The sequence below is a fragment of the Lissotriton helveticus genome, chromosome 2_1 (genome assembly GCF_964261635.1).
Source record: "Lissotriton helveticus chromosome 2_1, aLisHel1.1, whole genome shotgun sequence".
Taxonomy (NCBI): Eukaryota; Metazoa; Chordata; class Amphibia; order Caudata; family Salamandridae; genus Lissotriton; species Lissotriton helveticus.
In genome coordinates, this window is record NC_136059.1 from 891,780,570 (window position 1) to 892,068,927 (window position 288,358).

General features: G+C 45.5%; 2 protein-coding genes across 2 annotated transcripts; one reads left to right on the forward strand and one right to left on the reverse strand.

Moving 5' to 3' along the window:
* Nucleotides 1-8,984: 8,984 nt before the first annotated feature.
* Nucleotides 8,985-55,625, reverse strand: HINT1 (histidine triad nucleotide binding protein 1). Its single transcript, XM_078677379.1, has 3 exons — nt 55,437-55,625; nt 25,981-26,085; nt 8,985-9,379 (listed from the first exon to the last, which is right to left on the reverse strand). Exons 1-3 carry the CDS (start codon nt 55,545-55,547, stop codon nt 9,215-9,217), a joined length of 381 nt encoding a protein of 126 aa, XP_078533505.1. The 5' UTR covers nt 55,548-55,625; the 3' UTR covers nt 8,985-9,214.
* Nucleotides 55,626-55,747: 122 nt separating this feature from the next.
* LYRM7 (LYR motif containing 7) lies at nt 55,748-166,726 on the forward strand. The gene is made up of 5 exons (XM_078675616.1): nt 55,748-56,119; nt 66,487-66,559; nt 114,128-114,198; nt 138,012-138,093; nt 163,449-166,726. The coding sequence occupies exons 1-5, from the start codon at nt 56,102-56,104 to the stop codon at nt 163,517-163,519; spliced, it is 315 nt and encodes a 104-aa protein (XP_078531742.1). The 5' UTR covers nt 55,748-56,101; the 3' UTR covers nt 163,520-166,726.
* Nucleotides 166,727-288,358: the final 121,632 nt, after the last annotated feature.

The following is a 288,358-nucleotide window of genomic DNA, read 5'->3' on the forward strand; positions in this document are numbered from 1 at the left end:
CTTGGACCACTAAGGAGTATAGTGTGAGGTCAAGTAGTACAAAACCACAGCGCTTGTAAGGTAGAATCAGTGTGTCCCACTGAACACAGGCTGGAGGGCAGCCCAAATAAGACGTGTTATCAGCCCCCGCAGTCTAGCAAAAAAAACTATTTGTAAGTGCAATGGGGATAGGTAAAAAAAAAAATATATATATATAGAATATGAGGGAGCACCACAATTTTAATGAAGGCAATGCACCTGGCCTTTGCCAATAGTAATTTAATCCAACGTTCTATCTGTGTCATGAGACTGTCAATAGCAGGGTGTAGTTCCACCATATCACCTCAGTGCCATCTGGGTAAAAAAAAAAAGTCAAAATATTTGGTGGAGTCCGTGCACCATAGCAATGGGTACCCAAGGTCACACGGCACAGCGATGTCTGAGTGGATACAGCTCCAATTTATTCCAGTTTATTGACAAAACAGAAAAAGTCCCAAAGTGCACCACTTCCTTAATGGGGGGGGGGGGAATGAAAGCCAGATCTCAGACAAAGAGCAGTATGTAATCGGCATAAAGGGAGGTCAACAGTGCTCTATGATAAAAACAGAGGCCCCTATCCAAGTGCCTTTCTTGTGGATGAAGGACGAAGGTGTCCATGGCAATGAAAATTAAAAGCAGGGTGAGCGGACATCCCTTCCAAGTACCCCTCAACAAGGAGAATGGCTCAGAAAGCGTACCATTAATTTCGAGATGTGCAACAGGAGTCTTATAGAGTAACATAAGGCTCTGAAAGTCATTCCCAGTTAAAGTTAATGAAGCAGGGAGGAACAACCATTCAAGGTAGTTGAACACTTTCTCAGTGTCCAGCAAGGAGACTGCAGGAGGAATAGCGGAGGAGATCTAATTGATTACTGCAAAAAGCATGCAGCGGTTGAGATGAAGCGAGGAGGAACAATCCCAGATTGTATGGGAGATATTATAAGGTCCAAAATAGGGAAACGCATGAGGCTAGGACTTTGGCCAAGATTTTAGTGTCATGATTTTGGAGTGATAAGGGTCTGTAGGAGGTGCATGGCTGGGAAGATTTGTTGGGCTTCAGTACCAGGACTGCTTCATGCAGGGGTGTGTGGGGAGAGGACATCTAATTCAAAAGATTCAGCATAAACCTTCAGTAGGTGTACAATCAAAATAGTCAAACGCTTTTTAGAAATTCCCAATGAACCCATCCAACCCAGGAGCCTTTCCTCACAGGTAATGGGGAAGGCAAGGAAGGGCTGCTGGCTAGATCCAAGCCAGACCATGGCTATATCAAACTGGTAGTCAGCCAGGGCAGATCCATCACCTTCTACCCGGGAGGTGTACAGCTGTTTGTAATGAGCAGTAAATTAATCTATGATGGTAACATTATCGTTGACGTCCAAGTCATCAGCCCACTGGAGTCCTGTCCAAATGTGTCATGGTACAGGGGGCACAGGAGCCGGGCTTAAGTACGGCCCAGCCTCTCACCCTCACCATACTGACGAGTTCTGGGATACCTACCAAGAAAAAGCCACCTACCACGCATCAAGCTTCTGGAACGCCTGCATGTGTGGGAATCTGTCATGGAGGTGTGTAGTACCAATGGCCAACATTTCCAGCATAGCTATACCACGTAGTTCCCCCTTCTACTGTAGCCAAGTCATTCCTTATACTGCGAAGGACCCCTGTGTGTTTAGCAATAAACTCACCTCTGATACACAGCTTAAAGGCCTCCCAGAGGGTAGAGTGTCTCTTTACAGTCCAAGCATTCAACGTGAAATACTTCGTAATGTATGCACAGAGTTCCATTCGAAAAATTGCATCATGTAGCACATTCTTGGGGAAACACCAGTGTCGGAATATGGGGGTTTGACATGGAGCATGGTACTGACAGGGGTGTGATCTGGGAGTTGGTATGGAACATCTGTGAGCCACAATGCTCCTCATGACAAATACCAGTTATCGATACGAGCCCATATGTTGTTCGGAGTGGAGTAGATGTGATCCCTCCCCTGCAGATGGCAATAGCACCACGCATCAGCGAGTTGAAAGTTATCAAGGAGATTAAATGCCTTTACAGTGTGGCTTAGCGAGCTGGAATACATGTGATATAAAAAACCGTCAGTCAGTAAAACATAATCAGCCTATCCACCCATCTGCACGGAGAGACCACGATAATAATTTAAAAAAAAATGTTTTTAAAGAAAATCGTGGAAATCCGTATGTGGTGCAAATACATTGACTAATAGAACAGTCCTACCTAGAAGCAACCACACTATGAGGTACTGCGCTTCTGGATCAGAGCAACTCCCCTGCGATACAAATTGAATAGTCTTATGAATGAGGATACAGACTAAAAGGGAATATAATCACCTCGATTTCTAAACTCAGTAGCTTGGGAGCATTTAAAAAAAAAATCCTAGATTTCCTTTATACCCATTTCTTATTTATTAGATTTTAACATATGAATGGGAGCATAGTCAGTATACAGTGAAAGTATCATTATAAGCTGTAACTTAGTTGTTGGCTCATGGTATTGTGTGTTTTTAGACAACCAGCAAAGCCTATATTTGCCTGCAGCCTTTGGAGAGCAAACTATTACAGATGGAAACATTGCTAATTATTACTACGTTTCCTTTTTATTTTAAATTATTTTATTTCAACAAATATTTTCTCATGGTTACTCCACTGATGACCTACACAAATTACACCCTGCTAATTTGGAATTTCTTCTAGTTTTCATAAATCTCTAGAATTCAAGATTTATCCATGGTTTTCACACCCATTTCCACCACAAACTGCAAGTAGGGTGAAAACACAAAAAATACAAAACAAAAACACTGTGGAAATTTTATTTTTTTCTACAACTATGCATGCTCCTGAAAGTTGGGGAGATAGCAAACAATTTGTTGATGTAGAATTAAAATAAAACTATTAAAAAATACACGTTCATGCACAGCCCATTGTTTTTTCTAAATATATATATAATTTGGCACTTAATTTGGTCTTCTCCTAGGAAATCTACAAACCTTGGTTACATTTAGAATACGCAACATGTGGGGAGAAAGGAACACAAATTCTGGTTGGGTACTTTTTGTGATAAAATAGTTAAGGTCTAAACACAAAGTGCCGCAAGAATAAAAAAGAAGGGCTCCGCACAGGGGCCAGAAAAGTCTCAGCAACAAAGGGGTTAAAAATGTGGAACCACAAAAGTAGCTTTGTTATGAACACTAATTATGCTAACACATTTTCTATGGTGCTTAAATGGACCTTGTAGTCACAGTGGTACACCATACCCTAAAGGTGTTTTTACTTTATCTCCTGGGGTATATGTGGCAAGCAGCAGTCTCTCAACAATGCGGTGAACAAAAAGAAGATTTGCCACAGGCTCATGCAATTCATACATTGAGTCACCAACGTGTTGGAATACACGTTGCTGGGAATTCACTGGCTGATGAAGCCACAAAGGCAACGGTTCAGGCTGCTGTCGTAGCTGGCCGGGAAAGCAACATACACACACAAAACTCTTGCCAGTCAATGGTATCACCAGGAGAGGATGCAGACACGTGTTGAAGGTTTTTACTTATTTGAAGCAGTGTTGTAACAGTCTACTAGTGGTTTGGTTTCGAACCGATTCGGCCTTGGAGACTTTGTGACAGCATGTATATATACTTCTTGCAAAATAGCACTCAAGTATACAAAAAAGTGATGGATAGAATGCTGGAATTTCTCTAAGCCAGTGGTAATAACTGGCTGAATTCCAATCCATCGTCATTTTTCACACTATGCCAGCTAATTTGGGACCCAGGCAAATAAGTTCCAACCCTGCTCCTATAGAAGAAAGCTAGCTCGAACTGCCAGATCAGGTCCCGCATGAAACCAAACATCACAAAATCGGTTTAGCGCCAATTAGGGCTCTTAAGTCGGATGCAGCTTTTTCCAGTGGCACAGTAATGCATGAAAGTAGCCACTATTTTGTTACACAGTTGACTAACTTAGCAAAGGTTGCAGTCCCTATGTTGGTGCTCTTAACCCTTTGTATTTGTGCAGCATACAAGGATGATCTGTAGCAGGAAACAATGGGAATGTGGAGGGAATCACCTTGCAAATAAAGCACTGATAACTAGTAACCTTGTTAGATTTGACAGAGAAAGAAAACATTCACTTTAGAATCTTGTATTGGGGAAAATGTATGGAGGATTATAAATGTGGCTGCAGAAACTGAGGCATCACAATTAAAACAGTGTGTTGTAAACCAGGGATGATGCTTCTCGTCCTTTACCCTGGAGTGCACTTCTCCAATCTCCTTGTTTCCAGCAGGCTCGCTTTACAGGACCTCCTTTGTAATTGGAGAGCAGTTGGGTATCTTCATACTTCGCTCTGTCTACGCAGAATGTCTGCCTCTTTATATTTTTAAATATTGTGCATGACCCTATAGTACTGCCATTTTTAAGCGCTATAAGTAAAAGGTACAACTGTTTCTCAATTTTTCATCCATTACCAATACATGAACACTTAAGTGAGCTAGTCATGTGAGACCTACCGGTTTTGTCAGTCCTCGTTTTTTGACTTTGCTGGTCTAAGAAAGATTTTGTGGCTAGGGTACTATTTACAGGTCAAAATTTGCAAGAAGTATTTGTGACCAGTAAAGAATTGCAACGAAACAAGCTATGTGCAAATAGGTCAGTTCATAAAAATTCTGAGTGGGTTGTAATTCGGCTTACCTCATGAAAATGAATGAGGTCAGTTGCAAATTGTGACTTACTTAAATTAGGAGCCATCACAAGGTTAGTAGCCTGCTAGGGTCAGCAGAAATACCATTTCTGTAATCGCATGTCTAACTTTTTTTTATAAATGTATTTACTTATTTATGTTACATGCAGCCTATGTTCAATATCCAATCAGCAAATCTCATTTAAAATTAAATAACGAATAACTATTTTTTTTTTCTCCATGAAAGGTAGCGAATATTATTCTATTCACCCTTTAATTGTAGCTTAGAGTAAAATAATTTGAGTAAAACATACAAAGTTGAAAATCAGTAGCAAACAAGCCCATATTACACATTTCCTGTAATAGAGTTTTTCTGTCATTGTGAGCATCTGTTTTGGGTTTACTCAAAGTTGAAACTGCATGACTTCTGTACATTTCCATTAAAATAGCCCCGTAACACATTAGTGCATATTATAAATGAATTTATTGCGTACATAGTAAAATTCATTACCTCAAGGCATAAAAAGAGGTCAAATGTTTGGATTTCTTCTCAATTTCAAGGGCCTTATTGTGTAGCAAATGTCCAGTATACCTTATTTGGAGTGCAGAAAGGCCCTCGGCCCTCTAGGAGTGGATGGAACATCTGCTATTTTTGGAAAAAGTTTCTCACCGATATACAAAGAAAGCCTTGATACTGGTGCAGGTAAAAATTGTGTTTACTTTACTTGGGTTAGGTAGTTTTCTAGGAGCAAACTTTTTCTGCTCTGCAAATGGGGTGACCAATTCTGTCATCTTCTAACCTAGGGAGCGAAAGTCAATACGTATTACTGTGACGAGCTGGACTGTAATACTCCAGACTGAATACGCCATCGGCCATAAAAATAAAGACGATGCCTCACGGAGACTACCTGGGGGGTGGTAAAAAATGTTGTTTTACATCTGTCCGCAATCTTATGAAAAAAAATACTTGGAGGAATTGATTAGAAATGTATAGAGGTAACACCAAAGCACTTCATTTAGCTGCACTCTACCACACATTATTAGCAGAATAACAGTATCACAAGTGTACTTCTGATGTGAAGGTGGACATTTTTCACTTCTGGTTTACTAGTGACCATTACATCAGGACAAGAGTGCACTGGTAGACAGTGTTGATGTCTCTAACCACAAGCGATGACCATCTTCTCCCCCCCCCTCAGGAACTGCCCTGCCTTAACAGCCAGACTAGATGATAACCTATATTATTAATGTTATTATCAAAGTCGTCCATGGGTATCCAGAGGGTCCTTGAGAGCTTTGCTATTTTTTGTAAAAACAGGGGACTGGAGATTAACACACAGAAGACCAAATTCATGTTCTCCAAACCAGCTAACCCATGCAGTTCTAATCCCTTCTTAAATGGTACCATGCATGAGAGGGTGTCAGTTTTTGACTTTTAACAGAAAACTTGGAGTGGACATTTGGGGGAATTGGAAGAATATATATAAATGTCTCCTACAAACCAGCTGGGCCAATAGCAGATATATATATATAAAGTGCAAGCAAGGGGTGTGACAATGTATGGGGCTGAACTACGGGGTCATTGTTCCTCTGGTAGTTTGAGTAAAATAGAGAACAATTTTATGCAGCCGATGTTAGGCCTTCCCCTTGGTACACCCTCACCCACCTACGCCTGGATCTCGGAATTAGACCCATTGAGGACGAGACTGAGGCCACTAACCTTTTGGTGCAGAATGCGAGTGACCCTGGAACTGGCAGTCTATAAGTCATAGTTAAAGGAATTATTAAGTCTCCCGGGTCTGGGTAAAATACCATGGTTTGTGTACATAAAGGACATATGATGTTGGCTGGTTAAACCGAGTTTATGGAGTAACCCGGAGGAAATGTGTCCGGTAAGCTCTTGTCCAGAATTGGTAAGAATCTATAGGTCGCATAAATTAGCAGATATGCAGGGGAGTTCGGCCTTAGGACACTTGACAGCCTATTTCTTGAGAATCAAAGACGAGTATCTAATTGAGTCCTTTCTGGATGATATCCATCCAACCTTAGGAAGGAAATTATACATCCAGTTCAGAATTGGGACCTTGCAGCTCCGTGCTTTTTCAAATAAAATGTCAAAAGTTACACCCCTGCCTGCAATTGGGTGAGTCAGAGCTTCATGTTTTTGTTTTCTGCCCTGCCTACAAACTAGCCAGACAGCGTTCGCTTATCCCACTATGCAGGAATCTAGGGTTCATGCACTGTGAGGCGGCATTTAGAGTCCTGAAGTATGATACTTTCTCACCCATTGTCTTTGCTGTATCTCGATTTTTAAATACCCATGTGCCGTAGTCGTTGCCTGTTGCTAAATTCGCCATTGCGACCTTTAAAGCCTATATTGTACGCAGTCTTTTTTAACTTTGTATCCAATTTTTAACCCTTCTTAAAGTTTTAATAGTTAAGTTTATTGATAAATTGAGATTCTACCTGGATAAAATTGTTTGTGCACTTGTTTATGGCCCTTACACAGGGAAACAGATATGGTAGCTTGATGAGGATGGGTTGAAGGTTGAACTCCCCGGACCTACCCCTCTGGGATGTCTGTGATGCACTTTAATGCTGCTAAATTTGTAATCTGTATACCTATTCATTTGGAAACTGTTTTACGGTAGGTGTTTTTACGTGTGTCATTTTTTTTGTATGCACTTTTTATGGTCCACATTGACCGAGATAAAGTTTGTTGGAAAGTTTGTTGGATAACATATTTAGCATTCGGTAGGTTTTGTCAAATGATGTCCCTTCTACTAGGGGTAGTGCATCTTTCAGATATAGACTCTTTTCTCAGCAGGACGTCACTCTCCCGGTAAGGTAGATTCTGTACTTTCTGCAGATCGCTACCCACATCTGGAGAATATCAGGCCTCACCCAAATACTAAACAAGGCTGTTAAGTGTCCACATTATATAACTGCTTCTTTGGCAACAATTTCTGTGCCATAGGATAAATTTGCTCAAATAAAAACAATTTTCACAACAAACGAAGGAGCATTCATTCGTTCAATCCTGTTTCAATTACATTTAACTACATATGGATTATTTTTGTGCAGGAAAAACATTATCGTAGTCCGTCAACTGTGCTCAACAATGTTCACTGGGCAAAAGGGCCACCTCCTTGGTACCTGCTAAGTCTCTTAATACATACAGCAAACCTTAGTTGAAACATAATATAACTTTAGCACAGTGTTTGCCACTGGACAACGCACTGTGCAGCGTTTTCAGTTAAATGGGATCAGTTTGTGCTAGAAACAAATTATTTTTTGCTGAACTCTATAAATTCTGTGCAAGTGCAGCAAATCAAATTTTCTTGGTATCCACTGCAACCACAAAATTGTGTATTTTCAGTGGCCGGATATATTGCATGAATGATAATGGGCTCTATTGCAATTTATATGTCAATAACTGGACGAGTAGTTTGGGGTTCTATTTCGTGATCTAACTAGACTGAATATTGCACCAACAAAATATGTATTCCTGTATTTGAATCAGTGACACTGAAATTAACCACCTACCTTGTGAAAATTATCACCAGGCTACCGCACTCCACCCTAAGACCACTACCACCTCACCAAATGTGCTGAATTCCAAGGCATTACCCCCACTGCATAGCATTATAGAAACAACCAACAAAGGACTCCAACAGCTGTAGAACAAGGGAGATTAAGTATTTGTGAACTGACATAGAACACCATAGTTCTTTTCTATTCCGTGGCTGGTGTTGGTTTGTGTAAATTCTTGAAGCTGTGTGCAATGTCAATATTTGTAGATTGCCGTGCATGCTTTCCGGCCCCTCTTAACCACCGCCCACTTCCTTGTGAAACGTGTCAATCTGCTGGTATAAGCTCCTTTTTTACAGTTTAATCATACCGACCTTCATGGAGGTTGTGTAGTTTTGAAGAAAAGTGGAGTAAACCATTTCAAACGCAACAAACATTACTCTTTCCAATGACAGTACTGGAAAAGGCTGGGAACTCTCCATTTATAATCACGGCATATAAAAGAACATAAACCTGTTGCATCTTACACATGCTTACATTAAGCATCCAACTAATGAAATTAAGTCATGGTGGACTGTAGCAGGTTCATGAGCAATACTGAAACTGGCAGGTCCATGTGACTTCCCATTTATCACAGGCCACGTGTAGTGAAGCAATCTGGAGATTCTGATGGAGAAAAGCATTTAAAATAACAGAACGTTATGGACATTTTTCTTTAAAATACATTTAAAAGATTCTATAAATGGTCTTCAAAAATGTTTTTATTTAACAGGGCAATCACTTCAGGTTAGACTTTGCAATTCCTATGAGAGCACATTGTCAAGGAATCTAAGGAAGTGCCAAAAATCCTTGTTTGCATTTTCGGTGAATCTGTAGTTTTATTCCTGAAAAGAAACATACATCACTTAACAAGAGGCAAACATTATACTCTCAGGAGTAACATGGGGTTTAACGCATTGATAAGACACTCTTTTTAGCCTGGAGGCCAGCCCAACTGACGGCCAGCAAGAAGATGGATATGAATGTGATATACGGACTGCCCGCCATCAGGACCTTCGTTCATTACCAGTCGGTAGCCATTGGTTACTCCCAATTCAGCAGCACACTTCGCAGCAACAATCATTAAATGTCCAAGAAGCTGAAAAGACATGAGGGAGGAAAATTTTACAATTTTGCTTGTTCATAGAAAAAAGAAAAAATCATATGCAGGTTGATTGGTTTGCTTAAATTGATGCAAATGGACACAATTTATCAACTCAAAATTAAATTAAAGAATGTTGAAAATAACAATGTACAAAAAAATATATTCCAATAACTGTAGTGGACACTAAATTAGCGAGTTTAATAAAAAAGACAATACAAAATTGATCCTAGATTACTTAAAGTAAGGAACACAACAGATAATAAACATGTATACTATGAAAAATGCAGGAGAGTAAAACAATTATAGACATTCAAGGTTATGAATACAAACTAATACAAAAAGTCAACAACAATGGCCTCATGAACATGATTGCTATATGCCCTGACAGCAAGTTCCAACGAAGAAAGCTATGCCACTTCAGCAGCGATGATGAATGAGAACCAAAACAAAAATGCAGAAAACAAAAAAAACACAAACAAATAAAACTGGAGACGGGTGGGGTGGAAGCAGGGGGTGGTGGTGGAGCGTGACTTCCAGGATCCAAGGACCAGAGACTAAAGTTTTAGTGAGGTATATACACACAGGAGTACAGAGTATGAATTACAACTGGTAGTCAAGATAGAAGTGTTGCCACAAATTCTGTCGGCCACCTGCCATACAACATAAGTAACAACCTACCTTTAAGTAACTTGGAAGAGTTAATGGAAGATCCAAGTAGTACGGTCTATCAAAGGGTAGGAAAAAATATAGTCGGCCAAGGAATTACCTTAAGGGAAAACTCCCAAATAACTGGAAAATCATGAAAGTTCCAGACTGGGTTAAAGAAAGGGACATGGAAAGTACTGAAAATCTTGATTGTTAGCTTCATTACAGATAGAAATTGATTTTCCGTCTGTCAAATATCAGATGAACATTCTAAACTAAATCCTAAAACTAATACCTCAACACACCAAAGAAGAACCTGTTCACAAAGTGGGATACATCAACATATTCACAAATGACAGCTAAAGAAAGCAACAGAATGGCCCCTGAAAGCAAAATATAATTAAAAGGAAGCTTGGCTGAGTGCCCCATCACGGTTACAGGCAATAAACAGGCCCAGCAGAAACGTCTTCTCAACCAAAAATAGAGATCTAGAGAGAAGCAAGAGGAAGCTAAATAAAACAAACACAAAGAATAGAGATTGGAAGAGAAGCAGTTGAACAGCTTGATAGGAGAAAGTCCTTCACTAAATCCCCCCCACCACCAAAAAATACTTAATAGTTAGTCAAATTAAACGAAACTTCAAATCTGTGTCCACTCGGAGCACTATAGAAGAATCAGCTTAAACAAAGGGAATTCTGGACACAATGAGATCGAAGACATAAATCCAAGAACATGATGGTATAAAGTCGAAAAATTCTGAAACAAATTAACAGCCTTCTCAACAGTGAGCAATACACAAATTTAAACAGCTATCATCAGGAGTTAGACATGTGAAGCAAACACAACCTGGCCTCACAGTGGTGTATCCGACATACTTTTGTTGTATGTCCTGGCTTGTAACAAATAGTACAAGCATTTGCAAAGCAATAGGACTCGCATTTATGAAACTTTGCGCTATTGTCAACTGCTTAAATTTGCGCAAATGTGAGACCTACTGAAATACAAATATGGTTTGTTTCCAAGCACCCCATGCTATGCTTGCACTTAGAGGCCACGTCCCTTTTAGACAAGCAGTGTCTAAAGAGAGGGAAGTGGCTTCTAAGTGCAGGCACGGGGCATTTGGAAACAACCCACCCAAAAATGTGCAAAGCAATAGGTGTCTGTAAAGATGAATATCCAGTAATATTCAGTTCATGTAGAATCTTTATTCATTAAGAGAACGGGTAAAACGCCTCAAGCTTACACTTCAGCTTCACAGTTCTAACCATCCTTCACATTTAAAGCATAACATTCCAACCATGCAGATGGTTCTATATTCCATTACAAAGAGAATACATCTCTACACATCTTCCCCCATATACACAAAGAAAACAATTAAATAGCAATATAAAAAAAATCATATTCTAAACACATCACTACATAAAAGGAATAACAGTTTCAACAAATTGATGGATTATTTTATATAATTCCATTCTATCACAGCAAACTGATTGAGGAGCATTACATTAACAAACATTTCCAGTGCTCCAAGCAGAGCCATCAGCCAAAACAAGAATATTCTTCTTGACAGTTTTAACTTGAACAGGTTTTGAAAATGTGCTCTCACCTTTGATTACTACCCCACTTTTCCTGGTCACGACCCAATCCCCCTCTTTTATGTCTGACACTAACAGCTTTCCTGTCATTATAATAACTGGTTGCAGCTAATTGTTTTTGGCATACATCACTCAACAGTACGATCAACCCACACACACACTCTTTTAATCAACCAGGTACTTCCTTCACACCTGGCTCACGACCTTTAAGAGAGACAAACGGTGACACAACAGTCACAGAATGTGGCGTCACTCTATACGACCACACCAATTTCTTCAATTCTTCCAACCAAGACAATTCATTAGACAAGGATTATTGTATATTATCGATTAGCAAACAATGTATCCTTTCTACTAATCTATTTGCTTGGAGCCTGAACAATGCAACTCTTTCATGTTTGATCCTTAATTTACTCAAAAATACCACCATCTTCTTCAATACTAACTGTACACCATTGTCAGGCACCAAAGGCTTTGGAATTCCTTCATCCATTAATACTTTTTCCGAAAAATCCTCTTCGTCATGTTCCTTCCCAGGAGACCCTCATGAGCAATATCAATAATCCTCTTTCTTACCCCCACTGGTGGAACAAATTGAGTCCTCCTTAACAACCTCCCATGACACACACTCAACTCGTCATGAATATAACTTTTAAAACAGACATCATTCTCATGATCACCCCACCCTTCATATGCCAATTTCATAACTTGTTATAGAACAATGTCCTCAGACGTGGCAGATGCCCATTATTCTTTATTGAGAGCCAATTCCGCCTTATCACTCCCTACCGCATCAATCTCCTCATCTACCACCAATTCCACTGTATCAAGAGGCATCCTGGACAAGCAATCAGCAACTACATTTTTCAAGCCCCTCATATATTCTACTTAAAAATTGTACTCAAGCTCCGATAACATCCATCTAGAAATTCTTGGGGTCACACTACCTTCTAAACCTCCTTTAAACAAATGAATGAGGGGTTTGTGATCAGTACGGACTTTGAAAGGTAGACCCCAAACAAAGTACCTAAAATAGTATCCTCCTGAGGCGGAAGCCGGGAGAATCGATAGCTTGCAGATTTTAAAACTTGTATAATATTTGTGTTTTTTAACTTACCGATCCCCCGCTCTGGGCACTTATTGTTTATTATTCACTCACCAGGCATCCCCCGCACAGCGGATTTATCGCTGCCGCGGGTTAGAGATTACGTTCTTGCCGCCATCTCCTGGGACTCACCAGGACACGCCCACTAGTGCTAGCCATGCCCCATTCTCCAAGGCTACATAACCCACGCTGAATACAAGCGCCTACCACTGATAGTATCCTCCTGAGGCGGAAGCCGGGAGAATCGATAGCTTGCAGATTTTAAAACTTGTATAATATTTGTGTTTTTTAACTTACAGATCCCCCGCTCTGGGCACTTATTGTTTATTATTCACTCACCAGGCATCCCCCGCACAGCGGATTTATCGCTGCCGCGGGTTAGAGATTACGTTCTTGCCGCCATCTCCTGGGACTCCCCAGGACACGCCCACTAGTGCTAGCCACCACCCCTTCTCCAAGGCTACATAACCCACGCTGAATACAAGCGCCTACCACTGATAGTATCCCCCTGAGGCGGAAGCCGGGAGAATCAATAGCTTGCAGATTTTAAAACTTGTATAATATTTGTGTTTTTTAACTTACCGATCCCCCGCTCTGGGCCTTATTGTTTATTATTCACTCACCAGGCATCCCCCGCACAGCGGATTAGAGATTACGTTCTTGCCGCCATCTCCTGGGACTCCCCAGGACACGCCCACTAGTGCTAGCCACGCCCCCCTTCCAACACCCCCTATAAAGCATGTCCACTTACCGGACGCGCAGCGGACGAGCGCAGCGGGCGCGCCGAAGGCAAGCCCGTCTGCGCTCGTCCGCGCCGAGACCAGGCCCAGGGCCACCCCCCCTGGCCCATATGCTCTTCGGACCCCTTTAGCCCGTACCTTGATCAAATACACCTCCTCTCAACTTCAAGAACTCAACCCTCCGGCTAATCTATCGCATTCCTTACCACATTTATTATACACAGACCCCATGATAGATAGGTCCTCACAAATGCCCTACTTGTATTAACCACACTTCCCCTGCTAATACCCCCAAACAGGTTTTAGCAGCACTCATTAACGTACGATCCCTCCCAAATCACAAACTCGAAATCTTAGAGTTCATTGTGTCACACAATCTCAACTTATTGTTCATCACCGAGACTTGGGGTGACAACTCCTCCGGTCCGGACTTCAAGGCAGCTCTCCCTGAAGAATACTGTGTTCACAGACTTGACAGAATCAAAAGAAAGGGTGGCGGTATTGCTATCATCCATAGACACCGCTATAAAGTCAAAACCATTGATCTTAAATATAAAAACTGTGAAGCCTTTTCCTTCTCTATCACCCTTTCTGGCAACCAATCATTCGCAGGCACGCTGCCCTACCGTCCGCCTGGCTCCAGATCCAACTTCCTTAACAACATTAATAACCTAATCGAAGTTACAGCTGGAGCTCCCCAATACACCATTTTAGGAGACTTCAATTTCCACCTTGAATCTCCAAGCGACAACGATACCATCGCCCTAATGAGTGATCTCTCAGCAGCCGGATTTCATCAAATTGTCACTCAACCCACCCACAAGGCAGGTCACACCCTTGATGGGATATTTACCAATAACCCTCACATTTTGATTTCCTATCCTATCCCTCTTATTTGGACAGATCACTTAGCAGTCTGTTTCTCTATAAAAATCAAATCCCCTCCATCTCTAATCGAACCATCTTCTCCTATCTCATCCAGAGACTGAAAAAACATCGACACTTCTCATCTTGCCTCTATGCTGACCGATGGCATCAATATTATGGAACCGGATCCGTCACTAGCCTCCAGTAACTACCTCAACATCTTGGACATGGCTTGTTTCAAGCTAGCACCCCCTAAAACCTCTCATCGCAATAGAAAATCTCCTTCTGCCCCATGGTTCTCGGAATCACTACGTCTTCAAAGACAACATTGCAGAAATCTGGAAAGACACTGGCGCAGGTACTACAATCCTACTGACAAAATCTCATACAAAAGCGCCCTTTCCAAATACAAAGACCTCATCACCTCTGAAAAAACGATTTCTTACACTTCCCAAATTAATCAGGCTAAAAACTCCGCAAGAAAACTGTTTCAAGTGGTTAATCATCTCTCAAACTCCCCTCCCCCCCTCTGACACATCTCAATCCCTCTGCAAGTCTCTTGCAGATTTTTTAAGGACAAAGTCACTTCAATCTTCTCAGCCTTTCTTCATAAATCATCTTCAACCATCATAACTAAACAATCTCCAGCTATCAATGTTCCTTCGTTCTGTAATTTCAAATCAGTTACCGAGGAACAAGTCTCTCGCCTAATCTCCAGCACTAAATCAGGATCACCTCTGGATCCACGTCCTCCTTCCATCCTCAACCTCATCCCAAACGCCATCTCCCCCGCTTTGACGAATATCTGTAATACTATGTTCACTACCGGCTCATACCCTTCAGTCTGGAAAAAGGCCATCATTAAGCCACTCCTGAAAAAGCCCACGCTTGATCCATCCTCCCCTTCCAGTTACAGACCCATCGCATGCCTTCCCTTTCCAGCAAAAATATTCGAAAGAGTAATGAACATACAACTTCCAATTTTATCGATGAAAATAACCTACTGGACGAGACCCAATTTGGCTTCAGGCAGGGACACGGAACCGAAACAGCTTTAATAAAAGCAGCAGACGAAATAAGAATGACATTGGACAAAGGAGGAGCGGCAGTATTAATACTGCTTGATCTATCTGCAGCTTTCGACACGGTCGATCATGCCACCCTGATCGACCGTGTCTCAGCAATTGGCATCCAGAACAATGCCAAAGAACTCCTCGCTTCCTTCCTGGCCAACCGTTCACAGGCTGTAAAGCTGGGCCCTTATTTCTCCCACACCTTCTCCCTTCCTTGCGGAGTACCACAGGGCTCCTCACTAAGTCCGACCCTGTTTAACATATATGTTTCGGGCTTAGCGAGGGTGATTAAATCCTACGGCATTAGCCTTACGACCTATGCTGACGACACTCAATTGGTCCTATCTGTACATAATGATGGATCGACAGTTGCAGCAAACTTTCAAGAGGGAATGATGGCCATCAGTTCCTGGATGTCCTCAAACTGTCTAAAATTAAACTCTGATAAGACAGAGGTCATGACATTCGGGAAACTAGAACCTGCCTGGTCCCCTCAATGGTGGCCCAAGGAGATGGGACCTCCACCAGAACCTGTTACTAAGGTTCGCAACCTTGGAGTCATATTCGACGACAGACTGATCTTTCACCATCATGTCAACTCCGTAGTCTCCACCTCCTTCCTCAAGTTGAAGAAGATCAAGAAGCTTCTTCCCTACCTTCCCACTTCAGCTGGTAAAACACTGATCAGCACTCTTATTTTCGCCAAAACTGATTATTGTAATGCCCTCCTTCTTAATGCACAGGAAAAAGTTCTCCATAGGCTTCAGCTAGTGCAGAATGCCTCAGCCAGAATCTTACTGGGAATCCCCAAGTTCACCTCCATCTCCTTATATCCAACAGCTTCATTGGCTCCCAGTCAGGAGCCGTACAAAATTTAAGGCATTGTGTATTGCCTATAAAGCAATCAACAACTCAGGCCCGCAGTTTCTCAAGGACGCCCTCCGTCCGCTTGAAAACCAAAGAACCCTCCGTTCATCCTCAGCTCATCTGCTCAAAGTCCAACGCACAAAAAAAGCTAGCTGGGGGGACAGATGCTTTGCGATCTCCACAGCCAGACTATGGAACTCACTCCCTCTCACCATCAAAACTGCCCCAACGCTCCTTAGCTTTAGGAAGAGATTAAAAACCTGGCTATTCCCACATTAAGATCTGCCATAGCCATCGTTCTGATCAGTGAAGCGCCGAGACACCCCAGAGTATTTGCGCGCTATAAAAATTGCCAAAACACAAACATTTATGCCCCAACAACACTGTAGAGCCTCTTTTTTAATAACAAAGTAGGACGTTCCAGCATTACGAAGTCTCAGAAATGCAAATCCAATGACTCTTTCTTGCCCATCATATATTTGAGTCAACACGGCACCAACCCCAACAGCACTAGCATCAGTGGTAATAAACGTTTTCGCATTGACATGAAAATGACCAAATGTAGGCGCTCGAGCAATACAACTTTTCACTTTATAATACGCTTCACTACAAGCCTCATTCCATTCAAATAGAACACCTTTCTTCATCAATTGCCTTAAAGGTTCTACAATTTCAGTGAAACCCTCCATGAACTAACAACTATATTCTGCTAAATCGAGGAAGGATTTCAACTGATCCTTAGAAAGAGGAACAGGAGCGTTCTAGGAAAGTACGTTGTATGGAGCAAAGCCTTGACGTCAAACACACGATGAGCTGGAATTTTCTCCACAGTTGGGTCACTGCAGAGATGAGCCTCGCAGACGGCGTTCAAGATTCGGCGCTGCGTCGTCGAGCTTCGCAGTAATGATCCGCCTCATCGATTCGGCAATGCGCCGGCGTCTAGGAACAATGCATCAGTTTTTCTCATGCAGTCTGGTCAATGCGCCGGTTTTTGCAAAACAAAACAGCTGCAGAACTCACTTCTGAGGCCCAGGACTGGATGGGCACCTCAGGCAAGGGTAGAACTCACAGATGGCAGAGTCCAACTTAACCAGCAGAGTTGCAAGAAGTCTTTTGTGTCACTGAAACTTCAGAAAAGGAGGCAGAACGCCAGGAAGCCCTTGAAGAATTTTTGGTTCAAGGATGTAGGGAGCTGGACCAGCCCCTCTCACTCCGAGGCAAGAAGCAGCAGGCTAACACAGCAGAGCAAGTTGCAAAGTGGCAGTCCCTCATGTAGCACAACAATCAGCAGGCCAGGACAATAATGCAGGTAGCAAAGTGACAGTCCCTACTACAGCACAGCAGCTCTTCTTCCATGCAGAATGTCCTTGGTTCCAGCAAAGTTCTGATTTGGTGGTGTCAGAGGTCCACTACTTATACCCAGAAGTCCATTTGAAGTGTGGTGGGGGGGGGGGTTTAGAGAAGAGACAAAGGCCTTTGAAGATCTCCCTTTATGTGACTGTCTAGATGGAATGCACAAATTCCAGCTGTCACCCAACCCAGACATGTATTCAGAGACAGCATGATTAAAAATAGGAAAATGCCAACTATCTACAAGTGGAATATTCAGATTTGCAATTTAAAATCAGACTTTAACACAAGTTGTGATTTTAAATTGTGAGTACAGAGACACCAAACTCCAAATTTCTACCTGCTTCCAATCAGAAATGACAAGTAAAAGGTGTTTAAGGCAATGCCAATGTAAACCTACCGCTAGATATATGTCTAGTAGTAGTAAAAAATAAGTTGGTACTTTTTCACTACCAGGACATGTAAAACTCAAAAGTACATGTCCTACCTTTTAAATGCACTGCACTGCACCCTGCCCATAGGGCTGCCTAGGGCCTATGTTAGGAGTGACCAATGTAATAAAGGAATCATTTGGGTCTGTCAAGTAGGTTACATTTCCAGGCAAACAGGCTCTGCAGTGGCAGGCCTGAACCATGTTTAAAGGCTACTGACGTGGGTGGCACAATCAGTGCTGCAGGCCCACTAGTAGCATTTAATTTACAGGCCCCGGGCACATATAGTGCATTTTACTAGGGACTTACAAGTAAATTAAATATGCCAATTGTGGGTAAGTCAATGTTACATTTTTGAGTTTCCGAGCAAATGCACTTTAACACTGGTTAGAAGTAGTAAAGTGCCCAAAATTCTAAAGACAATAAAAATAAATTCAGCAAAAGGGGGAGGAGGAAGGCAAAACATTTAGGGTGACCATGCACAGACAGCCGTTTCAAACAGCATTAATTAAGAACCACGTGCCCTCCAACATATCTTCGCAAAAGCAAAGGTTCCGACATATGATGTACCAATTTTACCTTCATTGTCACACTCTTTCCTTTAGCTTATAAAGGGATGATCGCTTAAATTGCATACTACTTACTAAGGAGGAGTAGTAACATTTGTTCAAATGAGATAATGACAGAATTAAATCGGAGGTCATCTTACACCAATTGTTATGAAACCAGAGATTGAAGTGGGAGGAAAATATTACATGTGGCTACATGAGCAGTAGCCAGATATATAAACACCTAGCCAAACAATCCCCTGTAAAATCAAACTTTTAGAATGGCCTAAGGCAATTCAGGTCAGTAACTCACTATATTCAGATATGACTGAACACCTGGGACCAGTTTCAAGTCAAGGACATATTTTCGAGACCGGAAATAAATCACAATTCTCTTTCTAACCTAGAAGTGAATATTCAGAAGAAGGATGATCACAAAGTCGGGTCGGCAAAAAAGAAACCTTAGAAGGTGCAAATTTATAGAACAAGGGCTAGACAACTTGCTTAATACAAAGCAGATACAGACCAGTGCATCGCACTTCGGAATCGACCCATCGCCTACTGCGGGAGCAGCAACAGCACCTTGCAATCAGAATTGGCACTTCTCACTCGGAACCACTGTATTTCTGCAGTTGGGTGGAGAAAAATCAGCGCATCTAATTTGCTGTGTGGCACTACACCGATGCATCGTTTCGGCTGCACCTTGCATCTTCATCGACGATGGCGCATCCTGGATCAATCAGGGTACTTTGGTTCAGCGGGCTCAAGTGGGTCCATGCATCCAGGGTACACTCCATCGCAGTCTGCCTGAAACTTTGCCCGGCTCAGCTCAATCAGGAAACCCATTTGAGCGCTTATTGTTTCTAAGAGTTGTTTTGCATTTATTGTTTAAAAATTCATATCTCGGCTTCTTGTTGGATTTTTGTCGTTTTGGTCTGGTTCGATTTATACAATTCTTTATTTTTCTAACTTGGTGTGGAGTCTTTGTGGCGTTTTCACTGTGTTACTGTTTGAAGTGTTGCACAAATACTTTTCCTCATTGCCTCTTTAGTTAAGCCGGACTGCTTTGTGCAACGGTACCAGAGGGTGAGCACAGGATAATTTAGAGTCTGTTGTGACTTTGACTAGGGTTGTGGTTCCTGCTTGAAAGGGTGCATACCTCTGCCAACCAAAAACCTAATTTCTAACAATAAAAAAAAAAAAAGTCCAATTGGTCGCACACTGCTTGTCCTATCAGCGTGTTACCCCAAAGCAATGTGGTCCATGAAGTAAGCATCAGCGGGTGCGCCTCTGCCAGGGTCTTGAGCAAAAAATCACTGTTGCGTTGGCCATCCCTGGACACGTGTTTCGAGGTTGTTACCTCTCGTCAGCAGGGAATAGGCATATAGGTAGGGGTGCTGCATAGGCTGCCAAAAAATATCCTCAGGTCCGGTACCACTCGTGGTACGCATGTGCGTAACCCGGGCTTGTCAGCCCCACCAGCTCAAGGGAGCTTGAATATAAAAGAAAGTCCAATTGGTCGCACACTGCTTGTCCTATCAGCGTGTTGCCCCAAATCATTGTGGTCCATGAAGTAAGCATCAGCGGGTGCGCCTCTGCCAGGGTCTTGAGCAAAAAATCACTGTTTCGTTGGCCATCCCTGGACACGTGTTTCGAGGTTGTTACCTCTCGTCAGCAGGGAATAAGCATATATGTAGGGGTGCAGCGTAGGCTGCCAAAAAATATCCTCAGGTCCGGTACCACTCGTGGCACGCAGGTGCGTAACCCGGGCTCGTCAGCCCCACCAGCTCAAGGGAGCTTGAATATAAAAGAAAGTCCAATTGGTCGCACACTGCTTGTCCCATCAGCGTGTTGCCCCAAAGCATTGTGGTCCATAATTTAGAGTCTGTTGTGACTTTGACTAGGGTTGTGGTCCCTGCTTGAAAGGGTGCATACCTCTGCCAACCAAAAACCTAATTTCTAACAATGAAGAAAACAGGACCATGGTACAACTTCAGTCTTGCAAGGTCAATCTAAGAAAAAGGTACTGATAGCAAGGCATTTTATGAACACAGCAGCAGACCGAGGTCAAGCACATACACTCTCCTAGTTTCAAACGTTAAAAGCGTGTGCAACCCCTTCCGGCATCAGCTGCTGAAAGGTGCCAATTTACAAATAGAAAGGACCAAAGGAAGGTGCACCACATCAGAGTCAAGACAAAGATATATTATAAAAATTCTTCTTTTATTTCATTTCTTTGCGAAGAGGACTGGCACACAGCCAACGCGTTTCGTTCCCCAGTGCCACGGGAACTTCGTCAGGGCTTACAATAGCATCACGTCACTTTAACCGCAATAGTGAAAAAAATCCTAGTATTTCGTTGAGCAAGAAGCTCAGTAAGTATTAAAATTCTGATTAAGCTGTGTAAATTGGTAGTTTCGCTTTGGACGGTATCACTGTTCAAGAACAAGTGGGCAGACAATACTGTCACCACTTATGTCCATAGAGAATTGTCAAACAAAAAACGGTCTATATGACGCTGGAAAAGTGAAGCCTCAATAAAGTTTCTGTAGATCACCACACTATAGTGGACAAACAGGCCCAAGATAAGGCAGTACAATCACGATTCTGTTCATCAATAGCAGAAGTATCTGTTGAAGCTTCTTATTTAGAGATGCAAAGGTAGCGTATTCAGCCTTCTATAATGCCGAGATCCATAACTCCCTTGATACGCAGCAGAAGGACAGCGTGGTCGCGTCTCGGTGTATTCGTCAGGCTTCACTTTTCCAGCGTCATATAGACCGTTTTTTGTTTGACAATTCTCTATGGACATAAGTGGTGACAGTATTTTTATAATATATCTTTGTCTTGACTCTGATGTGGTGCACCTTCCCTTGGTCCTTTCTACTGATAGCAAGGCAGGTAACTGCCTAATGTGGAGTCTATGGCAGGGATCAGTTGTAAAACATACATATCCTCTCACCTGTAGATTCAGCTATGAGGCATAATGCTACACTATTTCTATGAACCTGCAATGTAGGAAGTTTAATGCAAGAGTGGCAAACATCAATATAAGTTAATAGTTTGTTATTTCCTTCAAGAAAAGTCCAAAATGGGAAGATACTCTTCAAAAGCGCTTCTGCCCCTTATTAATTTGGCTTTCTAATGAATACTTTTCAAAAGTACTGTATCAAAAGTACCCTGTAGGCGAAGACAAAATGTCGTTACAGGATAAGTCAAAATAAAGTGAGACCAGAATGAACTTACTGAAACTAATCAACCATTGACAAAGCTATAGGTTTGGCTTTTGAATAGCACATGCACACAGACTTAGCTTTACATGTTCATACTGACATAGATCATACATACTGGTACATAAACAAAACATAACAAAAACACTTCACATTCATAATGCACGTAGACACCCTCAAATAGACAAGCCTGCATGTAGGTATTTATGCACATTGACCTAAGGCAACCAGGCATATTGACAACTGGACATACAGTCAATCATGCACCAACACTAAGAGAACACAAGGATGTTTACACAGAAGGTTGTTGGCGTCAAATACAGGCAGTGCAGAATTTGAGCCGTGGGGGCCAGCAACACTCTTAGGACATGGACTTATTTTTCAGCATCAGAGAGGGAAAAGCAAAGCAGATAGACTGTGGAAGAGGAAGACAGATAACCCATCAAAAACAAAAAAAGTAGGAACCTGCAGGAGCGAGATAAAGGGCCAAGAAATGTTGGTAGTTGATTACAGGAGCATGAAGTGGATTCAAGACATCCCATGCTTGGTATTGGGCATGGATATTTAATTACGCAGGCCGTGGGTTTCGGAGCAGAGCTTTGGGCACTTGCACTCAGACAAATTAAGCACTGTAACGTTTAGCTGTTCAGCAGAGGAAATGAGAATTGGGGTTGGGAATTACGGAGAGTTAATGATTGAAATTTAGCATTTTAAAATTTTGGTAATGCAAAATGTCAATTCCCATGCCTATCCAGTAGTCAAATAGTAAAGTATTTAAAAAAAAAAAAAACTTACAGCCAACAAATTCATCTAAGCATACACTACAATTATGAAGTGATATATGGTAAAATGAAAGATTCCCTGATGATTATCATGTCATGGTTGTTAAAACTCAGGATGCCTTCCCGGAGAGTGGATGCAGATCTGATGCACACATCTAGGCCTGTAGTGATGATCATTACTGAGCAAGTGGCATACAATGGGGGGCTTAGCAGGAGAAGCTCTATTCGTACATGAAGGGGACTTTTTAAGAACAGCACAACACCATATGGAACAGAGAGGGTAGGTGTTCAGGCTTGTTAAAGCTAGTGTGGTGAATATGCATTTAACCTCTCAACAGGATTGGTAGAAATGGAGTAAGTTAAAATTTTAAAATACTGCAAAAAGAATTACTTAAGTTAAGGACTAGACAAACCTAGGAAAAGCTTGAGCATGTGTATGCATACGTTTCATGAGTAAATACGTTTGAGTAGATGCTTTTGGATTTTTTTTTTTTTTTTAAACTAACTCTATAAAGACAAGTACTGTGAAAGTAAAACTTAAGTTCAAGACATTGTATTTAGGATTTTTGTAAACTATACTGACCAACCTCTGGTGGCTTCACAAGTGCTTTGGCATTTGCGTAAATACAGTAATGGCCATTTAGTTCATCAAGTAGGGTGGCGCATACAAAGGATGCTCACACTGAATAGGTTGCAAATGATGAAAAATCTTTAAAATCCTGAGCACCATCTGTGAAACAGATGTGATGGAATCTGACGAGCCAAGGCTTTGTGAACCAACTGAGGTGGTATGTGACTGGATTAACCAAATTCTAGGGAGAATAGGAGATTCAAAGGGTTTGCAGAAATTGACACAATCACATCTCAGATGTAGCTGTTGGGAACTCCACAAGGAGGAGCCCTAAACACTATGAGCCTCATTACGATGTGGGGCGGAAAGCCTCCGCCCGACAGTTGGATTCTCCTAGACCGTGTCGGAATCCATCAGCCCAACTCAGTCAGACACAATTCCGACCGATTACGATGCTCTCAGTCGGAAGGGGAACCGTTCGGTCATTCTGAATCGGTTCCGACCAGCAATCGGAGAATCTGACCCGGACAGAGCCAATTTGTACAGCTCTACGGACAGCGTTTCCGACCTACCGGTTACGATGTCAGATTCAGACAGCCTTTCCAACTCTGGCGGTCAGACACAAACAGGATGTCGGAAACTGACTTTGGGGGGGACCTAGCAGGCCCCTTCCTCATTCCGGCACCTCCAGTTAGGGACTGAGGGGGGACCCAAGGGACCCCCTGTAAAACCCTGCACTGTGGCAGGCACCATAGGGTACCTGCAACAGGGTGCAAGGTTTTCCGCACTGACATCCCTATTCCCCCTGTAGGAGCCTGTGTTGTTGGTTGGAGCACAGGCTCCCATAGAAGTTAATGGGAATCCTTACGAAGGGTGTTCGGAAGCATCATAATCGGTCGTGCGGAACCTCCGATCGGGAGTCGGTTCGCCCGAATCAGACAAGGAGTCGGGCAGAAACTTTCCACCCGACATAGTAATGAGGCCCTAAGTGTTTGACCGCCAAATATCTTGTATATATCCAAACAAGATAGATCTACGGGCAGGCGTAGCTGTTCTGGTCTCTAGACAAAGGACAAAGACTTTTGTCAGATAGTTCAGTTATTGGTCGTGGAGCACTTCATATATATCAGACCAGGTGTTTTAAAGATCGCCGTTTCTTTAATTGGAAGCTATTGCAGGCATTTCAAGGCCAGAGAGATGTGGGCATGTTGTTTCAGAACAAAACTGAAACGATGCAGTGTTCAACTCTCTGAAACAGGATTGTGTATAAACTGTGGCAGTAAGCTATGCCTTAAATGAGAACTGCTTGGATTAAAACATGTTCTGAGAACAACAAGGTTACATCTTTTACTAGACTTCGATGACGGAATGCAGTTTGAGACCGTGATTGTTTGGGGATAAATGATTCAACATCAAACATTACTGCTATGTTATGGGCTTTCTCCACTGGGTTTGGGGACAAGCCCAACTCTCCAGGCCAAGATAACAGGAACAAGTAGGGCTGAAAGGAGGATTTAAGATGCATCAATTGTGTGAATCAATGAGAGATTTTGTATAGGTTGCTACGTTCATCAAGCTTGAGGTAAAACTGGGTCCTTGTCGTATTTGTCAAATCCCACCTTGGAGTCTAGAACAGAAAAAGGGGCATGGAAACACTGAATGGTGTTGATGACATGACAGAGCCCTGAAGGACATCACATTTTATGGTGGCTGTTCTGGAGAGGAAAGGCCAAGGTATGACTTGATGTGAACAGATCTGTACGAATAACACAAGCCTTGACAAAGTAGTATCTCTGAAGTGAGCTGCCAAAAACAATCTTTCTATTTGCACAGGAACATTATGAGTGACAAAGAGACGTAGGAGTGGCCCTGGTTGCAGGAGTGGACTAGTTCCTCCCTGATATTTAACAGAGTTGTGTCTATGCCCAGATGATGTCCCATACCTGTTAAAGAGGTACTTAAGAGGCTATTTGCTTTCAAGTGGGAAAACACCTGGCAGGTAACAACTGTTTCAAGTACCCAAGTCACATTAGGTAGGCCAGAGAGGAGGTTGTAGTTGGAAATATCTGTATCAGCAGTGGGTTTCTATAGGATAGGCAGGATGATTGCATGTTTGAGGCCCTGAGAAATAATTCCAGTGGAGAGGAGGTCTTTAGGCTAGCAGAAAATGAGAGCTTACCCCTCGAATAGTGTATACAGCATCTCTCGACTAGACAGTGCATGCGCTGCATAGGCGAGACCTAAAAAACAAAATATACATGCACTCTAATGGAGTGCTAAGAGAAAAAAAAGTAGTTCCATATATGTGAGAAGAGGAAAGATACAAACCATGCAATCAAATGAATACTAAATAAGCTATGCTCCAGGGAAGGGCCAAACTGAAGAACAGGAAGGCAAGCTATCAAATAACAAGGAAGCAAATTATAGTGACAATACAGTCAGCCAATGGTAAGTAATGGGTGAGCTCTAAAAACACTAAGTTTGATACTTCCACAACAGACCTTTTGCAACTGGAAAGCTGTCCGCTAAGAAAGACCTGAAAACAGACCAATGCACATTGCTCATGCTTTCCAGTGGAAGAGGTGTGGCGCAGCGGCCAGGGTGCCCAGATCCGGACCAAGGGGTTCAAGGTTCGATTCCCGGTGCCAGGTTAGCCCAGCACCATTTTACTCTGGGCAATAGCTCGCTTAATCTTCCTGGCAGCGCCCAGCACCGGGACACCTCTCCAGAGGTAGCTGTGCGCTTTACAAATGCTAGTATTTCATATATTATTTATTTAATTTCCACTTACGGCTTCATCCTCAGGTGTTGCATCAGACATCCTGATGATGGGTTTCTTCGGAACGACTAGAAAGTGTATTGGGGCTTGTGGCGCGATGTCATGGAAGGCGATGCACTAAAAAGGAAATTAAATTAATTAGCAATAAAACAAACTGACAGGCATATATACTACCTAAAGGAGTATTAGAAATATCCTGTTTCAGAAAGACAAAAGGTGGGTGCAGCAAAGTTTTAGGTTGCTCTACAAACTCTGGCAAGTCAAAATACACTTACAATGAGAAACGTTAAGTTATAATGTAGATCTATTTTAATCAATTTCTATAAAACAAAGATATCAGTAACTTTTTATATTACAAAACGAGATCTCTGTAATACTTGTCATAGATTAGGCATTACATGACCAAAGCAAACATGAAGGAAATGGATAACAACAAGGGGAGGGTTTGGTATAACCGGAAACAATGGCATTAATGTACGAGCCCGATCCTTACTACTGCAGTTCGCTTTAAGGTAACAAGGGAAAATATTAAATAAACCTTTAGAACACAGTTCATACGTTTACAACCTAGGTGTCATGGTGTTAGCACACTACGAAGACACAGATGTTCAGCCTTCATAGCAAAGTAGTCGCAGCATTGCAGTTTTCACAACAAAACCTCACGGTCCATATAATCTGGCAACAGCATCATATGAAATGTGCAGGGAAGAGAATCTAAGCCACAACAACTGAGTGCAATGAAGTAGTGATCTGCCCCTACACACAAGCAAATAGGGCGTGACTGGATATTTGAAATCCTGGTTCAGTGTAACCGAGCTTCAAAACAGACCCCTACACAGGGAGGGTACTGGCAGCTAGGCAACAACACAAGCACACCAAGGCGGGAGGTGGTAAGGTTACAATTGAGACAATCAGGTCACCATGGAAGGTGAGGGACACCAAGAAAGAGGGAGATTGGTGGAAGTTACTGACAGGCCAAAACATCTCATTGAAGACACCGGGGTTGCCTGCAAGCAATTTGGTAAATGTGTTGCATTTGAGCTTACACTTCCAGACTAATGGCGATTGGTGCTCTATTCATAAAATGCAGACCCATTCCTAAAAAGAAATTCGGAGGATTTAATTTGTGCTCAAGTCAATTATCATTATTTTCAGATAGTGGGGCAGTAGGTGCTCCACAGCACTTAAAATTTCTTTCAGATAAGTTTCAAATTTCTCCTCCCATGAGCACAAGTTCAAACCTGAAATCCTTTCCAGTTATCTGCAAAGTTCTAACTAGCAACTGCACCCTCCTCGGTTAGTGCTCCCATCTAGTCCCTGAATGTTCTGACTCAATCCAGTGGCCTTTTACAGACTTCTACCCTCTGGGTCTTCAACAACCATGCACCACTTCACCTTCCAGACCTTTGCCTCCGCCCTGGATTGCCAGTGAATTGAAAACTGCATGCGTACGGTTTTTTGGATAGAAGTGCATGCCAACTAGCTTCTAAAAACCTGCTTCTAGAATACTCTTATCGGCCATTGACATGAATAATCCTTAAAAACATAAAATCTAAAGAGTTTAACCTTTGAGAAATTGATTGAATGTGCTACTTCCAGTTGATGCACTGTGTCCTAGAACCAAAGTACAACGAGGAGGCAACTAAGCCCTCAACAGGTTTGGAGAAATGTTACCTATGTGATGCCAATAATTCTTATTACAAATAGTTACGCAGTTCTTGCAGACGTAGGCCCAATTCAGATAGGGCATATATGAAAGAGTATTTTAGGATTAGGTGTGGATTTCAATAGCAAAAAATTTGGGATAATCTCCCTATTGTGCAAGAATGTGCAGAATCGGGAATAAACTGATAATGGGGTAGCACTTTTCTGCACTGAAGTTAAAACAAATATATGGAAAAACTGGATGGCTTGTGCAGGAGGAGATGTGGGCAAGTAGGGGTTATGCTGCATGTTTGGTGGGCTTGTCCAGGGTTAAAAAAATTCCAGAAAGAAATTTCATTAAAAAACCGAGCTTACCATTATGAATAATCTTTTATTGCTGCCCCATCATTGCAGCACTTTAAAGAATATTCAATAGAATGGCGCAACATCATTTAGCTCTGTGACAACTGTGGCTCTTCCGCTTTTATTCAGCCAAATACATTTTATTTTCTCTCTAAACATAACAATGACTTAATAGATTTCCTTCATAGGAAGATACTTACAAGTTAAGTGCGCATGCATTGTATTCCCTTCCAATTTATGATTGGGTGCTGATGCCTTTGAGCTTCTTTATTTCCCATTAAATAACCAAGGTTGTGCTTGCTTCAGGAGCCTGCATGGACACTGCAGCAGACCATGCCCCAGGGCTGACCTAACAAATAAACACAATTGCACCCTCCAAAACAGAAGGAAAAGCGTTGGCTGCTGCCTACATACTATGCTGAGACCCGACCAACAATTAGGTGCTGGCGGGCCTCGGAGAAGCACGGAGGACCTAAATGGCGATGACATGCCGGCAGGCCTCGAAGACAGAGCACAGCAAGCACTGTACGGTAGTGCCCTCCCGCTGACTTCACATACGAGGCAGCTGGACGGAACGGTGCATGATTAGGGACAAATATCCTAAATAAGCAGTACCTGAAACAGAAGTAGGATTTCGGGATTGGAACAGTTGTCCACAAACAAAGACTGTTGCTTGGCAATGGGCAGACCAAACAAGCACTCGGCAACCGGCTCACCAGCTGCTGATAAGTTTTAAATAATTACTCACCAGTGGCTAAATGATAATAATAATATTAACAATAACAATCAACAACCAACACCAAAAGCATTTGAGAATCAAAACCCTATTTACCTACTAAGGTTTTTAAAAATAAGGAAAATATTTATATATTTTAAAACTGTACTGGTACCCTAACCATGTAAGGATATCAGAAAGGAACATACAAGACAATGAAAACACACACCTCAAGATCTGTTTACAAACAAATCTGAGAGGGAATTCAAGTGTACCGTAGAGGCAGCGGTAGAGGTTATACTTGGTAAACGACAATGTAACTGAAGATCCCCTGGTATCTTCACAAGATGAAGCACCTCTGCCTAAAAGAAGAGGTAAGGCCTCAAAAAAATCCAAATGCCATGGGCAACCAGAGAGCTGCAAATGATCTAGATCATTCATTGGGTAGCCAGAGGGGTTTAGGTGATCAGGGTGTCCTAGGTGCAAAGAGCATGGGTGACCAAGGAGGCACAAAAGGAACAAGTAGCATTCGTGGAACAAGAGAACAGTCTCGTAACTGATGGGGTGAAGGAGGCTGATCAATATATATTTCATCCATTGGAAACATTTGATAACAATTTGCTAGCTGACAACCTACAACAAGGTCCACCTCAGAGGCCATAAGAGCCCCTTCCGGTGTCTAAATGTTTAACCTCACCCGCATCACACACCCTTGAGGGCTTGAATGGTGGCCTATAGACCACGTCACAGCCTTTATCAAGCACTGGATCTGTAATCCATTTGACAAAGAGGACACGTAGTTCAATGTGTGTAGAATGTCCAAGACCCTTTCTAGATAACAAGACTGGAAAGGCTCCAACTTATGATGACCTTCTTATTTAAAAACAAGAAGGGACCTTACAAAGGGTATGGAACGGTGTCTTAAACAGTGTGAAGAGAAGGTTCTTAATATTTTAGGCCAACTGGCCAAGATATTAGACTTGGCAGAGGGAGTTTTGTGCAAAGAAATACCAGTGGATGTCAAATTGCTCAGAGGATGTTGTCAACTAGCTCTATCTAGGCAACGCTAATGCTGGGTTAATATCAGAAAGGCGAAGAGCTCTTCTGATGAGAATAAACCACAAATTGGGTGACCTGCCCAGCAAGGATTCCCAAGGAGACACCAACTGCCTTCTTTTTGGAGAACATTTTATCACAACACTAGGGAAATAGGTCGCTACATTCTCCACTTTTAGCAAAGCCCAGGGCAACATGCGACACATTTTAACAATAGAGTTTTCGGCAGGGCTGACAGGAGGGGACTGGCTGTGTGCCATGGTCAAAGGTCCCAATTCTACCAAAACAATGACCAACAGGGTTATGGAAGAGGCTACAGTGAAAGCAACAACTTGTTTCCACGAAGAGGTCAAAACCCCTGCTTAACCAATAACAGGGATCTGGTGATCAAGGTAAGAGTTTATCCTCAGATTAGTTCTTTCCACTCAAAGGTAGAAGTAAAATTACATTATTTCCCAGAGACATTGTCAAACATAACAAAAGATTCATGGGTTTTACAAATGGTGCAGGGGTTCAAAATAAGACTGTTGCAAAATGCCTTACTAACAGTAGGAAACAAAGAACTTTTCACACAGCAGTGCATTCTACTCTAATAGATTCAGAGGGAACACAAATGTTACTCAAAGGAGCAAACCGCAAAGTGAACAATTCAAAGGGAGGTTTTGTAAGTACAGTTTTTCTAGTGAAAAAGACAGACAAGCGCTGGCGACAAGTCATAAATTTGAAAGAATTAAACACATTTTTGGTTTACAGACACTTCAAGATGGAAGAAATCCACCTGCTAAGGGGCATCTTGCAAGAGAGAGACTGGCTTGTGAAGTTAATCTCAAAGATGATTACTTCACAATTCTGATGGACCCACACAGTCATAAGTTTTTACATTTCAGTTGGAAGGGCATCTTATATCAGTTCTGTTGTCTTCTTTTTGGCCTTTCCTCAGTCCCCTTTTGTTGGTTCTACGACCAGTTGTGGCCTCCCTGAGAAGGTGAGTAAGACTAATAGATTTAGATGACATATTGGTGATGTCTCAAGATCGAGAGGAATTACTGACATACGAAGTGGTCAAAGGCACTCTTAGAGGAACTGGGCTTCATTATCAATATAAAGAAAACTATTCTATTTCCAAAGCAGAATTTGGAATTCTTGGGGTTTCAAGTCGATACCAACAAGTCTCAGTTGCTTCTACCTCATAGTAAGCTAGCAAAATTAAAGAAAGAAGTAGCTTATGTTCTTTCGAAAGAGGTGGTGAGTATAAAAGGTTTGGAGAGAGTAATTGGGTTACTATCATCAATATCAAGCCATTTCCCCACGCCCCTTACAATTCAGGGCTCTTCAGATTCAGTCCCATTTTCCCTGGAGGCTTGAGAGGACCTCTCTTGTTGGCTGAGCAATCTGAACAGCTGGAAAGAGAAAGCAATTTTCGGAAATATCCCAGAGTCTACAAAAGAATCAGACGCTAGCAACCTGGGCTGAGGTGGGAATCTGGAAGAGCAAGAGAGAGGGAAAATGGTCCAGAGAGGAACTTTCCTTAAACATACATTGCTTAGAATGTTAGCAGGCCTAAATGCCCTGATGAGTTTCAAGGACACCCCAAAGAACAGCGGTGTCCTAATCAAACTAGACAATTTTACAGCAGTCTCCTATATCAACCGTCTGGGGAAAGCAGGGTCAAAGAAACTCGCCGACGTAGCCAAAAGAATCTGGTATTTTTGTTGGGGTCAAAAGATCATATTGAAGGCGGAATTCATTCCGGCCCTCCTGAACGAACTAGCAGACTGGAACTCAAAGTATCTCCAGGATTCCAGCAATTGGAATTTAAACATGAAATTCCTCAAAAGATTCAGGAATTATGAGGCCTTTTCACAGTAGACCTGTTTGCAAGCTGACTGGCATCCCAGATAGAAAGATTTTACAGTTGGAGACCACCCCAAGGCCACAGCAGTAGATGCTCTACTCCAGAACTGGAAAGTAAAGCACAGTTATGCTTTCCCTCCTTCCGCTTCAATTCAACGAGTATTATTGAAAGTACGGAAGGAAGGATCCCAGATAATTCTAGTGATACCCTTTTGGAACACACAAGTATGGTTGAAGTGATCAAAGGAATTTCCATGCCCAATACGGGTCGCTGTAGGCCTGTTGGTGCAGGAACATCCTCAAATTCAAGAAGGAAATCTGAACTTTCTTGTTTGGAGGATTTCCAGAAATCTAAAAAATAAGAAGGGCTTTCAGGAGAGGCTAAGGACTTATTGGATGAGTCATGGGCTCCAGGCACTAGGAAGAGATATACAGGAGTATGGAAGAAACAGTGTAGTTGGTGCTTGGAGTAGAATTTGATCCAGTGGAAGCTCCTGTAGTGGAAGTGGCAAATTCTCGCAAATTTGTTTAGGTTGGGACTTTCTTACAGAATTGTATACTGCTACAGACGTTCAGTTGGACATGCCTTAGTGAATGAATTTGTAATTGGTAGAAACCCCTTGATTCACAGGTAATGAAGGGTGTAAGACTTGGAAGTCACCCATAGGTAAGCCCTTAAGTACCCCCAAAAAAAAGGTTGGGACGAGTGGGGAAGTTACTCCCATGTCCTTTATCCAGTTTCACGCCAGAGTGGGAGCCAACGGCTCCCAGAGCTGGTTTGAACTGTGCTATGCAAGGAGGCACCAAATGTGCCCCTCATGCAGACTGAGTGGCGCTGGCAAGAGCACTCACCAGATTCCAATACACTAAATCTTGTCTGGGAGGTGGTCACACCTCCCTGTGACAGGATATCTATCATGCCTTCCCCTGCTCAAGCTTGGCTCAGCAGGAGCAGGGCAGAATCGGGTCGCTGGTCAGCAGCAGTCATGTTGTGCTGTCCGGTTCTAGAAGACTGATACCATGAACATGGAGAGCTTAACTGAGGGCTCTTCCAGTGCTTGGAATCAAACCTCACACACATTTTTTACAGTGCGGGGGTACGATTCCAACATGTTTGATACCAAACATGATGGGATTCATTGCAGCCAGTTTTGAGATTGCCATCGCATAATTACATGGTGCCCCTCTATATGGTATATGGCTGCTTCACTTACAACCCAGGAGAATGGTCTCCATAGGCTGTAGGGGTGTCCTGCTCATGCAAGGGTACCCTCACACTTGGAACCAAGCACCCTGCCCTCAGGATTGTAATGCCCGTTATAGGGGTGACTTATAGGTTTAAGTGCAGTGACCTTAGATATAGTAAACCTATATATTTCGTATGTGGGGCTGGCACCAGTTTACACAGGCTGTAATGACAGGCCTGTAGTTACAGTTTGAATGGTTTCCCATGGGTGGCATAATAGATGCTTCGACCCATGGGGGACCTTTGGGGTACCTATGCCCTGGGTACCTTAGTACCATATACCAGGGACTGATAAGGGTACCCCAGTATCCAATCTGGGATGTACCCAAGTACTAAATATCATTTTGGGGAAAAAGCAGAGAGATTGGGGTCCTGATTAGCAGGATCCCAGTCAGAGTAGTCAAAAACAGCTTGGCAGTTCGGGCTGGACTGTTCCCACGGGGCACAGGGTCAAGACTGATTTGCATATGGCTGGATTCAAACTGGAATGGCATGGTGAGCAAAATAACGATGGATTTAGGCCCAGATCTCTGTACTGGGGTGAATGTATGACATTGTTCTGCATTCTGTCCAACTGTTGTTTTTGCAAAAACAGCTTAGCAGCAGGCAAAAAGTGGGGATAACCATAAAAGCAGATCCTACTTTTCTACAGTTTTCCTATGGCTTTACCACAGAGTACTAAACAGCAACAACTAGACTGCCAACATTTATATTGATGACAAATGTAAGGGGTTTCTATAAGTCAGGATGCTGGATAGGACAAGTTGAACTCCAAGCCTTTCCTGAGGGTATTATGTGTTTTAGTCATATATTGTACAATACATCTTAAAGGGATACAAACAGTGAATAAGAGGTTACAGCCCATGCCCATTAAATCTCCGTCCCCAGAATATGCATTCTCTGGCTATCTTCCATTTTGCTTAAACATTCCTTAACTTTGAAATAAGAACAATTTCGTCAATAAGTAAGGTTTCTTTTAATTTCCTTTCAAATGCATGGGAGTAGATGTTTTTGTTAAGAAGTGCTGGAAACTATCAGCAGACAGATCTCATATTTAAGGTGAGTTGATTTATGTTTAATTGTGTAGAGAGACACTCCAAATGAGTTGCTGATTGGACATTTAATTGTTTTCATTTTTACTTCTCTCACTTCACTTGCATGTCCCGACATAGATAAGCACTAGATTCAAAATATTTTTATTGCAAGTTAAAAATGAAGAAATTATAAAACATTTTGAAATATGTTAAGTCTATTAAAGAGATCTCTCATATACCTCCAAAACAATTTCAGTCCAAAGTAAGCAAAACATATGTACTTAGTGATAAGACAAAATAATGGGACAACTATTTCAGAACACAGTGAAAATGGGCGAGAGAGACACAATGTGAATAGACTAGAACATTATATGTATAATACAAACACATGGAAACTCATGTTTTCCAGATATTAATAGCAGAAGAGAGTATAACCTTTTTCATGGACATATTCAGTCTTCTGTGCAGAAAGCGAATTACTCTAAAGTGGTCTTTCTTAGCATAATTTGCAGGCTACAGTCCGGCAAACAGGTAGCATCATATAATTTGGGAACTCCTAAACTTTTAAAGACCCTTGGTATTCAGTTTGTGTGGCCAGGAAATTTGATTAAAATAGGTATTTGATGGGGAAAAATCATCTCTGATAGAAGCTATGCTCTGATTGTTTCAAGTCAACCTGAAGGGCACAATCGCTTAGACCAAAAGTATAATAGAGTAGAGAGAAGGGGAAGGAAGAAAAATAGAAGCATTAGTAATAAGAATTTAAAAAACAAACAATAGGAGACGGTAGGATTAATGAAAAGGAAAGAACCTCCATTCATTTTTTTCTCAACCTTTTGTAAAAGTCTCCCATTACCATCTGCAAAGTACTTAAATGTCCCCACTGTCAGCCTCCATCAACACAGGTACCTTTCTCCCATGGCAAGATCTATATAAATATAGGACTTATTACCAACCTTCCAGGAACTCAATCATTACCCTGTAATATATTTAATACCACCCGCAATACATGTTAGCCATTTCAAGCCAGCATGCATTTCACAGTACTAATCACCATAGTAAATTCCAAAATATCCCAACCATGAACAAATTTACCTCTTCAGCCTTAATACATCAACCTCTTTTCATTAACAGCCCCCACTATACCCGCCATTTACCCCACAGATTCCACTATCAAATACCCCGGCACAGTCTTTAACCACCACAAATTGACTCTTGACAATGTCCAATTATAAGCCTCCATGCATTCATAAGCCCCACTAGACACCACAATACCAGCCTGCACCCATTTCCACTTACAAGCCCTGAAATAGCAGTCCATGTGCCGGAACACAATCAAAAGCATTCACAGCTGTCAAAACATTGACAACTCCAAAGGAAAAGAAGAAGCAGTTATTACAGGTTACAGCAGCTCTAATTTTATTTCGTTTGGACTATTGTAATAGTCTGTACGCAGGAACAAAAACAAAAAAAAAGACTGTTTTGAAACAATCGCAGTCTGTCCAAAATGCTGCAGCGCGATTGGTCCTGAAATTGCCAAAAGGCTCCCCTTCAGCAGCAGCATTGAGAACTCTTCACTGGCTGCCTATTCACAAGAGGATTCTCTTCAAAATCCTGACTATTACCTATAGAGCCACAGGAACAGAATACCTAAGATCAAGAATTACACCATACACTACAAATCGAGTCCTGTGGTCATCCGCTGAGAATCTGTTAGCACCCCCCTCCTTTAAATTGAAAGCGAGAGGGGGAAAGACAATGGCGGTGTTAGGAACAAAATCATGGAACTCCCTGGCCACCCAGCTTAGACACACATACATCAAACCCATTTTTAAGAAGCTATAGAAGACCTGGATTTTTACTTTATCAGAGGACACTGTTTTATCTCTCATTTAACTCCTTGATTTCAGCATTTTAACTTGGTTCTCCCATATTACAGATTTCTGTCTTGCTACCCCCAAGATTCTCCTTGGAGTGAACGTTGCGCTTTATAAAAAATACCCTCATTCATTTATACAGGTGGGTGGGTGGTGATGTGTAGAAGATAAATGGAATTACATGCAAGAGAAAGCGAAAAGATGGTGCTGAAAAGGAAAGCTAGTCTCAGATATGCAGATTTAGGATTTCAGAAAGGTGTGGAGTTAAATGGTTGAACCACTTCAGCGCGGCGCAAATTTTCGCGCTGTGCTGAACATTCTAATGAGCCAACGGGCTCATGACGGAACGGTTCCGTCATAAGCACAGGCCAACCGATGCTCATGACGGAACCGTTCCGTCATGAGCATGGAAGGGGCTAAGGGACTCTCGCAGGGAGAGAATGCAGAGAGAAATACTGTGAAGTGGATAACAGGAGTGACTGAGACCCTCCATAGACCACAACCCTCTTTCACAGACTTTAATATTTAATTTTATGTCAGGAGCGGAGGCTCAGATTAGGCCTTCTTCCTTGGCTTTATTTTTCACAGTAGCTATTTTTAAACACATCAAAACGACATTTCCGACGAACAGCAGGGAAATAAAGTTTTAACCCAAGTCCTTTCACACTGTCTGCACCCCAGATCCCAGTTAGTCCTTCCGCTCTGTTTACTCCTTCTCTTTCTTTGCTGCTCAGCAGCAGCTTTAGTCGTTTTTTCAGATTTCTCCTATTTGGGGGTTGAAAATGTAATTATTTTTGGTGGTTTTAATTGCGCTGGACCTGTAATCTGTTTTCACAGATTCCCAGCCAAAGTGCGGTGAGGTCCTCCCACCGCATGCGGGCGTTGTGCCTTCTCTATGGGCAGCGCGAGTCAGGCACTGGAGATAGTGCTGACAAGCGCTGCCCTTCAGAGTCCAGCCTTGCACCCTGCCACCCGAGTGACACCCGAAGAGTGTCTGTGTTTCCCTTGTTTTACGCCCTAGTGGGGGTCTGAATTGAGTGCTAAACAGCTCAAGGGGTCCAAAGGGTGCCTAGTGGTGCCGTGTGGGACACTGTCAAGTGGCTGCCCAGTCATAGTTTAGGGCTGTTGTGTTCCAGGGCTCTGTCCTGTAAATTGTGCGCATCTGGCCACTCAAACACGCCTGGGCTCCCTCCCAGCCAAATCCTGTGACACTGTTTTGAATTGGTGCCCCCAGCACTGCACATTATGTACAGTGGATTTTTTCTTGAGGTCTCAGTACCTACCTTTCATGCAATCAGAGCAGGATCAGTTCCAGGAGGAGGACCCTTTGTCCTACCTCCCTTGGGACGACGACGTTTACCAGGAAGTGGAAGACTCCATTTGTAGGTCTGTAAATCAAGCCATGGAACAGTGCCTCTCGGTGCAGATTGCAAAGGAATGTGCCAAATGGGCTACCCCCGCACAAGCCCCTCCTAATTTTCCCCTCCTCCCCCTGAGGTACCTCAGGATGCCCCCCCCCTCCCAAAGAAGCCGTGTAATCTGGGGCTCGACACAGATGCTTTTGCGTGCTTAAAACAGGCTTTTCCAGCGCACATGTTCCCCCGCAGCCAGTGCCCACGGCCCCTGCCAACGCCCCCCGCTGTCAATTCCCTGACCCTCCTCCCCCCACGTACCGCCTCCCCAGATCCCCTAGATACTGGCGACTCCCGCGGGGACACGGATGAGGATGCATCCCTCTAGATCAGAGGTCTTGAAACTGCGGCGAGCGCCCGCCAGGGGGAGCGCACTTCACAGAAAGAATTCCCCTTCACATCATTCATTCCGACGTGTGAAGCACGTTTACTCCAGTTTATTCTCGAGAATCATGGCCATCGCAAACAGGACTCTCTCCGATTGGAGGAAGCAGTCAGAGCAAATAATAAATAAGTGGAGGCTTCAACTTTGACGGTCTTTTAATCCGAGACACAGCAGCATAAACGCAGGAAATGGCAGCAAATTTCACTTTCACTCAGAATGAAACTTAAAACACATGCTTCTTTGCAGGCAGAGTGGCGCATCTTCCCTGCCCTTAGCTTTTCTTGCAGGTGCCTTTTGGCGTCCTTGCTGCTGCCTTTTACATCGGTTCTTTGCACAGCTCTTTAGACATTTGAAGCGACTCGTAGGTCAAGTTTAAACATTTTCCTGCCGTATAATTTCCTTATTCCCCCCCATCTTCTCTCTACATCTGTTTTTTTACCACTGCCAAACATAAATTGAGTTTTGCCTCACAGCACTTGTACAAACATTATCACTCAGCAGGTGTTCACACGATTAGACATGCTGATATTCTTTCACACATAAATACACACACACACACACACACACGTAGGGCGTTCAACAGTTTAATGGACTGTACATGTACTTAAAACAGGGAAAGGTTCACGAAACTTGGGTGGGTTTAAACACCACCAGCAGGGAAAGGAATATTAGTGACTCAGAATGTAATAGCCAGAAATTTTACCACGCGCTGGCTTTCAGATTGCAGCCTCCAATTCACTCCAATTCTACAAATTATGGTTTACACCAAAAGGTACAATTCTGGAGTCACTTCTGTTGACCTTCAATGTCCGGGTGATGCTTTCTTTGCTGAGAATCTTTCTAAAAAGGCAGAAGGACACCCTGATAGCCAGACAAAAAGGAACCATTAACCCTTACCATGCTCATGACGAGCTGAGCTCGTCATGAGACACGGTGCTCCGGTGCTCATGACGAGCTCAGCTCGTCATGAGCCGTGGAACGCTCAGGTGCGGGGAGAATTCCCCTGCTGTGCTGAGCGTTCCACGGGAGCCGGTGCACCTGTAACGAGCTGAGCTCGTCATGAGCACAGGAGCGCCGTGCCTCATGACGAGCTGTGCTCGTCTGAGCATACGGTCACTGTGCGCGCCACCCTCCCCATCAGCACAGCGTGGGAATTACCCCCGCAGCGAAGGGGTTAAATAAAAATAAACTGAAAAAATAAATAGAGCGCTTTGAGGTTTTACACAGGGCATAACTGCGCTGTGCAAATGCTGATGACCTAGTGGCCTTGCACTTTGTTGTCCAGTGGTCTCAGCTGAGAGTCTTATCTCTGTGAGTCCTGTCATTTTAGCTAACAGCAGTTTGATTTCTGCAAATTTTCAGAGCTTGAGGCAAAATTACATTTGACCATTTGCCATAGTATTTTCCATAATACAGCATTTTCAGGCCATTTGTTGCAGTTTTGCACCCATTCCTTTTCATTTGTAATAGTGCCGTCAAGAGGCATCCTGCACAGTCTTAATGTAGATTCGGCCCATTAAAACATGATAGTTGCTGTGTATTCCTATCCCAGCTCTAGTCAAGGAGGCCATTTTCGTTGCCTGCACCAGGGCCCATGGTATCTATACTGCTTTTCAATGATAATACAAAATAAACTTATGCCAGTGAGAATTTCAATTGATTGAGATGTATTTTCAGAACTAAGACCTTGCCCCGAGAATGATGTGGTTGCCATGTCTGCCATCATTCTGCTTGTTCGCTAGATCAGGCTGCATGGTATTATATGTGGTCCTGAAAAATGGTGGTGCATGCACTGGCCTTGTGGTGGTTTCCCCCAAATGTTTCCCATCAAAGGGCGTTGAATGAGTTCAGTGATTGTGGGCCAGATTTACAACTCCCACATCTTAACTTCACAAAACTCTGCTAATGTTGTTTTGCTGTTGTGAAAATTAGTGGTCAGCTGACACCTGAGGGATAAACCGGTTGTCAAAGATGCTAAATCCCAACTTCCAGAAATGTTAGTGATGGGGGGGTCCGGCTCCTAAAAAATATTGCCAGGAGGGGCTGGCCCTAAAAAAATTTGAAGGCCTCTGCTCTAGACATTGGCTCCCAGCCACCATCCCCCTCCTGCCCCATGGGGTGTGCCGGACATGCTAGAACCAGATAATATTGTCCACCCCAGATCAACGGACTGGGTCACGGGTAATAAGGTGGCCAAGTATGTTGCGGCCGTTTATGTAAGCCAATGGAAAAGGACGCTCGCAACCCCATCCGGCAGAGTGCCCTCGCCCCAGTTTAGAGGGGAAAGTTGCCCTTACTCCCCAGATGGAACCAAAGATGGCAACTTTCCTGGCCAAATGCGTGAAGGACCCTAAGAAGCGTATTGACAGGTAAGCTCTTGGATGCGATGAGTATTGTGACCAAAACCCATGATATTACCGAGGAGGCTAAGGCCTCAGGATCACTGATTTCCCCAGAGGTGCTCTCAGGCTGGGCTCAGCTCGCAATTGTGTTCTTGGGGAACAAACGCAAATTGCACGCTCTCGACTGACAGACTGCATTCTCTGCTTATAAAGGTGGACACAAAATTGGGAGACCTGGCTTCCTCTGAAGCTGGAGCGGGGGCCCAGGGTGGCTTAATTGGGGTCCGTTTGTCAAAGAACTTGGCAAGTTTGTGGCGACGTTCACCTCAATGGACAAGGCCCAGTCCAACATCCGGAGAGTCTTTACCCCTCAGGTTTTCAAGGGGGCCGGTCGTCCAGCCGGTTCTCCTCCTCCAACCCTGGCAAGGGACAAAGCTCTGGGGGTGGCAGTATCAGGACAACGCACGCTACAACACTTTCTATTGCACCAGAAGACAACAGTTCAGCGGCCGTGGAGGCCACAGAGGCCCATCTAACAATTCTGGAAAAAGGGAGTGAAACCTTCAGATCGGGGGCGGGGACATCACTTAGCGTTTTTTCACAGCCTGGGTGCTACAGATTGTGCGGGGCTTTCAGCTAGAGTTGCATTGCCATCCACATCAGGTGACATGGCCCGCCCCATTTCATTATCCCAACAAGACAGAGCTGATACGTGAGGAGGTCTCCGCCTCCATGTGGAAAGGGGCTATTTGTTGCGCAGTGGAACATCCCCGCGGTTTTCTCAGCAACATTTTCCTGGTCGACAAAGCTGAAGGGGGTAGGAGACCAGTTATCAACTTGAGAGATTTCAACAAGTGGGTGGTGTATCGCCACTTCAAAATGGAGGTTATCTACCTCCTCAGTGATGTGCTGAGGCCACTTGATTGGAGGGTCCACCTCGAGCTGAAGGACGCGTACCTGACGGTCCCGATCTTCCTTTCTCAGACGTTTTCTTCAGTTAAGATGGAAAGGCAAGGTTTTAGAGTTCACCGCTCTGCCTTTTGGGCTGTCCTCTGCGGTGCTTCACATAAGTCCTCAGGCCAGCATTGGAGTTTCAATGGGCGCAAGGCATTCAGATGATCGTCTACTTAGATGACATGATGTTCCTGAACCAGTGTCCCAGAATGCTGGCCACTCACTTGCTGACAGCAGTCAATCTACTGCAGGGGTTGGGAATTCGTCAAACAAGAAGAAATCCTTCCTGGCCCCAGTCCAGTGTGCAACCTTTTTGGGATTCGCAGTAGATTCAGTTTCCTCGACCCTGGTGAACATCAGGCATGAACTACGCCAAACCCTGGCGAAGTTACAAGTTTCATCGAGTCAGCAGGCCCGTCTGGTGGGACTTCTCTCCTCCTCGATTCAGGCCATTTTTCCCAGCCCCTTGCACTACCGTGCAATGCAGTGCTTCAAAGTGCACCACCTCAGGAGGGGGCTGACCTATTCGCAATCAGTTCCGCGTACGGCGGAGGTGAAGGACGAGATGGTCTGGTGGCTAACACACAAGGAGGCTTGGAATGGGAGAGCAATCTTCGGTTCTGCTCTGGATATCGTGATAGAGTCAGACGCCAGCCGCTACAGCTGGGGAGCCAGGTGCGACAAGTTCTCCTCAGGAGGAGCCTGGTTCACACAGACGAAGGACAGGGTGCAATTGTGTGTCCTTCTAAAAATTGATAATATCTCTGCCGTCCAGTAGATCAACCACATAGGTGGCACCAGATCCAGGGCACTAGCGAACCTAGCCAAAGAAGTAGCGAACCAAGTGGCAGACTGGCACTCGTGGCACCTCCTGGATTACAGTGTGTGGAAGTTGGACCCGCATATGTTCACTTAGATGGCGGAAAGATGGGGACCCTTCTCAGTCGACCTATTTGAGTCATGTATGGATCATCAGTTGCAGAGGTATTTCAGTTGGAGGCCAGATCCTCAGGCGGAGGCGACAGACGTTTCTCCAGGAGCGGGAGCAGGACTATGCCTTTCCTACTTTTTCGAAGATCACACGGGTGTCCGCCCTTCTTCCTCAACAACAGGCGGAGATTGTGCTGATCACACCCCTGTGGAGATCTAAAGTATGGTTTCCGGTTCTTCTGGAACTTCTTGGGATTCCCAAATCTGACTCTCCCACTTTCCTTACATCCTCCTCAATCCAGATCTCGATCCTCATCAGCAGGTAGTGGACAGCTGGCGTATCTCCGGCACTGCTGGTCGCTCCCAAGTCTTTCGGGATAGGCTGAGACTTTACCTGCCAGATCATGGGAGAACAGCACGACCAAGAGATACCGGTCCTCATGGAACAGATGGCGTCGGTGTATGCAGAGTGTCGATCCTGTGGGAGCAGATGTAGTCCACATCCTTAATGCCACTGCCTAATTTTTCAGGAAACGGTGGATCCAAACAAGAGGTGTGAAGTCTGACCAACTGGGGTCTGGAGTGCAGACAGCATAAAGGACTTGTTAAAACTTTATTTCCCTGCTGTTCATGGGAAATGTAGTTTTGATTGTGGTGTTAAAAATAGCTGCTGTGAAAATAAAGTGGTGTTAGAAGGCATAATCCTCGCATCCGTGTCCTTAATAGAATTAAAATTTACCTGCACTACAGCTAGACATATTTTCATTCAGTCACATTTTTTCAGAATTTAAACCTTTCCAATTCTAATTATTCCACAACAAAATGCTTCTTGTTACTGCCAACCACCACTGGCAAAGCCAATAGATCTAGCCTGTTTTGGGCATATGTTCCTGTTAGACCTGGCACCATTGGCGTGGGTCTCCCTTCCATTTTTGCTGTTGCCTCATGTATTTTTGCTGGTGTTAGATGCTTTGGGCCCTGTGCCACTGCTGTTCAGTGCCACAGTGCATGTGCTCCCTATTGTAAATTGATGTATTAATCAGTATTTTGGGGTATAAATATTAGGACCCTGGCCCCAAGAAATTAGATCACTTTGGACTACAAGAAGAAACCTTTACAGAGGAGAGGAACCCGATGAAATGGAGGAGACTATTCCCAAGCTGAAGTGCTGCTTGGTGGATTGGCCTGCAGTGGTTTCCTTACTGCCAAAGGAAGGAGAAAGGAACTTTGTGTACCTTGCTTTCAACTTGTGAAGGATCTCAAAGGGCTTGGAAAAGAGCTTGCCTCCTGCTGAAGTCTCAGGGACAACTGTCTTCAACCCCCCAGCTCCCCAGAGTTCTTGTGGAAGTGCCTGCTGCTGTTTTGGGCCTTCTGAGGAACTCCGTGTCGCAAGGAGCTTGAAGCGCGATGCAACAAGGGTTTTGCCGCTGGAGTTGTCGCACTGCACTGCATCGAGAAGAAGCATGCCGCAACGAAGAGGCAGCGCGTCACCGTCGCTGCTTGCCTGCCGTCGAACTGCTGAACAAGGGTGTCGCCGCTGGAGTTGTCGCACTGCACCGAGAGAAGGGTCTCGCAACGAGGTAGAAGCGTGTCGCCGTCGCTGGGCCTGCCATCGCACTTCTGAGAGAGGGTGTCGCCGCTGGAACTGTCGCATTGCACAAAAGGAAAGCGCCTCGCATCCCCAAGAAGCGCGCCGCCATCGGATTTCTGAACAAGGATGTCGCCGCTGTAGTTGTCGCATTGCGCGGAAGCTTCATGCGCGGAAGCTTCATGCATCTTGGGAGAAGAGTGTCGCAGTTGGACCTGTTGCGTCGCACTTCTGAACAAGGGTGTCGCCGCTGCAGTCCACGTATCCAACCGAGAACTTCTCGCATCCCCGGAGAAGCGTGCCGCATCTGGAAGATCTTCATGTCTTTATTTCTTTGCACCTGAACTTTGCTGCATTTCCCTCACTGCGACATTGCTTGTCGTGGAAGCGCAATGCATCGTAAGGTACATTGACGTAAAGTGTCTCATCTTAAGAGCTGAACTTAACTAAGCTAAGCTTAATCTACCATCTTAAAGTAATAGTATTGTGTATTTTTGTTGTTTCTGGTCTTGTGGTAACTCTATATAAAGTATACTTATTTTTGATATATAAACATTGCGTGGTGTCCATCTGTGGTGTTGTCACTGGGTTACTGTATGTGGTCACAAATGCTTTACACACTGCCTCTGAGATAAGCCTGTCTGCTTGTGCCAAGCTACCAAGGGGGTGACCAGGGGTTATTTTAGGAGTGTAATCCCCTTATCCTGACTAGAGAAAAGGGTCCCTATTTGTCACAAGTACCTACCTGTGACAACTAGAGATCCCCAAATCTAACAGTTCCTTTGCGTTATACGTCTTGACGCAATAACAAAAACTCCCAGAGAGGCCAGTTGGCATACTTTGTGATGAAGAGGATTTTAGTTTTCATGTTTTGTGTCACTCCCATAATTACATACAAAAAGCCTCTTGGAAAGGGTTCCTAGCTATGCTTCTTTAGCCATGCCCCTTTTACACCCCTTCCCCGATCCCACTTAAAGCACTAGGTATCCCTCTATGGGTGGTGCACTAGACCAAAACAGGTCCTGGTTTTATGACGTATCCAGAAAATGCCAGGTTATATCAGAAAATGGACATAAATAAAGAGGTGGGTCTTGTTACCCATTGAATCAGGATGTTGGGTGGTACAACGTTCTCAATCATTCCAGCATTGCAGAGTATATTTTACATTTCCAGCACTAAGGTTGGGGAACCCTTCAAAAATTACCCAGAAAGCCAGAAGTCGAAGTAGGCTGGATCTGTGGGAAATGATGTTCCCATACATTTTTAAAGAAATAAAAAGTCCCCTACTTTTTGTTAGGTTTCACCCGCACAGCGCTTGCGAAATCGATTGTATTAAATGGTCTTAAAAAGGGCCCCCTTGCTTACCATTGGATCCTGTACTTGCCACTTACTTTTCCTCTTGTTTCTATTGGCGACAGCATACGGTTTCCTGTGTTTCTCTTATCAGTTTCAGGTCACGAAAGTAGGTTCCATCTGTTTTTGTGGAACTATTTTTTTAAGGTTTTGCATGTAGAGTGCTGGTTTTAACATCCCTGCCTCATAAGCCAGGCTTGCTCACAGTCTATGCCCCTTCAAACTGCCAGAAATTGGCACCATCAGGCACGACTGTCCTTGTCAAGCAGTGGGGAAAAAGTGTTTCAAACGCCTTGGCTTGCGCAGCAGCCATGTCATGTTTGCATTCCAAATTTCTCCCAAAAATCCCCGGGCAGTGAGGGCATTGCCTTCCCTTCGTGTAAGGTCAGGCTTCTGCTGTGCCCATTCAGCAAACAATGGAATGGACTGATATCCAGAATTTAAAAGAAGCTTCTAAAGTACTGCCAGTTTTTGTAGCAATAAAGTGCTACTTCAGCCTCTGTTAAGAACAGTAATGAAGGTTTGCGCTGCTTCCTCCTGAAATGAACTTACTCTATGTATTTAAAGGAGTTCGCAAAGTTACAGCCTGTGTTGTGCCTTTTTTGCCGTATGATCAAAGATTGAGCCGTTACATGGGATGTGCCAGTTCTTCATTGATTGTGTTAGCCCTGAAAAGGTATCTCAGGCCTGCCACTGCAGTGTCTAGGCACAATTTGTTAACTGCCCTGACGACCTGGTAAGTGCACTCAGTGGCCAGGCCCTAACCTTCCCTTTTCTTACATGTAAAGCACCCCATGGTAGGCCCAAGTTACCCTGGGCAGGGTGCAGTGTATGTGAAAGGTAGGACATGTACCAGTGTGTGTAACATGTCTTGATAGTGAAACACTGCCAATTTAGTTTTTCACTACTGAAAGGCTATCTGTCTCATAGGATAGAAGGGGAAATACTTTCTAACATCTTACAAGTATAACTCCCCATTGAGACAAGAAGGAGAAATAAAGTTTAGGCTCTCTGAACTAAGAATTTCATAACATCTTTTAGTAAAGATGATTTTTAAATTGTGAGTTTGAAAATGCCACTTTTAGAAAGTAGTTAAAGAGAACAAGGGTACCCCATTAGTAAAACCTGGGGTTGAAGTATTTATAAAAATAACAATGGTTTTGGGTGGCCTCAAAAAGGTCCTAGTGAAAATGGAGTATAACTTTAGTTATGAAATCAATCCTGGGAGAAGGTTTTTGCAAGGTACCATACACATAGAGTACTTTATTAATATTTTTGCAATTAAATATTTTGTATTTCAGGTGCTCACACATGTGACAAAGTGCTTATAGTGACTGAGTGAAAAAATATTAAAACAACTATATACAAAGTGTCACAAACAAAGTTATTCCCCACAGAAAAATATATACAATGGGATTGGGGAGTTTCCTTGAATGGGTCGACGGCGTTTCGATCTAAACAATTCTAGATCATCATCAGGACGTGAGCTTTCTTCAAAAGTATACTGGCAGAAGTATTTTCATCAGATATTTGAAAGACAGGGTTCTGCGGCTGTTGTAACTAAATCCAACTGCACGGTGTCTATGTAGCAGAGCTCAAGAAATTAAGTCTTCGTATATTTTGGTGTACTTTATAGCGTTTCCAACATTGTCGATGGTTTGATATTCTATTCGGAATATAATGGATGAAGAGCAAAATCATGCGAATTCTGATCCGAGATTAATGGCTGTACAGAGTCCCGATGGGAATTAATCACCGTGGTGCACGGCACTGCTATCTGTGCCTCGCTGCTTCGATTGAACGCCGAAGCAGTCAGCACTCAGTCACTATAAGCACTTTGTCACACGTGTGAGCACCTGAAATACAAAATATTTAATTGCAAAAATATTAATAAAGTACTCTATGTGTATGGTACCTTGCAAAAACCTTCTCCCAGGATTGATTTCATAACTAAAGTTATACTCCATTTTCACTAGGACCTTTTTGAGGCCACCCAAAACCATTGTTATTTTTATAAATACTTTTAGAAAGTAGGCATTTTCTTGTTCAACCATTCTGTGAGCCTCTGCCTGTTTGTGTATTGACTGTCTGGTTTTGGAGTGACAGGGGCTGGTGATGTGCCTTCACTGTAGGCAGCCACTGGGGGTTGAGGAGTGCCTGGCCCTTCATGGATGACTCGGAGCTGAGATGAATAGACCTTGGCTGAATCTAGAGTAGTGAGAAGAGTTTTACTTGCACTTGAATAGGGCCTGTCTCCCTTGCACAATGCTGTCTCCACCCCCTGTGGTCAAATTGCAACAGTGAGGCCAGAACTGGTTTGGACTGGGCTCAGAGACCCCTGAAACCCCAGAACTTTGGATTACTTATGGATTCAAGAAGAACATTTGCGGAGGAGGAGTGAGCCGAGAGGAGGAGTACTGCCTCTTTGCTGTGTGGGGTTTGCTTGCAGTTGCCATTTCTGCTAAGGAAAGTACAAAGACTGGAACTTGGCTGTTAACCTGCTTGAAGATCTGCAACGGTCTGTGTGTGCTGGCCTCCTGTTCAGAAGTCTAAGGGACACAAAGATGTCACCCCCAGCTCCCCTATACTCTGTTGCTAAGAGTTCTGACCTGCCAGGAGGTGCCTGTTCCAGTTCTCTGGAGGTTGTTTAGGCTGTTTGGAAGCAGGAAGAAAAGAAGAACTGAAGGAAAAAAAAATGCTTCGCTTTTCTTGTGGCTATTTTTCCGCCGCAGCACTGCTGTGCAAGAAGAATCTCCGCGCATCGCCATGCCAGAACCAACACAGCGCCGGTCGAGGCTGCAAGAACTGACACAGAGGGATCGCAGCTGAAGAAACTGACGCAGCGGCACTCTACTTATCAGTCACAGAAGCCTCCCGGATTTCCATGCATCGCACCTGTGTGGAAAGTTTTCCAGACGCATCACCTGCGAGCCAGAATCATCTTGCAGTCGACTAATCACCTCCCCCGACAGACCAGATTTGACGCATCACTTCTCCTGCCTGCCTGCAGCAGAACTGTTGCATCACCTCCCCAAGGTCTCAGGACCTGACGCATCTCTTTGCTTGACGCTTCCCATCTCTGCGTCTGTTTGTCCTTGTGAATTTTGAGGCATCTACAGGTACTTTGTCAGCCCAGTAACCCATCCTCACAAGACTGGGTAGACGCATTGTCCACTTTTTAAGAAAAAGATCAATATTATTCTTAGTTCTTTCCCGCAACACAATATTAAAACATTATGACAATGATCCAGACACCAATCCTAAACCTACTATTCCTCTTTTAGAAGAGTTCACTGCACTCACCTCAGATGAAGTCTCAACGCCCCTTTTTAAGATTAAGTAGGGTTCCCCAGTAGCCCGGTCTCACCTCGGTTTATTTCAACCGCGGCCCCCTCACTCTTCAAAAACCTCACCGAACTATTTAACATGTCCTTCGCCCAAGCAACAGACCCTGTTATATAGAAAACAGCAAGGGCCAAACCCATTCTGAAAAAACCTTCTATTGATCCAAAGGAACCCAGTAATTATCACCCAATTTCTTTGCTTCCTGATTTTGGAAAGGAACTCGAATCCTTAGTCAATAAGCAGCTCACCACCCACTTAGAGAGCCATGGATTGTTGGATCCTTCGCAATCAGGGTTTAGGGCTGCCCATAGCACTGAAACCTTGTGGGTGGAGGTTGTTGACAATATAAGACTTGCCCAGGACATCGAGCAGTCAGCAATGCTTGTCCTGTTGGACCGGTTGACCGCTTTTGACACCATCTCCCATAGTATTTTAGAACAATGGCTCTAGGAGATGTAGTCAGGGGTTCAGCCCTAGATTGGCTAAGAAATTACCTAACTGATCGAACCGCCACCATACCACTGGGCACCCTGGTTTCACGTAGTCAGCCAGTAAAAATAGGAGTCCCCCAGGTATCCATCCTAAGTCCCATGCTCCTCAATCTTTATGTGACACCGTTCACCTTTAGCCAAAGTGATCAGGTGCTACGGATTGGATATGGTGTTGTATGCTGATGACACCCAGTTACTGATCACCCTTAGCTCCAACCCAACTAACAAGAGGCTGTGATTCAAAACTTGTATGACCCATATTGTTAACTGGATGAATGCTAACCGTCTCCAACTCAATGGTAGTAAGACCGAGGTCATCCTTTTTGGTAAGGCAAAGTAATTTTGGTTGAACGACTGATGGACCCAGAGCCTTGGCCCCTGTCCATCCCCCAAGCCTATGGTGCGGAACCATGGAATAAAGATTGACAATCAGTTTTCCACGAAAGAGAATATAAATCATATAACTGGTACCTGCTACAGATTAATGCGTAGCTTACGTAAAATCTTTCAATGGATTCCAATTGAATCAAGGAAGCCGCTTGTCCAGGGACTAATAAATCGGCTCGACTACGGAAATGCCCTGTTTGCGTCCACAATGAGGAGCTCTATTCCAGACTTCAAGTCCTGCAGAACACTGCTGCTAGGCTGGTACTAAACCTCCCATTGAGGTCTCCATCTGCGTCCAGTCTGAAAACTCGCCATTGGCTCCCTATTAGGAAACAAATCAGTTTTAAGTGTATCTGTCTGGGACACAAGAGCATGTACAGGAATCAATCAATCAATCAGCAAAATTTGTATAGCGCGCTACTCACCCACTAGGGTCTCAAGGCACTGGGAGGAGGGGGATTCGCTACTGCTCGAACAGACAGGTATAGAGTTGTTTCCGGAAGGAGAGTTGGTCCTGGGTCAGCCGTAGGTGGGTGGGGAGGGAGTTCCATGTCTTGGCCGCCAGGTAGGAGAAGGATCTTCCTCCGGCCTGGGTGACCGTCTTCCTGGTTTCGGTGGGGATCCACCGGAAGATCTTTCGGAGCATGAGCAGGGTGTTGAAACAGGATGACGAGACGGCGTTGACTTGCTTGGTCATCGTGAGGGACGAGTCCAGGATGAAGCCCAGGTTGCATGCATGGTCCGTTGGCTTGAGGGCCGTGCCCAGGGCAGGGGGCCACCAGGAGTCGTCCCAGGCCGAGGGGGATGGTCCCAGGATGAGGACTTCCGTCTTGTCTGAGTTCAGTTTCAGACGGCTGAGTCTCATCCATTCAGCGACGTCTTTCATTCCTTCCTGGAGGCTGGCTCTGGCGGTGGCGGGGTCGTTGGTGAGGGAGAGGATCAGCTGGGTGTCGTCAGCGTAGGAGATGATGTTTAAGTTGTGTTGGCAATGGCTGCAAGGGGGCTCGTGTAGACATTGAAGAGGGTGGGGCTGAGCGAGGATCCTTGCGGAACGCCGCAGATGACTTTGGTGGCCTCGGATCGGAACGGGGGAGGCGGACTCTCTGGGTTCTTCCGGCAAGGAACGAGATGATCCACTCTAGGGCCGTTCCTTGGATTCCGGTGTTGCTGAGGCGCTGGATCAGGGTGCGGTGGCATACGGTGTCGAAGGATGCTGAGAGGTCCAGGAGGATGAGGGCAGCTGTTTCCCCGTTGTCGAGCAGGGACCTGATGTCGTCGGTGGCTGCGATGAGGGCGGTCTCGGTGCTGTGGTTTGCTCGAAAGCCGGACTGCGAGGGGTCGAGGAAGGCGGAGAGTTGTTTGTTGACGGTCTTCTCGATGACTTAGGCAGGAAAAGGGAGGAGCGAGATGGGGCGGAAGGTCTTGAGGTCCGTGGTGGGTTTCTTCAGGAGGGCGCTGAGCTCGGCGTGTTTCCAGCTCTCCAGGAAGATGGCGGACGTGAAAGAGCTGTTAATGATGTCCCAGAGTTGGGGTGCGATGAGGGAGTTGGCTCTGTTGAAGATGTGGTGTGGGCAGGGGTCAGTTGGGGAGCCGGAGTGGATGCTGTTCATCGTGCGGGTGGTGTCTTCGGTGCTCACCGGGGTCCAGGTGCAGAGGGTGGTGGTGGTGGGGGGGGGCGCTGGTTCGGTGGTTGGGTGCGTGGTCTGTGCGCCGAAGCTGTTGTGTATGTCGGCGATCTTGCGGTGAAAGAATGAGGCGAGTGAGTCGCAGAGGTCTTGCGAGGGTGTGATGCCGTTGTTGCAGGCGCTGGGGTTGGAGAGCTCTTTAACGATGCTGAAGAGTTCCTTGCTGTTGTGGGTGTTGTTGTCCAGTCGTTCTTTGAATGTTGTCCTTTTGGTGGCACGGATCAGCTGGTGGTGTTTGCGGGTGGCGTTTTTGAGGGCGGTCATGTTTTCTGATGTCTGGTCGTGGCGCCAGGCTTTCTCGAGGGTGCGGCAGGATTTCTTGGAGTTTTTGACCAAGTCACAGGAATGGCGGTAGATCCTTCTCCCATCTGGCTTCTGCTTTTTGCAATGAACTTCCGTTACAGCTCTGAATGATCACAGACCACAAGCAGGTCTGCAGGGAATTAAAAACGTGGCTATTCTGATCGCTTCTGACTGCCATTTCTGTTCAACTGGCCTTCAGCCCTTCCAGGAGTTTAACGCTAGTGCTATGAGACCTTTGGGTGATATGTGCGCTCAATAAATCTCTTTGACTTGACTTTGTGAAAAATCACGCCTCCATATTTTTCTATTGACCCAGTTGCTTTAAAACTTATTAAAGTCATATTCTTATTACATGAATGTTGGATTTTTGTTGCTTTGTTCTTGTTGAGTTTAGGTAAAGATACTTTATTTTCCAAACTGGTGTGGTCTTATCACTGTATTACTGTGTGTTTTGACGACAAATACTTTACACATTGCCTTTGAGATAAGTCTGTCTGCTTGTGCTAAGCTACCCAGGGAGCGTGCAAGGGGGTTATCTAAAGTGTGTATCCCCCCTACCCTGACTAGAAGCCATGGTCTCTATTTGGACAAGGGTACCTACTTCTGCCACTAGAGCCCCCAGTTTCTAACACTGACAAAGATCTATTCTTTTCTGAGAGGTAATGTAAGGTTATTACCAGCTGAGTGCGGGGTTGTGTGCTTTTAATGGACACTTATAAAAATATCTGCATCTCTATACCGTCTGATTCTGTATTACTAAAATGTATTTTTTGAAAGCGCTTTTGACTAAGAACAAAATATTTTTGATCTTATGCTAGTTGTAATTCAAGTTTAAAATAAATACTTACACATTTACAGTGCTATATGTCCCAGGCTGGGACCTCGTACCACTAAAAGTACAGGCCACTTGGTGCGACACCTGGACACCTGCAGTGATCGGAGTAATGAACATTAGTCTTATAACGTAAAATTGTTTATTTCCCTTAGTTTACTTGTATTGCTTTTCATTTCAGGCGTGTGCCTTATTTTATATTCAGTTACTCGAAAGTGGAAGACAAGCATTGGAGATGCAGTAGGTCTCGCATTTGCTTATGTTAGAGTTATTGGCGTTGTAAATGTCTAAAGCTATCCTGTACGACACGATCCTAGAAGGAAACTTCTGTGAGCGGCCAAGCAGTCATTTTCTAACAGAGCATGAAAAATAGCTGTATTAATGATAACATGCGACATGAACGGACACACTGAACAAAAATATTGAACGTCTTTGGAATTATAAACTACTTAATGAAGACGGTTCTAATGACGTACTGTACATGACACACAATACACACTGCAATGTCATTGTATTAGTGAAATTATTTAAGTTTTTTGATAGTACCCGGAGACGTGTTAGGGTGGCACAGACAGCGCAGTTTATAGTTGTATAAACGCGAAGGTTTAACGCTGTATTAACGCTGCAAACAATAGAGCGTGCCCTGAACACATCTGTGCATCAAAATATAACAGGAATTGTATGGGGCAATTTACACAGGCTGTAACAGGCGGCCATGGTCACAAAAACGCTAAGACAACGAACACCAGCTAATGCTAACAGAGAAGCACATTTAAAAGGAGGCTTATAGTAATGCCCGTACTCCGGCTTATCAGCTACACGATTTGAGCACGGAGCGTGCGCCTTGAAGCATTGCACCAAGGCGATGTACGAAAAACTGAAAACTGGAAAACTCTGCCCCTTGGTGGTGGTGCTGCTGGCAACTTGAGAAGATACACGAAGCATTATTCATCCACATGAGCAACAAACTGCACTCTCCCCTGCCCGCACATACACTGTCTACAGTGGCCTTCGCGTGCACAGAAGAATCCAGCACTGAGTCTGGCAATCAATTCATCTTCCTTGAGGCGCTCTGATGCATAAGTCGCCTCAAGAATTCCATTTGAAGGGTTGGTGTTTAAGACAGCCCTCAGAATCACCCCGATCACCAAAACCTGACAGTGTTCTCTGTTGCACCAACCCTAGGGCAGTAAAACACAAAGGGCAGTGTTCGCTAGCATTGGCACACGACTGGGCAGTTAAGTGCCGCTGCCGAGGGTCCTTTTTGAGGTTTATACGGTGCTGATTTATATTTACGACCCCCGGGAAGGGGTGTGGGCGGAGGAAGAGGTTTCAGGTTACACATTGTTTTTATGGAAGGTGAGAGCCAACTTACTTGGTTTGATGGGAGGATGGTGGCAACACACCTCCTTGCAGTCCTCCATGGTCAGCATTTTTTTTTTGTGGAAAACAGCCCCGACCTATGAAGTACTCGGGTGCGGCTGTGTGTGCGCCAGGGAAGCTGTCTCAGTAGGGCTGACACACACGACGGGGGTGGGGGTGGCTCTGAAGCTCTTTGAGCCCAATGGGCATTGCGCGCCTAGGCACCCCAATGGAGGCATTCAAGTGGGCAGAAATACTTTGACCCCTTTTCTGAAAATGTAAATGATTCAACTTTGCTTTCTCAGCGCTGTAGTATACAGCGTCCTACAGTGATGAAGCGCTTCTAGCCGCCCTGGATCTCTGGGCAGCATGAGTCTGCCATCGGGTTCATATCAGATGCAGGCCTCGTTCCATTAGGCTTAGAGAGACACTAAGCTTTCTCAGAGCTGTAGTATACAGCACTCTACAGTGATGAAGAACTTCTAGCCGCCCTGCGGGCTCAATCTTTGAAAAGCATGTGCCGTGCCTACTCCAGGCATCGTATCCTAAGAGAGATCCTGCACGGTCTCGTCTCAAACCTGTAGGCTTTAATTGGTACAGCGCCTACAGTACTGAAGCTCTTTTAGCAGCACTGCCCGTACCGTAATCTGATGAGAGGGGCAAGTTGTTTTCCCCAGGAAGAGTGCAGTTTTTACGAGTTAGGTGAACCGCACGTCTGGGTGCGCGCGGCTGCTAATATTTCTGATGTAAATGAAAAAAAAATACTATTTGGGTGAGCCGCGCGCCTACTGTCATTAAAACTAGCTATACCGGCAAAACAAAACTTAACCAGGAAGTCAGGCATCCTTGCCCGTGACATGGGCGGGGCCTGTGACGCGGCCGGAAGAGGCCGGTGTTGGTCGTTGATGCGGGGCTCCCATCATGGAGGGAGAGCCCCGCGGTAGCGTGAAGATCCAGAGAAGTGCCCCGCGTGTGGAGATGCGCCGGAGAAAAGGAGCTCAGCGAGGCGACGCGACAAAAGAGCATGGTGAGTGGAGGGGGGGATATGTGTGTCTGTGTGTGCGCGCGTGTGTGTGCGCGTGAGCCCCGTGAGCCCCGTGAGTGGTGGGGGACGGGGGTGCGTGTGCGTGTCTGCCTGTGTGTGTATGTATGCCTGGGGGGGAGGGGGGCGAGTGTGCGCGCGTGGGAATGTGTGTGCGCATGCGTGACTGTGTGTGATTGAGAGAGGCTGCGAATGCGAGGCAGGGGAGGTGCACGGCGCCGTGCGCGCCCTCAAGGAGGAATCTGAGACAGCGAGGCTCGTGCCTGAACGCTGTCTCACATTCCCCCAAACACGCCGGCAATAGGTGCTTCGCTGCTTCGCGCTCGACCTAAAAAACAAAATTGTTACTTTCTGTTTTTTTCAGCCACACCTTTATGTTCCTCTCCCTACACTCACTGACCCCACTCCCATTGCACACAGGATCACAATTTGTCTGATGCAATTCAACCACTGCGGAAAGCACTCTATTTCCAGTCCCCTAACTAACTTGCCTCTCACGGAATTGGTGTAAATTTAGGAGAACGTTGCCGTCGAGGGGCCAATTACTGTTACATTCTCTTCAGCCCCATATATATTCATTGAACAAAGTACCATTTCATACAGCAACCAGCTATATCATCCGTAGCTGTCGATATAAAAACAATATGTTTACAGATTGCAACCAGTTACAATCTATTTCAATGTCTGTAGAGACGTGATGTTTTGGATTAAACTAAGAGAAAATAAAACACGCTTAGTACTACATCATCCTCTTAAAGAAGATGCCTCGATACTGGAGAGAATTGTATAGCTTTCGTACTCAAAAGAAACCCTCAGAATAAGACGATTGTTATTGCCCACAAGTTGTGTATCCAATAAAAAAAATAATACAAAATATACAAGTACCTGAAAAGTACACTCCCAGTCTCTATATGACCGTCATATTTGACAGCACAGCTTCATAAATGGTCCACAATCCCAGTATGGAACTGCATAGACCCCTGGTGCTCCCATTCAAGGACACAACTGCAAATAGCTTTTTGGATCACTTCCATGGACGGTCAATTGAACAATTTAATGTGAACGAGGCACTCTGACTTCACAAAGACCGGTCTCCACTAGAATAATGCTGTCACAAAACATTGCAAATGACAATGAGGCGGGCGTACCCACAGGAATCAGCAGGGGCTACCCATACAAAAATCTGCAGTGCTGTGAAATTTACCACGCAGTAAACGCGGCTTATTATATATCCACTAGTATTTGCACCCCACGGATTGTCTCCTCACCTGACTGTCCTCGTGTATGATCCTGGCCGGAATCTCCTTGCGGATAATCTTACCAAAGATTGTATCACCCCCAGGCTGGGCGGCCTGCGCTTTACTAATCTCGTCACACATGCTGCTTGCTCCCTGTCACCGACAATTCAGCAAAACGCGCTCTTCCCCTTTCCCGCACACTGACTCCTGTGCTGTCTGTCACTCCACGGACGTCCAGCCCCGTGGTAAACACAGAAAGAGGACACAAAAGCAAAGGAGGCGCCATTTTGAAATAGGGTAATTTATTTTGAAGTTAAAGATCATTTTTCAGCACCTTATCCGTGTGTTATTATATATGTGTTTTGGAGCGAAACTTCAACGACAAACAAAGAGAAATTGAAGCAGTCTTGTTCATATCATTGACAAGACTTCCTGGCAAAATTATTTTTTTAGCTGTCACTGCTGCGGCCATATTAGGCATCATAAACGTATGCTAAGCCCTACTGCCACAATATGCCATTGACAACGTTTGACACCGTACCACTTTTATTACTCCGAGATGGGCTTCTAGTTACCTACCAGGGCTCTATCAGAAGGTGTCGTATTTTCTTACTCTCGGTCTAGTGTTTAGAGAGTTCATCTATGACTACACAGAGGGCGTGGCATTGGACAAGACCCGAAGACATTTGGGGCACATGGACGGTAGAATGAAGGTGAGCGATAAAGGAGATACGTGAGCGGAGGTAGTGTGTCATGGTGGTAAAGCCAGTAAAGAGTCCTGCTTTGCTCGGCCCTGAACACACTTTACCATCCCTGATTTAATTACCACACATTTTGCGATAGAAAGAGGACAGAATCGTTTGCCCATTGACTATTAAAATTATGATGTTTTTTTGTCACAAATGCATTTTAAAAAGTACACATATCTCTTCAGTGCCTGTGTTCTTACTATCCGAGGCCAACTTCCGCATTTTATTGGTTAGCCCAGCTTGAACGTGTCTACACTTCATGAGAGCTGCTTGCTTAAGGCGTGACACTTTCAAGTATGAACTTAACTACTTCTCTCCCTCTATGCGTTCCGGGCCTGGGCTGTGTTCGCAGTAGGCAATTATCCCAAAGTCTTCTAAAAGTAATTAAACAGGAGGTGATCCCTCCTCTGACATGAGAAAGAACAGGAAGTTCAAAAAGACAGCTTCACTCGCCTCTGGCCATATGAGACTAGCAACCCCAGTTGCATTTACAGTGTCTATTTATTTATATTAATTTAGCAGTTTTAGAATTTCAGACCTTTTATATGTAACATCTGTTTCCAAAAACTAGTGTCACACGGCTTCTAATGTTTGTATCAGCAGGTGGAATTGTGATACTATTGTGGAAGTTTTCAAAACTTGAACATGAAATGTACATACATTTTGGTTGTTGCTCAATTGAATTCATACATGTCTATTGACATGGAGGTATTGCAATTGAAACAAAATCATTATGATGTAGTTTAGTGCCTTATTCTAAACTTGGCCTCCGGCCTCATCATCATTTTTGTAAAAATGGTTACTGTATCATGATGTTCATTCTGTGTTTTTATTTCTCACTGACGCCACATGCAGCAAAATGTGCATTGTTTATTTTGTATGACATTCTCGAAGAACTCACTGGAGAAATCCTTTTGCTTCTTTCCAAGGCTATGCATTCTTGCAAACTGTGGGGCATATTATCAAGGACCGGTGTTAAAATTATCGCCGTTTTATCGGCAGGAAACTTGCGATAATGGGCTTGATAATACGCCCTTGTTAATTCCCATAGAAGCCCATGTTAACTTCAGAACATGGGCTTCTATGGGAATTAACAAGGGCGTATTATCAAGCCCATTATCGCCGTTTTATCGGCAGTTTCCTGCCGATAAAACGGCGATCATTTTAACACCGGTCCTTGATAATATGCCCCTGTCTTCCTCTCATTTACAATTGTTTCCTGTTGTGTATGTAACTAGTTTGTTCCGACTTCTCCCGATGACCTTAGATAAGAAGGGGTGAATCACTATTCATATAGTGGGTTAGTGCTTAAGTTTCAGGGTAATGTGACTTTTTTGAAGTATGAAATGTGATTTGCTCTAATAATGCTCATCCAATGCTGACTGTACAGTTTCCGTGATTTCCTATGCTGAAAATGTCTATAAAAACCCTTGAATTTGGAGGTGAACTAGATCTTTTTGGGTTTCTTTAGGAATGCTGAGTGATTTTCTTTAGATTTGTTGCAAAGTTCAGGCTTAGTCTATTTATCGGATTTCTGCCCGTTATTTCATTATTGTTTTATAACTGAAAGTCTTTATGGCAATTGAATTTCTGTACTTTTATTGATTCAATGCTGCGTTTACATTTTTTATTTTCCGTATTGCATAATAAATCTTAATAACCTTCATCGTTTTTCCTAATTTCTAATCTTAAACTACCTTTTTGAGTCAGTCCTAACTTACTGATTGTATTTTGGAATGCTGTTTTGAATCTTGTCTCTAGAGATTCATTACCTCATGGTTTATGAGGTTAACACTGTCCCCGACCTCTTCAAATCAGGTGCGCACCCACAGTTTTTGTGTCAGAAGTGGGATAAAGCGATAAGGTATCTCTTTGGAGATAATTTTTGTCTCTGATCTTCATTTTGTTTATACTCTCAGGAGTTTTAATTTGGATTATTTGCCGTGTTCCTGTGCTGTTTTCAAGCAAAAGGATGGTGAATATTAGTAGGGTAGAATGAATGCTCAGTAATTTGGCACGTTGCTGATTCATCATGGGATTTGTAGTTTCAAAGTACTGATTTGTGCTGAATAACGAATTATACTATTATACTATATGTGAGATATTAGTCTTTGTGTTTTAGTTTGTGGTTCATTAGGTGGTTTAACTACTGTGATTTTTTTGTTTTTGGCATGTTTGTGAGATGGATAATTGGTAATCGTCGTTGTGGTTGTTATGGTGTATCAATACATTGAATTACATATGGGTCGAAAAAGCTGTTGAATTTTATGTTCATTGTTGGTTATTGTAATTAGATTCCTCGTAGCACAAGATCTTAAGATATAATGTTGAACATGTCTGCAGAATGGTGTGCTTTGTGAGGCACCACATTGAATTCTTCATCTAGACGTAATGTGTTAATAAGAATCTGCAAACTTTAGACGGAATATATTTAATTTAGACTGTTTTTTTTGTAATTCTTTGGTGTACACGCATAAACACGCCACTCAGCGGTGGACTAGTGTGTGTGTGTGTGTGTGTCTGTCTGTCTGTCTGTCTGTCTGTCTGTCTGTCTGTCTGTCACTGGCATGTTTCCTCTAGGGTTCTTTCAATACCAGAAATTTGATTTCCAGAGACATACAATAAATGAGAGGAAGCCGCAACCTAGACATACTCAATTTGAAGCATCAAATGAATGGGATCGAGTGGCCTTAGAGAAGGAGAAAAGAAAATAAAGAGGCAGTTTAGGAGACAGTGAGTGAGTGGTTAGGATCCATGTGGGAGATTCAGAAAAATGCATTGAGAAAAGATACATTTCAAGGTGTCAATGTATTTCCTGCAATAGTTAATAAATCAGACAAAAAGAAAAATGATGATTCTAAAAACGAAAATCAAAAAAGCGACAGAATTGATTCAGATAAGAAGAAGAATTTCTTGAATGATCTCTTACATTCCAGGCCTCCTCCATGCACAGACATAGGGACCACCATACCTGATATGGGTGCTTGCGAACCAGGTATGAGTTTACAGGAAATAACAGCACTCTCTACTAACAGTGCTCTGCCTGGGCGTGCATTACCAGCTTTACCTGGTCCTAGTGTAATTATAACTGCAGTGGATACAGTGATCTCTTTTGCTGAAGTTGTAGCTAGTATACCTCCTGAGAAGACAGAAATTAATATAGAATGAATTTTGCAGGGATTAGATGAACAAGGACAGACGAATAATCGTTTCACAAGACTGGTGTTGGACTAAATATGAAAATTCTATCCCATGAACGATCTATTTATTATGTGGGACTGATGAATTCTTAATTTAGGTCAATGGCCTAGCACCCCACATGTGTCCCATGAATGCCTAATTGTGAGTCAAAAGTCTGTTTGGAAAATTCGTTTTTCTCTTATTTTAAATATTTTTTTATTATTGGTTGCAAACTCTTAATACATGATAATATCACCATTTATACCCCACTAAGACACCCACCCCGCTACACAATTAAATATTCATCCGTAATGCTATACATATATCATATTCAATCAAATTCATACAATTGATACCCAGAGGGACAGAAATAAAGAAAGAAATCACAAAAAAATATAAGCAAAAGCACTTTAGGGACAGGTAAAGTACCGAAGTGCTTATGTAAACCCCAGATTAAAGTGCATCGCGCCAATCCTCAAGAACCCCTCACATCAACCCAGTCTAGTAGCGGTCCCCACCTCCTCAGTCCCTTCCTTTTGTTACGACTCCCCTTCTTTGGAAAAATAGCCTTCTCTAGGTTACAAACAGCCAACACCCTGGCTAGCCATTGTTGGAACACCAGTGGATTACTGTCAAGCCAAGAAGAGGCAATACATAGACGAAAAATAGTCATGACAGTGAAGATTCACTCTCTATCTGAATATTCAATTTGATTGATAAAAATTCAGTAATCTGGGTCTTAATGAGCGATAAGGACGAACAGGTAGCAAAGATATGCTCAATGTCAGCACCCCTAAGTTAACATCTAAGGCAACAGGAGCCTTACCATCCCTCCATTTGATAATCCTATTGGGGGTATAGCATAAATTGAAACATGTTTTATAATATTGAACATGTAGTTTTGCTGATATGAACGATGTCTGAGCGAGAGAGAAGGATTCCCGAAAGCAGACATCTGAGATGATCAGTTGTTCTTGCCATCTCTGTGAGTGCTTATCTAAGTCATCCTTCATGTATCTGTTAAGAAGGGAATATATGATCCCTATTGAGGGTTTACGTTCAGCCAACAAAGCATCCACCAAATTATACTGCTGAAATAAATTCCCCCCCTGTGTAATTGAAAATCTCTTACTTGAAAAAGTCCTTCTGACTAAGTTCAAATTCTTCTCTAATCTCTTGAAATTATTTTATCCCTCTACCGGTGAAAAAACGGCCCACTCTATTTAAGCCGATATTAAGCCACCATGACATATATTCCTGGGACATTCAAATTGTTATTCAGAAGAGTATAAAAATTAAGTCGACCCAGACCCATCCACTTACAAACTGTGGACCAGATCTCAAACGCTTTCCGTAGAGTTTTAAAACGTACACGCTTGAAATAGCTCAATTCAATTTGCCTCCATAGATTCGCCCATGCCCCTTCACCTATTAATAACTCAAACGGTGAGAGAGAATAGTCAACACCAGCGTGCCCCAAGGTTTCATCTAGAAGAAGAGCTCCAAGATTTTGTAAAACCGTACCCCAATAGTAAAACTTTAAATTTGAAAGTCCCCACCCTCCACAGTCTTTAAGGAGCCTTCGAAATTTCATAGCACGTCAAGGTTTAGCATAAGCCCACACGAATTGGGAGATTATTTCATTTAACTTTTTAAACCACATATTCCCTATCCCTTGCGGAATAGACTAAAAAAATAAAGAATCTTGCGAAACAAAATCATTTTAATAACGTTGCATCGACCGGCCAAAGATAGGTGCAAATTAGTCAGCCTCTGCAGGTCTTTCTTAGATTTTTCAATCAACGGTTCAAAGTTATCCCCAATAATATGATCTAAATCCTGCGTAATAACAACTCCCGGGTATGTCTCCCTCGTTGCCACCCGCGAATCATGCAGAGGTAGCGAGCTATTTACCAGGATTACAGTTGTATCCCTATTCAGGGAGTAGCCCGAGAAACGTCCAAATTCCCTTGCTTCTTTCTCTAGTTCTACAATTGCGATAGCAGGCTCAGGTGTGATTACAGCAATGTTGTCTGCATAGGCGAGCGTTTTGGTATCCCACCCGTTATATGTCATAGGGGAAATCCTTACATTGGACTCTAGCCTACGGATAAAGGGATCAATATAAAGAGAGAACAACAGTAGGGAGTAGGGAGCAGGGACAGCCCTGCCTCCTCCCTCTTGAAATTGCGAATGGCTCTTCGCCTGCAACAAATACCGTGGCCTCAGGTTTATGGTATAACGCCTTAAGTGCTTGCCTGAATTCGGAACTCTATATTTACTTGTACGAGCACTTTTCACAGGTAGCCCCAGGAAAATCTATCAAACGCTTTCTCGGTGTCTAACAGAATTAAGGCCATAGGGTCTCCTGTGACCTGTGCAGCATCGTACAGTGCTATTTCTCTCCTAATGCAGTCCATAGTGCTTTTCCCATGTATAAATCCGTGTTGCCGGCAACGTACTACTTTATTAATAATAGGGGACAAGCGGGAGGCTACGATTTTACAATAGATTTTGGTGTCCCCATTTATAAGCGTAATCGGTCTATAGGACCCGAGCTCCCTCATAAATTTGTTCTTTTTTGGGAAGACCACAATCTTTGCTTGAGACCATGAAGGAGGAGGTTTATTGCTTTCAAATATATGTTTAAACAGTCTGATAAAACAGTCCCTAAGTTCTGAGGCAAATGTTCTATAAAATTCTGTTGAAAATGCCATCTTTGCCAGTGGCTTTCACGGTCACCAACGAGGTGATAGCAATTAGAATCTCTTCCCACTGAGGGGCCCTTCCAAACCAGCCTGTTTTTCTTCATCAAATTTCATGATTACACTTGTATCTGAATAATTAGACATGTCATCCTGATCCCCTGTACCAATTTCCAGACACAGCTTCTGGTAAAATCTTTTAAATGCTGATCTTATACCCGCTGGCTCAGAAATCATGCCCAAGTCTGGATCCCTGATCTCCCTAACTTCATTCTAGCCAATCTTTTGCCTGGTCCTTATGGCTAGTGCATGCCCAACTTGTTCCCCATATTCATATGCCTGCTCTCTATGAACTAGAAATTGTGCTGCTGTCTTCTTTATTGCTATATCATTTTTGATTGTTTTAGCGATCATGACCCCAATCTGTGATTCTTGGCTATCGCCCCCCCTGTTGTATAGCTGTTATTAATTTCTCTTCTTCCAGGGCTAAAGGGCATATAATAAGGCAAAGATGCCCCTAAAGGCAGCAGGGGATGGTTCTTTGGCCAGTCTGATTAAACTGCTTCTCAGGTGGCATTCTCCGGGGAGGAACCAGAGAGACCGTCAAAAGAAGGTATTACGGAACCAGCCGGTATGCATCCGCAATCTCCCTTTGTAGAGAGTGATCTTTGGAGGACAATATTGCACACAGTCAGGCAAGTTCAAGATGAAACCAGGAGCTCCAGTCGACGGGCGAGGCTCGCCACAAAAAACGGCATGGGACTGTGAAATAAATTAATAAAACTTGCTCAGATATTGCCGGCAGACTGACCATGGTGGAAGAACGCACCGAGCATCTGGAATCCGAGGTTAAGGCTTTGAAACTGCAAGAAGCTTCACAGGCAGCAACGATGGTTGATGTCCTCTGGAAGCTTGAGGAGTACGAAAATAGACAGAGGCGCAAAAATGTGAGAGTCCTCGAGGCATCCGAGGGGGTGGAAGGTCCGAACGTATGCACATTAATTATATCTCTTTTCAAGGGTGCCTTCCCGGAGAAAACTAATTGGGACTTGAGCATAGAGATCCAACGGGCCCACCGGTTCCCCCTAATAATCAAGAAATTTTAATCCAATGACGCAGATAGACCCAGGGCGATCTTGGAATATTTTGGTAATTTTTTGTTGCGGCAAGAAATTTATGACCAAGCACGTCCCATTGCAAAGAAGGATTTTGAAGATATCTTTTTTTTTGTAAGACCTGACTTTGCCTATGTTACGGTAGAGATGCGGTGGCGGATGTGACATTTGTTCAACCCTTTTCAGCAGCTTGGAGCGGAAGTCTATGTCCTAAATCCTGCTCGCCTAAGAGTGACTTATAAAGGTCAGACAAAACGTTTTGCCTCCAAGTTTGGCGTTCAGGAGTATTTCAAAGAAAATGGTGGTGGTGGTGGTGAAGGAGTGGGCAAAATATAATGTGTTAAATGTATTCCTTGCCCCCGTGTGACTGAAACTCTCTGGTTTTACCTCCCTCTAGATGGTAATTATTGTGGGCCTTCAAGTATGAAGTAGTCTTTATATGTTCTGGTTGGCAAGGTTTTTTTTTTAATGTGAAGGCCTTTTTTCCCTCATCTTTTCCTTTGTATTTTTTACCTTTTTCATCCTTGCTTTTCTTTCTCTTTGTTTGTTTGTTGAGGAGAGTCGTGGGTTGGGAGCATCCGGAAATGCGCTCTTGCATAGGCACCATTATTCAAGCTTCTTACCTGATTGCTTATTTGGTAGGGGGAAGGGGGTTACCGGAATGGGGGGGGGATGGGGACGGCGCTACACGGGAGGATATTGGGATATAAGAAAACACAAGTCGAGATAGAGAAACTAAGTACAGGAAGATTGTATGGGGTGGTTAATGGCAAGTCTATAATCATGAGATATATAACAGAATTTAGGAAACTGTGCCAATGAGTAGATTAAGAGTTGCCACGGTGAATATTTGTGGCCTTAATGACAAGGATAAAAGAGGCCAGGGTAGCCTTGGAACTGCAAGCGTTAAATGTGGATATAATATGTCTCCAAGAGACTCACGTAGAGGGAGCACTGTTGTCTCTGTTGGATACTCTGGGTTTCAAATTGGTTGTGGGCAGATGTCCAAGCATGCAGAGTTGTGGGGTAGCAGTCTTGGCTAAAATCAAAGATGTGGTCAGTGTTTTTCACGTAGTCGTAGTCGTACTGATAGTCTGGGGAGGTGGGTTCTTCTGGAATTTCGGTCAAATACCTGTATCTTTACACTATGCTCCTTATATGGGCCAATTCTTTTTTTTTTTTTTTTTTTACTAGTTTGTTTATTGATAACAAAGTTCCAATCATCACGTTACACATGTGATGATTAGAATTATATCGCAGATAATTCGACATTAAAACATTAAGTACAGAGTACAGAACATAGTTACGGACATTATATTGTGTCGAGCGTAAGATGCTTTTCACTAGCCATTTCCAATTCTACAGTTGGAGATACACATAGGTTTCCACAATATGCATTCCACCCTCTCCAGTTTCTGTCCCATTTCTTGGTGCATCCTCTGATTTTGAATACTTCTTTTTCCGCCACCATACATTTATCTAGCTCAGCCTATGAGTTTATCCACAACTGCCCCCCCACGTCATTGCAGTAGCTCTCTTCACCAACACATAACCCAAACTAACCAACTGTTGTTCCGCTTCAGTGAGGTCAGATGGTTCCCAAATATTAAGGAGCCCCAATGATGGAGTGAGGTAAATCTGTTTATTTAGTGCGTCTTGTAAGCATGTGGTAGCCCCCTCCCATAGGGGACGCAGGGATGGGCAAACCCAGATAGTATGATAAAAGGTAGCATCCCAGTTGCACCCCCACAAACAAGATACATCCTGCCGCATCCCTTATATGGGCCAATTCTTGATGATACTGGGCTATATGAGTGGTTGAATAATGAACTAGTTTCCTGGCCCGCTCCCATAGTTTTATGTGGAGATCTAAACATTAATTTGTCTACTAGCTGGCCGTGGGAGGAGCAATACAAATAGCATGGTACGAAGCCCAGGGTATTCCTTTCTCTTAAGAATATATGCAAAGATTACACTTTGTTAGATGTGTGGCAGAACAAGAGGCCAACCAAACATGGTTTTACCTTTTTCTCTACATCCCGTCAGTCTCATGCCCGTCTTGATTTTTTCTTTGTCTCACATGAATTAATTCAAGACTGCGAGATTGAGATTTTCCCCCGGGTCATGTCTGATCATAACACTTTGTAATTAAAGAGGGTGCCTCCTTAGAAAATGCTGTCAGTGGATTTTTTAGCGGGCCTTATTGGTAAATGATGAATATTTAATTCACATGAGATCTTGTCTAGAAATGTTCCTTAGTGAAAATTTGGGTAGCGCCTCCCGCAAAATAGTTTGGGATACATTAAAAGCCGGGATCCGGGGGGAAACTCTTCACTTTTCCCCAACTAGGGCGAGGAAGGGACAATTTGGTTTTCAATGGTTTTTTTAATTTAAAAAAAAGTTATTATGCTAAACTGGACAATTCTGTCTGGTAAAAGGCCATTGAATTGCAAAGGCGAGTTCTTTATCACTTAACGGTTTGCCTGTCATGTTTTATTATACTGTAATACATTATTTGAGTAGATTAATTAATGTGGTGTTGCTTTATCCGAGTTGTTGTTTTGAGAGTTTACTGAGAGGATCTTTGGAGTTAGGAAAATTTCAGCGGTATTCGGTCCCTAATAACTGACAAGACTTATACAGAATTTTGTATTTTATCTTTATAGTGGTTTCAACGACATTTTTAATTTTTTTTTGTTTTCTCTGGAGCTTCTCATCTTCTCTGTGGGCACTGATGTAGGCTATATTACCACAGCAAAGGCGTATCATCGTGTAAGTTCAATTTTGTGGTTCTGCTCTAGTTAAGGAAACCCATAATACTGCACCTTGGACAGGAAATATGATAATACACAAAAGTGTATTATATTCTCTAATGGGAAACAGTAATAAAGGCAACAAAAACTAAACTCATTTAATAATTAAATCATGGGCCTTATATAATGTTTACATTTGTAGGTGGCACTTATTGCATGGTCTTGAAAAAAATACCCACTTTTTTTGGACCGAGCATGAGTCAGGAATAACAAGTCTTTAATAATGCAAAAGGTGGCAATGGAAGGTTTGAGAGCGGAACGACTGGGTCCTTCTTCACTATCTGGTATTAGGGACAGTTGCAGTGATGTCTTGTCTAGTGCAGGATGAACATACCAGATGTATAATGAAAAGCATTTCTGTAATCATTAACAGCTCTACACTATCATCATGCTGTCAATAAATATAATTTCTTTGTTTCTCTTTAATCTGTCAAATCAATATAATTAAGACAACACGAAAATCAGTTAACAGCAAAGATATATTCACATGCTTGCTTTGCTTTACTGTTTTTCCTCAGGTCTTGCGACTTTTTAAATTGTTACACAGGACACGGCAGCAGGTTTTTATGAATGATGACCGAGCATTAGAAGGTAAGTGAATTACAGTTCCTACAGCAAAAGTTGCAAGAGCTATGCCAGCTTGTACTAAAACATAGCTGCCAAGGTTTCAGATTGCCATGTATGACATTTTCATAATTTTTGTGAAATTATGAGTGACATTTCAACAACTATGAGTGACACTTTCTCGCGAGCAAAAATCATGCAATGAAGACTAGGGAAACTTCTAAATAGCAGCCATTTGAGCAACAAGAAACACCAAGAAGTTCTTGAACCTGATGCAGAGCACAAGAAATGGAATGGCACTAACCCTAGTAGTCCCCTGAACAGCTTCTGCCTGAAAAATCTGGAGAGGATGATGAGAGGACTCAGGGGCCTCTGTGAATGTCTCAACTGTGTAAGTCAGTCAGTGCTGTGCGTGCAGCTGAGGCTGAGCTCTGTGTGACATTAAGAGTAGAGACACCCGTCACACGACACCATGACAAGTTAGCCCGGCCGACGACGTAACTACTGCATAACACACTACACATACAGACTGTCTGAGTCTCAGACTGGTATAGAGCACTGTCTGAGCACTGCAGGCTGCCTCAGACAGACGACCGTTACTAGTAAAATTCAACGAGTACTTACTGTGTTGTCTTCTAAGTTCTTCAACTTCTCTACTGTCTGCTAGCCACGGGTGACGGCGCGGTGGGCGGTGAGCCTCTGAGTGCTGTGCAGTGTCCGGGCCTGCCAGGTGCACACCACAATCTCTTGCGTGCACGACAGGCACGGAGGTTTTCGCGGACGGAAAGACAGCGTTATAAGAAACCATTAAAATGATGTAAGAATTAAAAGCGCTCCACTTATCTGCTGGCCAAAACCATGCTGGGAAATGGGCGCAAATTAAACAAATATAATAAAACAGAGGATAAAGGGGGAGGGTAGGGGGGGCTGCGCCAGAGGCCGAGGGGCGCTCTGTAGAGAGGAGTGGGCTTCTGATGCCTAATTATTGCCTCTGAAAGGCAGACGCTAATGAAGCAGTGAGGCCTGCTTGACTTTGCAGCGCTTTCCACCGCCTACTGGCGCCTTCTCGTAGGACCCGGACAAAGGCGCGAAGGATCCAACACCAACTGCAGTCGAGCCGGCTCGCAAATATGGAGGGGGACAGCCAGTTAAAACGCAGACTTCACTTCTCTGAGTGAGAGGGCAGGCCCGGGTCCCGGAAATTTTATTGGGCACCAGCAGGGTGTCTGAGACGTCATGATTGACCCTCACTAATCATGATGTGGACAGCGCGACTGCGCCGCGGCGGGAATCATGAGCCTACTCAGTTTTAATTTTGCAACAGTGTAGTACAAGCATGAAGCATTATTTCAATTTAGGCAAGCGGCACGGGCGTGCTCCGATGTCAATTACTCCCGGAGTCTGTGGGACCGGAGCGAGAGCAGTGCACTCAGCAGAGCAGCTCTGACCCTACCCCCCCACCAGCGCACACAGGTCATGCGCTGGCAACACCACCTGAGCCAGTCAGCGCGCACCGCGCACTAGCACCCTGGCGTTAAGCCATTTTTAGCGTGTGGCGTCACAGAGCAGAGTGGGCAAAATGCGTGACAATGCATTTCAGTGCCGCGATGCGGGAACACCACACTGAAATGCGTTAGCGTCACGCCTGGTGCGTGACACTTGACAGGACTGCTAAAAGATGGAAGGCGAAAGGACCAATGTGCCAGTTTTTTCACAGATCCAGATGATATACATTTTTTCATTACTTCTATGCACAGAAGATATTTTAGAGATATCTTTAAACAAACTTTTAGGCTTTACCGATGTACGTGGGGTTGCTGCTCAGAAGGTTTAACCTGGTCTCTGCAAAGTCGGAGAGGGTACCAGGTAGTGTGCCATGGGTTCTCTGATAAGAAGGCATACTGCCAGTGCTTTCTGTGATGTAAAAATGTTTTTGGAAAACCATTTTAGAAAAAGGGAGCAGGTTAGAGTGCTTGCAGGAGAGTTAAATGTTTCTTACCTAATATACACTATTACATCACACAAAAGGAGAGAGAGGGATACTTAGAATGCTCCTGTATGTGCTGTACCTGTTTATTGTGTGTGTTTGTGGAGGTCAGGCACTCTTCCAGCTTTGCCCCATATATTATGCCTGTTCTTTCTCTGTGAATCGTGCTATGCTACTACTTAGACTTGGGGTTAACTGAGGAGGACCAGGCCATTGTGCCCTTAGAATTGTTGCGTTTTCTGTTATTGTAGAATAGCCAGCTCTTTATTTGACAAAGACTTCTCAATATAGTAGTGCCCTTACCCTGTTTTACCACAAAGGAGAACCATCTTTGTCTCAAGGAGCTGGGAGACCGTTTCTGTGGTGCAGAGCCTCTCACCTGGAATTTCATACACTCAGTCTCCTGGTTACAGTTGGGTATCTCTTACCCGGAAACAAAAGTGTGGATTTAATAAAGTATCCTAAGTGTATTACTTATGTGGATGTACATGTAAACCAATCAGAAACGGGGATTCTCCGAGTACAGGGTCTACGAATGAAAGTCCATGACATCCTGTGCAGCTTTAAATTCCCCACATTTTTGTTTTTGAGTATTCCCCAGTACTTTTGTTTTCTGGCTACAGTTTCTAGGGCCTCTGATTCCAAAGGCATGGAGGTCTGCTGAGCCCAGCACGCCACCATCATTGGGAGGGCCTGCCATTCCAAATGGGGTCGCAAATTGCGAGTGGCTTATTAATATTCACGAGCCTCACAGGAGAGACCGTCTCGGCTCATTTCCTTCACGGAGGAGGAAAAAGTACAAGAGAAGCTTCTAAGCGAGCACTTCGTTTAACTCCTGAAAATATTTCTCGAGCGCCTTATTTTTTTTACATCAGTTGCCACCTTCAGCACCACGGTGACTGTACTTGTAGAATTTCGGTAACACCCAGGTGATGAACCGAATAAGGAAAGATACAGTGAGAAAATATATCAGTGCAGCGCACACACAAAAACGCTGAGACTGTGTGGAAGAGAGTTCAGGGTTTTAAAAATGTCCCTCAGTACGAAGAGTTGGTAGCAGTATATAATGCGTTTGAAACTGCACCTCGACATTGATGAATGGTATCCATGGGCGGAGCGGCAGCTTTCCTGAGGATCCAGCTTTTTTCTTCATCACTCTTCAAATGCACTTTTCTCTCAGATTTCACCTAGCAAGAAGTATGTCATATGTATTTAAAGAGCAGTAAATGAATAAAAGATAGACATGACCTGGATTCTGAGCGCACTCCCCGTGTATTTACATAAGCAATAACCACGATGCAGGACTGCCCTGTGCTAGGTGTGTTTGGACAGTTTTGCCCCGTACATGCTGCTCTGAAAACCCAAATAGACCTCAAACACATAAGGCCGGTCCGGTTCTTATGGCACCTGTCAGCGGTCTGAAAAAAATCTAAAAAAATACTGGTAAGTGTGTGAAACCTGAATCTGCTAAGTTGCCATGTGCCCCACCATCTTTGTAACTACAGCGTCCATTTCACCTCTGTCCCACTGACCACATACAGGTCGACCTGCACTCGAGCTGACCTTTGCCCCGCACCCATGCTAAAATGTTCCAGGAATGTTGAGATGGCAGATGACCTCGCCCGGGGGGTTCCATTCGTGTTCAAACTACACGGCAAGAGACAGGTGATGTGCCTAAGGCTTAGACTGCCCCATTCCAGCATCAAGCTCCGTGACAAAAGGCAGGTGATCCGTATCTCCATCCCACAAGCTATATGAACTTTCTGCATTCCTTCTCTGCGAAGGGAGTGTCCACGTCCTATAAAGGATGCTGCGTGCTCCTTGCAAATTGAACAGTCTCCCATTACCTACCTTCAGTGGGTGACGGATACTTTTCCATCTTTAGAGATTCCTGTGTAAGATTAATAAACCTGTGTTTCTTCACTCCCAGTGGTGTGGTCTCCCATTTTTGAATGTACTTGGAGGAAGCTGTGGACTTGGGTGTTTCCTGCACCGCCGGGTGGTCCACTTCTAAGACTCCCCGGTTCTACAATTGGCGCATAATCGTGGGGCTCCATTAGAGACTCGGTGGTCTCAGCTTGACGACCCGGAGAGGAAAGGAAGATCGGTAACTGAGGAGTGCACCTGCGGGTAGCAGACTGGAGTCTCCACAGCCAACGTTGCCTGGATTTTCTTCCCTCGACGGTGTCCTTGACTATGATGGCCCCAGTCCTGACTGAAATCCCTTCTGGTCCGTCTAGCCTGTCTGGAAAATAAGGAGGAGAACCACCCGGGAGCGGAGAAACACATTCGGGTATTCTGGAAGGGTCGCTTTAAGCGACATAAAAATAATTCTTATATACTGATTCAGTTACGCATGCATGTGTCTGTTTTTTCTGTTTTATGGTTTCTGATTCGATCTTTGCAAAGACCGAAGGACAGGTAATGTGTTCCTGATTGGGAACTGTCTGGTTTCTGAGAGAAATATTATTTAAGTACAGTGAAGATGCCTGTTTTTAGTAAGTTTTGTAAACTCTGTTGTTGTTGCTCGAACAGTCAGGATGTGTTAGAAGAAAGTCAGCCAGCCCCTCAAGAGGGGACCCCTAATAAAGAGATGTACATCAAATATGGTATTTCCAGTATAATTTATACTAAATTATGGCGGAAATACACAAAAAATAATGATGAGTTACAGTGGCCAGAATTCAGTTCTTTTGAGGTACCTAAACTTACATATTTGAAAGGGCAGCTGCATAGACGGGAGTTGCGAATGAGTATGTTTGATTCCTTTGGTCTATGGCGGAAAGAAATTAATTAAAGAAAGAGAAGAGCTCAATCTAGAGAGAATAAGACACTCAGAAAAACTGCTCAACAGGAAATGGCAGCCCTTAGAGGGCGAGAAATAGGGAGAAATATAGAAGGATGTGATAGGGAACACCGACTCAACACAACAGGACAGTACCCATTACTGCCCCCAAAAATTGACAAAGACGATGCTATGTTACCTTTTAGACCTTCGGCTTATCATGAGACACAGCAATTGATACAGCCGCAGCGAGCACCTACCCAGAACGCTCCCATTTCTGACGCCCCAACCCCACCGGCTCAGGTGGAGGTACCTGACCCAGAGACTGAAACCCTTGCCCCTGTAGTTATTCCTAAACTTGTGAAGAAATATGACAGAAAGGGACTCCGAAAGGAGGTTAGAGATTCAGACAGCAGTTATGATTCCGACCCGGGCGAATATAAAAGGTCACATTCTCCTAGACTCAGGGACGAGGAAAAGAAAAAAATAGATTGCATAGCTTACAAACTAATTGCAGACTGTGCCTCCCCTTCAGACATCCACGCCGCAGCAGAGAGCCAGGTACATTAGACAAGAAAGAGCTATTTTTTAGAAAGAATGGCTTACCACCTTATGACCAAACAGGAGGACCAAAGGGTGGAAGTACCGATTCATTTCCGGAAAATATATAGGCGCTTGCACGATAGTGAATCTGCAGAAAATGACAGAGATGCATTACTAGCAATGATAAAAAATACTCTGCATTCCAATAGTCAGACAGAGAGTATTGCCAGTCAAAGAGGCTTCCCCCATCTATTTCCCTGCGTGGGGTACTGGAACAGTTCTGAATAACCTAGATGACCCGAATGCCTGTTCCAGATTAATGTTTAGCTTTGCATATACTCCTTGGACAAAGGCTGAGATGCTACAATTACGAAAAGATATACCTTACATCAGAAAGAATCCTACGGGATTCTATGAGAGTGTCCAGCAGATACTGAACACTTATACCTTGACCCTAATTGACATCACTCAATTTTTTGGCCTTATATTGCCAGCTGAGTTTTGGAAACCGCTCAGATATGTTAACGATCAGGCAGCTTTCCATGGTACATGGGAAGACCTGGAAACAAGGGAAAAAGAGAGAGAACCTGGTTAAAAACCACATGAAGATATATTAGCAATGCCGAAAAGACTGTTAGCCAAACTAAAAACTCTCGCTCCAGAGAGAAAGGTAGATTGGACCCTTCTCAATGCTTGCAAACCGAATACTGATGAATCAGTCTCTGATTATTTTACTAGACTAGGAAAGGCCTATACCGATTTCAGTGGTCAGAATGTCGCAACTGAAACTGGTCGCCACCTGCTTATTCAGACTATTGTTAAAGGGCTCTAACCATCAGTGGGGAACAGGCTTATGGCCAGTGAAAGTAGCTGGCCAGCGGCAACGCCCGCCACTATATTGACAATGGCACAATATTACGAGGCTCAGTATAAAAAGGCAGAAGAAGAAGAGGAGACTCAAAAGAAGAAATTAAAAGAACAAGTGTTGCTAAACCAGTTAGAAACCCGTAATCGCCCTCGCGACACAAATAATGTCCGTCAGCAAAATGCCAGGCTCACCCCAAAAACACAAAACACTCCAGTACAGAACCAGCAATCATATCGATCTGGTCCCCATTCTACTGATATTTGTGCCTATTGCAAGAAACCGGGACATTGGAAGAAGGATTGCCCGATATTAGCTGATAACATTGCCACAGGCAAAACGCAACCGCGACAGTTTAACACCCCCTCCCGACCCCAAAATCAATATAGAGGCAACAGGCTTGATAATAATTCAGAACGCCAGGCTACCCTTCAGGATTATAAAGATGACGATACTGAGATGAGCCTTGACTAAGATTTAAGTAAACACTTAAATGAAGTTAATTTGTTATTCGGTTATGCAATTAAATTCGCATGCATTGATTCAATCAAAACAGTGGGAGAGATGTATTCAATAGTAGTCAATAACCAAAAAGTTTGACACAATTGACTTAGAAAAGCCAGGAAATTAAAGCAGCAATCAAAGTATAACCACACTATGTATTTTTGTTATATCAAAAATTCACTTATTTATTTACAATTGGATAAAACAGTTGTCTAAACGGCGCAATAGACTATCAAGTGTATAGTCAGTGAGGAAGAAAAGGGGTGCTCAAGTGATAAGGAAGGTGAAGAAAAAGACAATGGTGATAAACAGTTATATTATTTACACAATACAAAGCGGGATAGCCTCCGCTATCATATGGGCCTGTCCCCTATGAATGTCAATTGGGGGGGGGGAAGAAAACCTCAAAACTAGGAGGGATACAGGCAAATCAATTGGTAAGCGTCGACGTTTCGACCCTGGTGCTCTTGGGATATTGAGGACCTCTGCTGCGGGTCTTCTTCAGGACTGTAAGGGAGGAAAAAAGGGGGGGGGCGGCGGTGTGGCTGGGCCGTTGTCCAACAGATCGTCTGGATTTTACACCTATAGTACACGAACGAGGTAGGTATTAGAAACTAGGTGCAACATATTTACAAGTGTGGTTGATGGTAGGTATTGGGTACATTACCAGTGAAGTTGTTCGAGTATGGACCTCCGTCCACGCTTCTAATGGATAGGTCACCTATTGGGCAGAAAAAGAGTGCTGGGTCAAGACCCCTCTCCCAAGGGAATTTGAATCCAGGTGGTTCTTAAATTTGCATGTCATCGGACTCACCTAGTGTCTTGTGGTGGTCAGATGATATATTGACTCTCTATCAGGCTGATATTCTCAGTGAGGCCTTGTGGTGGTCAGATGATATATTGACTCTCTATCAGGCTGGTATTCTCAATGGGGCCTGTGGAGGATGGAAAGATAATCAGCACCCCATTTCTATATAGGCTTAACTGTGTCTATTGGGTAAATTCGCTGGGGGCTTACCGCTAAAAGGAATTCTGGTGCGGTCCTACCGGTGCCCCCTCGGGCGTTCCGGTGTTCTGGTATCTGGGTATATTAGGGACGTTAATGTTCGCCCTTATTCCGTTGTGTAATATCTCTGGCAGGTACTCACGTCACCTGGTGTAGAGGAAGAGAAATGGGAACAATGAGGGAATAGCTCCATTTTACCCGTTTTTGGCAGTTCCAAGCAAGATGATCAAGCGACCTTGACCAATATGGTAGATCGTGTCCTGAAATTACCTCGGGAAATCGTTTTAATCGGGCCGGGTACCGCAGGAGTGCTTTTACCACAGGACAGCTTCAGTCGGCGTTTGTCCGAAAAGGAACACCGCGTTCAGGCTTCACGGGTACTGAGACGAGAATATCCAGTCAGGGGAATTAATGAGCCGGAGACCCGCCGAGGTGGGAATCGAACCCTGGTCCCTGGCCAGAGCTCTGCATCAAGGTCTGCCTGCTCTAACCATTGAGCCACACTTCTCCATGTTGTAAGATACGGGTCTTGGTTTTTTGGGTAGTTTGACCGATGTATAAGAAACCGCATGGGCACATTATAGCATAAATAACTCCCATCGTGTTGCAGTAAGTATGTTGTTGTAATGTGTGGGTGTAATTATTGTAGGTAAATATTTTTGTCTCTGATACCATGGTACACGCTTTACAACTGCCACATTTGAAGTGGCCCAACACAGGCGGGATATTCCACAGTGATGTTTGCATTTCTCTATTATGTTGACTGAGCATGGAATGCACTACAAAGTCCTTCACACATAGGGGGTTCTGCTATTCCTATCTCCTCTGCTATTAGATGCCAATGTGTATTGATGGTTTGTTTAATTTCCGTGCTACGTGTATTGAAGGTGGTCACACATATAAGTCTATTTTCTGTGGGATCAGATTTTTGTTTGGGTTCTAGGAGGGACTCCCTATTACTGAACCATGCCCTTTTGCGTGCTTTCCTAACTAGACTTCTAGGGTATCCTCGCTCTATGAGTCTTTTAATCAGGATATCAGATTCATTAAAATAGTCAATTTTCTTGGTGCAATTGCGTCGCAACCTCAGGAACTGCTCATATGGTAGGTTATCCCTGAGGTTGCGAGGGTGATGGCTTGAGTATCTAAGGAGTGTGTTTTTTTCGGTTGGTTTCCTAAAGAGTTTGGTGTATAAGACACCACTTTCTTCTTTGATGGTCAAGTCAAGGAAATTTATGGCCTTATTGCTACTCTCAATGGAAAATTGTATATTGTGATCCTTCTCATTTAACCAAGTGTGGAAGGTCATCAATTCCTCCTGTGTGCCCCTCCAAATAAGGAGCACGTCGTCGATGTATCGACGCCATTCTGCAATTTTTGTTCTGTAGGGATTGGTGTTGTGTAGGATCCATTTGTGTTCAAAGTGATCCATATAGATAATGGCAAGGTTCGGAGCAAAGCTCGCACCCATTGCTACTCCACTTTATATTATCCATACCCAGGTCCTTTGATTTTGTGGGTGAACCCCATTGATTGAATGGATACTGAGATGAGCCCAGTATATTGGTCAGCCTAGGGAGGTCAAGGATGGGGGAAGGAACCAGTGGAGGTACCTGTAGATCAACAGGGATCCTTTGTTACAGCATCGGTGGCTGGCGCTAAAGGATGTTTCCTTGTGGATACAGGAGCATCCCGCAGCACCTTGACCACCCCACTGATTCCGAGGGCTCCTCCATCCGGCAAACTAATTACATCGACTGGGTTAGATGGTAAGCCCTCTGTGAACCCCCGTTCCAAACCCTCACCATTCTCTATCAACGGTGCTGACACTTCTGCAACATTCTTGCTATCCCCAGATTGTCCTGAGAATCTCATGGGATTGGATCTGTTAAAACATTACCGTGCCACTATCAGATGTTCCCCAGATAATGTTAGAGTCATTCTGTATGACAATGCTTCCCTGTGCCAACTGTCTGTTCAGCTACTCCAACTTCCCGACATTCAGGAAGATTTAGCTACCATCCCAAATACCTTATGGGCAACTTCTGATACTGATGTTGGTACTATCCAGATGCCACCAGTTCACATCAGTGGCAGGGAAGGTGCACACTTGCCTAGATTACCACAGTATAAAATATCTAAAGAGGGAGAGCTCGCACTACAAAAAATTGTAACAGACCTCATTCAAGCTGGCGTGGTGGAACACGTTCCTTCCAACGTCTGCAACAGCCACATTTTGCCAGTATTAAAAGGATCGGCTACACACCAAAAGGTGTACAGATTTGTGATTGACTTGCATGCCATTAATAAGATAGTAGTACCACAATTTCCGGTAGTTTCAGACATAACTACTATCCTCACTATGATTCCACCTACAGCTACAGCCTTTACAGTAATCGATTTAAAAAATGCATTCTTTTCCATCCCCATTCATGAAGACTCACGTTTTTTTTGGCTTCACCCTAATGAACAGATCGTATAGATTCTGTTGCGCTGCTCAGGGCTATATAGAAAGTCCTAGCATTTACAGCCAAGCATTGAAAAAACAACTTGACCAGGTCCATCTCCCAGAGGGAGTGGCTCTTATTCAATATGTAGCTGACATTTTGTTAGCAGCAGATACTACCCGATTTGCTCGACAGGCATCTTTACTGACCCTCAAATTCCTTACTGACCATGACCACAAGGTATCCAAAGACAAATTTCAGTATTATAGAAAACAGTTGACTTACTTAGGTCACCTGTTGTCTAAGGAGGGACGCACTCTTACACCAGATAGGATTCAGACTATTTTGAACTTCCCTACTCCAACCACCCAAAGAGACGTGAGAGCACTAATAGGTCTCACCTCCTTCTGTAGACAGTGGGTCCCAAACTGTTCACTCATTATCAAGCCACTTCTTTTCCTGATGACTAAAGATGTTTCTGATCCTATTCCCTGGACATCACAGCATGCAGAAGCATTCATGACCCTACGACAGGCTCTGTGTTCAGCCCCAGTCTTAGGTACACCTGATTATCAAAAGCCATTTTTTCTCTTTTTACACGAACGGTCAGGTTGTGCCCTCTCACTTCTCTCTCAAATGCATGGAACACACAAACGACCCTGTGCCTATTTTTCTGCTGTTTTGGATCCAGTTTCCCGAGCTTTGCCTAACTGTCTGCGCGCTGTAGCAGCGACTGCTGTGGCAGAGCGCCAGACAGAGGGTATAGTTCTAGAGTCCCCATTAACAGTTCTGGTACCACATGCCGTTGATATTCTGTTGAATAAAACCAAAACCCAACACCTTACTAGTGCCCGACTGTATGGATACGAACTCACCCTGTTAAATGCGCACATAACTATTCAACGCTGTACCACTCTGAATCCCGCTACACTCTTACCCCTACCTGATACCGACCCCCTCACTCAGCCACCCCATCATGATTGCGTATTCCGAACAGAAGCAGAAACCAAGGGAAGGATGGACCTTAAAGACACAGCTTTACCAGATGCAGAAGGCCACCTGTGGGTAGACGGTTCTTGCCTGAAACTCCCAAATGGCACCACATCTGCAGCCTAGTCTGTCACAACAACACTCATAGTAGTTGAGACTGCCCGAATATTACAGAAATCAGCCCAAGCAGCAGAGATAACAGCACTTACGCGCGCTTGCATCCTCAGTACAGGCATGACTGTAAACATCTACACCGACAGTCAGTATGCCTTTGGTGTAGTACACAATTTTGCACTACTATGGAAAGAAAGAGGGTTTCTCACTTCTCATGGGACGCCTATACAACATGGTGAATTGGTTAATGCCCTTTTGGAAGCCATCACTCTCCTTGCTAAGTTAGCGGTTATCAAATGCGCGGCACACAAGAAAGTTATTGATGAAGTAGGCCAGGGGAACACAGTCTTAGGAATAATACCTGCACCAATGTACGTCTTAAAATCACAATCTGAGAAATGGCATGATGCCAGACAACGGATTATTGACATACAAGAATCCGCTGCCATAGAAGAAAAAGAACAGTGGAAAACAGATGGTATGTTAGATGGGGAGGATGTTGAGGATCTCAGGATACTCCTAGGTGGAAACTACCAACATCATATGTTATTCCCTTACTTACAATGACACACTTACCTGCACACATTGGGTCCCAAGCCATGTATACTATGCTCAAGGTAGTATGGGACCATCACAAATTGAGACCCCTGGCCGAGCGATTTGTCAAGCACTGTCTGACCTGTTTAAGATACAATGTGGGAAAGGGAACAAAGGTTCTGACAGCAGGATTTGCACTGCCCTCTGCCCCTTTTGAAGTCCTTCAGATGGATTATATCCAAATGAACAGAGTTAACAGCTACAAGTATGTCTTGGTGGTGGTCTGTGCATTCAGTAAATGGGTGGAAGCATACCCCACCAAGGATAATACTGCCATTACTACAGCTAAAGTACTCCTGAAGGAATTCTTTCCCCGGTATGGCCTTTGTAGATTGATGCAAAGTGATCGAGGATCACATTTTATCAGCCAGACAGTCAAACATATCTTAGAGGGACTGGGGGGTCAAACAAAAATTCCACACTGCATTTCACCCCCAGGCAGCAGGATTAGTGGAACGTTATAATGGAATCCTGAAGGAGACATTAGCTAAGATAACAACTGAGACAGGATTGAATTAGGTAAATGCTCTACCTCTAGCTCTGCTGTCTATACGATTAGTCCCACATTCTAAGTCACACCTAACGCCCTACGAGACAGTTTTTGGTAGACCTATGAATATTTGGAATGCCCTATTTCCGAAACCCCTGACTGACCTTCCTCAGGAAGTGTTGACTGATAATCTGTATGAACTCACTAAAACAATGCCTTTACTCCATGAACAGGTCCGGGCCTCCGTCACAGACAGATCTCAGGGCCCTGGCCATGATATCAAACCCGGAGACTTCATCCTTGTGAAGAACTTTGCACGCAACCAGTCTCTGCAGCCCCGCTGGAAAGGTCCCTTGCAGGTGCTGCTGGGGACCAGAATGGTCTTGCGAGTAGAGGGAAAGAAATCCTGGGTGCATGCCTCCCACTGTAGAAAATTGGATCCCATAACTGAAGACAACTTGAAAGTACACAAAGAAGTTCTGACCCACAATAGACCAATAGACTGTGACTCAGATTCTGAACCGGAACTAGAACTTTGTGATGAGGGAACTGACGGATACTACCTCCGATCCAAGGCTAAGCTGAAGAACCAGCCCAGCTCCAAGGGCCGTTATATTCCATTGTCCATTGCTACAGGGCGGTAGTAAAACCAGACTGAGGGTTCTGGGTACCCCTAGTAGTGGGTTACCAGGGCAAATATTGGTCAGTTAAGCATTAACTATCTGCGGCTATTAGGGACATTGCAGTACTCTCGGGACACTTCTAGAGCTATCCTGGAACAATGATTACAAACAAGGGCCATCATCCAGGTCTGCCAATGTTCCCCCGATGAAGAAAATAATCAACAACATGGGAACTGTATGAATCCAGAGGCCACATGCACCCGTGGTACTACCCCCACGCTGAAGAAAGCTACAATGAGAGTTTACAGTACCCGGACAATAGTACTGATTGTCCTGACTAAGTTAGCTGTTCTGTTCAGTGTAGTGTTCTGGATTATTGAAGAAACTGCTCCAGCCCATCACACTGTCCTGCCTCACACCCCACAACCATCTGAAGTTCCTGAACATGATTCCCACTTCAACAGACATTCTGAATTCAGTAATAATACTTTCATCCAAATGCTGCACCAGTTTAATAAATTTGCGGGTGTTATGTTTGTGGACTTCTACCTCATGCAACGCAACACACTGTACGGTTCCTAGTGTTCCCTGCCTCGTCTGCATATGCTTGAACTCTGATGTATAACCTGACAAACATATTTCCCTCACGTGGCGACGCTGGCAACCTTACCACACTCCAGCCCTATCTTTGGACATTCCATGCCCACAACAATACCATCTGTAATGCCTCTGACTCAGCACCAATGCGTACCATCATGTCCACCCCTATGCGAGGTACATGGGGTTACACTTTTGTTACCATTCGAGTTAAAATAATTGCCATTTCTGTCACGCCACGCCCTGGTACATTATGTCTGCAAGGCCGAGGAAAAACACCTGTAGGAGTCAGTCTATGCAATACTACAATGACTTATGACAATTTCACCTCATATCTCTGCCTTCCTACAGGATTGCATTTTGTTTGTGGAAACAAAGCTTACACGTGGTTACCTCCCGACTAGAAAGGTACATGCTACATTGCTTTCCTCTTACCGCCCGCTTTCAACTGAGACAATATGTACCACCGCCAAAGAAGACAATTGCGAGATGTGGACCAGACAGACACCACAGGTCAACAGTTCTATGATGCTATGAAAGGACTGTTGCTGTACTGGGGTCCTATGTCCAACAGCCTCCAAATCAGAAGACTAAACAGAGTCCTTGAAACAACAATTAATGTGACTGCAGGAGTACTGACCAACTACTCTGCCGAGCTTGATGCCACCCGCATGGTTGCCCTCTAAAATCGTATGGTGCTAGACGTCATCTTAGCGGATAGGGTAGGAGCCTACCGCATCATCGGCGCAAGCTGTTGTGTGTATATATTCCTGATTCGTCATCGTCAGTATATGATGCTATCTCCAAGCTTCACGGAATTGCCTCTGAAATCCATCAAGAAACTGAAACTCCCTGGTCTTGGAGCTCTGGATTCTGGCAACTGCTTGTCTCCTGGGGTTGAAAATGATAACAATCTTACTGATTCCGCTAGCTCTCCTGTTCTTCTGCTGTCTGTGCATCCACTGTGGCCCCGCACTCTGTTCTATCTGTGCTATCGGATGTACACCACCTACCACGCTGCCTCAACGGACCAAAGATAGTAAAATACTTTATCAACAAGTTATAGACAAGCTTATGCGGATCGATATTGACTGAGGTGTTGCCCATGGCAAAAGGATGTACTGTGAAACCTGAATCTCCTAAGTTGCCATGTGCCCACCATCTTTGTAACTACAGCGTCCATTTCACCTCTGTCCCACTGACCACGTACAGGTCGACCTGCACTCGAGCTGACCTTTTCCCCACACCCATGCTAAAATGTTCCAGGAATGTTGAGATGGCAGATTACCTCGCCCGGGGTGTTCCATTCCTGTTCAAACTACACGGCAAGAGGCAGGTGATGTGCCTAAGGCTTAGACTGCCCCATTCCAGCATCAAGCTCCGTGATAAAGGGCAGGTGATCCGTATCTCCATCCTGCAAGCTATATGAACTTTCTGCATTCCTTCTCTGCGAAGGGAGTGACCACGTCCTATAAAGGATGCTGCGTGCTCCCTGCAAATTGAACAGTCTCCCATTACCTACATTCAGTGGGTCATGTACACTTTTCCATCTCTAGATATTCCTGTGTAAGATTAAAAAACCTGTGTTTCTTCACTCCCAGTGGTGTGGTCTCCCATTTGTGAACGTACTTGGAGGAAGCTGTGGACTTGGGTGTTTCCTGCACCGCTGGGTAGTCTACTTCTAAGACCCCCCCTGTTCTTTAAGTAGCCCCTTGTGTCACTGCTGCTCACACAAAGCAGAGGCTGACATTCCTGGGATGCCATGGCTCTTACATGGGGGAAGGAGGGTGCGACCAGCTTAGCAGCTTTGTTAAACAAGGATCGAAAGTTAAAAACTTACGTCTGCACTTGCTACACCACCCTGCCATTCATGCTCAAAGGACTTCTAAATACATGTCTTCATTTTCCATTATGTTGTGGGGTCTGTATTACTATAACGCATCCTCTGGGGCTGAAAACAAAATGACTCTCCTCAGGCCTGCTCAAAACATGAAGTGCACCCTACTCGTGTTATCTGTTGCCAATGCCCTTTTAACACTCTCGGAGACAGAAGCGGTCTATTTTAGAAACGGGTGCACCAAGAGAGCACCCTTGGCACAGGAGAAGGCAATGGGGCGGTAAGCATTCGACGCAAACTCTACAGGAAATGGCCACCACAAGGAGCTGCGCAGTCCACGCAGCCCCTCACAGGCACCACGCCTGGAAGGAAACCTCTCCAGCTAACTATCGCCAAATCTTGCCCTGCCTGTACTGGCCGAAAAGAGGGCCCCAGTCAGTATGTACATAAATGAGGTATTCACCATAACACAGAAGGCGGTGTTCTTTTTGCTTCCTCCACGGCCCGGGACGTCTGAAAAGGAAGCATAGCAGGGGCAAGGAGGGCTGCGCTGGGCTACAGGGGCACCTCATTACCCTCTCTTCGGCATCTCGGAAGGGCAGGGTTGGGAGAAAGACAAAACGAGTTAAGGAAATATGAATTTCTTTGGATGTTATTGACTTAAGAGCGAGCTGCACTAGTTAAAAAAAAAACAGTTAGGGGCTGCTTGGAAAGTGAAATTGCGCACGTCGCGCTGAATATTGCAGGAAGTCATGTCGTGCCTGCAGTAGGAAAAACTCATTAAAGAAAGTAGTGCTCACAGACTGAATAACACGTACCCTGTAACAACATAAGTAAAGGGGCCAGTTGCCATGGGAGGTTACAAATGAAGACAAGGCCGTACTAAGGAGGGACTAACTAGTTGATTACTGAATCAAAAGCTGGCATTTTCGAAGGACAAAGATACAATCCAATGAAAATTATGGGCGGAGAGTGGGCGGGGCTTCTCCTCCATACTCCACTACAGCAAACCTCGCAGAGCAGCGCATGTGCGCTGACTCAGGCACGATCTAAAAATATGTGCTGCAGTTTCTGCCAGTACAGTAATTTAAAGTTATGTTGAGCAAGAACTGGACTCTCGGGAAAAGACTGTACCTGAAGTAGTTTTTATTTCTGTAATTTTTTATTGTGTAAAAAAATATATATTTACATGGAGCACGGAATATACATGAGTGGAGGAGAAAGGGAGGAAAGAAAGGCAAAGGAAAGAGGAAGAGAAAGGCGCCGGGGGGCGGGGGGAAGGTAGGAGGGGGTGTTGGCCACCGTCGTTCCGTGGCTTTGTTCGAGTGTCAGTTTCAAAGTCCAGCTTGTCATCATCTTCTGCCGCCCCCTCCGCGTGGCTCGGTTGGTGTCCTTGACCCGCGCCCCGGACGAAAAGGGTTGCGGAGGATAGAAGTCGAGAAAGAAAGAGTGGAGGAGCCTTGCGTATTAATTTCCTTCTGTTGGCGCGTCGATCCTCAGGTTGCGACCCTCTGCGGTGGTTTAGAGTTTGCGCCTATGTGGGTTTCTGCGATGATAGGTAGAGGTCTAGGGGTTCCCACATGTTCGACTGCCCATGAGTTTTCGGCGTATATTTCGCTGTGATGTTATCTGCCCCCCTTAGGAACGTGACCCAGTTTAGCCATGCCTGGGGCGCAGCCTTTGAGGTGTCCTTCCAGTTACTTAGGACTATTTTGACTGCAGCCGTCAGCAGTAGGTCAATGAGGTCACGCTCCTCTTTCGTTGTGATGGCCGGGGATGCAAAACCTAGGACTAGACTTGGGAAATCTATGTGTATGGCTACTCCTGTGTCCCAATTCTGTCCCAGAATTCCCTGATCTTAGGGCAGCTGAGAAGCAGGTGTTCTAAGTCTCCCTTCTCTCTGTCACAGTTCCAGCATGCATCACTCTCTCGGATCCCCAAGGAGGCCAGGCGGGCCGGTGTCCAGTACGCCTTGTGTACTAGCCAGTATTTGGTCTGGTTTAGCGTTGCAGTTATTTTTTTCCTAGAAGTTGATCTCCATAGTTCCGCTTTCTCGGTCTCACTTAGTTCCTTCCCTGCTGCACCTCCCCAGAAATTTGTAACCTTATCATTGAGTTTGGTCTTATTGGGGCGGAGTGTTTTGTATAGGTGTGCTACTTGGTGTCCTAGTGTGTTGAGACTGGCTGCAAGTTGTATGAGTGATGGTGTACTGTTGTTAAGGTTCGCTTTCCTGATTGCCACTTTGATTTTCAGGAAGTTGTAGAGCTCTATGCTTTGTAGATTGTGAGCTTCCTTGAGGGTGTCAAATGTTGTGTACTCGCCCTGCTTTTGAAGGTCCTGGGCAGTGGAGATACCATGTTTGTACCATTCGTGCATGTCTAGAACCTTATCCCTGTATCTTAACTTAGGGTTATACCAGATGGATTCTAATTGGCCTACCTTGATGCTTGTTGTCAGGAGTTTGTCAACACTTAGGAGAGCTATTTTTGTGTTCTTTAGGACTGGGTTGTCTTTGGCTGCTGGGTGTCGAGTGGCAGTGAGGAGGGCGATGGGGTTCATGCCTTTTAGTAGTCCTCGCTCGAGTGTGAGCCATGCTGGGGTGTATTCCTGTCTTGGGTCTAACCAATGTAGCCCCTGTCTGGCTATGCAGGCTGCCTGGAATCGTTTGAAGTTAGTTATGTTTAGCCCACCCTGATCTTTTGAGAGTCTAAGCTTTTGTAGGCTTATTCTAGGTTTTTTCCCTCTCCACAGAAAGTTGTTCAGTATTTTGTCTAGTCTCTTGTGGAAGTCTTCTGTGTTGGTGAGTGGGAGCATAGTTAGCATGTAGTTGACCATCGGTGTGATCATCATTTTTATCACTTCTACCCTTCCCCACCATGTTGTGAATCTGGGGGACCACCCTTCTACTTTATCCTTAATTTTCTGGATTGTTGCTTGTTCGTTATGTTCCAGTGTCGTTCTTAGGTCTCTCTCAAAGAGGATGCCTAAGTATTTTATGGGCTTCTGTTGCCAAGCTAGTCCAGATGTTCCTAGTACTGTTCTTGTCGTGTGGATGTTTAATGGTTTGCACTCTGATTTGTCTGTATTGAGTTTGTACCCTGATACCTGCGCGTATTTCCCGATAGTGTCAGTCAGTGCTTTGATGGATCTTTCTGGATCTTCTGTGACTATTAATACGTCATCAGCGTATGCCGCTAACTTGAATGTTTCTCCTCCTATTGGTATCCCCGCTATATCTTCGTTCGTTCTGATCATTGTGAGGAGCGGTTCTATGGCTAATAGAAAGAAGGCTGGTGAGAGTGGGCAGCCTTGTCTTGTTCCCCTGCCAAGGTGTAGTATGTCTGATGTGCCTCCGTTGACCACCACTCGTGCTTTGGGGTTGTTGTATAGAGCCATCACCATCCTTCTATAGCTTGGCCCTAACCCGAATTTTCCCATGCATTGGTCTTAAAAGGGCCATGAAACCCTGTCGAACGCTTTCTCCGCGTCCAGGGCTATCATAATGGCTGCATTGCTGCTTCGGGAGGAGTGGCTGATTATGTGGCATAGTAGTCTCGTGTTGTCATGAGACATACGGTTTTTGATGTAGCCCACTTGAGAGTTGTGTATCAGTTTAGGTAGGTACGCATTGAGTCTATTGGCTAGTATTTTTGCGTAGATCTTGCCGTCTACATTTATTAGGGAGATCGGTCTAAAATTATTCGCCTCATTTGTGTCTTTCCCTTCTTTAGGTATAACAATTATGTTTGCTTCAGCCATTGATGGTGTCATGCGTCCAGTCTGGACACATTCCGTGAATACTTGTTTCAGTGTCTGTTTGAGAGTGTGCATGTACTGCTTGTAAAAGGCAGCTGTGAAGCCATCAGGCCCCGGTGCCTTATTGTCCTTGAGGCTTGCCGTGGCTTTCTCTATCTCATCCTCTGTTATGGGCAGCTCTAAGATGTCGCGTTTTCGGTCTGATAGTGTAGGTGTGGTTATGCTTCCTAGCAGCTCCTTGCCCCCGTCCTCCTTAAGCGTGTCATCTTTGGTGTACAGTCCCTCATAGAAGTCTCTGAAGACCTCCAGGATGTCCTTGTTTGCAGTCTGGGACTTGCTGTGTCTGTCTTTGATTGCTTCTATCGTGTGCTGTTTCTGTTTCCCCTTTAGGTAGGACGCTAGGTTTTTGCCCGCTTTGTTTGCAGTAGTTTTTGTTAAACTTGCCCAGTAAAAGCAATCTGTAGATTATACATGGCCCTGCAGACAACTGCTACAAAAAGCAAAGAGTTCTGTCTGTGTAACTTAGTTGGGATCCGAAAGCGAGAACTCATTACACCTCTGAATGGGCTCAAAATAATAATGTGTCTAGCTGTATGTAAAACAAAGAAAATGGTTGCACAATGTTACACAGAACATGACACCTGCCAAGCTGGGAGCAGTCTAGTCGGGTTCCTAGATTTAGTGAGGGAGATGCTGTCTTCATACAGGCAACATGGTTGACATGCAATGATGCCCAACTTTTGCGACAAGAATCTTTCATCAATGCCGAACATTACCGTTTGCCTCATCTACTGCAGGACCATATAGATAGTGTCACTGTGGTATATGTTATTTACATTCAGCAGCGGGGGTAGAACTCTTGGTGTCTTTTATGATGTAAGAGAATTCTACCAGGTCTAGGTGTGGCGATTCCAGGAGAGACAGTTGATGAGAGATGGTTGTGAGAAGTGCAGAGCCAAATAAGAAAGTTATACATTTCAATCACTTATGTTATTTTGTCACTGCAATACAGCTCAGTTGCTCCTAGCCACCAGATTAACACTTACACACGAATTTAAATCCTCTGTAAGCCCGTCCATAGATCTTTAGTGAAATGAAGTGTAACGCATTTCATAGCTGCCCCGTTTTCAGTGTGCAGTTGTAATATTTCTAAGTATACAGTGTGCTGTGTGACATTTTGAGTGCCATTGTACTACAAGCAGGTAAACACAATAACGGATAAGATCGCCAGTTTTGTTTTTTGTTTGAATTCAAGCACATGTAGTTCTGTGCTTACAATGGAAATAACTAAATTACTAGTATGTTTTTTAAAAACTACACCCTGATGTGTAGTATCACCCCCTTTGCAAAGGCCTCTAATAAATAGTTTCTTCGTCACTATCTTCAACACCTGTAATAAGAGGCTAGAATTTAGTATAAACCCCAGGCCTTCTCTTGCCCCCTTTCTTGATGTTTCTTTTTAAAACAAAATGTGTATCCCAACTAATGGGATGTAGGATGATGGTGTGTATATTAGGGAAGAGGAATCACAGGTACTATGGAGCATAGCAGTAAAAAAACGTCTGGCGTTATTTATTGTTTTTCCCTGTTGATTGTCTTCTGTGACAAGCTGTGAAAAATGACTTGGTGAAAGATAATCAGTGGTCATGGCAATGGATGCTGCCATGCGGCAGACTTGGTCCTGCAGTGCTGTATTGCTGTGGTGCTCACTTCCTCCGTATTGGTTGTTGCTAACTGATGGGAAGTCGCTCATTATCCGTCATGCAGCGCGGAACACGCTGTGCCAGTGATGACCGTCCCGGTCAGTCAGGTACGGTGCTCTGAGCAGGGTTGTAGCATGCTTCACAATCCACTCTTGTGTTGCATATCCACCTGCTGCCTTGCTACTCATCCCTACATTAATCTCCATCTACAATAAGGATGTATAAGATTGCCAAGGAGCTTTTCTTTTACCCTTTGTAGGGTTTTCCTCCTATTTGGGACCCTTTACGCAGACATTTGACATTTCTCATGTTAAGTACGTGGTGGCATTAAAACTACTAGGAGGATTCACCATTTTCTCGGGCAGTCAAGAAGGCTTTTTGACTGGCCTTCTCAGCACCCAGTCCTTGACAATGTTATTCTTATGAATATGTTCTCTATTATTTCCAGTTGATGACTGAAATATTAGCTTTGTTGATTCTCTTCATCAAGAACCCAGCATGCATAGTTCACAAATAAGTTTTAACAAATCGTGTGTACTGTTATTGAAATGTGTGTGTTTGGCATAGTTTACCCCGAAGTTCACTCAACCTAAAAGTGAGCATTTGATGCAAAATGCACATGAATGTAGTTTGTATTGTAACTAAGTTAGATTACACATCTAATGTCCCTTGTAGATTTTCTAAGTAAAAAAGGAAGCTCACCCTACAATTCATTTGTACTTGTCATAGGCTCATTGAACAAGCCGGTGATTTCTAAATCAGATACCCGGTCAAGTGTTATAACCCCACTATATCGACCTTCACTACATCATCCGAAAATTACATCAACACAAATACTATGTAGTGGGTTAGTACATCCCTGACAAATACATGATTGAGAGTAAGTTTTTAGGGACTCCGACTAAGAAAAATTAAATTAATTTAAAGTTGATTAAATCAGTTTGGGTTTCAGGAGTATTAATAACGATGAAATTACTTTAAATTTAAAAATAAAGAAATAGAGGATAAACTTAGTAATTACATAGAAATTACATATGCAAGTGTTAATAAAAATTGTGTGATTAAATCAGTTTGGGAACAGGATAGTAATTAAAGTTACATTTAAAACATATATTAAATATCAGTTATATTAAGTAATAAACGAAAAAGGATGTTGCACACCTTGAGATATATTATTTACAATACATAAATTAAAATGTAGAAATTGAAAAACAAATAGGTTAAAATAACTTTATAAAATACGTTTAATATAAATACATAACAAATGTATGAACATAAATGTTAGGTTATTAATGAAAATAGGTTACGTTATTAATGAAAATAAATTCAACAATAAATAAATGCATGAAAAGGTTTGAATAGGTCATAAAATAACATCAAACTAATTTAAACCTTTAAAAATTGGCATAGCTGGTATTAAAATAAGGAAACAAACTGATAAAATATTATTTTTTAAAGAACGGTTTAAGTTATCAATATAAAATAATTCCCAAATCAACATCTTAAAGGAACGTGTAAGAATTGTAATTTAATTACAGCTTTATAAAAAACACCAAGATCATTGTCAGAATATTAAATAAAACAAATTGTAACTTAATTTCATATTTAAACACTAGGAGAATTACAAAAATAATTGAATATATACTGGTTAAGAATAGGTTATACATAATAATTTAAACAAAATCTACAATAGAAAGGTTGTACAATTAAGAAAACAATTGAGCATTTAAAAGTCAATGTAATCAATGTCAGCTGCAGAGTCGATGGAGTGGTGGTTGAAGTAGTGGTGCAATACATATAAAACCTACCCGGATGATTAGGTGGTAGGAAATGTAGTGGTTGTGATGTAGTTGAGGAAGATGTGATGGTGGGTGATACAGTAATTTACAACTATTCAGGTTAATCATTGTCAACATCCCTTTTCACCTGCACCTCTGGGAAATTATGTGAATATTTATGAATAGGTGTTTTAACTATTGACTCTGGAGGAACTTCTGGTTCTGAATGGTGTGAACCGAACAATTGTTCAAAGCTCATTTCTTACATGTCAGATTCATCTTTATCTTTCAAATTCTTCATCCTATGACTTATCTTTGTTTACTTGTAGTTAAATTCTTCTTCTTAGCCATGTTTGCTAATGCAGTTTTTTTCCTGTTGTAGAGTTATTTGTGTTTTATCAGGTAACATGAACTTGGTGATCATCGTCATCAACATGTAGTTGAGGTTGTACAGACTTGTTCTTCGTAAGGTTCTATTCTGCCTTTAACTCCAAAGGTGGAAAGTCTAAATGCGCTTGTGTTAACTTAGAATCATCTTGTAAGTTCTCAGATTTTTCTTTTTCGGCACAAATCTATTTAATCATTCAGTACAGGATCCTGAATTTTTCTTTGTCTCAGAGCTTCATTTTTAAGATCATCAGTGAAGGTGACTCCGTTCTTCATAGTATTTTCTCCAGTCTTTGAGCCTTAATTCCATTTGCTTACACTTGTTCCCTTGAGTAAAACGGTTGCAAAATGGCCTTGAGCATCTTAACGTAACTGGAACTTCTCTTGCCTTTTTTCATCTTCGTTGATAGGAATCAGAGTAACGTTTATTTGCCAATTGTAATACTTCCAAAATGACTTTGCAAGCCATTTATAATATGTCTGGGAGTTATAGTTGGTCCTTAAAGGCATACCATAATTTATTTATTTTTTCACTTCTAACCCTGTCTAATTCACGACTTCCTTAATCATTCCCAGTCTTTAAACATGAATTATGACCATTCTCAAACCTGTCTTCTCTCTTTGGCACATGATATCTCTTGAGAAATGCTGTGGTCTACTGTCCTGCCTAATTTCAGTCAGTAGGTTTCCTATTCAATTTAACACCCATCAATGAATTTCATCAAAAGTGTTCCCACATATTTTAGTAGAAGTATTTCTGCATTTAGAAGAGCTTGATTTCGCAGAAGTAGAAGTCTTGTTTGTTCTTACTCTTGGCTGCGGAACTTACATTTAGACTTTATAGCCAACATGGTTGATCTTTTGTCCACTTTCAAATGCTTTAGTTCCATATATTATTACATGTGTTATCTTTGTCTTCTAATCAAAATATTAAGGTATATCTTGGGCTAAATCTTATAACCCTTTAAGGGTGTTCTGGATGTCCAGGGTTTTAGCAGTGGGGCCAATTTAATTCACCACTACACATTTTTCTGGTATCAGATACTCTGGTCTCACCCGGTCATGTAGCTGTTGTCAAAATCCATTATTCCCAAATCTTTCCTGCTTTGTCTTAGATCACACAAGTGCTAGTACTGTTTAATTGTAAGATTGTGAAATAGAAATTCGGAATTCTTCATCTCCGTCTCTCTCTGTAGAAGGTTATGGTTCTGATGCATCTGTTCTACTATTCTTAATACCCCCCAGCTGTTGTGATTATGGCTTTAGGATGTGACTTAGCACAAATTGTACTTGGATCCAAGCTAGTGCCCCCATGTGAGCCTCTCCTTCTCTTAGTTACTTCTTGCCTAAGAAAGTATATAGATCTTCATGTGTATCTCAAAAACACATGTTTACAAGTGTGATGGAAGGTCTAACACATCTCCAACCAAAGTGTACGTGGCCTTGAGGGATGTTGGTACAGGCAGAGGTTGGTATAGCTATCCAGTTAATGCTTTAATAACATCTCCCATACTTGTACGTGGGCATAATATCACTAGAGTCTTGAATGAGATTTCTATCTCTGCTCTGGTTTCCTAACACCCATATACGGATCACTGAAATAATATCGACTGCCAGAATATCGACTTGCAAAAATATCGAGGAAAAAATATCTACAGACAAAATATCGAGTTTGTATCTGCAAACAGGTAAGTACAAAAATATCGAGTACAAAATATCGTTTACAAAAATATAGTTTTAAGAAATATCGACTTTATTAAAAACAGTGTTAAATTAATATAAAAAATTAATTACTAAAATATACTTAAAATACTTAAATTAACTTATAATAATTAAATAATTAATGAAAGTTAAAAAAGTGTTTACAATAATATTTGTTATTACATATATATATAAATATATATATATATATATATATATTAATATAATTAAATAATATCCAATATTATTACCTTATCAAAGCATAAGTCTAAAAAATACTATTCCCAATCCACAGAGTGCAACTGTAGGAAAGGCGTTTGATAGCGTAGGGGTAAAAATTACTATTCCCACTCCAGTGGGTGCAACAGTGAGGAAAGCGTTGGATAGCGTAGGGGTAAAAATTACTATTCCCACTCCAGTGGGTGCAACAGTAGGGAAAGCGTTGGATATCGTAGGGGTAAACATTACTATTCCCACTCCAAAGAGTGCAACAGTAGGGAAAAGCGTTGGATAGCGTAGGGGTTTAAATTACTATTCCCACTCCAGTGAGTGCAACAGTAGGGAAAGTGTTGGATAGCGTAGGGGTAAAAATTACTATTCTCACTCCAGTGGGTGCAACAGTAAGGAAATTGTTGGATAGCGTAGGGGTAAAAAATACTATTCCCACTCCAGTGGGTGCAACAGTAGGGAAAGCGTTGGATAGCATAGGGGTTAAAATTACTATTCCCACTCCAGTGAGTGCAACAGTAGGGAAAGTGTTGGATAGCGTAGGGGTAAAAATTACTATTCCCACTCCAGTGGGTGCAACAGTAAGGAAAGTGTTGGATAGCATAGGTGTAAAAAATACTATTCCCACTCCAGTGGGTGCAACAGTAGGGAAAGCGTTGGATAGCGTAGGGGTAAAAATTACTATTCCCACTCCAAAGAGTGCAACAGTAGGGAAAGCATTGGATAGCGTAGGGGTAAACATTACTATTCCCACTCCAAAGAGTGCAACAGTAGGGAAAGCGTTGGATAGCGTAGGGGTTTAAATTACTATTCCCACTCCAGTGGGTGCAACAGTAGGGAAAGCGTTGGATAGCGTAGGGGTACAAATTACTATTCCCACTCCAAAGAGTGCAACAGTAGGGAAAGCGTTGGATAGCGTAGGGGTTTAAATTACTATTCCCACTCCAAAGAGTGCAACAGTAGAGAAAGCGTTGGATAGCGTAGAGGTAAAATTTACTGTTCCCACTCCAGTGGGTGCAACAGTAGGGAAAGCGTTGGATAGCGTAGGGGTTAAAATTACTATTCCCACTCCAGTGGGTGCAACAGTAAGGAAAGTGTTGGATAGCGTAGGGGTAAAAAATACTATTCCCACTCCAGTGGGTGCAACAGTAGGGAAAGCGTTGGATAGCGTAGGGGTAAAAATTACTATTCCCACTCCAAAGAGTGCAACAGTAGGGAAAGCGTTGGATAGCGTAGAGATAAAATTTACTATTCCCACTCCAGTGGGTGCAACAGTAGGGAAAGCGTTGGATAGCGTAGGGGTTAAAATTACTATTCCCACTCCAGTAGGTGCAATAGTAGGGAAATTAAATACTTCATATATTATTTCAATAAGTATAAATTAATATCTATCAAATATTATTTAAAAGTAATTACGAATTTAATATAATATAATAATTAATCAATTAAAATTACTAATTAAAATTAATTATTACAATTATTTAACTAATAATACAAATTAATTACAAATTAACAATTAATAATTTCACATTTAAAAATTCATTTACAATAAATTCTAATTAAATACAATAAATTTTTTTAATTAAATGTACATAATTAGCTAATTTCAATTAAATTGAATTAATTAGCAAATCTAATTTAATTATTTAGCCATAAAAAATTAATTAACAATTAATTCTATACAATACCAATAAATATGTTAGCATATTTAATTAATTATAAATAAATTACTTGCCACCCAATTCCCCTATAAACCCACAACCCGCTACAGAAAATAAATTAGTAAAATTAACATTATTAGCAATTAATCAATTAATTAAAATTCATTGCCAATTAAAAGTTAATTACCAAATATAAATTAATTTACTAATAATTAAAAATGAATAACAATAAATAAATGTACATATTTAATTAATTATAATTAAATTACTTCCCACCCTATTCCCCTATAAACCCGCAACCCGCTACAGAAAATAAATTAGTAAAATTAATATAATTAGCAATTAATCAATTAATTAAAATTAATTGCCAATTAAAAGTTAAATAATTACCAAATATAAATTTATTAACAAATAATTAAAAATTAATAACAATAAATTAATTTACATATTTAATTAATAAATCCACATTTGTAAAGCGCACAATCACCCGCAAGGGTCTCTAGGCGCTGGGGGCCGTCGGGAAGATTAAGCAAGCTATTGCCCAGAGTCACATGGTGCTGAGCTAACCTGCCACCGGCGCCGGGGATCGAACCGTGATCCCCAGATTCCAGCGTCAGTCGCCCTGGCCGCGGCGCCACACCTCTTCCTTAATTAATTATAATTAAATTATTTCCCACCCTATTCCCCTATAAACTCACAACCCGCTACAGATTTAAATTACGCAAAAATTAACAAATAAAAATGTCATTAATTAAAATTATTTATAACTTAAATACACACTTTTAACACACATAATAACATAAATATCACTATAAAAAAATCAATATTATCAAAAAATCGATATTTTTATTAAACTATATTATATACTTCGATATTTTAAATGTCTATATTTTTAACAATCGATATTACATTACTTACCTTTAATAACGATATTTTTGATGTCTATATTCTTTCCTGTCGATATTTTGTCCATTCGATATTTAAAACTCGATATTGTGTCCAGTCGATATTTTGTAGTCGATATTTTGACTGTGCACCCCCATATACACCTACCAACGTATGAGATTTCTATCTTGGACTGTCAGCTGCACTCGCTAGATATCACTGGTGAATCTACAGGGTTTAGATATTGTGGCTTTCATGTATAATAATCTGATGATGTCTTCAGTACAACGTTCTTGTTTTTGAAAACATATGTAAGTATATATAAAGTTGGGTGACAGCCATGTGACAAAGCCTAAGACAGCCAAGCCTTAGCTTTTGTTGTGCACCTCACCATATAAATTGATACGGACCCTAGGAATGCTATCCTTTCATTACCATTTAAAATAATGCATCCTTGATTTCACCATGTCAGTGATTGCTCATAAAGATTCTGATGTCCGCTCTGTCCCTTATTATCTAACATTCTTTAGGCAGGGAAAACCCTTTCTTGCTGATGACATCTTCCTGGACATGTCATATGTCATTATAGGGTTCAAGGTGGAATACTGCCATGCACTCCTTGCTAGTTTGACACACGTTCTACTACACACGGAGATAATCTAGAACGAGGAGCTCACATTACCACAGGCACACCATGCATAGTTGTCGTTAAACTAGTTTAGCACTGTGTGCTGGCCCAAGCACTTTCTAAAGTGTTGCTGCTTCTCCACAGCATATTCGTTAAAAAGGCCTTACAATATTGCAAAAACGAAATTGTATATATATATATATTCACTGAAAAAACCATAGGTTATAGACCATATATAGTTAGGAATTAGCATTTACAAAACCTTGAAAATTCACTGAAAAAACCATAGGTTATAGACCATATATAGTTAGGAATTAGCATTTACAAAACCTTGAAAATTCACTGAAAAAACCATAGGTTAGAGACCATATATAGTTAGCTGGACATTTTATTGACATAAAACCAATGAAATTCCATATATAGTTAGTTGCACTAACTATATATCGCGCACCCGCAATCCACTGCTGATGATGTCACATATTACATCATTCATGACATGGTCAGTGACATCACTGATGACATCACTGATGACATCTCAAATGACATCACTGATGACTACATCCAGTGACTGTATAAGTCTGTAAAGTTAAAATATGTCTTACATATTGAAGAATTAGTGGATGTATAAGTGTCTGGACGAAGGATTTAGTAGGTGCATGACTGAATGTATGAGTGAGTGATTAAATGTGTCTCACTGAGTGCATGGGTTAGTGACTAAACTGTCTTAATTTGTGCATCATTATGTCTGTTGTTCTGTAAACTGCTGCATGTGTTGATCAGTAGCTATATGAGTAACTATATGGGTTATTGATTGATTGCCCAAGTATTTGTATGGGAGACTGAGTGTGTGTGTGGCTAGCTGGGAGGTGTGTGACTCTGTGCAGATCAATCTGTACTTGTATCAATGATTGTATAAGAAACTAAGTATGTGTTAGTACATGTTTGAAAATGTAAGGTGCTCTATGTTTAACTGTATAGACAAGAAAATGGAAGTCTCATTGATTCTTTACAGGACTGACTAGGTGTGTAAGTAACTCCATGGATGAGTGGCAGACTGTGAGTGTCTGTATAGGTGTATGAGTGCATATGATAGTGTTGTAAAGATGAGTGATTGTATGTATGAATGATTGTATGGGTGAATGAGTGAAGGTGTGTGTAGACGTAGCAATCAGTGAGTGCGTATGTAGTAACTAGTATTGGTGTGTCAATGGTTTCAAAAATTATACTCTTTTTAACACTGGGTGAAACAGAGGTTATATTAAAATGTGAGGAGATGCATTGTATTGTCACATGAATGATATCATCAGTGATGTGGTCATTGATGTCAAATGAGATGTCATCAGTGATGTCATCAGTGATGTCATTTGAGATGTCATCAGTGATGTCATCAGTGATGTCACTGACCATGTCATGAATGATGTAATATGTGACATCATCAGCAGTGGATTGCGGGTGCGCGATATATAGTTAGTGCAACTAACTATATATGGAATTTCATTGGTTTTATGTCAATAAAATGTCCAGCTAACTATATATGGTCTCTAACCTATGGTTTTTTCAGTGAATTTTCAAGGTTTTGTAAATGCTAATTCCTAACTATATATGGTCTATAACCTATGGTTTTTTCAGTGAATTTTCAAGGTTTTGTAAATGCTAATTCCTAACTATATATGGTCTATAACCTATGGTTTTTTCAGTGAATTTCAATGGTTTTTTAATAGCAAATATCATAAGCTGTCGAATGTCAAGTACGTGGCAAGTAAAAACATTTTCGTGTTTATGCACACTGATCTGCTTTGAATGCTGCCCCCCACCCCTCATTTCTATTAGGAGTACTCTCTCTTTGCAGATAGTGAAGGGTAGTTAACGCAGCCCTTTGCCCCCTTTGTAATCCGTCGTGCCTGCTTCTCTCTCCATTTGATTGATTGTTCTCTTTGGTTCATTCTCTATTTACAAACAAGCACAGAGTCGCAATACTCTGTTTAGTCTTTGCAGATAGCGAAAAACCGTGTAAAAAAACAAAAGGAATCGAGCAAAATCAGTAGGCCACTAATGGGATCTCTTTTTGACCTCGCTAAAATAGAAACATTAGGAACAACCTGTTGAAAATAGCAATGCGTATGTACATAAGCGGCGTTCATTTGTGTTCACAGTACCCCTTGTTGATTGTTTGAATCGAGCATTGAATTGTTCGAAGTTGGTTCTCTTAAGGATCTTCTCTGCCTGCAAACGAGGAAGAATAGGAATATTCTCTCTCCCTTTGCAGATAGTGAAGGGTAGGTAACGCAAGCCTTTAACACGTCTTACCTATTTCATTCCTCATTGATTGATTGATTGTCCGAACATTGACTGTTTGGGAATTAGTTCTTTTTGGAGGTATTCCCTGTTTGCAAATAAACGTAGGAAAATCTTTGCAAGTAGTGAAAGGGTACGTAATGCGGACCTTTCTCCCCCGTTGTAATCTGTCATGCCTATCTACTCCCCACTGATTGATGCACCTGTTTCACCCGGACCATTTACTAGACATTCGTCATCTGGCCCGACCAGAGAGCACCCCTAGTGAAAAGGACATATGCAATAATAACGAAGTGATCACTGTATCCTGTTAACAGAAACTTTAGCATGAAACAACCTGGAAAGAAAAGAATAGGAAAACGAAAATCAGTAGGCCACTGATGAACATGAACTTTTATTAAACAACGAACAAAGAAACGATAACATAACGTAATGATAAAACCTGTTAATGTCCTAGAAACAAGAAAACGTTAAAATATGCCATTGGTGAGAGACCAGAAAAACAGTAAGAGAAACCAAATCACCCCTCGCTGTCCCACCGCCTGCCACGCCAAAAAAATCGATAGACTAGGGAAAATGCAAGTCAGTAGAACATCCGCCCCCACTCTGGAAACTTCCAAGGTGGAGCAGGGTTCCGGCTACGCCCAGCCGGGAGCAGCCCATATAAGGCAGGTCCTGCTGCCACGCCTCGGCCAGGAGATCCTAACGTAGGGTGTAGCCGGAGGAGAGGCCGAGACCAGCGGGACCCGGCCAGGGGATTGCCTTTACAACGCTGAACAGTTGCAGGGGGGGGGGAATGTCTCCTCGACCCTCCCCTCTCTCTCCCAGTCCGGCCGCGGTGGCCGTTGAGAGTTGCAGGTAGTCCCGCCACATGCTCTTCCGGTCCGGCCACCAACGGTCGGGGGGCCGAGGCCGACGGGATCCGGCTGCAGCCGATAAACCAAGAAACCCGTTCATGAGGCCAGAGCCAGGGGCGTCCGGCCGACATCTACCGGAAGCCCGGCCCGAAGACGGACGGGACACTTCTTCTTTCTTGTATAATTGCTGCAACAACCCGGGGGGGGATGTCTTGCACATGCCTCCGACCCCCCCCCCCTCGTCCTCATCGCCTGGTCCGGCCATAACAAATATCAAGCGAGACGCCGTGGGGTGCACTGGGAGGGAGAGACGGTGCGAACAGGCCTCTCCCGCCTCCCCAGTGGAGGCTTCCCAGCTGCACCCTCAGCGCTCCAGGCGCCCGGAAAAGAGTTCTTCCACTGTGGCCATGCTGCAACGTCTTGCCCGGCAGGGTGGAGCCCGTCCGCTCATTTGACCCCGCGATCGCCAGTAGCTACCGAACTCTCAAAATGGCGGTCGACCTGGCAAGAGCGGGCCCAGCATAAAGAAATGGCCCGGTCACTGGTTGACTCCACCACCGTAGTCCTCCACGACCTTGAAGATTCTAGAGGAGCCGCGGGAGTCTCCGACCCCCGATGGGGAATGACTGCCATGATCACCCGTGGAGTGACGAAACTGTATTCGCGGGACGTCGGCGCCAGCCTCACTTTGAATTACTAGAATCCTGCAGACCTCACTTCCGGTAAAAGCACAGTGTGACCCGGTAGGAAAAATTGTTGCACCCCCTCCCCTTTTTGACTGATAGTTCAAACCACCGATCCTTTCCTTTGCCCTTTTAACGGAACTTTGGACTGCCTCCCCCTCTTTTACATTTTCTAGAGAAAACAAAACATTAACCACTACATTAGCATAGCAGTTGACACCAGAACTGTTTTCAAATTGAAAACCAACAACATCTTCAACAGAATCCTTTTTGTTTCTGCTGTGACCCTGCTACAGCACAGGCATTGTCCCCAGCAGTAATTCTGCAATGCCGGTAAGAATAGCTGTGGTGCCTACTGGACTCACTCACCCCCGCGGCGCCCCACGCCGTTATGTGCTGGGCGGCAACTTGCTAGACATCACTTTAGTGCCATCTAGATTTCAGCGCGTTCTGCTGCCTTGGAACTATTCGCACAACAGACCGCTACTGACAAGAATATTTCATTATTGGTGCTGTCAATTTCAATAAATCTATTCGATAATTCAAAAGAAATTGCCACGGTCTCTTCGTTGTTTAAATGTTTTTACTGTTTTTGTTTTGTTGTATATATTTATATGTTATTAAAGTTTTATATTCCTACTACTTTGTTGGAGTGCTATATATTTTTAATGTGAGACATAATTGTAAAAACTTTGATGTACAAAGAGTCATTCCTGGAATCTTCCGCTTCAGGCTCGATCCCCTCCCCAATCACAATACAGGATAGTTTTCAGATAGTAGGAACACGTGTGGTGTGACGGATCTCATCGGGTGTGGGCCTTGATCTACTATAACTCCTTTGAAGAGGGGTGATTCTTTTCAGCTGAGGCCATAAACTACATCTGCAGGGCTAGCTGATAGCCTGGACAATCGGACACAGAGGAAGAGGAGTGTCAGAGGGTGCGGTAGTGAATAGGGCGAAAGGGAGGTGTCGGGCGGGCACAGAGTGTGATTCTCAGGGAAGAGCAGTGCAGATGGGGGGAGGTTTATTGCCCATGCATAAGACAGAGAGCGGGGGTGACCAGTGCCTGGGGAAGATGCTTGCGAGGGTGAGGAGCCATGCTACGAATCGACAGCGTGCAGAGAGTGGGTCTGGTCAAGACATCTAAAATGGCTGCCGTGCACGACAAAAGTGTGGCATTTCAAAAAAGGCAAGATGGCGCAGACAATGTTTTTCAACACTTCCTCATTTCCTTCGAATCGAACGTTAACAGACGTTGGGGCATATTACCAAAGTTAAGCGATATTTATCGCTAACGATGCTTACCAACGAATTTTTTACCGCTAAGCATCGTCAGAAATTATCAAAGATAAACCTTGCTATTATCAAGGTTTATCACAAATGCGATAATAAACGGCCGCAATGCATGAATATCGCTAAAAACTCAGCGATATTCATACATTACCGAGCTAATGCTCTTAGCCATGTTATCCACCTCCCATTGGATAACATGGCTAAGAACTGCTCAGGGCAGGTGTTACTTTTTGGAGATATTCGCGCTTAGCGCGAATATCTCCAAAAGTTGGTAATAGGAGATAGATATCTTGCATGTTGTAATGCAAGTTATTGTGGTATATGGAACTCATACCATAATCTCTCAGGAAAGCAGAAACTGATCCTTTTGGGACCGCCTAAAAAGGCCTAGGGGGTGAGGAGTACTCTACTTTGCCCCCTTTTCACGTTCCGAACTATTTTATTTTACTCTCTTCTGTAATTACACAAAATAGCACCGATAAGATGCATCGGAGACACACAGTGAGAGAAAGGAGGCCGGAGATGAAGAAGAGATGTCAAATACACATTGGAGATAATATAGTGGCAGAAGGGAAGTAAATATGAGTAAACTTACCATGTAACATAAAAATGTTGCACTCTATACTATAAGTCTCATTTTATACTACAATCACTTCGCTACAACCTCATAAATTAAAAATAAAAATGAATAATGTCTCAAACAATTTTTGATTTCTAAATATAAATTTATTCTTCAGAATTTTCTAAATTTGAAAGAACTAGTAACATGTCCTCATCAGCAATGTCCTCATGAAAAGTCTGCAATAATGATTCTTGTAACTCTATCGTCTCCAAACACTCGATAAATTCGCCATCAAGAGATTGATCAAAAAAATCATTCAAGTCATCTCCTCCTTCTGACAATATTTCATTATTGGTGCTGTCAATTTCAATCAATGTAGTGGAATCATTCAAGTCATCTCCTCGTGACAATATTTCATTATTGGTGCTCTCAATTTCAATCAATGTAGTGGAATCATTCAAGTCATCTCCTCCTTGTGACAATATTTCATTATTGGTGCTGTCCATTTCAATCAATCTAATGGAATCATACAAGTCATCTCCTCCTTGTGACAATATTTCATTATTGCTGCTCTCAATTTCAATCAACGTAGTGGAATCATTCAAGTCATCTCCTTGTGACAATATTTCATTCTTGGTGCTGTCCATTTCAATCAATCTAATGGAATCATACAAGTCATGTCCTCCTTGTGACAATGTTTCATTATTGGTGCTCTCAATTTCAATCAATGTAGTGGACAATTCAAAAGAAATTGCCACGGTCTCTTCATTGTGAGCCATTTTATTTTGAAATTGCTTGCTGTAAATTGCAGAAAAAAATAATCACTTTCATTTATCGTTTTTAGTAATACATAATATAAAACTAACTTTATCAAGTATTTAGTATAACAGAAGGACTGCAAATAAATAACAGAAAACATTTTTCAAATTATCTTCAAGTGTACAACATAGTTCCCCTTACAAATTAACAACTCACCTTTTCAAAAGTAGGAAAAGTGTTAGTACTGTGTAAATCAAACACCAGAAATTCACCACCAAAAATTCCTCACAAATGTACCTCAGACAGTAGTATCACAAAATGGCTGTGGTTTCCTCTCATTTGACATATATACATAACCAATTAACTTTCATCACACACAAATACAAAACCAAAGTAACATTTTAATTGGTTCTAAATTTCAACACTTTCAAATGTGTTTTCCCCATGCAATTTTCCATAGGACATTTACATACGTCTACAGCCTGAATGGCTGAACGGAATTACACCAAACTTGGCAAAATGGTACATCAAACCTAAGAGGTCAGGAAGGATCTACTATGCCCCCTTATGGTCATTTCCCCCTTCGCTTTGGCCTCCTCTTGTCTCAATCCTACCGAGAGACAAGATGGCGGCCGCTACGAACTGTTTGGAATGTTGACAGACGCCGGAGAACCAATCAGCTTCGCAAAGCTCCGTAACGCGAAAAGTACGCGAAGCGGAGCGCTGTTACAGATATATATCTTTTTTTGAACGTTAATTTCTCAAAATCCACTGGAGCACATATATTGAGACCTAGCAAAGGCACATCGGGCTACCAGTCCCTAATATTTTACCAAGTTTCGTGCAAATCCATTCAGCCGTTCGATTATTATTATAATTTTTTTTTTTGCCCCGCGGGGCCCTTTTAAAACCTCCACATCAAACCTAGGGGGTCAGCGAGGATCTACTATTCCCCCTTATGGTAATTTGCCCCTTCGCTTTCGCCTCCTCTTGTCTCTCGATCCTACCGAGAGACAAGATGGCGGCCGCTACGGACTATTTGGAATGTTGACAGACGCCGGAGAACCAATCAGCTTCGCTTCACAAAGCTCCGTTGCGCAAAAAGTCCGCGTCCTGGGCCGCTGCCCAGTCCGCTGTTACAGATACATATCTTTTTTTAAACGTTAATTTCTCAAAATCCACTGGAGCACATATATTGAGACCTACAAAAGGCACATCGGGCTACCAGTCCCTACAATTTTGCCAAGTTTCGTGCAAATCCATTCAGCCGTTCGGGCTAAAAGTGAGGCCAACCGCCCTATGGAAAACTCAATGTTAAAAACACGTTTTGGGACCCCCCTTTTTTCTCGGCCCCCACTGGACGAACCCCCCCCAAATTTTCAAGGGCTGCTCAGAAACAAAATGTGCCATTTTCCTGAAAATTTCAGCCAATTCCGTCCACAAACGCCAAAGTTATTAGACATAGAATTTTCAAAAACCCCATAGAGAAAAAATCCTAACTATATATACCTACTGGCGACCGCCAGTAGGTAATATATATATGTGTGTTCCAAATAGACGAACAAGAAGCCCTGAACCAGTCTCCTGGATCATATTTTAGGGACTGAGAATCAAAAGGTTTTTAATTCATGAACGAAAACCTTTCTTTTTTAGCAGTTCACACTGTTCCAGTCTTTCCATCCCAGTTCTTTTCTGCTGAGCTCTTGGATTCTTGTCAGGATTTTTAGAGCTTTGCAATGCACATGGAATGCAACCTGCTGCTGTAGTCTTAATGGTTCTTTCCCAAAAATCTATTGTACAATAAGCTGTTTTTATCCCAGGTGAGGTATTATATTCTTTTTGGCACTAATACTTTAGTATAGTGTTTCCCAAACTGTGGGTCGCAAGTCGGTTTCTGTGGGTCTGAAATGTCCAGGCAATAAATAAAGATGCCTTTAAATTCTGTGTTTATCCTGTTCTATTTGCTGGTGCTTCAAAGATGGAGGTCAAATGTCAGACTAATAGTTCCGAGAAATTGCTGCGTATGCTTTTAACGTGGGGATTGGCGTTTGCAGTCAGAGAAAGAAAAATAGAGAAAGAAGTTTTTGAAGTGAATTATGTGACAGTGTTGCAGCAGTACAGGGACACTTACATCCTAATAAAAAAGCCTTTATGAATAGGACCCAATGTGTTTTACTTGAGATCCCTTGGCCATTACTCAGCACCTAAACATCAACTTCCCTATTAGTATAAGCGCAAAGTGGGCACAGTCTTTTCTATTTGTGCTAATTGCATAGGAATATTTCCTGAATATTCCTATATTAGGTGTTTTACAGTCCGTTCATAAAGGTAAGTAAGACTACATAAAAGAGTACTACAGATGCACATTTAAACTAGAATAGACTATTTCATTATGTAATCTAACATGTTTGTTCCCAGCTGTTATCAATCTTTACATGAAGGCCAAAAGAAATACAGATCAGAATCCTCCCAAAGACCCTCGAAGGTACAGGCTCACATCCCATGCGCAGACTCCAACTTCGGCAGTACCTTATATGTATAATAATAACACCTATGGCCGAATGGTTGGCAGACATCGGCAGCAAATTCTAACGCTGTCAATCAGAGCATGAGAGGATACAATGTTCCCACACATAACCGCTTCGAAATGTTTTCAGGGCTGGACGCTTGCGACTGACTGATGGTGCCGGATGGCCAGAGTATTGTACAGTCTCCGGTAGGGCAGCCAACAGAGGTGAATCCACCCACAATACACAAAAACAACGTCATATCCTGGAATGTGGCGGGTTTAGAAAGTAAAATGCAAGATGAAAGCTGGTTATTATACATTAGGGGCTTCCAGATTATTTGTCTTCAAGAAACTTGGTCAGTAAAATCTGAAATGTGTATTGAAGGTTACAAGGCATATTTTGTACCTGCTATACCAGTAAACCGGGGAAGGCCTAAGGGTGGCATGGTAATGTTTATCTCGGTAGCACTGACATGTTCAATTGATAGCAGGGCATCAAGTAACCCCGGTATACAAGGCCTAATCTTATCTGCTGGCAATTGTAAGGTTGGTCTGATTAATTTTTATAATTCTACTAACAGTGGCATAACTCATGGCAACCTAGAATTTTTAGATGACTATATAGGTACTTCAATGAGGGATTGTTCACACAATTTATTGATCATGGGCGATTTTAATATTCACCCCTGTGGTGACCCCCTAGGGAAAAACCTCCAGGAATTACATTGCCCCAGACTAAACGGTTTACATTTGGAACACACCGTGGAGGGGGTCCGTTTTAATAATTTTCTTAATGACCATGGTCTTACTCTAGCAATGGCACTCTGTGACCCCTCAAAGCGCTTTGTTACCCCAACTTTTAAAGGGCATGGAAAGGGGACTTTTATCGACTATATGTTGTAAACCCTGCCCATGCAGGTCTTTGTGCATTCATTTTCTATAGTTAATAACGCACTCAGTGATCATAACCCACTCACCGCACATTTAAGGGGGCCCTGGATGGCTAGCGTAAGTCGCAACTTGGCCAGGGGTAGGGTAACAGTAACGGATGGTAGACGCCGCCTAAAATGGTCTATGTGCACCCCGGACCTCATATATCAGAACATCAAAAACACCTGCAGTGATATAATCACCAGATGTACACAGGATGACTCTACTCCAACTCAGGTCCTGTCTGATTATCAGACCTTAACAGACAAAATAGCTATTCTAATGACAGAACCAGTAAAGAGTAGAGGGAGGGAGGGCCCGAGGTGGTTCAACAAGGAATGCTCTAAAGCTGCTCGTGACCTTAGAGCTGCTTTGTCGATAATACCAAGAAACAAGGAATTAGTCCAGAGGTCACGCAAAGAGTACAAATCAGTCATTGCCTCGCGGAAGGAGGTATTGAAGAATGAGGCTTGGGATGAGATCCTGGAACCACAAACACTGAAAAATAGCGCTAGATTTTGGGCGGTGCTTAAGAAACCCTTCCTGGTGCAAGATTCGGGTGAGGGGTTAGAATGTGTTATAACAAAAGATGAATGGGTTGCACATTTTAAACATTTGTATGGGGGTAATGAGGTCAACGCTGTACTTCCTGAATGTACCAAAGGGGGCTTATGCCTTAATGTTAGTATAGGAGAGGTCTTAGTGGGAATAGAGGGACTTACAGCGGGAAAATCACCAGGCCCCGATGGGATACCGCCGGATCTCTTCAAATCTGATCCCAATTTCTGGGCCCCGATTATTGTGGCGGTTATTAACGCAGCCGCGAGAGTCGGATGCCCATTATCCTGGGGGCTCTCCACTATTGTGCCTATATTTAAAAAGGGGGATAGGGATAGCCCCCTCTGTTACAGGCCTATCTCCCTAATTAACTCCATGGCGAAATTAGTGGGGAGAATTGTACTGCGGCGTCTCTCTGAGTGGACACGGGACAATAACATCATGTCTATTACTCAATATGGTTTTTGTAATGGCCGCTCGACCATAACACAATGTTTAAATCTCTTTTTAATACTCAGCAAATATACTATTGTACAAAAGGGTACAGTCCACCTGGCCTTCATGGACCTATCCTCAGCTTTCGACTGTGTGAACACGGGGAAGCTGTGGGGGTCCATGAGGGATAAGGGAGTAGACAACGGTATTATAAACTTTTTTGTTGACCTCCATAGTAACACAAGCGCAAATATAAGGTATTGCCAAGACCTGTCAGTAACTGATGATTTTAGAACAGGGAAGGGGGTGCGGCAAGGCTGCATATTAGCTCCATTCCTTTTTAATTTTTACATAAACGAGCTGGATGGCGTTTTACAGGAGGTGAAAGCAGACAGTCCGAGAGTGGGGAAAAGAAGTATTCCCGTCCTGTTATACGCAGATGATGCGGTGTTGTTAGCAAGAACTGAAAAAGGCCTTCAACTACTACTTTATGCATTCAAAAAGTTCATGGAAGATAGAGATCTGTTAGTGAACAACTCAAAATCATACATCATGCAAGTCGGGAAACAGTCAAAGAGACAATATACTTTCAAACTAGATAAGGCAGTAATACCGTTTTCTAATACATTCTCCTATCTAGGTGTTCTCTTTGATTCTAAATTATCGTGGGGCCCACTACTTGCGAAGAAAAGATGTGATGTGACTAGGGTTAATGCCTCCATTTTTAATTTTGCTTCAAAACTTGGTAAAAAGCCCACGGCTGCAATGATAAAATTATATGACGCAAAATCTGTAGCAACCGCAGCCTATGGTAGTGAGCTTTGGGGTTACATGGCTGGGGATCAACTTCAGATCACAGAAAATTCTTTTTACAAACGGCTTCTGTGTGTCCCGGCCTCCACCTCCAACTTTGCAGTTCATGAGGAGCTAGGAGTGGGGTATTTGAGCGATATCCTATCCCTACGACCTCTGACCTGTTGGTTGAAAATGTGGTTATGCGAAGATATCCCCCTAACACATTTAATTGTTAAAGATTTTATGGCTCATGATAACGCGTTGGGCACTCCTTGGATGAAGTATTTGAAAACCTGCTTCTCTGAGATGGGTCGTCCTGACCTGTTTGAACACCCGTCGGGCATTGGAATGGGGGACATTGATCTAGTCAAGCAGACCTTTCTTCTGCGTAAGAAGGCTCTGAGGGAGGGTGTTGAGTTACAAAAAGTAAGCGTAAGGAAATTTATTATGGTTAAAACCTGCCTGACAACAGAGCCTTACCTACTCGGTACTCTCAGCACTCACGATAAGTTTTTATTAACAAGATTCAGATTTAATCTGTTTCAACATCTGCTTATCAGACCCAAAAAGGAGAGCTTCTGTAAAAATCCAATATCCTGTGGCTGCGACGGAAAGTCTCCACAGGATATGTTGCATTTTATGTTTTTATGCAGATTTTATGAATACCCACGTAAACGCTTTTTAATTGCTCTCTTAAAGAAATTAAATTTTAACCAGATACGACCAGCCTTTTTATATTTACAATTGCTGCACAGTGATAGTGTCCTCCAAGTTCTTGAATTTTTAAAACTGTCTCTTAAACTGCGAATCTGTTTGGACCAATGACTGATGTGATTATAATGAACTTGAGCACTATGGACCTAATGTAGCGAGTTTTTTTTTTTAACATCTGTAATTGTATTTTATTTTTTGTATGTATTGTATGTCTATGCACTTTTAGGGTTGAAACACACAGAATAAAGTCTCTTTTGAATTTGAATTTGAATACAGGGCCTTTGTTATCTTGCCTACTGTGCTGTTTTTGGTCTCACCTACACATCACATGTGCTGTGCTGCAAAACGTATTGTTTACTCTTCAGTGGGCTTACAACCCACCCACAGCATACCATTAGTTGTCACTCTCACTTGCAGCCTTTTAATTTGATTACTTAGCTCTTGCAGGCTTTCCTTCCTTTCTTTTTGGTAGCCCCTCCCTGGAGCATGGACCAACTACATGTGTTCTTCCTCGTCTTTGTTCTTTCTCGTCTCTTTGCAGCTCACTATTTTTTTGTATTTTTCAAGCATTTTGGTATTACTGCATTTGCAATGTACTTTCCTGCTTTTAACACAGGTATACAGCTTCCTATTTATGTTGCTTTCACCTTATCTGCCATTTCTATTGATGCATTAATTACTTCCACCTTCACTACTACTCTATGCCACTCTAAGCTAATTCACTCTGAGCCTCTGCACTCCACTATACACAACTCTACGCCACCCCACTCTGTTCCATCTACTCTGTGCTACTCTTTTCTGTCACTCCACTCTACTCCGGTGCACTCTAGGGCACTCTACTCTAAACCATGCCATTCCACTCTACACCACTCCACTTTATGCCACTCTATGCTACTGTACGTTGTGCTTTGCCACTCCACTCCATGCCAGCCTAACCCAACCCACTGTATGCCACTCTGCCCTATGCCATTATATGTTTTGCCACTCAACCCACTCTAATCTACTCTACACAATGCCACTATTCTCTACACCACTCTACTCAGCTATACACCACGCAACTCTACTCCACTCTACAGAACTCAACTCCACCCCACTCTACTCCAAGCCATTCTGCACTACTCCACTCCACTCTTGTAATGACCTACTTCTCTGTATGTTTTGGTGCTTCTGTCAGTCACCAGGCCATTACTTACCACGTCCTTTCTCAGGATCCAGAAAGACACCACATTTCACAATACTTACCCAATAAAGGAATAAACACTGACAACATATAAGACCATTGCCGAGGAGCTCGCAAATAACAGCAAGTCACAACACCTCCCCATCCGAGAGGGTACGCAGCAAATCACAACACCTCCCCATCTGAGAGGGTACACAGCGCATGCTCCTCCTAGCAATGTAATTTAGACATCCCTGATGGGAGCCGATTTCCCTCCTGTATCAACAATTACCCATTAGAGGGGAATCGCCCATCCCTCTGTAAGTACTTGGTAAAAAAGGGTCCCGACCTTCCCTCACAAGGAATACAAACAAATGATATGCTCTAGGGTTTCTTTATTACATGATAATAGGATGACAAAAGAAAGAAATAACTAAACAGCACAGTAAACATTAGTAGCAATCATCAACACATACATATACATAGAACCTGAAAATAAAAGCATAGTTAGATACAATAAGTAAACCTGGAACACCTGACCATAATCTCAGGCGTCTTGTCATCTGAAGAAGGGTCCGTCTCTCTTTCCCTCTCTGGTTGGGTCCGGACTCTCTGTTGCACAAACACGACTGCACGTCTGCACCGTGATAAATCATCAGACCGCCAAAACACCAGACCAGCATCTCAGCTCAGCATCTCAGCCTCTCTCGGACCCCCTTTCTCTAATATAGAATGCAGCTCTCCATCGAAGTTTTTAGCTAGCTCCGCCTACAGTTCTCATTGGATTCCTGTACCACCTCGTACCAAGAGCACAACAAGCAGCTGGCCAAGCGTTTTGCTATGACTGGCATCGAGAGAGCACATTCCACCCGATAAGAACCGGTCCTGTCTGGTTCACTACTGGTGGAGAACACATGTAATCTAAAATAAAATCCTCTCACCTACAGAGGCTCAGAAGATGGCTGCAGTTTAGAATATGAAGTTGCTCAAGCATAGGCCTCTACTGCTTAGAAAGCAGAATGATATTAGACCACGTCAAAGCCAATAGGCTAAAGTCATAATTCACCTAACTCAAATAACACTATGCCCTTAATCCCCCAATATCCATTATGGAGCACATGTGTGCACCATCACCAACAACTCTGCACCTCGACATCCCATACCTTCTTCTTTGGCAAGATTATTCTAATGCAAGACCATCCTACATTAAGGCTAAAATAACATATCACACTAAAGTCAGTACACAATGGTGGTGATAGAGGGTCATCACGGAGCATCAGACCACTAAAGTGGCTGAGTCACTACATTGCACCCCTTGACACTTGAACATCACCATTCACATATATCAAAAATAAAATCACTGCAAAATAGGCATTATTGCAAAGTAACTGCAACTGAACATTATGACTGAAAAGCAAAACTATCATTGGGGCACTTTATCTGTTAACTGTAAAAGCGGCATCAAAGCATAATAACCAGCAACTGAATAAAATCTGACTGAAGAGTTGAGTGTCATTGAAACAGTGCATGTCTCATTTAAAGGCAAAACCTTAAAAAACTAAATTTTCAGAGTGAAAGATTCAAGACTGTAGGCCATATTTGAAAGAGTACCTACAAGTGAAAAAGTGCATTACAGACTCCAAAACATAATCAATAACTCTCGTGTTAAAGTGACTACTCAAAAACATTGAATTCAAAGCAGATCATAATGAACTGGTTTTCTCTTTTTGTTCCTTTTAAACTTACTGCATTACCTAAAACAAGAACTCAGGTGAAATATCTAAAAATAATTCAGCTCGTGTCATTTGAACCTCTAATAATGAAACTGCAAATTCTACTGCCAAGGCAGCCAACTGTAGCTCAGAAAATATCGACTCCAATTGCCGCAAAGTGTCTCTACTGAAAAAAAGTGTTCTTGTCTGTGAAAAAAGCAAAACAAAAAACACCACAGTCTCTTGTCAGGTTGCACAAGCAGTTCTCCTGTGTGAAAGCCACACAGCTCTCATGCTTTCAAAGTCAGCCTCACTCGAAGGGGACAGTTCCAATTGCAGCACACTCTGCTGATCCCTTCACTTAGAAAGAAGCAGTCCATCGGTGTAGATGGCAGCCCTCTGGCATCCAACTTCCTCCGTATACCCTCAGCAAGGAAGAACCCCATCCGATCTGGTTCTCCATAGATCATCAGCTCCCTTCTGCCATCAGCCCCAGGACATCACCACCGTCCAGTCTGGCTCCAGGCTTGGGAGGGGGGGGGGGGTTCACTCTCCAAAAAATAACAAACTAAAATAATAAAATAAAATAATAAAAGGGGGGGGGGGGGGGGTGAGGGCCCATGCATACAGGGAGGGCATCACTTGCAACCCGGCACCGCAATCTGAAACGATAAACAAGTATCACATGTCTTGCAAAAAACTCCAATTCAAAAGCACACAATTTTCTTTTTACATCTTTCAAAGTCCAATATTTTAATTTCTGTCTGCAAAGCTCCCCTCTAGATCTGGGGAATAGCTTAAGAATGCTACCTGCATTATATTCTCTAAGTTTATTTGGGCAAAATCTGATTTTTTCTATCCCAGCCAGACGTCAGCTTCACTCCCTTCTCACTCCTTGCTATCAGGCCCCTCCCTTACAGAAATATATGCGTCCCAGGGCTGGCTCAGTTTCAACCATAACAGAGACAGACTGCTCTCTGCCTCGCAACCCCTCCCTTCGAAGAGCTCACATTCCAAGAGCGAAGCGCCTGCCAATTTCTGTCTGCCCTGCCTACCTCCTCATAGGGAATGGGCACCTTTACAAGCCTCCTTACATTTCTAATTGAGGGAAGCTTTCTAACCAGAGAAGTGGAATTACCCCTCCCGTAAACAGATTCTCCGCGGAAAGAATTGGATGCTCGCCAAACATAACAAGCAGAGAGGAGACTGCTCCTGCGATCGCCGCCTCCCTTACAAAGAGCCCCAGGGAAGAGGAGGCTCTGGGGAATGCATGTTATGTCCTCAAGTTCAAAGCATGTCAGTACCCAGCCGTTCACAACCCAAAAGCTGTGGAATTTTCCATTCTTAAATGGAACAGCATGATGTCAAAAAACCCTTTCTTTCGTCTAAGACAAAAAACAGACTCAACCTCTTTTGACTTCCATCAAAATCCTGCGTTCTATTTCTAAATGCTCTGCTCTTCTGTTTAGCTAATTCAGGCAAATTTAAACTATCATGTATAAAACATTGGCAACCTTAAAAAGTTGCATAACAACATCACATTACATTTCTGTAACAACATTTGGGGCAGCATCAGTTTATTGTCATAATCTAGGAATTTCACATTTACTAAAACATTTTATTCTTGTGATTGATGTTACCAAATCTGTTTCTGTTCAGTTCTACTCTGCGCAGACAGCTTTCCCTGTCCAATTGGGCCATTTTACCACTAGTGCAATCTCCCATAAGCAAATCACATTTTTTCTCACGCTGTTCTGTCCAGTATCTTTTAGTGTGCAAAAGCACAGAGTCATGGGCATTTGACTTCTTTCTACCCTGCTAAAAGGAGCACATTGCTTTTGGGTAAAATCACAAAATACATTTTTAAACTTTTGGATTAACCAGTCATATACACTCTGCTGTTGTACACTTTCAAAATCATATGGTTGCATTTGTCGTTCAAAGCAAAATGTATCATGCACTGTTAGGTCTGATTTATTTCCACCCCTGGTGATAGTTAATTCTAAAACACGGGTCTTCTTATCCTTTTGCACTTTCCTTTCTGACTGAAAACTCTCTTCGGAAGAATTAATTAAAACAGCCTGTGCAATTGGCAACCTGACTAGATTTTCTGTAACATTTTTCACATGTAAATCATTCACGTTTAATTCTGTTTTCAAAGGAATATTTTCACACTGGGCATCAATTAACATTTCCCTCAGCTCTTTTTGCAAATGCTCAAATTGTGGCTGCATGTTTAACAACACATTAAAAATAACCCCACTATCTCTGTCTGAAACGTCATCCCACCTTTCAGGGTTATATTCTGAGATGTTACATTCATGTTGCAGTTGATAACATTTTAAATGCATTTATTTTTACTGAACACTATAAAGAGATCCCGCCCTTTCTGCCCAACGTAAAAAAAAACTATTCACAAGCCCTTTATACAAAACACCTTTATACACACAGCAATTCTCATTCATCCCAACACAATTAGCTCACTCATGAGCCAGAACACCATATGGGCTAACCCCATGCAAATAAATCAAATGATATCTGAGAGTCTGCTTTCAATTTCTAAAAAAACCCCAATATTTTCCCCTTTTAAATCAACGTTCATATCCTGCAACCGACTACGCCAAATTGTAATGACCTACTTCTCTGTATGTTTTGGTGCTTCTGTCAGTCACCAGGCCATTACTTACCACATCCTTTCTCAGGATCCAGAAAGACACCACATTTCACAATACTTACCCAAGAAAGGAATAAACACTGACAACATATAAGACCATTGCAGAGGAGCTCGCTAATAACAACAAGTCACAACACCTCCCCATCTGAGAGGGTACACAGCGCATGCTCCTCCTAGCAATGTAATTTAGACATCCCTGATGGGAGCCGATTTCCCTCCTGTATCAACAATTACCCATTAGAGGGGAATCGCCCATCCGTCTGTAAGTACTTGGTAAAAATGGGTTCCGACCTTCCCTCACAAGGAATACAAACAAATGATATGCTCTAGGGTTTCTTTATTACATGATAATAGGATGACAAAAGAAAGAAATACCTAAACATCACAGTAAACATTAGTAGCAATCATCAACACATACATATACATAGAACCTGAAAATAAAAGCATAGTTAGATACAATAAGTACACCTGGAACACCTCACCATAATCTCAGGCGTCTTGTCATCTGAAGAAGGGTCCGTCTCTCTTTCCCTCTATGGTTGGGTCCGGACTCTCTGTTGCAAAAACACGTCTGCATGTCTGCACCGTGATGTATCATCAGACCGCCAAAACACCAGACCAGCATCTCAGCATCTCACCCTCTCTCGGACCCCCTTTCTCTAATATAGAATGCAGCTCTCCATCGAAGTTTCTAGCTAACTCCGCCTACAGTTCTCATTGGATTCCTGTACCACCTCGTACCAAGATCACAACAAGCAGCTGGCCAAGCGTTTTGCTATGACTGTGGCATCGAGAGAGCACATTCCACCCGATAAGAACCGGTCCTGTCTGGTTCACTACTGGTGGACAACACATGTAATCTAAAATATAACCTCTCACCTACAGAGGCTCAGGAGATGGCTGCAGTTTAGAATATGGAGTTGCTCAAGCATAGGCCTCTACTACTTGGAAAGCAGAATGATATTAGACCACGTCAAAGCCAATAGGCTAAAGTCATAATTCACCTAACTCAAATAACACTATGCCCTTAATCCCTCAGTATCCACTATGGAGCACATGTGTGCACCATCACCAAAACCTCTGCACCTCGACATCCCATACCTTCTATTCTTTGGCAAGATTATTCTAATGCAAGACCATCCTACATTAAGGCTAAAGTAACATATCACACTAAAGTCAGTACACAATGGTGATGATCGAGGGTCATCACAGAGCATCAGACCACTAAAGTGGCTAAATCACTACAACTCTACACCAATCTAATCTAAACCACTCTACTCTATGCCACTCCACTGTATGCTTCTCCACTCTGCTCCACTCCACACAGTGCCACACCACAGAACTCAATGCCACTCTAATCTACATCACTGGTAGAATTAACACTTCTGAAAGTCCTACAGTCTAAGACAAACGTGTGTATTTTCATTGTACCGCATTCTTGTCATAAGTGGTTAGTCTAGTATGTGCAAGTAAATTATTTTCTTGATCATGTTATGTATGGCAGTACATGTTAAGAAAATATTAATCATGGTTGCTTTTTCTTCCAGCTGCAAGGCAAAAGATTAATGAAGAATTCAAGAAGAACAAGAATCTTTCATCCCCAGAGAAAGTTGCAGAGGTGCTTTTACGTCAAATTTCAATTATGTTTCTTTTTTTTGTGACACGTACCATGTGATCCCGTGCCAATTGGCCATGTCTACCACTTGGTACAGCGTAATGTCCAATATCTTCACAAAAGTACTGCTTTCTGTTAAGAAAGCCTTAGTAACACTGGAGTGGCTCCAAATATGAATCTTCAAATTTAACTATAGGGGAAAGAGGCAGCAGTCTTGATATGAATATTGGCTGAGCTTCCACACAGTCAAAGCAACCTAGTGCCTAAAGGTGAAGCCTTTTTTCCCCCCTTGAGCTTACTGTTGGTAGCGTGGCCCAAGAAAAGTCCTTTCTAAGAGTCTAGTCATCTGACTTCCATTTGGCCCATTTCTCTCAAAACAGAAGGGCAGATTAACATAATGACCTTGTTTGGATCTGTGCTTTCAAACTTTCTTTGAGAGGTGGATGCTAAGACAGATGGCAGTAACAGGCACCATACCTTTTTGTTCTAGAATGATATCACAAATGCCATGAATGACATGATTGGTCACCCTACATATTTAACCCCCCGTGACAGCATCAGTTAGATTGGTATAGCTACTATGATGGTTGGTGGTCAAAGCATGGACCGTGGCCAAAAACCTAGCTCTGATCCCCTAGGCTTCTAGGTAAAGCCTAAAGATAACCTCATTTGGATTCTGGTGGACGAGATGTGCTCTTTTTGTCCAGACCTTATAACGTCAGCACTCTGGCCACTGGCTTTTGCCGTACACAATTACTGGGGGTAGTTAAGTGTAAGCGCTTCATCACAATGTGCTTGGACTCCAGAATGACCCTCTACATAGCTTCTGTAATCGATGTGATGAGCACCAACCAATAGGATGAGAAGCACTCCATTGGGATTGCAAATTTTGCAGCGTGAAATTATTTCTGTTTCATCAGGAAAATAGCATCTGTTATTCAGTTATCTAATCCCACCATACATCCTTCCTCATGTAAGGGGTGCTCACCCTACCCTGTAGGCCTCCCCAATTTATTTTTCTGCAGATTGAAATCCAAAATCTCCAGTTCCATTCCCTTTTGTAATAGCAGCCACAACAACGTTTTCTTGGGGGGTTATTCGAATTGTTAAGATCCTCAGATTCTGATATAGAAATGACCTACAAGGGTAAAATTCACCCTTCAGCAGTCCAGCTTGTGTTGCTTTTGAATTTTCTGCTCTCTTAAACTTGCCACACAATACAACACAGAGAGAGCATTCTCCTGGTCTTCCTGCAAGATTTCATGCACTTACCTACACTTAACACTCACCACACCAACAACACCCAACTCTCGCACACAGTCCTGAAACCACCCACAGAACATTCTGCACTCAGATGCATGCTCCTCAACACCCACTCCATCACCAAACACATCACAGAGATCTTGGACTCAGTGCACAACAATACCTCAGACCTACTTTTCCTCACAGAAACCTGGCTGAACTCTGCACCGGTACCTGACATGGGCACAGCCATCCCCCTGGCTACAAGATCATCCTGTATGACAGACTTCACAAGCCCGGTGGTGAAATCACCATCATCCCCAAGAAAGCCATCAGCTGTACCACCTTCATGACATGTCATCCTCCAACTGGAATACTTGTTGTTCAAGCTCCCCATCACAGCAAATTTCACCCTCAAAATTAGCAATTACATACTACCCCCTGAACTTTCACCTGGAAAACCACACCGACCCCAACTGAAAAACACTCATCATAGACCTTGGAAACCTGGGCCTCCCTCAACGAGTAAAGGGACCTACCCACATTGCTGGACACACCCTTAATGTGCACATTGAAATCTGAATACACACTTTGCAAATATTTATATTTTGTTTACAGTAGGGTTATTAGATATTCTAAAGTTCATTAAAATGCAAAAACGATTTTAGTGCAATGACTTTAAATACTCTTTACATGTAGTAATTTTTTAATAATAATCACTAACCCTTTTGTTGTTTCTACATATGAAAAGCAAGCCTCATTCCTTTATTTTTGTCTTTAAATGCATTTATTTATAACACCAACAAAGCTTCTTTTGAAACTAAGCACAGAAGCTTTAATGAAACATAGAAAGTTATTTTACCCTTTTGGAAATAAGGCATTATTTACCATTAGAACTACAAATGTGCTTCTTAGGAAAGAAAGTCCTGACTTTCATCCTTTTTCTTTTATCCAAAATAATGAAGCTATATTTCTAACTTTCAAGACTAGTTGTCTATAATGTACGTGCTTTTATGTGCTATTTGATACTAATTTAAAACCTGGTTGCCACAGTCTTTACTTGTAGCTTGTGCCTTTAGCTGTGTTTTATGACCGGCAGGTGTCAGCTTCTACACTTCTCAGGAGAGAAGGCAGCAGCTGGTGCTGGGAGTTAGCTCAGTGCATTCTAGTAAAACCCAGGCATTCCATGCCAGTTAAAATATATCGCTTTTATTTTAGCATTTTACCCATACAGCAGCCACCAATTATTCACACAATGTGAATGCTTTTAATATTTAATATCATGTATGTAAGTAGCGTGATGTAACATTTTGCACAGGAGCCTTTTTGAAGCTCTAGGTCAGTGTGCACATTTTACTGCTACTTTGAACATTTGTCTTTTTGTTGTCTGTGAGGCCTACTCTTTTCCTATATAGTGCCCTTTCCTAGGAAAAGTTAGTTTTAACATTACCATGTTACAATTATTATTATTTTAAAATGTATATAGGTCTAACTATACTCAAAGGTTTCAGAGCGCTTTATTTGCTATGAGATAACATTTACAAGTGGTACATAAAACATGAGCAATCCTTAATACATCAATTATGTACAGAAACAAACACAAAATATCTTCTATGAAACACAGGACAATGTATGCAAAGTCCATTTTCTTTTTATATGGAATGCTAGGCAATTCTGCCTCGAGGTTTTATTCAAATTTTTACCATTGTGGAAATAAATTAATGGAATGTTCACACATCTATACTTTGTTACTGCTTCACTTTCCATAGTAGCGTGCAGCTACTTAACATATTTGATATAATTCATATTCTTACCTTTATCTGCAGGGCTATCTGGTGATGATTTGTTTTGAACCTTTTTTCCTCCTGCCAGTTTTTAAACAAACTTCCAGTGGGCTTACCATGATTTTCTTCTGAGATCCCCTCTCATGAAATGTGTTTTGTTTACTCATTATGTGCACTTACCCTGAAAGATAAATACACAAGGTCTCCTACAAAGGAAAAGTTGTTAGGTAGTGGATAGAATGTGCTAAAAAGAGGAACATCAACAGTTATGAACCAGCCAGAGACATCACATAAAACCCGTTTGCTTTTCAAATGCACTAATACGCCCCTTTTTTTGATATAAATTAAAGAAACATTTCAAGGAAACATAGAGGTCCAGTACTGAAGATCAATACCCTATTAAAATGCAGTCATTCATCCATGACATAACTACGCATATTTGAAAATCATTTCCCTGTGTTCCGGTGCAACCCGCAAATCAGAAGCTCCACTCACTATATTCTGGGAGTGTTTCTTTTTTTGTGGGTAAAATCAATACCCCATCCTAGCATAGGGTCTCCTGCAATGGATTACCAGTCACCTGTTTCACTACTTCTTATATGTGTAGGTATACATAAATTATTCTCTAACCCAGGCTCTCCTTCAGTGTATGCCACATATCAATTAGTGTATTGATACAGAGAATATTTTAATAACATTCTCTACAGTCCCCTGTCTATTTTAAATGCCAGTCAATGCCCCTTTTATTAATACTATATGTTAAATACGCATTTGAAAGGCTGAAAGGTCACTTGCAGTGAGGCAAGTCAGCATTTAATCTTACGGCTCACTTACCGACCGGTGACATCACAGTCCTCCAATATCCTACTTCTGACACTATTCTGATGGGGAAATACTGGCACCCTCCCATGAGCAAATGAATGAAACTCACCAGACATAGCAGGTTTGCTCAGAAACAGAGTGACATGTATTTAGTGGTACCAAAAGCATGCATCATTGCTAATTAGCAAGGAAAAAGTCAGGTCTCCTGCCTTAGGGGCTCTCAGACCGCTTCTTCCTAGAGTGACTGGTTTCTGGGTGCTATATGCATTTAAGAAATGCCATGTCCACAGAACTAGAATAAGGCATCAAGCCAACTATGGCTAACAGGGATGTGCAAGATCTGCACCATGCCAATTATAAACAGCTGGATAGAGGCAGACCAGAAAGGCTGGCTCGGCACTGTGTAAGCAACTTGCACAACCGGATAGGGAACTATCATGAAGTCAGGACAAGCAGAGTGACCTCTAAGGGGGTTCAGAATAGGTGTTGAAGCATGTCCAGTCAAGGTCAGATAGGAAGCCCTTGGGAGATCCAGGCCTCATGTTACTGTGATATATCTAAGCATGATATCTTTTGAAGTGCATACAGATGAATTTATATGGATATTTATATATATTTTGCAACACAGGACCCTATTTTTGTTACCTTAAACAACCTCCGAGTCGAAAAAACCACACTGGTGTCCTGGACAGACCACGCCTCATTAAGTTCAGCATCCCTGTCCTGGCCCAATGCACATGCACCACTGCCAGACCTGCCCCCCGAAACTGGAACATAATCACTGACCAGGACAGGAACTTAGATCTTAAAATGCACTAAACCAAACTCGGCAACAGTCTCCCCAAAGCCATCAAGAATTTCTACAGTTTGATCACCTCCTTCTCTGACTCTTGGCTCCCCTTAAGCACAATAAAACAAAATCTAGACCCCAGGCGAGTTGATACACAGAGGAACTTAGACTGATAAACATGACTGCAAACAATTAGAGCGCAAATGGAGAATGAGCCAGAAAAATAAAGACAGGAGCACGTTCAAATACTTCCTGGGCTGCTATCACCAAATGGTCTGAACCACCAAACATGCTACTCTGGCAGAGCACATCGATACCAGCACCACCAGAAGCAAAGAAATGTTCTCCATCGTGAGAGATTTCACTTCATGAGCGGCTGCCTCCAATTCGATCACCACCTCACAGGGCCTCAGCAACAATCTTAATCCTTCAGCAACAAAATCACAGCCATTTACAGTAACTTAAACCCACAATCGGACCCAGCAAACCTTACCAAACATCTCCCGATCTTATTTAAAGAACCAGTGCTAACCACATAGCCCGTCATCACCCTGGAAGAAACTGCTGCCACCATTAACTCCATCCATTCAGTGACCTCATCGAACCCCGATCACCACCATGTCTACTCCAGAGGACTGCAACCAATCAGTGTCATGCTCACATCCATCCTGAATACCTCCACCTCTTCCGCGACCTTTCCAGATACTTGGAAACACAAACTGCAACCCCATTGAAGATTAAACCCTCTGCGAATCCTCTAATACTCGCAAACTACAGACCGATCTCCCTCCTACCATTCTTGGGCACGGTCTTAGAGAAGATCATCAACAGGTGTCTCACCAAAAGCTTCAACAACCACCAACTCCTCAACACCATTCAGTCTGGTTTCAGACCCACCACGGATGACATCTGCATGACTTTGGACAGTGGAGACACAGCAGCTATCATTCTCTTGGAACTCTGAAGTGCTTGGCACCATCTACCATCCCATCCTCTTACACAGCTTAAAGACCATTGGAATCCAAGCCTGACATCTCAGACACTCGCAAATGAGCACAATTCAAACCTCCTCACCCACACTTGCAAGGCACTACATAACACAGGCCCAGCATACCTCAACAAGTGCATCTGCTTTTGTAAATCTTCCGGAGACCTCCACTCGTTTAGACTCCTACTTGTACACATTCCACACAACCCTAGGTTTGGGTAGGCTCCCACCTGCTCAGTGCCAGGGCACCAAGATACTCTCCCATGTGACAGTGCACTCTACAAATCTGCATAACACGGATGATGGATGAATTGTAAATATTTGGTCAAAATGCACAAAAGTTGAATTCTTCAAAGACCAAACTCCTTTTTGTGACGCAAATATCTCGGAGACAAAAACATCTACCATTGTCCAATTTGTTGCTCACTACTGTAGGAAATACTACAAAAATGTGCATTCTTATTTTTTCCCACTGTCTTTTCTTCAAGAATTTTTGGATCTCCTCGAGTTTTAGTTTCAAAATAGTTCGTTTTTGTGGTAGTTTTGTACAAAAGACAAGATATAATCAAAACAACAATAAATACTCAACTAAACCAGGCTGCTTTGAAGACCACAAATATTACTTAAAAATACATCTTCCATTTTTTATTGTAGCATGCAGCCTTCAGCCATTCATAGCGGAATCTGTGTACTCAGTGTGGGCTTCACTCACACCCTCCTCTCAGCATCTGTGTCTCAGGAACATGCTGCACAGGCGTTTTAGCATATGCAATGTTATCTGCGCACGGGGCTTCCTTCTCTCATTCTTTGGACCCTCCGAACCTACTGTGCATGGCCATAAGTCTTGCTAGTACAGCCTTCAGATATGCATGGAGAAGACTTCTTTGCCCTCATTACCCATTTAGACATTGAGTGTTTTCTATTCTGTTTTTGATGTTTGCTGATCTCAGGTAAGCTTCACAAACCCAAGATGGTCCTCTCCATAGCTTCTGGGATCTGTGGGCCAGCTCCAATCCCTGGTTTGTGCAGCTCACCATGTCTTTTGCAAATCACGCGGGCGTTCAGTTTTTTGTCTTTGTTGAGGGCATTATCCGCTCTGCTGTGATTACAACACTTCTCCAGCCCCTACCCACAGATCTCACCAAAAACCCATCAGACATTGGCCTTAGGAGCGGCCAATCAGTCTGATCTTTCAGACCTGCCAATCTTGATACTTGACTAGCCAGCAATAGAAAAATGCTCATTGGGCCTGTCCGACCTGGTTTTGTGGATAGTTCTAAAATTAAAAGTCAAAATACAGAAACCGTGAACCTTCTGCAGCCCACTTAACATGCTTTCGTAATATACGTCTCTGAAACTACTGAAAGTGTTTTCACGAAACCACAAAATTGATGTGTTTCAAGCAAAGTTCTTCTTACATGCCAACTTTGTTGTGAAAATAAAAAAATGCTTTTAGATTTCTCCATATTACTCTCTCAGGACTAATAAGCATGAGATCTGCACTGAAGAACCTGAGCTAAACAGCTCCAGTCTGTCGAATGTTGTCTTAAAGAGCACCAACATTTTTCACTAAAACAATATAGCTATTTTTGTCTCACTGAACCATAAGTACTGTCATTATTGTGAATTCCTTAACAAAATGTGTGTGCTTGTTTATGTGCGTGAACCAGTAGACTTTTGGTGCACCTGAAAAGTATTGTAGGGTGGCCCGTTGTTCACTTCTGGTACATGTCTTCATTATTTGACTGTCTCTACAATGACATGAGCTGCTTTTATGAAAAGCTTGGGGGTGGTTCCCCATCCCTCCTCTCTGTCCTCTGTTGGAGTTCCTCTCATTGTAGCTTTAAACGTAAACTTTTGGGGTGGGACCAGAGGTGAAATGGAATGGCCACGGACTTTTAATTTTCCCCCTGCACTGGATTGATGGAGAAATAACATGACATTTTTTTTATCTTTACCTGTGACTGGAGGGCCTGGATTGTAAATGCACCCCTCTGTGCCATGATAGTGCTAGCAAAATGTCCTTTGGAGTGCTGCAGTGGGTGAACCACATTAACCTTTCTTTTAAGAAATGAAGGGTGCTGCCTATTTTTGCACTAGCAGCTCACTGCTCTAAAACATAGCTCATTGTAATGTCCAATAGAACATTCGAATGTTGAGCGCTTCTTTGAAGACAATGGAGCAGCAGCAGCCTATATAAACTGGTATATGTCCACTGCTCTCAACATTTAAGTGCCTTATGCCTTTCTATTTACCCTGCCTCTTTAAAATGCGTTGGTTGGGCAGGGGTACAGAAGGTAGAGGCTGTGCATCAGGACGCATGCAGCCTTCACCATCTCAGCCTCCTGTAGCTCAGTGTCACATGGGCTTTGGAAGGGGGCATGTGTGACCACTGCTCAGCTCCTGGGTCTGCCTTGCTTGGTTGAACCACGAAAACACAGTTTAGCTGAGCCAGGGAGAACCAGGGATTAATTTCTGACACCCATTTTCACTTTCTGTGAATGATCAACAGTTATCAGTCATGGCAGTGCACGCAGCTGTTAACAGTTGAAGATTGAGATCAGGAGCTGTGAATTAAAGACTTTCGAGCTGCTGGGGATTTCAAACCCATAGGTTTCTGATGGCTTTGTTTTATCAATTAGGGTGTTCCGCCCTTAAGGGGCGAAATATTCTAATAACTTTATAGCCCACTGTAGCTGGGTTATACCGGCCAGTAAAGGCCTGCTCCCTTCAAAACTGGAGCTGGCCTTTAATGGCCAGAAGATCCTGCTATAGCAGGCAATAAGCTATTGTAATGGTAATTGCTATGCTTTGTCTGAGATCAGATTAGCGTACAGCTCTGTGAATTTGACCCCCGCACCTCTCTAAAACCTCAGTTGTAACCCTGATGGAGTTATTGATGATATTTTCTTGGAATATAAAATACATCCTTTTTACGGGCTCGGCGACGTCACCACTTCGTCAGAAGTGGGGAGGAGCTGCGAGCCGTATTGTAGCTGCTTTTTCGTTCATGCTGGATACATTTTTCTTTGCTCGTGCATTTTCAGTGCGCTATTTTATTATCTTAATAGTGATTGGTCGTCGCGGTGCTGTTTCTTTAGTAGTCTTGATGCCATAGGGTATATGTAATGGTCGGCGGCCATTTTTGGCATATTTTGTGCGGTTACGCGCACGGCAGACCATTAATTTTAATTAGGAGCTGTCAGAGTGCCCGTGTAATGCAATCCAGATGGTCTGAGCGGTGAGCGCGTTCAATGTAAAATGACGAGAGGCGAGGCAGCAGGCGAGGCTCACAGAAGATGACTCATACGTGCTCGTCCACACTGTAGTTCTTGTGTTTCCTGAATACTCTCATTTCCAAAGGCCGGCATTACCTTCCTTCCCTCGCACGCTGCGCTGCACTATTTTTGTCTGTAGTTTCTGGTTCTCTGTATAAACTTGGGTTTGTGCATCAATGCAGGATTTCCGGCGCAGCACACGAAAGGCCTTTCAAAAAGGGCAGCCTTTTTCGTCTACGGTTTCAAAGTCAAACCAGTCAGTGTGTGGATTTTCATGTCTCAGCCGCGTAATATGTTATTAATAAAAAGGAAATAAAGGAGAACGTATCTGGAATGATTCACTCATGCAACAACACGATACGAGGCCAGTCGTCTCCTCTTCTGAACCAGCTTGAAAGCCTTATAGTGTCTACACCACCAGTGCTACCACCACCAGTACTACCACCTCCAGTACTACCACTACTACCACTACCAGTACCACCACCACCAGTACTACCAGTACCACCATCACCAGTACTACCACTACCACCACCAGTACTACCACTACCAGTACCACTACCAGTACTACCACCATCAGTACTACCAGTACTACCACCACCAGTACTACCACTACTACAGCCACCAGTACTACCACTACCACCACCACCAGTACTACCAGTACCACCACCACCAGTACTACCACTACCAGTACTACCAGTACCACAACCACCACCACTACTACCAGTACTACCACCATCAGTACTACCAGTACTACCACCACCAGTACTACCACTACTACAGCCACCAGTACTACCACTACCAGTACCACCACCACCAGTACTACCATTACCAGTACCACCACCACCACTACTACCAGTACTACCACCATCAGTACTACCAGTACTACCACTACTACAGCCACCAGTACTACCACTACTACAGCCACCAGTACTACCACTACCACCACCACCAGTACTACCACTACCAGTACCACCACCACCACCAGTAATACCAGTACTACCACCATCAATACTACCAGTACTACCACCACCAGTACTACCACTACTACAGCCACCAGTACTACCACTACTACAGCCACCAGTACTACCACTACCACCACCACCAGTACTACCACCACCACCAGTACTACCAGTACCACCACCACCAGTACTACCACTACCAGTACTACCACTAGCAGTACCACAACCACCACCACTACTACCAGTACTAACACCATCAGTACTACCAGTACTACCACCACCAGTCCTACCACTACTACAGCCACCAGTACTACCACTACTACAGCCACCAGTACTACCACTACCACCACCACCACCACTACCACCACCACTAGTACTACCAGTACCACCACCACCAGTACTACCACTACCAGACTACCACTACCAGTACTACCAGTACCACTACCACCACCACCAGTACCACCACCACCAGTACTACCAACACCAGTACTACCAGTACCACAACCACCAGTACCACAACCACCACCAGTACTACCACTACCAGTACCACCACCACCAGTACTACCAGTAATGTGAGTAGAGTAGTGAGTAGAGTAGTGAGTGCAGAGTAGTGAGTGCAGAGTAGTGAGTAGAGTAGTGAGTAGAGTAGTGAGTAGAGTAGTGCAGAGTAGTGAGTGCAGAGTAGTGAGTGCAGAGTAGTGAGTAGTGAGTGTAGAGTAGTGAGTAGTGAGTAGAGTAGTGAGTGCAGAGTAGTGAGTAGAGTAGTGAGTAGAGTAGTGAGTAGTGAGTGCAGAGTAGTGAGTAGTGAGTAGAGTAGTGAGTAGAGTAGTAAGTAGTGAGTGCAGAGTAGTGAGTAGTGAGTAGAGTAGTGAGTAGGAAGTGCAGACTAGTGAGTAGTGAGTAGAGTAGTGAGTAGAGTAGTGAGTAGTGAGTAGAGTAGTGAGTGCAGAGTAGTGAGTAGTGAGTGCAGAGTAGTGAGTAGAGTAGTGAGTAGAGTAGTGAGTAGAGTAGTGAGTAGAGTAGTGAGTAGAGTGTGAGTAGTGAGTAGAGTAGTGAGTAGAGTAGTGAGTAGAGTAGTAAGTGCAGAGTAGTGAGTAGTGAGTAGAGTAGTTAGTAGTGAGTAGAGTAGTGAGTAGAGTAGTGAGTAGTGAGTGCAGAGTAGTGAGTAGAGTAGTGAGTAGAGTAGTGAGTAGTGAGTGCAGAGTAGTGAGTGCAGAGTAGTGAGTAGTGAGTGGAGTAGTGAGTAGAGTAGTGAGTAGTGAGTGCAGAGTAGTGAGTAGTGAGTAGAGTAGTTAGTAGTGAGTAGAGTAGTGAGTAGTTAGTAGAGTAGTGAGTAGAGTAGTGAGTAGAGTAGTGAGTGCAGAGTAGTGAGTAGAGTAGTGAGTAGAGTAGTGATTAGTGAGTAGGAGTGAGTAGTAGTGAGTAGTGAATGCAGAGTAGTGAGTAGTGAGTGCAGAGTAGTGAGTAGAGTAGTGAGTAGTGAGTAGAGTAGTGAGTTGAGTAGTGAGTAGAGTGAGTAGTGAGTAGAGTGAGTAGAGTAGTGAGTAGTGAGTTGAGTAGTGAGTAGTGAGTAGAGTAGTTAGTAGTGAGTAGAGTAGTGAGTAGAGTAGTGAGTAGAGTAGTGAGTAGTGAGTAGAGTAGTGAGTGCAGAGTAGTGAGTAGTGAGTAGAGTAGTGAGTAGAGTAGTGAGTAGTGAGTGCAGAGTAGTGAGTAAAGTAGTGAGTAGTGAGTGGAGTAGTGAGTAGAGTAGTGAGTAGAGTAGTGAGTAGAGTAGTGAGTGCAGAGTAGTGAGTAGTGAGCAGAGTAGTGAGTGCAGAGTAGTGAGTAGTGAGTAGAGTAGTGAGTAGAGTAGGGAGTAGAGTAGGGAGTAGAGTAGTGAGTAGTGAGTAGAGTAGTGAGTAGAGTAGTGAGTAGAGTAGTGAGTAGTGAGTGCAGAGTAGTGAGTAGAGTAGTTAGTAGTGAGTAGAGTAGTTAGTAGTGGGTAGAGTAGTGAGTAGAGTAGTGAGTAGTGAGTAGAGTAGTGAGTAGAGTAGTGAGTAGAGTGAGTAGTGAGTAGAGTAGTGAGTAGAGTAGTGAGTAGTGAGTAGAGAGTAGTGAGTAGAGTAGTTAGTAGTGGGTAGAGTAGTGAGTAGTGAGCAGAGTAGTGAGTAGTGAGTAGAGTAGTGAGTAGTGAGTAGAGTAGTGAGTAGAGTAGTGAGTGCTGAGTAGTGAGCAGTGAGTAGAGTAGTGAGTAGTGAGTGCAAAGTAGTGAGTAGTAAGTGCAGAGTAGTGAGTAGAGTAGTGAGTAGAGTAGTGAGTAGAGTACTGAGTAGTGAGTAGAGTAGTGAGTAGAGAGTGCAGAGTAGTGAGTAGTGAGTAGAGTAGTGAGTAGTGAGTAGAGTACTGAGTAGTGAGTAGAGTAGTGAGTAGAGTAGTGAGTAGAGTGTGAGTAGTGAGTAGAGTAGTGAGTAGAGTAGTGAGTAGTGAGTGCAGAGTAGTGAGTAGAGTAGTGAGTAGAGTAGTGAGTAGTGAGTAGAGTGTGAGTAGTGAGTAGAGAAGTGAGTAGAGTAGTGAGTAGAGTAGTGAGTAGTGAATAGAGTAGTGAATAGTGAGTAGAGTAGAGAGTAGAGTAGTGAGTGCAGAGTAGTGAGTAGAGTAGTGAGTAGAGTAGTGAGTAGTGAGTAGAGTAGTGAGTAGTGAGTAGAGTACTGAGTAGTGAGTAGAGTGTGAGTAGTGAGTAGTGAGTGCAGAGTAGTGAGTAGTGAGTAGAGTAGTTAGTAGTGAGCAGAGTAGTGAGTAGAGTAGTGAGTGCAGAGTAGTGAGTAGAGTGGTGAGTAGTGAGTAGAGTGTGAGTAGTGAGTAGAGAAGTGAGTAGAGTAGTGAGTAGAGTAGTGAGTAGTGAGTGCAGAGTAGTGAGTAGAGTAGTGAGTAGAGTTGTGAGTAGAGTACTGAGTAGTGAGTAGAGTAGTGAGTAGAGTTGTGAGTAGTGAGTAGAGTACTGAGTAGTGAGTAGAGTAGTGAGTAGTGAGTGCAGAGTAGTGAGTAGTGAGTAGAGTAGTTAGTAGTGAGCAGAGTAGTGAGTGCAGAGTAGTGAGTAGTGAGTAGAGTAGTGAGTAGTGAGTAGAGTAGTGAGTAGAGTAGTGAGTAGAGTAGTGAGTAGTGAGTGCAGAATAGTGAGTAGTGAGTAGAGTGTGAGTAGTGAGTAGAGTAGTGAGTAGTGAGTAGAGTAGTGAGTAGTGAGTAGTGAGTGCAGAGTAGTGAGTAGTGAGTGCAGAGTAGTGAGTAGAGTAGTGAGTAGTGAGTAGAGTACTGAGTAGAGTAGTGAGTAGAGTAGTGAGTAGTGAGTGCAGAGTAGTGTAGTGAGTAGTGAGTAGAGTACTGAGTAGAGTACTGAGTAGTGAGTAGAGTAGTGAGTAGTGAGTAGAGTGTGAGTAGTAAGTAGAGTAGTGAGTAGAGTGTGAGTAGTAAGTAGAGTAGTGAGTAGAGTAGTGAGTAGAGTAGTGAGTAGAGTAGTGAGTGCAGAGTAGTGAGTAGAGTAGTGAGTAGAGTAGTGAGTAGAGTAGTGAGAGTAGTGAGTAGAGTAGTGAGTGCAGAGTAGTGAGTAGTGAGTGCAGAGTAGTGAGTAGTGAGTAGAGTAGTTAGTAGTGAGCAGAGTAGTGAGTAGAGTAGTGAGTAGTGAGTGCAGAGTAGTGAGTAGAGTAGTGAGTAGAGTAGTGAGTAGAGTAGTGAGTAGTGAGTGCAGAATAGTGAGTAGTGAGTAGAGTAGTGAGTGCTGAGTAGTGAGAGTAGAGTAGTGAGTAGTGAGTAGAGTAGTGAGTAGAGTAGTGAGTAGAGTAGTGAGTAGTGAGTGCATAGTAGTGAGTAGAGTAGTGAGTAGTGAGTGCAGAGTAGTGAGTAGTGAGTGCAGAGTGAGTGTGCAGAGTAGTGAGTGCAGAGTGAGTGTGCAGAGTAGTGAGTAGTGAGTGCAGAGTAGTGAGTGCAGAGTAGTGAGTGCAGAGTAGTGAGTAGTGAGTGCAGAGTAGTGAGTGCAAAGTAGTGCGTGCAGAGATGTGAGTGCAGAGTAGTGAGTAGAGTAGTGAGTGCAGAGTAGTGAGTAGTGAGTATAGTAGTGAGTAGAGTAGTGAGTAGTGAGTAGTGAGTAGTGAGTGCAGAGTAGTGAGTAGAGTAGTGAGTAGAGTAGTTAGTAGTGAGTGTAGAGTAGTGAGTAGAGTAGTGAGTAGAGTAGTGAGTGCAGAGTAGTGAGTAGAGTAGTGAGTAGAGTAGTGAGTAGAGTAGTGAGTTGAGTAGTGAGTGCAGAGTAGTGAGTAGTGAGTAGAGTAGTGAGTAGTGAGTGCAGAGTTGAGTAGTGAGTAGAGTAGTGAGTAGTGAGTAGAGTAGTGAGTGCAGAGTAGTGAGTAGAGTAGAGTAGTGAGGTGAGTAGTGAGGTGAGTAGTGAGGTGAGTGCAGAGTAGTGAGTAGAGTAGTGAGTAGAGTAGTGAGGTGAGTAGAGTAGTGAGTAAAGTAGTGAGTGCTGAGTAGTGAGTAGTGAGTAGAGTAGTGAGTAGAGTAGTGAGTAGAAAGTAGTGAGTAGAGTAGTGAGTAGTGAGTGGAGAGTAGTGAGTAGTGAATAGAGTAGTGAGCAGAGTAGTGAGTAGTGAGTAGTGAGTAGTGAGTAGTAAGTAGAGTAGTGAGTAGAGTAGTGAGTAGAGTAGTGAGCAGAGTAGTGAGTAGAGTAGTGAGTAGTGAGTGCAGAGTAGTGAGTAGTGAGTAGAGTAGTGAGTAGAGAGTGCAGAGTGCAGAGTAGTGAGTAGAGTAGTGAGTAGAGTAGTGAGTAGTGAGTGCAGAGTAGTGAGTAGAGTAGAGTAGTGAGTAGGACATCACAGGCAGCAGCTGTGCAAGCTTCTTACACTCACAAGGAGACCACAGGCAGCTGAGGTGCAAGCTTCTCCCACTCACAAGAACGACATCACAGGCAGCAGCAGTGCAAGCTTCTTACACTCACAAGGAGACCACAGGCAGCAGAGGTGCAAGCTTCTCACACTCACAAGAAGGACATCACAGGCAGTAACGGTGCAATATTCTCACACTCACAAGGAGATCACTGGCAGTACACACCACATGAACACACTCCATAACACATAGCAACAATACATTGGCATTTACAATGCCATTAGCTCAAACTCAAATAAATCCGAGCCCGATTGCATTTCTAATGCTTGTTTACTTTAGTGAAGAAGGGCATGCTGTAAGGAATTTCCACCATACATGAATAGTATGCATGAGAAACACCAATAAAGGTTGTTTTGGAACTGTTTTAATAGTCAGAAAGCGGTAGAAATTCTTATAAAACACTGAAAGCATAGGAAGCTCCCAGGCTGCATTGCAAACACGCAGTCTAAAAAGACTGAAAAGCTAACCTGTAGCTGCATGCAATAAACTGACACCGTGCCTTTAAGGCACTCCTGACCGCCAGCTTCCCATCATGCCTCAGGGGTGGCAGTTAGGTCAGTTGTTCTTTCCGGCTCCTTCAGGAAGGATCCTGGTGACACAGCTCCACTCATTTCTGATTTCTGTCAGAAATTCACTTCATTTTCACAACTTTGTTGGCTTACTTCGACATTTTACATCTTGTCAAATAAGAATCTGTCTTTTATTGACAGTTTTTTTGACATTTTCTCCTTAAAATGCCTTCTCTTTTTGATACCTGCCCTTCTTGTAGTAAAAAGAAGGCCAAGACAGACATCCATGAAGTCTGTATACTTTGTCTGCCTGAAAAACATAATCCAAGGACCTGTCCTCACTGCAAAACCTTGTCAGGAAGAACTCTGAAGGACAGGGAGAGGATTCGCATATATGGCCTGGCTCATAGGTCATCCAGAGGAAGGTCTCCGGTGATGAAGGGCTACAGGAGGTCTAGAACACCTTCTAAGGACAAGACTTCATGCCCTTCAGCTTCAGCGTCGGGCTCGGCGCTGAGAAAAGATCTACCGGTGGGTCATTTATCTAAAAAACGACCTTCGACCGAGGGCTCGCCGTCGAGAAGGGATTCAGGTACGTCATCGACGTCGAGAATTCAAGACCCTCCGCCGTCGGCGACGATCGGCGTCAAGGACTACGACCCCTCCGCCGACGTCATCCTGCCGACGTTCGGCGTCGAGGAACAAGAGCCCTCCGCCGACGTCAACCCGGCGACGATCGACGTCGAGAAGTGTGTCACCTCCGCCGTCGTCAACCCGGCGACGATCGGCGTCGAGGAGCAGACCTCCGCTGTCGTTGACGCGACGTTCGGCGTCGAGAACGGGCTCACCTCCGTCGTCGCAGGTACAGCGATCGACGCCGAGAGCCCAGAGTTCTCCGCCGTCGACAACCAGGCATCGATCGGCGTCGAGGATGAGATCTCCGTCGTCGTTTTGTCGGCGTTCAGCGTCGAGGGTGCCAAATACCCCTCCGCCGTCGTCGCGTAGACCCTTGACGTCGAGATTGGCTGCTCCGCCGTCGTCCCAGAGACGTTCGGCGTCGAGAGAGAGACATGTTTCGTCGTCGGCTGCACATCGCCGTTATACGTCGAGACATTCCCGATCTTCACCAGCCTCTCGCCGGCATCGCTCGCTGTCGAGGCATTCGACTTCGAGGCGACAAGAATCACGGAAGCATGCAGGATCGGCATCGAGAGACTCCCGACCGACGTCGAGACCTGCTTCAGAGAGATCCAGAGAAGGATCGGTGATTATGGTGACGGAGTCAGCGTCCCGCAACTCCTCCTCGCATTCGTCCAGGCGAGCTTCCTCAAGGTTAGCCTCTCCAGAGGCCTGAAACCCTGCACGCAAGTCGCCTTTGCGGCGGACGGAGCCTTCTCCTACTGAGGTGCGGTTGTCCCCGAGCTGGAATCTGCCATTACATCACTGGCGAGATTCAGGGGCTACGAGGCGGATAAAGGAGTACGCCAGTCCTATGCACAGGTCTCTTCTTCAAAGACTGGTTGAAGAAGCGGACAGACGCAGCCCTCCCAGGCACAGGGTCCAAACTGAGAGATCACCTGTGAGGCGGCCTACTAGATCTCGTTCCCCCAGTAGGGAGCATCGCTCAAGAAGATCAAGGGATAGGAGACGCAGTGCTCATCGCAGGAGTAGAAGAACACCGTCTACTTTTTCTTCCTCCTCTACCCACTCTTCAAAGAGGGATTACTCTCCCACGCTTTCGGATAGCTCTATCTCTAGGGTCTCACCGATTGATGACATTAACACGTACCACGATGTCCTGCAGAGGGGAGCTCAGAAGCTCAACATTGCAATGTCTGTTCCCCAGGTCACCACGACGGTGATTTTTGAGATGCTTCACCAGAAGTCTGGGTCTCGCCCCTTACTTCCATTGGTTCCAGGGATTGTGGAACCTGTCATGGACATATTCTTGTCTCCAGCGACCATTAAGGCGGTGCCGACTCACATCCAAAAGAAATACAAACCAGCTACCTCTGACCCGGTCTTCGTTAAGACTGATCCTCCTGCAGACTCGGTGATCGTAGCAGCAGCACGTAAGACACATGCAGTCACTGCTACCTCTTCAGTTCCTCCAGATAAGGACAGCAGATCCCAGGACTCGTGGGGTCGCAAGGTCTGCAACTCTGCCGCTTCTACTCTGAAGGTCTCCAGTGCGGCTGCGATTTTAGGTAGATATGATAGAGCCTTATGGGATTCCATGGAGCGCTTCAAGTCCAAACTGCCAAAAGAAGATCAGAAAGACTTTGAGAGACTCTGACAGAAGGCTGTCTGGTGGCTAACCAGATGATTAGCACGACGGCGGACGGCGCAGTGCTTTCGGCGCATTCGTATGCGCATGGAATATGTGCCAGAAGGTCGTATTGGTTGCGCTTGACCGGCCTCAAACCTGATGCACAACAACGCATCTTGAACCTTCCATTCTCCGGTTCCTCTCTCTTCGGCTCCCACACTGATGATGAGATAAGTAGAATGAAAATCGAGCTGGACACTCTCAAAGCGGTCGGGTTGGAGAAGAAAAAGGAGTTCAAGCGCACATACAAGACCAACCAGCGCAAGGGGGCTCAACAGAGGGTTCAACCCCCTCAGTGGTCCCAAAACAAGAATCGGGGCAAGTCCCAGTTTCGAGGAGGAAAATCTAACAGAGGTAGAGGTGGTCACCAGCAGCAGTCCTCTACCACGACGAGAGGAGGAAAGTCATGAACAGTGGCTTCCTCCGCCTCCGTTGCCCACTCCAGTGGGAGGAAGTGCTTCTCAACATCTAGCAGAGTGGGCCAGCATCACAGAAGATCGCTGGGTGCTGAATATACACCGCAATGGATATGCACTACGTTTCTGTGCGCTTCCAAAGGACATTCCACCAAAGAATTCTTGTCCTCATCAGTTAAAGCTGCTTCGAAAAGAGGTGAGAGCTCTTCTCCAAAAGCAGGCTATAGAAGAGGTTCCGCCCTCTCAAAGAGGAAGAGGAGTTTACTCCAGATATTTTCTTGTCCCCAAAAAAGATCAGGAGGGCAAGTTTCGACCAATCCTCGACCTTCGACTTCTGAACAAAGTCATAATCAAGGAGAAGTTTTGCATGTTGGCCCTTCACCAAATATGTCCACATCTGCAAGTAGGGGATTGGATGTGTTCGGTGGACCTCCAAGATGCATACTTCCACATTTCCATCGCAAAACGTCATCGGAAGTACCTGCGGTTTGTGGTCGGCCACAAGCATTATCAGTACAAGGTCCTGCCCTTTGGACTGAAGTCCGCTCCAGGAGTCTTCACCAAATGCATGGCAGTGGTGGCAGCTTTTCTTCACAGAAAAGGTCTCTTCGTCTATCCATACTTGGACGACTGGCTGCTGAAAGGTCCATCCCCACTGCAAGTGAGGCAAGACTTCCAGTTTTGTCTGCAACAGCTGCACGACCTCGGGCTGCATGTCAACATGGAAAAGTCAGTGCAACAACCCACCCAATCCATCTACTACCTCGGCTCCGTTCTGGACACAAGCGTGGGAAGAGTGTATCCTTCGGAGGAGAAACTGTCTTCAATGAGACAGAGGTGCAGGCTTCTGCTCCAGGTGCAGAATCCGACAGTCCGGCAGGTGGCACCCCTGCTAGGATCGATGGCATCCTGCATCTTTCTTATTCCCAACGCCAGTCTGAGGATGCGTCCTTTGCAGCAGACTCTGGAGGACCAGTGGGATCAGTCGACAGGTCGCTGGGAGGATCAGATCTCTCTCTCCCAGGCGGCGAGATCCTCCCTCTCATGGTAGACACAGCAGCGTAATCTGATGTGGGAGTCCCTTTTCACCAGCCATTACCAGTGCAATCGGTGGTGACAGACACGTCTCTGCAAGGCTGGTGGGCAACATAGGGTGCCTTCAGATTCAGGGACGGTGGTCGGCAAAAGAACAGACCTACACCATCAACATGCTGGAGCTACGAGCAGTCCATCTGGCTCTGAAAGCTTTCCTGCCTGCAATCGAGTCCGATTCAGTCCTGGTCCAGATCGACAACGCGACGACCATGTTCTACCTGAATAATGTAAATGTACAGGAATTTATATAGCGCAAATCACCGAGCGGTTTCTAAGCGCTTGCTTAGGGAACCCGTCCTGGTATTCCCCTGTGAGATAACCCCGGCAGGGTATCCGCAAGGTGAAAGCCAGGCATCCCACCGCGAGGGGCCGTTGTGGAGATTAAGCAAGCTATTGCCCAGAGTCGCAGAGTGTGAACCCGTGAATCGAGTAGGCAACGGAGCGAGAATTGTCGAGTCCATGGACATTTTAGGACTCAAGACCCCGCCCAGCCGGGAATTGAACCCTGGTCCCGGGCTGACCTCTGCTTCCAGGTCTGCCTCCTCTAACCAGTGAGCCACACTTCTCCAATAAGCAGGGTGGAACTCGGTCGCGTCCTCTCTCCCTGGAGTCAGAAGCGATCTGGCACTGGCTGCTCGCCCGGAACTTCTCGGTGGTGGCGGTGCATCTTCCAGGAGAGCTAAATGTCAAGGCAGACACAATCAGCAGGCACTTCGAAGATCAGCCAGACTGGGTGCTACACGACGAGGTGGTGGCGGACCTTTTCCATCGTTGGGGTCGTCCGGAAATAGACCTATTTGCGGACGACGAAAACACAAAATGCCACGCCTTCGCGTCCAGATTTCACCGTCCAGGGACAAGAGGGAATGATCTTTTGATGGACTGGTCAGAGACATTTGCCTACGCCTTTCCTCCTCTGCCCCTGATCCCGAAGGTGGTGTCCAAGCTACTCAGATCCAGCATGACCATGATTCTGATAGCTCCAGACTGGCCACGGCAGTGGTGGTACCCGGACCTTCTACATCTGTCGGTACTTCCACACAGGAGACTACCTTGCAGGCCGGACCTGCTGACCAAGATGGGAGGGAGGATTCTTCATTCCAACCTTCCCTCACTGAACTTGACAGCATAGCTCCTGAGGTCCTGCAATACGAACATTTAAATCTGTCTCCTGATTGTATGCATATTTTAAAAGAAGCAAAAAGACCCTCCACAAGAACGTCATATGCGTTTAAGTGGAAGAGGTTTTTTCTTTGGTGTAGGGAACATCACTTTGATCCTACGAAGGGGAAGGAGGATGTCATTCTCCCTTACCTTCTGTACCTAGCAAGATCTGGTCTTAAGTATGCTTCTATCTGGATGCATTTATCTGCCATTACGGCGTACAGGAAGTCGCCTAGCCAGTCCTCCTTTTTCCAGATGCAAGTGGTCAAGGATTTCTTGCAGGGGTTCAAGAAAGTGTATCCCCCTGTTCGAAACTCTTCTCCTCCGTGAGAGTTGAACCTGGTGTTATCAAAGTTGATAGGCCCTCCTTTTGAGCCAATCCACAGAGCTTCCTTGCAGCATTTGTCTTGGAAGGCCGCTTTTCTGGTAGCAACTACATCAGCGCGCAGAGTAAGCGAGATCCAAGCACTGTGTACCAATGAGCCTTACACTGTTTTCCACCATAACAGAGTAGTCTTAAGGGCACATCCTTCTTTTCTCCCTAAGGTGGTGTCTGATTTTCACATCAATCAGTCCATTTCCCTACCATCTTTCTTCCCTGATCCAGCGACCCCAGCTGAGCGGTCACTTCATTCCTTAGACCTCAAGAGGGTGCTTAAGTTCTACTTACAAAGTACCAAGCAAATAAGGAAGACAGATCAATCGTTTGTTAATTATGGCGCCATGAGAACAGGCTTCCCAGCCGCTAAGAGATCCATTTCGAGATGGATTGTTTCATGCATTACCTTAGCTTACCAGCTAGCGAAAAGGCCCTTACCTTTACCTCCCAAGGCACATTCCACCAGGGGGAAAGCGGCCACTGTTGCTTTCTGGCATGACGTTTCTATGTCAGAAATATGCAAGGCCGCAACCTGGAAATCAGTTCATACTTTTACGAGGCACTACTGCCTAGAATCTGATTCCAGGTCTGATGCTCAAGTAGGCCAAGCTCATTGAGAAATCTTTTCGGATAGTGGTTTTTTCCTCTATCCTAGCTTGGGGTTTTTCTAGGCTTACTGAGCACGTTTTTCTGTGTTCTCCTTTGCCCGCAGGGAGATGAGGTGAGGCTCGCTATTCTATTCTAATGCTTATGACTATTGATGAGGATCCCCTGGAAGAGAAGGATTAGTTACTTACCTGTAATCCTAGTTCTCTTCCAGGGGTATCCTCATCAAAGTCATAAGCAACCCTCCCGCCTCCCCGGGCAAAGGACTATTTTACGTTGGAGATATTGTTAACCTCTTAGTTTCATGGTTTTTCAGTCTCCGCAAAGAACAACTGACCTAACTGTCACCCCTGAGGCATGATGGGAAGCTGGGGGTCAGGAGCGCCTTAAAGGCACGATGTCAGTTTATTGCATGCAGCTACAGGTTAGCTTTTCAGTCTTTTTAGACTGTATGTTTGCAATGCAGCATGGGAGCTTCCTATGCTTTCAGTGTTTTATAAGAATTCCGACTGCTTTCTGAGCATTAAAACAGTTCCAAAACAAACTTTATTGTTGTTTCTCATGTTTCTAATGCATACAATTCATGTATGGTGGAAATTCTTTACAGCATGATTCAGCTCTGTTGTTTAGTAGGCTGCAATTGCTTATTATTATATATATATATATATATATATATATATATATATATATATATATATATATATATATATATATATATATATATATATATAGTTATATATATAGTTATATATATAGTTATATATATGTGGGGCACATATAATATAGTGTTTCCGGGGTCCCGCGCATGGGCGGGAATATTCTAATGCTTATGACTTTGATGAGGATACCCCTGGAAGAGAACTAGGATTACAGGTAAGTAACTAATCCTTCTCTCCTTTCCTTGATACGAGTTTGCCAACCTAAGAATTCCAAGAATGGATCTTTGAGTGACTTGGCACAGCCTACTCCCTCTACTACCCAAATCTTTGGTAGTAAGCAGCACAGTAGGTAGCAGGCTGGATTATTGCAACTCCCTGTATCTGGGGGCCCCATTATACATTCTGCAGGGGCTTCAAAGAATCCAGTCTGCAACAGCTAAACTGGCCCTTGGCAGGCAACGTGGCTCCTCTACAACATTGGCTCTGAGAGAGCTGCACTGGCTGCCTGTGATGGAACGGGTTCACTTTAAATCCCTCTGCCTGGTTTTTAAAGTGGTACATGAGTATGCAGGAAAGGTTCTCATGGTATCAACCTACAAGGCAGCTCCGCTCTTCTAGTGCTGGTCTACTTATGGTTCCTAGATTCAAACGGTCTAGGCTAGGAGGAAGGGCATTGAGGGTGTCTGGTGCTCGACTGCGGAATGTACTTCCCCAGAACCTTAGACAGATCAGCTCCCTGTTAGTTTCGCTGGAACCTGAAAACCTGGCTTTTCCCCAAGGCTTAGCTCCGCTCCCCTCGCTTGCTCCTTTTGTTGTGACTTATGCCATCTTGGTTCTGTTTATTAGTCTGAAGCGCCAGGATACCCATGGGGTGACAGTACACGCTATATAAGTTTTAAAATAAATCAATCAATCAATCAATAGCTCCACCCATCCATGAACCACGAGGAGTATGTATGTAGTTCAATCTCCTAGGAGCACCTCTCCATTTAACTGCCTCTAGGCTCACTTCACAGGGTTATTTGGGCCACTCTCCTATCTCGGTTTGAACTGGGATTGCTGAATCACCCTGAACTCTTCATCTGGGGAGAAGAGATATATCATTTTTCTACGATCAGTACTGTGACTTCTTTCATGTTACTATTGAACATATTTTTTGCATATGTAATGGTATTTCTTTTGGTATAAAGGATGACCGGAAATCAGCTTATTCCAATTTGCATAATCTGGGCTACTTGAAACGTATTGTGTTTTCATAAAGGCAAATTGTTATTTCAGTTAGACTGCTATAAAACAATCCTCAAAGGTTTTCTAAGGTATGGTTGTCTTTCCTTATTGACCCCTGATATGTATGTTCTTGCAAACAACAGAATGCTCCTCCAAGTTGCAGTTTGAGTTCAAATCCTAAGAAATGAAGGTCCAAATATTCAAAGTTTTAAATGCTGCTTAACATGTAAAATATTCATACAGCACAGTCTTTCTCCTTTTATAGCAAAATTAACTCCCTAGTGTTCCATAAGAATTCACTTCAAAAGCACTCCTTGGCATTAAAATAAGCAGAAGTTACTATAATCAGAATATCTGATATTTTACACGGTTTTGGAGTTTCTTTGACTTCAGTGGCTACTACTGTGCAATATTGTTTCCATGTATGGATCACCTTTCAGGTATTTTGTTCGACCATAGCCTCATCTCGTCTCTTCTACAAAATTGCTATGATAAATTATAAGATCAACGCTAATATAAACAACTAAAAGAAATGTATTACTACCACCTTGCTCTCAGTAATACAAGATGGGTTGGTACTAATGAAAGATACTATGTAAACATAAATAAAACGTACCTCAGTGTTGTTCTTGGGTTCAAATTGTGTTCTTTTTCCTGACAGCAAATTAAAATAGGCACTGATGTTGAATTATTTCTGCGAACATCTGTCATCCAAGGAGTTCATACAGAAGCCAATCGAATTGGTAAGAAAAACTGTAATACCATCAATTTTACTGGGTTTGGGTAGTTGTGCAAAGGCGGTTTTGTGTGGTGGAACTGTCTCGGGAGAAAGACATTGGAAATGTAAAGTGGGGACTGAGTGCAGGTGATCCATCTAGCTGGATGGAGAGAAGAAATGTGCAAACAATGTAATATCTGGGTTTGCAAAGCTCTCACCACAACATGGTCAGAAGCACCTTACAGAGGTAAACCAACAGACTTCCAAAGACATCTCCTTATAGCCAAACTTGATGTGCATGTTAAAGGAACTGTCTGAGTCAAGGCTCAAAACCATTTAAAGAACAAGGTTGCCCATCGATTCAGGTTTTTCACTGGTGCCTACCTTTAATGAATGTGGATTTGCCCCAGTATTGGAACTTTCATAGATTCCCATGCTTTTGTATCATTCCTCGTCGTCGGAATGGGAGTCTCGGTAATAAAAAAAAAATACCATAGTAGTAGGTACAAAAGAGAAAGGAAAGGCCTAGGCCTCATTCCCTTTTGTAACATATCAGCCTCTTTTTGTAAAAGAGACCAAATTTTAGGCATCAGCCAATCAGAAGAGCCTCACCCCTGGAACCTTCCTGAAGGAACCTCAGAGCCTCAGATTTTCTACCGCACGTTGTGCTAGGGAGTCTCCATTGAGCTCTGCTCTATTTTCAACACTTTCAAGTAGATTTCTACAGTTTTTTCTTCAGGATTTCTTCAGTTTTACTTCAGGAATCTCTCCTTTTCTTCAGGTTGTCTGAAGTTGAGAAAAAGAAAGCCATTTTCAAGCCCTGTTCCACCTGTTGAAAGAAAAGGCTGTTTGTGGAGGACAAACACAAAGATTGCATTTACTGCCTTTATCCGGATCACAAGGCAGAGGACTGCAAAATTTGCCGCACTCTCTCCACCAAGACCTTGAGAGATCGTGCTGGAAGACTGCTTACATGGCTACAGAGGCAGAAGGAGAGGAAACGTGGAGTTTCCAGTGATGAGGAGGATTCGTCTTCATTTGTTTCCTCAAAAAGGTCAGTGAAAAGGGGTAGAGGTTCCCCATCTTTCTCTGTTGGGCGCCCCTCAAAGGCTTCTAAAAAGACCCCCAGAGAGTCTGATAGCCGAGGTTCAGGAAGTTCCCCCCACCGCAGTGGGAAGGATAAGGCAGAACTGGTTTCGCCTCCTAAGGGTGAGAAGGCAGACCCAGCCTTCAAAAAAACCCTCCTCACATTCTTCAGAGAGGAGTTCTAAGTCCTCTACGACGAAGACATCATCGACGGTGGGTCCGTCGACGAAGAAAATAAAGCCCAAAATCCAATTGGTCCCATCGACGGACTCGTCGGCGGGAGAATCGTCGACGAAAGCTTTGTCGTCGTCGTCGAAGAAGGTATCGTCGACGGCAGCGTCGACGGGAGATGTGCCGACGACATCGTCGACGAAGACGTAGTCGACGGCTTCATTAACAACGTCGACGAGGAAACCATCATCGTCGACGGCAGTGACGACGACGGCGTCGACGACGGTATCGACGACGGTGGTGTCGTCGACGAGTGCATCGCGTCGACGGTGGTGTCGACGACGACATCTGTAATTCCAATATCGTCGGCGAGGATATCTCCGGCGTCGACTGAACCATCGACGATACTGGCTACGGAGAGACGAGTGACGGTTTCTTTAACGAGATTCACTCTTGAGATGACATCCCCGAGAAGGGTGACCCTTTTACCGCCAACTTTGTTGTTGGACCAGGGAGAATCTGAGGAAGACGGACAGGATGCTTATGACTATGCCAATAGCCCGTCTCAGCTACTAATCAAGAGTCAAGAGACAGATTCAGAAGGGGCATATGACCAAGGGGAAGGAGAATATCATCAAATGGCCCACTCTAAGGGCTATGTGCCACAAGACATGACTTTGGTTCCTACAACATTCCTGCATGACCTCCACAAGATGTTGCAGGACTATAAGTCAAAAGCAGAAAGACCAACACCACGTAGGTCTGCTCCTTCGACACCAGTGAGGAACCCCTCATCTGTAGTCACTCCGGTACTTCCGATACAGACGCCACCTCAACCTCAGCGGCCGGTGCCTCAGGCTCCGTCAGAGCCAGCCGATGACCCGGAGGGGGATGGTGACGATGATGAATCATCCAATGATAACCAAGAGTCGGATCGTGATGGGGATGAATATGATGACTACATCATCCCAGACCAAGCTTCGCCACATCAAGACTTGGTAGATTCACCTCCTGCTGACATCGGCAGTTTTCACCAGCTGATGGAACGTGCAGCTGGGAGATTTAAACTGGTAATGCCCGCTCAAACCACGGACTGTTTCTTATATGATTTCAAAGAAACACACCGCAAGACAACAAGGTCGATTCCAATTGTGGATCATTTGTGGGAGGAAGGTTTGAAAGCTATGAAAAACCTAGCGACGGTGGTCCCTGTGCTACCGCGTCTGGGTAAAAAGTGTAAAGCACCAGATGATGGACCCGCAGCGCTAACGGGCTATCCAAAACCTGACTCTGTCATCTCACAGGCAGCACAGAGGAAGTTGCGGAACCCCTCTGCTCCCTTAACGGCCCCTCCTGACAAGGATGGACGACGTCTGGATAACACGGGCAAGCGGTTTTCAACGATGGCTAGCCTGCTAATACGTGCCGCCAATGCTTTGGCGATATTAGGACAATATGATCGCCAATTATGGTGTGATGTAGCTCCATATCTGGAACAGCTTCCACCGGAGTCAGTGGCGGAAGCAAAGAAGACTTTACAAGAGGGTGAGGCGGTCTCTATGGAAATTATAGACTGTGTCATGGACATTGCCACGACGTTCTTTCGGGCGTTGGCAGGAGCGGCAGTGTTAAGACGCCAAGGGTGGCTGAAGGCGACTTGGTTTAGACCGGAAATTCAGAACAAGGTCCTTGATCTGCCCTTCGATGGCGAGGCCCTATTCGGGAAATTAATAGATGATACTCTTCAAGAGATCAAAAAGGACACAGAAACAGCCAGGTCGCTAGGTACCCTCCAGTATCGCAAATCTCCCTTCAGAGGTTCGAGAGGCAGAGGAGGTGGTTATAGAGGTTCATACCAACAACAGCAGCAACGCTATTCTTCAAACAGCTCAGGATACCAGCAAAACCGCAGTCATACCAGCAAAGGCAGGGCCAATCTTCGGGTTACTCAAGGCCTTACAACAAGGGCAAGCAGGCTGCCCGTGGACGAGACACGTCCAAGCGCCAATAGCGGCCTCCTGGCTCTGCCTACTGTTCCCTCCTCCAAGAAATCATCAGTTGGAGGCAGGGTGTCAAAATTCCTTCACAATTGGTCCAAAATAACATCGGACCGTTGGGTGATCAACATCATAAGGCGAGGACATACTTTGGAATTTATGGAAGTCCCTCCACCCAGCCCCCCGGCAGCCATTCCATCGAAACATCTGCGTCTCCTAAGGCTCGAAGTACAACACATGCTCCGCAAAGGGGCGATAGAGCCGGTCGCCTCCAAACAACAGGGCCAAGGTTTCTATTCCAGGTTCTTCCTGGTGAGAAAGACGCTGGAAAAATGGCGCCCCATCTTAGACCTCAGGGAGCTAAATACCTATCTTGTCTCCCTATCCTTCCAGATGGTATCCTTACAGGACATATTGAAGATGATCAGCCCGGGGGATTTCATGGCCATACTGAAGGCCCCGTCCAGAAGGTTAGCGCAGGACGCTGTGCAGGCTTGCACCAAGCTGTTCCAGAATCTGGGGCTCACTTTGAACAGAGAAAAATCCACGCTGATGCCCTCAAGAAGAGCACGGTTCCTAGGAGCAGTGCTAGATTCAAGGCTCTCGAGGGCGTTTCCTACTCAAGAGAGGATAGAGAAACTGCAACGGTTGGCACGAAACCTTCGGGGAAAAAGGTGTTTTTCTGTACACAGCTACAAGTCGCTGCTACGGGTGATGTCCTCATGTATTCCCTTAATTCCACACTGCAGACTGCGGATGCGTCCCCTGCAGGAACAACTGGACCTCCAATGGAAACAAGTGCACGGATCGTTCGAGGACAAAGTGGTTGTCACTCTGGAGATTAAAGAGGCAGTGATTTGGTGGTCACATCAAGACAATTTGTGCCAAGGTCTATCCTTCGCAAGCGTACCATCGCCTCAAATACTAACGACGGATACGTCATTGGAGGGATGGGGAGCAGTGATGCAGGATCTGCAGGTCAGCGGCCATTGGTCTCCTCGCGAGTAAAAACTGCATATCAATCTGTTGGAGCTGAGAGCGATCAGGCTAGCTCTTCAAGCTTTTCTTCCGCGACTCCATGGTTCACAAGTGCTCATCAGGACGGACAACACCACAGCTATGCATTATGTGAACAAAGAAGGAGGAACGAGATCACTCCTCTTGTCGCGAGAAGCTCAGCAGATATGGGAATGGTCAATTCTTCAGAGAATTTCACTAAAGGCGGAGCACTTACCAGGAGTGCTGAACGAAGGCGCCGACAGACTGAGCAGGTTATCCTCAGTCAGTCACGAGTGGGAACTAAAACAGCAGGTTCTGGATCTACTATTTCAGACATGGGGCACACCGGAGGTGGACCTATTTGCAACGCCAACCAACAAGAAATGCCGGTCATACGCCAGCAGGTTCCACCATCAAGGCTCATTGGGCAATGCCCTGTCGATAGCCTGGACGGGGAGGTTTCTTTATGCGTTTCCACCAATTCCCCTGATTCCACGCCTCATCATGAAGATGAAGACGGAACCATGCAAAATACTCCTAATAGCCCCAGCATGGCCGAGACAATTTTGGTACACAGAACTACATCTGCTGTCGCTAGTTCCTCCATTCCTGCTGGAGGAGGTTCCGGATCTTCTGACAATGTCCGGAGGACAGGTCTGGTATCCAGACCCAAAATCATTACACCTGACTGCATGGCTCTTGACCAGCGAGAATTCATGAATGTCCCTCTTTCCAAGGAGATCAAGTACATCCTTTCCCAGGCAAGAGCACCTTCAACAAACAAGACATACAGATTAAAATGGAAAAGGTTTTGTATTTGGTGTAAAAAGGAAAAGGTTGATCCTTTTACTTCAAAATCTCATCAACTCTTGCCTTATCTACTCTCGCTAGCAAAGTCTAATCTGACCCATTCTACGATCAAGGTCCATTTGGCGGCAATTTCAAGATTCAGGAGATCTGACTCTGGTCCTTCATTATGGTCTTCAAGAATTGTCAAGCAATTCCTCAAAGGCCTGTTCAGGGTCTATCCACCAGTGAGACCTCCTCCTCCAACCTGGCATTTAAACTTGGTCCTGGCTCAACTGATGAAGGAACCATTTGAGCCGATTCACCGCTCAGACTTGAAATACTTGTCATGAAAATTGGCTCTACTCTTAGCCCTGACATCGGCTAGGCGAGTGTGGGAGTTGCAGGCCCTTACTATCCAAGAGCCGTTTTTACAGTTCAAAAGGAACACGGTCATCTTGCGGACGAACCCAAGATTCATTCCTAAAGTTCCTACAGACTTTCACTTAAATGAACCAGTAATTCTAAAGACATTTTTTCCAAACCCAGTCACTCCAGCGGAGAAGACATTGCACACTCTGGATTTACAACAATGTCTAAAATTCTACTTAGACCGTACCAAGGAATTTAGAAAGACTTCGCAATTGTTCATTGCCTTTGGTGGTCCAAGCAAAGGTCTCCCTCTATCCAAACAGGGGATCTCAAGATGGATTTTGAGTGCTATTCTGCATTGCCACAACATAGCAGGAAAACCTCTGGGGGGGCAGGATCCGTGCTCACTCAACGAGATCAGTGGCATCCTCAACAGCCCTCTTTGCGGGGGTACATATAAAGGACATTTGCAGGGCTGCTACCTGGAGCAGCGTGCACACTTTCACTAAGCATTACTGCTTAGAGTCATCGCAGCAGGATGATGCGGCGGTGGGCCAGGCTGTCCTGAGGAACCTCTTCAAGTGATTGGTGAGCTTTCCTTTCTATCCCACCTTCCATTGGTAACACATTTTGTGAGTCCATTTTTAATGTTATAAGGTACTTATTTACAAAATGTGTTTATGATGGTTTACTGCTTGCTATTCTGATACAAAAGCATGGGAATCTATGAAAGTTCCAATACTGGGGCAAGAAAACAAGTTACTTACCTGTAACTTTGGTTCCCCAGTATTGGTAACTTTCATAGATTCCCATGCGCCCACCCACCTCCCCGGGGAAAGCTCAGCCTTCAGCAAGTAGGGTGTCTAGCACACAACGGCTACGAAAATCTGAGGCTCTGAGGTTCCTTCAGGATGGTTCCAGGGGTGAGGCTCTTCTGATTGGCTGATGCCTAAAATTTGGTCTCTTTTACAAAAAGAGGCTGATATGTTACAAAAGGGAATGAGGCCTAGGCCTTTCCTTTCTCTTTTGTACCTACTACTATGGTATTTTTTTTTTATTACTGAGACTCCCATTCCGACGACGGGGAATGATACAAAAGCATGGGAATCTATGAAACTTACCAATACTGGGGAACCAAAGTTACAGGTAAGTAACTTTTTTTCGTTTTTGGGGTGCTTTATTTGAGTGATGATGAATGCTAAACCAATTAATACAGTTTACATTCAAAGGGTCCTTAAGAATTGGTCTGTGGTTGTCAGTATTACTGTCTTTGAAGCCCATTGTGCTTCTTCCCACTTCAAATGAGCATTATAATAACAACACTAACAGTGTAAACACCTGACTTGCAGTTAAAGAGCCCCTGTCGCTAATATAGCCATTCTCACTGATGCAATTGTTTAATGCAAGTAAACACTTTCATTACATAACCAAAAATGTGCTTTCTGGAGCTAGTTTAGATATTTGCATATGCAAAACCAATTGCAAGTGGCCCGGTAATCCCAAATTTGCTCATATCATGATTTTTTTTGAAGGAGAGGATTGAATGGGGTTAACTGGATCACTGCTCATAGCACAACTTGGAATCCCTGCAAACCTCTTCTGCAGTCGCTCGTGCTGCTGACCGTGGGTGTGCCTCATCGTGGGATCCCTAGCGCTTTCTTCAGGGACGCTTGAGACGCTTTGAGACTCACCTCGCCGGACCCGCTTCGCGGGTCCCGCAGCGCCTGGCCATCTGGGGCTGCTGGTTGTAGAGGTACACGGCTGAGGAGCGGGCAGGCAGAGGAGCCGGCGGGGCTGCGAGCACAGGCAGGGACTCCAGTATCCAGGAGCCCCTGCGCGCCCATTGCTCACACCTGGGCTGCTCTCCCCGCTGGCCACGCCCCCCGCCTGGAGTTGAAAATCGGGCTGAATCTATCGACCTGTGGAATCCCTGCAAACCTCTTCTGCAGTCGCTCGTGCTGCTGACCGTGGGTGTGCCTCATCGTGGGATCCCTAGCGCTTTCTTCAGGGACGCTTGAGACGCTTTGAGACTTCACCTCGCCGGACCCGCTTCGCGGGTCCCGCAGCGCCTGGCATTCTGGGGTTGCTGGTTGTAGAGGTACACGGCTGAGGAGCGGGCAGGCAGAGGAGCCGGCGGGGCTGCGAGCACAGGCAGGGACTCCAGTATCCAGGAGCCCCTGCGCGCCCATTGCTCACGCCTGGGCTGCTCTCCCCGCTGGCCACACCCCCCTGTCCACCAACCAATTACTAACACTGATAGGGAAAAAAACGGACTGAGACACCCGCGTCGCGGGAGCGCGCGGGAGGGCGCCGGGAGAAGCCCGGGACAAGGGCGGGACCGTCTGTGGCCGTCCGGGGCCGAAGGAGGCCGGGCTGGGCCACCCTTCTTACCAGCGTCCCACATCTTCTATCCCAGTAAGTGACATTGAAACTCCAGTTTGTTTTGAGATCAATATGGCATTGTCTACAATTACAAGCTCTGTCAACAGCCACTTGATAACTCCTCCTGTAGAGTCAGGTCCACTGGCAATTGGCCCCTTAGATAAATTCTTTTTCAACCGCTCAATGACATTAGATAAAGAGCTAACCTTGGCAGAGAAGCGCGCAGAGCGTAGATTATCAATTGAAATACTTAAGAACTCAACGGACAAGTTTCCTAATCTAGCTTATCCCACCCTGGTAACCCCCTTATCATCAGTGAACCTCCCAGTCACAAATGAACATTTTGTGGTCCAGGTTGGAAAAATAAATAAGTGTGTTGCGATAGATTCAAATAATCCATGTGGTAGTAAATCGCAACCTACACTGCACCCTGACTCTGGTCTCCAGGTTACATTGGCCCATCCCAAAATTGGGTCCAAAAGGAAACAGACAGCTTCTGTAAAAAAATGTAAAAAGGCCGTCAAACCCCCACAAAAATTCAGGAAGTTACACAAACTCGCGAACATTGGAAAGGTTGTTACCAAAGAAGTTCAAAGTACAGAAAGTGTCACACCTACGATTCTTGTATCCCTGGATTGCCAAGACAAAGTGGACAATTCTTGTACTGTTTCCAATGTACTATGTAAAGAAAATGCTCTATCACTTGCAAATGTACTCCCAGAATTGGAAAAATTGTTTAGACTACTACTTACCCCTATTGAGGATAGAATTGCCAAGCTTGCAGATAGGCTAAATCATTTTGAACAGATAACATTAGACAATTTCTATTCAACAAAATCTCTGATTAAAGCAAATAGGGTGGAAGCGAATACAAATCCTCAGGTCATTAACAACCCTGTTATCCAGGATAAGGGAAGAAACCCCCGAAATAACTCTCCTTTACCTTCAAAACAAAGTAAACCTACAGCCAAAGCTACTGTAAAAACCTTAGATAGAGCTGAGAGCGCGACCACTGGTCCTGAACCATCTCAGTCGACCATAACACATCTTACACAGCCCACAATACCCCAGACACAAAATCCACCGGCCGCTGTGAATGCTGTGGCTATATCGTGTCACCAAGTGGGTAAAGTACCAATACCTGTAGATGTAACTAATAACACACAGATAGCTCCAAATATCCCGGGGGGAGGGAATAGGGCTAACGTATGCCCGATGGTAGGTAAAACTTTAGTATCGTCCCAAACAAATAACAAACCACAGGCGCAGAAGCCTGCCCCCCAACATGTCCCCCAAGTTCCCAAACCTATCCCACCGCCCTTGGCAAAGCCACTCCATAGAAAACCCCCAATTAATCTCACCCCAGACTCCTTCCCCTACGTGGCAGTTCTTATCAATGTACCACCATTACCTCCAGGACAGAGAGAAACATTCCAGATGCTTAAAAACAAGACCATGCACTGGTTAAAGGAAAACCGTCCTCTGCCTGGTGATATCGACGGGCTAATAATAGGGGCAAGGAGAATAGATTGGATGGGATACACACCAAAAACCTTGGGGGGGGATTGTATTGTGCTTAATTTTCAAGACCCAAGGGTGGTGGGATGGATAACAAGGCAGGGATGGGGAACAAACAAGGGTGGTATCGGCATTGTGGACCTCACCTTTTTTTACCCCCGATCCACAAGTGTAACGACTAGCCTACTCAATGAACCCATAATCCCCCCTACTGTATCATGGCCAGTCAATCCTTTACCACCTCGTCCTGTTGGTCATAATCATACCTTATATACATATTACAACCCCCATGTAGGATGGCAGGACCCGGGATGGGGATATTGACAAACCAGTATAGATAGTATAGGTGGGACTATAAACGAGCCAAAAGGGCCATTTGATGTTTATGGTAATACAATTTTTACAAACCTATCGGTCAACAATATCGAGACGGGGGGTTTGGCTGAAGAAGGGGGTTTTAGGCTGGGAACCCTAAGTACAAATGTTATGACAACATACCCAGCAATAGTTGACTTGACTGTCGATCCAATAGATGACCTAGAAAGGCTGACCAGTCCTACGGAAAGCCCAATGTTAGCCCGAGTATTCCCATCCATTAATGCTCGAGACGGGACAAATGCTGGCATAGGTACACTTTTATCTTGGAATGTTGCCGGGTTGGCTAGCAAGTTGGATTCCCAATCCTGGGTGAATTTCATAAGTGGTTTTGACATTTGTTGTTTCCAAGAAACCTGGGCTTGTGATCCCCTCTTTTGCCTAGGTTACCTGAATTATTGTATACCTGCTTCAAAAGGGGGAAGAGGGCGGCCCAAGGGAGGCCTAACTGTTTGGGTTAGACAGGACCTGCACATCAACATCAAAATGCTGGACCTGGGAGATAGTGATCTGCAAGCATTAAGAATCCCCGTAGCTAAGGGCCAACCAATAGACTTATATAATGTCTATGCGAGAGGTAATAATGTAACCAATTTACCCACTATTGAGCTGTTGTCTGCTGCCATTGAGGCCAATTCCCAGGAAAGTGTAATGATAATTGTTGGGGACCTAAACAGGACTTTTGAACCTTTGGACTGTACAAACGACCTCCTGGAGAGTGAAGAGGACAATCTCTGGGGAGTACCATCTCTATGCCTAAAACCTGTGAAGCGATGGACAAAAGAGATCTTATTACTAAATGGAATTTGTATGGAACATGGTTTAAGAGCACTGAATGGGAGGACACCTGGGGACAAGGAGGGCAGCTACACTTTTGACAATGGTATCAATAGGAGCCGAATTGACTACATTTTGTGTAGTCTCCAGTTGTGGAACGGGGTTGTCGATATGGCTGTTAGGCCCCGGGTTGAAAGTGACCACAACCCCCTATGTGTGACCCACAGGTGGTGGAATACTGGTGCAGGAAAACCTTTAGAGACATATGATGAAACCCCTGTAATGAGTAACGATGAGCGCAGGTTAAAATGGCCCAAGGTACTGGCAAATGAGGCCACTATGACTTACATCAGTAATGAGGTTGATAGTGCAATTTCCGCGATGGAAGCAGCGGTTCCAGTGGTTCCAGGGGACAGTGGCATCACCGAAATCCACAATAAGTTATTCTCCCTCCTGAGACCATGTTTTTTTATCAAAAAAAGGAAAGGGAAGAAAGCTAAGGAAGTGGGCAGGTGGTTTGACAATCACTGTAGAACAGCACGTCTAGACCTGGGACAAGCCATAAGGAACAGGGACCGCGCTGCAGTGATAAAGAATAGGAAACTGTACAAATTAGCCATCTATCGTGCCAAAAAGAAATGGGACGAAGACCACTGGGCAGAATTAAAAGAGGCCTCTGATAATAAAGACTCAATGTTATTCTGGAAAATCATCAAGTGGGGTAGTGGAGCAGGTCCTGCGAAGCCAGACAATAACGTAGCAGAGGAAGCTTGGGTTGATTATTTTGGACCACAGTATGCGAAAGGTAACCATCCCATGGCAGCTGATAGTATAATACCGGTTTATGCAACCGATAACCTATTCTCCCTCAGAGAAGCGGAAATTGCCATTTGTTCCGCGAAATGCGGGAGGGCGCCAGGTCCAGATGGTATTCCCCCCGATATCTTCAAACACGACGTAACTAGATGGGCGAGATATACTCTCCTTGTAGTAAATGCCCTAGCGAAGGGGACAGAGGTCCCAGACATTTGGAAGGGTGCAACCATTATCCCAATCCACAAAAAGGGCGATCGCTCACTGCCAGCTAATTATAGGCCTATAAGCTTAATAGCCACCATACAGAAAGTAGTTGGGAGAATGGTAACAAACCAGCTTATGGAATGGGTAGAAGACAACAACGCCCTCTCTCCATACCAAGCGGGATTCAGGCGAGCAACCAGTACCATCGATCAGGTCTTCCGCTTCACCATATTGCGGTGGAAGACCGTTGTACTGGGAAGGGGCTGCCTGTATGTCGCGTTTGTCGACCTGCGGGCGGCGTTCGACTTAGTCCCCCGGTACAAGCTATGGTCGGTTCTTCAAAAGCTGGGGATTCCTGCTGATCTGCTAACATTGATCATGCGACTGCACGAATCCAACTTCGCCAGAGTCCAGTGGGGTGGAAGCGGGGAGACAACAGCGGATTTCCCTGTGGAAAGGGGAGTCCGACAAGGCTGTTCCATGGCCCCTCTACTTTTCTCGTTATTTATTAACGGTATCGTCGAGAGAATGTTGAAGGCTAGTGTAGATGCCCCATCGTTAGCGGACACCAGGGTTCCGATCCTGATGTTCGCTGACGACACTCTTATTCTGTCTAAGACCCCCATGGGGCTGCAACGTGCATTAAACATTTTCGAGGCTTTTTGCATGGAGCATGGGCTAGAGGCAAATGTGGGAAAAACAAAACTAATGGCCTTTTCCACAGGGCGCAGGAGTTATCCCAAGGTAACCCTAAATAGCAGTAGGCTAGATATTGTTACTGAATTCACGTATTTGGGTGTACAGATCGCAGAGGGTATTGGCTGGATGCATCATGTGGATAAAGTGGTCTTAAAGCACCAGCAGCTTTCAGGTGCTCTAAGGGGGGAGCACCGTAAATCCAAAACAAAACCTATAAAACCCGCAACAACAGTGTATGATGCGAAGGTTTTGGGTGCCACTCTATATGGTGCGGAGCTATGGGCCTGGGATAGTCTAGTGGCTCTTCAGACTTCCGAGAATAAGTTCATGCGCGGGATTACAGGACTCCCACAGAGCACCCCCCTAATCCCATTGTTTCTGGAGCTGGGTAGACGTACCATTGTAGACAGAGCCCGATTACGCCCAGTCCTCTACTGGAGACGCCTCTGGACGACTCCAGAAATAAGACAATATGCTGAGGGTTTTCTATGGATAATCAAGGAAGATACCTTCCATAAGATAAAATGGTTAAAACACCTGAAGACCATGCTAGTAAATCTAGGGTTTTCAAATCTTTGGAACAACCCCGAGGGAGAGATCTTCCCTAGTAAAGAAGCCCTCAAAGAACAATATTGGGATTGGGTGGGTGGCAAGATGCTGAAAGACACCAGGGCTGACTCTATGTCTGGCCGCTTCCTGGAGACAAAAATCCTTCCAGTCCTAGAAAATTACTGGGATAACATCACGGTACCTATGGACAGGAAACTTGTCTTTCAGTTTAGATCAGGTTCTATCCCCCTTAAGAAACTGACATCTGGCTGGCACAGACCCACCAACAACTTATGTCCAGCATGTGAAAATGCTGAGGAGAGCATAGGTCATTTCCTCTTCGTATGTCAAGCTTACGCAAATCCGAGGAGAAAATGGCTCTCGCCGGTATGTAAAAACCTGGGGACACGAGACAGTGCAGTGGCTCTAAGAATCCTACGTACAACAAACCAGGATTCGATAGTCATAGGGGTAGCTAAATACCTGGGTTGGGCTTGGGCAATTAGACGACGGTCCTTGGGGGTAGCAGGTAATTAGGTATTCCTTTTAATAATGTTTTATGTAACATCATCGGTATAAATGGTTTTTATAAGTAAAAGTAGTATGAGCTGTACTCCATGTTTAATGTATTTTTATTCTGTAACTACATATTATTGTGTAACTGTTTTGATTTTATGTGCTTTTATGAGAACTGTCTCGAATAAAGCTTATACAAACAAAAAAAACAACTTGTCTACTGCATTGTAGTCTGTAGATGCATACTTGCAGAGCTCATTGATGGGTATATCAGACGCAAAATCTGACAGCAAAACTGAGTCAGTTGGAGGAACAAGATCAAGTCATTTCGCACTCATAGCACTCAATGGGCTCCCAGTGAAAGCTGGGATCAAATTCATAGTGCTACTCTGCATTCTTTAACACGGTGTTAGAATACATGCAGAAGTCAGGGCACGCAACATCCCAAACAGGATCTACTACTCATCCACAGATAGTACCATCTGCTAACCAAAAAGATAAAACATCAAGGCAGATTCTTGGATGTATGATTCTCAAAAGATGGCTATGCTATACATACTTGTTCCCCCTAATAGTACTGTATTATATCCATGGTCAGCTGAACTGGTTGAGACCACTATACTTGCTTCTAGGAGTTGATTAAGCTCTTGAATTAATAGCCGAGCCTAATCAGCTTTGACCAAACGTATGTGCTTTGGAGTGTAATAGGCCTCTGCTTTTATATTGAGCACTTCAAGAGGAGACCACAGACTGGGTTCTAACAAACAGAATATGCTACTGTTAATGAACAAATTCATGAGTTAATATAGCAGTGACTATTTGTAAAGGATTTGAAGTGTACCTCACACTTTGCCTTTTCACTTGATTACAGAATGCATTTTTGAAACACAAACCAAAGTCTAACAGAAAAAAATAACATGGCAAATCTTAACGAACGTCTGATTACTCAAACAGGGTAGCCTTTAAAAAATGTTTTGCAGTTGAACCAGTGACATGGTAGTTGCATATAGAATGTGTCTTGCAAATCGAAAAGTCATTGTAAAACTTAATTTTGATTTGATACTTTATGTACTGAAAAAGTGGCAGTCAGCCATTGCAATAGCATATGAGAGTTCAATGTTCCAAAGTGCAGTCTGTACTCTGTTAGCAAAATATTAAGTTCTCAATTAACTAATGTGTTTGCGATGAAAGCTAATCTGCCTGAGAAAACAGATGGAAGACATTTTGAATATCTTCCCAACTGCGATACCTAAGAGCAAAATAGAGTCGACGTTGACAAGAAGATTCCTGGTGTGCGATGTATTTGGAAAAAATTGCTTTCACATCTTTGGTCATATTGCATTGTTACCTTAGAAAGCATGGTGTAGTAGTTACAGCCGAGCTTCCTGGATTGTGTCCTGCGCTGAATACCTTTATGCTTCTTATTATACTTGTATTTTAATGTTTTGTTAGAAATTGTTGTCTGAAGTTAGGAATTTAGAAAATTACCTTGAAGTAAGGAGGGTATTTTAAATGCAGGAGACTTAAATGTAATTTTCTGTAGAATCCAGTTTTTTTGCCACTAAATGTACTGGAACGAAGGGGCTGGAAACTGAAGGCTCTGTTACTACTACGTACCTCACATTGTCTGAGTGATCCAAGCCAGCCTTTGTGATTTGTGTTTTTGTAGTCGCTTTGTCACATCCATGTGGCTGATTGGAACCAGTTACTAGTGACGCAATAGGTCTGTATCTGCTGCTTTATTATTCTTAGTGTGACTACTATGAAGGAGCAGCACATTTTTTAGGTGATAGTTCCGGCTTCCCATTCTACTCTCTGACAGAGTACGCAGAATTGTATATTTGTGTGCAACAAAATGCTCCTTACAGTATGCAAACTATGTGTTCAAGGCATGTGTGCTGTTGTTACACATTCTTTGCATAAGTCCGCCATCTAGTGCTGGGCTCGGATGATTACAAGTTGTTTTTGTTCCAAGACGTTTTCTGACTCCTCCTCATGGTAATGAGTACTTCTACCTCTGATCCCAAGCCCAAACCATCGGCTCCCACCAAAAAATATGCTCACAGTCCGCCACTGCAGCCAAGCCATGGTGCACTCTGAAAAGATGACTAGGTAGCCCCTCCCTCCAGCTCGGCTCTGAAAGTTCAGCCTACAGCAGGGGCCTTTACATCCGAGGCAAAAACACGTCGCCCTTTGGTCTCGGCACTAAAATAGAGACTCAATATTTCAGAGCTTAATATCCCTTTTTCAAATGCTTTATTTGTGGCCTAAAATCTCCTCCAGAGCCAGTTCCCGAGCAATTTCACCAAAAGCTCGATCTGAAACAAAAAAGACTGCAAGTTTTGCCTGGAACATAATGATACAACCACCAAAACAACAGCCTTCTAAGAAGCAGTTGAGTTTTGAGTAGGCATTGGACATTTCTGTTCAGACTGTGAAGAACAAAAGAAAGGATGCTGCAACCAGTCAATTGCACATTCCCCTTCCCACTTCACCTATACCACAATTATCTACTCCACCACCACCACATTTGTCTGAGGCAGTTAACATATCCCTGCAAACAATATTAGAAGAAGATCAGGATATCCCAGATGATACACAACCAGTGTATCCTATTTTTATCCTTGGGATAATTGTGATATTGAACCTCAAGCAGACAATGACCCTGGCTTATATCCCACTTGCCTGTTACCAGCGAATGCTTATCAGGACCTAATAGCATGTGCATCCACATTCCATCAAGTTTCTCTATATAAAGCCTCAAAAGAAAAGGATTTTCAGTTTGAGACTTTGTCTAATGTACAAAGAGGGGCACAATAATTACCATTACTCAAAGGTATGAAATGTCATTTGGATGAAATCTTTAAAGATCCAGTCAAAGCAAGGATAATTACTCCACGCATTGGCAAATAGTACAAAGCAGCAGCATCAGAAACCATTTTGTTATTAAAGGTTAACTAATTCCAGACTCTCTAGTAGTGTCAAAAACAAAGAATAGAGCTAACTCCCAAACAACTGGAGATTCATCACCTCCAGATAAAGAGTTCAAGCTCATTGATGCCTCTGGTAAACGAGTTACGGCACAAGCAGCTAATCATTGGGGTATAGCCAATAGCCAGGCTTTGTTAGCAAGGTATGACTGGGCCGACTGGGACGAAATGGAAGGGCTCCTTCAATTTCTCCCAGTGGAGCATAGAAAAAAGGGGTCAAGAAATACGAAATTAAGGTAAACTTATTACCAGCAATTCTGTTAAATGTGCACTAGATGCAGCCTACACTGCTGCTAAGGGTATGAACCCCAGCATCCTATTACGTAGGCACGCATGGTTAAGGGTGTCCGGATTTAAGCCTAAAGTACAGCAGGCCATACTAAATCTCCTGTTAGTTAAAGAACATCTTTTCGGACGTCAAGTTGACACAGCCTTTGAAAAAATGAAGTAGGACTCTGAGATAGCAAAATCAATGCGTGCTCTACATACCACAGATACCTCTGGGTCACAAGACAAAATCAGGGACAAACCTCTACATCTAGAACCTTCTACGGAGGCTCTTGTAGAGGAAACAATTTTAAAGGAAGAGACAGAGGAAACTACCTGTTCCTCAAATGCCAATAACAAGCAATGACTTCATTAACATTCCCTGAGAACACATAATACCTGTTGGGGTCGTCTTTAACAGTTTCTCAAGAATTGGAAATCAATCACAACAGACCAATAGGTCATGGACATTATCGAACATGGTTATTGTCTGGAGCCCATAACAACTCCTCCAAATATCCTACCTCCTTTCAAACACAAACTATCTACACAACACCAAATCCTTCTGCAACTAGAATAACAGCTCTGTTACAAAAGGGAGCAATACAGCCAGTTCCACAGCAATTTCAGGGAACAGGAGTATATTCACTATACTTCCTCATACCCCAAAAAGATGGATCCCTGCGCCCCATTCTCGATCTCAGACCATTAAATCATTATTTCATATCAGAACACTTCCATATGGTCACTCTCCAAGAGATCATTCCGTTATTATAAAAAGGGGACTTCATGGTGGCCTTAGATCTAAAAGACGCCTATTTCTATATACCAATTCATCCTGCACACAGGAAATACCTCAGATTTCTATTTCAAGGGAAACATTATCAGTTCAAAGTTCTTCCCTTTAGGATTACCACAGCACCAAGAGTATTCACAATATGTCTGGCAGTGGTAGCAGCACATCTATGCAGAAAAAATATTCATGTCTTCCCTTATCTATATGACTGGTTAATCAAAGCAAACAACTTCAATCTTTGCAAACAAAACACTCAAAAAACCCTAAATTTGCTATATCAACTAGGGTTTACCAACAGCCTTCATAAGTCCCATCTACAGCCAGCCACTACTCAGTCATACTTGGGGGCCATGTTCAACACACACTTAGCGTTATCATATCCAAACAAAGACAGAATAAACAAGATGGTAACATTAATTCATCAGTTTTAAATTCCTGCCAAAACATTTCTCGGACTTCTGGCCATGATGGCTTCTTGTATTCACATAGTCCCACATGACAGACTCAATATGAGTCCTCTACAACAATGACTCTCTCAACAATGGACTCAATTACCGGGTCAACTTCACGATCCACTATTGGTAGACAGCCGCACGCATCACTCTCTGCAATGGTAGAATGCACGGAATCGATACAAGGGGCGGCCGTTTCAGGACCCAACAGATGCTTCCCTAACAGGTTGGGGAGCACATCTCCACAACCTCACTATTCAGGGAATATGGGATTCCAAACCCAAGGATCTCTATATTAATAACCTAGACGTAAGCTGTTCATCTAGCAATCAAAGCCTTCGTACCTTACCTGCAACACAAAGTTGTCCTAATTCGAAAAGACAATATGTCAACTATGTATGATTTACAAAAATGAGAAGGGGGATACACTCTCTAATTATCTCGCTTGGCACAGAAAATATGGAGATTGGCAGTATACCACAACATTAATCTCCTAGCAGAGCTTGTCACAGGGACAAGGAATCAAATTGCGGACATTCTAAGCAGAACTCAACAAGTCCACAAATGGGAAATTCATTCCAATGTTTTTCAACCAGACTTTTACAAGTGGGGGGGTCTCCAGAAATAGACCTGTTTGCAACAAAAGAAAATAGAAAATGTCCACATTTTGCAAGCAGGTATCCACACCATCAAACCAAAGGCAATGCTCTATGAATGAACTGGTCATGGATATTTGCATACACTTTTCCACCTCTCCCACTAATGGTCAGGAAACTCAGACAACCATCTCTCACCATGATACTAATAGCTCCACCATGGGCACGACAACCGGGGTTTTCAACACTCTTCGAACTGTCTCTAGTCCCCCACGAGAAGCTTCACCTCAACCCGGACCTTCTATCACAGAATCACGGAACACGGATGTCTTAACATCCCAATCCCAAATAAATTAATCTTGCAATTTGGCTCCTGAAGTCTTAGAATTTGGTTACATAAATTTACTTCAAGAATGTATTAACATTATTAAAGAGGCTCGTAAACCAACCACAAAGCAATGCTATGCAGCAAAATGGAAACACTTTATGTTCTGCCACAAACAAGATGTCAACCTTCTTCTTGCAAAGGTAGAAACAATTATTTTTTACCTATTGCATTTACAAACTGCAGGGTTGACATACACTTCTATACAATTACATCTTACAGCATATCTGCAAAAAAAGCCAATGCATATTTGTTTCAAATTCCAGTTATCAAAGCGTTTATGGAGGGACTTAAAGGGTTAATTCCTCCTTGACTCACACCTGGCCCAGCATGGAACTTAAACTTTCTTCTAACAAGACTAATTGCTCATCCCTTTGAACCAATACACTCTTGTCAATTGCAATCCGTTCCATGGAAAATTGCCTTTCTAATCACTTTTATTTCTCTTAGAAAAGTCAGTGAAATTCAGGCGTTAACTCTCGTAGAGTCTTTCTTTCAAGTACACCAGGACAGAGTAGTGCTTAGAACTAATCCAAAATTCCTACCAAAGGTGGTTTCCAATTTTCCTATTGATGTACCTGTCTTTTTTCCGCAAACAAACACAGTTGCAGAAAGGGCATTGCACACTTTAGATGTCAAAAGGGCACTAATGTAGTACATCAAAAAGACTGAATCCTTTAGAAAAACAAAACAATTGGTTGTTGCTTTTGCACCTTCTCGTATGGGATAGGCAGTTTCGAAATCTGGCATTTCAAGATGGATATTAAGTGCATCTAAACATGCTACGCAAAAGCTACGCCACTTTAGGCTGTTCCCCCAAAAGCTCACTCCACTAGAAAAATTGAAGTTTCCATGGCATATTCCTATTGTTGATGTTTGTAAAGCAGCAACATGGTCTACTCCACACACCTTCACAAAATGTGTGTGGATGTATTCAAGCCAATGTATGGCAGGCAGTACTGAAGACTCTTTTTCAAACAACTGCAATCCCCACAAGTTAACCACTGCCTAGGGAGAGGGACTGGTTTACAGTTTATACAAAACGTGTACCTACCGCACACATGCCTCGAAGGGATTATGTTACTTACCCTGTAAGCATCTGATTTTGGCATGTAGTGCTGTAGATTCACATGCGCCAACTCTCCTCCCCAATAAATATTGTGTAGGTTGCAATATACACGTTATTTCATACTAACCCATGGGTATTTCATTCCTTACATATATATAGCATTCTTACGTTCTCACCTACCCACGGCAAAACAATCTGAAGATGACATCGATAACCATGCGCAATATTACCAAGCGAAGGAGCCACACAGCCTTGTGTCTCGAAGAAAACTTCTTGGAACAAAAATAACTTGTAATCATCCGAGCCCAACACTAGATGCGGACTTATGCAAAGCATGAAAATCTACCTCACTCCATCCCAAGAACAGATGCTTATGGAGTAAGTAACACAAGCCTTCTAAATGGGATCCTATTAATGCAATGCAAACTCAGTTGTCACAAGTTGAAAACTAATAAGCACTTTGGACTTGATGCTCGAAAAAAGCACCAATTTGAGAACGCTGCAACCTGCAGTCCCAGACAGCAGTCTGATTCTCATACTTCCAATATCTTACAATTTATAACATTTATGGTATGCATATTTATATATATTATGTTTGTACTTGATTCTAACAAATAGTGTTAATGGCTGTTGTGGTAGGCACACACTAATTTTCAAGCCTCCGATTTTAACACACGGTAAAGGGTAATACTTTGATCAAGCAAAAGCAAATAGCACATGTGGGTCCCCAATTTGTTTACAAAGACTAAAGTAGATAATACGAGTGCTCTCTTTTGTGGTAGTGTGGGCTAGCAGTTAGGCTTATCAGAGGGTAGTGCTAAGTATTTGTTGTACTCACAGAGGCAATAAATGTGACACATACTCCAAGAATAAATCCAAGACCAATTTAGAAAAATAACACTTTTTATGTATGTTTCAAATTCAAGAACTTAGTTTCAAGGTGAGTACAGTTTTCGATAAAAATATGCACACGTAATTAATTGTTTCAGACTTGTGCGCCTTTACGCACAATGCAGTCTTTTGGGAGAAAAGGTCAAAGATGCATAAAGGTAGGTACTGTTCGTTTCAGGGATTCACCAGGAATCGGACTAGTAGTGGACCAACGTTCAAAGTACTACCAGCAGTTCTTCTGAAACTGCCTGGGTTCTACCAGGAGCATGGTGTTGGTGAGGCTGCTAGATGGAGCGCTCTGGTGAAGGGAGGCCACCTCAATAGAGGCTGCACAGGGGGACCTGAGGGCAAGTCCAGGGGCTCCCAAATGGCGGCTCAGGTCGCAAGGGGTCTTGGAGCACAGGAGCACATCCGGTTCTTCGGGACTGGGGCCAGAGGGCTCGGGAGCAGAGTGGTTTGGTCGGCTAGGCTAGTGCTCAAAGATGCACCTCGCGGTCCGGGACAAATGGCTGGGCGAGGAAAAATCAAGGCAGCTGGGCCACTCTCGAAGTGAGTCTCAATGATATTGATGTCCCGCAACAGCTGCCTGGTCCTGGTGCAGTGAGAGACCGGACTGGACCCTTGCTGTTAGTGTTTTGGTGCAGGGCGCCGGTACCACAGGGGTTGGAATTGCATGGCTCCGGCTGGTCCTGGTGTCTTCGCAATCGGTGGGGAGACAGATTTAACCTTCCAGAGCACGAGTACCTTCACCTGGTCGTCTGCAGCTCTGGTCAGGCCGGGGAGCTCAAGGCGGTCTACTGGACTCTGCTTGTCGATGCTTGCGGACTGCAGGGGAGGAGCTCCTCTTCTCCAAGGAAGACTTCCGGTGTTTGGTGAAGTGCTGCAGCCTACTCAAGGTTTGGTAGTTCTCTAGCTTACAGGACAATTCACTCTGTGGCGACTGTCGAGAGAGGGCTGAGGATGGCAGAGTTTCTGCCAAAGTTCAGCTGCAGTTCTCACCAGGCAATGACTCTTCTTTGTCCTTCTTCTGTTGATCCGTCAATTCTGAAGTTCTGGGTCGAGGGTTGCCACTTAAATACTTAATTTAGGGGCATTAAGGGGGGGTACTAGGTAGTAGCCAACTACACCCTGTATATGACCACTTCCTGTGGGTCTACTGGACTCTGCTTGTCGATGCTTGCGGACCGGACTGGACCCTTGCTGTTAGTGTTTTGGTGCAGGGCGCCGGTACCACAGGGGTTGGAAGTTGTAGTGTAGTTCCTATTATCCCAATAGGCTCTGCGCATTGGAATAATATCTTCAATAGTATAGACCTAGGGCAGAGGTTAACTAGGTCTTCTACCGACGATATTAGACTTAAAGGTTTGTGTTTGCCAGCTAGCTCAGAGTTCACTAGAAACTTTCTCAAATAGACAAGGAGGATTTTAACCTCCCTGGATAGACAAGAAGGGATTTAGTTTCTGACAACCATAGAACATGACAACTTTGCTCTCCCCTAATCAAGAGTGTATCTCTAGAGTCGTGTGAAAACAATAGACAACTTATTTTACTCAGTCAGTACGTGCATTCTTAGTTTCACCAGTTTGTAGAGAAATAAGAGATGGGCGTGGTTCAATAAAAGATGTTATTTATTGATCAGTCTCTTTTCTCATACAAGAGAAATGAATCGCTATTATTGCAATACTTGTAGTTAAGTAAAGTGCATACAGTAGAGACAGAATTATAAAATAATACTGTAAAAGCATTGATATGGTTTCTGAGCCATATGATACTTTAAAATGGATAAAATAGATACATACATATATACATTTGACTAATCGTACTCAACTGGTGCTTCTAACCACGCCTACCCCAATGTACCTGACCTAAGCCTAATACGTGGGCGGGAGTAGATAAGTAGCAGTTTAAGTTAAGTTTGTTTTGCCAAGGGACTGATTCGAGAATTCTCTGCAAGGGGTTATTCAGTTCTGTACCTGAGATCTAGAATGATGGAGGGCTGGTATCTCTTATCCCAGGTCTTGATATTCCAGCTGCCTGCGAGGGCTGCATGGAAGCGCCGGAGCTGGATTTCTCGGCAGGAGAAAGACAGCGTCTCGTTCTCAGCGCGTCAGGAAGGCGGGGCAGCGCCTGTGGGCTTCGCTCTCTGCTGGGCTCCTCAGCACGTCTCGCTGCTCCGATCTCGTCACCACCGCATGTGTTTGCTTAAGGCAATGTCGGTAATATTTATACCTGAAAGGTGCCGAGATTGACGTAAGGATGGACATATATACGTCAATAAGGATGTCATATGAACGGGCTCGTTCGCACATTCTTTTGCTGAAGTTCTGGATGAAATCAAAACAATGGTTATGGGAATTTCCCAGGTCGCTGTAGGTTTGATTTGTTTTGAGAACTCCGTATGCCTTCTCAGGGGCTGGAGGAATATCGCTTGTCTAATTAGATGGCATGCGTTATGACCTAATCAGATAACGTGCTTCTGTGCCGTGGTGTGGCTTAATCAGATAACGGTTCTTGCACCGTTGGATGGCTGCTAGTTAATTATTAACCAAACCAGGGTCAGGAATAGGGGAATCGATACAGTAGCTATAGGAATACATCACAGGAGCGCTCTGGTGAAGGGAGGCCACCTCAATAGAGGCTGCACAGGGGGACCTGAGGGCAAGTCCAGGGGCTCCCAAATGGCGGCTCAGGTCGCAAGGGGTCTTGGAGCACAGGAGCACATCCGGTTCTTCGGGACTGGGGCCAGAGGGCTCGGGAGCAGAGTGGTTTGGTCGGCTAGGCTAGTGCTCAAAGATGCACCTCGCGGTCCGGGACAAATGGCTGGGCAAGGAAAAATCAAGGCAGCTGGGCCACTCTCGAAGTGAGTCTCAATGATATTGATGTCCCTCAACAGCTGCCTGGTCCTGGTGCAGTGAGAGACCGGACTGGACCCTTGCTGTTAGTGTTTTGGTGCAGGGCGCCGGTACCACAGGGGTTGGAATTGCATGGCTCCGGCTGGTCCTGGTGTCTTCGCACTCGGTGGGGAGACAGATTTAACCTTCCAGAGCACGAGTACCTTCACCTGGTCGTCTGCAGCTCTGGTCAGGCCGGGGAGCTCAAGGCGGTCTACTGGACTCTGCTTGTCGATGCTTGCGGACTGCAGGGGAGGAGCTCCTCTTCTCCAAGGAAGACTTCCGGTGTTTGGTGAAGTGCTGCAGCCTACTCAAGGTTTGGTAGTTCTCTAGCTTACAGGACAATTCACTCTGTGGCGACTGTCGAGAGAGGGCTGAGGATGGCAGAGTTTCTGCCAAAGTTCAGCTGCAGTTCTCACCAGGCAATGACTCTTCTTTGTCCTTCTTCTGTTGATCCGTCAATTCTGAAGTTCTGGGTCGAGGGTTGCCACTTAAATACTTAATTTAGGGGCATTAAGGGGGGGGTACTAGGTAGTAGCCAACTACACCCTGTATATGACCACTTCCTGAGGGAAGTGGGCTTGCACCTGACCCTAATAGGCTAATTGTCTCCAACTCAGGATGGAGAAATTTGAAAAGTGGGGCCCACTTCAGCGGGTGTCCCTAGTGGTAGTGTTGGCTGAATGCGGGCACACATTCTAATCTTACTAATTTTCCCACCTGTCTTGAGACCAGAACACGACAGTTGGCGTCTCCACTATCTGTAGAGGTCAGGGGTTGCATAATGAAGGTGGCAGGCCCTTTAAAGCTTCCCGCTCGAGAATGCCCATCTTGCTTGGAGGAGGTGTGAACACCTCCGCCCGAGCAGGCTTTGTTTCTGACCTCCGAGAGCGAAGGGGGTCAGAAACTTGTTGACATGGCTCACAGAGGTGTGTGCCATGTCAACCCTTCAGTTTTCTCTGCACCAAGACCCCCAGGCTGCAATGGCAGTTTGCATGAGCTTGGTGAGGGGTCCCTTAGTGTGGCATAATTCGTGCTTCAGCCCTTAGGGACCCTCTTTAGTTTCAAGGCCCTACGTACCAGGGGTACCACTTACTAGGGACTTCCAAGGATCCAGCTGAAATTCGAAAATTGGTTATACTCTTTGTTCAGACTTGTACTTCGCATATGGGTCACTTGGAGCCCGTTGAAAGATACTTGAAAGATAATTGCCTCATTATGGATTCTTATCTTTTTTTTTGCTCACTTATGGGACCTTGGAGGAAAACTTGACTTGCAGGACTCCCTGAATCCAGAACTAGGGATATCTCTGTCTGTAATTCAGAATTATCCCTACGGGCAGTAAGCTTGTTTAGTGAACTGCTCGTTGGTGAAAATCTGTAACCTGTTTTGGAATGGGATGTATCTGCCGTGCAAACATTTGCTGAACACTTACACACTTATTTGCGGTATTCACAAATGTCTTTGAAGGTCCTTTTTCCCCCTGTAAGTTTATTCCAGAAATCGATAGCTACCTGAAATATTATCCTTTACGTTATTCTAACTGCTCTTTAGAATCATCAGACAGCCCTGTATTTATTGGTTTGATTCTAGCTATGGAAAGGAAATATCACTTTCGAGCCCACCTCTATATAGTTTCCACAATGTAATTTGAAACACCACCAGAGGAAAATATGCTGACAGCTGTATACTTTAAAAAAAAAAGTTATGCTGAATTTATTATTATATGGATTGGTCGGTTGAAACTTCAGTATTGCTGTGGAAACTGCAAATCTTTTTGTTTTTTGTTTTTACAGCATTAATACCAAGGGCAGATGTTCTCCTAGACAACATGCCTTATTGTGATGGTCCAGCAAAAAAGCCTTGAATCCTGTGGAAATTAAATTGATTCTTTTCAGTGGAAAAGTTTTCTCTGCACCTGCGAGATCGGAGAAACGGTTTTCAAACCATGCAGCCTTGTGTGAGGTGGAGAAACAGATGCAAACTCTCTTTTATGGACTGGGATGCTGAGTCGCTGAAGAAAAAGGGCTGTTTTGGGTTTACTGATTAGGTTTGGGTTTACTGATGTGTCTCCAACTCATTGAAAGTTAGTACCACACCAGAGTGTCATGTCATATTTTAAATCCAGACTTTCTTGCTTGTTTTCTTAAACCCCTTATGTTTAGATAAGAGAAATAACTTTGTACACATTACATAAGAGCAAAGGTTCATTTTGCTAATATCCTAGCCAAGCAACTATCTGTGAATGTTTATTACAAAACATAATGTAAAGGAAACTAGTAATGTCTAGAAGTCCACTGTTTTGATCGCATTAGAAACAGAAACAGGGAGACAATTTTGATAGTTTTATACAAGGAAGAATGTGTTTGTCTTCACAGAGCTCAATGAAGAGGGATTTGGGATCTTAATGGAAGCTTGTGGACCTTTGTATCCTGTGGTTTTGTTTTACTTAGCTGATCTGTGTTTCCGTAGGGTAGCAGCACGTTATTAGTTTGTTATTAGTTTGTTTATGATGTGTTAGCGTTACAGGTTGTACAAGTGATTTCTGGAACACTAAGAGCTTCAGAAACAAGTGAAGATGTAAAAAGCAAGTTGGGAGATGGGTAGCAGAGGTGGCATTTTGGACTCTGCAGTATCGACTTATACTAATAGCAATCTAATTTCACATACAATAATCTCACTACATTAATGCTATTTGAGCGTCAACAGATAGGTATGCTGTGTGAAAGGCAGGTCATTCTTTTTTTACTAGCAAGATGAGGCTGTGGAATGTTAAAGCCAATTGCAATATAAGTTGTTTTTCATTTTAAGCTAAATCTAGAATAACCTGGGTTGGTTCTAAAAAGAGCTTTGCCTTTATTTCCATTTTTTGTTGCTGATATCTTTTGGCATCCTTCGTCTGAGAAGCACCTGGTTCCGAAAGGAAAGAAACTTTCCTTCAAGTTTATGCTTGATAAACGCAAAGTTCTTATTCTTTTTGTTTAGTTAATGATTGAAGTGTACTACTGGTGTTTTACTAACAATGTATTTCAGGACAGTATGCAATGACCCCCATAGTCTCAATGATAATCAAATTTAGAGGCGTTTAGAATTCTAATTTAGTGCAAGCTAAACTCTCTCGGAGATCAACTGGTTTTGACCTGATCTACCATCTTGCTCTCTTAGAAGTAGTAACTTATTTAAGTCTGGACCAATGAAATACCAAATTGGTTAAAAAATTAATTAAACAGAATTCAGAGATAATAAACACATTCAGCAATGCTTGTGGATTGGTATTGTTTGTGTGTTCTGTATACACAATACCAGTGAATAATAGTTATCTGTCTGGCTCAGACATAGCTAGACCTAACTTGACACAAATTGTAGATGCACGTGCTGTGCTTAACCCACCAGCCTAGTGCTTGAAATTCGCCTGCTTTTTATCTTAAACTTAGGTCTCGAACAATGTTGTGCTTGCAGGGAGATCGGTCAGGGCAAGGTTCCTAAGGCCTTGACAAACATTTAGATTATGTTTTTCCATAGTCGTAGATTGGTTAGTTTTAGCAGTACAAAGAAACATGCATGTTGTGTTGTGTGTATTTCTATAGTGCAAAACTCAGTCCATAGCTTATCCTGGCGCTAAATGAAAAGAGAAAAATGTTGAGATGACCGCTGCACTCCGAGGTAATACCGAAGCTTGAAAGTAACACAAAGTTAAAGATTTTCTAGGTACTCTGAGAGATCACCTTCTGGTTCCATAAGGTGCAAGGATACTAACGGAAATGGAAGACTTACAGGGGGTAAGAGCTGTCTCAGAGCACTCTTGATGCACAAAAAGTGCGTAGAACAAAATTAATTGAATAGACGTAATCGTGTCTCCAAATGTTTTGCATGAGATTTATTTGTCAAAGTACTTCAAATGATTTCAAAGGTATCCCAGAAACATATTGTCTTCATATGTTCTTCATTTCAACTTTTACACATGGAAAAAGACGTAAGGTCCATGTAACATTCTTCTCAAGGTTAATTTACCTTGAGAAGAATGTTACATGGACCTTACGTCTTTTTCAATGTGTAAAAGTTAAAATGAAGAACATATGAAGACAATATGTTTCTGGGATACCTTTGAAATCATTTGAAGTACTTTGACAAATAAATCTCATGTAAAACATTTGGAGACACGATTACGTCTATTCAATTAATTTTGTTCTACGCACTTTTTGCTAAATGAAAAGAGCCATTAGTATCAGAGTACTGATCAAACAGGGTTTGGAGAGAGATTTGGAGAAGAAAAAGGCTCTGTTGTTCGCTTTCAAGATGTTGACTTGCCTGTGCTTGTCATTCTAAGGTGGACAAGAATACCAGGATTGGAAGCAAAAATGTTTGAGTTGAGCAGTAAAGTCGCTCTGATTTCCTGAAATAAATTCTACTTACTTCACAAGGGTCATTTTGGACGGAAAACGGATCGGAATGCAAGTCAGCATATAGGTAGAACATGAGGTAAAAGCCTATTTTACGTGTTATTCCTCATTGCAACCTGCAGAAAAAAATGCAAGGATGTAAAAACTGAGTAAAGAGCATGTCTCGGCTGTGCACTGGAGACTCAACCAAACACTACCACAATGTTTTTACATTGTCCTTATGAAGACGTAACATTTTTAGATTATAAGTCTACAATTCCACTTTACATATCGGGAAATCTGTGCACAAGAAGGAGGGTGTGCAATAAATAGGTCTGGTGTTGGCTCTAGACATTTTGGTAATGCATATTTTGTTTGTGAATAGTTTGTGTATGAAGGCATGCATTGTATGAAAACAAACATTCTCTAAAAGCAATTTTATATTGATATGTACATGTAAAAGCACGTCTCTTCCCTAATCCCTGTCATTGAAAGGTACTATATTTATTGTGTAGATGTGCACATTGTTCAAAGGCACAGTAGGGAGAGCCTATGTATGAAGTGGGCTGACCCTCAAAATATGAATGCCACTGAACTAATGGGTAGAGAGGGCTTGAGCCCCTGTAAGTATGTGTAGTATGTATCTATATTTTCATTAAAAACAAAAGGTATCGACTAACCCCAGAGTGGAAAAAGAGACTATGCATTCCATCTTTAACAGTGATGTTTCATCGAAGTGTAGATTGGCTACAACTGTTCTCAAGGTTTCATGCTCCATTGTTGTGCACTTTTTTGTTGCCAGTTCGAACAACTAAATTTACTTGCCGACACTGTGACTAGTGCTTATTTTATGCTTCTAAAGACTGAAGTAAAAACAAAACATCATAATTATTATTCTGGGCGTTATAGACCTATTGACCACAGTGTTTTGGTTTCCACTTCAGTGACATTAGCGCTAAATACTGTTAAGAGGGTTACCCTATGTAAGATCGGCGTAGGAGTGTACATAAATGTGTTTGACAAGATACAAGTAAAATGTGACTTTTAGAACTGAGATATCCTTCAATAACTTAGGGATTTCGCATCTCTTTAACTCTCCCTATAGCCCTAATACCGCTGTATTGCACAGAAATGTGTTTCGACCCTATGAGGTACTATGGTGAGAAGGATTTAACTAGGGTATGTGTAACCCCCATAAATCGAAAGCAAATACAAATTTCTGCTACATATGCTCACTACACTGTATTCGCTATCTCTGCCTTTCTACAACACTGGCCTTTCCAATAGTCAAGATAAATCAAAAGAATATAGGTTGTTATACTTAGTGGAGTCTCTAGAAGTGAATTTTAAGGGAGGCACACATTAGGCCACAGATAAAGGGCTGTAGTATCTCCAAAGTTCACATATATATATACACATTTGCTTAAAAGGTTTCACTCTGACTCTGTGTGTATACTTCTATGTAACACACACACCTACAAAGTGAGATTTTAAGATTGTAAGCAAACAAGACTGCGTTGCAATGAAAAGTAGGTGGGCAAATAAAGTATGTGGCTGTGTGTAGTGTCTCTTTGTTGCTCTCTACCGCCTTCAGGCACATTCATTAGCTGTACTGCTGCTGACCCCCCTGAACCCTGATCCCACCCCAGTAAATTGTACTCTGCATTCATATCACTGACTGCATCGCCAATATAGTGTCATTAATGCTGCACTTGATTTAAGGTATATAACTGATTTTTTTTAAATGTACCCTGTATTTATGTACAGTGGCCGCACCTTCTCTAAGGCGGAGGAGTGCCGACCCTCTGCTTTTCAGCAGTGTGAATAAAGGGAAAACTTGTTATTATCATTTTATTTTTTCCCTGCTGCTGCAGCTTTGTGGGGTGGAGCTTCTGTGCTCTCAGAGCAGGGGTAGGAGTGGTGGGCACTATGTAAGCGCGCATGAGTGTTTGGCTGGCTGTCTTGGGCCGGCCAAACAGTCATGCACACTTTTTATGTTCTCCACCCAGGCGGCATTACAGCCTGCGTGGAGAACATGCCCAGACTCCCAGTCCCTGCCTGAGTGCCAAATCATGCCGCTCAGACCAATCCCAAAGCTGCATTGCAGCATTGTGACAGGTTTATGGGGGCTTGGATGCTCTGTTTCTGTGCTGGGAGGGATGATGGTGGAGGGACGCGGCACAGAAGTACTTTTTTTTCTTTCCTTCAACTAGTTTCAGTAAGGCATGCAAACAAAAGCTGAGCTTTGGAGAGGAGCTGAAAGCTCCCTATTTAAATTACATTTGTGGGGTGTTACAAGGCCTTTTGTTCAGTCAAAGACCATGGTTTGGGTTCTGCCACTTCCAACACCAGAATTTCAGCTTTAGATTAATTCATACAACAGAAGCTCTCCATCGTACAGGGAAGCATGTAATCCAAGCATGAAAAGTTGTTAGTCTGGTTTACTGGATAAATTTCATTTGGATAGTCAACTGTTATTGGTTGAAAACCAGCACCTAAAGATGTACAGAGAAGTTGGGAGGCAAAGATGGTGTGTGACTAACTGCTGCTACCCTCGCCTTCTCTCTCAATGGATTGATGGTTCGACGGGCAACTGTTCAGCCTGGATTGGATCCGGCGAACTGTTCACTGTGCACGTTTCTGCAGGTAGTGCTGCAGTGGATTGCTATGAACGCTCCCTGTTTATCTTGACTGGCCGGGGCAGGAGGCTACGGCGGTCCCGTGGAAAGCCGCCAAATCGACGAATGGTGCTCAGAGGAGGAAAGATGGGGCAAGTGCGGACCGCCGGAATCCCCAGCATTGGGGCAGCCAGTCAGCCGAGGCCTGTCGAGCAATGGCCGACTCGAGACAGCGTAGGGGTGCTGGAAAATCAAAATGAGAAACTGGAGCAAGGAAGGCATCAGTTAAATCAACAGTACAGGTAGAATGGGGACGGTACAACCCACTGTTGCTTCCATTTTTTTCTCTTCTTGCAGCTGACTCACAGAAAAGTACTGCATTACCGGAGGGGGGGGGGGGGGGTAAAATCCAGACAGAAGAGTTGGTGAACTGTGGCACGAATTAAAGAGATGCATTGGGAACCGAATCCTGTAGGTTGTTGGATGGTAGGGTGGATGGCCCCAAATCCCCTTTTGCTGCACCAGATTTTTACTCTTGAGAATTTAGTAGAGAGTGGAGGAATAAGTCAGCCAGCCACGGAGGAGCCCGTAAAACGTAAAGAGTAAATGGCGAGGCGGCTGGACAGATGAAAAGTCTCTTTCGGACTCTGGTAGCAACACATCATTGATGTTCAAGTGACACAGAACAAGAAATCCTCTGAAAAGAGAAAGGGGAAAGACAGCCAGAGGAGTGCTGGTAAATAGCTAAAATGGGACTGCTCTGACACTCAGCTGATATCTCAGGAAGAGGGAGGCTGAAGAACACACAAAGGGGGGCTTAAAGGAGGATACTCAACCTCAAGAACCCTTCTTGACGGCTATTTTCATGTCTATTAGGCAGGTGCAAGAAGACACTAGGAATGATGGCATAGAGCTAGAGTCGCTGCTAAAAAGGTACAAGCTGGTATTCGTAAGCTAAATAAGACGTGGGGAAACTGCCGAACGATTGGCCTCTGTGGAAACACGGACTGAAGTTTTAGAAGTAGAGGTTGAATCCCTGAAACAACAAAGCACTGGTCAAGGAACAACGATGTGAGATGTGATGTTGAAGCTGGAAGAGCATGAAAATCACCAGCGAAGAAACAACCTGCGCTTTATAGGGATAGCAATACTAGAATTTATATAGTGAGTCTCCTGAAAAGTGCATTCCTTGACCAACTTAATTGGGACTGGGATTCCGAAATTCAAAGAGCTCACCAATTTCCACTAACTGTGAAAAAACATCTGCAAGAAAGACCTGGAGCTATGTTGGTATTCTACAGAAATTTCTTACTAAGACAACTAGTATATGATCAAGGCCATCCTAATGCTCCAAAATCCTGTAACGGCTTATCATTCTTTGTCAAACCGGATTTTGCCCACTCAACAATGGAAAGACGCTAGCGCCTACGACAACTGTTCTCCCCCTTTCAAACATTGGTGTGGAGGTTTTCCTCCAGAATCCAGCCAGACTCAAAATCAAATAAAAAGGAACTATGTGCAGTTTTACATCAGAGATTCAAGCACAGGAGTATTTGGAAGAAATTAGAAGGAAAAAGGAGGAGACTCTCCTAAATGCTCCTCTGGCTGTAATATGAATATTGGGACTGAGAAGTTGGATCCAGAGGGTGTACCAATACTGTAACAAGAGAGTCAGTGGGGCAGTATGTCATATGTACATCACTCAGGCTATGCCTGATTGCCCGTATAATTGGGGGGTGGCTACGGAGGGGGGAAGGGTGATTCACATAAAGTGATGTGTGGAGGGACAAAGGCAGGTAACGGCCTCCGAGAGGTCGGTTTCACATTGGTGTGTTGTGGGGGGTTTTACGTGGACAGCAGAAGTTTAAGATATGCTCTAGGTCAATAGAACATAAAGATGGGTAGACTGCGGATAACTACGATATATATCTGTGGGTTAAATGATTTGTAAAAAAGGCAGATGGTGTCACAAGGGCTGCAACTATTACAGACAGACATTGCCTACAAGAAACTCACTTAGAGGATAAACAAAAAGGCAACCTAAAGTATCTGTGTTATAGTATAGTCGGGGCACAGACCCAAGGGAATTGCACACGGGGGTTGCAATTCTAACCCGCAACAAAAAGATACAGATTCCCGGAGTCCATGTGGATGCATTAGGGTGTTGTGTCATAGCTGACTGTAAAGTCCCAGGGTTCCCCAATTTTACCTCATGTTCTCTACATGGTAGCATCATTGATGATCCTTCCTTATTAGAGTGGGTATCTAATGAATTAGCACACTGGCAACTCTCCCTTGTCATATGTGGAGATTTCAACATCAATCTTGCATGTGACTGGGAACAAGGGCAAAAATACACAGGGAAGAAGCCCAAGGTATTTCAAGCACTATGTAATTTATGTCAGGCACACAAACTGTACAATTCATGGGCTGAAATTAGACCTCTGGAGCACAGGCTTACTTACTATTCTGCCCCACACCAGAAACATGTTAGGTTGGATTATTTCTTCGTATCATCTTTTGTTAGGCAGAAGAGCACAATTGAATACTTTCAAAGAATCTTCTAGGACCATAGCCCGCTGGTATTAGAGGTGGATGGCGGGGGCCTTCCTGAAAGACCTTCCTCCTGGACCTATGAGAGGGTGTTTTTATTGGGCGAAACCTATGTAGGACACATAAAGGCGTGGATTCCAGAATTCTTACAAAAGAATTTTAGAACGGCCTCATTGGGTATAGTTTGGGGTGAATTCTGGGAGAATCAATCCAATTCTCGATTGGAAAGAGTAAAAAGGAAAAGGAGTGTCTGCGGCTTATCCGACAAAGCCTGGCCCAGGCAGAAGGAAATCTGATTATTGCCCTGCAGCGGAAGAAAGGGGAAGAGAAATCCCACATGGAGGTAGCTCTTTCTAAGGCAGCAATTGTTGAAAAGCTGCTGAAGAAGGCAATAGATAAAGTAACTGCTTGTCGAGAAGAAATGTATGAGTGTAGCGAAAGGGTGGTCATCTACTTGCTGTTAGAACTAGGCAGGAACTTATACACAGGAAAATCAGCATGTTGAGGGATCCCCTATAAGGGTTAGTATCGGAAGATGGGGAAATCTAAGCAGCTTTCTATCAATTTTATCTAGCTTTATATACAGAAGACTTAGGAATCCTAGCGGGTCGACGTGAGGATTTAATACATAAGTATCTGGATTCCGCTTTGGTAGAGGTAATATCACAGGAGGAGAGGGAGCAACTAGACCTCCCACTGAGCTGGGATGAGATCTTGGCTGCAATATCCAAACTACCTAGAGGTCCTTCAGGAGCAGCTAAAAGAAATGATGATATTCATGTTTTTACAGATTTCGGAAGGAGTTGCACCACCAACATCCTGGGTCTCTGCAACGATCATAGTGTTTCCGAAAAAAATATAAACCTATTCACGAGCTGGGGTCCTACCGTCCAATAACCCTAATTAACAGGGATGTGCAAATATATTCAAAAGCTTTAGCCTCTCACCTGTAACAGGTTATTCATAGGGTTGTTTCCACGGGGCAGCATGGTTTCACCCCCGGCAGAGGCACTACAGAACACATTAGAAGGATTATTACCCTGTTTGACGCCAGACAAGTGGCTGCAATTTTGTTAGATGTTGAAAAAGCATTTGAAAGGGTCTCCTGGCAATTTCCATGGACTTCAATGCATAGGAAAGTGATAGGGACTAACTTCTTTGGGGTGGTTAAAGCATTGTATAAGGGACCTGAGGCTAGAGTCTATATAAATGGGGAGTTGATGGAAGTATGTAGAATTACAAGAGGAGCACGACAAGGGTTGCTGTGCTCACCGCTCCTTTTCGCATTGTACATTGATCCTTTCCTGAAGCACCTGTAATTGGCTTGGGATATTCCCCCCTTAGTTATGTTTGAGCAGGAAAGTAAGGTGTTGGCTTATGCCGACTATATAGCTCTAGTCACTTCCCACCCCGAACAGGCTATTACGGCAATTGGAGAAGAAGATCAGAGATATGGTGCATTATCAGTATATGCCCTGAACAGGGATAAAATGCAGATTATTATTAATGAATTTGAAAAACTTGGAGCCATGTGCAGAAAAGATTAAAAAAAGCGCTAAAAAGGGTGGATAATTTACACTTCGCATTGATTGGTATAAGTCACTTAATCATAATGGTATACTTTCCTAAAATACTATACTTTCTAAGATCAATACCCCTGTTTTTTTTCGAATTAATGGTTAAAGAAATTTGAAAGCATATTTGCAGTATTTATTTGGGCATACTCAAGACCAAGGAGATCGATTAAATATTTATCTTCACCCAGGGAACATGGTGGACTGGCCCTTTCTAACCTGAAGCTATGCTGGTGGGCGGCTTCACTGGTACAATATACAACTCTTCTGAGTGTAGATACTAACAGGGAGAGGACTAAGGATCTCTCCTCCTTTGAATTATCGATTGGCCATGAAGCTTGGGAGTGTCTATGTCTATGTCGTCACCTAGAGTATAGTTATTACAAAAGGGTACCCTTTAAGATGCTGGACGCCGCCTGCTAGGGATGGGGAGGCACAATAAGAATTTGCCTGATATTTTTAATGACCTCTATTTTAATAACTGTATGATGGCGGGAAAGAAGCAAATAAGTTGTTTTTATACACCTTGTAGTATAATACCATATGATGAACTGAGGGTGAAATATGGTCTCACTTGTAGAGAGTTTTTTTTTAATATCTTCAGAATAGAGATTATCTACAGAGGAAGGTTGGTGGGGTGGAGAGATTTAAGAAGATCAAACTTGTGGATAAAATAATACAGGAAATTAAAAAATAGGGCTAATGTTCCTGAGAGGAGAGAGGCGTGTAGAACCGCTTAGCCTGTGACTTGTAGGCTGTGCTAATGATTCTGATACTGGTTTTCAGTGCATTGTCAGAGATGCTGTTGTAATTATGATGTGTGATGCAAGCACGGTGTCAGGGGACATACTACAAGAATAGTCGTTATTGCCGAATCACTTGCCAATTGCTTATGTATCAACCACAATGAGCATTTTGTGAGGCACAAGTACTCGGGGGCACCAGTATATGTCATGTGTATGCGTGTTTGTACCATAATGGTTCACAATGTGGTTCCTACTCAGTGATAATGAGGACGATTCATTCCCCACAGTACCTCTACATGGGGCATGACATTATGTGATAATAACCAGCTGTGTGCAAAACAACCGGGGTTATATGCCACTTGAGAGAAATATGTGCCATTTGTAATTCTTTTTATATTTCTCATGTTTAAGTGCTGTTAGGTACCATCTACCAACCAAAAAAATGCTTTAGCTAGCCTCGACGGGGGATTAATATCTTCCTAATTTCGTCCTGATTTCATGTGATTAATCACACTCACAAGGCTTTGCCTGAGATACATATCCCTGACACTAAGGAGTATGATGTATGTGGATTGCAAGTACTAGGGTCACAGTGACAACGTCTTCTGCGAACATTACTGTGACCGCTCACCTCGGTTGGTGCCCCACAGTGGTACTTACCCTATGTCTTACTATCTCTCATTTAAGCATGCATACTCACATGCCTCTTTTCATAGTTCAATTTCTCAATACTTTACACAAGAGGGGCACCAGAGTATGGGTCCATGACCAAGGGAGCTAACTGGTGGATCATTAACCACTCTACCAGTATTTTTAATGTATTTTTCACTATGTCCTCTCATCCCTACAGGTAGGACCCGGAACAACACACACACAGTAGGTAGCACCAAGGGGCACCACTTAGTGTGGGGTAGTTTATTCACTATGTCTTTTGATTTCAGTCATAATGAAGCGCCCTGGATTCATATGACCAACTCAGGCGCGAAACATGTCGACTCAATCATGAAGAAGTGACCACGACTAGGTCCCTCTCTTGAGACAGTAGAAAGGCCCTCCACCCGATCTCCACACTCAGACTACCCGGGATCCTTCTAAACCTAGAAGGTAGCACTTACCTACTATAGCATTTTTATCCCTGGAAGGGTAATCCAATTATTGAAGTACAGTATCGGATCACCCACACCAGTTTTATCCCTCAATTCACAGCCCACGTCACAAGCCACTTCACTTGCACTCATCATACGGCAGCCTCGTAAAAGATCTCTCCCAAAGCAAGCCTTCGGGGGACATGTTGGGCATTGCTGCGCTGGACTAACGAGGAGCACCGCCCTATGATGAATCATGACATCCTCTAGGGGATGTGTGAGGGCAACATTAACAGTCCCGCTGACTGTCCCATTCCACTACTCTGGCCCTGGCACTCTCCACCTTCTGAAAGTTTGTGCCTCTCTTCTCCCTTTCCTCTCAAGGAACATTAGCCCTATTTTTTAATTTCCTGATTCTGATTAGGAGCACGGGCTGCTGGACCTTTTGAACTAGCTCCCTGTCACCCCCTGTACCCCTTTCCATCTCACAAGGGGTCTCCTGTTTGATATGATAGATTAATACAGCCTCCCCACCCTGGATTAGGAACCTGTATAAGCTACTTAATGAATATATGAAAGATGACTTGGAAAACTGTTCTACCAAATGGTAAGAGGTGCTAGATAATACCAACACAGCTTTCTAAAGTGACTTTTCAAATATCTTAACGACTGCTAACATTCAAACACAGCCTTATAAAACTTCCTTTGAGCTGTACTTCGTTAAATGGGGCAAGGGGAAACGGGTACATTGCCCACGCTGTGTGTTGTATAAAGCAGACTTAGTCCACGTGTTTGCTACATATAAAGAGCTTGGATTACTAATTAAAGAGATAAAAGAATTTCTAAAGAGGAGATTACAATTGCAGATTGAGGTAACCCCTCTACTAATTTTATTGGGTATAACTAATCTGAGAGTAGAGCAGAGGTCTTCAAACTTTTGTTGGCCGAGCCCCCCAATCTAAACCTTTTTACACTTCGAGCCCCCCCACCGCCACCACCACCTGACAAAAAAATTCTGGAAGCTGGCACTCTGCATCATTGATGGCCATTCCCTCCTGCAGAGCCCAGGTCATATAGGGCAAATAATATTAAATAAAGGTAGAGTGTTTAGTAAACTAAAGTTTTGGTAGTCCAAGTGCTTATTCAAAGTTCAAATGAAAAGTCTCCAAGAAATAAATGAGCACAACAAATTACATTGGTGCTTTATTTTTCACATAAAACACCAACTTTAGGATAGATTAGCAAAAGCACTCCCAAAACACAGGTGTGGGAATGCATGTTTTTCTCCACAGAGACAATGTGTGGATGGATTCTTGCTTCTGCCATTCCTAGGTTGAGCTCCACTTCCAGTCTTGAGCAGTGCCTTGAAACAGGAGTGCTCACAAAATGTTGTAATATATTTTTTGCAGTTTTATATAGTGCGAACATGACCCAAAGGTATTGGAGCGCTTTACAGGAGCATCTTTTACATTACACAAGCACACATTCATTTTTTGTAAGCACAGGGAAATTAAGTGATTTGCCCAAAATCACAGGATGTTGAGCAGACATCAAGAATTGAACCTGGTTTCCCAGCTCTACATTCATCAGCTCTGGCTGTTATGCCACATCCTTGCCCCTAAACAAGATATCAGAAAAAGAAGTTCCACATAACATGCTTTCTGACACAGTTGAAAAATTGATTATGTGGAGTACGGCCAGGTGTTGCCATGCGTCCGGTTTTAGACGTCACATGGCTCGAGGAGAACTCCAGTGGCAGTCTCCCCTGTGAGCTATCCAATTTCAATCTCTGCCCTAGTTCCAACAGCAGCTAGGGCCGTGGGGTCTGATTGCATTGCTAAACACTGATAATCCGTAGTCCCCCTTTGTCACTCACCTCCACGCAGACATGGCTGAAGAGAATGGGTACATGAGGCAGGTCACAACAGTGAGATATGTTATGGGCACGGATTTTATCAGAGAATTGACAGTATCTGAATCGGTGGCGGCAGCCATGTAAAAGGCCTTAAAAAACATACAGGACCTCCTGTCTGAGCAGTTTCAACTTGCAAAGGGTCGCAGTTTGGACACACTCTGTGGGTGCAGGAGGGTCCCCAAAGTGTGGATCAGAGATAAGAGAAATCGGGAACAAAGGCATACTCTTTTGACAAGTTTCAGTTGCGAAGACCAGAGGCATGAGGTAGCTGCTGGGCCCGGTAGTGTATTTTGACCAGATAAGGGTGCTGCCCATAAAGGGGCTTCTGACTAAGACCTTGGGGATACAAATGCCTTCACATCAGGTGTGCAACACCCATAGGGCTCAAAGGGCTTTGTCATGTGTGTCAGCCTGGTATGAGACAGCTTCCTGGCACACACACAGACAGTTTTGGAGCTGCCAGCCGCACCCTACAGGTCTTTAAAAGACCATTTCGCGTTCATGAGGCTTTGGTTTTTTTCACCCCTTCTAAGAGCTCCTGAATGTCTGCTCTTCCTATTGCTGGAAGAATTAGCCCCCTCCCCCCTCCAACTGTTGCGCCTCTGGCCTCTGACCTGTGACTCCAGACACTCTCAGCCGAGCCCCCAGCAGCTGGAGCTGCAGAAGCCCAGACTGAGATACACCAAAGCCAGTTGAGAAACAATTCAGTGGCGGTCCCCAAAAATAAGTCCAAATGAACCTCACCTGCTCCCACCGGCTCAAATTAGGCACTTCTCAGGGCCCTCCCTTGACAGGTTCTTCATGGTAAAATAAGGTAAAAACAACCTCCCTTTTGTATTGCCAGAGCAGGCCTGCTCAACCATATATAATATTTGTAATGTGTACTGCTACCGTCAACGCTACCCTGGAGATGAGAAAGCCTTTGTGAACAAATTTACCATCTGGAAGGGATAAAAATCAAATGGACAACTTTTAAGATGTATAGAGCCAACTTTTGAGTGCTTTCCTAAACATCAGGATATTGTCCATAGAGCACAGCACAGAGAGAAGAGAGTTGCACAACACAGCTGCTTGGACTGAGAAGCCATGTCTGCCCACCCAGGCATTCTTAAATTTAGGAACCTTGAGAAGATTAGCACAGGCAGAATGCAATAGGCGCTTAGGCCTATAGCATGAGAATCTTCTCTGACGAAAATGCGACCCTAACTGATGCATAGTTTTGTGAACCATACACAGGGATTTACATTTCATTCCTTAAGGCACAGGAAGCTTGCACAGAATATTGAGGTCATCAGAGGATGAAGAGTAGCAGGGGTCAAAACAATTCTAAATTATAGGTGCTGTTTGAATATGACAACGCCATATGCTGTGGTAGTCTGGTGCAATGAGCTGCAATAGGCTAAGCAACCTATAATGGAGGATTGGACTACCCGAGAACGAAAATGAAATGGAAGAAGTGGCAGGATTTTGTGGAGAAGCAGCATCAAAGGAAAACAGGAAGAGGACAACTTTTTAACAAGTGTAGCAAGCAAGAGGTTTTCATCCACATGTTTTCCAAGGGTTTTAATGGTAGGGGAGGCAACAGGAATAGGGTTGCTAGGTGGTGGCAAGAAATCAGAGGATAGTGAGAAGTTTGGACTATCTAAGCAGCAGCAATGGATTTCTGTCTTCTCGCCATTGAATTTTAAGGAGTTGCAACCAAGCCATGAGGAGATATCACACATGCAGCGGTGGAAAACTTCGGGAGGCAAAGGGGTAAAGTGATCAACTGCTAAGATCATTAGTCAATCAGCAGTGCAGTCCATGAAATTGATTCAATGACTTATCAGTTATGAAAAACGTCTCAAATAGATATTAAATAATGTTGGGTCTAGCTGTGGACTGGAATGGTGAGAGCCACACCAACCAAGAGCCACACCAATCAAGCACTACACCTTGAATTCCAATTTCTAGTAGTCTTGAAATCAAGATGTTATGGTTCACAGCATCGAATGCAGCGGGGAGATCAAGCAATATCAATGCCATGAATTGACCCTTGTCCGCTGCCATTCTAAGATCGTCCAACACTGCCACTAAACTAGACTTGGTGCTGTAAGCTCTCTAGAACCCAGACTGAACCAGGTACAATAAACCAGAACCTTCCAAGAAATCTGAGAGAACTGTGTTAATATGTTACTCAATAATTTTCACTGAGAAGTATAAGAGGAGGAAATTGACCTGAAATTACTCAAGATTTCCGCGTCTGCTGTTTGTTCTTTTTCTTCAAGCAACAGGACTACATTTGTTCTTTTCCAGTCCGCAGGGACTTTACCTGTCATTAAAGAATGATTACATAAGGCTTGAAATGAGACCACTAAAGAGCCAAAGCTCTGGAAAAGACTTTTTGTCGCATTCAGTGGTTCAAGAATAATCATGGCATAATACTCAGATTTTGCCATAACAATGAGTTTCTTATAATTTTACTGCAGTTTTCAGTTCCTGTTTCAGCCAACGCTCCCACGTAGTTAGTGCAATCTTTCTGCATATCTCTCTTCATAGTTCTCTTGATTTCACTCCTCTTTCTTTAACTCTCTACCGCACTTATATCTCCTCACTTCTCAGAACACTCTTCACCACAATATTGTCTACTTGTCCCTCAAGAATTCACCTCCAATCACATCTATTCAATTGAATTTAGCACTTTAAAACAGCCGCACCCGAGTACTTCACAGGTCTTTAAAAGACCATTTCGCGTTAACGAGGCTTTGATTTTTTTCACCCCTTCTTAGAGCCCCTGAATGTCTACTCTTCCTATTGCTGGAAGAATTAGCCCCTTCCAACTGTTGCGCCTCTGGCCTCTGACTGACCTGTGACTCCAGACATTCTCAGCCGAGCCCCCAGCAGCTGGAGCTGCAGAAGCCCGGGCTGAGACACACGGCTCGTGAAGGTGAAGTGGTGGGGTGAAGTGCGCGCCCCCCCTGAAGGGATGCTGCGCCCCCCCCCCCCCCACCCCCCCGGGGGGCGCGCCCCACAGTTTGAAGCCCTATGGAGTAGAAGATGGAGGTGCACTCGTAAGCATAGAACTGCCCGTGCATAGATTATGCATTGCCTCTGCATGGCTGGACTGTTTTCCCCCTTCGTTTCAACAATGGCTAGCTCGATTATTGGTGACCTGTAATATAGAGAAAGCAATATATATGTGAAAGGGACACAGGGCTAGAAAGAAAGGGATACAAATTTTGAAATATTTTGCCAATTGGGCTGAATACTCGAACACCTAAATTGCACTTGCACTTTGTGGACATATTTTGCTGCTTCACGAAAAATATGCCCCATCAACATTATATCTACTATATAAACTGCACTAATGTACTTTGAATCTGCTGTTGAAAGATTGTCTTGGTAACAGGGTTGAATACGTGGTTGTTAAATTGCACTAGCACATTGTGGATCTCTTAAGCGGCTATGTAACTGGTAATTTAAACCAGAACTAAACGTGGCAACCAGTCTCACTAGTATTATTTCTCCTGCACATACCGCACTATTGCACTTTGAACCTGCTGCTAAATGATTAAATGTAATGATTATTATCCACACTCCCTATGAAAATTATTGTGATGTATTAAAATGTAGGGAAGGGTGGGGGAAGGAGAGGAAATTGGGTTTGAATGAAAAAAATGCTGAGGAGGGGAAGAAATTATTTTCTTTTTCTTACTCAATAAAATATTTCTTTTTAAAATAAAGATGTACAGAGTTGTTGAACAGTAGACAATGAAGGGAGATTGCTACAGTATGATACGTGACATCAGTCAAGAAGATGACTCTACTGGTCCAGTCTTTTTATGTTTTTTTGGCTATGGCTCGAAAGAGTGAATTGGATCCAGGGCCTAACCAATTTTACATGCTTTCCAAAATGTCTTGGTCCACCGTGAGGAAGGCAGTGTTGCAGCCAAAAGGTATTAACCCTGTCTTTGCAGAGGAGAAGAACCTCCATGATGTTGTCCATAGTGGATTCTGTGCCCCTTGCAGATCTTAGTACTAACTGGAGATCATGGCTAAGATGGTTCTGATCCATATATTATTGAAATTTATATTGTGTTCAATATACCGTTAAATTGCACAGGTTTTGAAGATGAACAAAAAATATATAATGCTTTCAAACATCTTTAGATGTAGAGTACCTATTCTCATCACTCAAAGTGCATGTGCTCCAGTGTCCTCAAAGCAAACGGTTATATAATGAACTAGTCCTTAGTAACTGTTCATGCCAAGTACTTTAATTGGTGTCCTTATTTAGAGCACAGAAATAATATTTTACTAAAAAAAAGAAAAAGTTAGCTGAAAAAATAAACCCCCCCACTAATGCAGTAGGTATTTTTCTATGTACGGTAGTCACATAACGGGTAAACTATTGTTGTATCCCTGAAATTATTAAACATTTGAACTTAAAGAATGTTTTTGAAAAATAAATGGTCCTTATGTAGAGCATCTATCTGAAAGAAACAGTTAGTTATAGATTGCTTACCTTAGAATTACACCCAGGCGTCAGACTGGATCCGGAAAGTTTTTTTGTCAGCAGTACCTCTGCACATCGGAAGGTTTTTCGGGCCGCTCCACGTTTGTCGTTGGCGTCGTATCGCCGTGATGATGTCGCTGTAGTTCCTTAGACGCCGCCCTCAAGCGCTGATGTCAGTTCTTTCTTTTTCCGCACCAGCCAGCGCAGATCCGGAGAGAGCGGTACCTCCAGTCACTTTTTGACAACTTTTTGAGCGACTTTTAATCAGCGTCTTTTTGAGTCTATGACTCCTGGTGCACGTAGGGATGCCCGGCTTCCAGGCTTGCGGATCCTGTTCCCAACTGATGTCGGTTATGGATCTGCTCCGCGTGTGCCTCTTCTGCGTGGAGCACGACCACGACCCCAAGTCGTGCTCCGACTGCCGCTCCATGGTGCCAAAGGCTTTGCGGGAATGGTCCCGAAAGCTTCTCAAGCGTTGGCAGTCGGCTCCGCGCCATTCGAGGTCCCGGTCGCAAGGGAGGTCGAGGGACCGATCGTGGAGCCATCCCCATTCTTCCAAGTCTTCTAAGTCTTCACACTCGGTGTCAGATAAGTCAAAGCACAAGCAGAAGTTAAAGAAATATCGTTGCTCTTCGACTTCGCCCCATCAGTCGTCTGACGTGACGAGGGATGCGGGCGGTGCCCCTCCCGCTGCTCCACATGCGGAGCCTGAAGAGTTGACTCTGAGCGTCCCTCCCTTCCTGGGACACGGAGTGACACCGGCCCAGCTGCATACGTTTTACAAGGCAATGCAAGCTATCTCCGGGCAGCCCAAACCCGCCGGTACGCCTTCGGGCTACCCGGACTCTGTTGGGGGGCCCTAGGTCTTCTCCGCTGACGGCTCTGGCGCCATTAGCCCCCCTTGGATCCAGGCCAGATCGGCGCTGGTTGACCTTATTACGCCTCCACCAGCGCCTCTTCCTCTGACTGACCAGTTGGACAGTGAACAGGACTGGAGAGAGGAACTGGGGGATGCTAGTGGTCTGGACACCTCCCCTGACCTTGGCATGTTGTCTCCTCTTACCGTGGCTAAGGAGGAGGAAGCGTCATACGTTGCCTAGGGCGGCCGAGGCTCTCAACCTTGTGCTCCCTACAGTGGCGGTCAGGACTTACCTCCTGAAGGAAGTGCTTCAACCGCAAGCGAGCTCTTCGGAGCCCCTGCTGCAGTGTAATGAAGCACTCACCAACGTCCTTTTGGGCACCTGGTCCAGGCCCAACAAGGGGGCCCCCATGGATAGGATGATTGTCCGACGCCAGCTCCGGGCGACCCCACTTTCCTATCCCAACACCCCACCCCTGAGAGCTTGGTGGTCAAAGCCTCTACCTCCAAGAGCGCATTCCCTACTGCTCCACCGGAGTGGGAATCCAAGATGCGGTCGCTAAACACTGCATGTCTATTGGGCCATCATTCCCACTCTGTGTGGGATACAGTTGTGCAGGTGCTGCCTTAGTGTCCAGAGGAGGCCTGGACACTGCTCTCCCAGGCTATTGCCGCTTAGAGGGATGCAGGAAAGTTTACTATCCGTTGTGGACAGGGAACCCCTGACTCTTTAGGCCGGACAATTTCCACGTCTGTAGCCCTCTGACGCTACTCCTGGATGAGATCGACTCGCTTTTCTGGGGATGTCCAGAATACTCTCATGGACATGCCCTTTGATGGCCGTCGCCTTTTTGACGACAAAGCGGACAACGCACTAGAGCGTTTAAACGACTCACGGGCTACGGCCAAGTCCTTGGGCCTCTCTGCGCAGTCTGATTTATGCCCCTTTAGTTTCTACGGAAGGGGTACCCCACTTAGTTCTGCCCAGAGCCACAGGCTTATGCAAGTTCCCCAACCTTCGCACGGCCAGGGACGTGGGAACCACCGTCATGGTTCAGGGGGCCAGCGGGCGGGCCAGTCCACCAACCCCCCCTCTGCAGCAGCATCTAAGCCTTCCTAGTCTGACATTTCAGGCCCATCAAACACCAGTGGGTGGCAGAATCCGCCATCACCTCCCCCACTGGCGCTCCATCACGTCAGACAGGTGGGTTTTGCAGATAGTCCGAAGGGGCTACCAGCCATGCCACCACAGCACCATCGCATGTCGGAGGATAACCCAGGCCTTCTCCAACAGGAAGTTATGGCTCTCCTGGCCAAGGGAGCCATCTAGCGCATTCCTGTCCCAGAAGTGGGTTGTGGTTGTTACTCCCACTACTTTGTGGTGCCCAAGAAGGACAAGGGCCTGCGTCCTATCATGGATTCTCAGGAACGTCAACTGAAGGAAAAGTTCAAAATGTTGATGCTCGCTCAGGTCTTGCCTCCCCTTGACCCTGGAGACTGGTTGGTAGCATTGGACTTGCAGGACACTAATTTTCACATCCCCATCCTGCCGGCCCACCGGCATTACCTGTGGTTCATGGTAGGCTACGAGCACTTTCAGTTTACCTTGCTCCCCTTTGACCTTACCAGCGCCCCTCGGGTGTTCATGAAAGTGATGGCAGTGGTCGCAGCTCATCATGGCAAATCAGAGGTTCCAGTCTTCCCCTATCTCGACGACTGGCTGTTGAAGGCGGGCTTGCCCCAGACTCCAGTTCTGTGAAGAACTCAGAGTTACTGATAAACTCCACAACGGAGCAAACATTTTTTTCCATTGGCGCACTCGTCATGCCATTTAATGAATGTGGAGAGTGTGACGAGACTTGCCGGTTACTAGCGAATGCCCATGAGATTTGCTAGCCGCCCCCGACATTTTTCACCTGCTAACGCAGCTTTAGGCAATGCCAGTCACTTCTGGCGCTTCTTTTGTGACTTAAACGAGCGCAATCATTCGCAAGCAACTGCAGCTGAAACCTGGAAAAGATTCTCTCCTGGAGGAGCAGCTAAATCTCCTCAAAAGATAATTTGGAGTTAATAAACATGACAAACGGGCCGTTCGCATTGTTGTTTTTTTGTGTGAGAGGAACCGTTTTTTGTACTTTTTTATCTTCAAAAAAGATGATGTTTCCCAGAGACTCCAACTTTCTGTTCCTGTCCAGCAGACTCCTCCCAGTGCTTTGTCTATTCCTAGGCACTTCTCATTTGAATTTGGAACTGCAAGGATCACTCTGTCTGCTCCATATATACTACCAATGGATTTGAGGACTTTGGGGCACATGCATAAAACTCCTCATTTGCGATTACCAAATAGCAATTTTTAAGGAATCGCTATTTGGTAATCGCAAATACCAGAGCAACACTAGTAACACCAGCCCAAAAAACGAAGCAGTTAACCAAGATTGTTCCAGCAAAGAGAATACTAACAGTTCTTGGCCGACACAGTGGGAGAAAGACTTACTAAGCCAAAATTGCTTGTCCAGCGCAGCAGATGAGTACAATAGCCCCGCGGCATTGGCCATAAAGAAACAAATAGCTAAAGGCAGACGGGCGGGGGCCCCAACGGCATTCCACCAATGCTGTTTAAACATGACCCAGAATTCTGGAGTAATGCACTGGTACCAGTCTTAAGATTAGCTTTAAGAGCTTCCACGCTTCCAGAATCATGGAGAGGCTCAATTATCAGCCCAATATATAAACATGGCGAGAGGTCCACCCCAAATAATTATTGGCTGATAGCCCTCATAGACACTGAGGCCAAATATTATGCAGGGATCATCTTAAAAGGAATAGCCAATTGGGCCTCAGAAAACAAAATCATTCCCATATGCAAACAGGATTCTGTCAAGACCAAGGCACAACAACTAATATCATGGCCTTGACCATGCTTATGGATGCTGCAAAGGAGGGCAAATACCCCCTGTACCTTTGCTTCATAGATTACACAGCAGCGTTCAACCATGTTAATCGCACCAAGCTCTGGCAAAAGCTGGCCAGCTGGGGGATACCAACTTCCCTCTTAGATCAACTTAGACTCTTGTATACCAACACGTGGATCAGGATAAAACTAGGAGGCGGGATGCACCTCTCAAACAGAATTCCCACAACTAAGGGACTCAAACAAGGGTGCGTCCTAGCCCCACTGTTATTTAACCTTTTCCTAGCAGACCTACCGGGGGAACTGGACAGTTGTTCATCACATGCACCGAGACTAGGAGGCACGACATTGACAAATCTGTTATATGCGGACGATCTAGTCCTGATCAGCCGAACCACTATTGGTCTTCAACATCTCTTGGACGTGACCTGTAACTTTTCTCAATGGAACGCCTTAAAAATAAACCTTGCAAAAAGTAAAATCATGATGGTAAACTCCCACAAAAAGATAAGCCCCAGCTGGTATCTTGACGGGAAATGCCTACAGCAAGTAACAAGTTATAAGTACTTGGGCATACTTTTAGACCATAACAATTCCTTCAAGTCACAGCTGGAGTCCTTGCGAAGGAAAGGTGCAATGACCTACCTGGCACTTAACCCATGAAAAACAAGTTGCCCGACTTGTCACTAGACCCCTTCTTAAAAGTTCTGTGGGCTATATTGAAGCCCACAATCACCTACGGGAGTGAGTCAATGAAAGGAAGAGATGCAGCAACTTTAAACAGCATAATAACAACTTCCTTCCGAGTGATATTTCAGCTCCCTAAATACGTTTCTCCGGCCCAAATACGGTTGGAATTTGGCTTACAAAATCAGGCGACAGAGAGAATGGGAGCCTATGTAAAATATTGGAATAAAATCAGAGCTGCCGAAATTGGTTCCCTAAATAACCATCTCTGGGTTGAACTAACGCGTACAGGGAAATCAACAGCTAACAAATACCTTTTGTCCTCCATCAAAGCTCTAGGTCTGACAGATCTTTGGAATACCCCGACGGCTCACTGTGTGTTAAAAAAACTAGTCACAAAGTCAACAAGACTTAAATCTATTGTTGAGGATAAGGAAGCATTATCGAAGTGAGCACATGGCTGGGTAGTGCTCAACAATTACGAAGCCTGCAAACCCCAACCCTACCTTAATGCAGCAATAAAGTTAATAAACTAAAGAAAATTTCTTAAAACGTCGCCTGGGAGTTGGTTCAATTAACCCATTCTTACAACCTTGGGAAAACAGAGGAGGTGATCAGCTATGCAGGCTTTGTGGAGTGGAGTCGAGAACCTCATCCACATCATTTGTATTTGCGACAAACTAAAAGACATAAGGAAAACGTTATTAAAACCCATGGAGAAAAAAATAACAATACACAGAATAAAAATGTTGACAAAGATTCGAAGGACTGACTGCGTAATAATGCAAAGTACTTGAGATAGATTTCTTACTTGATTAAAATATTGAAAGCGTTATACAGTTTTTATGTCAATCACAATGGTTAATCCCTTTTTTATAGGGAATTAATTTAGCACTGATTAACTCTTTTGTAGTAGTGGCTTTGATTTAAAGATCATTTAATGTATGCAACAGTTTTAATTAATCATGCATAATAAAAATTACCTATTACCTATGCATGCAGCAATCACAATAAAATTTGCGATTCCTTAACATTAGCTAATAGCGATTCGGAAATTGTGAGTCGCTATTAGCTAATGTGACTGTATTCATTCCTACGGTAATGGTAATGCATTTGCAAATTGCGACGACCAAATTGGTCATCACAAATGCAAATCCAAGGGTGCCCGGGGACCTAAGGACCCCCTGATTTTCCCCCCCAAAAAAGGTAAGTGTGCACATGTGAAGCACACTTTATCCTAAGGGCAATTGTGCGCTACATTCCACTTTGAAAAATGCATTTTTGAGCATTTTTCAAAGCATGCTCACATTGCCATCAACTTAAAGTTGATGGTAATTAGTGTTTCCTAAATGCGCAGTTACCATTTAGGAAAAGCTACATGCATCGGCAAAGAAGGATTCGCAAATTGCGATTCCTTAAATGCGTTTGCAATATAGGTAATCATGAAAACTTCGATTACCTAAATTGTGAATGACAAAAGGTACATGCATATAAAAAGGCTTTTTTCCATTCTCAAAGCGGCCGATTCTGCAATTTGTCCCGTTTTCGAATGGAAAAAGGCTTGATGCTTGTGCCCCTAAGTTTTTGTAATATCACAAGTTAAAAAGTGTTGTATAAGGGTTTTGTTTGTTTGATAGACAGCGTGCAACACGATTCATTTGCTCTTTTATGCTATGTTTAAAAATTACTGAGGTAGGTGGCCTGCAGTTTCAGTAGGGGCCTAGTTATTTTTTGCATGTATTTTTTCTTCTTTTGTAAAGGAAAATGTTGCACAGTTCAGGACATTTTCTCTATGTTTTTTAATACATTTGCAATATTCATTTAATTCACTATGGAGCCTAGTCTGCGAATGAGCCTTCCAGCCTGTAGGCCCAGTACTATACATTGGTTCATGAAACACCTGTTTCTGTGGTGTCTGCTGGTTTGAAACAACATTTAGTCCATGGATGGCATTGGATTAAATTACAAAATACGTTTTTTGGGGGTTATTGCACATTTTATTTTGCAACAAGTGTATAGGTGGAGTGATATATTTGATGCCTTTGGAGGAGGTGTGTTGTAAATTGTTATAGTCCATTTAAATTTAGTTTTTAGCATTGCTGAATTAATGCTGTTTTCTTCTGTTCTACCAAACCTCCTTTGTCTGGGCAGTGTAGCATATATATGAGTTTCTTTGCTATAGGCTCCCATTTGTCTTTGTTCCCCATGCAATGTGGCCTGGAGCCATTTTGTATAGTCAGTGTCCATAGGCCTGCATGTGTTTTCCGTGCCTCCTTACTTGTTGTTTGACCATGTGGTTGGCGGCCATTGTGTGCAGCCACTACCAACCAGTGTGCTTTTGCCCTAGGCTTGCATGTGTTCTTTTTTGTGGTCATGCCTCCTTGCTAGTTGTTGTTGTTTGACCATGTGGCTGGCAGCCTTTTTGTGTAGCCAGCTGGTGTGCTTTTGCCATATGTCTGTACGTGTTCTCTGTTGTGGTCATGCCTCCTTGCTGGTTGTTGTTGTTTGACCATGTGGCTGGCTGCCATTTTGTGTAGGAAAAACCAAAGGAAATGATGGAAGGAGCGTTGATAATACAAGCACTCACCCCCAGTCAACTGATCTGGGTTTAATCCATCACCGTTCTTTAGCCCACTCTGCCACCTCAGTTCAGACATGGCCATATGCAAATCAGTCTGACCCTGTGCCTCATGGACACAGTCCAGCCCGAACTGCCAAGCCATGCCTTCCCTGGCCCGGAAACAAGCTACAGAGGACCGGTTTCTGGCATTTCAGCCGTCTTCAGCCCGGCTTGCTTGTGGCAAAGTGAGCAAGGCACTCACGTCTGAGCATACCCTGCCAACTTATGCCGAACAAAGAAAAACCAAAGGAAATGATGGACGGAGCGTTGACAATACAAGCACTCACCGTGATACAAAAGGGGATGATGGACGGAGCGTTTGAGCAAATCAAACACTCACCCCCAGTCAAATGATCTGGGTTTAATCCATCACCATTCTTTAGCTCACTCCGCCACCCCAGTTCAGACATGGCCATATGCAAATCAGTCTGACCCTGTGCCTCATGGGAACAGTCCAGCCCGAACTGCTAAGCCATATCTTCCCTGGACCGTAAACAAGCATCCTGGGACCGGTTTCGGATTCATAATCCTCATCAGCCAGGCTATCTTGAATCCAGTGGCAAAGTGAGCAAGGGACTCTCGTCTGAGCATACCCTGCCACACTTAGGGCGAACAAAGCGATACAAAAGGGGATGATGGACGGAGCGTTTGAGCAAATCATACACTCACCCCCAGTCAAATGATCTGGGTTTAATCCATCACCATTCTTTAGCTCACTCCACCACCCCAGTTCAGACATGGCCATATGCAAATCAGTCTGACCCTGTGCCTCATGGGAACTGTCCAGGCCGAACTGCCAAGCCATGCCTTCCCTGGACCGGAAACAAGCTACCGAGGACCGGTTTCTGGCATTTCAACCGTCTTGAATGAATGAATGAAGTATGATTTATTCATGCGCTACTATGCCCACTGGGCGTCAAGGCGCCTAACTCAAAAAGATTAGCTGCCGGCAAACAGAAACACGCGCTCACTGATATGCTTTGGAAAAGCACCAAGTTTTCAGAGCTTTCTTAAAAAGATCAAGAGAGGGCTGTAGTTTAATCTCCAAGGGAAGAGTATTCCAGAGCTGAGGCGCCAGAATAGAAAAGGCCTTGTTCCCCCATCTTACCGTCTTAGCGCGTGGGACTACCAGTTGGTTAAGCTCTAACGAGCGAAGACATCTGGTTGGCACATACCTAGAGAGCAAAGAACCCAAGGCATCAGTCGGGCCTGCCCTCAAGGCGCTATAAGTAAGACAGAGAAGTTTAAAAGAGACTCTGAAAGGGATGGGCAACCAGTGAAGACTCTTCCTTGCCGAGGTCGCGGAGGACATCCATGGCAGGGCCAAAACGAAGCGCGCCGCGGCATTTTGCACAACCTGCAGGCGTTGAAGAAAGCCCTTGTTGGCCCCGGCATAGAGTGAATTACAGTAATCCAGCCTTGAGCCAACAAGGGCGATCACGACCTGTTTTCGTGCCTGTGGGGAGAGATAGTACGCGATTCTTTTCAGAATCCTGATGACGCCCCAACAGGTGGCCACAGTCCTATTCACCTGCAGCTCCATGGAGAGCCGGGTGTCAAAAATGACGCCTAGGTTCCTAGCAGATTGTGTGGGTGTGGGGCAGATGCCTAAAGATGAAGGCCACCACTCACCTGACCACATTTCCTGGTCTTTGCCGAAGACCAGGACCTCCGTTTTGTCACCGTTCAACTTTAATGAGTTGAAAATCATCCAGTCGGCAACCAGTTGCATACAGGACTTAAAGTTGGACGCGGTGACATTCACGGAGTGAGTCAGGGACACCATAATCTGCGTGTCGTCGGCATACGACACGACCTCCATCCCCTGAGATCTTACAAGTCTTGCAAGGGGGGCCACATAGATATTGAACAGGGTCGGACTCAATGCCGACCCTTGTGGTACCCCACAATGCAACGACTTGACAGGGGAGAGGTACTCCCCAAGCATCACTCGTTGCTCTCGCTGGTGTAGAAAGGAGTTCAGGAGACTCAGGGCCGGTCCTGCTACCCCTGCCTCCCTTAACCTAGATGTTAAAGTACCGGGAGACAGGGTATCAAATGCTGCTGTTAGGTCCAGCAGCACTAGCACGGTCGTCTGTCCAAGATCAACTTTCCGACGGATGTTATCCGCGACCTTCGTCAGTGCAGACTCTGTGCTATGTAGCTTTCTAAAGCCATGTTGGGACCCATCCAAAAATCCTGATACATCCAGGAAGTTGGAGAGATGACAATTCAGATGGGCCTCCAACATCTTAGCAGAGGCCGGCAGAAGAGATATGGGCCTAAAGTTCTTCAATAGACCAGGGTCAAGGGTGGGCTTTTTAAGAAGTGGTTTTACAATGGCCCTCTTCCATGCCACCGGGAAGATACCTTGCTCCAGAGCTCCATTCATAATTTCCAACATTGGAGGAAGAATGGTGTCCCTACAGTCCTTTAGTATTCTCAAAGGAACCGGGTCCAGGGGAGATGCAGATTTAGTTTTGTCTAACAGGAGGTTAAGACCCTCCAATGAGAGCAAGGGAAATTGGTTCAAGACTTGGGGAGAAGACGTATCCCAGGATTCAAGCTGTTTAACTCGGGAGAGGTCTTCTTCACTAAGAGTGTTCCTCTGTGATTGAAGAGCCACATAGATGTCATCAATTTTATTAAAAAAGAAATCTGAGATGTTATTACATAGCTCCTGTGAAGCAACCACGGGATCAGGTACCTGGAGTGTACATAAAGAGTCAACGATCTTAAAAAGTTCTTTAGAGGACGTAAGGGAACAGGTTAAGTTGGTAAAGTAATCCTGTTTCACCTTAATGACCCTATTTTTGTAGACTCGTAACAGGTCCTTATAGACTTCTCGATCTCTGGGATCCCAAGACTTGCGCCAACATCGCTCCTTCCTTCTGCATTTTTGCCTAAGGAGTCTCAATTCTTCCGTGAACCATGGAGCTGTCGGCTTATGTCGTGCCACGTGTTTGAATGAGGCGGGCGCTAACTCATCGACTGCTTTAGTAATCGAGTCAGCGAGTTCTAAAGCCGTCTCATCTACCATCCGCTGGGATGTGATGTTCGCACTACGAATAAAGGGGGCCAAGGCCTCATTCGAAATATTCTCAAAGCTTCTTTTGAGGCATTTCTTGGTCCCTACCTTGACCTCAGAACGGGGCATGTCCAGGAACAATGGAATGGCTAAATGATCAGACCAGACTATCGGCAAAGGAACGCCGACAGTTAATCTTTGATCATTAGAAAATATCCCATCAAGGATGTGGCCAGCCTTGTGGGTTGGGTGCAACACTCTTTGGACAAAGTCACAAGCTTCCAAAGAGTTAACTAGGGAGGATGTGTCCTTAGATGCCAAATCCTCTAGATGAAAGTTTGTGTCGCCTAGGATAGTAAAGAGCGATCTGCCAAAATATGGTTCCAAGATCCTGAAAAGCTCCGAGCAGAAGTTAGCTCTAGATCCTGGGTGTCTATATAGCAGAATTCCAGTGAAGGAGCTCGAAGGGGCATTCACAATACAAAAATATAAGGCCTCAAATGAATCTGTCGGAGTCGATAGAGATTTTATGGTGCAGGAGAGTGTGGACTTAAAGAGAATGGCCAATCCACCTCCTCTGCGTTGTACTCTATCTAGCCTCTGTAAGGCATAGCCATCTGGAATGGCTAAAAGGAGGTCGTGGCCAGAGGTCTCAGAGGCCCAGGTCTCGGTAATAAAAACCCAGTCAGGTTGTCTAGTGCTTACAAAATCATGGAAGTCAATGTTGTGTTTAATCAAAGACCGCGCATTAATTAAAAAGCCCTGCTTGGGTTGAGAAATTGGCAGGCCAGGGGGAGGGCGAACAGGCTTCCTAGCAGCCTGTAAAGAAAAATTAAAAGATGTTTTACACGAAGGGCAGGACCTCGCCAGCCGTAGGACCTCCGGAAGGAGCCGATGGTGACAGAGGCTCACCGGGGGTCTAAGAAGCGCCAAGTCACGAGACAGTACCTCGCTAACGGACCGAGCGGGTAAGTCAGACGTCACAGGATCCAGCCCGTCCTGCAGCCCGTCCTCAGCGCGGACGGGCGCAGACGGGCTGGACTCTGGCGTGGCTCCGGCGTAGCGACGGCTTACACGCTGCGCGCACACGCTGCGCGTCATTTCCACTGATTAATATAGGGCTATAGCCAGTCCACCTGACTGCTAGAGCGCGCCGAATGTTCCAGCTCCCTAGTACCCCCCCAAGATGGCGCCCGCCAAAATCCAAGCGCGAGGGACCGGCCCGCTAAAATAGCGGTGTGGGGCACTGTTTATCGTGCAGCAATGCGGCAGTGACAGAATTAAAATCAGGGGATAAGCAGAGTTTAAACAAAAAACTTAAATACACTAAAGGTAATTAAAATATCATAGCGCGGTAAATGCAAGCGCAGTGCAGCATGGACCGAGCTTGCTCTTACCTCAGCCCCTTTATACTGAGCAACCAAGCGCTGCCTCTAGCCAGTCCACCTGACTGCTAGAGCGCGCCGAATGTTCCAGCTCCCTAGTACCCCCCCAAGATGGCGCCCGCCAAAATCCAAGCGCGAGGGACCGGCCCGCTAAAATAGCGGTGTGGGGCACTGTTTATCGTGCAGCAATGCGGCAGTGACAGAATTAAAATCAGGGGATAAGCAGAGTTTAAACAAAAAACTTAAATACACTAAAGGTAATTAAAATATCATAGCGCGGTAAATGCAAGCGCAGTGCAGCATGGTCTTCAGCCCGGTTTGCTTGAATCCAGTGGCAAAGTGAGCAAGGGACTCACGTCTGAGCATACCCTGCCAACTTATGGCGAACAAAGAAAAACCAAAGGAAATGATGGACGGAGTGTTGACAATATAAGCACTCACCCCCAGTCAACTGATCTGGGTTTAATCGATCACCGTTCTTTAGCCCACTCTGCCACCCCAGTTCAGACATGGCCATATGCAAATCAGTCTGACCCTGTGCCTCATGGGAACAGTCCAGCCCGAACTGCCAAGCCATGCCTTCCCTGGACCGGAAACAAGCTAACGAGGACCGGTTTCTGGCATTTCAGCCGTCTTCAGCCCGGCTTGCTTGAATCCAGTGGCAAAGTGAGCAAGGGACTCACGTCAAAGCATACCCTGCCAACTTATGGCGAACAAAGAAAAACCAACGGAAATGATGGACGGGGCATTGACAATACAAGCACTCACCCCCAGTCAACTGATCTGGGTTTAATCCATCACCTTTCTTTAGCCCACTCTGCCACCCCAGTTCAGACGTGGCCATATGCAAATCAGTCTGACCCTGTGCCTCAGGGGAACAGTCCAGCCCGAACTGCCAGGCCATGCCTTCCCTGGACCGGAAACAAGCTACCGAGGACCGGTTTCTGGCATTTCAGCCGTCTTCAGCCCGGCTTGCTTGAATCTAGTGGCAAAGTGAGCAAGGGACTCACGTCTGAGCATACACTGCCAACTTATGGCGAACAAAGAAAAAAAAAAGGAAATGATGCACGGAGCGTTGACAATACAAGCACCCACCCCCAGTCAACTGATCTAGGTTTAATCCATCACCGTTCTTTAGCCCACTCTGCCACCCCAGTTCAGACATGGCCATATGCAAATCAGTCTGACCCTGTGCCTCATGGGAACAGTCCAGCCCGAACTGCCAAGCCATGCCTTCCCTGGACCGGAAACAAGCTACCGAGGACCGGTTTCTGGCATTGTCCCTTGCTCACTTTGCCACTGGATTCAAGCAAGCCCGGCTGAAGACGGCTGTAATGCCAGACACCGGTCCTGGGAAGCTTGATTCCAGTCCAGGGAAGACATGGCTTGGCAGTTTGGGCTGGACTGTTCCCATGAGGCACAGGGTCAGACTGATTTGCATATGGCCATGTCTGAACTGGGGTGGCGGAGTGAGCTAAAGAACGGTGATGGATTAAACCCAGATCAGTTGACTGGGGGTGAGTGTTTGTATTGTCAACGCTCCGTCCATCATCCCCTTTGGTTTTTCTTTGCCATTTTGTGTAGCCAGCCAATGTGCTTATACCGTAGGGATGCATGTTTTCAATGTGCAACCATTCTTTTTTCAGTTTTCAAAGCCATTTTGTATGTAGTGGCTTAAGCCTTTTGTTTGTGCTCCTTCTTTTTTTTTACTTTTCCCTGATATCAGTTTAATAATATGCTTGAGACCTAGTTGCTGCTCAATGCTCATTGTAAATGTACTGCATGAACAGTGTTTTATATTATTATATAATTTTGGGGGAATTTTCACTCGCACCACTCCTTGTCTCCCAAATCCCAATTATATTTGTTTTTTTTTTTTTACATTTTATTGACATACTTTTGTTTATTGAAGTGTATCTCTTTTCTTTTTTGGTGAAAATGTAAATTTTTAAAATTTATTTCTAAATTATTATTTTTTTGTAATTTTATGTTTCACATTTTCCCAATATACATTAACCCCCTGTCTGCCATAGGCGCACAGCTGCACAACAGCATTCATTTTCTAAGGATTATTCCATTGTCACCTGCGCATCCTAACTTGATGCACATAAACAAACAGTTACATCTGAATGTAGTTGCTCCTTCTAATCCTTCCTGATTGTAAATGAAACTATATATTGGTGTGGGTTTACTTCTGAATGGATACACTGTATTGTTGTTAATTATTTATAACCTAAGTAACCACACTAACTGATAAAAGAGAAAAGACATCACCCACAGTACTGCCAGACAGAAGGCCTGTGCATATGACGTGTGACCACACAATATGTGACATCAAAACTCACATCTCTTCAGCGTATGAAGCTAAGTGCCACTGGCAACTGACAGCTTCAAGATGGCGTCAAAGTAAGGTGCTACCATGAAAGTGGCCAGTGATAAGAAGGCGCGTACCCTCACTGGTATGTCGCCTGAGACCTTTTTCGGGCAACGTTGTGTGTCTGCTGCACTGGCCTCCGGGGAGCAAGCTGGGAGCTGCACTCTTGCATCAATGGCCCCACCCTAACTTAGACACAAGCCCATATCTGTTACAGAGGCACTCACTCTAATCACAGTAGCGCCAACAAGCAGTTGGGTTGAATTGGAGTTATCTCTTTCACAAAGTAGTACACAATCGTTGCCCAAACTCAGTTAAGTGGACAACACAGTCGCAGCCAGCAATAGTAGTTCCTCCTGAAGTAGGAGCATTTCAGGAGATTGACCTTCCTTCTGAGAAAGTAGAAGAAGCCCCTCTTTCAGAAGATCCTTTATCTTCCAGATCTCCTGCAAGAAAAAGGAAGGGTACTGTACCAGCTTCCTCTCCAAGTCCCCTTCTGATGATCAAGTTCCCACTTGGATCTGTCCTCAGTCTGAAACATGCCAGGAATGGCAAGGGTAAAAGAAGTTTCCTGAAAAGCCTTAGAGTTATGGATGAAGAAGAGGAGGAGGAGTACGGCCCAGTCATCATGGATGTTAGCCCAGCCTCAGAGGAGGATGACGTTACCCCATCTCAACCTACTCTTAGGGATGTGGCCCAGAAACCACCACTGCCAGCTTCCATATTTGCAAGTCCCCTGCGACCTGTATTCACAACCACCTCAGTAGAAATAAGCACTGCAGAGAGGCAAACGTCGAAACACCCACCTATCGCCACTTCTTCGGACATTGGCAGTGGCACCAGTGTCAGAAAGTGGACCTTTATGGTTAGCAGGCAAGAGGCGAACATTGCCATATGCTCCCTTTGCAACGCAAATGTTAGTCGAGTTAAACTTGTTACAGACTAGTGAACCAGAGGCCAAACGACCCATTTGAGAAAACACCATGAAAATCATTGGGGGGCGCACCTTGGCAAAAAATGCAAGTGGTGTTGGTGAAAGGGGTGAGAGCAGAGAATCTGCATCTGCTCCGATCATGGTGGAAGGTGAAGAAGAGGATGACATTTTCATTACACTAATCAGCCCTGACCCAATCAGTGCAGTAGTATCGCCCAGATCAGCAACATCGCAATGGCACAAGACTCAGTCAGGTCGAGACACCAAAGCAAGAGCATACAGTGGCTGCCCCGCCAAGACGCACATTGAGTCAACCACCTTCAACTCTCAAGAAGTTGCTTGCTTCAGTGCCTCCAGAAAAAAAATCCAGGCTACTATTCTGGACATGTTTAGGCAGGAGGGGCAGTATGAACGCATCAAACAAGTCAAAATGGGTTTGGGTCTCAGGGATTAATTTTTAATGACCACTCAGCACTACACTCCCCGAAAGTAACTAGACACAATACAAATAGTAGTGGAGGGTCAAAGGTATGGAATTCACAAGATACGACTATGTAATGGAACTAGTGATGTTAGTTCGCTAAAGAGGGTACATCATTCATAGTTTTTGAAAAATACCCATCAGTAGCTCTTCCTGGGCGCCCTTTTCATCATGTGGGTTCCTTCTAACCATGAAGGATAGGAAAAGAGTTTAGTCATGAATGACAGCATGGGAACCAGTGGTGATATAACTGGGTCGCAGGGGGCTACTGAAAAGCAGTGCGAGAAAAAGTGAAATAGTGCAAAAGTGCAGAATAGTGATATTTAAAATTAGATGGCTCTGAGGAAAGTACTTATTTATTTGAGACCTCAAAGTCTCTAAAGCTTAAAAAGAGCGAGATTGGTAGTTTTAACTAATAGCTACCAACAGGTTGGTCGACATGTTTCAGCAGGAATTACGGATCACACTGGTATCCACTGCATTCTTCAGGACCTGTGTCGCTACTGCTAGTGTAAAGAAAATATGACAAAGGAAAAGGTATCACCTGGGTATTAGTGAAGGATCATTCTCCCAGCTGTGAAGTCCGAAGGAGAACAAACATAGTCGAAAACAAGGGAAAAACATAATATTAGTATATCTGCGGTATCCAAAACAATTACATGGTATACCATATCTATAAAGAGAATTTATGAAGCAATCCTCTTGGTAGTGCTTTAATTACTACATGGAACTACAATACCTACATGTGATATGTAGTAGGACTCCCACTTACCATATTGTGCAGGAGAGTACTGCCTCACCTCACCTGGCAAACAGCTCAGGTAATTGAAGCACCGCTCTAGTGGAAAGAGAGAGACATACAGAGACACGTCAGCGGGCAGCTGACTTCACACTTAATCACAAATAGTACTGGTGTTATTAGCAGGTCAAAAAAGCCAAAACGCCCTGGCTTAAGGCAATGGCTGCAGTTGAACATATGGCAAAAATCAGACCCTCGATGGCCTGAAAATGTGTTTAATGACACTGAAGCAAATGCAAAGAACAAGCATATCTGTTCCTAAACATTGAGGTATGGGGTCTGCCTGCGCCTCATTTTGTAATTCCTTATGCATGTTTCACTAGGTCATTAGAGAACTGCCACTTGTACACATCGTGACATGATCCCTGCTTGTGAGGCTGTATTTTAGCATCAACACTCCAGCAATTATATTAGAGCGCATTTCGTTAGTAATACCATCATCTGGGTGGTGTCTGGTTAAACTGTAAACACATAGGCAGAGCGCCGGTACACAGCACCCGCAATGGCGCTTTTTGAACGTTTTATGAAGACTGCTCGTGTGTGGGTTATAACCAGCAGCCCAACGCGAGAGAAACAAACAGAGCTCTAGTGCGCCGTGAGTCAAATGTCAATTACCGCGCTGAGGGTTTAAACTTCACAAAGGCAGCAGCGCTCGATAATTAATGCAGAGCTCTGGTCCACTGTAAAACAATTAGCTCTTACCGCGCTATGGGATTGATCTCTACACAGGCAGCAGCGCTCAATGGACTCTGGATAAGCAGTGCGCACACTGGTGGCGAGCGCGCACAAAGGCATCCTGCTACTAGGATTGCTGACAGACAGGCAAGAAGAGCGTGTCTCTCACCTGTCCGTCGGTACTTCCAGCGTCCCTCTGGCTGTAAGGGGAGGTAACGCGCGGAGTCAAACACTACAGTTTTACTTCCTCAACTGGGTGTGTCAATTGTCATCACATGACCACCAAGGATTCTGGGATATGTAGTCCTATTGAGAGAATGGACGCTCCCAGATAGATTAGAGCTTATGAAAGCTCACATATTCATTAATTTATTTATTAATACTCAGTCTCCAGAAACATTGATATTTGCATGTATATTTAGAGCAGGGGCATCCGAAAGAAATGGTTTTTTGGAGGTACTGTTGTTTGTAAAAGCTCAGGTAAAGCGCACTAGCAGCTCAAAATGTTACTATGGCTACCAATGTTGCAAAGCTCTACTTTAAGCCAAGCAATACTGCACCGACCAATGGAACGGTAAAGAATAAAAATAAATAAAGGTCAACTGAAATTTCTTTTATTTTTTATTTTTATTTTTATTTATATTTATATTTTTATTTTAGACAAGTGAACACTTGTTAATCAGGCAGAGGGGCTCCAAAATGTGTAAGATATAAGTTGACGATGGCAACAGGATGTTTGTGCCCGACATTGGCATAGAAAACACGTGTGAGGCTACACCATCACATGGATTAGAAGATTATTGTGAATCCTAAATTTGACCTCACAAAAAATGGCGAAGTATGGAGAAAAGCAACCGTAGCCTGTAAACTGGTCAGAATCAGTGCCAGACCCCATATAAATGTTTAGATGACTAATACGCTAGAGGAGTGCATCTCACAGAGACATCCACGGGATGTCATCATTCAACCCGTCCTTGTCTGAGTTCAGAGTGTACACCCATTTTTGTTCTTTCCTGAACAGAAATTTGCTAATGTCTGTCACATGGTTGGGTATCAGGGGCTGTTCTAAAATGGTCCATCGAAATTCATCAGGGCCATGTCCCACCTCCAAAAAGTGATTGATCATTTTGGTGGACTGTTTGCGACAGCGGATGGTGCTCCTGTGCTCGGAAATGCGCGTCTTGACCTTCCTGGTCGTCATGCCCACGTATTTGTATTCACAGGGGCAGACTATCAAGTAGATGACATTGAGGCTGTTACAATTGGTGAAGCGCCTTTGTTCCCATAGACGCCCGCCTCCAATGTCAATAGTGGTAGATTTGATGGTCTGGGGGCAGGCGGCGCAATTACCACACGGATGGTGACCTGTCACAGCTGGCATACCCCAAAGTGTTCCCACTGCTCTCGGAGTCGCTACTCTGGGTCTTGTGTGGACAAGTTGGTCTTTTAGGTTCCTACCCCTTTTGAAGGCAAATAGAGGCGGGGGCAGGTTATCATTACCCGTGTTCAAGATACCCCAATGTTTCTTGATGATCTTCTGGATCTGATTGGAACGAGTGCCAAAAGTGTTGACACAGGTGATCCGAGATTCTTTGGCTTTTGGGAATGTAGGCTCCAAAAGGCTTTCACGGTTATTATTGAACGCCCTCTTTTTTGACCGGCGTATTAATTGCTTCGGGTACTTTTTTTCAAGCAAGTTGTTCTCTAGCAATTTGGCATGATGAAAGAAGCCCTCCCTGGTGGAGCAGTTCCTCTGAATTCTCAGGAATTGCCCATAGGGCAGGTTGTCCCTTAGAGCTTTCGGATGGCAACTCTCGTAGCTCAACAGGGAGTTCCTTGCCATAGGTTTCCGAAAGAGCTCAGATTGAAGACCAGTAGGAGTTACATTAATTTTGAGGTCTAAGAAGGCCAGATGTGTATTACTGTGCTCGACAGTGAAACGGAGGAATGCATTCCTGCTATTCAGCCAATTGTGGAAAGTTTGGAGCTCATCCACAGTCCCTCGCCACACCACAAGGACGTCATCGATGTAACGTTTCCAAAGGCGGAGCGAGGCGAGAAAGGGGTTGGTATCGGTGAGGATGGTTTCTTCTTCAAACCGATGGACGTAAAGGTTCGCCAGGCTAGGGGCAAAAACGCTGCCCATGCTGGTCCCAGAGACCTGTAGATACATGGACTCCTCGAATTGGAAATAATTCTCCGTCATAGCCAAATTCGCCAAAGTCATAATGAAAGAGACCGGGGTGATGGAATCTAAATCATGTGCTCTTAGTAGGGTCTCGATCACATCAAGAGTCTCTCTTTGTGGGATTGACGTATAGAGAGATTCTACGTCGAAGGATACCAGTAGATCTATGTTGGCATCAAACTCGACGTCAGGTAGAATCTTCAGAACATCCTTAGTGTCTTGTAGATATGTGGGCATCTTGTGCACCATCGGTCTCAAAAAGTGGTCTACAAAAGTTGAGAGGGGTTCAAGAAGAGACCCAATGCCTGATATTATTGGGCGTCCAGGGGGTGGCCGCTGTGGTTTGTGCACTTTAGGAAGCACGTAGAAGTAAGGGACAATGGGGTGTGCCAGTTGTAAATACAATGCCTCCTTTGATGTTATCCATCCCTCAGATAAAGCCTCTTCAACGTGTTGTTTGATGGCCAATGATAATCTCTCTGTAGGGTCCTCAGTGAGTTTCCGATATGACTTCACATCACTGAGTTGTCGAATGCATTCCTCGCGGTATGTAGTTGTATCTAGGACAACTATAGCACCGCCTTTGTCGGCAGGTTTGATCACTACCGAAGGGTCCTCTGCTAGTTTTTTCAAAGCTTGCCGTTCTCTCTTAGGGAAATTGATGAATGGCTTGCTGGTTTGTTGTAAAAGATTCGTGATATCGCAGTTCACCGCCTCCTCGAAGGCCAAAACCTTCGCTGGCAATCCGGTGGTAGGTGGATTGAAGGAAGAAGGTCGTTTCAGACCTGTATTCTGGTCACTCAGAGTCAGATCACTTCCACCTTCATTCTCTTTTGCAAAAAGGAAATGCAAGCGGATTTTCCTGAAAAATTTCCCCATCTCAATGTTAGTCTGGAACGGATCACCCATGTTCGTAGCCACAAATCCCAAGCCTCTGTTGAGCATTTTCAGTTCCATCTCCGAGAGTGTTCTAGAACTCAGGTTAATCACGAGGTCGTCCCTGATGTTGATGCTGTTGTTTGGTCCTGAGGTATCTGTTTGCCACTCCGTAGGCCCATCGACTGCGGCGCCAGGTTCCACTGTACTTGGTTCTGCTGTTGGCCTCTCCTCCGCAGTATGAACGCAACCACCCAATGGCACGTTTTTACAATGGGAAGCTGGCTAAAATGTTAGTGCTGTACCTCCTCCATTTTTATTATGTGGAAGGAGTGGGTTTTCTATAATTTGTGGTGGCCATTTGCGTGAAACGGAATGGTCCCAGCCGGACCTATTTTGCCAGAGTTGCTGTTCCAGCGCTATATCCTGATGTTCTGGAATTGATTGTACAAGATTTGCAGCAGAACGCGGTTCACACTATCCACGTGATGACAGCGATGTGGACCAGTTGGCAAGTGCATCATTGCACACAATTTCTTTTGTGGCAGGTTAGAGAAATTATATCTACAGGTGTTGACACTCCTGACATTTTTAATAGTTCTCGGCAGCATGCAACAGTAGCAATGTTCGCCATGGAGAAATCCCATACAACTACAAACATCTTGGATGACGTTAGCAAAAAGGTCTTTGAATGGCTGCAACCCAGAGGGCTTAATATTGGATTTGGTGCTACAGACAATGGCAGTAATATAGTTAAGGCTATTTCAGATAGTTGGCTATTTCAGGGTCCTGTGTTAGGTACACTGCAACAATATCATTGTACAAGACTTTATCAAACATTTAGACCGAGTCAGCAACTTACTGTCCACCTGCTGAAGATTCTGCTCTCATTTCAGCCATTCTTTTAAAGCCAGTAAGCAACTGAGGATCATTCAGCATCACAATAGGATGCGTGTTAAAGCACTACAGGAGGTGCCAACACGTTGGAACTCAACTTATGACATATTGTAACGTCTGTTTGAGCAGTACAGGCCGATCAATGAATATGTCATGCAAAGAGGGGATGCAACTGTGGAAGGCATGATCATTAAGATAGACCAGTGGGGCTAAGGTAAATGCCTGACAGAGATACTGCTTCCTTTAGAGGTTTTCAAGCAGGAAGTCAGCAAGGAGGATAGTATGATGAGGGGGCGTGGCCAGCCGGCAAACATGGCGGACGCAACTCTTTAGAGCTCCATCCGTAAGGCCCTAACTTCTGCAATTATCCTGGAAGTGTGGTCCCAGTTCCTCCATACCAGGAGGAGCAGCTGCGGGACGGTTTGAGAAGTTCGCCGGTGTGTTTAAAGCTGGGAAGTGTGGACAGAGTGGGGAGAAATAGGCTGCCGAGCAGGAGGAGCTGACAGACGCTGGGAAGGTGCGAAACCTGGCCCGGCGCGCAGGGGGGCCTCCGTCCCTGCTCGCGCACAGATCGCAAAAGGAGCCTGACAGGCGTGGCGGACTGCTGGGCGAGCTGGAGCTGAGCGGGGGCGGCCCTGGAGCGAGTGGCCGGGAACCAAGCGCTACTCTGGAGGACTGAGAGGAGAAGCCCTGTGGAGACTGCTCTGGGAGCGGGGAGGTGCGCCGCCATTCACCAGTCAGGATAAGGTGAGCGGCGGAGGTGCGGACTCCCTGCTGACGGGCTCTGAAGGCTGACACTTTCCTGACCCGAGCGGGGAACGGGGGCTCTCTGGGCGGCGGGGCCGGCGGCGGACGATTGCCGGAGCCCTTGAGGAGTGTTGTGGAGCCCGGGAGACAGGCGGCAGGCTGGAAGCCCAACCCTGGTGAGTGCCTGAGATTCGGAGTGGCAGGGGCAGAGAGGCACTGCAAGACGGTGGAAGACGGGGGCAGACGGCAAGGAGAGTGTGGCTGACCGCAGGCCGCGCTGTTAAGGCACCATTTTGATTCGGACGCCATTTTAGGCACCCAAGTAACGAGCGGCCCTCGCCATTAGGCCACAGCACTCGGCCCATCTGTTGCGAGCGTCGCCGGCCACAGAGACCGCACCATTGCTGTGGAGCTGGAGGCGGGGGGCCCACCTGTGCTGCTGAGGTGAGGGGTGTGCCTGGGAGGACATTGCCGATTGCGCTCCGCACCCACCTGAAGGGCGGCGAGCGCAGAGGGCCTAGAGACAGCCTGCGTACAATACAGCATCTGCGGGCTGCAGAGTGGACGCTCACCGGCCGAGGTCGGCTATAGCCCATTTGCCTTTGCCAATGCACAGCCCTGCCTCCTAGCGAACAGGCTGCTTCCTTCACGGCCGCCATCACGAACGCGGCAGACTGAGGAACACTTGAGTGGAGGTCGCTGACAATGCCTGCCGGCCCTACCTAGCTGAGCGAGCCTGGCCACCCCTGAAGACATAGCTAACAACCGAGCTAGCCAGGAAGCAGCTAAGGGAAGATTGCGGCCCCTACACTCTGGCCATAGAGGGTGAGGGTGCTGGGAGGAGCCCGGGAGCGGGGCTGCATGGTGAACTGCCACTGGACGACTTGACGGCGGCCTCTGGGGGCCCACCTTGACGCGGTCGGTGTCCCTTTGGCTGGCTCGCAGTGTCGATAGACTGATTGATAGGCGCAGGAGCCCATCTTTGCCCCCCTGACACCACCCGGAAGCCCACAACCAGGCTGGTTGATGCCTACGGTGCAGCAAATTGTAATGGGCAGACTTCGGGACACAGCGCAGACGAGGCAACAGGACGCGGGTGGCCCCGACCCCCCGCAGGAGCAGGGACGGATGGCCATGGAGCCCGTAGCTGCCCTAGCGGCCAAAATGGACACAGTTCTAGCGGCGGTGGAACGCATAGGGACGACCCTGGAGCAAACTAAGTCATCTTTGGATGGGCGGATCGATAAAGTCACATCGGACTTCACGCTGCTGCACGCGGACCATCGTAAACTGTCGGAGTCAGTTGCGGAGCAACACCAGGCGGTCCAGGAACTCCAACCTGTGGTGCGCAGCCATGCTTCAGCCCTGCAAGACCTGATTGATAGAGTCCAGGCGCTCGAAGACCGCGCCGAGGACGCGGAAGGGCGCTCTTGGCGCAACAACGTCCGAGTAGTGGGCCTGCCGGAAGGAGAAGAAGGGACGGAACCTGAAAGGTACACAGAGAGCTGGCTGCAAACAATTTTACCAGTGGGAGTACTATCTCCGCACTTTGTGGTGGAAAGGACGCACAGGGTGCCGGCCCAAGCCCAGAGACCGGGAGCCTGACCCCGCGTTTCTCTTCAAGCTCCTCAACTATAGGGACCGAGACACGGTGCTCAGGGATACTCGGAAGATGAGTGACCTCCAGGTGGGCAACAGTCACGTGATGCTCTTCCCGGACTATACGCCAGCGGTACAAAAGAGACGTGGCTCCTATATGGCAGTGAAGAAACAATTGCGGGACCTAGAACTGCCCTATTCTTTGCTGTTCCCCTCACGGCTCCGCCTGGTCACTAAGGGGGGCGCTTGCTTCTTTGAGGCTCTGTCGGAAGTCTGGGACTGGCTGGAGGAGACTGGGCAGTGGACGGGGACGCGACCGACAGGCCCAGAAGACGGCAGATGGCAGGAACAGGGCTCCAGGAGGAGGAGGAAGAAGAGAGGGGCTAAGAGAGGAGCTGGCCTAGGACAGACGGCACCCAGCCCGGAGAAGATGCGACAGATGCGACAAGAGGTGCTGGAGGCGGTCGCGACACTTGGAGTGGTGGTTGGACTCGGAGGCCCGAACCATAGATCACAGGGCGGAACTGGAGCAAGCGGATCGTCCTCACCGTCCACAGTAATTTTGGAAGACACTACGCTGCCTATGGTGACACCCCAAACAGCGGACTACATAATGTGAAAGATGATGGACCTGAGATAGACTGCTGTATTGCCTGTGCTCAGCGCAAGGCCAACTGTATCCTTTGTATGCTCAATGTAACAAGCTGATACACACTACTGCTGGCTCTGCAGACATGCATTTGCCCTTTCTATGTCCACTGTACCATGCTGATACATGCTACTGCTGACTCTGGAAGCATGCATCTGCACAACATAGAACTGGGAGCTACTAGCGCGGCGTAGGTACACAGGGACGGCCCCCTCTGGGTCACAAACCCGATCAATACTAAGCGGGGCTGTCTCAATGGGCAGCTCGCACTGGTCGGTACGTTACACTGTCCGTGATTAATCACCCACACCACAGCAGCGCTAAGGGCTCTGGATGAGGGAGTAACCTGATGACACCACTGACTGCTCGTTCCCCCACACGCACGTACATAGCGGTCATGACACATTAAACAGTCCGCACGTTGCCTAATCTGGATGCACCCCCCGTTGGGAGTACGCCCATAAAGTTATAATGGGTCTGGGTCACATGTTTCAGGAGCGGCACCTAGAGATCCTCATCCGAGAGCCTAACCCTCGGCCACACACGTTCCATCCCCTGACTCCCCGGGTGGTCGCACCGCAAAACAACCCATGGCGTGCACCAACATCATGACCTGGAACATCCCGGCATGCACACCCACACGCGTCGGTATTCTGTTTTCGCTTATATGCAGCATCACCAGGTGGGGATCGCACTTCTTCAGGAGACGCACATGTCCCGGGTGGAACTGGAGAGACTTCGCAGGCGATGGAGGGGGCAGCTTCCTGGCACTACCTACTCGGCGCACGCGCGAGGCACACTGATATGGGTGAGGGCAGGTGGTCCCTTTACATGCACTGACACACAGGTAGATCCGGAGGGAAGTACTCTTTTGCGAGGGGGAGACTCAATGGGCAGGAGATACTGCTGGGTTCTATTTACGCCCCCAACACGGAGCAATCTGCCTTCCTAGCATCCTTAAAACACATCCTTCAGCGGTATGCGGGCCTACCCTGGCTCTTAGGCGGTGACTACAACATGGTGCTGGACACGCAGATCGACCGCTCTTTTCCGCCCCTCCGGGCAGTGGCAGGGACCTCGGCGGTGAAAGCTCTCAGGGACTGGTTAGCACATTGGGACATCCATGACCTTTGGCGGGTGCAGCACCCTACAGACAAAATATACTCATACTACTCGGCGGTGACGGTCTCCATGTCCGTCTGGACAGAATAGTAGGCTCCCAGTCCCTGCTCCCGCTTCCGTCCAAGTCAGAATATCTGGGGAGGATGCATTCAGATCACAACCCCCTGTAGTTTCAGATTAGCTGGGCGGCAGACAGATGCCCCGGTGTCCACTTGGCGGCTTCAGCCGCTGCGCTGGAGGACGCCGAATTTAGGTCTTCATTGGGCACTGCCATCCTATCCTACTTTGAGGAGAATGAGGATTCAGCGAGCGACCGTATGGTGGAATGGGATGCTCACAAGGCGACTATCCGGGGGCACTGTATAGGGGCCACATGGAATATCCGCACACAGGTGTCCGCGTCCCTGGTCCGTATAGAGTCCGAACTTCTGCAGTACGAGCAGGAGGGGGAAGGAACGGGAAGGCATGCGTTAAGGCTGGGAGAGCTTTGTGGTGAGCATGCGGTCCTACTTGAGCGACTGCGGTGCCACAACTATGCAGCGCACACTGCCAAGACGCACGCGAAGGCAGATAGAGCTGGCCGTTTACTGGCCTGGCTGATACAGGCCACAGAGCGTAATGTCCCGATTGGCGCCATCCGCTCGGGGGACGGGATAGTGGTGTATACACAGCGCGAAATCCACCAGGCGCTTACCGATCACTACCGGGACCTGTACAGAGCTCGAGGTGCTGGGCAGAAATATGTGGTGACTGAATTTCTGGAGTCAATCGCGCTGCCTACCATCACAGAAGCCCAGAGGGCGGAGCTGGAGACCCCGATCACGCTGGAGGAGGTGGGAGATGCGGTCCAGGCGCTGGCGACGGGTAAATCGCCAGGACCTGGCGGTCTGCTGGCCGAATACTACAAAGCAAATAGGGACATCCTAGCGCCCCAGCTCCTTCAGTTGTATAGAGCATCAATAGATGAGGGCCATCTTCCATCCTCTCTACGAGAAGCGTTTTTGGTGTCTCTACCTAAGCCCGACAGAGACCCCATGTCCCTGAGCTCTTATCGCCCGTTGGCGATGCTCAGCGCAGACTATAAGATACTGGCCAAAATGCTTGCAGAGCGTCTTGCAACGATGGTACCGCATTTAGTCTATTCGTACCAAAATGGTTTCGTACCAGCGAGGTCCACATCTCTGAATCTCAGGAGGTATTTCCGAGTAGCGACGGAGGCGGCGACGGTCTGGCCCAGGGCGGGATGCCTGGTGCTGGACTTAGAAAGGGCCTTTGATTACCTCGAGTGGGGCTACCTGATGGCGGTTTTGGAGGCGTATGGACTGGAAGGAAACTTCCTACAAATGGTGGGCCTTCTGTATAGGAACCCTGTGGTCCGCGTCCGTCTGGGGCCGTACATCTCGGAAGGGGTGGAGGTGGGCAGGGGCACCCGGCAGGGGTGTCCTCTGTCGCCACTGCTCTTCGCGCTAGCCATAGAACCCTTAGCCGCGGCCATGAGACAGTTCCTGGTGGACGGAATCCCCCTGGGAGACGGCGTACACCAAGTATCTTTATACGCGGATGACCTCTTGGTCTTTGTCAGAGATGTAAACCACATGCCGGAGCAGCTGGCTCCACTACTGAACCGTTTTGCCAGCCTCTCGGGGCTTCGAGTTAACGCAGGCAAATCATGCCTCTATGCCTTTAATAGCGAGGTGGCCGATCCGCAGTATAGCCTGCAGGGCACGAGGGTCCAGTGGCGAGAGGACACGTTTAAGTACTTGGGCATCCAGATCTACCGCCGGCCGGCAGACCTGATGGATGGGAACCTGGGTAGAGCGGTGACAGCGCTTAAGGCACAGATAGGCTTCTGGTCCACTCTTCCCCTGACACCCACAGGCAGAGTGGCATTGGCCAAAAGGGTGATGCTCCCTCGCCTTCTATACTATTTTGCGAACCTGCCCTTGTTTGTGCCTGCGTCTTTCTTCTCCAAACCTAACGGGATCCTCCGTGACTTTATATGGGGCACATCCCGGCACCGCCTGGCCCTCGGGAAACTGTTCCTACCCACAGACAAAAGCGGCCTGGCCACCCCCTGTTTCGAGCACTCTTATTTGGCAGTGCAGCTCCAGTGGGTTGCCCGCTGGTTGGCGGACAGGGGGAGAGAGGACACTGCCACGGGCGAGCCACCCTACACGCTGGAGAGGATTACCACGCTCTTCTACCCGTTAGCGGCCAGGGCACGTCCCACCCCCCTACTCCAAGGGGTGGCGTACAAATGCTTCCGCAGGGTACTGTACCTCACAAGGAGGGTGCTCCCATATGCGCCTGCGGTGCCTCTGGAGGGCTCGCCAGGGGGAGAGGGTGTACTCAAACGTCACATGCTAGAGCAGTGGCAGGAGGCGGGTGTTCAGTCGCTAGGCAACGTGTACCAGGACGGAGCTTTGATCCCCTTTGAGGCGCTGGTCGCGGAGGCTGGACTCCCTCCCAGGGGTTCTTCATGCACAGATCCCTCATGGCCCGCATGGCGGCTGGATGGGGCGAAATTGCGGAAGAGCCGGAGCAGCACCTGACGATGCAATACCTGCATGTCATGGGCAGGCGCAGGCATCTGATTAAATGGTTTGCTGCATCCCTACGGATACATACGGAGTTGGATCTGACCCCGCTCCGCGGAAAGTGGAAGCGCGATATGGGACGCACGCTGATGGACAAAGAGTGGGAGAAGATCCTTAAAAGTCCGGTACGCATCCCCAGAAACATGCGCTTCCGCCAGATCCAGGTATATATAGTCCACAGGGCCTATCTCACACCCAGCTTAATAAATAAATACTTTCACAGGGCGGATGCGTCTTGCCCCCGGTGTGGCGAGTTAGATGCGGATCTTCTTCACCTTCTCTGGCGCTGCCCAGGGCTTGGCACCTACTGGAGAGACATCAGTGTCCTGCTCACACAATGCACTGGCCGCACCATTCCCTGTAACTGGCCTGAATTTCTCTTGCATCAATTCAAGAGGTCGCCTAAGGACAAGGCGTTGTCCCGCTTTCTAGATCTGGGGATGTAACAGCGGTGCGACTCCTCACAAGGAGATGGAAGGCAAGTGACTCACCCAGCGAGCACGCTTGGACCTTGTCCCTCCTGTCGTGGGCTCGAGCAGAGTGGACTGCCATTAGGAGAGAGGAAACAGTGGGGCTCCGCAGGGAGCCCATGGCGGAGCGTTGGGAGGGCATGCTTAATGCACTACAAGCGGCAGGGGCTAACATGACTGCGAGGGCAGAGGGGGACACAGCAGGATTGGTGGATAATAGAGGAGAGGGGTGCGCGGCAAGCGATGCCACTGACATACAGATTGGAGCCCAACATGGGATGGTTGCGAGAGTGCCATAGGAATGGAGATGCACACACATGATCAGGGGATGAGGAGAGTGAGTAAGACAGAGGAAGGGGATGAGTAACATGGAAAAGGAGGGAGTGGGAGGCGGGCCTCGGGAACGGATCTGAAGGGGGAATTTTGTACTGAATCCTGGTGATAATGCTGTGTTTAGATGTTGTTGTTTTCTTGCAAATGTTTTGATTGCATGTGAGTTAAGTCTATACTAGTTGTCTCCCCAAGAGGAACTGGGACGCACTGACTCTTGTATACTGCGGACATGCCTGGGTGCCCAAGACTTTGTCGCATGCCATTCAGATGTAACTGTAGTAGCGCCTCATTGGCTCACCGCACTGGTAGCGCATCGGCACCCGGACAAGGTTGAAGACTTAGCTAACAGTAAATGATGTACCCAATGTAATGTTGAGAATTAAAAATGCAAATAAACAGAGTTGACAAAAAAAAGGAGGACAGTATGATGGGCCAAGCTATATTGTTGTTGATATGCTACAGGAACAGCTAAAGGAGGTGTACACAGGTGTGGACAGAAAAAGATGTGCATGAGTTTGGCTAGAGAGTTTAATCCTTCACTTGGCTGTTAATATAAGGATGCAAAGAGACATTGTGTCATCCAAACATTACATCTGTCCCACAATTTTTGATCCACGGTGCAAACAATTACTAGCCACTTTAATCCCCTTTTCAGACAGGGATGTTTCAAACGACAAGGTGTGGATTGCTGAGCAAGCCAGCGACCTAGAAAAAGAATGGCTGGGAATTAGCGGCCCACTGCCGGGCAAACGTTCTGTACTGCAGCATTCAACTTCCATATAGTCTAAGGGGCAGTGTTGTTGGCTCACAGCAGCCAAAACCAACAACAAGAACTCCAGAAACAGGATCATCGGCCCCAAAATCTGCATTTGATTGGATTCTAAAGGCAGGGCTTAAGTCCAGGGCAGAGGCGCAGGCAAAAGAGGTCAAGCAAGTTGGAGCACCAATGACTTCTGAGACGATGGTCCAGGCCTATCTGGATGACTCATCAGAGGTCTATCTGGATCAAAACTTTTTGGTGTATTGGTATAGGAAGAGGCGCCAGTGCTCAGTAGGCTGGCAAAAAAGTATCTGGCTTGTTCGGTAGCCACTGTGGCTGCTGAGCGTGTGTTCAGTGCAGTTGTCACAGTGAGAAGGACCAGTCTCTCACCCCAAAGCGAAGAGAAATTAGCCATGAATAAAACGAATCAGCACTTTATACCACCAAATTACACCATGCCTGAATTACAACAGGAGGAGGATGAGGTTGATTGGTCAGACTCAGGTCATGGCAGTGTGCTAGCTGACCTACTTCTGGGTAAACCACCTCAGTTTGAGAACAATCTCTAATTCCCTGACTATTGGGTAGGCCTTGGTTATGATATAACTTTCTATCTCCGAACTGCTTTGACACAAAATAAAAAGGATATATAGGTAGGGGAACATTATATTATTTTGTTTGTTTTGTGTCTGACTGAGCAATGCAGCCCCACCGTTTTAGACTCCTGTATGGCTGGATTGAAGTTGGACCTGTGTACAGTGAAAAAGCCTCCCCTCCCTATTCCTTTCGAGTACATTGGAGAGACAATGCCTATATCCATCCCGTGCCTATCCTTTTTTTTGTCCCATAACAGGACTGCCCCAGAATATTTGATTTACAAGACTTGCCAACGTGTGTTCCGTGAATCAATTAAAAATGTGCCACCGTGCTTGGATTTGAACAGGTTAGTAATGCACCAATGAGTGATGCATGAGTGATTGTGAGTGTTGAGTTGAATCATGTGCTGGCAGGCAGTGAGGGTGGGAGTTCAACTATAATTTGTAAGATTGATTGTGTTTGGATGATTTACAATGTTGGTGGCTTAATGGGTGATTGCTAGACCTGGTTGTTTTTGGCGTTTCCCCTGACTTTTTGCTTTCTGACCTCCTGGTTTTGACTCCGTTTTTGCTGGTTTAGTGTCTCTGCTTACTTTCTCACTGCTGTTCAGTGTTAAAGTGCAAGTAGTCCTACTGTAAATGAAGTTATGGATTGGTGTTTCCATGATTCCATGTTTGATTTACTGGTAAGTCGCTAGTAAAGTTCACTGAGAGTGCCAAGGTCTGTAAATCACATGCTACCAGTGGGCCTGCAGCACTAATTGTGCCACCCACAGAAGTTGCCCTGTAAAGGTATCTCAAACCTGCCACTGAAGTGTCTGCTTGCAGTTTTTACTGCCATGTCGACTTGGCAAGTGCACCCATTTGCCAAGCCCCTATGGGCAGGGTGCAGTGGATGTGAAATGTAGGACATATACTGGGGTGGGTGACGTGTCCTGACAGTGAGATATAGTGTATTTTGTTTTACACTATTGAAATGCTATCTGTCCTATAGGATAGAATGGGAGAGGCTTTGTAACAACATCACATTATGCACTCACTAGGCTAAATGTTATGATTATGATCATGACAGTTGTGCATTTGATCAGCCCGGTACATGCAGCCACTTGTCTGTGATTGTTGGTTGTTGTAATTGCTCTCACTTAATTGATTGCACATGAGTCATAAAATGAGTGATAGCAAAGGACTATGCTCTTGCTCTGCCTTTGAGTCTTCTTGATATACCCCTCATGAAACTTACCTTCTGTCCTTCTCCTTGACTCTACCATAATTTCTCTGTTTTACAATCTGCATGCCTTCTCTTCTCCTGCACAAAAGGCAAAAGCACCATAACACTCATGCTTACTTATTGGACAGCTTCAGTCAGGCACGCAAGATTGACAGACAGTCCAAGAAGAATGCAGATGCACTATCCAATTTGGCAATATAGTATAATTTTTCCTTTAAGAATAATTTTTTAGAATTGTGTGGGTTCACTTCGCTCTTCCATAATTTGTATTTACTATTTTTCAAACCTCGGTGACAGAACATTTAGATAAATAATAATATAATAACTTGGGTCTCTGTGGCTGACGGATTGTTTGCAATGCATTTAATTTAACTGTGTTATACTGATTCCTTAATTTCCTTCTACACCAGATTAATGATGGTTGGCTGCTCATCGCCCAGGTGAATATTGTCTTTGTGTTGTGTTTGTCTTTGTCACATCCTTCCCCAAATCTCCTTTCCAATCTATTCATCAAACACCTAACCCTCTTCACCCAGGCTGTGTGATTTATTGGGGTGTGACTTAATTTACACCATAAATTGATCACACCCTTGGGGCAGATGTGATGAAAGCAACACCAACTCAGTGCAGGATCTTCAGCTGTTTTACCTAAACAATAGCCCACACTGGAGCCATTTACCTACCCACGCATAAAAAGTGATCCGTATTTTAGTTATAGAAGAACATCATTTGTCAGCATCATCATTCAGGCATTGTTTTGGGTAAATGCTTAACCTTGTCCACTCCAGACTTTGAATCCACTTCACATGACTCATGGATTTCATAACTTTCGTTTTTATTAAAATACTAGCTCACAATTGCTCAGAAGAAGTTACTATTGCTATATTTAAAAATATATTTTCACTATCAGGTATTCTACTATTCTCTGTTGTGTAGCAGTCTGGTCTCAATTCTTTGTAAAGCTATGATATGATATATAACCCACTAACTCAGTGTTTTTATTTTAGTTTAGTTGCTTGCAATGAATAATTCTTCTGATTCATCCTAAAGTTGGAGTTCACCTAGGTGGGAGTGGGACCTCACTTCTGTTCTAATTCCTTCACTGTTAGTGTGTTAGCCTGCTACTGCTACCAACACCATAAAATGGCACCATGAAGCCATGCAGCCTTCGCTTCATCTGTTCAGGTAAGAGGGCAATGGAGCGTTTTTGTAGGCAATGGCACCCACCTCTTCCCAGTGGTTAATATAGCTGCAGACTGCAGAGACTTGGAGAGTAGTAGGACAAGGCCCAGGGTACGGCATAACTAATTGTTTTACACTAAGCATATTTTAAAAACAGGCTGCACTAAAAGGTAGCAGTGCAAAGTAAACCCCCCCAAAAATATTTGTGGTATAAATAATGTAAAATAAAAACGTGTTTCCCTTTTTAACAATATAAAACCCACCTCTTCTACCCACAACTTGCCCAACCCCTCTCCACAAACAAATCTCCCAGTCCCCAACCAATGTCTAAAATGTCCAGCAAAAAAAAAGCGAAAAGTCCAAACAAAAGTCCCAGTCAAATCTACTATCATTCCCACCATCTCCCGCACAACAAGACCCTCCAACCAAACCAAATATTATCAAGCATTGGCATAGCCTTTAAGTCTCGCCTTTGAGACCTTATAAGTGTTTCGCAGGAGCTATTGCCTTTGCCAGTGTGCTTAAGCTATGGTGTAGCGTAGTGTGTCTGCTGTACAGTACATTACAAAAGTTATAAGCATTTGTGTTACCTTACATATAATTAGGATGATATTATGTATTATTGAACAATTAAATAGATACAAATATAACATAAAAAATGCTGCAACTTGACCCGAAGGTACTAGAGCGCTTTACATGAGCACCAGTTGCATTACAGATCGATACATTCATTATTTTTGGTTAGGCACTGGGAGATAAAGTGATTTGCCCAGAATCACAGGATGTTGAGCCTTCCTCTGAGACTCGAACCCAGTTGCCCAAGTTCAAAGTTGGCTACTCTAGGCATTACGCCACATCCTCTCCCCTTAACCAGAGTACACGGGGTTTAATATGTACAATTACATCTAGGGCTTGAGTACACTATCTAGGAGTTGAGTACACCCCCATTGTTTCCTTTGTATAGACGAGCATTATTTTCTCAAGTAACTTAGGCTGTAGTGTGGCAATAAGGTGGAATTTCAACTTTGCAGTGAGCTAACAAATGTGTGAATCTGCATTTATTAGTGTGTTTTTTCAAATAAAGTGCTGTTGGGTCAAATTCATTGGCATGGCACAAATTAATATAGTAATACTCAACACCACCAAGTTAAATTATGGATATTTTTGCTGGGGGAAAATATGCTGAAATTTGCCAGCTCTGGTAAGCTTTGCAGACATAACTTGCTACCAATCCACTACTAATGGCGGTGTAAACACTGGAGGGAGTTATACAGAAATGGTGTATAGTGCTGCTGTGAGGTACCTTTGTAGTGATGGAAGATGGTGATGCAGTGGTGAGATAATTAAGCAGTGCTGTGGGGAGAGCAGGCCATGAGGTACTAGAGCATTAGTAATGAGGGGGATGCAAGAATAATAATTTGCTAGTAGAGGGGCACTTGCTGGCACTTTGTAATTGGGCAGTCCTATAGGAGCTGAAATGGAAATAGTTTCCTTTATGAGGGGGACAGTCTCAAAGTATTATAATATTGAAACATTGGGGGCTCTGATCTCCTTGCTCTCCTTAAAGAGAGACATTTCATCACTCATTGTGGTTTCCTCTGATGGGAAGAGCTTCTTGTGTATCTACTCTCTCCAAGCAAAGTTGCAGTGTTATTGCTTGCTTTCCCCCAAACAAAATTGAAGGTTTTATTGCCTGCCCATTATTGTACAATTTTGTCATGCTGTCGCACTGAGATTACTTCAAAGATATATACCTGTAGAGCATACACTGTTTCATTGAGCAAGGGTTTCTACAATACAAAAGTCTTTGTACCCTTACTGATGAAGATCTTTAAAAGTGTCAAAGTGTTGATATTACTCTCCCCTTGGACTATCCCTCCTCTTTAGAGGAATCTTGGGAGACAGTCTTCATATTCAGACCTGGTCTTAATTTGTTTTGTTCAATGACAGGTACTCAAATCATTGGTATCTTTCGTTCACATTCAAGACGTTTTCTCATCACAAAAATAATATTTGACAAGCCTGATCGTTGTACCGATACCCTACCTATGAATCATTACCTAAGATACCTACATATACATATGTATTAACTGCTTATGTAACAGAGTGCCGTGTTTTTTGCTTTTGTTATTCACTAAATCTCTTTGTAACACAAAATAATTTAAAGTAACCTTTTGGACAACAATCAAGTTCCCTATACTGTTTTTTTAAAGTAGTAATTAACCTTTATTGTATGTGGTCAATTAAAACCGTTTACAAAATACATTTAACTAAAGTTCAGTTCTACTAAGCTAATAGGTCTTGTCTATGCAATAGCCATTGGCTTTGCCAATGTGTTTTAAGCCATGTGTACATAGGCGTGCTTGCTGTCTAGCATGGCTAAAGGTTAGCAGAGAAGAGGGACGCAGAGTGGAGGGGGCAGGGTGGAGGGGCGGACATTGTCATCACAGACAACACACTTTCAAATTAAATAACTTACCTTTGCAAAGACATGCAGTTTTACTGTTGAAACTATACAATGCAGAAACAACATGTGGAAAGAGCATCACCTTGTGTATTCATTTCTTTTGATCGTATTAAAATATGTGTTTTCAACACACTTCAGGAGTACAAAAAAGCGATTAATTTGTGCTGTCCTAATTCTGATATATTCTGAAATAGTTGCACAGTTTATTTACAGACACTTACAGACATTTGCTGTCTGCTTGAAAAAAGCCTTTCCTTTTACACCCACAGACAGGCAGATAAATCCTCTCAATTTGAAGTCCGAGAAAGAAAAGTAAACACCAAGCTTACTCAGAAGCCAGAGCCTGGCATTTGACCTCTGTCTTTGAATGCACAGCAAATATGATAAGATAAGAACAACATTTAAAGACCTGTTTACAGAAAGCAAGCACTCGTGGAAGAATACAGTAAACAGGCAGGTTACACAGGAGGGGCTAACTCAAGGTGGACAGTCTAAAACAAATAAACCCAACAAAAAGAAAGCAAGCAACTGTGAGTTAAAAATCACAAAGTCAATGGCAAGTAAGCAATGGGCGAAATGCATTCCCAGGGATGATTTCAGAATGTACAAACAGGTACTGTGCACAAGTGTAAGGATAAACAGTAATAGTACAGAGCAATTTGCAAAAAACACAGGATGACGCCGGTTGTGTGATAAGCACGTTGTTTATGTGAACATTATCTTCATGAACATATATCGCCAGCCGAAAAACCGACCTGGTCGACGGGTAAAAACATATACAAAAGTGCAGGATGAACGGATAAGTTGAGAAACACAGAAGGGTCTATCTGTGTGGCCAGGACCTTATGGATAGAAGGTCGTGGCGTGGCTCCTCTCTTCAATCAGATGTATCTTATTGAAGAGAGAGCATCCTGCACTTTTGTATATGTGTTTACCCGTCGACCGGGTCGGAATTATCACCGGTTCTTAGCTCCCGCATTTCGCAGTTTTCAGCCCTGAAGAGTCACAGGTATCCTCCTGTTGATGAAACATGTGTTGGCTGGCGATATATGTTCATGAAGATAATGTTCACATAAACAACGTGCTTATCACACAACCGGTGTCATCTTGTGTTTTCTGCAAATTGCTCTGTACTATTACTGTTTATCCTTACACGTGTGCACAGTACCTGTTTGTATTTTATTCAAATGCTAGGGATTGTGATCCTTGGCTCTATGAGAGGTTTAGGGTATTCCTCCATACTTGTCGCACCGTGATTACTCTAACAAAACTATCACCACTCTATTACTACTCCTACCACTGTTTGAGCGCCATTTCCCTGCCATCCCCCAAATCCTACGCAGGCTTTTCATGATTTCAGAATGTGCCCATAAAGTCTTCAGCAAACCAGACCGATGTGCTGTCTGGTAGGCTTCAACCTAAAAAGGAGCAATGATATGGCTCCTGTTACCTGTCGCATCATCCAGTAGGTTTGCAAATGCAGCCTTCATTTTTCTTTTGCTTCTTTAAATGACTGATCTAAGATGGTGGAAGCCACTTTGATCAGTAAATAAAAACGGGGTATTAACAGCACATAAGAAGGGAGCTAGAGTACAGGTAGGATATGCAATGAGCAAGAGCAGCACAAAAGGGAGACAGCTACAGAGAATGCGAGTGGGGGACAGCAGGTGTTTGGGGGAGGGAATCAGTACATTTTAGAGAGCTCATGGAGTGCTGAAGAAAAAAAAAGTTTCTCAAATGTGATAAATGTCACCAGTGGTAGGAAATAAGACAGCCAATAAGAAACATGGTATTGAAACTATGCTTCAGGAGAGGAACAAGCACAGGAAGGGGAAGGCAAGCCATTTAATAAGAAACAAGCAGGCGAGAGTGACAATACAACCAATAGTAATGACGATACAACCAATGGTAAACAATAGGCAGGCCCCAAGACGAAGTATGTTATCAGTAAGCCACAACAGGCGTTTCACAATCAGACAGCTTGCATTGTTTAGTAGGCGAGACCTAAAAAGTATGTCCCTAAAAATAAGCAGTGGAAAAACACAAATCATACTATAGAAGATAGTAAATAAGAAATGCTTCAAAGCTGGGGAAATAAAGAATATGGAGGAAAGCCATTGAATAATTAGTAAGGAGACCAGGTAGACAAAGCCATCCAACCAAGAGCAAATGGCTGACCCTAAGCACACTGTGTATATATTTTAATGCATGAAAGACAATGGGCCTAAGACAAACAACATCTAAAGCTATCTGTAGGCAAGACGTAATAAAAGGCCTTCAAGAATGTTTGAAAGTGTCTCACAGAGATATAAGATGTTAAAAAGGCAACAAAACTTCCGTAATTAACACATTTCAACGTTCTAATATTTTGATTTCATCCGTTCACTGTTAAATTTCAATTTCATGTTAAGAGAATTCACACAACAATAAGAATCCAATTAACAATCATGTTAAAAACCATGGCTGGTGGGATTAACTCACTAGAATTATCACATTAGAAAACATAGAAATATGATGTACTAGATTTTTGTTAACACTCCTGTTTCAAGCCAAGGGTAAAAAAACTTGGCAGCGCATAGCATGTACTGGCAGGGCTGAACAGCCACTTCATAGCCAAACAAGAGAACATTTAAGTAAGTTACTTAAACTTGAAAGGGCAAACTAGTTCAATTAGAACCACAGGCGTGGGGATCACATATCGCACTGTACAAGCACACTGCGCCACGTGCAACAAAACATAAACACAGGCGGAGGGGGCTGGTTAGGACCACCCACAGTCACTGCTTCAAATACTACTGAAATAATCCCCATTCTTGACCGAATGTACAATCTACACTTCTCCCTCCCCACAAGCCACTGTTGCCAGCGAGGACAGCACCGCATAACGAGGTAAAGTCATGCACTGATAGACACATAAGAATATATACAGTACATATTCTTTTGTCTTTCAAAACAAGAAAGAGCTGTACCATTAACAGAAGTGTAAGCAACCTCAGGCAGTAATGAGCCGTGGGAACGGGTGGGGTCATTCCACAGAAGAGGATGGGGGTAGTTTCCTCTTATAGACTGCCCACGTACACTCACCTCTGTACAGTATTGGATCCATACACCAAAGGACACAGATCATAGCGAGTCATAGGGTGCGGATTTATAGCTCCACGTTAAGGCAAGCATTACTTGCTGCAGTTACACTCGTTACACAAAAATCACGCATCCGTGTCATCAGGGTGGCCACCTTACTCGATGTGGACAGCCAATCAGGACCCAAGCTTTGAAGGACAACATAATGTGCGCTGGAAAATGTAGTCCCGGTAAGGCAGCCCTGCACCGCTTTCCGCTGCGTGCCTGGGTCTTCCGGTGATCGCGAGGTGCCCTGCGGCACGTCATAGCAGCGCATGCGGTTTTGCGGCCGTGAGTCACGTTGCATTCTGGTACTTGTAGTGACACGCACCCACAAGAGCCAAAATGTAAATCAGACATCCACGACTAAATGACCTACTGAGAACAACTTAAGATTTCTGAGCGCCTCGATTATTAAGCTATTCATTCCGGCACAAGGGGTCGTCGGAAAGCACGAGTATAGGTACTAAACGTTGCTGTGTGACTGGGATGGTGATGGATCCTCGAATAGTGTGCTCATGTTTTTTCCCTGATTCTCTCATTAGTACAAGAGGAGGGGTGTGGAGTACCACGTTGAGATAGTGCCACCGTAGCCCAGTGGGGCAATGCACACATGTATGGATGGACAGCTGCGTGCTTGTATGAATGAATGGCTCTTGTGTGCATGGGTGATTCAGTAGATGGATGGATGGGTGGGTGTTATGCTGGAAGAACATGAGCAATCTCTCGTGCACTGTCCACATTCTGAATAATGAAATGTTAACATGTCTGCTGAGCATCAGTTTTGCATGAGCTGTAGCTTGCTGCATTTGCCAGAGGTAAAGGGTCAATATACAGAAGTTGCTGCCTGTCACCCAAATAAATACCAGAAAGGTCTTGGAGAAACTCTGGAGATACTTGAACGAGTTTGAGGTCTTCAGACACACACAATCTCTAGTCTTCCAATGATACAATCCATTTGAGCATCTGTCAAGCTTTAGCTCATGTCAGTGGTAAGCAGGTAATAGTAGTCTCCCACATCATTATAGGAGCTGTTTGTCTGGTGCTACACAAGCCATGTAGTGATGTAGACCACTCTCCTTCCCAACTCATCAGCCTTCTCTGATACATTAGATAAAATGCGCCTCAGCTCCTCGTCCTTTCACTTATACCATAAACCAATCCTGTTGCAATGCCATCCATTGGTATATACTGCACCAGGCACTAGCTGTATGTATTCAGGCAGAGTATTACTACAAATATCAGGACACTTGTATTAACCTTCCTGCTTTCTCAAATTTGCTTGAAAATGCACAATTTTCCCACTATTTTTTCAAAAGTTTTTCGGGGGGGTTCGGGCTCGCTCGCTACGCTCGCTCGCTACGGTGCAGTATGAATATCAGTTTACGGCTCACCACTTTCAAATGTCACCAGCCGCCACTGGTAGTCCGTTTACTTCCACTGAGCCAATAAGAGAACTCATCCGATAAGCCTAAAACAGGAGACAGGATATGCAGTGCTGTGGAGTCAGGTGGTAACCTTCCTTTCGGGAGGTGGATCATGATGTGAGTTACTTTAACATGCAATGTATGGCCTGGCAGCAACAACCATACTGCCATTTATTTTGCATGTTAAAAAGCTTTCCTCAAGTAAACACAATTGTAACTGAACAGAGGGCTCTGCCTCGCTGTTGCGCTGCTGCGCCGGTAAATACTGAATTTTAGATGCACTGAGGAGAATTGATTTAAATTGATTTAAAATTTGAATTGATTTGCAAACTGCCTCGCAAAAGCTAAATTGATTGAATTGATGTGAAAAATTCAACTGTTTTTAAACGGAATAACTGCACCTTTATAATTTCGTTTGTCACTTTTTAAATAAACTGACCTACCTTTTCGCCGCCTCCCCGTTCCACCACCGACACTAGGCCGGAATGTAGTGGAGGGAGGACGGCATCTACCTTTCACACACCGGAAGTGAGTAGACTTCCGGTGCACACGGGCCACAGGTCATACGGCAAGGACAAAAAGAACATGTCCTCCCCTACGCGCAGCGGACGCGCGCAGCGGACGCTCGCAGCGGGCGCACCGGCGGCGCACCAAAGGTGCGCCAAAGGTAAACCTGTCTGCGCCCGTCTGCGCCTCGACCGGGCCCGGGGCCACACCCCTTAGTCAAATCATACAATATACAAGGGAATCCTTATTAGGGATAAATTCCGGCCCAATTAGTTGCACAAAGCCACTAAATATGGCAAACTGGGTAGGACCATGGAGCTGCAAGATATGCAAAAACAGGTTCGGGCCAAACAAAAACACCCAGGTACTCAGGCAAATGAAAGGCCTACGATGCGGGCTTATCAACGTGAGGTCTATGGGTAAGCATGCCCTACACATCTTCGACCTAATAACAGAAAGGGAGCTGGACTGCCTTTTCATGACAGAGACATGGCTGACACCAAACAGTAACCCGGACGTCACAAACTCCCTCCCCCCTGGATACCTAATTTCCAGAGAGGACAGACTGGACCAGGGGGAGGGGGGGTGGGGGGGGATCGCGATTGTCTATTGGGATACACTCAACTGCCTGACTTTTATGATCCCAGGCCTTAAAGGAGCTGAAAATATGGGCTTTGCAATAAAGGTATATGACTCCTTTACTTTTACGGGAGCACTAGTATACCGTCCACCTGGGACACATACAGAGTTTACAGAAAGCATCAGAGAAGCTGTTAGTGACCTAGCCCTTAAATCGGCCAATTTTACAATCCTGGGAGACGCCAATATTCATTTAGACTCCCCCACGGAGTAGGCTGCAATATGTTTCAGGGACACTATGAATGTCCTAGGCCTAACTCAACTTACAACTATCACTACACACAAGGCGGGTCATATCCTTGATTGCATCTACTCAAACTTAGAGACACTCAAGGCTAAAACACCCCAAGTACTAACATGGACAGATCACAGCTTTATTCCTTTTGACCTCTCAGTGATGGCTAACAAAACTATAAATAACTTGGGTAGGAAGTCCGGACTCCCCCAGGGGAACCCTGTGGGAAAAATATAATAGGACAGTCAGAGTTTCTTACCACAGCAGCAGGATCCAGACCAACCCCTACGGGAGATCCCATTAGGGACAGTCAGTCTTTCAGGGAGTGGATAAATGCTCTAAGTTCAGAAAACAGCTACGCTGCACTGAGGCCAGGTGCCAGAAAGAAGCAGAGGCCTTCTGCCCCCTGGTTCTCTTCAGTCCTAAAAGAAGAGCAAAGGAAGGTTAGGGCATTAGAGCGGATGTGGCGCCTAAATTATGTGGAATCTGATCAGATCAACTATAAAGCCGCCCGCCGCCACTATCATGGGATGATAAAAACGGCTAAAAAAGAACACTTTACGGAGGCTATAATAAAAAGTAATAATAAACAGAAAGAAATCTTTAAAATTGTCAACACTTTTATTAACCCTAAAACCATGCAGAGAGATATCCCCCCCTCTCAGAATCTATGTAATACAATAGCGGACTTCTTTGAGGATAAAATTCAAATGCTCACTAAGGATTTCCCTCATCCTCTGCCTCAAGAGGAGCCATCAAAAAATAGAGCTGGCACAATGATGGCCCTCATGTCCTCCTTTCAACCGGTTAGTCTAGAGGAATCCCGGATAGAAATCCTAAAGATCAAATCAGGGTCGCCTTTTGACCCCTGCCCTCTGTTTGTCCTCCACACAATGGTGGAGATTGCCAACCCCATCATAAACAGCATCATCAACTCTTCGCTCAACCTAGGGTCAGTCCCTGAAGAATGGAAACTTGCAGCAGTGAAGCCACTGCAGAAAAAACAATTACCAGACCATACAACTCTGACAAATCTGCGACCCATCTCCCTGCTTCCTATTTTCTGCAAACTAACAGAAAAATCAGTTAATAAGCAGCTCACTGCATTCTTGGAGGCTAAAAACATCTGGCACCCTAACCAAGCGGGTTTCAGGGCTCAGCACTCGACAGAGTCAGCCCTAATCTCCCCCTCCGAAACACTAAGAGCCGCAATGGACCAGGGAAAGAAAGCAGTACTGGTACTCCTAGACCTGTCCGCGGCGTTCGATACGGTCTCCCACACAATCTTGGTGGACCGTCTAACCGCGGCAGGAATAGCCGGAAATGTGCTGGGCTGGATGAAAAGCTTTCTATCAAATAGGTGACAAGTGGTCACCCTAGGTCATTTGAGGTCAGAAGAAAAGCGACTCAGCTCAGGAGTGCCGCAGGGCTCCTGCCTGAGCCCGACACTCTTTAATATATATATGTCCCCCTGATTGCTCTCATATCATCCTTCAATATAAATACCATCTTGTATGCGGATGATCCGCAGCTCATCCTGGTAATGGAGGATGATACCTGTGAAGCTGAAATGAAGCTTAAAAACTGCCTCAAAGCCACGTTCCAATGGATGAACTTGAACCACCTCAAATGCAACTCTGGGAAAACTGAGATCTTACCATTTGGAAAAGGGAATATGTTCAACCCCACGTTATGGTGGCCGGAGGACGCCATCGTCCCTCTAAACACTGCTCTTTCAGTCCGAAACTTAGGGATCAGATTTGATTCCTCTCTGAACTTTAAACAACAAGCAGTGGCCGTAGCAGGAACCTGCTTTGGCATCATAAAGGGGCTCTGAAAATTCTTCGACCTTATACCATTCCCGGCACGAAAAATGGTTGCAGTAGCACTTATAACATCACGCCTCGACTACTGCAACAGCCTATATGCAGGGACAAATAGGACGGTCTGCCATAAACTGAAAATGGTGCAACATGCAGCGGCGAGACTTGTGCTGGGATGGAACAGGTGGACATCAGCCACAGCAGCAATGGACATCTTCCATTGACTGCCAATCCACAAACGAGTTCTTTTTAAAATCCTCCTAATCACCTTTAGGGCCTTCCATGGAAACAGACCTAGCTACATGCAGAGCATGTTCCTACACTACACTCCTTCGCGTTGTCTGGGATCCCAAAAAGCCAACCTCCTCATCATCCCCAAATTCAGACTGAAAACGAGAGGAGGAAAGGCCATGGCAGTTTTGGGCTCCAAAGCTTGGAACATACTCCCACCACCCCTCCGGCAAATTACTACAGAAACAGCCTTCAGAAAGACCCTTAAAACTTGGATATACAGCCTATCCAATACCCACTGCAAAAGCCTAATCTGAATATGCTGACCTCTATTTTAACATCAACAAGCCCCGCTGCCCCTGTCTTTTCCTCTATAAAGTGCCAAGATGCTCCTTGGAGTGAAGCCCGCACTATACAAGAGTCTCTTACATTACATTACATTACAATTCATTACATTTAAAGTGGCTAAACTGAAAGCTGAGCTCATCTTTGGTGTTTTTTCTCAATAAAACTCCATCAACACTAGGAAAGTAATCTTCACAGCCACAAGCATGAATCTCAGGCCAGAATGAACTTTGCAAACTGAATAGTCATTCGGTTCCTGAAGAAGACAGACACTGCCAAGGAAAACAGCCCAGTGGCGCTGGCGAGCTGGCATACTATAGGCAGGGACCGCTACGCACAGGCTTGTAACATCACATGAAACCGAGTCTCACCTGCACCGCTTCACGGAGTAAAACAGATCTGAAACTTGTAAAGTGCGGGTTCAGGTCCGTACTGTAGGTGGCAGTCCAGGAGGGGATGTGTCTTTGTAAGAGTAACACAAACTGTGCCGTAAACAACAAGATTTTGTAGCAGACACACAGTGCGGCAGCCAACGGTAAGCGAGTCCTCCCGGGAGATGAACTTGTACAGAGGGTCCGTCTCTTGCGCTGCAGAGTTACCTACCGGGGCCAGAGGCTGGCACTGGACCCACACGTCGCTCTGTTAAGTGCCTTGGGCCCCGACTGTCCCTTTCCAAGCCCAGCCCTACTCTCCCACAGCAGTTCAAGGTCTGCAGCGCTGGTCGCTGCAGCGCTGCATGGCCTGACTAAGGGATGGAAGGGACCTCGACTTGCCAGCCTGAATCAGCATTCCACGTTCCCTAGCAATTACTCCGAGAACTTGATCGGCCTGCGGTTTAAGAAAACCGCCAAGTGTAAAAAAAGTTTAATACTTTCCAAGATCTTATTGCCAGAAAAAATAAAGAATATAAAAAAGAATAAAAAAAAAAAAACTCACCAGAGGGGGACGTGTATGTTGTGGCTAATGATAACTTAATCGGATTCACGTGTACCGCTACCTCAATTTCCGAGGCCCGTAATACGTCACGTAAAAATCTACACACACAAGGAGCAGTCGATATGTCTCACAGGTACGAGGTGGTAAGTCGGTACCAGCGTTTTAGTCCCCTACCTTTGTTTCCTGACACTGGACATGCAGCTCCTGTCCCCCGTTATCAGCAGGCAGCAAGTGATACGCAATACAAAAAGACAGGAATGGCTGCACACTTCACACCCAACAGGACAGCACTGCAGTGTAACACCCGTGCACTGTCAGAGCTCGGAAACCACTGGGGCTGAGGAGAGAGATTTCGCCTGCTAGTGAAACAAGTGCTGAAAGACAAGCACAGCCCGCAAGCATCGACAGCATTTACCTTACGGGAGCGAGCAGCGGCGGGTGCGATAATTGCTAACAGATGGCGCCGCTGCTCGCTCCCGCAAGGCAAACGCCGCAGATGTACAAGGGCCCATTGGAAACAGTGCAGAACATGCACTAGTTTCCACAAAAGCCCAGAGCAATTTCAAGAGGTCCCTCCTAAGCAGCGCTTGCGCTCTGCGTAGGCGAGACCTATAAAAGAGGGTAAAGAAGAGGGCACTACTAGACATGGCAGGCCAGAAGCTTCTTGACATGCCTGCATGGCTTCAATGCATGATAGCCTCAGCAGGACGCAGTGTTGCAAAGTACGATCTGACATTAGGGGAGGGAGAGCAGCAGTGGTGGCACGATGGGCAGCGGACTGTCGTGCAACCGTCGTTGCCGCGAAGCTGGAGGCGCTGAGGGCTGGCTGAGGACCTGGGCATCTGCCTCCTTCTCCTCGGCCAGCAGCTGCTAGAACTCTGCCTCTATGGCCTCCAGCTTTTGCTGCAGCAGCTGGGCTGCTATATCCTGCTGAGACGGGCCAGCAGGAGTAGCTATATCAAGACAGAACAAAGACAAATTGTAAACAATGCTCTGTGCAAAACATTTGTTTAAACTTGTGTAGTGGCACAGTAGCAGTACATTGCTGGTCCCCTAGGGCCATTCGAGTTTGATGTGATTAGAGATACAGCCATTACCCACACATCCCTCAACTAAAATTAAAGACAAATACATTAACTGAAAGGAATTCAGTCGGAATAAACACCACACCAGTTTAAAAAAACAGTATATTTTGATTTTTAAGTATTTCGTAGTAACTTTGGAAAAATAAAAATAATTTACCTTTCATTAATGAGTAAGGCATTATGCACCATAGAGTGCAAGTATTCTCTCTCTTGTGCTAAATTAATGGAGGCATGCTAGCTGGGGACCTAGTCATACTTATTAGTCGTACTCTCTGTGGTCTGCATCGAGGGCAGCTGTAAGGGACAATTATCTTATTCCAATGGCCCTACTCCTCTCCAAAATGCTTTTCAAATTTGCCCTGACAAGGCAGATGATTAATAATGAATGCTACACATCACATATAAAATCATGCGGTCATCCTGTCTACTGTAACTAGACGGTGGGAAAAGCAATGCACTGCAGTACAGGCAAAGGATTAAGGTACGGGATATAGATTGTATTTGGCAGGTTTGTCACAGACTATCCCATCCGCAAAAGTCAAGGCGCTTACTTAGTCCCACTTTACTCCCTGGCCTCACCCTCTACTACACTTTCTAATTATTTTTTCTAACAAATACATTACTTGGCAGTAAGAAAAGGAAACTTACGTTGGGTAAGTGGACATTTTACTACAGAATAATAGGGGTGTCACTGATCATCCTCATGTACCTAAGCTTTGGCTAGTGAGTAAGTCACTGTGGTTGACAAATGTTAAAAGGAAAAATCTGAACAAGCGTAAATCCATTATGGAAGTCATGATCATATTTGTCTCTTGGCCAGAAAAATGTGAGGGATGCCACAAATGGATTTTTCTATTTTTTGGGAAGGCTGGGACAGAATTGAGGAAAGAATAAATGAGTGAAGTACTAAGTGACTGAGTTGGCACTGGGAGGTAAGGGAAACAACCCACCTTGTTTTTGCATTGCCATGCATTGAAAACTGTGTAAATGCCACATTAACTAAAGTAGGCACACGTTGCACAGCCAACACTGCAGTGACGAATTGAACAATGCAGCAGTTAGGTCATCATGGGTGGCATTGGCGAAATGCAACTAACAACATGAATGCCTGGTTTTCAAATGAAATAGGATAGGTAGATTTTATGCATCCATTTTGTGTCCTGTGTAATCAGTAGTGTGCAATAGAACTGCCAGGAAAGAAATCCTTTTAGGAAAAGAACCCCCACTCCCCTGAAGGTTCTTTAGGTTCCCTCCTCGTAACCGGACTGCAACTCCCCGGGGGAAGGAGCTGAGGTGTTCTTCAAGGATGAGCAGTTAGATGGGATTAATGAGGGACAGAGTGCAAAGAATCTCCAAGAGAAGAGAAAAACTTTATTCAATTGGCCACTGGGATAGAGTTGAAAGAGGATTAGGGATTAAACAAACATACTCCTATCAATGGTCAACATGTTCCTACCTATATATGGTCCCCAAAAGGGGTTCCAATGCATTTGTCAGGACCCAAATAGATATATAGCCACTATTCACCAGGTTGTGATAAGAAAAGAAAATATACTAGCCACCAAGAATTCAGAGTTGTCAGGATAGCAATGACCCATGTGTGTTCAGGGACCACCATCTTTATGAAAATAATAATAAGAACAATAGGTGATAGTGTCAAAACAAGGAACATGTATCATCACAAAGTTTAAGGATTTAAAAAGGCAGCTCAATTATCTGAATATGTGGTGTCTATTCAAACTCTTGAACAGTTTTAGCGAGCTGGAAAGTGTTGCAAAATCACTCACTACTATATAAAATATCTTACCTAATGATAAGAAGGGTGAGGTCCACTCTCAAATCACTGGGTACATCTTGCAGCGCCCAACTAAAAAGCAAGAAATGTGACACATGGAACTATGGGGAATCCAACGTAACTCAAGATCTGATATATGAATCAGGCAATATTTTTGTGTAGTGCAATATTGTTATAGACACCTGTTATAGTGGCAGAGTCATGCCTTGTCCTGTATGATTAAAATGCATTAAAATCAAGTAGAATTCCTATAAACCAGTATGTGTATATATGCATGTGTGAATGAAGCAAACCAACACTTTTCATTAGTATGGTAGCACAGTGTCCTAGTGGGAGGGCAGTCAGCAATAGTAATTTGAATTGTTATTATTTTGTCATGCCTTGATCACGTGTGCTAAAACGGTAGGTCGCGTGGTAGTACCCATCCTGAACGGGGTTGCATAAGCCGTTCAAGGATTTGTAACATGCAGAAGCGCAGTCAGTCACTGGTAGCTGACTTACGCTGTAATGCCTCGAGGCGCTCGAGAAACCAGCAATCGCGTATGTTTCAGAATGTCAATCTATGCAAGAGGCATTCAAATGACCGAGTCACCAGTGCTTACCTCCTTAGTCAGTCAAGCTTCACCTAGGATGTCCTGGTGAGTGTTGGAAACAACTGCAGTCCTCATCCTGTTTGAGGTTTTAGTCTGTCGGGAACGAGAAGCACGTCACTGACTACTCATGAATCATGGGATATGTAGGTGCAGATTCGGAACGGTGCGAACGGGTAGGGAAGCGATTGTGTAGTTTAAAGTCAATAGTCAAAAAATATTGGTTTGAGTACTTTCTTGTTAAGTCCAAGATCATTTTGGGAATATGGAAAATATATATTGTCGGATAGGAGTGTTAAAGTACACTATACCCAGTGTCCACTCAGAGCACTAGGAAAAAAAGTTTTTTTGAAAATGTGAAAAAGTTCTCCTTCCTTTGTGTCTTGTATATAGGGAGTTGCTACATTCAGGTGTGTTCAGTCATCCCCCGGGGTTGGTGTGGGTCATGTTTTCCTTGTAGGTAAGAACGATGGCAGGATCACAAAATACTGGTGTGCAAAAGGAGACACATCAAAGGTTTCAATGTCTTCCAAATGAAGCAAGGTTAGGGAGGAGAGGAAGTATGGAGGGGATGTGACTGGTGGGCTGATCACCCAATTCAGTGTAGGCATTGTAGGGCACAGTCGTGTCCTAAAATATATCTCAATCTTAGATTGGTGGTCTCTTTCTGGGAATTGGATGCTATTAAATGGGGGTTCAGTGTCCTAAGCTGGTCCAGGGAATCTCATTCTTCAATCATTGTGTGTCGCTCTTTAGTCTCAAGACCCAAAGTTGTTCCCTTTGAAAGAGGACTGTTTCATGGGAGCCCATGACTGGTGAGAAGTTTGGTTTATCTATTACCACCCACGTTATATCATTTTCTGTGCGGGCAAATTCTAGAAAGTGTCTGGTGAGTTTGGTGTTGTTTTTTTGCTTCTCACCGAGCTTCAGTGTTCGATGATTCTGGTCCTAACTTTGCTGGTGGTCATGCCTATATAGTTCAGTTTACATGGGCACTTCAGTAAGTATATTACCCCCTCTGTGTTACAATTGCGGTGTTTTAGGTGTTCCCATGGTGTTTTAAGGCCTAAATCAATCTTGTGTGTCACGTGTGTAAGGACAAACTGAGCACGACCGCAAGGAAAATGTCCTTTGACAGGTGGGTGGGACCACCATGTGTTCTGGTCCGGCGTGCCCTGATCGGGTGGTGGTCTTGTGTGGAGGACCATGTTGCCAATATTCCTGCTGCATTTCAGGGCAAATAGAGGTTTAGGTAGGCTTTTCCCTCCTTTGCTTAGAAACAACCAGTTTTTATTCACTACCCTTTTGACTATATAAATTCACAACGATGAGTCTTTTTGTCTGTTGTTTAGGGTGTGTTTCCAAAAGGGCATCCCCATTGTTGTTTCTAGCTCGTTTGGCTGCTCTGTTGATAAGGGTATGTGGGTAAGACCGCATGGAGAGGTGGTCTATGAGTGTACTTGCCTGTTCTTTAAATGTTGCTAGTTTGTTCAATTCCTTAAGAATTGGCCCACCAGCATGTTGTCTCTCAGTGCCAGTAGATGGAAGCTGTTGTAGCAGAGGAGAGAGTTTTGTGCCATTGTTTTTTATATAGTTCTGAGCAAGTTCCTCAATGTTTTGGGTGTGGGAATTGGCCCACCAGCATGTTGTCTCTCAGTGCCAGTAGATGGAAGCTGTTGTAGCAGAGGAGAGAGTTTTGTGCCATTGTTTTTTTATATAGTTCTGAGCAAGTTCCTCAATGTTTTGGGTGTGGTAGGAGGTCAAAAAACAGTAGAGACACCTTACTAAATTCACAGGTGAATCTGAGGTTGCGATTTCTTGTATTCAGCTAACCAGAAAAGGTGTGTAGAGATTCCAGGTCAGCCTCCCAAATGACCAAAATATCATCTATATACCTTTTTCAAACTCTGAGAGTCTTAGAGTATGGATTGTCTGTAGGTGTGTGTAGTTTCAAAGCCATGCATATTCAGGTTAGCCATGCTGGAAGCAAAGATACTTCCCATGATCTGCCAATAGAAGTGATCTTGGAATTTAAAGAAGTTTTTCTTCATGGCAATAGTCACAGATTCCATCACAAAGGTGGTGGGTGTCAAGTCTTCTTGTTTCCTCAAAATGCCATGGGTAAGGAAGGAGTTGATGATGAGTGGGATACATAATATCTGCCTCACTTCAAAAATACTGTGCGCCAAAGGAGTAGACAGGAATACTGTCCCAACCCTTTCAATCAAAACTTTGATGAAAACATTCCAAGCAGGTGAAGAAGGTGAGCACGCCCTTATCCAGTACAGCTCCCGTGTTTCTTCATCAACGCAAATATCCATTCATCATTTTATTTTTCTATTTTCCTTCAACCTTGGGTTTGATACACACCATTTCATCTTTACAATCTCATATCTAGTCTTTCACTATTGAAAACCATCCTTCCGTATATAACCATCCATCTAAACACGGCTCTCAATGGACCTTTCACTATTATCCATTTACCCACCCACACATCCTATAACCCATTCACCCATCCTGCTTTAACCCACCTGAGCATTTCATTCACCCACCTACCCGGGCAGACATCATTTCACCCATACACCCTTTCATCCAGACAGGCATCCTTTTACCCATGTACCCTTTCATCCATCCTTCATCCGTCATGCATCCTATCATCACCTACCTATATGAACAAGTTACTTACCTTCAGTAATGCTTTTTCTGCTGGATGCAGTATCTTCTTGTGGGTACCTCACCTTTGAATACCCCCTGCACCAGCATTTCTGCTGAAATTCTTTTTCTAGCTCTCCCACATCGATGAGGATGTCACAATTGCACGGCTCTGCTCGTGACTCCGTATGACGTCACCAGAGTCATTGGAAGACCTCATTGGCGTGCTGATGTCAGTTCCACCCATTTTTTCCGTGCCTTTGAGGCAAACGGGTGGACTGACTACATATTTGGAGTATACATAGTATACGATATACACAAATACACACAGTATATAGAAAAATAGGAAAAGCTAAAGAAATAAAGCTTTTCCTAAACCCCAAGAGCAAGGCAACCAAAGGACATAGGAAAACAACTATGCCAAATAATAAAAAACTTTTTCTGTAAACAAAGGTGGACAATGAGGAGGAGGGTGGGACAGTGAGGAATCCACAGACAGATACTCTATCCACCAGAAAAAGCGTTACTGAAGGTAAGTAACTTGTTCTTCTGATGGATGCATCTGCCTGTGGATTCCTCACCTTATGAATTGAATCCCACAGCAGTCCTGCTCCCGGAGGAGGGTGTCCACCTGCCTATACCAAAAAATCTTGCAGTACAGAGCATGCAAAATGGCCAACCCTCCTAACCTTTGAATCCAAGCAGTAATACTTCGCAAAAGTGTGGAGAGAGGCCCAAGTTGCTGCCTTACAGATGTCTGCAACAGGAATACCTCTAGCCAAAGCAGAGGAAGAAGACTTAGCTCTGTTGTGTCTCTGGAGATCCTGACCATCTCCCTGAGATCTCCGTTGTGCTGAAACCACTTTCTGCAGAGGCACCACTGGAGAGCCCTCTGTGCCAGTGTGCATGATTGACCAACAGTATGAAGGAAGCGAACAGAATGAGCAAGGGTATTGCCTTCAGGCCTGGAACCTGGCGGTAGGGAAGATGGTGGCAGTGTCTTTCCCGATCCGCTTGTGTGCCACAGGTAACAAATTGCTGCTCCTCACATTGAGGCTGTGATTTTAAAAACCGAAATCTGCTTGCAAGCTGATTACTTTTAAAAACGCTACCGGTGCCATTTGGGGAACAAAAAGGGGGGCTTGGCACTCACCAGATATTCTCAGGAAGCCTGGGCTCAGTCATCACTCCTGCCCGCCCCGGTCCGACGCGGTAGCCAGTACCGTTACACGGAGGGCGGGTCAGGGAGAGCCAGGCACTTCCGCCCTTCCACTGGAGCGATTAGCGCTCTAGTTGTAGGATCCTCAGGGCTATTTAGGTTGAGGCTGACTGCGGGCACGCTGCGGTAGGGAAGACGGTGGCAGTGTCTTTCCCGATCCGCTTGTGTGCCACAGGTAACAAATTGCTGCTCCTCACATTGACGCTGTGATTTTAAAAACCAAAATCTGCATTTTTAATTTGAAAATTCTAATCGTGTCGAATATTGCTCTGCTACTGCTTGCAAGCTGATTACTTTTAAAAACGCTACCTGTGCCATTTGGGGAACAAAAAGGGGGGCTTGGCACTCACCAGATATTCTCAGGAAGCCTGGGCTCAGTCATCACTCCTGCCCGCCCCGGTCCGACGCGGTAGCCAGTACCGTTGCCCAGAGTGCGGGTCAGGGAGAGCCAGGCACTTCCGCCCTTCCACTAGAGCGGTTAGCGCTCTAGTTGTAGGATCCTCAGGGCTATTTAGGTTGAGGCTGACTGCGGGCGCGCTGCGGTAGGGAAGACGGTGGCAGTGTCTTTCCCGATCCGCTTGTGTGCCACAGGTAACAAATTGCTGCTCCTCACCTTGACGTTGTGATTTTAAAAACCGAAATCTTCATTTTTAATTTGAAAATTCTAATCGTGTCGAATATTGCTCTGCTACTGCTTGCAAGCTGATTACTTTTAAAAACGCTACCTGTGCCATTTGGGGAACAAAAAGGGGTTTGGCACTCACCAGATATTCTCAGGAAGCCTGGGCTCAGTCATCACTCCTGCCCGCCCCGGTCCGACGCGGTAGCCAGTACCGTTGCCCGGATGGCGGGTCAGGGAGAGCCAGGCACTTCCGCCCTTCCACTAGAGCGGTTAGCGCTCTAGTTGTAGGATCCTCAGGGCTATTTAGGTTGAGGCTGACTGCGGGCGCACTGCGGTAGGGAAGGCGGTGGCAGTGTCTTTCCCGATCCGCTTGTGTGCCACAGGTAACAAATTGCTGCTCCTCACCTTGACGTTGTGATTTTAAAAACCGAAATCTTCATTTTTAATTTGAAAATTCTAATCGTGTCGAATATTGCTCTGCTACTGCTTGCAAGCTGGTTACTTTTAAAAACGCTACCTGTGCCATTTGGGGAACAAAAAGGGGGGCTTGGCACTCACCAGATATTCTCAGGAAGCATGAGCTCAGTCATCACTCCTGCCTGCCCCGGTCTGACGCGGTAGCCAGTACCGTTGCGCGGAGGGCGGGTCAGGGAGAGCCAGGCACTTCCGCCCTTCCACTAGAGCGGTTAGCGCTCTAGTTGTAGGATCCTCAGGGCTATTTAGTCCTCGGCTGTCTTCGAGCGCGCAGTGGTTGCGCGCAGGGAAGCGCCGAAGAGTAGCCAAAGAGTAGCCCGTCTGTGCCCGTCCGAGACTGGACGGGGCCAGGGGCCATGGAGTCTGCTCAGGTCAGCATAGACCCCGTTGTTGTTAACCGCATTACCTACTCAGCTCAGAAACTAGTGACTCTTCATACAGCGCCCTTACCAGTCTGTGCACGAGAATCCTGGCCAAGTCTAGAGGGTCCCATCTCATGTAGACATTGTCGGTTTCAGGCCTCCCACCTGTCTACTGTGGTCGGGTGTAATGGGGGGGAAGTACACCAGGTGACTGGCTGGGAGAGCTTTTTATGTAATGTCCGCTCCCTACCAAAACACCATACGGAAATCTGGGATCTTATTTCCACTGATGGAAATCATGATCTTTTGGATTAATACCGGACCTAAAAACCATTGGAAGGGAGCTCTTGTCTACTGTCCACCGGGACCAAGTGCTAATTTTGCACTCTCCCTAGTGGAGGTATTGGCCCCGCATTTTAAAGCCGGAAATGATCTTCTTCTTTTAGGGGACTTTAATGTGCACGGGGAGCTCTCAAATAATTCTGAGACAATAGCTTTCTTTGCAGATCTGTCCCTATTAGGGCGTACACAGCATAACAAGGGCCCTACTCACTTAGCAGGTCACACATTGGATATGATCTTTTCAAACTCCTCTAAGATCGTATGCCATCCTTCCACTCAGGTGAATAGGTCAGACCATTTTGTCATTGATTTCTCCTTATAGGGTTGGATAAGCCCAGTAAAAGGTCTCTCCTCCCCTCGTTTTGGCGTAGACAATGGCATAAAGTTACACTAGAGGACTTCCAGAAAGCTCTAGTTGATCCCTCAATAACTGCCTCTGATAATACTGAATCAGCCTTATCTAAATTTAATTCAGCTATTTCAACTGTAATTAACTCTCTGGCCCCTTTGAAATTATGTAAACAGCGCCCCACCTCTCATCATGAAGTGTGGTACACTGACCAACTGCGCTTAGACAAGCAGGCCTGTAGGAAATTAGAAAAAACATGGAGAAAAAGTCACCGGGAAGAAGACAGAAAGGGCTATTATGCTGCCTTGTCTACATACCATAAAAATATTAGATCAGCTAGGAAAAATCACATTGCCTCGCAATTAGCAGAGGCGGGCAACTCCTCGAGGGCTCTATCACATATGTGATACATCTCTTTCTTTTTTAAAGATAAGATAGAGCTGATCTATGATAAAATTATCACGACAACTTGTCCTACGGATTCCCTTCCTACAGCCCACTCCCATCCCTGTGTCATGGACACAGAGATACTTACTGTCTTTCCAGCCTCCAGTTTAAGTAACATTGAGTCACTTATTGGTCATATCAAGACAGGGTCTCCGCTTGATCTCATCCCGGCCAGAATTGCTTCCACCTTGGGCAACTCCCTTTGGCCTTTGATCCATACTCTGGTGAATCGCTCTATTGCTGAGGGCCAAGTACCACGGGAATGGAAGAAGGCTATTGTAAATCCAATCTGGGAGAACTCTGCTCTTCCCTGGTCGGACTTATCCAACCTCCGCCCCATATCTCTTCTTCCATACCTGAGTAAGATGACTGAAAAGCACATTAACACCCACTTGTCGAGTTTCATCGAACGGTCTGGAGGTTTAGATCATTCCCAGTCCGGATTTAGACCCAACTACAGCACGGAATCGGCACTCCTATCTGTGACAGATACCATCAGAATGTCACAGGATAATGGGAGTTCTGTGATTCTAGTGCTGTTGGACCTCTCCGCGGCGTTCGCCACGGTATCGCATGAAACCTTACTCATTCGATTGCAGGAGATATGGGTTAGGGGTCTGGCCTGGTCCTGGTTGAAGAGCTTCTTATCTGGCTGCTCGCAGAGTGTCAATCTGGGTTCCTTTCGCTCGGCTCCGATAGAGCTCACTAAGGGGGTACCACAGGGCTCATGCCTAAGTCCCACACTTTTTAATGTGTATGTGGCCCCCTTAGAGGATCTCATGAGATCATATGGATTTATTCCTGTGTCATACGTGGATGACACCCAGCTGCTTTTCCCTTTTAGAAACCCTGACGGCTGCAGTTAAACACTCATTCTCGGAAGGGATGAGGGCTGTGTCCCAGTGGATGGCCGCAAACTTCCTGCAATGCAATGTAGGGAAGACTGAGGTCATGCTATTTGGGGATGCACCACTGCTGTGGTCACCGGATTGGTGGCCATCAGACCTGAGCCCCGTCCCCATTCCTAAGCAGACCGTAAAGAACTTGGGGGTTCGACTGGATCAGGGATTGTCACTGAAGGATCATGTCAACCAAACAGCTAGGTCCTGCCTTCATGCAATTGGACTCCTTAGGCGAGTGTTTCCTTTACTGCCGGATACATCTAGAAAGACCCTTGTCCAGGCCCTAGTGCTTAGTCGCCCGGACTATTGTAATGGGTTATTGATATCAGCTTCCGACAACTCCCTAAGTAGGCTTCAGGTGGTTCAGAACACTGCTGCAAGATTATTTCTCAATGCTCCTCCTAGAACTTCCCCCCGCACTCTTTTGGATAAGTTGCACTGGCTGCCGATTCGTGAACGGGTAAAATTTAAAACCTGTTGTATAATCCACAAGAGTATTTATGGCTCTTGTCCTTTGTACTTGGCTGAGAAATTTGTTCCTTACAACCCAGTACGCACCCTCCGCTCCAGCAATCAATATCTACTTCAGGTTCCTTCTATAAGGAGGTAGAGACTGGGCGGAAGAGCTCTTTCATTTCTGCGTCCCACACTTTGGAACAAACTGCCCTTTACCCTCAGACAGTGTACCAATCATTTAGCCTTTAGAACAATGCTGAAGACCTTTCTGTTTTGAATACATCCCTCGTCTCTGATCTGGTGAGCACTATACCTTTTGCCTGTTGGGTGAGCAAAGCGCAGAGATACTCATTCGGGAGTCGAGTCCAGCGCTATATAAGCCTATAAATAAACAACAGCTCCATCGTGAAACAGAGGAATCATCTCCTGAATGATGAGAATCCTCTGCAGAGGAGGGAAAGCTCGACACGCAGTGGTGTCCAGTACTGCCCCTATGAACAGGTTGCCCTGCGAGGGCACCAAGTTAGATTTGGGTACATTTATCGTGAAACCCAAGTCAAACAGCAATCGTGCTGTTACTTGCAGATAACGCAGCACCATCTCTGGAGACTTTGCTTTGAGCAGCCAGTCATCCAATGAGGGAAAAACAGGAATCTCCAACTTTCTGAGATGAGCTGCCACCACCGCCATCACCTTTGTGAAAAGTTGTGGTACAGAAGTGAGACTGAACGGGAGGACGGCAAACTGGTAGTGTTGAGACCCTACCGAAAACCGGAGATACTTCTGATGCAACTTCAGGATGGGAATGTGAAAATACATATCCTGTAAGTCGATCAACACCATCCAGTCTTCTTGCTGCAGCGCCAGAAGAACCTAAGCTAGGGTCAACATCTTGAATCTCTCCTGCCTGAGGTAAAAATTCAAGACCCTGACGTCTAGGATCGGCCTTAATCTGCCCTCCTTCTTGGGAATCAGGAAATACCGGGAGTAGCATCCCTGACCCCTTTCCTGCTCTGGAACCACCTCTATTGCACCTTTCTGAAGCAAAACAATAACCTCCAGCTGCAGAAGCAGCATATGGTCCTCCGAGCACCAGCCCTGGCGAGGATGAAACTCCTGGAAGGGAAGGGCGTACCCATTTTCCACAAGATTCAGAACCCAAAGGTCTGATGTGATAGATTTCCAATCTTGTAGAAAATGGGACACCCAACCTCCTACAGGACCAACATGCTCCAAGATGGGTGATCTAGAGCTGCTTTCCTGTGGTACCAGCGGTGGGAACAGGGGAGGTAGAAGAGGAGGAGGAGAGTTGCCGAGATGCACCCCTCAAATGACCTCTGCCATTCCATCTGTACGATTTATTATGACTTGTACAGAGGGTTCTGCTGCTGCTGTTGCTGAGGACCCCAAAAGGAAGCCGCCTTACCAAAACCACTGTACCTCCCATAACCAAGCCCCTAGATTGGGACTGAAGACCCAAGGACTTTGCAGTGGCTCTACTGTCTTTGAACCTTTGCAGTGTGGAATCCACTTTATCACCAAAAAGCTTGTGTTCATCGGCTGGGAGATCAAGAAGAGTAGCCTGCACATCTGGAAAGAACCCCGAAGACCTGAGCCAGGCATGCCTCCTGGTAACAATGGAAGAACCCATCACCCTGGCCACCGAATCTGCAGTGTCGAGGCCAGACTGAATAACTTGACGGGCGGCAGCAATGTGTATCTCCCAAAACCTCTAAAAAGGAACCACGATCATTGTCCAGCAACTTAGGAGACAAATGTTTGGCCCAGTCCATTAATGCATGTATATATCTCCCCAACAAGCATGTTGCATTGGTAGACTTCAACGCCATACTCGAAGAAGAAAAAACTTTCTTGGCAGATTGCTCCAATTTCTTAGAGTCTCTGTCTCCAGGAGTTTGAGAAAAAGACACAGCCGACTGTTTAGAACAGGAAGCCTCCACTACAAAACTTTCCGGCGAGGGATGAGCAGAAAGAAAGGAAGGATCGGTAGGGACAGGTCTGTATCTCCTTGCTACAGTCCTTGAAACAGCAGGAGCCGATAAGGGCTTCCGCCACACCTCCAGAATTGGCTCTGTAAAAGGCAAAATAGGCTCAACCTCAGAAGATGGAGAATGTAAAAACACTGTGAGAATATTTGGCCTGAAGTCAGCTGTGGGTAACTGAAGGTCTAAAAGTTCAGCCGCTTTCCTGATGACAGCATGGTATGGTGCAACATCCTGAGAAGGTAAGGTCTTTGGCGATGAAAGCTCCCACTCAGGGGAAGTGTCTAGCCCACTTGCCTCTCGAAGACCCTCAAATTTATCAACAGAGTCATTGATGTAACCTTTTTTAGCCTCATCCTGCTGATATTCTTCCTCCTCCAGCAGTCTTTGGGCTTCCCTCCTTGACCGCAACTTCGAAATTGGCGCCGGCGGGGCCAAACGTGGCGCCGGAGACACAGGCGCCGGCATCAAGGGAAGACCTTCTGAAGCAGGCAATGGCACCAATCGAAGCCAAGAGGAAAAAGGAGCACCAGATGGCGCCAGAGATTGAGAAACCAGCGGCGAAAACCTCAGAGCTGGAGAGTTCCAGGATGGTGCCTGTGGCATAAAGGGCACGAAGGGTGCCTGGGCATATTGATGAGGGATGCCCAAATTGAAAGCAAGCAGACCCACAGAGCCCGGCGGCGCACCGGTAGGGTAGGCTGCCCTGGCAAACATGCCATACACTGCATTAATGCAAAGGATCCGACCCAGGCCCAGGAAATGGTGGATAAGGAGCCGAGTCTGAATCCACTCGAGGCCGATTCGAAGGTTGAGGTTTCGGCGCCGGGGACGTCGGATCACAAACAGGTGAGGCCACAGGCACAGGAGAAGACTCTCTGGGCTCCGGAGAATCTCTTGGCGCTGGAGATATTCTTGGCACCGGAGAGCCCCTCTGCATCGGTGAGTGAGTCGGAGTTGCTTGAGGAGAAGGCGAGGGCGAGATGACATCTTTAGAGCGATGTTGCGGAGCCAGAGAAAGTGACCTCGAAGCTCTACCCTTCAAAGAGATGTGTCGAGAACCATGCCTTCTCTTTGATGACTTCGAATTTGACCTCTTACGACCCCTCTTCTCCTTTCTTCCTTTTGCCATAAATTGCTTAGCCTCATGCTCCTTTAAAGCCTTCGGATTCATCTTCCGACAACTGGAACATGTCATGGTCCGACGAGAGACACCAGAGACAGTCATCGTGGGGATCAGTGATGGACATATGTCTCCCACACTCTCTACAAGGCTTAAATACAGACTTCTTTTAAGTAGCCATCGCACTGCTACTCCAAGAGTTAAGAAGAAACAAGGTAATAACTAAACGAATTGGAGAGTCCCAGAAAACTGTTACACGTCGACGGCGCAGAAAAAAAGCGTACTGACGTCAGCACGCCCACTAGGTCTTCTATGGCTCTGGTGATGTCATACGGAGTCGCGAGCGGAGCCGTGGGATTATGACGTCCTCGTCGACTTGGGAAAGCTAGAAAAAAGTTTCAGTGGAATGCTGGAGCTGAGGTAATTCAAAAGGTGAGGAATCCACAGGCAGATGTATCCATCAGAAATACATTTAATTTACCTCAAAGTGTGAGCAGCAAGCTTGCTATTTGGGGAAAAAATATGAGCATACAACACCCAGGAGGATTTCACCCAACTCAAGAATAAGGTTACCCATTGGTTATCGTGCAACACCCCTGTGGGGCCAATGGTGGAACGCAATATCATCATGGTACGCCGTGTGGGCTGGATAGGCAGCTCGAGGAAACCTGGAGGGGATGATTGCATTATTGTGACTTTTAATAGCCCACTCCCTGTGGAAAAAATCTTTAGGGATGTTTAACAGACTCCCAGGGACTCAGGTATCCAGATCCTGCCTTTGTTTTTTCTTTACAAGGCTGACCTTACAAGGTGCCACAAACTAGGTATGCCTTGCAACAGGTGGAACCAAAGACCCTTTGAACCTATAGGCGGTAGCCAGTTCCAACCCTTACGGGAGATGTCCCGCTTGGCGGGGCACCTCCCTGCCCCTCGGCTAGTTATCAAATAGATTCTCTGTTTTTTCATGGCTTGACGAGTGCGACTAACTGTACAAGAGCGCTGAGCCCACACAAAACTTACACCACCAACAGAAGCCCCCCTGCCTTACTACCTGTAGTGTTGAGTCCTGTAGTATGGAGCTGTCGAGGATGTTTAGCCCCCAGCAGCAGGTGTCATCTCCAGTAGTACCTCAAGGGGCGATTACCATACTAGATGCCTATAATGTTCTGTCATGAACATAGCAGGCATGGCGAGGAAATTTCAGGACCCTTCGTGGGTGCAGTTCATCAGGCAATTCTCTGTGATCTGTTTTCAGGAGACTTGGCTGGTGAACTGTAACCTATTTCTGGAGGGATATAAAACTTTCTTTGTCCCGGTGTTCCCGTCAGTTTGTGGCAGAGCTAGGGGTGGTTTGGTCATATTTATAGCGCTGGCTGTGAATTGTAGGATCCCCCCACTGCTTACAGAGACTCTCAAGTTATTGTCCTAAGGAGAGGTAATGACAGCATGGGTATTATAAGTTTCTATAACGCGGTAAGCGCACAGGGGGAGTGCAAGATTGCTCAGTTGTGGTGCCATATAAGGCAGTCCTGTGGCACTGTTGCCCATAAACTCATAGTGGCAGGGGATTTTAATGTGCATCCTTGTGGTGATCCCAAAACCACCTGTATGAGAGAGCTGGGGCGTGCTAGGATGCGGGGCTTTCACTTTGAGCACTCTATCCAGGGGGAAGCGCTTAATATTATGCTTAACGAATTCGACCTGATACCATCAACGTCTTTTTCTGCCCCCCCTTAGTAAACAGTGTGTCCCTTCTTTAAAAGGATGAGGGGACAGCTCTTTTATAGATCATATCCTGATCTCAGCTGGGCTTCAGCCCAACCTTCGGGGGTTTAGAATCGTGGATAGTGTATTTAACCCCATCTGTGTGTATCTTGGAGGTGGGATGCTGACAAGTCAAGCAAGGGTGATAGCGCCTGGCATGCTGAGATCTACGGATGGAGGGCGCCGCAAAAAGTGGTCCCAGGTAGCTCCGGACTTATTTTATGGCAAGGTACAAGTGTCTTGTGAATCTGAAATAACATCCTTTGTGTCTCCTGGCTCCCTCCCGGTGGGTGTCTTAAAGACTTTGATGGTATCATCTGTAAGATTGGGGCTTTGTTAAGTGCCCCCACTCACAGGACGGTGCCTCGTGATCCTAGATGGTTTGATCCCATTTGCTCTAGGGCTGCAAGAGATTTAAAGGAAGCCTTAAAAGCTACCCCAAGAGACCAATCTCTGATTCGTGCCCAACAACTTAAATGTAAACTGGCACTGGCCACTTGTAAGGGGGAACAAAGGAAGAAACATGGCGTGAATTATTGGCGCCAGGTACTCTAGGGAGTAGCTCTAAGTTCTGGGGCATTATTAATTGACCGCTATTTGAGAGGGACGGGGTTGGAGAAGTAGGCACCAATATAACAGAAGATGAATGGGTGTCTCATTTTAATTCCATTTTTAAAAGTGCTACAGATCTTCAACAAGTCCAACCAAGAGCGCATACCAATGCCCAAGTAACATTCATGCAGAAAGAGGTGGAGAAAGGCATCTAAGGGCTGTCATGTAATAAGGCCCATGGCCGGAGGGCATCCTGCCGGACCTTTTTAAATCAAACCCACTATTTTGGGCCCTGGTCCTTGTTGCTGTCCTCAACCCGACGGTTCGGGCCAGATGTCTGGAGTCTTGGGGTACCTCAACTATTTTTCCGGTTTTCAAGAAGGGCGATCGTAGTAGCACTTTGTGCTATAGACCGATCTCCCTTATTGATTCCGTGGTCAAGGTTGTAGGTGGGGTTTTACTGAATAGACTAGCCTCCTGGGCAGAAGAGAATAAGATTGTCTCTGACATACAATATGGGTTTTGCCAAGGGCATTCTACTCTAGCCCAATGCCTTAACTTATTCATGATCCCAGGGAAGTAAAGGTCGCCCGCAAGGTATGATCTACATGGCCTTCATGGATCTTTCCTCCGCCTTTGACTGTGTCAACCCAACCGGGGAAAATTGTGGCAATCCATGAGAGCCATGGGGGTGGAGGCCGGCCTGGTTGACTTCCTGGGGGAACTGCATAGGGACACTAAGCCCAACATCAAATTTGCCCAGGATCTTCGGGTTTCTAGGGATGGGATTTTAAAATCGAAAGGGGAGTACGGCAGGGATGTATTTTGGCCCCGTTTTTTTTTTTTATTTATACATCAATGATCTGGACAAGACCTTGGTAGAAACAGGGGCTGATTTTCCATATGTTGGGAGGCGAGGATTGCTCTCCTGCTATATGCGGATGATGCGATGCTCATTGCAAGGATGGCAAGAGGTCTCCAGACCCTACTTGACACCTTCAGGAGCTTCATGGTCGACCGTGACTTAGCTATTAATAACTCCAAATCCTACATTATGCAGGTCGGGATACGACCTAAGAAGCAGTACCCCTTCAAAGTGGATGACGAGAAAGTGCCTTTGACCCCGACATTCTCATATTTGGGTGTTTTACTAGATGATCACTTGAACTGGGGGGCCCTTATTCTGAGAAAAAAGGGGGAGGTTATAAGGGCAAATGCAGCTATCTTCAACTTTGCCGCAAAAATGGGTAAGTGCCCAACTGCGGCAATGTTGAAATTATATCAGGCCAAAAGTGTTGCCATCACCAGTTATGGGAGCGAACTATGGGGCTATGCTGCAACTGACGCGCTCCAGGTGGTGGAGAACAACTTTTTAAAACAGCTCTTTGGGATGCCTAGAGGATCTTCAAACCTGGTGGTCCACGAAGAAACAGGGTTGCCATTTAGTTGTGATACTTTGGCCATGCGCCCTCTGTTGTTTTGGCTCAAAACTTGGCTAAACAAAGACTTAGGGGTCCTTTATGATATCGGGCGGATTGCATCCACCAGGCTGGCGGTAGCCACCGCCAGCCTGGCGGAGGCAATCCGTCCGATATCATCACCAGTTTTCACCCCCGCCATATTAGGATGGCGGGGGGGACCACGGCGGACGGAAAGACCGTCCGCCGCTATTCCACCCCGGTCGCCTTGCGACCGGGGCGGAAAAGGAATAATATGTTGGTGCCAGCCATATTATGATGTCTGGTTTTCAATGCCTTTCCGCGGCGGCGATGCCGCCATGGAAAGGCATGTGGTCTTCACTCTGGGGGCCCCCTGCGGGCCCCCAGAGTGAAGTACAGGTGGGGGGTGCACATGTGGGGTACCTGTGGTACCCCCTTCATTGTCATTTACAAAGCGCGGGTGCCTGCCGCTTTGAAAATGACAATGTGAAAGTGCATTTTCAGCATTGTGGCGGGCGGTGCAGAGAGCACCGCCCGCCACAATGCTGAAAATACAGGATGTGCCCGCCACTGTGGCGGGCACATCCTAATAGCACCTCCGGGACCCCCGCCCTTATGGAGGCGGTCCCGATTTACGATGGGATCACGGGCGGGCAAAGTCCGCCCGTCATCCTAATGAGGCCCTTAGTTCTTAATCATCAGATTTTGAGAGTAGTTCTGAGCCTTGATCATATGTTACGCATTCCATAGTTAAAGTATTTGGAGGGATGCTTTGAAGAGCCTGGGCGTCCAGACCTTTTTTGAAAGCCTGATCTTGTTACCGTAGCAGATGTAGAATCTGTAAAGAAGTCTTTTACTTCTCTCAAGAAATTTCATAAAGATGGGGTAGAACTGTGTAAACTGAGCGTCCGTAAATTTGTGATGCTTAAAACTACTCCATCTATTGAACCATATCTTCTGTGGCCTTTGTCGTTTGAGGAGCGGCTTTTATTAATCAGGTTTCGTTTGGACTATTTTCACTTTTTACTTGCTGTACCAAAAGGGAGTTGCAGAGGCCAAGTGCTAGCATCCTGTGGCAATGACGGAGTGCCTTCACAGGACTTTCTGCACTTTATGTTTTTGTGTAGATTCTACGAAGTACCTCGCAGGTTTTTTTTAACTCCCCTTTTAAAAAAGTTGAATTTTACACAGGTCCGCCCAGCTCTTTTTATCTACACATGTTGAAACCAGAATGTATTCCATTCGTGGTAGGTTTTCTGAAATCCTCACTGAGATCTAGAAACTGTATGGAAAATGAATGAACCCCTAATATCAGCTGACATCCCATCAACTACCAGCTATGAACTTGTACGCCCCATTACTGGCTGTTCGGTTTTCCCCTCTTTTTTAAATTACCGACCCTGATGTATATATCTTTCTGTATTTTATTGGAATGTTCATTACCTTTCTATTTTTATGAAATGTACGCTTTTAAATCTTTTTATGGAGTCCTGCAACTTTTATGGTTTTATCTTAAAACCGAATAAAGTCTTTTTGAAAAAGCATACAACACAAAAAGAAATTATGACTCACTGAGCCTCGCAACCTCAATGCCCAGCAGGTCCTGTTCCCCGTCAAGTATATCGGCCTTCCGGTGCATCAGCACTTGTTAGGCGCGCCGGTTCCCAGAGCTGTGGCACACAGGCTGGCACAGCCTCTCCCATCGCTGCTGATGCTCCTGGAGGCCATACCCACTGCCAGGTCTGCCGACTGCTACGAGGGTGGAAGAGAGGTTGTGCTGCACATAAAACAAGCATTGGAAATGCAATAGGTCTAGCAGTAGGAAAGTTAGAGCTATAGGTGTTATTTTTTTTTTTTTATGTATTTTTTTTTGTAAATAGCTAAATTAATAGCTTTCTTCTTTACAAAGGCAATAGTTATAATTTTTGTAAATGTGACACCTCTAGCATTTGTACATGTTTAGTATGTACGTGACTTTTATGTATTGATATAAAAAAATCAATGGCTTTTACATTTTTTTAATAATTAAGACGTAAAAAAATGCATGTTATTTTATATTGCTATTAGCTTAAACTTTATTAAATATATTTAGTGAAGATTTTGTTTATTTTATTGTGGCGAAAATCCAAGAACAGAAGTGCATTTTTAAGATTTAGATTGACATTTTGAATATTTTTTGTAACATTGGCAAAACACATTTGAACTATTGATGCTGTGTTGGCGCTGAGTGATGCTGAGGGTAAGTGGTTGTGTGTGATGGTTATTGTGTGAGTGATTGATGGTGTGTGAGGGTGAGTGGTGTGTGAGGGTGATGGGGTGTGAGGGTGATGGTGTGATGGTGAGAGATGGGGTGTGATGGTAATTGTGTGAGGGTGAGTGAGGGTGTGAGGGTGAGTGTGTGGGGGTGACTGTAAGTGTGTTGTATGTGTGTGTGTTGTGGTGTCTTGTTGTGAGCTTGTGTGTGTGTGGCAGTGTGAGTTTGTATGTGTGTGCGTTTAGATTACGGAATTTTGCATAGTCCTAGAATTAGTCCCTTTTCCCTTTTTTTTTTTGTTCGTGCGTAAAAATTGTGGACGCTACCCTGTGCCATAATGCTACCTATGTTATTTAGGTTAGCGGTCTAGTTTATTTTGCCGATTTACCTTGGATTTTGATTGACGTGTATTCCGTCCAATCAAATTGCAACGTTTTCTTACGTAGCGTTGCAATTGCGTCACGTTAATTGGGAAACTTCCAGATCTTCAGGAACCGGCGTATGTCTAAGGCGCGTTGTGCTTCCCGCGTTGTAGCCGCGTCGTTTGACAGGTAAGTTGTCAATCTAATCATTTTTTTGTGTTGTTTACCTAGTGTTTCTTTACTATATATATATTTATTAAGTTTTGTAATGTTTAGTAATGTTTTTTAAAGAATTAACTTTGCGATCGTACTTGGCTTGTGTATGTACCTATTGTACTTTTATGGATTGTTTCTAATTTCCCTTAGTTAATGTATTTTTGCTTACTTTTATGTAATGTATGTTATAAAGAAAACGTTTTGGGATGTACTCTTTCTACATGTTGCTATATTTGTTTATTTGACAATGTGTTATTTAGACGGTACTTTTATTTATTGTTCCTTGTGTTTATGTGTTGATTAAATTGTATTTATGTTTTCTTTGTTGTTTTCTTTTCCGTCTACTTTCTGAATTTCGCCCACCTTTAAATATTTCTATTTATTGTACTGGTACGTAAAAGCTATATTTGCTGTATATTTTGAAACCTACATGTTTTTGCTGCTTTTGAGCACCAATTCCTTATGTATGTTTTTGTAAGTACTATAACATTTTAAAGCAATACTTATGGAGTGTAAGCTTATACTTTTCAAAACCTGTATTTTTTATCAAAAAGAAATGTTATGTTTTCAATACCATTTGAATGACTTTAAAGTACTAGGTATGTTAATTAATGGTCAAGTATACGTATGAAGCCACCTTTATTAATTGTTTATAATTTTTTGGTTACTTTGAGTGGAATACTTTATTGTAGTTTTGGAAGAATTGCAATTAGGCTGTGAAGTCTCGTGCTTTTGTGATTACGCACTTTGTTTGTGTTTTGGTTTTTTTCCGGCATTGTTTAATGGTTTATTTTCCCTTACTTTAGTAAGTGCTTTCTGTTGTGAATTTGTGTCCTGTAGATGGCTTTGTCCACTTTTAAATTGTTGTATTATTTGCAGTGTATTCAGATGTTTCCCTATTTTGTGTGCATTTATGTTTTTTGTTAAAAAAGGATTTATTTTACAATCTCTTTCTGCATTTTTGTGTATTAATTGCTGCACTGTCCTCGCGATGCATTAAGTTTTTATATTTGAATAGCTACAAGTGTGTAATCCGATTTTTACTTATTAAAATAAATGTTGCCTAACGCTATTTATGTGTGGAGTTGGAGGGTGGAGTTGTAGTTGGAGGGTAGAGTTGTAGGGTGGTATTGTAGTTATAGGGTGTAGTTGGAGGGTGGACTTGGACGGTGTGAGTGTGAGGGTGAGTGGATGTGAGGGTCCGGGGGTGTGAGGGTGTGTACTGGTGTGTGAGGGTGATTGAGGGTGACGGTTTTAGTATGAGTGAGGGTGTGAGTGTTGTGAGGGTGTGTGAGGATGAGGGGGTGAGGGTAAGGGGGTGTGAGAATGTGTGATGATAGGTGTTGGTGAGGGAGGCTGAGAGTTTGAGGGTGAGTGTTGTATGTGTATGTATTTTGCGGCACCATCGGTCAGAATAGTGTTGTTTTTGTTCTGCTATGAGTATGTTCTACACTTAGCGAAGTTGTAATTTAGTAAAGCGCCACCATTAAGATTGGTGGAGATAGAACATGGGTGTTGAGATTTTTTTTGGCTGCACACTTCTTGTAAACGATGACAACTTTCCTCCCTCTTTCTGACCATAAAAACCTTTTTGATAGTACTTGTTGCCTCATCTGCTTTTCTTCCTGCCCATGTCTATAGCAAACATACATGTTTTGAAGTGGATGCCTGACAGTCGTATGCTGGACCCCAAACTGTGGTGTGTGGGCGGCTGTGGTGTGTGGTCGGCTGTGGTGTATGGGCGGCTGTGGTGTGTGGATGGTGGTGGTTTGTGGGCATTGAGAGAGAGTGTGCGTGGGCGTGTGAGAGAGAGTGTGCGTGGGCGTTTGAGAGTGTGCGTGGGCGTGAGAGAGAGTGTGCGAGGGCGTGAGAGAGAGTGTGCGAGGGCATGTGAGAGAGAGTGCGTGTGCGGGTGAGAGAGAGTGCGTGTGCGTGGGTGGGTGAGAGAGAGTGCGTGTGCGTGGGTGTGTGGACTTGCTGTATCATTCAACTACTGTAAGAGGTACATCTCAAGGTTGTACATGCTGGAGAATACGCTAACTCTGGACCTTACTCCAGGGCTTGTGCGTGGATTCCAGCCTCTGGATGACGGCAGCAGCAAGTGCAATAATGCAAACGCTTTTTGTTTTAATGCTGAGTTGTTGTAGCTTTGGACTTGTATGGTGGGTGCTTATACTTCCACACAATGACCCCACAGTGCTACGAATACAATCATATAAAGGCTGCACTCATATGTCAAGCATTGCACTTGCTGTCCGGAGTGATATTTGGTTCCTCCAGTCTGCTCCTGTATGCATATCAAATCCCCAGCTTTTAATTTCAAATTTGTTTTATTGGTTTTGATAGCAAAAATAGGCAATACAGAATAGCAGGTGTGCAGCAGGCACATATAGCGAGCGAGACAGACAATTGTGTCTTCTCTAAAGGACATCAAGTAAGCAAGAACAATATGCCAACACAGATATGCAGAGCCAATGCTGTGATTAAGGTGCCATGCAATAAGGTCAACTGACCAGAAAGAAGAAAAATAACCAAACCCCCCTCCCTCTTCCCAACATCCCTTCACTCCCCTCACCCCGACCAGTATGCCGTTTGCCTGGAGCGTTTGTCATGACATGTTCAGAGCTATATGCTGCAGGGCAGCCGATTTTAGGGGGGACCATGTGGTGGTCCTGTAAGCCGTAGAATGCGAAGATATTTTGGGCATGTGACTTCGTGAAATTCCTTGGACAGGAGGGATAGAAGCGGCTGCCAAACTTTCTGAAATGAGTCTACTGTGTGTGTAAGCGTGGCTTGAATGCGCTCCATGCCCAGCGTGAACCATAGTTTATGTAGCCAACCAGTGTGAGTGGGTGTGGTGGTCGATCCCCAGAGCGACAGGATATGTTGTGACGCTGCTTGCATGGCAACGCCCATCTGTTTACCGCGAGGGGACCTCAGAGGAAATGTAAGCGTGTTGGGTAGTCCCAAGATTGTGTACCCGGGGAAGCGTGGAATTTCAGTTTCAAAGGTGGAATCGATATCATCCAGAACCGCCTTCCAGTAGTCCTGGAGTGCGCGGCAGTCCCACAGGAGATGTGTGAAAGTGCCCCTCTCACCGCAGCCTCTCCAACACAGCGCGCTTCGAAGCGGGTTGCTTTGATTGAGTCTGACCAGGGTAAGGTGCCAATATATGGCCAATTTCACCGCAGCCTCTCTGGCACTAGTATTACGAGTGGTGTGCGCAGCTCTATAGTATACAAACCCCCATTCCTTGGGCGACAATGCCCTGCCGAGCTCTGTCTCCCAGCGTTTCTGTCCCGCCGTCTTACCTGGGCCGGCCGCGGGTGATAGCATCTTGTAAAGGTCTGAGATAAGGTGCTGATCCGAATCTTTCGTTATCAACCATTGCTCGAATGGTGTCATCCGCCGACTGAATAGGGGAGCGCATTCCGGGCTCGAAAGCCAGTGGCGGAGTTGAAAGTACTAGAACATGTGAGGTTTGGTCACCCCATAACCCTGTACAATATCGGTGAGGGGGAGAAAGCCCTCTAGATCAAAGAAATGGCCGGCAGAACGGCAATCCGTTCCATGCCATTGTGGAAAGGCTCGGGGGTCGTTGCCCGGTGGGAACTCCGGATTATCTAGGATCGGAGTGAGTGGGGAGGGGAAAGTGGTGAGGCCTCTCTTGACCGCCACCATGTCCCAAGTCTTCATAATGGTGCGCGTAATGGGGGATCGAAGAAGATACCGTGGTCTGTGTTGGCGAGCAAGGAATGGGATCTACCATAGCGAGGTCTGGGCCATTGCCCTATCCTGAAATAGCCACCTCTTCTCGGATTCTGGCCTATACCATTCCACCAAGTAGTGGAGTTGCGAGGCTTGTAAATATTGTAAGAGGTTTCCGAGACCACCTTCGGCTACAGCTCTGTGTGCCACTTGTTTATGCAGTCGCACGCATTTCTTTTCCCAAATGAACTGGTGGAAGGCTGTTTGCAGGTCAGCAAGTGTGCCAGGCGGTGGTAGGATCGGGATAGTTTGAAAGACATACAAAACTTTAGGTAAGGCCGACATTTTCACTGCTAAGCGGCCCAGTAAGGAAAGGGGTTGCTTCGACCAACGTGCAAGATCGGCTCGGATCTGGGAGGTGAGCTTTTTATAGTTAAGGGCCACCGTCGAGTCCGTGGAGGAGGTGAGGGTAATTCCCAGATATGGGAGCGGTGTGTATGTTCGTAAATCGCAGCCAAAGACATGTGCCGGAGTGCGAAGGTGGTCATTGCTACCCAGAGGCAAAATTAAGGATTTCCCCCGGTTGATTTTGAAGCCAGACACCGCTCCAAAGCTCTCCAGTTCCTCCAGGAAAGCAGGTATAGAGTGGGATGGTCGGTCGAGGGTAGCGATGATATCGTAGGCGTACAGCCCCACCACGTGAGGTTCATGGCCGAAGGAAATACCGCAGATGTGAGGGTTGTCTCGGATTTTCTGCGCTAGTGGTTCCACGTAAAGGGCGAATAGAAGGGGCGAAAGAGGGCACCCCTGACGTGTGCCTCGCTGTATCTCGAAGGGGTCCGATTTGAGGCCTCCCAGTCGGACCCGAGCCTGAGGGTGGTAATAGCAACTTGCGATCCAGGCTCGGAAGCGATCGCCCAGCTGGTATCGCAGTAGGACCTTCTGCAAATAGGTCCAGTCGACTCGGTCAAATGCTTTCTCTGCGTCGATAGCCAACAGCGCCGAGTCTGAATTTTGGAAATGAGTCTTATCTACTAGTTGCAGTAGCCTTTTAGTATTATCGCTGCATTGGCGGTTCGGGACGAAGCCCGATTGATCCGGTTCAAGGATTCCCAGTAGGCAGGGGCCCAGGCGCGCCGCTAGTACCCCTGTGAACAGTTTCAAATCTAGATTAAGTAACGAGATGGGACGGAACGCAGAGCAATGTGTCGGGGTTTTGCCCGGCTTAGGCAGCACCACTTTCTCCACAGCCAGCATATCCGGGGGTATTGAGCTCGCGCCCTCGAACGAGTTAAATAGTCTCGTGAGTACCGGCGCTAGGATCTGGCTGAAGAGTTTATAGAAGCCTGATGAAAAGCCGTCAGGGCCCGGTGACTTGAGCAGACGTAGGCGGGAGATAGCGGCTAGGACTTCGTCCAGGCGAATAGGGGCATCCAAGGCCTCTGCGTTCGTTTGAGACAGCGGCGTGATGTCCGCTGACTGCAAGTATGCGTCGATGTCGGTGGGTGATACTCTGTCCTCGCTGTATGGGGAGGTATAAAACGAGCGAAAGGCATCTGCAACCTGTGTCTCTTCGGTGAGGGCTTCTCCGGAGTCATCCAGGAGGGTGGTGATTTTGGAGCGTTTAGTCTTGGCTTTTAGGGCGCTGGCTAGGAGGCGCCCGGTGCGGTTGCCTCCTACATAGTATGTGTGGCGGAGTCGGAGAGCGGCGAATTCTGCTCTATCAGTGTCAAGGCCAGCCAGTTGGGCCCTAACGGCCTTCAGCTGTCGCCAGATCCTCGGAGCGCCGGTGCGGCTGTGAACCCTTTCTAACTCGGCTACCTGTGCTGTGAGGTCATCCCTCTTTTCTTTGCGGATTTTGGCGTCTGCGGCCGCAATTGCGATCAGTTCCCTCCTGACTACAGCTTTCAAGGCTCCCCAGAGTGCCGACATCAAGGTTGCGGAGTTATCATTAGTGACGAGGTAATCCGAGATGCATTTATGGATCTGTTTAGTGACGGCCGGTTTCTGCAGAAGGGTCTCAATAAGTCGCCATGAGCCTAGGGTGCGTGAGGTTTTAGGTATGTTGAGCATCAGTTCTACCGCGTCGTGGTCAGAGAAGGCTGCCGGGACAATGGAGACATCAGTGATGTGGGAAGTTAATTCTGAGGAACCTAAGAAGTGATCTAGACACGCATATGTGCGGTGTACATGTGAGTAGAAGGTGAAGTGCACCGCGTTGGGATGTATCGCCCTCCAGAGATCCAGCAGACCCCGCTCCCGCAACCACAACCCGCCTGCTTCAGATAGCGCGCCTGTCTCCCCGTAACGGTGCCCGGATCTGTCTTTGTTTGTGTCCATGACTAAGTTGAGGTCCCCCCCGATGAGCAGCTGAGAGTTAGGTGGCTGTAAAGCTTCCGAAAGTGCGTTTTTCAGAAATGGTTCCTGGCCTGTGTTTGGTGCGTAAAGGGAACCGACTGTCAGTGTTCTGTTGCCTATGAGGAGGGTATAGGCTAGGAGGCGTCCTTTAATTTCTCCCACCTTAACCCCCACTCGGCCCCGGAAATGCCGGGACACGAGCATGGCCACCCCTGCTTTCTTAGTGGGAAGTGAAGAAAACAATTGCTGAGTGAAGGCTCGGGAGCACATCCTGTGCCAGTCTTTAGGTAAGAGGTGAGTCTCCTGCAATAAGCAGATGTCTGCCCCTGAGTGCTCCAGGTAGGAAATGACAGCTCTCCTTTTTATCGGATTGTTGAGGCCTTTTACATTGAGAGACAATACCTTAAGTGTATCGGTCATCAGGGAGTGACATGAAAGTGGCAAAGCGTAGTAACTCACCCATTGTTGCGTCTAGTGAACAATGGTCGGCGCCTGAGATCTGTTGACGTCCCTCGGCATACTGGTCCCCTCCCACACTCCCACCCTTGTCCCCCCCCGTGATACCGCTCCCCTCCCGGGTCCCCAACAACTCCCCAGGCGATCCCCTGAACTCCCTCCCGTCTACCCAAAACAGCCCGTGCCCTCCCCGCCCAGCACCGCCCCCCTCCCTCGCCCACCCCAACCCCAACTTGTGGCCCCCAAACAAAAGTCATAGTCCCAGGCCTATTCAGAGTCAGTTCAGGCCTGCTGGTTGAAAAGGTAAAGGAGACTGTGGCAGTGGCGACCCATGTGGCTACCCGCCCCTCCCCCTCCCCCCCACATTGAGAAAATGCATCAAGTGTGGCTCCCAAGCGGAGGCAGGCTCAGGACTTAGCAGCGGTGTCCTTGACTACTTCCTCGATTGCCGCAGCTCGGTCTCTGGCGATCGTCCCCGGATCAGGGCGGAGGCGAGGTTTAGGTGTGCGGCGTCTCCGTACCTGTTGCCAGCCGCTTCCAGAGGATTGCGTCCAAGTAGTTTGGGAGGGCCCCGGGATAGAGTCCCCCTCTGCTGTGTCGTCTGGTAGTTCAAGGCCCAGTAGGGCACAAGTGTCCTGAAGTGAGCGGAGCTGATGTAAGGTACCCTCACATTTGAAGATCAGGCGGAACGGGTGGCCCCAGGAGTAGGGCACCCCTTTTCCCTTCAGAAACGTGGTGACTGTTTTGAAATCCTTGCGCTTTTGAAGCGTTATAGCTGAGAGATCCTGGAAGAGTTCAACAGGGCAATCTCGGAAGCGGATGGGTTGTGTTTGACGAGCTTCCCGTAGTATTCTTTCTTTCAAGGGAAAGTCAGGGAGGAAAGCTAAGATGTCCGGAGGGGGGGCAGGAGCACGGCGGGGTAACCCCACTCCGTGCGCTCGGTCAATGCGGATGGGAAATTCAGCAGGTTCATTGAGGATCTCTCGGAAGAGGTCTTGGAGGTACATCGTGACGCTGTTCCCCCCGCTTTTGATGGTACTCCTCTAACCCAGATGTTGTTCCGCCGAGAGCAGTTTTCAAGGTCCTCCGTGGGAGCCTGGAGGTCCACCTGCTGCTCCCGAAGACGGAGGACTTCTTGTTGGAGGTGCACCAGATCTTCACAGCGTGCATGGTTAGACTCTTCTACCGCCACCACCCTTTCCCCCAGTGCATCTAGGTCCCGGCGTAGTTCCCTCTGCTCACTCACCAGGTCCTGCTTTAAAGTCTGGAAATCTCCACGTAGCGTGTTGAAGAGGGAGACGCGGGTGTCCGGGATTTCTCGCTTTTTGTGGATGTTTTCATGAGCAGCTCATTAATCGGCCGCCCCCCCTGCGATTAGTGTTGGACATCGTGCTGTGGTCGATCCTTCTATGTAGTGCGGTCCAATGTACTCCGCCCCGCGTGGTCAGGAAAGTCACCCCCCCGACCCTGCGGCGCAAGCGTTCCTGGTGACACTTGGCTAGGTTGCCAAGCCAGTTCAGTAGATTGGCGTGACGTCCCCAGCTCCTGTCAAATTAGGTACGGTTTTGCGCTCTGCGTTATTGATAGGGCCTAACGTTGTTGGCCAAAGGGGTAACGGGTCGCAGTCTTGGATTTTCAGCAGCTCGTCACTGCTGTCAGCCGGTGAGGCGTATGACACCAATTACGGGCCCCAAAGCCTCGACCAGCGGGGCTTGCCAGGCAGCAACAGTCACTAGTCCACCCCAACAAAGCAGCCCGACGCGCAGGTGAGCGCTAAGTGTATCAGAGGACCCTCCGGGGGCTCGATTTGTACCCTCTGAGCTTCAAAGGGCAGCGCCAGGCAAGGCGGGGCAACGTCGCGGTGGCCAGCTGCAGGACTCTATGAGGTGTGTCTTTTGGCGCTATCTGGGCTCCTCCGCTGTCCGTTTTGATCCTTCAAGCAGTCCCCCGTGGGTGCGGGGGAGGGGTCAGTAATGAGTGGGTGTTTGCTCTCCTCCCGCCGGGGGCACGATCATCAGGCCCCCCGAGCTCCCCCCGGTCCTCACCTCTGAGTGCATGGACGCTGCGCGGCAATCCGTCTGCGTGTACCAGGCGTCCCCCAGGTCTCCCACGGGGGGCCTCGCTTGGCTGGGTTGGGGCTCTGGTTTTTTGGTCCGGGCTGGCCCCTTGGCGTCCCAGATGGCGACGTGAAGGCGGGTCTTCCTCCTCCAAGCCAGCGGAGGTCGCCTCGCCTGCGGCCCCGTCATGTAGTCCCAAGCCGGGGCCTCAATTTAGCGCCCCAATGTGGAGCGCCACGCAGTTTCAAGTGTCCCGGCAAGATGAGGGCCAGCGCGGGTGCAATCGCGCTCGATGTAGCCCAGCTTTCACTCCCAGTGTCTATTCATGAGGCCCTCCGCCTCTCAGCGGTCGTTGACCGGCCGGTCCCGATGCAGTGTAGGCCGAAGCCGGGGACCGACGTATCACGCCCCCGGGCCGCAGTCCGCCTCGGGTGCAGTCTCTGGATTCGGCGGCCCCGCTGTGGGTCTGGGGGTAGCGGAGGTCCTGCGCCGATTGTGATGTTTCAACGACCCGGCAGTATGGGTCAGCTCAGCCTGGATCTGCCTCGGCTCTCTTCCGCCGGCTTCGCACCAGGCGTAGGCCCAGACTGGGGGCTGGATTTAAGAGATGCCCGGGATGCGGGTCGCTCCAGCCGCGGGGTGAAGACTCCCCCTGATCGGCCCCCCAGTGCCTCGGGGGGGGGGGCCTGGTGTCGAAGTCCTGTCTCTGGCAGCAGCTGAGACCCCTCCAGGCGGGACGGTCGGCCTCAGGATGGAAGCAGGCCCGACTCGTACTCGGCCTCCGCCTCGGTCCGCTCCGGCTCCGGTCGGCGACGGCGGCGAGTGAGTGCTATTCCACCGTTTTTGAGCTGCACTCCGGGACCACACCGCCGCGCTGCTCCGATCAGAGTGCGGGGGGAGCCAGAATCGCTATTTCAGGGCTATTGTGGGGGGTTACAGGGGATTAGGGCGAGGAGCTCCGCAGTTAGACCTCCGTCCCGGTCGCCATCTTGGCCACGCCCCCCAAATCCCCAGCTTTTGTAACAGAGTCAATAGAGGACGTCAATGCTTGGTCAGTTTTTGCAAAGTTTACTTTCGAAGATGTAAGTGAGAGCTCAGGTTTTGTGGATGTTCTCAACGCACAGCGCTGCTCGCCGTATCACAGCAAATCATTTTGTTTTTCTCGAAACAGATGGATTTTTTTTCAATCAAAAGTATTGTGATGGGCCTGCTGCTGCCTGCCTCTTGCAATCATTATGTGCTCAATTTTCCATTGCATGAGTGGATTTGCTTTCATCAGTGATTATTTGTTTGTTATTATAAGTGATTGCCGTTAGTGTTCAGTTTGTTTTGTGAGTCTGTAACATTGTATGTATTTTGCGGCACCATCGGTCAGAATAGTGTTGTTTTTGTTCTGCTATGAGTATGTTCTATACTTAGCGAAGTTGTAATTTAGTAAAGTGCCACCATTAAGATTGGTGAAGATAGAACATGGGTGTTTTTTTTTTGTTTTTGGCGTCCATAGCTATCCATAGCTGGTGATTTGCTTAGATTTCAGTGGAAATTTGAACAAAACAACTCTGAGTGATAAAACAATCGTCACTGAAATCCACTCAGTATGGAGAGGGAGGAGGTGGGCTGCCTGCAACTCGAGCGAGCATAGGGAGGAGGGGGTGGTCTGCCTACTAAGTGTAATGCGTGTGGCAACAGAGGGAGAGCGCGGCGCGCGCTGGAGAGGGAGGGGGTGGGATGCCTGTTCACTTTAATAGCTTTGCTCTGTTGGTAGTGGTTGTGCAGGGAGAGAGAGGGGAGGTTCTGGCGGCTGGGGAGGGGGAGGAGAAATACGAGCCTGGCTGTGTACGGGGGGAGATGATGGCGGCTGGGGGCTGGGGAACAGATGGCGAAGGCTGGCGATTTTTAAAAAAAAATAGTCTGTTATCTCAAGTTGTGCAGGCTGAGGCGGTGGCGCTTGGAGTCGTGGAGTTGCGGGTTTAAGACGAGACACGGCCGTGAAACTGCAGGGAGAAAGAGGGGAGGTGCTGGCGGCTGGGGAGCGTGAGGAGAAATGTGAGCATGGCTGTGTGCAGGGAGAGAGAGGGGAGGTGCTGGCGGCTGGGGAGGGGGAGGAGAAATGTGAGCATGGCTGTGTGCTGGGAGAGAGAGGGGAGGTGCTGGCGGCTGGGGAGGAGAAATGCGAGCCTGGCTGTGTGCGGGGAGAGCAAGGGGAGGTGCTGGCGGCTGGGGGTGGTGATAGCTGTGGGAGGGAGCCTTGTCGCTTTCATGTGCACGCGCTTTTAATGTCAATGCGCTTGCGCATTGAGCTTAAATTTGACGGGCACTGCAAGGAATCGCCACGGAATCGCAAGTTGGTTAAAGTCTGTTTAAGCCCCTATAGTCTCGCAAGCTAAGCTAAATGCGCATGCGCATTGACAGGCGAGACCTAAAAACTAGCACAGCCAACTCCACCTCTAAACAAGCATTAGGAATGCATTAGGGCTCTGGTTTGTTTTAAGTTAGAGATAATGGCATTGTAAATGGCAATGTGTTTTAGGCACTCTGCACTACCAATCTGCACTCTGCACTACCAATCTGCACTCTGCACTCTCAATCTGCACTCTGCACTACTACTCTGCACTCTGCACTCTCAATCTGCACTCTGCACTCTGCACTACCACTCTGCACTACCACTCTGCACTACCACTCTGCACTCTGCACTACCACTCTGCACTACGGCTCTGCACTACCACTCTGCACTCTGCACTACCACTCTGCACTCTGCACTACCACTCTGCACTACCACTCTGCACTACCACTCTGCACTCTGCACTACCACTCTGCACTCTGCACTGCCACTCTGCACTCTGCACTGCCACTCTGCACTCTGCACTGCCACTCTGCACTCTGCACTGCCACTCTGCACTCTGCACTGCCACTCTGCACTGCCACTCTGCACTGCCACTCTGCACTGCCACTCTGCACTACCACTCTGCCCTCTGCACTGCCACTCTGCACTACCACTCTGCACTGCCACTCTGCACTGCCACTCTGCCCTCTGTACTGCCACTCTGCACTGCCACTCTGCACTGCCACACTGCCCTCTGCACTACCACTCTGCACTGCCACTCTGCCCTCTGCACTACCACTCTGCACTGCCACTCTGCCCTCTGCACTACCACTCTGCACTGCCACTCTGCACTACCACACTACCACTCTGCACTGCCACTCTGCACTACCACTACCACTCGCCACTCTGCACTACCACTACCACTCGCCACTCAGCACTGCCACTCTGCACTGCCACTCTGCACTGCCACTCTGCACTGCCACTCTGCACTGCCACTCTGCACTCTGCACTACCAATCTGCACTCTGCACTACCAATCTGCACTCTGCACTACCAATCTGCACTCTGCACTCTCAATCTGCACTCTGCACTACTACTCTGCACTCTGCACTCTCAATCTGCACTCTGCACTCTGCACTACCACTCTGCACTACCACTCTGCACTACCACTCTGCACTACCACTCTGCACTCTGCACTACCACTCTGCACTCTGCACTACCACTCTGCACTACCACTCTGCACTACCACTCTGCACTCTGCACTACCACTATGCACTGCCACTCTGCACTCTGCACTGCCACTCTGCACTCTGCACTGCCACTCTGCACTCTGCACTGCCACTCTGCATTGCCACTCTGCACTGCCACTCTGCACTGCCACTCTGCACTGCCACTCTGCACTCTGCACTACCAATCTGCACTCTGCACTACCAATCTGCACTCTGCACTACCAATCTGCACTCTGCACTACTACTCTGCACTCTGCACTCTCAATCTGCACTCTGCACTCTGCACTACCCCTCTGCACTGCCACTCTGCACTACCACTCTGCACTGCCACTCTGCACTACCACTCTGCCCTCTGCACTACCACTCTGCACTACCACTCTGCACTGCCACTCTGCACTGCCACTCTGCACTGCCACTCTGCCCTCTGCACTACCACTCTGCACTGCCACTCTGCACTACCACACTACCACTCTGCACTACCACTCTGCACTCTGCACTACCACTCGCCACTCTGCACTGCCACTCTGCACTGCCACTCTGCACTGCCACTCTGCACTGCCACTCTGCACTACCACTCTGCCCTCTGCACTGCCACTCTGCACTACCACTCTGCACTGCCACTCTGCACTACCACTCTGCCCTCTGCACTGCCACTCTGCACTGCCACTCTGCACTGCCACTCTGCACTGCCACTCTGCACTACCACTCTGCACTGCCACTCTGCACTGCCACTCTGCACTGCCACTCTGCCCTCTGCACTACCACTCTGCACTGCCACTCTGCCCTCTGCACTACCACTCTGCACTGCCACTCTGCACTACCACACTACCACTCTGCACTCTGCACTGCCACTCTGCAGTGCCACTCTGCACTGCCACTCTGCACTGCCACCCTGCACTGCCACTCTGCACTGCCACTCTGCACTGCCACTACGCACTACCACTATGCACTACGCACTACCACTCTGCACTACGCACTACCACTACGCACTGCCACGCTGCACCACGCACTACCACTCTGCACTGCCACTCTGCACTACGCACTACCACTCTGCACTGCCACTCTGCACTACGCACTACCACTCTGCACTGCCACTCTGCACTACGCACTACCACTCTGCACTGCCACTCTGCACTACGCACTACCACTCTGCACTCTGCACTACGCACTACCACTCTGCACTACGCACTACCACTCTGCACTACGCACTACCACTCTGCACTACCACTCTGCACTACGCACTACCACTCTGCACTACCACTCTGCACTACGCACTACCACTCTGCACTACCACTCTGCACTACGCACTACCACTCTGCACTGCCACTCTGCACTGCCACTCTGCACTACACACTACAACTCTGCACTGCCACTCTGCACTATGCACTACCACTCTGCACTGCCACTCTGCACTACGCACTACCACTCTGCACTACGCACTACCACTCTGCACTACGCACTACCACTCTGCACTACGCACTACCACTACGCACTACCACTCTGCACTACGCACTACCACTCTGCACTGCCACTCTGCACTACGCACTACCACTCTGCACTGCCACTCTGCACTGCCACTCTGCACTACGCACTACCACTCTGCACTGCCACTCTGCACTACGCACTACCACTCTGCACTCCGCACTACCACTCTGCACTGCCACTCTGCACTACGCACTGCCACTCTGCACTACGCACTGCCACTCTGCACTACGCACTGCCACTCTGCACTACGCACTACCACTCTGCACTACGCACTACCACTCTGCACTACGCACTACCACTCCGCACTACCACTACGCACTACGCACTACCACTCTGCACTACCACTCTGCACTACGCACTACCACTCTGCACTGCCACTCTGCACTACGCACTACCACTCTGCACTGCCACTCTGCACTACGTACTACCACTCTGCACTGCCACTCTGCACTACGCACTACCACTCTGCACTACGCCTCTGCACTACGCCTCTGCAATCTGCACTACGCCTCTGCACTACGCCTCTGCACTCTGCACTACGCCTCTGCACTCTGCACTACGCCTCTGCACTCTGCACTACGCCTCTGCACTACGCCTCTGCACTCTGCACTACGCCTCTGCACTACGCCTCTGCACTCTGCTCTTTGCCTCTGCACTACGCCTCTGCACTCTGCACTGCCACTCTGCACTACGCACTACCACTCTGCACTACCACTCTGCACTACGCACTACCACTATGCACTGCCACTCTGCACTACGCACTACCACTCTGCACTGCCACTCTGCACTACGCACTACCACTCTGCACTGCCACTCTGCACTACGCACTACCACTCTGCACTGCCACTCTGCACTACGCCTCTGCACTCTGCACTATGCCTCTGCACTACGCCTCTGCACTCTGCCTCTGCACTACGCCTCTGCACACTGCACTACGCCTCTGCACTACGCCTCTGCACTACGCACTACGCCTCTGCACTCTGCCTCTGCACTACGCCTCTGCACTACGCCTCTGCACTACGCACTACGCCTCTGCACTACACACTACGCCTCTGCACTCTGCACTACGCCTCTGCACTACGCACTACGCCTCTGCACTCTGCACTACGCCTCTGCACTACGCCTCTGCACTACGCACTACCACTCTGCACTACTCAACACCACTCTGCACTACGCCTCTGCACTACGCCTCTGCACTACGCACTACGCCTCTGCACTCTGCACTACGCCTCTGCACTACACCTCTGCACTACGCACTATGCCTCTGCACTACGCCTCTGCACTACGCACTACACCTCTGCACTACGCCTCTGCACTCTGCACTGCCACTCTGCACTACGCACTACCACTCTGCACTGCCACTCTGCACTATGCACTACCACTCTGCACTACGCCTCTGCACTACGCACTACGCCTCTGCACTACGCCTCTGCACTCTGCACTACGCCTCTGCACTACGCCTCTGCACTACGCACTACGCCTCTGCACTACGCACTACGCCTCTGCACAACGCACTACCACTCTGCACAACGCACTACCTCTCTGCACAACGCCTCTGCACTACGCCTCTGCACTACGCACTACGCCTCTGCACTCTGCACTACGCCTCTGCACTACGCACTACGCCTCTGCACTCTGCACTACGCCTCTGCACTACGCCTCTGCACTCTGCACTACGCCTCTGCACTACGCCTCTGCACTACGCACTACCACTCTGCACTACGCACTACCACTCTGCACTACGCCTCTGCACTACGCACTACCACTCTGCACTACGCACTACCACTACGCACTACCACTCTGCACTATGCACTACCACTCTGCACTACGCCTCTGCGCTACGCCTCTGCACTACGCACTACCACTCTGCACTACGCCTCTGCACTACGCACTACCACTCTGCACTACGCCTCTGCACTACGCACTACCACTCTGCACTACGTCTCTGCACTATGCCTCTGCACTACGCACTATGCCTCTGCACTACGCCTCTGCACTCTGCACTACGCCTCTGCACTACGCCTCTGCACTATGCACTACCACTCTGCACTACGCACTACCACTCTGCACTACGCACTACCACTCTGCACTACGCCTCTGCACTACGCACTACCACTCTGCACTACGCACTACCACTACGCACTACGCCTCTGCACTACGCACTACCACTCTGCACTATGCCTCTGCACTACGCACTACCACTCTGCACTACGCCTCTGCACTACGCACTACCACTCTGCACTACGCCTCTGCACTACGCACTACCACTCTGCACTACGCCTCTGCACTACGCACTACCACTCTGCACTACGCCTCTGCACTACGCACTACGCCTCTGCACTCTGCACTATGCCTCTGCACTACCACTCTGCACTACGCCTCTGCACTACGCCTCTGCACTATGCCTCTGCACTACGCCTCTGCACTACGCCTCTGCACTACGCCTCTGCACTCTGCACTACGCCTCTGCACTCTGCACTACGCCTCTGCACTACGCACTACGCACTACGCCTCTCGACAACGCACTACGCCTCTGCACTACGCACTACGCCTCTGCACTACGCACTACGCCTCTGCACTACACCTCTGCACTACGCCTCTGCACTACGCACTACGCCTCTGCACTACGCCTCTGCACTACGCCTCTGCACTATGCCTCTGCACTACGCACTACCACTCTGCACTACGCACTACGCCTCTGCACTACGCCTCTGCACTACGCACTACCACTCTGCACTACGCCTCTGCACTACGCCTCTGCACTACGCACTACCACTCTGCACTATGCACTATGCCTCTGCACTACGCACTACCACTCTGCACTACGCACTACCACTCTGCACTACGCCTCTGCACTACGCACTACGCCTCTGCACTACGCCTCTGCACTACCCACTACCACTCTGCACTACGCCTCTGCACTACGCACTACCACTCTGCACTACGCCTCTGCACTACGCCTCTGCACTACACACTACCACTCTGCACTATGCCTCTGCACTACGCACTACCACTCTGCACTACGCCTCTGCACTACGCACTACCACTCTGCACTACGCCTCTGCACTACGCCTCTGCACTACGCACTACGCCTCTGCACTCTGCACTACGCCTCTGCACTACGCACTACCACTCTGCACTACGCCTTTGCACTACGCACTACCACTCTGCACTACGCACTACCACTCTGCACTACGCCTCTGCACTACCACTCTGCACTACGCCTCTGCACTCTGCACTATGCACTACGCCTCTGCACTACGCCTCTGCACTACGCCTCTGCACTATGCCTCTGCACTACGCCTCTGCACTACGCACTATGCCTCTGCACTACGCACTACGCCTCTGCACTACGCCTCTGCACTACACACTACGCCTCTGCACTATGCACTACGCATCTGCACTATGCCTCTGCACTACGCACTACGCCTCTGCACTACGCCTCTGCACTACGCCTCTGCACTACGCCTCTGCACTACGCCTCTGCACTTCGCACTACGCCTCTGCACTACGCACTACGCCTCTGCACTACACACTACCACTCTGCACTACGCACTACGCCTCTGCACTACGCACTACCACTCTGCACTACGCACTACGCCTCTGCACTACGCCTCTGCACTACGCACTACCACTCTGCACTAAGCCTCTGCACTATGCACTACCACTCTGCACTACGCACTACGCCTCTGCACTACGCCTCTGCACTACGCACTACCACTCTGCACTACGCCTCTGCACTACGCACTACCACTCTGCACTATGCACTACCACTCTGCACTACGCACTACCACTCTGCACTACGCACTACCACTCTGCACTACGCCTCTGCACTACGCACTACCACTCTGCACTACGCCTCTGCACTACGCACTACCACTCTGCACTACGCACTACCACTCTGCACTACGCACTACCACCCTGCACTACGCACTACCACTCTGCACTACGCCTCTGCACTACGCACTACCACTCTGCACTACGCACTACGCCTCTGCACTACGCCTCTGCACTACGCACTACCACTCTGCACTACGCCTCTGCACTACGCACTACCACTCTGCACTACGCACTACCACTCTGCACTACGCACTACCACTCTGCACTACGCACTACCACTCTGCACTACGCCTCTGCACTACGCACTACCACTCTGCACTATGCCTCTGCACTACGCACTACCACTCTGCACTACGCACTACCACTCTGCACTACGCACTACCACTCTGCACTACGCACTACCACTCTGCACTACGCACTACGCCTCTGCACTACGCCTCTGCACTACGCACTACCACTCTGCACTACGCCTCTGCACTACGGACTACCACTCTGCACTATGCACTACCAAGCTGCACTACGCACTACCAAGCTGCACTACGCACTACCACTCTGCACTACGCACTACCACTCTGCACTACCACTCTGCACTACGCACTACCACTCTGCACTGCCACTCTGCACTACCACTACCACTCGCCACTCTGCACTACCACTACCACTCGCCACTCTGCACTGCCACTCTGCACTGCCACTCTGCACTGCCACTCTGCACTGCCACTCTGCACTCTGCACTACCACTCTGCACTACCACTCTGCACTCTGCACTACCACTCTGCACTCTGCACTACCACTCTGCACTCTGCACTACCACTCTGCACTCTGCACTACCACTCTGCACTGCCACTCTGCACTCCGCACTGCCACTCTGCACTCTGCACTGCCACTCTGCACTGCCACTCTGCACTGCCACTCTGCACTGCCACTCTGCCACTCTGCACTACCACTCTGCACTACCACTCTGCCCTCTGCACTGCCACTCTGCACTACCACTCTGCACTGCCACTCTGCACTACCACTCTGCCCTCTGCACTACCACTCTGCACTACCACTCTGCACTGCCACTCTGCACTGCCACTCTGCACTGCCACTCTGCACTGCCACTCTGCACTGCCACTCTGCACTGCCACTCTGCCCTCTGCACTACCACTCTGCACTGCCACTCTGTCCTCTGCACTACCACTCTGCACTGCCACTCTGCACTACCACACTACCACTCTGCACTACCACTCTGCACTCTGCACTACCACTCGCCACTCTGCACTGCCACTCTGCACTGCCACTCTGCACTGCCACTCTGCACTGCCACTCTGCACTACCACTCTGCCCTCTGCACTGCCACTCTGCACTACCACTCTGCACTGCCACTCTGCACTACCACTCTGCCCTCTGCACTGCCACTCTGCACTGCCACTCTGCACTGCCACTCTGCACTGCCACTCTGCACTGCCACTCTGCACTACCACTCTGCACTACCACTCTGCACTGCCACTCTGCACTGCCACTCTGCACTGCCACTCTGCCCTCTGCACTACCACTCTGCACTGCCACTCTGCCCTCTGCACTACCATTCTGCACTGCCACTCTGCACTACCACACTACCACTCTGCACTCTGCACTGCCACTCTGCAGTGCCACTCTGCACTGCCACTCTGCACTGCCACCCTGCACTGCCACTCTGCACTGCCACTCTGCACTGCCACTACGCACTACCACTATGCACTACGCACTACCACTCTGCACTACGCACTACCACTACGCACTGCCACTCTGCACTACGCACTACCACTCTGCACTGCCACTCTGCACTACGCACTACCACTCTGCACTGCCACTCTGCACTACGCACTACCACTCTGCACTGCCACTCTGCACTACGCACTACCACTCTGCACTGCCACTCTGCACTACGCACTACCACTCTGCACTCTGCACTCTGCACTACCACTCTGCACTACGCACTACCACTCTGCACTGCCACTCTGCACTACGCACTACCACTCTGCACTCTGCACTCTGCACTACCACTCTGCACTACGCACTACCACTCTGCACTACGCACTACCACTACGCACTACCACTCGGCACTACGCACTACCACTCTGCACTACCACTCTGCACTACGCACTACCACTCTGCACTACCACTCTGCACTACGCACTACCACTCTGCACTGCCACTCTGCACTGCCACTCTGCACTACACACTACCACTCTGCACTGCCACTCTGCACTACGCACTACCACTCTGCACTGCCACTCTGCACTACGCACTACCACTCTGCACTACGCACTACCACTCTGCACTACCACTCTGCACTACGCACTACCACTATGCACTACCACTCTGCACTACGCACTACCACTCTGCACTGCCACTCTGCACTACGCACTACCACTCTGCACTGCCACTCTGCACTGCCACTCTGCACTACGCACTACCACTCTGCACTGCCACTCTGCATTACGCACTACCACTCTGCACTCCGCACTACCACTCTGCACTGCCACTCTGCACTACGCACTGCCACTCTGCACTACGCACTGCCACTCTGCACTACGCACTGCCACTCTGCACTACGCACTACCACTCTGCACTACGCACTACCACTCTGCACTACGCACTACCACTCTGCACTACGCACTACCACTCCGCACTACCACTACGCACTACGCACTACCACTCTGCACTACCACTCTGCACTACGCACTACCACTCTGCACTGCCACTCTGCACTACGCACTACCACTCTGCACTGCCACTCTGCACTACGTACTACCACTCTGCACTGCCACTCTGCACTACGCACTACCACTCTGCACTACGCCTCTGCACTACGCCTCTGCAATCTGCACTACACCTCTGCACTACGCCTCTGCACTACGCCTCTGCACTCTGCACTACGCCTCTGCACTCTGCACTACGCCTCTGCACTACACCTCTGCACTCTGCACTACGCCTCTGCACTACGCCTCTGCACTCTGCTCTATGCCTCTGCACTACGCCTCTGCACTCTGCACTGCCACTCTGCACTACGCACTACCACTCTGCACTACCACTCTGCACTACGCACTACCACTCTGCACTGCCACTTTGCACTACGCACTACCACTCTGCACTGCCACTCTGCACTACCACTCTGCACTGCCACTCTGCACTACGCACTACCACTCTGCACTGCCACTCTGCACTACGCCTCTGCACTCTGCACTATGCCTCTGCACTACGCCTCTGCACTCTGCACTACGCCTCTGCACTACGCCTCTGCACACTGCACTACGCCTCTGCACTACGCCTCTGCACTACGCACTACGCCTCTGCACTCTGCCTCTGCACTACGCCTCTGCACTACGCCTCTGCACTACGCCTCTGCACTACGCCTCTGCACTACGCACTACGCCTCTGCACTACGCACTATGCCTCTGCACTCTGCACTACGCCTCTGCACTACGCACTACGCCTCTGCACTCTGCACTACGCCTCTGCACTACGCCTCTGCACTACGCACTACCACTCTGCACTACGCACTACCACTCTGCACTACGCCTCTGCACTACGCCTCTGCACTACGCACTACGCCTCTGCACTCTGCACTACGCCTCTGCACTACACCTCTGCACTACGCACTACGCCTCTGCACTACGCCTCTGCACTACGCACTACGCCTCTGCACTATGCCTCTGCACTCTGCACTGCCACTCTGCACTACGCACTACCACTCTGCACTGCCACTCTGCACTATGCACTACCACTCTGCACTACGCCTCTGCACTACGCACTACGCCTCTGCACTACGCCTCTGCACTCTGCACTACGCCTCTGCACTACACCTCAGCACTACGCACTACGCCTCTGCACTACGCCTCTGCACTACGCACTACGCCTCTGCACAACTCACTACCACTCTGCACAACGCACTACCTCTCTGCACAACGCCTCTGCACTACGCCTCTGCACTACGCACTACGCCTCTGCACTCTGCACTACACCTCTGCACTACGCCTCTGCACTACGCACTACGCCTCTGCACTCTGCACTACGCCTCTGCACTACGCCTCTGCACTCTGCACTACGCCTCTGCACTACGCCTCTGCACTGCGCACTACCACTCTGCACTACGCACTACCACTCTGCACTACGCCTCTGCACTACGCACTACCACTCTGCACTACGCACTACCACTATGCACTACCACTCTGCACTATGCACTACCACTCTGCACTACGCCTCTGCGCTACGCCTCTGCACTACGCCTCTGCACTACGCACTACCACTCTGCACTACGCCTCTGCACTACGCACTACCACTCTGCACTACGTCTCTGCACTATGCCTCTGCACTACGCACTACGCCTCTGCACTACGCCTCTGCACTCTGCACTACGCCTCTGCACTACGCCTCTGCACTATGCACTACCACTCTGCACTACGCACTACCACTCTGCACTACGCACTACCACTCTGCACTACGCCTCTGCACTACGCACTACCACTCTGCACTACGCACTACCACTACGCACTACGCCTCTGCACTACGCACTACCACTCTGCACTACGCCTCTGCACTACGCACTACCACTCTGCACTACGCCTCTGCACTACGCACTACCACTCTGCACTACGCCTCTGCACTACGCACTACCACTCTGCACTACGCCTCTGCACTACGCACTACCACTCTGCACTACGCCTCTGCACTACGCACTACGCCTCTGCACTCTGCACTATGCCTCTGCACTACCACTCTGCACTACCACTCTGCACTACGCCTCTGCACTCTGCACTACGCCTCTGCACTACGCCTCTGCACTACGCCTCTGCACTACGCCTCTGCACTACACCTCTGCACTCTGCACTACGCCTCTGCACTCTGCACTACGCCTCTGCACTACGCACTACGCCTCTGCACTACGCACTACGCCTCTGCACAACGCACTACACCTCTGCACTACGCACTACGCCTCTGCACTACGCACTACGCCTCTGCACTACGCCTCTGCACTACGCCTCTGCACTACGCACTACGCCTCTGCACTACGCCTCTGCACTACGCCTCTGCACTACGCCTCTGCACTACGCACTACCACTCTGCACTACGCACTACGCCTCTGCACTACGCCTCTGCACTACGCACTACCACTCTGCACTACGCCTCTGCACTACGCCTCTGCACTACGCACTACCACTCTGCACTATGCACTATGCCTCTGCACTACGCACTACCACTCTGCACTACGCACTACCACTCTGCACTATGCCTCTGCACTACGCACTATGCCTCTGCACTACGCCTCTGCACTACGCACTACCACTCTGCACTACGCCTCTGCACTACGCACTACCACTCTGCACTACGCCTCTGCACTACGCCTCTGCACTACGCACTACCACTCTGCACTACGCCTCTGCACTACGCACTACCACTCTGCACTACGCCTCTGCACTACGCACTACCACTCTGCACTACGCCTCTGCACTACGCCTCTGCACTACGCACTATGCCTCTGCACTCTGCACTACGCCTCTGCACTACGCACTACCACTCTGCACTATGCCTTTGCACTATGCACTACCACTCTGCACTACGCACTACCACTCTGCACTACGCCTCTGCACTACCACTCTGCACTACGCCTCTGCACTATGCACTACGCCTCTGCACTACGCCTCTGCACTACGCCTCTGCACTACGCCTCTGCACTACGCACTATGCCTCTGCACTACGCACTACGCCTCTGCACTACGCCTCTGCACTACACACTACGCCTCTGCACTATGCACTACGCCTCTGCACTATGCCTCTGCACTACGCACTACGCCTCTGCACTACGCCTCTGCACTACACCTCTGCACTACGCCTCTGCACTACGCACTACGCCTCTGCACTACGCACTACCACTCTGCACTACGCACTACGCCTCTGCACTACGCACTACCACTCTGCACTACGCACTACGCCTCTGCACTACGCCTCTGCACTACGCACTACCACTCTGCACTAAGCCTCTGCACTACGCACTACGCACTACCACTCTGCACTACGCACTACGCCTCTGCACTACGCCTCTGCACTACGCACTACCACTCTGCACTACGCCTCTGCACTATGCACTACCACTCTGCACTACGCACTACCACTCTGCACTACGCACTACCACTCTGCACTACGCACTACCACTCTGCACTACGCCTCTGCACTACGCACTACCACTCTGCACTACGCCTCTGCACTACGCACTACCACTCTGCACTACGCACTACCACTCTGCACTACGCACTACCACTCTGCACTACGCACTACCACTCTGCACTACGCCTCTGCACTACGCACTACCACTCTGCACTACGCACTACGCCTCTGCACTACGCCTCTGCACTACGCACTACCACTCTGCACTACGCCTCTGCACTACGCACTACCACTCTGCACTACGCACTACCACTCTGCACTACGCACTACCACTCTGCACTACGCACTACCACTCTGCACTACGCACTACCACTCTGCACTACGCCTCTGCACTACGCACTACCACTCTGCACTACGCCTCTGCACTACGCACTACCACTCTGCACTACGCACTACCACTCTGCACTACGCACTACCACTCTGCACTATGCACTACCACTCTGCACTACGCACTACGCCTCTGCACTACGCCTCTGCACTACGCACTACCACTCTGCACTACGCCTCTGCACTACGCACTACCACTCTGCACTATGCACTACCAAGCTGCACTACGCACTACCACTCTGCACTACGCACTACCACTCTGCACTACGCACTACCACTCTGCACTACGCACTACGCCTCTGCACTACGCACTACGCCTCTGCACTACGCACTACCACTCTGCACTACGCCTCTGCACTACCACTCTGTACTACGCACTACGCCTCTGCACTACGCACTACCACTCTGCACTACGCCTCTGCACTACCACTCTGCACTACGCACTATGCCTCTGCACTACGCCTCTGCACTACGCACTACCACTCTGCACTATGCCTCTGCACTACGCACTACGCCTCTGCACTACGCACTACGCCTCTGCACTACGCACTACGCCTCTGCACTACGCACTACGCCTCTGAACTACGCCTCTGCACTACGCACTACGCCTCTGCACTACGCCTCTGCACTATGCACTACGCATACGCACTACGCCTCTGCACTACGCACTATGCCTCTGCACTACGCACTACGCCTCTGCACTACGCACTACCACTCTGCACTACGCCTCTGCACTACCACTCTGCACTACGCACTACGCCTCTGCACTACGCACTACCACTCTGCACTACGCCTCTGCACTACGCACTACGCACTACCACTCTGCACTACGCACTACGCCTCTGCACTACGCACTACGCAGTACGCCTCTGCACTACGCACTACCACTCTGCACTACGCCTCTGAACTACCACTCTGCACTACGGACTACGCCTCTACACTACGCACTACCACTCTGCACTACGCCTCTGCACTACGCACTACGCCTCTGCACTACGCACTACCACTCTGCACTACGCCTCTGCACTACACACTACGCCTCTGCACTACGCACTACGCCTCTGCTCTACGCACTACGCCTCTGCACTACGCACTATGCACTACGCCTCTGCACTACGCACTACGCACTCTGCACTACAATGCCGGAAGGGGCGGGGGCGCTTTCCATAAACCCGCAAACACACACACACGTCTTAATACACTCACAGGTAGACACAGACTCACGTGCAAATACAAACACACAGAACAGACTGCCAAATGAATGAACTGCCGTGCGCGAAAGGTAAATGTTAAACGCGCGCATGATACATGCAATGCAATGGTGAACGCGCTCGCACCATCTGGATTGTATTACACGGGCACTCTGACAGAACCTAATTAAGATTAATCACTCGCCCGTGCTCGTTCGCGCACAGAAAATGCCATACAACTGCAATAAATGACGGACGAATAGTAAATATACCCTATCACGTCAAGGCTACTAAATAGACAGCACAGCCAAAACGAATCACTAGGCAGATGCCAGAAAAAACGCCGACGCGCACTAAAGAATCTAAAGAATGTGCCAGCCGGAGCCCTTTCAGAACTTTTTTTTCTTCTAAATGCATAAGACCTCGGAAGCTCCGCCCCCCACTTCGTGGAAATTGCAAAAAACACAGTTGATGGACAAAATGTAGAACAATGTCATACATTCACCCCAGTACAAGGATCTGGGCCTAAATCCATCGTTTTTTTGCACTCCACACCACCCTGGGTTAGACACTGGCTATATGCAAATCAGCTCTGACCCTGTGCCTCATGGGAACAGTCCAGTCCGAACTACCAAGCCATGTCTTTCCCAGACCGGAATCAAGCATCCAAGGACCGGTTTCTGGCTATCAGCCTTCATTCAGCCTGGATAGCTTGACTCCAGTGGTGTGGAGAGCCTGGGACTCACGTCTGAGCATACCCAGCCCACTCGGGGTGAAAATTGCAAAAAACACAGTTGATGGACAAAATGTAGAACAATGTCATACATTCACCCCAGTACAAGGATCTGGGCCTAAATCCATCGTTTTTTTGCACTCCACACCACCCTGGGTGCGACATTGTTCTACATTCTGTCCATCAACTGTGTTTTTTGCAATTTTCACCCCACTTCGTGGAGGCGTAGGCCCGAGCCCTAAAAAATGGTGTGGGCTGCAGTAATTTGTGGTACTACTGACTGCAAGGTGGGCGGGTGGTTGGGGGGCCTGGCGCTGCTGCTCCCCTGCTGTGCTATGGCGCTGGGTGTGGGGAAAGATGAAAAACAGGAGAAGGAAGGAAGGAAAAAAAGAGGAAATAAATTGAAAATGAAAAAAGTACAAAAGCCACAAAAAATGACAAAAAACTTCAACTACACAAACTAATATAATAGATAGAAATGAGGGTTAGATAAGTTTCATAGTGGTAGGATTAAAGAGGGATTGAAAAAATAGGTCCGGCACCATAAACAGAGCAAGACAAGATAGGCGCACCCATGTGAATCGTGTGGTGCCATTAGCACGTGATTTCCGGTGTGAGAATGGACTTTGTGCTGAAGGAAACAAAATGTTACACAAATGGGTGCAGTGAGTAGCTCCACCCACTCGTGGAACACCACGTAGTGCGACTGAGGTTTTAGGGCACTTAGCGGAGTTCTGCGTAATGCATCTCCGTGCACTCCGCCCAGGTCTAGCAGTTAGCACTGTATGAACTAATTAACTAGTTCAAAATTAAACTATCTCAGCGACGGCCCAGAGTATGCTCCATCATCTAGATACAGAAGGTCCATCAGTAAATCAGGTGGGCAGATCAAGGGTTTATCAGGCCCAAAGCCTTTATGGAATTTCTAACGTTTACTCTGTTACCATCCTCCTCACTTTAGCGTCTGGATCTAAAGACTTCAGCCACACGAATCCAGGCAATACACTTCAACTGTCTGGGGAAGCTATTTTCATCCTCCATCTTGTACCATGGCAACCCAGGGACATCCAAACTAGAAACCATTGGTTTCAGTACACAGTCATATCCACATACACAGTCTTACTACTACACATGTGTACATTTGCACATGTACTCGACATACATGGAATATATCAATTTAAGGTTCTGGATATTCACGTAACAGAGGAACTTTATGTGAGAGGGACAAACTGTCACTAATAGTAAAAGTCTGTTAAAACTATCAGAGCTTGGTATGCTGCCACCACTGCACTATGTCTTATACTCATGACAGTGTCAGTAGTCCTCTGTCCATTACGAGGACGCACTTGGTGCACTCCTCCAGGTCACAGGACAAGTCCTGGCCCTAACATAGGATAGACCTAAGCTTCTGCACACTCTATAAATGTTTGGTGAGTTTAAAATATAGTGTATTTTATACATCAATGTGAAAGGAAATACAGAATAGGATGAAGTCCCTTCTTAACTTTCACTTATGGGAGGATTTTTCTCTCATCCCGTTTATTAACAGGGAAATAGCTGCAACAGCCTTTATATAAACAAAACATCACCACTAGTCACTCATTCCATAAATATGAGGAACCAGCAAAATATCGTACTTGGAGAAATTCTGAAGATCCGTCACATTAGGATGGCAATACATGGTCAAGAAAATAGTTATGATTGTAAAAAAAAAAACTCTTTGCCATCGCTCCTACTTTACTTCCTTCTAGCCTGGTGCATAGCATGTGAATCTGTAATAAGGGGAATGTTAAAACATTATTGTTACTTACCTGATGCAGTAGTTGCTTCCTCGTGACCATAATACAGACCCACTTGTGACCCACGCAACCTCTTGGTGAGGCTCACGGATAGTAGCCAAATAATATTCTAGACTTACACCCACGTATTTTAAAGCCATAGAAATTACCTAAATGCATGCAAAGACAACTGGGCTTTAGTTGTCTTGTTACAGTCACACTGTTATTCTAATCCAAAACCAAAAGGTTTTGAAGGAAAAAAGTAATTGAACTTTTTGACTTTAGTCACTAGATGGCGGGATCAGCACAGAATGTGTGATCCTGAAGCTCACAACCACTGCTAGATATGAGTGACATGGTTTTATGGCCTACAATCGTTTTATTTCTCATCTGCTGACAATTGTGGGTATTATGAACACCTAAATTAATATCTCAAGAACAATGATAGATGTTCGCCTTCTACGTTCCTATAAATCAGTAGGAAAATCTTTGTAATGGTTTTAACCAGAACTTTAAACTTCAGAGAAGAAAATGTGTTTGCAACATGACGAAAATCTTTTTGCTAATTGGAAAAAGAAATCTACACAATGAATCTAAAACAATAATTATACCTATTGGCGTGGGCTATTAACAACAGAAAGACATGGGGCAGATTGACAAGCCCCTTGCGCCACGTTTGCGTCACTTTTAACATGGGAAAAGTGACGCAAAAGTGGTGCAAGGGGCTTGTAAATAAGCCCCTCACTCTTTAAAATCACACCATCCTTGTTAGCTGTTGAGCATTTTCTGTTGTTCTTTTTAATGAAATAATCACTATTGTACAAAATATGCAACAAGAATTTCAAATAATTTTTGGAAATATATTTAAATCACTATTATGATATATTGCATACATTTAACATAAGCGGGACCACGACAAAGAAGTATTCTTTAATCTTCACAATTTAACAAATTGAGTACTTAAGGGGCGGGAGTTACCTCGGTACTTCGTATTGCGACCTTCGAATAGTACATACTGGCAAAACAGTTCAAGTTAAACGAGTCCTCAATGGAAAGTTATAATAGGAACCTGGGTAGTGCTGGCAAAAGGGATGGGGTGTAACATTTTCAAAAAGAGGGATATGTGACAAAGATAACTAATGGAAAGAAAAAAAACAGACTTAAAGCTCACAAGTGAAGAAGAGGCGCAGGATTACAGTGAAAAGCAAGCATTGACAAGCCAACGGGTCTGGCCTACAGAAAGTTCCGTTTTCATTGAATGGGGGAGGAGAAGATGCTTTAGTAAGTACGGAGGGGCATTGTGGACAGACAAGCGGTGATTGCAAGAGTGAAAAGATGAGGGAGATAATGCACGCATGGAGTGATTGAGAGTCTAAACCTCACAAATCAGAGGTACTTTGATATATAAGCCAGACCTAGTGACTTTGCCAGTGCTTGTGTACCTTAAATACTTGTAATTTTGTTATTACAAATTAATGACCATAAGAACTAGAAAGCAAAGACCAGCAGGATGAGGCGTGCTTTTCACATATGGGATCACAAAGCACATGCTATAAGGAGCTTTCTGTCAAGCGCTGTGAGACGCCCCATAAACACAAACAGTATGCTGTACTTCAACTACTGCTGATGATACAGTCCACCATATGCTGACTGCCTCTACCAGTGGCAGCTGGCATCTATTGGGAGCGGGGCACGCGCAAAATAAAATAATAATAATAAAAACTTATCTGAATGTGACGTCCTCCACTCCTTTTCTCACCACTGAAACTGAAAGCAGCAACTCTCTTTACCAATCATAGTGCTGCTCTCTTTCAGCATGAGAGCAGTGCCTTGATTGGAGGGAGCGGCCTCGCTCGGCGTTCTACATTACACTGGAAGCTTTGGCTTGCTCTAACCCAGCTAGTTAGAGCAGTTTAAAATGTGCATGTTTAGCTGGCCGTTACAATACAGCTGGCCAAAAAGACATGCGCACTTTAAACAATGGACAGCCAGCTCACCCTCCTTCCTGCTGAGTGACATGCTGTCACTCAGCAGCCCTGTCTTGACGCTCTGTTCGAGACCGGAAAGGAAAAAAAATGGTAATACATTTTCTGCCGGGTACCCCTCAATTTAGAGAATGGCTCAGAAAGGGTACCATTGATTTTGAGATGTGCAACAGGAGTCTTATAGAGTAAAATAATAAGGCTCTGAAAGCCAATGGAATTCCCAGCTTAGTTAATGTGGCATAGAGGATCGAGCATTCAAGGGAGTCAAACGCTTTTTCAGTGTCCAGCCAGGCAACCGCAGCAGGAATAGTGGAGGAGATCTGATTGATTACCGCAAAAAGCGTGCAGAGGTTAAATGAGGTGAAATGAAGAGGAACAAACCCCGATTGCATTGGAGATATTACACAGTCCATTAATAGGGAAAGGCATGTCGCTATGACTTTGGCCAAGATTTTAGTGTCATTTAGCGGCGGTAAGGGTCTGTAGGAGGTGCATAGTTGGGGAGATTTGTGGGGCTTATGTAGCAGAATAATGACTTATTTGTACAGTGTGGGGGGGTTACACCCAACTTGAGAGATTCAGCACAAACCTCCAGTAGGTGTGGGACCAAACTTGTCTTATAGGCTTTATAGAAATTACCTGTGAACCCATCCAACCCAGAAGCCTTCAAACCGCTTAGGGCATCAATGGCTTGTGATATTTCCTCACAGGTAATGGGGAGGCAAGGAAGTGCTGCTGGACTGAATCAAGCCAGACCATGTTAGACAGGTAGTCAGCCAGGGCAGTGCCATCACCGTCCACCCAGGAGGTGTACAGCTGTTTGTAATATGCAGTAAATGGCGTTATCGTTGACGGCCAAGTCATAAGCCCACTGGAGTACAGTCACAAATGTGACCTAGTAAGGTGGGCGCAGGTGCTGGGCCATACGGGCGTGCTCTGGCATACCTGCCCAGATAAGCCACCTCCCATGCAGCAAGCTTCCGAAACTCCTGCATGAGTGTGAATCTCACATGGAGGTGTGTGGTATCATTGGACAGCATGTCCCGCATATCTGTATCGCATAGTTTCCCTTCTACTGTAACCAAATCATTCCTTATACTGCAAAGGGCCCCTGCGTATTTAGCAGTACACTCACCTCTGATATAGGGCTTGAAAGCCTACCAGAGAGTAGTGTGTGTCTCTGCAGTCCCAGTATTCAGGGTGAAATACTCTAATGACTACGCGGATGTCCATGCGAAAAACAGCATCATGTAGCACATTCTCAGGGAAACACCAGTGTCGGAATATGGGGGTCTGACATGGAATATGGAGCAGGGGCATGATATGAGAGCATGCAGGGTTGGTATGTTACATCTCTGAGCCACAATAGTGCTCCCCGTGACAAATACCAGTGAGTCCATACGTTGTGCCGAGCAGAGCAGAAGGTGTAAACCCTTCCCTGCGATGGCGATAGCGCCACGCATCAGCGAGTTGAAAGGTAACAGGGAGATCACCAAGTGCCTTTAGGTAGCATGGCTTAGTGATCACTGCAGAGCCAGTGGAGTCAAGAGCAGGATGACCTGTGATGGTAAATCTCCGCCCAGTAAAACATACGCCATCCTGATATCTACCCATCTGCGCGGAGAGGTCACAATAAGGAATTGGGGGAATCAGTATTCGGTGCATATACATTGACTGGTAGAACAGTCCTACCTTGAAGCAATCCCAGCACTCTCAGGTACTGCCCCTCTGGATCAGAGAAATGCCTCTGAGAATCAAATGGAATAGTCTTATGAATGAGGTTACAGCCCTCACAGGAATGGAATTACCTCTATTTCTAAACTCAGTGTCTTGGAGCATTGCACACATTCCTAGATTTCCTTCTGACCCATTTCTCATTCATTAGACTTTATCATATGAATTGCTGACCCATTCCTAAATTGGACTTACAGTTTCCTGGCTTGAACTGGCTGGACTTCATCTAGAAAAGGCTCAGCATTATAATGGTCTTTGATTCCTATAAAGGTTACTGTCCGAGAGCCTAATGCTGAGTTCCCATGAAGGACAGCAGGTTTTCCTCCCCTGTAGCTCCTGACAAGTTAATTCCTTGATGTTACAGGACATGACACTACAGGGTCACTCCATATGCTCGTTCTTCGAATGCTCTGGAGTGTGTCCCTAATGTGTGAGCCAGGGTAATTTCCCAGCCCCAGGGAGACCCATTACCTCTTTTAACTCAGACCTATATGCTTTCAATTATAGAGTAGCCCAAATAGATCGAAAGAAACTTAGTGGTCTAAGTCCTATTTCTTCTGCAATCGGTCTGACGCCCAAATCCAGTCATAGTGGAACAAGTGGGTCCAAGTAACTGCCTGATAAAATTATTTTCAATTTTAATTATGTTTTTCATTGAACAGTGCTCCCAAAGTTCTGCCCAGTACATGGTGGCGCCTCTAACTTGCACTTTATAGATCTGAGCAGTAGGGTTGATGGGTTTGCAGAAAGAATTCCTGTGCGCTTTGGCCAACCCTCCTAATGTCTGTACTAACGTAAGGTTCGTTTTTGCTATTTGTGTTGACCAACCAATTTGTTCAGTTAAGGTATCCCCTAGATATTAAAAAATGGATATCCTCTCAAGTGGGGTGCCATTCAGGAAGAAATTGCGGTGTGTATAGCTTTCTGGATTGAAGACCATGTATTTGGTCTTCTGAATGTTAATTTCTAGCCCGCTATTGCTGCAAAAAGCGCCAATGCTATCAAGAATCATTTGAATGCCCATTGGTGACTTGGAGAGCAGGGGGGTGTCATCAACAAACATCAATGCCGGTACTTTGTTTTGAGCAATCGTCGGGGCATCAATGTCCTCCTTGTTCAGCATGTCTACCAATGCATTGGTGTATAGACAGGATAGAGTATGGCCTACACATATACCTGCCTAACAACTCTGTGACAACAAGTTGCGTAGAGAGCTCCTCTTGTTTCTCATATCTGATTTGGGCAATATTTCCTTCATGTAATCTCCTGATCATATGGCAGAGATATGGGGGACCCCAATATCATTTAGTGCAGACCACAAATTGTCTCTGGGTACTTGGTCGAATGCAGTTTTTAAACCGTCAAATATTAAATAAAGGCTACCACCCTCTAAGATTATGGTTTTCCAGTGTAAAAGCTGAAGCCTGAAGATTTGTTCTGCCATAGAGGTATTTTTTCCTAAATCTTACTTGGAAAGGACTTAGGATATTGTAATCCTCCATCCATTCCTGAAGGCATGCCAGTAATACCGGAGCAAATACTTTAGGAGTCGCATCAATTACACTGATGGGTCTGTAGTTGACTGGTAGAAGTGGGGAACCCTTCTTGTAGACTAGAACAATTTCTGCTTCAGCCCAGGTTTTAGGGATCTGCATTCCCCCCAGTATAAGCTGTAGCTCCGATTTTGGCTCCGGGTATTGTGTGTTTTTTGGTAACCAACAAAGCCTATATTTCCCTGCAGTTTTAGGAGCAAAATATAACAGGTGGAAACTTTTGTTTATTATTTCTACTTTTCCTACTTATTTTACATTATTTTTATTTCAACAATTATTTTCTCAAGGTTACTCCAACCCGCTGCTGATTTGGAATTTCGTCTAGTTTCCACATATGTCTAGCATTAAAGATTTACCCATGGTTTTCACCCATTTCCACTACAAGCTGCAAGTAGTGTGAAAGCACAAAAAGTAGGAAAAATGGACTTTCACTTAGAAAATTACAAAAACTGTAGTAATTTTCCTTTTTTCTACAACTATGCTTGTTCCTGAAAGGTAGGGAGATGGCAAACTTTTTGTTGATGCCACCTTAAGAAAAAAAGAAAATACACTTTCTTGCACAGCACATTTGTTAAAAAATGCTATCATTTGGCACTTTTTTTTGGTTTCCTTCTGAGAAATTGACAAACCTTGGGGTTCATTTAGAATAGACTTAAACAATGTGGACGGACCCACTAAGTGTACGATTGCAATCACTATGTGTGGTGAGAACATGGACCCATTAGGTGTTCTTAAAAGACCCCTCACACACCAACCTAGTTGGTGTCATGCTTCATCATTGGGGTCCCAACCAGGTGGCTGAGTGCCCCCCGGTTGTGCTACGACGCCTGACTACAGCGGAGCGACTGTTGTGCAGATGTGTGGTGTGACGAGAATTAATAAAGTTAAAAATACCTCTGAGAATCCTTGCCTTTAGACTTTAATATTGCCAACTCGGGATATGATTAATAGGAATCCATGTTATGCAACTATCAGGAGGTTAGTTCCGTTAGTTGACTATGTGTTGCGGTCTACATGTTTCAGCCCGTTTAAAAAGTGGATGGGCTTTCTTCAGGACCAGGTGAGTGTAAAGGTGAGTGGCAAAGGTGGAAGAACGTGAAACCTGTGAGGTGCCTACACACCCTAATGTGTGTGGTAAAAATGTCAGCATACTCACTGACATGTGAAATAACCTGTTAGGGAAGAAAAAGGACAAGACATATAGTTTGTAGCAACCTAAAATGCAATCTTAAAAGGTAATTTTAGGAATGCTGTAGTGATTGTCTTCATGACTACCACAGTAATTGTCGTGTTAGAATGTGGCACATGCTTGCTGCGACATGCCCTGATTAGTTTTGTGCTGTGCCTAAAGAACAAGTTACTTACCTTTGGTAACGCTTTTTCTGGTGGATACAGTATCTGCCTGTGGATTCTTCACCTTATGAATATCCCCTGCGCCAGCATTCCGCGGAAATGTTTCCTAGCTCTCTGCGCCGACGAGGTCGTCATAGCGTCATGGCTCTGCACGCGACTCCTCATGATGTCACCCGAGCCATAAGAATACCAGGTCGGCATGATGACATCAGTTCCACCCATTTTTTCCGTATCACAGAGGCAAAACGGGTGGACCGAGCAAAGATTCCATGTATACATAGTACACAGAATTTGCGCAAATACACTCAGTGTATAATAAAATAGGAAAGCATACATATTAAACAAGCTAACCATAAACAAATAGAGGTCATAAAGTCATGAGTACACAAAAATACATCAAATAACAAATACCTCACCTTTTAAGGTATAAAAGGGTGGTCAACGGGGAGGCGGGTGGGTCATTGAGGAATCCACAGGCAGATATTGTATCCACCAGAAAAAGCGTTACCGAAGGTAAGTAACTTGTTCTTCTGATGGATACATCTGCCTGTGGGTTCCTCACCTTATGAATAGAATCCCACAGCAGTCCAACCCCCGGAGGAGGGTGTCCACCCTTCTATACCAAAAAGTCCTGCAAAACAGAGCACGCAAAATGGCCATCTCTCCTCACCTCGGAATCTAAGCAATAATACTTCAGGAAAGTGTGGAGGGAAGCCCAAGTTGCAGCTTTACATATATCCAACACAGGAACATCTCTAGACAAGGCAGAAGTAGACAATTTAGCTCTGATGGAATGAGCTCTAATGCCTGTAGGAGGCTCTGTACAAGGCAGGGAGTAGCATATCTTGATGCACAAGATGATCGACCTGGATAAAGTGCGCTTGTGCACTGCCTTGCCCTTCATACGACCAGCATATCCAACAAAGAGGTGGTCATCTTGACAGAAGTCCTTTGTTCTGTCCAAATAGAAGCGAATTGCCCTCTTTGGATCCAAACGATGAAGTCTCTCCTCCTCTTTGGATGGGTGAGGGGGAGGATAGAAAATAGGAAGGGTAATGGACTGCCCTAGGTGGAAGGGAGTTACCACCTTAGGCAGAAAAGCAGCCCTGGTCCTGAGAACCATCTTTTCAGCATGTATGGTCAGAAAAGGAGGCTTTGAACTCAAAGCCTGGAGCTCACACACCCTCTTAGCCAAAGTGATAGCCACCAGAAAGACCGTCTTAAATGTCAACAGCCTCAACGGACAACTATGCATAGGTTCGAACGCAGAACCGATTAAAAAAGTTAACACCAGATTCAAATCCCACTGGGGCATAATAAAAGGAGTGGGAGGAAACCTGTTTGTCAGCCCCTTAATGAACTTTAAGACTATTGGAGACTTAAGTAGATAAGGCTGATCAGGCAAAGACAGAAATGCCAAAAAAGCAGACAAATATCCGTTAACAGTGGTGACAGCACAACCCTGCTGTGCCAAATGAAGTGAAAAACAAAGATCGGAAAGATTAGCTTTTAAAGGATCAATTGATTTCTCTCTGCACCATTTAACACATTTAGACCACCTGTAAGAGTAGATAGACTTGGTGGAGTGTTGCCTGGCCAATAGTATAACATCCACTACATCAGGCGGGAGAGAAAAATAATTCAGGTTGCCCTGTTCAATCACCATGCATGAAGGTGGAGTCTCTGGAGGTGGGGATGTTGAACCTGCCCCTCCATCTGAGAGAGGAGGTCTGCCCTTAGAGGGAGACGGAGCGGAGGGTGCGACGAGAGGTGAAGAAGGTCCGTGTACAACACCCTTCTTGGACAATCTGGGGTGATCAAAATAACTTGGGCCCGGTCTTGGCGAATCTTCCTCAGAACCCGAGGAATCAAGGGTATGGGAGGAAACACACCAACTCAACTGAAACGCGTCTCCCAATGCTCCCTGCCTCGGAAACGGGAGACTGCAGAATGAGGGGCAGTGCGCATTCTCAAGAGTGGCAAACAGGTCCACCTGAGGAGTTCCGCACATCTGGAAAATGTATCGAACTACCGCCGGATGAAGCCTCCACTCCTGGTCGAGGGAGAACTCTCAACTGAGACTGTCCACAGGTACGTTTAGCACCCCAGCCAGATGATTTGACATCAACCAAATCCGCTGGTCCTGAGCCCAGGACCAGAGCCACAACGCCTCTCTGCAGAGACTGTACGACCCTACTCCTCCCTGCTTGTTGATATACCACATTCTGGCAGTGTTCTCCGTCAGGACTTGAACCAACTAACCGCAAAGCGAAGGGAGAAAGGCCTTGAGTGCCAAACGTATTGCCCGCAATTCCAGAAGGTTGATTTGAAACAACCCTTCATCTGGAGACCAAAGACCCTTGATCTCCATATCCCCAGATGTGCGCCCCCACCCTAGGGTGGAGGCATCCGTTATCACTGTGACCACAGATGGAGGATGGAGGTAGATGAAAGGGCTTTCCTTGAGACAGATTTCCCTCGACGCTCCACCAAGACAGATCCGCTGCAGCTTCTCTGGAGACCCTGACTGACTCCCTGAGATTTCCATTGTGTTGATGCCACTGCCTGCGGAGACACCACTGGAGCACCCTCATGAGTCAGCATGCATGGTTGATCAACAGGATGCAGGAAGCGAACAGACCAAGCAGGCAAAGGACCTTCAGAACTGGTACAACCGCTCCATTGTAAAACAAGGGAATCATTTCCTGAGTGTGGAGACTCCATTGTGGAGGTGGGAAAGCTCGACACACAGTGGTATCCAGTACAGCCCCTATAAACAGGTTGCGCTGTGAGGGCACCAGGTGGGACTTGGGTACATTTATCGAAAACCCAATTTGTACAACAGCTGGGTTGTAACCTGCAGATGAAGACACACCATCTCTGGAGACTCTGCCTTCAAGAGCCAGTCGTTCAGGTAGGGGAAAACTGGGATCCCCGACCTCCTGAGATGAGCAGCCACCACTGCCATCACCTTGGTGAAGACTCGAGGTGTGGTAGTAAGACCAAACGGAAGGACCACAAACTGGTAATGCTGCGACCTAACCGTAAAACGGAGATACTTCCTGTGCGACTTCAGGATTGGGATATGAAAATACGCATCCTGTAAGTCGATGGACACCATCCAGTCCTCTTGTTGCAGCGCCTGAAGAACCTGCGCTAGGGTGAGCATCTTGAATCTCTCCTGCTTGAGAAACAGATTCAAAATTCTGAGGTCCAGGATAGGACGTTACCTGCCATCCTTCTTGGGAATCAGGAAATACCAAGAGTAGCACCCCTGACCACTTTCCTGCTCTGGAACCACCTCTATTGCACCTTTCTGTAACAGGATAAGAACTTCCTTCTGAAGGAGAAGCAAATGATCCTCCGTGCAAAACCACTGGCAAGAAGGGTAAGGAGGGGGAAATTCCCTGAAGGGAAGAGCATACCCATTTTCTACAAGAACTAAAACCCAAAGGTCTGAAGTGATTAATTTCCAGTCTTGTAGAAAATGGGTAAGCCGACCTCCCACAGGACCCATATGATCCAGGATGGTGGATCTAGGGCTGCTTTCCTGCATTACCGGGAGGGGTAGCGGAGGTAGAGGAGGAGGAGGAAGAGGGCTGCCGTCCAGCTCCACCAAGGCAACCTCTGCCTTTACCTCTGTATAATTTATGCAAAGGGTTCTGTTGTTGCTGTTGTTGCTGACGGGAACGAAAGGAAGATTTCCCAAAACCACGGTATCTTCTGAAACCATAGCCTCTTGCCTGAGGCTGTAATCCTAAGGATTTCGCGGTGGCCCTACTGTCTTTAAATCTCTGCAAAGCAGAGTCAGCCTTTTCCCCAAAAAGCTTAAAGCCTTCAAAGGAAAGATCCAAAAGAGCAGCTTGCACATCCGTTGAAAATCCAGAAGACCTCAACCATGTCTCCTAGTTGCAACGGATGATCCCATTACCCTTGCCACTGAATCTGCAGTGTCCAAGCCTGACTGGATAACTTGGCAAGCAGCAGCCTGAGAGTCTGCCAAAACTTCACTTAAATGATCCCGGTTCATAAGGGCGTGAATGTATCTACCCAACAAACAGGTTGCATTGGTAGATTTCAAAGCCATACTTGCTGACGAAAAGACTTTCTTCGTAGACTGCTCAAGCTTCTTAGAATCTCTGTTGGCCGGTGCTTGAAGAAAGGAGCCCACAGACTGCTTTGAACATGAAACCTGTACCACCAAACTCTGAGGTGAAGGATGAGAAGAAAGAAACTCAGGGTCCCTTGGGGCAGGCCTATACCTCCTAGAGACAGATCTAGAAACTGCAGGAGCAGAAAGAGGATTGCGCCAAACCTCAAGTATCGGTTCCGTCAGGGCATCATTGAATGGCAAGAGAGGCTCAACCACAGAGGATGGAGAATGAAGCACCTCTGTAAGCAGATTAGGCTTATATTCAGCCGTAGGGAGCTGTAAATCCAAAAGTTCAGCTGCCTTCATAATAACATGTTTAGGTGCGACTTCCTTTGAAGGAGAAGCTTTCTGAGATGCAAAATCCCCTTCCGTAGAAGTGTCCAGTCCACTTGCCTCTCACAAGTCTTCAAACAAGTCCTCAGACTCATAAATTTCACCTTCCTCCAAATCACCATCCTCGTATTGCTCTTCTTCAATCAACCTCTGAGCTTCTCTCCTAGAGCGCATTTCGGCTGCGGCGTCGGTGGCGCCATACGCGGCGTCAACGGCTCTGGTAGCAGCGTTGAAGACGGATCTGTAACAGCAACCTGCGTTGAACGAATCCGTGAAGAAGGCACGCCAGATGGAGCCGGGGACTGCCCGTACGGCGTCGAAATCCTCGATGCCGGTATTTGCCATGACCGTGCCATCAGAATATATGGCACAAAGGGGGCCTGAGGGTAATGTTGAGGCACACCCAAATTGAACGCCAATGGACCCATGGGACCCGAAGGTGCACCAGAAGGGCATGAGGCTCTGGCAAACACGCCATACATTGCATTAAAAAAATGCAATAGATCCAGCCCCGGAGCTGGGAACGAAAGATACTGCGCGGGTTCGACTTCCGTACGAGAAACATCCTGAGTCAGAACCACTGGGGTCACAGGCGGAGCCACAAGGGCAGCAGGCGTCTCATCATCAACTAATTTCGACGTACCAACCAGAGCCGGAGAGCCTCCCGACGCCAGAGACTGGCCCGGAGTACCCATATAAGGAGAACGGTCCTGTCGCCTGCGGAGACTCAGATGGTGAAGGTGAGACAAAGTCCTTAACACAACGCCGAGGAACCGGAGAAGGCGACTTAGAAGCACGAGGCTTCGACGAACGGCTTTGAGACCCATGTCTCTTCTTCTTCTTGTCTTCTCTTTGAGCCATGCGAAGTGGACGACCTCGACATCGATCGCTTTCAACCCCTTTTCTCCTTTCTTGCTTTAAACACATAAAGTTTAGCTTCTCTTTCCTTCAATGCTTTTGGGTTCATTTTCCTGCAGGAAGAACATCCCTCACATCGTGATCTGATGACAAACACCAAAGACAGTCATCATGCGGGTCAGTGACCGACATATGACCTCCGCATCCCTTACAGGGCTTGAAACCCGACTTCCTCTGAATAGACATGGTAAAATCAGAAACAATGAAACACTCGAAACAAAGTATCAGGTAGAAAGATAGGAGAGTCCCAGAAAATCCGTTAGCGATGACAGCGTGGAAAAAAGGGAACTGACGTCATCACTCCGACGTAGTCTTCTTATGGCTCCGGTGACGTCATGCGGAGTCACGTGCGGAGCCATGACGCTATGAAGACCTCATCGGCGCTGAGCGCTAGTAAAAATTTCCGCGGAATGCTGGCACAGGGGCTATTCATAAGGTGAGGAATTCACAGGCAGATGTATCCATCAGAAATAGGTCATTATAAGTGCAAGCGTGCTTGCGCATAGACCAGCAGTTAAGGCTTGGTTGCGTGCGGTCAAAAGGCTACAACTTAATAGGTGCCTAGGCCTGATGGCCTATTGACGTTAATGGTGGTGCCCGTTGAAGCCCATAGGCTATGGATAATGTGGCACCGTGTTGTGAGTCAGGGCGACTAAGGAATTATGCCTAGTGGTCCGCGGCGCACTATGCAAGCAGGGTCTGACAAATGCATGCTGTAAAGTGGCTTTGTGCGCTAATAATACATTTATTAAAAAGGTAAAAGGGTAGATAGAGACATGCATGGTGTTAAGCAGTCATAATTACACTATTTAGGGATATTACGCAGATTATCAAGGCTGGGGGGGTTCTCTTCTGATGTCCCAATCTAGAATTTAAGGATGGCAAGATGAGCTTGAGCTTCCGTGTAAGCTCAACGAGCTCAAACCATAATAGTAAACAAACACTGGAGCACCCACTGTCTTACTTGGTCTCGGTGAGTGCCCCGAATAAAAACTGTAGTGTTTCCCCATAGTCCCGGCTGGTAACGTACTCCGCGAGGGACTGTGCTTTTTTAGTGGTGTTGTATTGACAGGTACGTGCCGAGCAGCATGATTGCCTGACAGTGATTCAGCTAGAATTTTGCGCGCATGCGCCGCTGGTGCCTGTAGAGGTTCTGCGGATGTCTAAAGCGGCGGACATTTTGGAACAGAGTTAGGCCTGATATCTACGCTGACATGTATGCTGCCAGCTGCCGAGTGGTGCATGCAAGGGTGTATCCAATGTTTTAATGCGCTTAGTGTAATGAGTCCCAAATTTACTAGGACTCCTGGCGCCCAAAGAGAACGTGTGGCGGGAATCGCAGGGATATGTGCAGACAGGCATAAAGGGGGCATGTATGAGTTCGCACTACGCCTTCTTGCAAATAAATCTCAAATGGTTGGTTCTCCTAGCCCCAATTAGGCAGTATGGAGGGCACTCTGACCCGAGTGGTTGAGAGTGTCGTGTCATGAAAATCAGTATGTTTAAAAACTTTTTGGCTTAATCAATATGAATGGTATGTCACTGGGACCCTGGGCCCATTTGTATGGTTGTGTGTAATGGGCTCATAGGTTCGATGGGGTCCATGTATGGGCAGTACATGCTTCTGAGAGCTGTAACTTGAACATAGAAGCGGCGAAGTCATGTGCAGATGATGTATTTAGGAAGTTTAAGGAGATTGTGAATCCAACATAGCCATGACAGTGTCACTTGTGGTTTTGGGCTGGTTTATTGCCCATTGAGGCTGTTCCATGGGATGTTGTCGTTAATGCCCATCTTATGGCTGGATAAGCGATAAATCCATCTTTGTTCTTTCTCTAATAGTTGATGTTGTATGTAAGGTAAGTTTGGGTCTAGTGCCTCAATAATGACCCAGTGCATGTCATTTGTCATCTGACCGACTTCAATGAAGTGATTGGTCAATTTCGTAGTGTTTTTTCCGCATCTTATGGTGCTGCGGTGTTCGCAGATTCTGGTCTTCACTTTTCTGTTTGTCATCCCAATGTAGATGAGATTGCAGGGGCACATGATGCAATATATTACATGTGCAGTGTTGTATTTGGTGTGTTGTCGTAGTTGCTAGGTCTTACCTGGTTCTAGATTGAGATTTTTTGTCGTTTCAGTAACGTGACACACACTGCAATTGCCGCATGGGAAGTGACCAATGACTTTCGGGAGTCTCCATGCATTGAGGATTGTGTTCCCATGCTTTTTCTGTTGTACAGGTCTTGCCAGTACCTGGGAATCTTTTATGGATTTAGCTTTTTTGTGTGATAATAGAGGAGGTCCCAGTGTAGGTTCCCTGTCTTCAGGATTTGGCAATGTTTTTTTATGATCTGAGAGACTTTGTTGGAAACTGTGTTGAAAGTAGTGACACATGTCAATGGAGTCGGAGTCGCTTCGTGTGGCTGTATTTCAATAAGCTCTTCGTGTTTTTTTAGTTCTGTGCTCTCTTCTTGGCTTTCTCTGTATTGTTTCGGATACCCACGCTTCAGAAGTTTTTAGCTCAAGACCTTGGCTTGGTCTTTGTAATCTGCTATATTACTACAATTTCTCCGCAGCCGGAGGTACTGGCCGTAAGGGAGATTTTCTCGCAGAGGCCTGAGGTGGAAACTGGAGAAGTGTAGAAGTGAGTTGCGGTCCGTCGGTTTGAAGTGTGTTTTGCTCTTCAGATAACCATTGTTGGCTTCGATGTCCAGATCTAGAAAGCTGGTCTTGAGGTGATCAGAGCTGTGTGTGAATTTGAGATTTGGGTCACATGTATTCAACCGTTGGCAGAATGCTGTGAGTGACTCGGTATCGCTTTCCCAGATGAACAGAATATCCTCTATGTATCGCTTATAGAATTTTATTTCAAGGATCCATGACACGTTGTTGTTGAATAAGT

Excerpts from the sequence above, each read along its gene's own strand:
- HINT1 (XM_078677379.1), bottom strand. The coding sequence starts at position 55,547 with ATGTGTGACGAGATTAGTAAAGCGCAGGCCGCCCAGCCTGGGGGTGAT. Across the intron at positions 26,086-55,436 it reads TCATACACGAGGACAGTCAG|TGCATCGCCTTCCATGACAT; the intron begins GTGAGGAGACAA and ends TTTCCTTTTTAG. Across the intron at positions 9,380-25,980 it reads CAACACCTGAGGATGAAGCC|CTTCTTGGACATTTAATGAT; the intron begins GTAAGTGGAAAT and ends ATGTCTTTTCAG.
- LYRM7 (XM_078675616.1), top strand. Across the intron at positions 66,560-114,127 it reads TGATGACCGAGCATTAGAAG|CTGCAAGGCAAAAGATTAAT; the intron begins GTAAGTGAATTA and ends TTTTTCTTCCAG. Across the intron at positions 114,199-138,011 it reads CCCCAGAGAAAGTTGCAGAG|CAAATTAAAATAGGCACTGA; the intron begins GTGCTTTTACGT and ends TTTTCCTGACAG.